General features: G+C 43.9%; 1 protein-coding gene across 3 annotated transcripts; it reads right to left on the minus strand.

Annotated features, from left to right (window-relative positions):
• Positions 1-17,288: 17,288 nt before the first annotated feature.
• ERBIN (erbb2 interacting protein) lies at positions 17,289-226,403 on the minus strand. Of its 3 annotated transcripts, XM_044276139.1 has the most exons (28): positions 225,893-226,401; positions 191,054-191,163; positions 149,962-150,015; positions 109,651-109,848; positions 97,615-97,732; positions 89,977-90,055; positions 86,464-86,553; positions 82,236-82,292; positions 77,142-77,205; positions 73,853-73,927; positions 73,379-73,523; positions 70,254-70,326; positions 67,034-67,163; positions 63,548-63,663; positions 60,695-60,764; positions 57,287-57,386; positions 49,592-49,713; positions 47,044-47,217; positions 45,211-45,378; positions 42,848-42,962; positions 41,217-41,400; positions 38,220-39,741; positions 33,384-33,527; positions 25,321-25,434; positions 24,802-24,891; positions 24,180-24,272; positions 23,355-23,429; positions 17,289-21,556 (listed from the first exon to the last, which is right to left on the minus strand). In XM_044276139.1, the coding sequence occupies exons 4-28, from the start codon at positions 109,837-109,839 to the stop codon at positions 21,449-21,451; spliced, it is 4,215 nt and encodes a 1,404-aa protein (XP_044132074.1). In that variant the 5' UTR covers positions 109,840-109,848; positions 149,962-150,015; positions 191,054-191,163; positions 225,893-226,401; the 3' UTR covers positions 17,289-21,448. The 3 variants fall into 3 exon arrangements, with proteins under 3 accessions (XP_044132074.1, XP_044132076.1, XP_044132075.1); XM_044276141.1 differs by lacking the exon at positions 45,211-45,378 and having other exon boundaries at positions 225,893-226,403; XM_044276140.1 differs by lacking the exon at positions 33,384-33,527.
• Between the last annotated feature and the right edge of the window lie 61,955 nt (positions 226,404-288,358).

Consider the following 288,358-nt stretch of genomic DNA (forward strand, 5'->3'; position numbering starts at 1 on the left):
AATGATTCTTAGATAAGGGGGGAAATAATTACTCGTGTGCGAGGTAGCAGGAGATAGGAAGCCATAGACATCCAAAGATCCATATTGATCCATATTAAGCCATAGATCCCTCCCGGTTGCAAAGTTGGTCTCTTTCAACTCTAGGTCACTGGGCGTTCTCCCAGATGTTAAGCTTTATTTCCTCCTTTAGACGCCATCTGTTCTACTCCCCCCTCTAGGGCACTGTGAGTCCTTTCCTTAGTAACCCTCTCGGACAGGTTACTCACAGTTACTTATAGTTTTGAAGCTTTCTCCGGCTTTTAGCTAGAAACTCCCTCCCCCCCCCTTTTTTTATTTTTTTTTCCTCTTCTCTCCCCTTCTTCTCTCCTGCTCCTGCTCTTGTCCATATCCCCCCCTTCCCCTATTAACGGTACACTTCTCTCTCACAAGGGTACTCTCTACGCATCTATTTTTTTACTCTTATTATTACATTATGTCTAATGTTTTATTGGTCTCCCTTAATGTACAGGGTTTGAACCTGCCTGAAAAGAGATCATCCCTCCTGTGTCTCCTCTGGAAAAAACGGGCACAAGTGGCGTTTATTCAAGAAACCCATTTCCACTCCGCTTCCATTCCGAAACTCTCTGACAAGCATTTCCCTCATGTCTATCACAGCACTGCTCCTGATACCAAGACGAAAGGCGTCTCTATTCTCGTCTCCAACGCCATTTCTTGGGACCTGATTGATTCTCGCACTGATGGGACAGGCAGGTACCTGTTTATTAAAGGGAAGTTGGCAGGTACACTGGTTACCTTGGCGTCTGTTTACGCCCCTAACACGGGACAAATTGGTTTCCTGACCAAGACCTTTAAGGCCTTGGAGGACTTCACTGAGGGCCTCCTGATTTTTGGAGGCGACTTTAATATTGTCCTAGACCCTCGCTTGGAGTCCTCCAAGGGCTAGGTTTCATTTCCCCACTCAACTTTATCCAAGCTCAAGGAGCTTCTTTTTTCCCAGCAACTTGTAGACACCCAGCGGTTAAGATTATATACATGTATTCATAAAACATCTATTGCCAGCAATGTCCAAGAGGCGGGATTCAAACTCATGTCCCGTTGGTAATGAGTTCCTACTAGACTCAACGCCATTTTCCCAACAGTCTCTCCTCTATGTTGGCGATGTGGCTCCACGAGAGGCACTATCTTACACACACTCTAAGATTGTCCTACTCTCACAAGTTTCTGGGATTCAGTGTGGTTGATCACATCTAAATTCACCTCCTATATTCTTCCTAAGATGCCTGCTTTCTTACTGCTCCATCAGTGCGAGATCCCTCTTTCTACCTATAGCAGATCTGTGATAAGACACCTGGTCAATGCAGCGAGAGCTTGCATCCCGTGCCTGTGGAGACAACCGTCTGTTCCCACTGTCACTATGTGGATCAACAAAGTCCAGGAGACCATGAGAATGGAAGATCTTACCTCATCAATGAGGCACACAGAGAAGATATTAACTAAAACCTGGAGTCATTGGATTGATTTCCACGACTCTGCGGAATGTAGGTAACTATTATCCTCTGCGTGAGAGTGAGGTTTGCGGTTTCCTCCCTTCTCCCCTCTCTCCCCCTCCCCCCTTTTTTTTCTCTCTTCCCTTTCCTCTTTTTCATTTCTCTATGATATCTATTTGATGTCCAGTTTCTTGAATTGCCCTACAGATATTTGTTGGGTGCCCCCTTTGGGCGCAGAGCCTAATTATCTAGCCAACTGTCATTTACTACATTTTTGCTCCAATTATTGGGCTATGTCCGATATTAGCCCCATGGCTTGTTATGATTTAGATAATTGGAAAATTGAAAAACCGAAATAAAGAATTTACAAAAAAAAAAGCCATAGATCCATCCATCCATCCATTCAATCAAAAAGAAAAACTTTACCAGAAGAAACTTGGATTATTCTTTTTTGATTATTAGGAAAGTTCTTCAGAACTGGTCCCATCTGAACTCTGTCTACCTTTGACCCGGTAACGTATATTTTGTTTACTACTCGTGATATTAATAAGATATTTCTCTCGGTACATAGCCAAGAGTTCCCATACTGTGGGGGATCCATGAGGTGAATACTGTATGTTTTATTTGTTTATTTTTTTTACCCATTCTGCTACTTTTCTAAAAAGTTTGTGTTCACTGGCCACCCCCCTTTAAGGGCAATTTTAAACTCAATTTTTAGGCTGTGAGAGTATTTTATCATGCACTAGAACACCTTCCCAATTAAAATATACCTTTTATTAATAATGAACTAAAATCTGGCCTACAGCCGGACTACATATAACTGCAGGGTGGCTCTGTGGTTATCGCTACTGTCGGCAAAACACAATTAATAAGATCCAATTAACTGATACATTTGGATGTCCCTTAAAGGGATTCTCCACTCCTTTACTACTGATGACTTATCCTCAGGAGAGGATATAGGTATCTGATAGGCAGGGGTCTGACAACTCACACTCCTGCCGATCAGCTGTTTTGCAGTAGCTCCGGCACCAGAACTACACAGCTCTGTCCATTGTGTAACGCAGTAATATAGGGGGTCATTTCAAACCTGATACACCAGTTTTCTGATGTAAAGAAATTCACAAATGATGCCCGTGTGTGATATTTGGTACATATTTTTGCGACAGTTGGTGATCCTCGCCGCTTTTAGAAGTGGAGTAAAAAGTAGGTCAGGATTTCAGAGTAGAACACCTTTAAGTCTCATTAAGGCCTCTTCTACACGACCGTATGCCCTCCGACATATACGGTCCGTGATCGGGCCATATGTCCCGGAGTGGAATTGATCGTGTGCACGGGCGCACAAAGCATCATAGATTACAATGATTCTGTGGTCGTCAGGCCGCCCGCGGGACTATTGTTCCACACTCATATGATCATATGAGTGCAGGACAATAGTCCAGCGGGCCGCTCGACGTGCACGGCATCATTGTAATCTATGATGCTGTGCGCTCCCGTGCACATGATCAATGCCGCTCCTGGACCGTATATGTCGGAGGGCATACAGTCGTGGGCAAGAGTCCTAAGTCTCACCCCCCTGGAGTACTTTTACAGATATAGACATAAACCACATCACACTTGCGCCAAATAAATTATTACTGTGCGTCATTTCATAAATTTGCCTCAACATCACGAAGCAAAGACAGACGTAATACTGACACCGCAAATGATATTTCCCTCATAAAGGCTGAAAAAGGACATTTGTCCATCCAGTTCAGCCTGTTATCCTGCAAGTTGATCCAGAGGAAGGCAAAAAAAAAAACCCTGTGAGGTAGAAGCCAATTTTCCTCATTTTAGGGGGAAAAATTCCTTCCCGACTCCAATCAGGCAATCAGATTAACTCCCTGGATCAACGACCCCTCTCCAGTGGCGTAGCGTGGGTTGCCAGCACCCGGGGCAAGCCAAAATTGCGCCCCCCCCCCCCGCGCCTACCCCAGGCACGCCACTTTTAACAGATACTGTAGTAGATCACTAGCAGTCCTATGTAACACCTCAGATAACACAGAGATAACTCTCTGAGTACAGATAATGTAGTAGATGGGTGTGAGCCCCCAGAATTCAGAACACACACAGTTCGACCTCAAGTCTGGGGCCAGGATGCAGCAGGGTGGGCCAAATTCTCAATCTTCTCCCCCAACCCTACCATGAAACAGATATGTGGATGGACATTATTATTACAGTAGAATACCGCACCATACCTGTTACATCCAGTGACGTCTCCTGTGATGTAGACTCTCCTCGACGTCTTCATTCAGAGAGAAGACCGCCATGATAACTTCTTTCAGCTGCTTCTCGTCTCTTCAGAGTTTCACCGAAAAAAATTTAGGTTCCTCACTTTACTATCATGCTCTCCTTCCTGGTGTCTCAACACTGTCATCCTGCTGCCCCCCAATACTGAGCTAGAGCCAGACAGAAAGCTTTCATTCCCCATAATATTATTCCCCCTGTATATTATAATGGCCCCCTCTTTATTATTAATGTACTGGCCCCCTCTTTAATAACAAAGAGGGGGCCATTATATTAGCAAAGAGGGGGCCATTACATTAATAATAAAGAGGGGGTCATTACATTAATAATAAAGAGGAGGCCATTATATTAGCAAAGAGGGGGCCATTACATTAATAATAAAGAGGGGGTCATTATATTAATAATAAAGAGGGGGCCATTACATTAATAATAAAGAGGGGGTCATTACATTAATAATAAAGAGGAGGCCATTACATTAATAACAAAGAGGGGGTCATTACATTAATAACAAAGAGGGGGCCATTACATTAATAACAAAGAGGGGGCCATTATATTAATAATAAAGAGGGGCCATTACATTAATAACAAAGAGGGGGTCATTACATTAATAATAAAGAGGGGGTCGTTACATTAATAATAAAGAGGGGGCCATTACATTAATAATAAAGAGGGGGTCATTACATTAATAATAAAGAGGAGGCCATTACATTAATAACAAAGAGGGGGTCATTACATTAATAACAAAGAGGGGGCCATTACATTAATAACAAAGAGGGGGCCATTATATTAATAATAAAGAGGGGCCATTACATTAATAACAAAGAGGGGGTCATTACATTAATAATAAAGAGGAGGTCGTTACATTAATAATAAAGAGGGGGCCATTACATTAATAATAAAGAGGGGGTCATTACATTAATAACAAAGAGGGGGTCATTATATTAATAACAAAGAGGGGGTCATTATATTAATAATAAAGAGGGGGCCATTACATTAATAATAAAGAGGGGGTCATTATATTAATAATAACGAGGGGGACATTATATTAATAATAAAGAGGGGCCATTACATTAATAACAAAGAGGGGGTCTATATATTAATAACAAAGAGGGGGTCATTATATTAATAACAAAGAGGGGGTCATTACATTAATAACAAAGAGGGGGTCATTATATTAATAACAAAGAGGGGGTCATTACATTAATAACAAAGAGGGGGTCATTATATTAATAATAAAGAGGGGGTCATTACATTAATAATAAAGAGGGGGTCATTACATTAATAATAAAGAGGGGGCCATTACATTAATAATAAAGAGGGGGTCATTACATTAATAATAAAGAGGGGGCCTTTATATTAATAATAAAGAGGGGGTCATTATATTAATAATAAAGAGGGGCCATTACATTAATAATAAAGAGGGGGTCATTACATTAATAATAACGAGGGGGTCTATATATTAATAACAAAGAGGGGGTCATTACATTAATAACAAAGAGGGGGTCATTACATTAATAATAAAGAGGGGGTCATTACATTAATAATAAAGAGGGGGCCTTTATATTAATAATAAAGAGGGGGCCATTACATTAATAATAAAGAGGGGGCCATTACATTAATAATAAAGAGGGGGTCATTACATTAATAATAAAGAGGGGGTCATTACATTAATAATAAAGAGGGGGCCTTTATATTAATAATAAAGAGGGGGTCATTATATTAATAATAAAGAGGGGCCATTACATTAATAATAAAGAGGGGGTCATTACATTAATAATAAAGAGGGGGTCATTACATTAATAATAAAGAGGGGGTCATTACATTAATAATAAAGAGGGGGCCTTTATATTAATAATAAAGAGGGGGTATATATATTAATAACAAAGAGGGGCCATTACATTAATAACAAAGAGGGGCCATTATATTAATAATAAAGAGGGGGCCATTATATTAATAATAAAGAGGGGGCCATTACATTAATAATAAAGAGGGGGTCATTACATTAATAATAAAGAGGGGGCCTTTATATTAATAATAAAGAGGGGGTCATTATATTAATAATAAAGAGGGGCCATTACATTAATAATAAAGAGGGGGTCATTACATTAATAATAAAGAGGGGGTCATTACATTAATAATAAAGAGGGGGCCATTACATTAATAATAAAGAGGGGGTATATGTATTAATAACAAAGAGGGGCCATTACATTAATAACAAAGAGGGGCCATTATATTAATAATAAAGAGGGGGCCATTATATTAATAATAAAGAGGGGGCCATTACATTAATAATAAAGAGGGGGTCATTACATTAATAATAAATAGGGGGCCTTTATATTAATAATAAAGAGGGGGTCATTATATTAATAATAAAGAGGGGCCATTACATTAATAATAAAGAGGGGGCCATTACATTAATAATAAAGAGGGGGCCTATATATTAATAACAAAGAGGGGCCATTATATTAATAATAAAGAGGGGGCCATTATATTAATAATAAAGAGGGGGCCATTATATTAATAATAAAGAGGGGGTCATTATATTAATAATAAAGAGGGGGTCATTACATTAATAATGAAGAGGGGGTCATTACATTAATAATAATAATGTACTGGCCCCCTCTTTATTAATAATATAATGGCCCCCTTTTTATTAATAATGTAATGTCCCCCTCTTTGTTATTAATGTACTGGCCCCCTCTTTGCTAATATAATCGCCCCCTCTTATTATCAATGCCATTGAATAGGATAGCCTTTCTGCTCCAGTCCTCTCCTCTCCCACCCCACATACTGCCCCCAGAGCCTCTGCAATTAGGAAAGGTAACATAAAAAAAAATACTTACCTATCTCCATCCCCGCTTGTTCCCGCCGCAGGCGGTCACGAACGCCTCACTGTGCCTTCCTGCGCCGCGTCATCACGTCATCTCGCGAGACCCGACGCAGGAGGTCACAGTGAGGTTATCGTGACCGAGTCCTGCATCGCTCTACTGCCTTATAGGCTTCAGGCCACTAGGCCTGAAGCCTATGGGGCATAACGGAGGGGACGGGAGCCATAGGCTCCCGTAGCCCTCATTGAAATTTCGGTTGCCTGGCGCCCCCTGCAATTTGGCGCCCGGGGCAACGGCCCCTCCGGCCCCCCCCATGCTACGCCCCTGCCCCTCTCTAGTAGCTATAGCCTGTAATATTATTGCTCTCCAGAAATACATCCAGGCCCCTCTTGAATTCCTTTATTGTACTCACCATCACCACCTCCCCAGGCAGAGAGTTCCATAGTCTCACTGCTCTTACCGTAAAGAATCCTCTTCTATGTTTGTGTACAAACCTTCTTTCCTCCAGACGCAGAGGATGTCCCCTCGTCACAGTCACAGTCCTGGGGATAAATAGATGATGGGATAGATCTCTGTACTGTCCCCTGATATATTTATACATAGTAATTAGATCTCCCCTCAGTCGTCTTATTTCTAAAGTGAATAACCCTAATTTTGATAATCTTTCTGGGTACTGTAGTCCACCCCCGGAGGTACCCGGGACAAGGATTCAGCATGTCCTCCTTGTGGCCCCTTCACTGTAGTTATGTCCTTCGTGTGCCCCCCTCGCAGCATTAATGCCCACCTTTGGCCCCTAGCGCCTTCTCCAGCTCCATAAAAAAAAAGCATACTAACCTGTTTCCCTGAAGATCGGCACACCCGGCATTCCCAGCATCAGCAGCACTCCACGTATGGTCTGACTAGTGATTTGACACTGGTTTCTACAGCTTAGTTTACTGTTCACTAAGGCTACTTTCACACTAGCGTTTCTATCTTCCAGTATTGAGATACATCATAGGATCTCAATACCAGAGAAAAACGCTTCAGTTTTGTCCCCATTCATTGTCAATGGGGACAAAACCTAACTGAACAGAACGGAGTCCTCCAAAATGTTCCCATACCGGAGAGCAAACCGCAGCAAGCTGCGGTTTTCTTTCCGTCATTGGATGAGGAGCAAGACAAATCCGTCATGACCCACAATGCGAGTCAATGGGGATGGATCAGTTTTCTCTGACACAATAGAGAACGGATCTGTCCCCCATTGACTTTCAATGGAGTTCATGACGGATCCGTTTCGGCTAAGTTACAGATAATAGAACCAGATCTGTTCATAATGGATGCAGATGATTGTATTATCAGTAACGGAAGCGATTTTGCTGAGCCCTGCCAGATCCAGCAAAAATGCTGGTGTGAAAGTAGCCTAAAAGTTCTTTTCCATGTCAGTGTTACCCAGTGTTTTACCATTTAGTATGTACTGGTGACTTGCATTATTCCTTTCCATGTGCATAAACGTACATTTGTCAGTGTTAAACCTCATCTGCCACTTCTCTGCCCAAGCCTCCAGTCTATCCAGATCCCTCTGTAGCAGTATATTGTCCTCTTCAGTGTTAATTACTTTACACAGTTTAGTGTCATCTGCAAAAATTTAGATTTTACTGTGCAAGCCTTCTACAGGATCATTAATACATATATTTAAGAGAATAGGGCCCAATACTGACCCCTGAGGTACTCCACTAGTGATAGTGACCCAATCTGAGTGTGTACCACTAATAACCACCCTCTGTTACTTACCCAGATACAGACATTTTCTCCTAGTCCGAGCATTCTCATTTTATATACTAACCTTTTATGTGGTACAGTGTCAAATGCTTTGGAGAAGTCTAGATATACGACATCCAACGACTCACTCCGGTCCAGTCTAGGACTTAGCTCCTCATAGAAACTGATTAAATTTGTTTGACATGGCGATCGTTAATGAAGCTCTGCTGATACAGCGTTATACACCTTTATTCATAAAGATACTCCAGGATAGCTTCTCTCAAACAGTTTACCCACAACAGATGTTAGATTTACTGGCCTATAGTTTCCAGCTCTGTTTTTGACCCTGTCATTATAGAGTCCTTAAATATCAAAAATAAAATAGGTCTCTTATGTTACTTAATTTTCTTAGGATATGTGAGTGTTCTTATGCACCCCTGAGGAGCCAGACCAGAGGATGGAAGTGGTAGTGGTCCTGATGATGATGGGTCACATCGTAATCCTTCAGGAGGAGGGGTACTGCCTATAGCTGTGGGCTCCCTGACTGCTGGTAGTTTGGAGGGGCCTATTGTCCATGTGGGTGCTAGGCAGGGCATGTGATGGAAATACAATGGCCAGTGTGTGGTGTTAAGAGAGTCAGTAACCAGGACAAAAGTCTCTCTTTACTGTGTGCACAATGGGAGTTGTAGTACATCCAGCAGTTATCTGTACACAAATTATCCGTGCAAATTCCTCTCAGATGTCCAAGCATGAGCTAGGCAGTTTATTGAAGCAATGCCCCTCTAGTTACTCATTCTCTTGCTAAAATCTTGGTGTCTGGAATATCGGCTAACCATGGCTGTAGTGTCCACAGTCTGGGGTGTGTAGAGTGTCTTAACTTGTTTCCCTTTGCAGCAGCAGGGTCTAGAACACTTTAAGCTGGATTACCTTGCTATAACAATGCAAATAGTCTTCATTCCGTCCTTGCTTGCTTTCATCTCCTGGAGCTTATGGAAGTTATAGGACTCTAGGACTTGGAGCTGGAGGAGAGAAATACATGGAAAGTGCTTCCTACCTCCTCTGTCTCTCTACAGCAAGACTGACTGTCAGCTTCTGGAACTAGGGGTTGGAGCCAGCTCACACCCTAAGCTCCAGAGAGGACTGGGCCAGGATAGTTTATTCTGACCATGCCTGGATCATGCTCGACCCTACCAGGTCTGGGGTACTGTACTTTGTATGGGGTAATATTATGGGCCCATACACAGCCAATCTGAAATACATGGGTGGAAGGAATGTTTAGTTTCTGGAAGAAAAAAATTTGGACCACTTTTGTTTGTAGTACATATAAGCAGTTTTGTGCTGTGTATGAGTGATATGGGTGTAATGCCCCATGTGTGGGATTATTGTAATAACTGTAATGTGTAGTTGGGTACCTGATATACCAAACTGTTGGTCACGAGGAACAGAGACTGTTGCCTAACTGCATTCTGCCTTCCTTTGCAGGTTTGTATACAATGCCATATATCAGACTCCAGTTCAAAATATCCGGTTTGTTCTCTTTTTCACATTTTGTATTGGCAAAACTATCAGATTCAGAGGCATTGAAATGTTAATAAAACACACCAGAGGAAGGGATAATACAAAAAAGCTTTTTGGCTATTTATGCCGGGGACAAGACGAGGCAGGATCTGATCCTTCATTATGGAAAATATGTTGCAAAATGTTGTATTGGGACATTTGTAAATATCATATTACCGTCAACTATTCACAATTGCATTGAAGGACTGTATAATGGGTTGTGTGTTGATATAATATATCCCTATAATGTCTGCAACTTAGGTCTGTGATTTTTTTTTCCACATAAGGGTTAAAAGGGGTTTTTCAGGTGTTTAATATTGATGACCTATTCTCAGGATACCTAATCGTTGGGGGTCCGACACACGTCACCCCGCGGCCCCCTCTCAGTTTACCAAGCACAGGGCCGTCAGTTGGATAGTGGCTGTGCTTGGTATTGCAGCTCATCCCCATTCACCTGAATGAAAGTGATCCGCGCCTAGGCCATGTGACCGATCAACGTGACATCACTGGCCTAGGAAAAGGCTGCACTCTCTTCAGACAGCTGACAGGGATGCTGGGAGTCTGCCGCCCCCCCCCCTGATCAGATATTGATAACCCTATCCTGAGGATAGGACATCAATAATAAACACCCTGACAACCTCTTTAATATGTCTTGCCCATAAGGGGTTAATTACATTTCCTCTAGTCTTCTAATTGGCCGCTGTTTCAGATTGATTATTGCTGCCTTTTAGGTATATGCTTTTCTTTTCTGCTTTTCATGTGATGCAGTATCACTAAGAGCTCCTAAAGAGGCTTCAAAGGCAACAATTTGCTGTCTTAATTGTCTTCTGTAAAAAGAGCTGGAAATGTTTGAAGTATTTGCTATTGTGGTGGCTTCCTGCGCGTTTCTGGTCCACTCACCTGAATCAAGGTGAGAGCTCCTTGAGGCTGGTTGTTTGCTTGTGCTAGAGAGGCTGTCCCGGTGCTGTACCTTCAGTTATGTGTCGGCATTTATGCGTGGTGCAGGGTTGTTTTCTCTGTGCTGCACTGCTATACCACAGTAAAGAAGCAGTTGATTGCAACCGTTGCCTCAGTGTTGTTGCCGACCATCCTCCTGTACATCTTACAAAAGTACCTACCTTACATATGTCAAGCCAAGGCATTCACTGGGACTTCGTTACCCAAGGACCCATAGACACATGGAACCTGCCCAGAGTTTAGCAGATACTCTCGTTTCTAATCTCAAATAGTTACATTGTGCTGCTACGAGCCCAGAACAGGCTGCTTGTTCAGCTTCTTTAAGGCTACTTTCACACTGGCGTTTTGGTGTCCGGTCCAAAACGGAACAGTTTTGCCCTTAATGCATTCTGAATGGATAAGGATCCGCTCAGAATGCATCAGTTTGCCTCCATTCCGTCTCCATTCTGCTTTGGAGGCTGCTTGCAACGTTTTGGTGTTGGTCTGACGAAACTGAGCCAAATGGATCCTGACACATAATGTAAGTCAACGGGGACGGATCAGTTTTCACTGACACAATATAAAACGGAACCGTCCTCCATTAACTTTCAATGGTGTTCAAGACGGATCCGTTTTGGCTATGTTACAGATGATACAAATGGATCCATTCTGAACGGATGCAGACGGTTGTATTATGTAAACGGATGGGTTTGTGCAGATCCATGTCGGATCCGCACCAAACGCGAGTGTGAAAGTAGCCTTATTTGTATGCATCCAGCGTTTGTTAAACTACAATTCCCAGTATTCACAATTGCTGGGCTGTTCTCAAACTCTCATAGAATGAATGGAGCATGCTGGGAGTTGTAGTTTAACAACAGCTGGAGAGGCAGAGGTTGCTGACTCCTGAGGTAGACAAAAGCCTTGTGCTACAATATTTTAAAAATTCAATTTTCTCCTCATTAATCTGCACTCAATGCCCCATAATGACAAACTGATAACAGAATGTTCAAATCTTTGCTAATTTATTCAAAAGGAAAAACTAAACTCTTGCATTGACATAAGTATTCAGACCCTTACTCAGGACTTCGCTGAAGCCCCTTTGGCAGTGATTTCAGCCTCCAGTCTTCTTCAGTATGATGCCATAAGGATTGTACACCTGGATTTGGGGATTTTCTGCCATTCTTTTTTGCAGATCCTTTCAAGATCTGTCAGTTTGGATGGGGACAGGCGGTGGACAGACATATTCAGGTCTCTCCAGAGATGTTCAATTGGGTTCAAGTCAGGGCTCTGGCTGGGCTACTCAAGAACATTCACAGATGTGTCCCTAAGCCACTCATGTGTTGTCTTGGCTGTGTGCTTAGGGCAATTTGGGGTCATTTATCAAACTGATGTAAAGTAGAACTGGTTTAGTTGCCCACAACAACCAATCGGATTCCTCCTTTCCCCTTTGGAAAATAAAAGGTGGAATCTGATTGGTTGCTATGGGCAACTAAACCAGTTCTACTTTACACCAGTTTGATAAATGACCCCAATTGTCTTGTTGGACGGTGAACCTTTGCCCAGTCAGACCAGTCTGGATTAGGTTTTTATTTAGAATATCTCTGTACTTTGCTCCATGCAGCTTTCCCTCTACGCCAGGGCTGGCTAACCTGCGGCTCTCCAGCTTTTGTAAAACTACAACTCCCACCATTCCCTGCTGTAGGCTGATAGCTGTAGGCAGACTGGGCATGCTGGGAGTTGTAGTTTTGCAACAGCTGGAGAGCCGCAGGTTGGCCAGTCTCCCTGTCCCGGCTGCTGAAAAAAAAAAAAACAGAGCATGATGCTGCCACCATGCTTCACTGTAGGGATGGTATTGGGCAGGCAATGAGCATGGTTACCTCGAGACAAATCTTGGTTTCATCGGACCAGAGATTCTTGTTTCTCTCAGTCCGAGAGTACTTTAGGTGCTTTTTTGTAGACTTTCATGTGTCTTTAATGAGGAGAGGCTTCTTTCTGGCCACCCTGCCACAAATCCCAGATGGGAAGAGTGCTGCAGTGATGCCTCCAGCTTTCCCTCAACCCTGACCAGATGGGCTTTCATGTGCATTTTACTGAAGAGAGGCTTCTTTCTGGCCAGTCTGGCATAAAGGCCAGATTGGTAGAATGCTGCAGTGATGGTTGACCTTCTGGAAGTTTCTCCCATCTGCACACAGGATCTTTGGCGCTCAGCCAGAGTGACCATTGAGTTCTTGCTCACCTCTCTTACTAAAGCCCTTCGCCCCTGATTAGTTTGGTGGGGTGGTCAGCAGGGATGAGCAAATAGAGGTACCACTTGGAACCGAACCAGAGTTTGGGAAATAGTTTTTTACAGTACAAACTAATTTATGAAGTTATTGCGCGAAGTCTCACAAAACATCATGAAGCAATAACTTCGGCTCATCAGAGCCAATACATTCTTATACTGTATGGAGCTCCTGCTCCGTACAGTATTAGAATAAAGTTTTATGCGAATCGACGTCGGAAGTTGATTCGCTCATCCCTTGTGGCCAGCTTTAGTAAGAGTCCTGGATGATCCAACATCTTCCATTTTAGAATTATAGAGGCCACTGTGCTCTTAGGAACTTTGAGTGCAGAAGACATTTTTTGTATCCTTCTCCAGATCTGTGCCGACACACAATCCTGTCTCTGAGCTCTACAGGCAGTTCTTTCCTCCTCATGGCTTGGGTTTCGCTCTGATATACATTGTCAGGTTGTGAGACCTTATATAGACAGGGCTGTTTTATTCCAAATCATGTCCAATCAACTGTATTTACCACAGGTGGTCTCCAATCAAGGTGTAGAAACATCTCAAAGAAGATCAAAAGAAATGGGAGAACCCCAAAGCTAAATTTCAGTGTCATAGAAAAAGGTCTGAATATTTATTTCCATGCAAATTTTTATTTTATTTTTTTATAAATTAGCAAACATTTGCAGAATGATGGGGGAAAACTATTTTATTCTTTTTAGCACAAGGACGCAACATAACAAAATATGAAAAAAGTGAAAAGGTCTGAAGACTTTCCGAATGCTGCTGTGCGCCAGATACTCAAGTCTACACCAGCTACAAGGTGGCGTAGACTTCAACTATAACTTATGCCACTTTCTGGCAAAGCTATAGTAAATCCGGCGGGCTGCGCTTTTCTGAAGTTCTGAGAAGCTTCAAAAGTCGCAAATTATGGTGCACATATGGCATATGCCATAATTTGTGACTTTTTAAGCCACACTAGTTTCATAAAGACATTGATAAATGTCTCTCCATGTGTTTTTGTAACATCCCAATAAGTTCATTGAGAACATGGATGGAAATATGACTGTGGACCACATAAGGAAATGAAGACACAAAAGAATATGAAGTTTTAATCACAACCTCTTAAAATAGTTTTCTGGGATTACTATGGTGTTTAACAAATAGGATCATGTAGCTGCTTACCTCATGTTCATCTTCCCTTAGCTTTTTTCCTACAGTTTGGACTCTCATGACCAGTTTTCACCATGTAAACAGAGCACCTCTGTGCACAGGTTCCATGTATATGTAGCACTTCCTGTTGCTGTATCCAACCAAACCCACGATGCACTTCTCCTTTCTCTGCCACACCTCCAGCTCCTCCCCTAATAATTACTGATGCAGCAATACCAACCATTTCAGTCATAATAAATCAATTTGGGAAAAAGTGTGTTGTTTTTATATATTTTTAAGCATCTTATTTAACTTATTTTTCCATCACACTGGAGGATTTGATCATGTGATTACTTCATCACTCATATAATATGGCAGCATTACTTTTGTATTGCATGGCCTATTAGATGGACAAAGACAGTAGACTTTGGGGGCTTTTATTAGACCCACAGTTGCCCTGACAACCCATGATCATGTCACTAAAAGAGGACCTGTCACCACTCCTGAAATGCCTGTTTTAATAGCTCCATGCATTCCCCATGTAATAACAATTCTGGAGCATCTATTCCTATGGCTCTGTGTTGTGCTATTCCTTTATTATTTCTAGTAGAAGTTATGGATGAATTGCCAGCAGTCTGCAGTAAGGGTACAGAGGGATGGTAACCAGTTGGAGGTGTGTACCTGCACAGACTCATTCTATCCAATCAGTGCTGCCACTTTCAGACTGTGCAGAGACCCCCCCCCCCCCACTTGTTACTACCCCTCTGTACATAGGCGGTTGTAATTGCAATGTGCCACCCCACAAGAGAGGTGGCGTGCGGGTTAACCGTGAAGAGACTATTAGCAGGGGTGCTGGGAGTCAGACCACCGCCGATCTGATCTTGATGATCTATAGGACAGATCATCAATATTATGCCACTGCACAAACCCTTTAAAGTCTTTAAGTCTTTTAAGACTTTAAGTAATGGCAATACTCATAAGAAAACCTTGTGCTTCTATAGGAAATCAAAATTATGCAGAAGTACAATATGGACGCATAGCTCTATAATACGGACGTATGCACCTGCCCTTAAAGGGTTTCTACCACTTCAGTTTGACCAAATTAGCTTTCAGACACTAGCGATCTGCTAGTGTCTGATCTCCATAACCATGCAATTCTTAGACCTTTGTGTGGAGCCGTTTCATTAAAAAACGAACTTTTATTCCTATGCAAATGAGCCTCTAGGTGCTATGGGGGCGTCTTTTCGGCACCTAGAGGCTCTGTCTACTCACACTGTATGCCCGCCCATCTCGTCTTGAATGCCTGCCTCCATCACAGGTATCGGACGAATTCACGCGCCTGCGCCGTTCACTTCTGTCTTCGGCACAGGCGCAGTGAGTGAAGGCCGCTCTCCTGATGCCGGCTTCCTCACTGTGACGTAGTCGGCGCAGGCGCAGTGAGGAATCCGGCACCAGGAGCGTATCATTTACTCACTGTGCCTGTGCCGAAGACAGAAGTGAACGGCGCAGGCGCGTGAATTCGTCCGATGGCTGTGATGGAGGCAGGCATTCAAGACAAGATGGGCGGGCATACAGTGTGAGTAGCAGAGCCTCTAGGTGCCGAAAAGACGCCCCCATAGCACCTAGAGGCTCATTTGCATAGGAATAAAAGTTAGTTTTTTAATGAAACTGCTCCACACAAAGCTCTAAGAATTGCATGGTTATGGAGATCAGACACTAGCAGATCGCTAGTGTCTGAAAGCTAATTTGGTCAAACTGAAGTGGTAGAAACCATTTAAAGAAACATTTTACTGATGGTTCTTATGGACGGGGGGAAATATAAAAAAAATAAAAATAAGATAATTCGATATAAGAACTGTGTAATTGATGTATATGAGCTCATTTTCTCCAAGCCTATCTTTATCACGGCTTTTGTTTGTTGCGGGTTGAAAGCCGCCCACGTTATTTACTGGGCAATAGAGCGCTGTCTGTCTGCATTTGCAGTTACACGCATTCCAGGACATAGAACAGATTGCTGCGTACAGACTCAAACAAACAGATGCGTTGTCCTCAACGAATGAATCCAAGCCAAAGCATATTTAATTGACAGCACTTCCCACTTCTCTCGCTGAATGCTTTTAGCAGCCCCTGTGAATAATTGACTTCAATGTGAAGAACAACACAGTATAATTTATTTGATGGTCCTCAAAGTGACATTTATCTCTTAAAAGGAACCCGCAGCCTCCTCATCTGCCATTATTTTTATAGCCACCGTCTACATAAAAGAAATATATCTATGGTGTGAATCCCAGCTAAACTACAATTTAAAGGGGTTTTCCCTTTTTTATCTGTGCTACCTTTCTATTTGTACTGAGAGGGAGTTTAGCATTTGCCCAACAGCTATCTTCCCAACCCCTCCACCCCATACATATTTGGCTAGGCCAAACATTGTCCATAGGGAGAGGAAAACAAAGGCCCCTTTACACGTACTAACTAGGCAATTATCAGGAACAGACCGAGGCAATTATCAGGAACAAACCGATCAGTTCCAAAAATTGCTTGATTATGAGAGGTGAGAGCAACATTTACGTGCAGCAATCGTCTCTACTATTGTTTCTGGGAAGCAGAGTGCTGTTTGCACAGAAGTATCTGCTGCCCAGAAACAGTGATTTTGGTGACCACACCAACAATGCTTTTACCCAATGAATGATTGTTTGCTGGTTCATCTAGTGATAGGCGGTACCTTTACAGAGGGCCATTATTGGAAAGGAGCGCTCCTAGGAACGCTCGTTCCCAATAAATTCCTGAATTGTTGGCCTGTGTATATGGGCCTTAAGGTGCTATCAGACACCTCTTGACAACTTTAACATGCCTGACCCTTCTTTCCCTCTCAACTTCTGCCATTGCGGTATAGTTCATTAGATCGTTCTCCATGATGACAGAAATGAGCAGGTTTGGCGGATTTTCATCTAACGTGTATGACTACCTCCAGGGCAGATCTTGTGAAGCAAACTGAAAAAAAATAAAGCTTTACAAATAGAAGGACAAAAGAAAAAAAGACGTCCACAATTTGTAAGAGCATTAGTTTATTTTCTAATTTTTCATGTGTTACTTGAGAAACAATTTACTTATATACAAAAATTGGAATGTTGAATAAACGCAGATCAATAAAACATTACACGGCGGCTGACAAGAAGATCCCATGAAAATAAAAGAGCACAGCAATACCTCACCATGAAAGCTGGGCTGAATTTCTTTGCTTTATTGCTAAGTTTTGCAAGTCCATAGAAGGCCTTAAATGTATGTACAGATTTCTTTAAAACACGAGTCCGAAATAAAAACTAAAAACACACGGGCACACACACAAAAAAAAAAAAAAAAGAACAGGCTATTTACACAATAAATAGTGGGCGATCTGCAGGTGGCCTGAATCGGTGTGATGCGCGTCTCATGTAAATATAGTATATTTCAGTGTGTTCATCTCTGCATAGTTGGGGTTCATATAAACCAGTCAAGTGCCTGAACAGCACAATATATTTTATACAAGGCTGCAGTTCTTCTCGACATACACAGACAGCCCGAGCTGTGCATTGTAGGACACCTCTTACTCCTTTACAACGGATTGGATTTGAAAACACACGTGGGAATCTAAAGGGTTAAAAACGTTAAATCTAAGGTGCGTGAATCCTTCTAGTACCTGGAACAAAATGTATGCTAATTCATATGAAAAAGCCATATACAGCAGTTTTTGAAATGTTATCCTCCAGACGACCAAAAGAAATAATAAAAAAAAAAAAATCAAGAGGTTAATAAATATCAAAGATGGGCTTTGGGGAGCCCACCCGACCTAAAATGTGTTGCCCACCTCTCCAGTATATCTGAATGGAATATAAAACATCACTAATATAGCAAACACTGCATTCCAGACATAGTAATTCAAATGCTGCTGCAACAGTGAACCGTATGGTTAGTTCAGGAACATGTCGAGAATTTATTGCCACCAGGCATCTCCTCCATTTGTATGCATAGGTCATTTGGATTCGCAACCACACCCTTAAATTGCTATGAATTGTGCTCTCACACGGAGACGTAAAAGGAGACAAGAAAACGTCCTCAAAATTCATTTTGATGTCAATTCATGTACTATTAATAAAAATAAAACGTAAGAAATCATCGGGGGATTCTCTCCTCCAGGTGAAATATTGTCATGTGGGAGAAATTAAATAAAAACATGTTCCCGTCTTTAGACAACTGCTTAAAAAGATGAAATCCTGAAGATCCAGGTTCCCGTTTGCTCATATCTATACACTATATCCTATACATTATAACAAAATACAGCAAATTTCTGCAGTTATATTCCAAAATAGTCACTTCCTATGTAAAGATTCCAGAAAGTAAAGAATATAAAGAGCTGTTAAAGGGTTTCTTCCAGAATATTACATTCTCTATTACCACTGCAGAAATAATGCAAATGGCAGAACAATAAAGTTACGTAGAAAAACAAGAGCAACCAGAAAGTGAAGGAGTCAGGACTCATTTGTGCGGATATATTACAGCTCTCTACAACCTCTGAGTCGCGGGGAGCTGAGATATAGCAACCACAGACTTGGGCGTAACTAAAGCCCCAATGCAAAAGATGTATCAGGTCCCCAACTACGACATAATTTATTGCACTGGTCTTCTCATAAGGGCAAAAGGGGACTTTCAGGCTCCAGTTGTCACTGCAAGCTTTGCACCTTTTATGGTTCCATCTCTACCCATAGAAGTGTATGGGGCCTGTGCATCCATACAAGTTTTTATTTTTTTCTGCTAGGCACATATAAATCTAACAGGAAAAAGGGTGGCATGCTCTATCAGATGCATACTTGGCCTCCTCATATGGACCTGAGGGAACCACTGAATCTATTCAGGTTGCCGCTACAACCTTTGCACCCATTATAGTTTATTACTGCCCATACTAGTGTATGGGGCCTTCCTGTGCATCCATATTATTTTTTTATTTTTTTTCTGCTAGTCACGTGCGAATCTAACAGTAAAAACGGTGGCATGCTCTATCAGATACAAGCTTGGCCTCCTCCTATGGACCTGAGGGAACTACTGGGTCCACTCAAGTTGCCACTACAACCTTTAGTTTTTTTTTTCTGTCAGACACACATGAATCCTATAAAAGAAATGATCAAGCTTTGGATGCTTCTTTTATGGAGATTTTGTACTCTGGAAGTATTGCTGCATGATGGAGACACCACATGGAAGCACATGGAGTGCCAATGGAGCCATAAGGACTATGTGAGCTGACATACAGGCTCTGTGCCCACAGTTCTGCCATCTACAAGGTGATTACAACCAGTGAACCAAATGCTCTCATGTTTCCAGTGGTTAAAAAAACTAAAATAAGTGATCTGAGTGATCTCCATTGACTTTTTTACTTCATGGCTAGTCTTTTTTTTTTTACGTAAGTGGCCCTCAATGTTAAACTCATGTTTCGCATGTATCCAAATGGAGAGCATCGGTCACTGCTGGGGAGTAAGAATGGATTATATGCTTGTGTGCAGAGGTTGATCAGGGCCCTCTGGGGTTGTTACTACCCCATAAATAAGATATATATCACTTATCCCTGGTCTTTAATATAGATACATGTTATGAAGCGCTGCAGCCTCTGCCCATTTACACCAGACCCATGAAAGAAAAGATATATCTAGACATGAACAATGTTCCTCTGTGAATAAAATCATAAGAAATTGGAAATATTTACAAGGCTAAGGAACAAAGGCAGCTCGTGGTAAATGACTAAACAGTATATCGTTAGAAACCCTTTAATGACTCTACACATGTAATTCACATTTCAGTATTCCCTGCAAAAAGAGCCCTTTAGTCTCTGACTTTACAGACCGACGACGGGTCCACGGGACCCTTCAAGACTGTAGTTGCTTTCAAGAATGCTTCATTATTCTGCTGCATTTCCATGCACTTGCTTTGGTTACCTAGCACCAAACACTACGACATTTAGCAAGGCAAGAGGCCATTCTGTCCCATGTAGAGTGAGAGGAGATGCAGGGGTAACGTCACCGTCTACTACGGCAGTCGGAGCGGTGTCCTGTTGTTCATCTGTGGAAACAGGTTTCTGTCCCCAAAAAAGAACTTACAAATGAACCTGGCGCACCAGGCACAAAGCCTATTCGGGACAGTCTGGGATACTCAGAAAACAAAAAGTGAAGTTAATTTGAAAAACTTTGGAAATCTGTGTGTAAAAACAAGAATTAGGCACTATGATTAGATGCTAATCCAGGCCAACCCACCGCTTTGTCTACTACGACCCAGGCTAAGCTAAGCCAGGGTAGCATCTTTTATATTGCATATGAACAGATGTCAAATAAATTTCAAAAAAAGTTTAAAAATTTCTCCATAAATTTATCATTACAGTTTAAAAAAAATTACACATGAAAATAAAAAAAAATTATAAAAAAAATAATCTAAAAACATATCAAAAAGCTACGGATCACTGATATCACGATTATTAAAAAAGTATGCTATTCGTGCCTTTAAGAAAAATAAAATAAAAAAAAAGTTGCTTTCGGCATTTAGACCCCCATAATAAAAGAAAAGAGCACTTATTTCCTGCATGTTCAATGAAATCATATAGGACAGGTGGCTCCATTACCTGGCTAACCATATGCGACACTTTGCTTTACCATTTTTTGCTATACCATTTACACATAGCAAAGCCAACGTCAACACATCAACCTGCCCGACTCCACACGAGTGGTTTTTGATTCAGAAAAATATAATAAAAATTAAAAAACACAAAGTTGTGATACCAGGTGTGAAGAGAGAAAGGCGTACACACAGAAGAGACAGCTCTGCCACTCACCTGCTCATCGCTACAGTTGAGGCTCTTTTTTTTTTTTCTATCGTAAAGTTTTTAGTAATACATGTTATCCAAAAATAAACCTACATTCTGTACAAAAACAGCACAGGTTGGTTCTTGTAAGTGAGACTTAGCAAACGTTCAAACACCCAGACGGCAAGGCATTTGAACCCGGCTGTTTTATCTGCAGTGGTTTACAATCCCCGACAATTCATCTCTGTAGAAATCGTTTTATCAAAATCCAAGTGCATGTTTTTTTTTCTCTCTCTATGTGGCTTTAAGATATATACATAGAAAAATAGTTTTGATACTAATTAGTCTCTTGACTCATTGCTGGCTTTCCATTCATTTTTGAGTTCCTTTACACGGCTCCGTCCCGCATAACAATCAGCTCGACTGCGTTCTGAAACTTCTTGAGCAGCAACACCGCTTGTCCATGGTCAATGTTCAGAAAATTGTATCCATTGGCCTGCAGAAAGAAAGAAGTTAGTTGTATAGCGCACTGAACCAACACAGATTTCCAGTATTCCAGGCTTATAAGGCCAACCACTGGACCCAACAAGGACAACCAGGCACATATGTGTAGAGTGTACAGATGAATCAATGATAAAGGGTCTTTCCTTGGACAGGTCTTTCTTCTCTTTTGAGGAGCGTCTTTAGGGCTCCTTTTTGGATTTTGTGCATGGAATCCACACTTATATTCATTCCGTGCAATTTCTAAAGTGCATGAAGAAGGGACATGTCCCTCTTGGTACAGTGGAAACCACACAAGGATTAGCACAACTGAATGGGGCTAAAGCCACTGGTGGATCAGCAGCATGTACGGTGGAAACTGCAGCACAAACCCGAGGGTCAGCCTTGGTTTCCGCAGCTGATTTCTAGGGTGAAAAAAATTGCCCTGGGAATATACCTTTTAATGGCGTTGTCCGAGTGCAATAAAAACTTGGGTAGCCCTTGTAAATGTGATAAAATAGCAAAAAAAAAAGAAGCCATATTCGCCCCATTTGCTCCTGTCCTCTCTGCTGCTGATGCTCTTCCTGGCTGCTGCTGTGACATTCCATGCACACAGGTAACCATGCAGCCAACAACTGACCTCAGCATTAAACGGGACATCACTGCTGAGGCCAGAGATTCACTGCAGGCTTGTGTGCATGGAACCTCACTGCTGCAACCAGCACCAAGCAGCAGAGAGGACCGGAGTGCAACTGAACTTGGACAACTTCTTTAACCAGCTACCCCGTGACATAGGTGTTGAAATACAGGTGTGCTTAGGATGTATGGACTCTTAGGAGAATCCAGCCCTAGATCCCATGTCCATCACCCCAACATCTGGACATTACTGAATCAATTCTAAGTGAATTGGATTCAACCAGAATTTAGTTTAATGTTCGAGGTGATGCCGAATCTGAATTTTTGGTGATTTGATTCAGGTGATTTTTGGTGAAAAAGAGAGAGAGATAGAGTGAGAAATGAGAGAGGAAAAAAAATATGATTTTTTTTAAAAGAGAAACAAGAAGACTGAGTGTCATACACAAATTTTCAAGCTAATTGTAGCACTTTCGATTCCAAATAGAACCCAATTCAAATTATGACCAAATCTCTCAACACTTACCCTAAACCTTAAACACACTAGAGACCACACACAACTCTTAAAAAAAGCCCACAAAAATGCAGCCCTTTCCTAAATGCTACTTTTCTCCACCACCCAGGAGCCTAATGATATACACCTTCTTAATATACTGAACAGTCAAGTCTATAAAGAACATGTAAAGACTTCTCTAGTTTCGAGAAAGGAAATGCACTTGGATAACAGCAGTTTTCCAACAGGACAAACATGAGCTTCCCCATTCAAGTAAATAGCGCTGAGCTGCAATACCAGACACAACCCAAAGACGAGTGCGGCTCCGTTTCTGGGAAATAGCGGCACACACATTCTTCTAATCCTGGACAATCTTTTAAATGCAGCGGAGTGTAAAAGCATGTGGCTGAAAACATTACATACTTTTAGAATTTGCTCTGTTGCATGCCTACGGTTCCCTATGCCATGTCAATCTACCCATAGCTGTATATGTTATATGTATATACAGTATATCGATAATATGGATGGTTCGTACTTGCCTATTGCTTGCCGCTAGCCAGAAGATAAGGTGCAGGAAGTAGGGGAGAGTATGAATGTTAATGGATGGATGGCAGAGGTGAGTTATTAGTCGCGAGGAGGACAGTAGGACAAGTGATGAGCACCACATTTAGGACTAGCTGGTCTTTACCTGTATAATTTTGTCCCCGGGCTGCAATAATTTGGATGCTGGTCCTTCAGGCTGTACTCTTGTCACAAATATGCCCTGGATAAATAGAGATGGTTATTTCCTTTATCATAATCTATTGGTAAAATCTTGTAGTGAACATTGGATAAAAAACAACTGCGCTGTGTGTACCCCTCTTATTTAGTCCCATATATAAAATGGAAGGCTAAGGGCTCATAGACCTTCATATCATGCACATACATGTAATACCTCAGTGTGCCTCAGATTTCATACCAGATATGCTCACTCAGGCACAATTATCATTTATCTATTCTACCCTAGATACATTGCTTTTAGGGGAAAAATATTTCAGTTAAGTTGTGCCATACAAAGACGCTATATGACTGCACCACCACAGAGAGTGCCTAAGGGTCACATAGTGCTAAAAGGAACCTGTGCCCTGCCACACAGGATTAGTCCAGGCTCCTCCGCCTAAGGTCAGTTTCACATGGGCGTTAGGTCCAGGAAACACGCTCCGTGTAATGGCTGCATTTCCCAGACCGAACTCACAGCATCATAAAAGCTTATGATGCTGTGAGTTCCTGCCGGACTGCGGGTCTAACCTACTGTACTTGAAGCATTATGCGAGTATAGTACAGTAGACGCGCAGCCAGGCCGAGTTGAAGTATTCTGTCTGGGAAATACAGCCCTGACATGGAACATGTTTCCTAGACCCAACAAGCTCATGTGAATCTGGCCTAAGGGCTTGCCCACTGGTACAGGTGATAATATAATTACTATTATGTGTCAAGCTACAGAATGGTACTGATGGTAAGATGAACTACTTACATCATCACCAGGTCTGAAGGGGTTTCCTCTACCACCAACACCTCCTGATATACTAAAACCGAGCTCAGGATCCTTCATCAGCCGTACCCTGACCTGGAATTAGAACAGAGAGCCACATCAGTAACTCGGGTCAACAATAGAAACATGATGATTTATATACCCCTTCTATGAATGCACTGTATATACAGAGAACACCAATAAGGTGCCTATTTATACAAAAAATTGTGGTGCCTATAGAAATGTTAAGAGCATACAGGTGCAACCAGCACAAAAGAGGTGTTGTGGTCTTAGATGAGGGAAATCACTCAATCCCAAGTACCATACATAGCCAAAGTAGAAGACATCCCACAGCACCACCTGAAGCCTCCGAATTTGTTCTACCATAAAAATCACTTATAATGGTTTTAGCTCTGCTTTTTTGCACCATTTAGAAGTCCAATAATATGATGAGATTAATGCTTATTCTCGTGACGAATGTTCACTGATGGTCTAGAAGGTGGTACTTAGAAGGACAGAAAAGGTGGTGGTGCACAGGTATTTCTTATACCTCATTAGTTATTTGGCTGTTTAAGAAGAAAACGAGAGGTCTTAACTTGACGTTTACATTGGAAAGCAGGCTTACCACAGCTGGCTGGGGATGGTGAGGAAGTAGCTGGCTGTAGTTGCTCTGTGACCTCGATGGCTGGCTCATCTGGCCATTGCTCAACAGCATCTGGAAGTTAATTACACAAAATGGATTAGAGACGCCCGTGAATGTTTCTCCCGGCCAGGCTTTGTTTAGCCAGCTGCAGTGGTGACGTCAAATGACTGCTGCAGCCAATCACTGGTATAGCGGTGCACAAAAGAGACCAGTGACTGGCTGTAGCAGTCATGTTTTGCCAACATGATGTCACCGCTATAGCCGGTTAAATAGAGCCTGGCTGGGAGAACCGGAGAGGGGGTGCTGGATCTGTCAGATAAGTACTCATCAGTTCTCGAGGGTTGTCCATTTCCTCTTTAACCCAGACAAACCCCTTTAATTTGCTCTTGGAGCTTCCTAGTAAAATGTGCCCTGGGCAGTTGCCCAGTTTGCCACCCTACACCATCTATCTTCAGACAAAGTATGCAGATTATAGAATACACGCCAGAAAGTCAGACCTACCTTCTTTCCACTATCAGAAGCGCTATCCTTGTGGACCAGTGTTGCATAGTTTTGCTGCCCAGGTCCAAACACATCATCTTGTGCAGGTTCACCAGTGCTCCCAGCTGTCGGGTGCTATCAATAAGTGGTAGAACAAAGAGTTAGATTCTAATACTGCACCCAAACCACGTGCAATGCTGTATTACTGCCCCTGCTTGTGGCATAGCAAAGCAAAAGACACAGTCATTGAATATTTAAACCCGATTAGCAGGAAGACGTGAAGTGAACATCTAGAAATTAATGTTATTACATTCAAGCCATTAACAGGATTCATTACAGCTCAGAGCGGGAAATCAAGGTATTCTCATTAGAAAAAGCCAAAGTCAGCATTATAACGATCTGATTAGTTCTAGCGCGGCGGGTATAATGGACAGGATCAGGATGTGGACTTCTGAGCCAGGTCTACTCTGTGTGTACTGAATGCCATTAATAGGGCAATTAAGAATCTCTCCCTTCCTCCCAAAATCCTATGCCGTCATCTTCTGTGGAAATACTATATTCTGTTATTTTAAATAATTTTGTCTCAAACTTCTAACAGATGTTGCATCATGGCTACTAATGGCAACCATCATGGCACCCATTGCTGGGAATAACATAGAAATCTGGCCATACATTATAGATTAATGCCCCTCTGAGTTCTGTTCTGTAGGACTTGCTGACCATCTAATGTGTATGGGAGCATGCCAACTCTCCCCAATGGCAGATGTTGGGGGGGAAAGGATTGGTCAGTTGGATTTCAACATGCCCAATCTTTTTGTTCCCAGGTAGATAAGCACCCACCAGAGGCGATAAAAGCTTACTCCCCTCTCCCCAAACCCAGTGTATGTCCAACACTCACCTAATACGTAGTCAGCATTACACTTCTTACGCGGCAGAAAGGCTTCTCTGCTCATACGAGATCATGCTATTGGGTCTTTCGATTCTAATAGACACGGCCTCTCTTTAGTAAAGTGGAAGAGGCTGAAGAACATTAATACCCCTTCAGCCTCAGCAGCCGAACCCCACAGATACTTATCACATGTGCAGGAGGGTTTTTCAGGAATACATGTTGATGGCCTATCTTTGAGATAAGCATTTAAGGCTAGGCTCACGTCACCGTTTTGTTTCCCATTCTTCTGATCCGTCAGAAGAACAGAAAAAAAATAACGTGTATCTGACGGAACTGACAAAAAAATGGATGCTCAAAAGGATCGTTTTTTTCACTGTCTTTCTGAAAGATCAGAAGAACAAAAAATAAAAAGGTGATATGAACCCGACCTAACAGGGATTTTTCAGGAGTTCAGTATTGATGGCCTATCCTCAGGATATATCATCAATATTTGATCTGTGGGGATCGGACTGCCTGCATTCCTGACAATCAGCCATTTGAAGAGGCCATGGAGCCCCAAGCACAGAGCCTCTTCCTAGACCAGCGACATCCCGTTCATCGGTCACATGGCCTATTTGCAGCCCAGTCCCATTCACATGAATGGGCCTGGGCTGCAATTCCAAGCTCAGCCACTGTACGGCGCTGTGCTTGGTATGCTTTGAGGAGGCTGCAGCCGAAGAACCACAGCCTCTTTAAACAGATGAGCGCCATCAATACTGAACTCCCAAAATACCTTTAAAATGTGTGCTTGGTGAGGGTCCGATCCCCACTGTTCAACAGAATTAAGGGGATAAGGCACTCGCTGAAGCGACATGATCCCTTTAATGATTTTTCCAGGCAAAAAGGCAGATTCATACACGTGGCTGTGCTTAGTACTGCCCATTCACATGCACAGGGCTGAGCTCCAGCAGCAGGCGCAGCTACTTGTACGGAGGCTCCTCTATGTTTGGAACCAAAATGAAGAGGCCATCAACTCAAGATGTGTTCCTTGAAAACTCTTCTAAAAAGAAGGGGGAATTCTATTTCAGAATAATGGCCGTACAATCCAATATATTATCCTGCATTATAATACAGCTTGAATATACATGAAGAACTTGGTTGGCATGGAGTGTTTTCCATCTGCACTGTGGGGTCTTTCTTCTTTGTATGGGGGGATAGTTTTACATTGAAGGAATGCCCAACTGTGAAAGTCATGGTGAAACCTTCACAGTCTACCGCTATAGAGAATCTAATGGTGTGAGGAGGGAGCAGTAGTAATCATTAAAACAGAACTTTTAATGTATAAAAGCAAAAAAAAAAAAAGGCATATAATAACACCCTTAAATAAAAAAAAAACATTATAAGACCGAGAACGCCAAAACCGTGTATACCATCTTGTGCATATATATGTTAGCCAACAAATTGAAAAGAGGCCGGTAAGAAAGTAGATGAACCTTACCAATCCTGTAGTTCTGCCTGATGTGAGCGCAGCTCAGGATGGAGTGCAGCAAGCGACAAATCTCTCCTGGCGCTCCTTTTCAAAATGCTTTGCTTTTGATGTCACATACGACTTCAACACGTGATGGTGGGGGCAGGGACCTATTCTGTTCCTGGTAGTCCCTAATCAAGCTGTTAGACCCTGATGACCTCCTAATACAGAGTCATCGCCCTTAAAAAAGAGCGGCCCCGTCTGGAGAAAAATAGGACAATAAGTACTGAGTATCTTCATATGGGCAAAAAGGTATATCCATGTTCCCCTATATAGAAACCAGCAATGCACTTACTTCTAGCAGGGAGTGTAGGTAATCCCAGAAGAAGTCCTTGGAGGGGATGCAGGATCGCAATCCCACTTATGTGTCATAAATTAGGACATGCATGTGATAATGGTCGTTAGGTAGGTGGGTCACTACCTGGTTTTAAAGGGAACCTGTCACTGGGATTTTGTGAATAGAGCTAAAGGCTACTTTCACACTAGCGTTGTTTAAAGAGGACCTTTCACTACAGCATAAACTAAAAACTAACTAGATCAGTGGGCAGAGCGGCGCCCAGGGGTCCCCCTGCACTTGCTAGTATGCCTGGGCGCCGCTCCGTTTGCCCGGTATAGGCTCCGGTGTCTGCGCTCCCTTGGACTGATTTTTTGTAGGAGGCGTGTCCCTTGCTGCACTGCTGGCCAATCGCAGCGCACAGCTCATAGCCAGGCTATGAGCTGTGCGCTGCGATTGGCCAGCACTGCAGCAAGGGACACGCCTCCTACAAGAAATCAGTCAGAGGGAGCGCAGACACCGGAGCGGCGCCCAGGCATACTAGTAAGTGCAGGGGGACCCCTGGGCGCCGCTCTGCCCACTGATCTAGTTAACAAATTAACCTAGTTATGCAAATTAACCTGGGCGCCGCTCAGGTTAATTTGCATATGTATCAAATCAGGTTTTTTTCCACACTAAAAGCACACAGAGCTATGGGGACTGGGTATTGCGAATGTGCTAGCAGCCATCTAGCAACCCATGTCCTCAGCTCTATACCCAAAATCCCGGTGACAGGTTACCTTTAAGCGTCCCTGGTTAATACTTGGCGTCTCTAGCAGCGATGAACCGTGCATCTCGCTAGCTTTAAACAGACAGACCCCCCCCCCCCCTATCAGGTTGCGTCATGACGTTGACGCGTCACAAAAAATATTCGCATAATAATGAGGGAGGTCAAAGGGTGTGTGAACAGGAGTGGTCACGTTACAAAGGGCCACTCCTACTGAGTAATTGAAGAGCGAGAGGGGTGGTACTCTGATGTAAACGCATTCCAGTTGTCAAATTACAGGCGCTAGGGGCAGATAATAGACATTAGGAGGCTGGTCCTCTCGCCGATTGCTCACCACAAGACGTGGTAAATATGTAGAGATAGAAAAATAAAGTAGTGTCTCAAATAAAACACCCAAAATCAAGTTGTTCCTTGAGGCCCCGCGGGCTAGAGGTGTCCAATTTAAAAATCCACCAACTTTCCCTTTGTAGTATATGTTTGTCCCAATCGCCACCGCGAGGTGAATTATAGACGCGTTCTATTCCCTTGAATTTGGTGGAGGTTGTTCTCCCCTCGTGGACAGCATGGACATGTCTGGCAATTAGGGACTCATTATTGTGGACATCATTGACATGTTCCCCACTACGCGTAGGGAACTACATCGCCGTATTGGGAACATGTCAATGATGTCCGCAATAATAAGTCCCTAATTGCCAGACATGTCCATGCTGTCCACGAGGGGAGAACAACCTCCACCAAATTCAAGGGAATAGAACGCGTCTATAAATCACCTCGCGGTGGCGATTGGGACAAACGTATACTACAAAGGGAAAGTTGGTGGATTTTTAAATTATGATTATGCATCGACGTCATGACTCAACCTGATAGGGGGAGGGTCTGTCTGATTAAAACTAGCGAGATGCGCGGTTCATCGCTGCTAGAGACGCCAAGTATTAACCAGGGACACTCAAAACCAGGTAGCGTCCCACCTACCTAACGAGCTTTATCACATGCATGTCCTAAATTATTACACATAAGTGGGATTGTGATCCTGCATCCCCTCCAAGGACTTCTTCTGGGATTACCTACACTCCTTGCTAGAAGTAAGTCCATTGCTGGTTTCTGTATAGAGGAACATGGATAAACCTTTTTGCCCATATGAAGATACCCAGTACTTTTTGTCCTATTTTCTCCTGTTATATGTTTGTATTTCAGGAGACATTAGCCCCGTGTCCCCTGATGATTCTGGGACTAGCAACAATTAGATGAAACGCGTTGGGTCACATTATAATTTTTTTTTTGCACTTTTCTGTTTTCTTTGCACTTTATATTGGTCATTGATTTTCTTTGGGTGCACCTTTCTGGTTCTATCCTAAATACCACCCTCTAAGAATACATATTGTACTACAGCGTGAGGGCTGCCCAGGGCCTTGAGATCAGGGCAAGGTTCCGGACGGGGGCGCTCTTTTCAGGGCGATGACTCTGTATTAGGAAGTCATTAGGGTCTAACAGCTTGATTAGGGACTACTAGGAACAGAATAGGTCCCTGCCCCCACCATCACGTGTTGAAGTCGTATGTGACATCAAAAGCAAAGCATCTTGAAAAGGAGCGCCAGGAGAGATTTGTCGCTTGCTGCGCTCCATCTTGAGCTGCGCTCACATCAGGCAGAACTACAGGATTGGTAAGGTCCATCTATTTTCTTATCGGCCTCTTTTCAATTTGTTGGCTAACACATATATGCACAAGATGGTATACACGGTTTTGGCGTTCTCTGCCTTATAATGGGGTTTTTGATTTAAGGGCGTTATTATATGCCCTTTTTTTTAGCTTTTATACATTAAAAGTTATGTTTTAATGGATAGTTTTACAGCCTATACTGTTTCCTATGTTATTACGTAAGGTGTACTGTGACTATGACTTTAGTATACTACAGCTATGTTATCCAATTAGTTATGGTTTTTATCTAGTTTTAACTGTTGGCTTTAGATGAATTGAAATAATAAAAGGTATTTGCAGTAACTGATGGTCCTTTGATGTGCTATGACTAGGTGTTTGACATGAGTAATTTGCACGGATACTAGCCTATACCAGAACATCTACAAGCCTGGTAGAAGTTTTGAAGGATTTGCTTCTCCTGCCATCAATGCCCCGATACGATTATAACATTTCCACATGCAGGCATGTTAGCAGCTGGAAGCGGCGGACTACTTGCACTCGTGCAGAAGACAAGGACAGATCCAATACAGGAGAAAATGGCGACATGACATTTCTGAGCACAGAGACACAGGATTAGGCCTCATGCACACGACCGTTGTTTCATTCCGTGTCCGTTGTCCCGTTTTTCGTGACTTTCAATGGGTCCGTTTAAAACTCTGCTAATGCACCATTTGTCATCCGCGTCCGTGATCCGTGGTTCCAGTCCGTAAAAAAAATATATAACCTGTCCTATTTTTTTCACCGAAAACGGTTTGCGGACCCATTTAAGTCAATGGGACCGTGAAAAAACGCAGAGGCACACAAGATTGTCGTCCGCATCCGTTTTTTTCCTTTCATTTGCATGGCAAACTTGACTTAGACTTTTTTTTACTTTCCTTCGTGTCTGGTGATCCTCCAAAAATAAAGGAAGACACACGGAAACAAAAACGGATCACAGAACAACGTAACCCCATTTTGCAGAACGGAACACAACAACGGTCGTGTGCATGAGGCCTTAGTAGGATTTACTTGTGACACCGCTGAGAACTGAAGACAGAGGACTGATAAATCCATGCATTCACCCTGCAGCGCTGCCACAGAAGTGATCCCTGGGGGTTGTCCAAACAAAGGGGGAAGGGTATCATTAGACCTATAATGCACCCCAAAAAAAATGCCTGGGCCCCACTTATTGGCAATGCCGGTGCCGGGGAGCAGGGTAAGTATAACCAGTATGAGGGGCCCAGGCATTTTGGGGGGCATTATAGGTCTCAGATAATCCCTTTAAAGGGCATGTTATAGTGTAGGGAGAAGAAGTAGGGGAAATGCCAAATCATGGTCTGTTGTAGAGTGGAAGCAGGTGCAAGGAAATGACACTTCTGTGCCAGTAATGTCTGTTTTGTACATTTGCACAATGTAGTAATCGGGGTCCAACACTTCATGGATAATTCGGGGTAGATTATATATTGTCCAATTGGCTAATTTCAAATGTTCATTACATTACATAAATATTCAGTATATTGCATTGGCAAATCACTGATTATTTACCCTTTATAATAAAGCTAACATAGACATAAGATTGCTAGTGACAGATCCTGAGATTTCTATTATTTTATGTGGGGGACGGGGGGGCAATAGCATTTTTTGTGGGTGCTCTCTGCCACTGATTGGCACGTGTTCTTGAGTGGTTCAATCAAACAGGCTGGTGTCTGCCTGTGTAACTATAACTCCCAGCATTTGAACCCTAATTAAAGGGTATCTGTCAGAAGATTTGTACCTATGACACTGGCTGCTGAAGGCATCTGTGTTGGTCCCATGTCCATATGTGCCCGCATTGCTGAGAAAAAAGAAGTTTTAATATATGCAAATGAGCCTCTAGGAGCAACGGGGGCGTTGCCGTTACACCTAGAGGCTCTGGTCTCGCTGCAACTGCCACACCCTCTGCACTCTTACAGGGCCAGGCAGTGAAAATGTCATCATGTCTGTCCCTGTCAATCATAGTGCAGAGGGCTTGGCAGTTGCAGAGAGGGCAAAGTGCCTAGGTGTGACGGTGACGTCCCCGTTGCTCCTAGAGGCTCATTTGCATATATTAAAACTTCATTGCACATATGAACATGGGACCAAAACAGATGCCTTCAGCTGCCAAGCGCACATGTAACATGTCAGCCAGTGTCATAGGCACAGATCTGCTGACAGCCAAAGAATGCCCACACACCAGGGCACAAATACTTTTCACGGAGACCCTCTTTTTGCAGTCCAGACGGTGGGATAGTTGTGCAAAAACTGGACAGTATTTCTTGGCGGGACCGGAGAAGATCTGGTAAACACAGCTTGATGCAAACTTAAAGGGGTTGTCCCTGGACATCCCCCCATTTTCCCCCAGGCAGCCCCTCTGATATGAGCATCAGAGCATTTCAGGAATCGTGCGGGGCAAAGGCTTTTTTAGGGGATCCAGTGACGTACCTGGTTCTCCATGGGGAAAGCTAGGTGGAGGGTTCTGCCCAGCAGTGAGCCCAGTCACCTTACCAGCACTAATGAGCAGGCCTGTAAAACGGCTAGGGAACACTAAAGCCCGCCCATCGGTGCCGACGATGTGACCGCCTCGGCGTGTCAAAAACATAAACAAACAGCCCTTGCCCTGCACAATCTAGCGCAGGGCAAGGAAGAGCATCGGCGCATGCTCCAATGCTAATATCAGGGGGGCGAAAATGGGGGTATGTCCGCGTTCAGCTCTGAACCCAGACAAGCCCTTTAACTTCCGTGCTCAGAACATCGTTAATGTTAGTTCCTTATTACACTTTAGCAGAATGTTTTATTGCGTTTCGCATTAACTGGACATATACACAGCCATTTTAGTTTTCAGCGGACGACCCTATTGATTCACGGCAACTTTCAATAATCATATGCAAAACTCCACCCAGCATGCTGGTATTGTATAATGACTATCATCCTAAGACAGCTAGTGGAAGTACTCACACGAAGTACGTGAACACCAGAACCTCTTCTGTCAGCTACACTCATGGCAACACTGCCCTGGCTGCCATGCAGATCTCTAGAGCTGCCATACAGAGACCCGCTAGCTGCGGTATAAGTGGAATTAAAGGACCGTGACAGCATGCTCTGAATAGAGAAGGACAGATGTAACATCACAGATTAGTAAAGCATGCATATATACAACTCAATGGGTTATTCAGACACGCACCCGCCACATGTACTCACATTTCATGCACACACTGTACAGACAGAGAGGCGTGCAGCTGTGGGAGGTGTACCATGAACCCGAGAGGTGCACATGCAGACAGATACCCATAACCTTTATTACATGGGGACTGTATGAAAATGGGCGTGATCTGAAGCATCCAGGACATACATGTCCATACGACAGGTACAATCCACTATCTTTAGTGTAAAACCGGTACAGTAGAGGATGCCAAACTTAAAGGAAATGTTCAAATTGTAATCTTATCTTACCATACCGCTGAGCAACTTGACTTAAAGGGGTTGTCTCTCTCACTTTAGCAAATGGTGCTTATCATGTAGACAAAGTTATTGCAAGGCACTTGCTAATGTATTGTGATTGTCTATATTGCTTCCGTTGCCAGTCACCAGGGAGGCCAGCGCTTAATCCTATAGTGTGCAAGCACAGCCACCGCTGCAGTGCAGATATGAGGTGGCTGCCATGGTATCGGCCAAGGTATCTGCCTATGCGCACTCCCACGGTATCGGCTAGCAGGGGGGCCTGGGCTTTTTCCTATCGTGTGCAATCTCGACCACCGCTGCTGGATTGCAGCAGTGGTCGTAACTCCTGTAAACAAGCAGTGTATAATGTGATGGAAAAATGAATCAAGCCAGGAAAGGAAGCAATATGGACAATCACAATACATCAGTAAGTGCCTTGTATTAACTTTTTCTACATGATAAATGCCACTTGCTGAAGTGAGATGACTAGAGATGAGTGGATTTTTAAAATGTTCGATTTGGCTGATTCGCAGAATTTTACAAAAAAAAGTGCATTTTTTTTTTTAAAGTAGCGGGTGCAATGACAGGGATCGGCGATAGCGCCGCCCCCGTCATTGTACCCCTCAGATGCTGTGTTCATACATGATCGCGGCATCCGAGTGTAAAAACTGTGTAAAATTAACATAAAAAAATTATATCAAACTTACCTCCTCCATTTGCTCGCAACTGGCCGGCCGCCGCCATCTTGCTTGAAGATCTGGTGCGAGATTACGTCATCACGCCGGCCGGCGTGGTGACAGCATATGTCAACACACACAGAATTTCGGCAGAGATCTTCAATCAAGCTGGCAGCCCGTAGCGAGCAAATGGAGGAGGAAAGTATGATTTTTTATTTAATTTTTTTACACTATTTCAGGTTAAATCGATTCACTGACACGAAGCACGAGGAAATTCAGCTTCATGGCAAATCGAATTTATCCTGAAATTCGGATCGAATTCCACTTCATGGGATTTAATTCGCTCATCTCTAGAGATAACCCCTTTAACTTGCTCTGGTCATGTAGTCCAGAGCTGTAATCAGAATTCTGCTGTCTTCTACTGGACTGACAGAACTAAAACCCTGCACTGCTTTCTGGGACATTTAGGTCATGCTCACATGTGTTGGATCTACCCATGTCAAATCCGATCTGAATATACAAGAGTATCCATGACCGGTTTCTGCCGCAGAGCAGAGACTGCTTTGCCGGAATAACCACATGAGGATTAGCCCCATTCAATGGAGCTAATCTGTGTTTGTTTCCTTGCGAAATCCACAAGAGGAATGAATATGCTTATTCTTCTCACAGATTATTTCTTTCCACTGCGTGAGTGGATTTTTTCCGCTCCATGGTAATGGGGTGCAAAATGCCTCATTCACGTGCACTGGATACATCATGTTAGCAGATTTAATGAGGATTTTGGTGCAGAATCCATGCCGAAACCCTCAAATTCTGAACTTGTAAAGGACCCTAAAGAGAAGTTTGACTTGGAGTTTGGTGCAGATCCCGGATCACATCTGGGGACAACCTACCTCTAGTGCAAATGAATAGGGTTTCCACAACCCTGTTCGCATGCATTGGAAATGTTACTTATTCACTGCAGAAAACCTGAGGGTCTACCCGTCCAATCCTCATGCTACCCTGCAGCAGTGAAAACAGAAATCCGAGGGTTGGGGTATTTATTCTTTAGATTCCGTTATGGCGAGGTTTCTCAAGCTTCTTCTACTGAGGCTTTATTGGGTGAGGTTAGAAACTAGCAGAATTGTAAACTGGATTAAAACGGACCTAAAATATGATGCAGAACTAGCGTTAAAGTTTTCCGATATTGAGTTCCGTCACAGGGGCTCAATACCGGAAAAAAACGATGCAGTTTTATCCTCATGCATTCTGAATGGAAAGCAATCCGTTCAGGATGCATCAGGATGTCTTCAGTTCAGTCCCTCTTCCAGTATTTGGCCGGAGATAATACCGCAGCATGCTGCAGTATTTTCTCCGGCCAAAATTCCGGAACACTTGCCAGAATGCCAGATCGGTCATTCATTTTCATTGAAATTTATTCATGCCAAGTGTTCTGGAAAAAGAGATCTAGTTTCCTGGTCTGCGCATTCTTAGACCTTAAAAAATGCGGAAAAAAAATATACCGGATCCGTTTTTCCAGATGACACTGGAGAGACGGATCTGGTATTTTAATGCATTTGTCAGACGGATCCAGAAACAAAAGCTATCCGTTTGCATACAAATTTCCGGTTCCGGCAACGGAACTGCCTGCCGGAGACCTCTAACGTGTGAAAGTAGCCTAAGGCTATGTTCAGAGCTTCCGTCAAAGACTATCAATAAATTAGATCAGCATGCTGCATGTCCAGTAAAATGATGGACACCATGATGGAAACTCAACGGATTTCATATGAGTCAATGGGGACTGTCAGATGCCATCGGTGTCCATCATGTGACCGATCCGTTTTTTGCTTGGAATCACTTTCTCCTGTTACTATGACGGAATAGAAGAATGGACTGCTCAAGGGAGATGTGAACGAAGCCTCTGAAAAGTACTTCTAAAGTGTAAGAGTTTGGAGGTCATCAGTCTTAAAAGAGGTTTTCTGGGAGTAAAATATTGATGACCTATCTCCAGGATAGGTCATCAATATTTTATCGGTAGGGGTCCGCCTACCCACACCGCCACCAATATGCTGTTTGAAAGGCATACCAAGCACAGTGCCATACATGGTATAGTGGCGGTACCTGTTATTTCAGCCCAGACCCATTCACGGTCATGTACCCAATGAATGTGACATCACTGGCCCATGAAGCGGCTGCATCACTCACCTGCGCACCGCAGCTCTTCAAACAGCTGATTGGTGGGGGTGCAGGGAGTCGGGCCTCCACTAATCTGATATTGATGACCTATCCTGAGGATAGGACATCAATATTCTAGTCCCAGAAAACCTCTTTAATTTCTCTCCAAAACAAAAAGTTATATGACACCAAATAAAAAAATCACATTGGCTGCACTCATTTTGGATGCCTCCTATATACTATCAAGTCAGGGTCCCTTTTTTTCCCATTAATTTGCAATTACTGGGCTCGACTTCAACAAATCTGCATTCAGTCTGTAAGCCATTTCCACATTTCATTGCTGAATATGCCCCCAGTGTGTTATGGCAGAGCGGTTCTTTCAAATGCAGAGGAAGCATCATACAATCCAATACATTTGTCACTTACGAGTTTCTAGTCCAAGGTCTACTCATTTCTAATGCTGCAATAGTTGAAATGTGCATTTGATTCCTAACAGCTGCCACTAGGGGGCAGTAGTGCCTGATGAAACGTACATGTTACCAACCGCCTGCGGTTAGAGATATGATAATCGGAATTTCAAGCTCTAATGAAAGCCATTTTATTATATAAAAAGTTCTGAATTGCTCATTGCCCATTCATATACAGAACAGATGATGGAGCAGGCAAAGGAATGTACCAAACCACAGCCATTATATATAGAAAAGCCAGAGGTCAGCATGGAGTACAACCTGCCACAGCTGAACAACAAGAACCAGCATGCCTTGTAAGCTCAGGTGGTGGAAATCTGCCAAAACAGTAAATATGACTAAACGAGAGAGCTTGGGTAATAAAAAATACCCAACGTAATCTGCTGCAATTAATAGTACTCGGAGGAGACATTTTTGCTGCCACTCATCCCAGTGTTGTAGGTTCACACAGCATTAACTGCAGATTATTCTCTAGCGGATGCTTGGCTCTGCCTCTGGCAACAAACAGTTTTTGGCACGAGAACACACGCGAAAAATAATAAACCTGGGAATGAAACAAAGTCGACAATTACTAGTACAGGGCGTTGCAAAGCCAAGAAAGTTCTGCACTGGGAAACCACATGGTACCAGATAACGATGTGCTATGCCAGGATTAGCTAAGTGGAGAGGACCTGTGCCCACTCCACTCAGCTAAAAGTCCTGCATGAAGAGGGCACAGGCAGGAGCTCGCTCCACTAATACTGACATAGCACATTTGTACATGGTACCCATTTGATATGCCAGCGTTTAGCCAAGCTCGGGAGGCACAAGCAGGAGCCACCTAATGAAATGAAAAAAATAAAATGTGACTGTAGAATTACAACGTAACGATTAGGTCCCACAGTTACCTTCCTTGAAATTGAAATGTGAGCACATATCTTTGTGTACAGTGTTTTTCCATCAAGACAAGTAACCAACTGATTACTTTTTTCTAAATGGATTATGGATCTGGAATTTGATGCATAGCAGTCGGAACAGCATACATGGCACATACTATAAATCATTAGCTTTCTTACCTTTTCAAGTTTTTTTGATTCTATGTGCCGTAAGACCTGTTCCCTCCAATCATGAGGGACTTTACTCCTGCCTTGTGAGTCCAGTAAAGAATGTTCAGAGTTGACCCTAGCATTTGGCTTTTTGGAAGGACTAGTCCGAGAATAGTTAAAATCACTGACAGACATTGTTCTCTCAGGGATATCGTTAACAGAAGGACGTGCACTTTGGGGTCTTGGTACATTAGGGCCATCAATGCTGTATGTCCTCGCTGACATGGGTCTCTGTGGACCTGCCATCAGATGTGAAGGTCTTCCTATTGAATGTAATTCTCTGTATGTCATATAGTCCCCATCTGGTACGACAACCCTCCTGATAGTTCCTGGATCACCCATAACCATAGAGGCATTGGAGGAGACGCTACCTTGTCTTTGAAGTGTGTTACGACTAGCTCCTTGAAGGACTCGATCATTTGGGGACATGGCCCATGCTTCTACATGCCTTGGTCCCATTCTTTGAGGCACACTGTACGTGTTACTAGACCTCACATTATTATGATTAGAGAAATTCATGTTGGCAGGGTGTTTGGCATAGTTAGGGCTATCTATGCTATCTGACATATGGTAACGTGGAGGTGGAAAACCTCCTTGGTCCATAGAAGTGCCCTGTTTTTGAGGCCACAGATTATCCTTAGTTGAAGCACTACCACTACTACTATATTGAACATTATACTGAGGCACAGCGGGCATCTGAGATGCTGCAGGGGCTCTCATAGTGTAGGCCCCCTCAGGGTTGTGGTTGGAATCAAATTTGAAAACAGTTTTTTTCCCAGAAGATACCAGATCCGAAGAGGAAGACGAACTAGTGAAAACCTGCAATGGCTGATCATACAGAAGAGTGGCCGACTTGCTTCTAACAATATTTTGTCCTTCAGCACCAGCTGCTGCTGCAGATTTACCAATGTATGGCGGCTGCGGAGAGCCACTGTCACTGAGAATGTCATAGATCCTCAGTCCACCGGTCTCAATGTTAGTTATGCTGTGGGACTTCATAACAGAGCTCATTGAATCTCCGAGCTGGGGAGACAAATCGTCGGTACTTTTTGAAACACACATATCAAATGAAGGCACTGAATCCTCTGATGCGCTCCTCACTGGGTCACTCATATCTGGGGACATCTGTTCATCTTGGGAATGTCCATTGACTTTGTTCATTGCACATAAATCTGGGTACGTTTTTCTGTTCTCCAACACTTCAGGCTCCCGTTTCTCATTGTTATATGTATATCCCTTTCTGGATAGGACTTCTTGTGAGATAATTGAGCGCTCCAGGGTATCGGAGTACAGGCCATCATCACTTGTCAGGTTATTGTTTATGTTCATCTGGTTCAGATTTTGTGCCATCTCGCTGGTGCTGTTTATTCTTTTCTCTTGGACTAAATCCTCTTCACTGTTTGGTGATGGAATCTCGCTTATCCCTCTCTCATTGACAGTATTTAATTTGCTCCCATTGTGTAAAATATTGTTCAAGTTTTCATCTTCTTGTCTGAAAATACAAAAAAATAAAAATAAACAATGAGAGGACCAGAAGAAACCTAACAGCTGTGAACATGTGAAATGGAACATTTCATCCACAACCAAGGTTAAAGCCTCTGTCCAACTCAAACCTTACATATTTCTGGAAGGTTATTTTCCCAGCTTGATGTTTCAGACAATAAGCAGGTTGTCATATTAGTTGAAAATAATTTGGAAGCATGAATGACCTCACCCAATGACTGACCCATAATCCAAATAAGACTATCATGCCAGTGTAAGAGTCCACCTCAGCTGCTCCAACCACTATCCAACATTAAATGTTTCATGCTAGCTATAGTTCTTCTTCGCCTACTGACATGAAGACGGCTTTGCTCTCCATTATAGTAAAAGAAATCACTGAGTGAGAAGATCTATTTACTACCGGTCTCTGCTCTCGACTGCACTTCACTGAATACCATGTGCATGGATCATGATCATGTAGACCATTATTTAAGCAAAGGGTCTCCCCTCTATTAGCCACTCCATATTTACGAATTTGAACATCTACAGAAGAATCGTAGTTGGAAAACAGAGAAACTTAGGGAAGACTTTAAGCATGCAGTCGCATCTCTCCAAGCCCCATGTCTAATGGGAGGTAGGTAAATGGCTGCACAACGCCTAAGGTGTTAGGTTAGGTACTGGTGCATAATGTATATCGATGCAAAGTGGAAATAACATACGGAGAGAGATAAATTAAACATGAAATAGAATGGGAAGATCTTTATTTTTTTTATCTTTCCCTTCTTTGCATATCTCCTGTTTTTGATTTAATTGTAACTGGAGATTGATCCTCGTTAATCCACTAAAAATCAATCAACAGGATCAACCCTATTTAACCAGACAGGCTGCCGGGAGAGATTGATCCTGTTGATTAAACCGATACCTGCATGACAAAAATGTGTTGTGCTATTTAGAAGATATAATCGTTTTAATGTATATGAAAATTAGTGTTTCAGTGCACTGAGCGGTGGGCCTTAGCCCCCCTCGGTGCACCTCAGCTACTGACTATCCTCGGTTTGCCACATCCCCCTCCCCTTGACTAACGGGAACAGGCATCATTACTGTCCTCTTGCCTGGCCCTGTAATGCACCGTAGACGGCACATGCGATGTAGATCTCCCCGTTTTCCCCAATCCTGTAGTTTTTGTATAGGATTACTTATAGATTTCTAAGAAGACATGCTCTCACATTATTATTTCTTGGAGAATACACGTATTTACTAAAACAAACATGGCTCCTCTTTAAGGTTGTGGTAACTGCCATCTCTGATGTCCTATGGTACGAAAAGGCTGGAAAACACAACTGACAGATACAGACAAGCAGCTTGGTCTTTGCAAGTGGTCAATATTAGCCAGCATGATCTCCATTCTTCTGTTAATCATGCATATATGTCCATTTTCATATTGGGAAGAGGAATGTGCTAATAACATGAGCAGAGAATACCAACCTTAATTTCAAGCTCATGGCAATACTTGATTCTTTTTCAGGCGAGCACAGGGAGGTGTCATGGCTGCTCTCTGTGTTTAGCGATACAGAGTCGGACATTCGGGATGGTGAGGAACAGTTGCTGTTGTTCTGATTACTGTTGTGGGTCACTTCATCTGACAAAGAGTCTGCATCTTTAATATCATCTGAAATACAATACATAGAAACAGTTAGTCTTAGGGACCATTCACACGTCTGCAATTTCGTTCCGCATTTTGCGGAACGGAATTGCAGACCCATTCATTCCTATGGGACAACACGATGTGCTGCCCGGACACGGAATTGCGGATCCGCCCTTCCGGGTCCGCACTTCCGTTCCGCAAAAAAATAGAACATGTCCTATTCTTGTTCGCAATTGCGGACAAGAACAGGTATATTCTATTAGTGCCGGCAATGTGCGGTCTGCAAAATGCTTAACGCGCATTGCCGTTTTCCGTGTTTTGCAGATCCGCGGCTCCGCAAAACACGTTGCGGATGTGTGAATGGAGCCTAAAGCACACTTCCAAGAAACCAGTGGTGGAAGATTAGTGCACTTCATATAAAGGCACAAAGATTGACTACCTAGTAATTATTTATTAATCATAAAAATAAGTGCTCAGTTTATGGGAATTGCCATGAGTATGATAAAGGCCCTGAAGTTCATATATCCATAGGGATGCTAAGATAAAAATCCATGTACAAAATATACAAAATTGTATCTTTACGATATAAGGTGAAACGTTTTATTTTACTTATTTTTATTTTCTGTACCTTTTATAGAGCAAACATTTTCTGCAGTGCTACTGGAAAATTTAAATAATTAAGATGTCATTTGTGTAGTACCCCAGACCTGGGGGTATCTGCAATTGTCATATTATTATGTATTGTGTTTATGTATTTTATGTTTTGGCTGCATATACCAGCAAGAGAAAGGTATAATTAGCATTGGATGGCAGGAACAGTGCTAACTATCCTGTTCCAACCCGCCCCCCCTTGAGTAGGAGAAACAGCACACTGCAGAGCTCCTGTTCCTTGGAAAGATTCTCCAGAAAGAACAACTCACTTGGGCCTCAAGAAAGCACTTGAGAGACAAGACAGCAAAATGAACAGCATAAAACTGTGTTTCAGACACTACTGCATGGTGAGGGACTACAGCTCAGACACCCATCACCCAAAACGACCATTAGGTCAGATAAAGTCAAGTCTGAACCTGACAGTGGACACCTATACCCACAAGTGACCATCTGCGGCCATCTGACCTACCACCATAACTCCTTAACTGGTGCCAGAAACTGCCCTTGGCATTTACTGCTGCTGGATGTACCACAAGTTATATTCTGCACTTAGTAAAAATTAGACTGTTATAAGTTCACTACTGGCCTCATTCTTCAAAGTACATTTCCACTGCACTGATCCCCATGGAGCAACGGCTTGAGGGAGTACACTGTGACACAACACTTCAGCAGGGCCACTACCATTCTCTGCATCGGGGGCTTACTGTATATGTGTCCCTGTTGGCCCTGCTTTGTACAGTGGACCAGTCACTGTTGATAAAGTTCAACCTTAACGCTAAGGAAATGATAGGGCATAGTAACTATGAGAGTAAGTTTTCACCTTTCTTGTTGTTGCTCAATGCTACAACTTTAGGTTGATTCATGGAAGTCTCTATAAGCGGCGGCCGCATTTCAGCCATCTTCATCTCTTCATCGTAAGACAGGTCTTCTGACTCCTGTAGCACATAAACATTACCACATGTTAGAAGGACAATCATCATAAGTGAGCGCATATTACATTTAAAGGGGTTGTCCAAGTTGGAAGGTCCAGTAAGCAATTAACAAAATGTTGCTTTGCTTCTATCTCCAGCAATCAGCCAAGATATGGAGGAACCTGGCAGTAAGTGCTCAATATCCCCACAGGAGAACTTAAACATTACACTGTTCTCATTCAAATGTATGCTTTATCATGTTAATACATGACAGTGTAATCACTCTAGAATTTGGAAAATAAATGAGGGGGGTGAACACGGAATTCACCTCCCCTCTATTAACTCTTAATTCTCTAATAGGTAAGGGCACCAGAAATGTCTGCCAGGCACTTATCATACCAACATGAGCTTTCACTCACACCACATGTTCATGTTAAAGAGTTGGGTATTAGTTGTCAGGAGACAGCTGCTTAGAGAGTTTTTTCCTCAATGGAAATAAAAAATGCCCGATTGCTGGGCTGCCCACCACTCCCACTAGGACAAGGGTCAGAAGCTCCATGTTCCTTCTCATTGCATGACCACAGGAAGTAGGAGTTTGAATGAAGCACTGCACTAGGGTGACTCTGTCAGTCCGATAGAATTTTAATGGGTGGCATGGCGCATACTTGACTACCGCTCCATTCAAACTGTGCCTCACTACAGTCATGGAGTGAGGCAAAATGGGGGCTCAGGTCCCCTGTTCTAGTGATCGGTGGCAGTTCCAGGGGTGGAGATAAGTGTTGACCAACACCGAGTATGACCAAGAATTTCCCATGAAATAACAGTTCTGGAAGAAGATACACTAGCTCTGCCCACATTTTGGTTTTCCATGTATCGCTATATCGCCAGTATGTAATGAGGACACTTTTTACAATGTCCATGGTCCATTAACAACTGGAATTTACACTGAAACAGCCAAGAAAACGATTTTACAAAATGAATTAAAACAATTATTTTCTCCTTTGATGAGAATTCGTTATGACACTATGGCCCTCAGGCATGCTGTGTGCTCAGTCAGACACGATGAAAGGCAAGTTCAAAGAGCATTACAATGGGCTTGTGTTATAAGTAAGCAAATGTTTCATTATTCCCTAGTCATACAGGTAAAGTAGGTGACTCAAGGCTGAGCGAGCATCCTGTGAACAACACGGGGACAGCTTTTGAAAACTAGTTAGGAAATAGTAGAGATTTTTAGATAGAATGTCACCAAATTATCTGCAGAATACGACATAATTCCTGTTGGATGACTCACAACCCGAACAGGTTTTATCTATACATGCTGCTATGGTAAAAGGGTATGGTTAGTGGATAAATGGCACCATTGTGAATATTTTATGTGGAAAATGTGGAGCACCACATGCCATTGATGTGAGAGGTTAAAATCAGCTCCGAAGACGGACTGACACCCTACAGCGGAGCAGCTCACTGCCAAAATGAACCAGGGAGGTACCAGACGTGTGTCTAAAACAACAGTTCACTAAACCCTCTTGCGAATAGGGCTCTTAAGCAGACAGATGGTCACTGCACCTCTGCAAACAAAGTTGCATTGGCAGAGAAGGCTTCCATTTTTGAGACAGTATTGGAATTGGGACTCCACTGATTGGCAAAGGGTTGCCTTCTTGGATAAGTCGCGAGCATAAACCCCCTGCAACCATTGCTGGAAGAACAAAAGCTGCTGGTGGAAGTGTTATGGTCTCGGGAATGTTTTCATGGCTTTCTCTGGGACGACTCATCCATGTGGAAGGCACTCTCAACCGATTTTAGTATGAATTCATTCTTGCAGATCACCTACACAAATAAATGCCGATTGTCTTCCCTGGGGAGGATGGGATCTTCCAAAAAGACAATACGAAATGTCTCATTGCTAGGAATTTCCAACATTGGTTGGAAGAGCATGACCAAGAGTTTTGAGTACTACCCTGGCCTCCTAATTTTACAGACTTGAAGCTAATTGAGCTATTGCAGGACCACCTCGATTGTTGTTTTCTCTCTATGGATCCTCCCCCACGCCCCCTCCAGCAGCTTTGGGTTGCACTGCAGTCAGCACGGCTCCAGATACCTGTGACAACCTACCAGGACCTTACTGAGCCACTCCCAGCCTGGTGGTCATAATAATGTAACTTGACTGTATATATGGTCCAATAAGAGATATTATTTATATCCCTAATTGTACTGTATTTTGTCAGAGAATCTGCAGATTCATTATACAGTAAGGCCTTCAACATAGACATACCTCAAGTGTCTCGTCATGGTTGACAACAGTTTTTGCATTCCAGAGGTTCTTAGTGAGATTAGTTTGCGGTGAGTTTTCAGTGGTTTTCTCAGGATTCTGAATACAGTTCCCCACAATATTATTTACTTTTTCTTCTATGTCATTTTTATCTGGGACAGGTTCTGCAACCTAGGTACACCCAAAAATGAAAAAGATATCATTTCTATTATTAATATAAAAATGATTGGAAGAGACATCATTTATCATTTAGCTGTCATATTGGGCCCACACACACAGCCATATTACATATCTGTCTTGTATGGATGCAGACAAGGTGCCTATAAACTGCAATGGGTCATACCATATGTTGTTGTGTCTTCTATTTTATACCAAAACGCATGTAGGTTTTATCTTATGGGTTTACAACGTGACCTCTCCAGAAGGCCACTCCTTTATCTAGACCACAGTTCCCAAGTCAAATCCTCCTACTATATACTAGATTGTATGGCCATCTTCTTTGAGAAGATCACCTCTTTAGAAGTCGTCTCAAAACGTTTCACTGTATACCTATACTATATATGACAAAAAACACGACAAGTTCCAGTACATGGTGTGTTACAGAAGTATTTCCACTTAGAAACATTACTTATATGGGAGGATATGGTGGCCCATAGATGAGCCATAAGGCGCAGTACACAGAGTGATATAATACAGTCTGCCATCTGCATGGACTCTTACACAGACTTATACATTGTTCTGAAAAGGCAAGACATCCACAACCATTATTTTCCATGAATATCAAGCATAAAACCAGTTATTTCTGAAGCATAAACATGAACTGGGAACAAGACAGAGCCAACTGTGCCCCTGTGACAACGTTTGACTAAATGCCTATCTTTTGACATCACTGCATCTTTCAAGCTAGATTGCTAATTGACTTTAAATGATTGCACTCAATCAGCTATTCCATCATCCCTGGGCACCTGAAACGGGTAATTGAAATAATGATAAACTCTGACAGATGTGGGATGGTCACAGCGTTATTATTTATTGCACAGATGTAATAAAAGAGTGTGTGCCTTGTTTTCTAGTAAGTAAACTGAAGGTATAAATTCTGGTCTGGCTTTTGGAAGGTTAAGGCCTCCGTGTGAAAAACGAGGTAGGTGAGGCACCCAACCCCTGACACACTACTGCTATCAGATATACTGTAGGAGAGGTGGCTGTGCTTGATTGTGGCCCTGCCTACTAAAGTCTATGGAAGAGATGGCCACAGAATATACTGTACCAATGTAAGTAGCACCATTGCACCCACAGGGTGACTGGTTCCATTGATCGAGTTGTGATTTTAGAAACCAGATGAGAAGAACTGGTCTGGGCAAGATGTTGAGGCACTTGTACTCCCTATAACTAAACTCTGGGGAGATCAGTCATTCAAGGGAATATACAAAAATTGGTACAAATTAAAAAGTGGAGACATTAACCATAGCAATCAATCAGACTGCTTGTTTTATTTTTTGAAAGACCCTCTGAAAATAAGAACTGATCATTGGTGACCACAGGCAACTGCTCCCATTTCCATTTTACACTGGTTTTGATAAATCTACCCCAGTGTTCCTAATATACCTATTTTGGTAATTTAGCCCCAGGAGATTATCACAAGCTCACTTAATTCGGTAAATGTTGATCAGAATAAGGTTTTGCTCATACTACATTACAAGAAACTTTGTCTTTAGCTGTTTGAGAAGTAAAATTGGAAGATCAATTTCCCATTTTTAATCCATTGTCAACAGATTATTTCTAAATAGATGGTTATATAAAGATCTTCACTAGGAAAATGGTCAAAATATGCTCAACCTTCACTCCTGTGTCCTTTGTTGGCTGTTGTTGGACTTCATTTTGCTTCAATTCTTTATTGGCTTCCTCAGCCTTCTCTTCATCTTTTAACCGATGCACTATGGTCTGCACAGTTTTCACCATGTTCTTCAACTCATCAGGGTATGGTGTTGGATATCTCTTCAAATTACCTTCCTGAATTGAAGACAAAAATACAATTAATTAGCTATGTCTGCTCTCAAATTTTATGAAACACGTCCAGCCTCCTAATATACAGTGCCAGGTGCGTGCTCTACGGGGACACAAGGTCACCTGTAATTTGCAGTTAATTCTCTGTAAGGGTGGGTTCAGACTTTTTTTCGAGAAGGTTTTGAGGCAGATTTCCCTGATGGTTTTTCAGCCAAAACCAGAAGTGGATTCAAAAGGAATTGGAAATATAACAGAAGGACTTCTGCTTCTTCCTGCTGGATCCACTTCTGGCTTTGGCAGAAAAATCTGCCTCAAATCCTCCTCCATAACACTTGATGTGAACCTACCCTCAATCTACCACTGTGACTTCATTGTATCCCCGATGGGGAAAAACACCATCTGCAAAAGGAAACACTGAAATTGCAGCATATTCATGGATTCACTTTGATTTTTGCATGCAAACTGTGCAAAATATTTTGCATGCAAAAACCTTGTGTGCCATGTAGCTTGATGTTGATAGTCTGTCACCAGAAAATTCACTGTGTAACCAAACACAATGTAAAGCTAGCTCAGCTCAAGGTAATGATACCTTTCCCTTATTGATCCTTTATGTCATTCTGGAGAATTTTTTCTTCTTCTCTATATGCAAATGAGCAGTTAAGTGCACCCAAGCCACTCTGTGCACCCTTGCTCCTCCTGCTTCTTCTGACAGCCGCCTCCTTTCCTTTTTGATTGACAGGGTCAGGGTTAAAGTATAGTCGCCTCACCTGGCCCTGTCTACCAAGAAGGAGAGGGAAGAGCTAGCAGAGGAAGCAGGAGGAGCAAGGGTGCACAGAGTGGCTTGGGTCTGCCCTTGGTGAACTTAACTGCTCATTTGCAAATGGATATAAAGTACTTTTTCCCCAGAATGAAGTAATGGATCTCTAAGTTCAGCTGAGCTAGTCCTACAAGACACTGTGCCTGGTCATCAGTGAATTTATTGCCAACAAAATCACTTTAAGCCCATTTTAATGGCCGATATTAAGCCCCATTTGTCAGTTGATCGCATCTTTTTACATGGGCTTAAAAATAGCTTTTGTCGACAGCAAATCTCCCCATGTAAACACAGGAGGCAATGCCTAACTATCTCACTGATCCCCTTACATTTTTCGGGCAGTGTTAAAAAAATAAATAAATCTTAAAACAAGCACCAATTGACTTGTTACTTTGTTGCCACTTGTTATAGCATGGTTGTCAGCCCAAGAAAAGGGACTCAGAGAGGATGTCCAAGAGAGGAGGGACATTTCATTGTAAACCTCAGCAACATGCATAGAGTAATTACAATTTGTGCATGCAGCTGATGAAAACTGTGGCACAAAGTATAAAAAAGTCACAATGGTCCTTTTTTCTTTGTGCCATTTATTAAACAGAAATACACCTAAATTAGGCATATTTCTGGCAAAGGTTCTAGGTTCTTTGCGCCACAATCTGCAACTTTCCCCCGCTCATGCCAGTTCTAAAAAAAAGTGGGTGTGGCATTGGCGGGGAAGGGGAGGGGCGCTCAGGCTTATCTTATTTACCATTTTCTACACCTGTTTTAGGCAAAGAAAATGTTCTAAATGTAAGAGAACTCGGAAGCTGTCTTACATTTAGAAGTGGCGGTTGATCTGTCGAAGTTATGTTAACTCCAGTGGATCCATCGCCAGGTATAGGGCTTATTAAGACCGCGCCTAAAAGGCTGGTCTTAATAAATGTGCCCCAAAGTGTTGCATGGAACTATAAGAGAGCTCACAGAAGGGCTAGGATCCCTACCCTACCCATTTTCATGCAAAGGCATATGGGAGAACATTGTGGCATGCTGTATAACACTTCTAGTGCAAAATGTTTCCAACATAATGCCCCCCAACAGAGCACCACACGGCAGCACACAAGTCTCTTCACTACAAAATCTGCGGGACCTTCAAAGATACAAAGGGGAAAACTGGTGTAAAGAAAAAGTGGCTTAGTTGTCCATAGCAACCAATCCGAGTCCACTTTTCAATTTTTACAGCTCCTTTAGAAAATTAAAGGTGGAATCTAATTGGTTGCCATGAGCAACTAAGCCACTTTTCTGTTACACCAGTTTTGATAAATCTACTCCATAGAGAGCTGCCTCTTTTGTTCTTTGTGGATTTGGGGGTCCCGAGGCTTGCACCCCATCACTGCTTTTACAGGGCTGCATTCTACTTGACTTGGTGTAAATATTAGATGTTATCCCTGGCTTTAGGAGTACGCATCATAAAAGACAAGTGTGAGGTAGCTGGGCTCAGTAGCATTCAGCAGACATGTTTTACTTTTATGAAATGCCATCAGATAGCTATAGTTTAACTGCTTTCAGAAGTAAAAGTTGGAGCATACTGACCCGGGCTGGAATGTCCCGCTCATCCTTGTCATCATCGCACTCGAAGGCAACCTGCGCTCGCTGCTTCCTCTGCTCCTCCCACAAAGATGGATTAAAGCTTTCATTGTCTGAAGAGATGATAACTGCAACAAACGCAAAGAAAAGTTCCCCATTACAACAGTGCCTAAATCACTGTTAAGGTTAGGGTGGCCATATACATCAGAGAGAAGTAGGTTGATCATTTTGGTCCACATTGGCTGTAAAAGAGGTTTTCTCAGTTCTGCAAATGGCATTTATCCTGTAGACAAAGTTAATACAAGGCACTTATTAATGTATTCTGATTGTCCATATTGTCTCCTTTGCTGGCTTGATTAATTTTACCATCACATAATACACTGCTCGTTTCCAGGGGTTACAGCCACTGCTGCAGAGCAGATATGTGGTCACCGAGACAGGAAGACAGGAGCTGCTGTGCATGTGTGCCTATGTACACTCCCATGGTCCCGGCCACTAGAAAGGTTGGCACTTTTTCCTATAGTGTGCAAGCACAGCCACCGCTGCTGGATTGCCGGTTGGTCCCTCTCAGTAATACATGCTGGATGTGAAGTCTGTGTGTCCAGGATGCTGCTACCTTCACTAGCTCTCATGTATCAGCACAGCATCATTCCTGAATGGATTTTTCCTTCTACACTGATGCTGGTGAATGTATTATTCCCCTTTTGTCTTGCAGATTTTCTACTGGGCTGTGCAATTCACCCTGGTGTGTGCTTTCCTCCCTACCTACAGCCTGTATGATTTTCCTTCTATAATATATCTGGATGCTTTCCCACCTCTCCACACTCTGATCTGCTATGTACAATCTTTAACATTGAGAGAAAGAAGGGGGGGGATCAGAGAGAGCAAACAGATCCTGGAGAAGTATGCTTTTGGATCTATGATTCTGCAGGGCTACCAGTTAAGTGGGAAAACTCACAGACTATGCAGAAGCAAAATGGTATGACATTTTTAAGAAAATCTATCTAGAAAATGATTTAATAATAATAATAATAAAAAAAAAAAGAAGAAGATGTCCATAGCCTTTAAACCACCAATTTCAAACTTATAGTCCACTGTCTCTTAGTCCCCACTTGACAATTCCCATAAATAAGCAAACTTCTATTAGGAACGGTGAACATTTATTCCTATAGACAGAGGTAAACAAGCCAATTCCAGACATCTCTGGCAGTGCTTCATCTCCATGTAGAAAAAAAGGGGACCCATTAAGAACTCATCATATTAAATGGGTTGTCCGGGTTTAGAGCTGAACCCGGACATACCCATTTTTTCACACAGGCAGCCCCCTTGATGTTGGCATCAGAGCATCTCATGCTTCGATGCGCTCCCTTGCCCTGTGCTAGATCGTTCAGGGCATGGGCTTTTTTGTTTACAATAACACACTGCAGGGCGGAAGCGTTCGATGACGTCACCGGCTCTGATGGGCAGCCCCATGGAGAGCCCGGCACGTCACCGGAACTCTTGAAAATGCCTTTGCCCTGTGCGATTTAGCGCAGAGCAAAGAAGAGCATCGGAGCATGAACTGCTCCGATGGTCAAGTCAGGGGGGCTGCCTGGGTGAAAATGGGGATATGTCCGGGTTCAGCTCTGAACCAGGACAACCCCGTTAACTCTCAACTAAGATATGGAGGACTTTCTGGTTACCCCATATATATTTGAATTTGGACAATGCCGGACCAGATTTTACTGTAATCTATTTTGACTATTAACTCTCCAAAATAGAAACGTGAAGGTTGAGTTACTGACCATAAGTACAGCCACAAAGGGTGCATTATTTAAATGTAATAATAGTAAATTCCTTAAATTCCTGTTCGATATAAATAATCAGACTCATAAATATAGAGCAGTGTTGGTGGAGACTGTGCACCTGTTCTGTCAAGTCAAAATACAGCTTATAAAAGAGGAGGGCCACTCTCCGCTGCCTTTTGTCCATCTGGTAGAGAATGATTAATCTGCAAAGTAAACATCTACATTCCATTCTGTGGTGGCAGGGAGATCAAATGCAGCAGATTGCTGTCCCAGAACAAAGCACAATTCTAGGACTGTTTGAGCATGAACTATAGCCAGCAGGCTGTGCGAACAACGGCCTGTAGAACAATATCCAAAAAACCAAACCTTGTACGGAAGCTACACATTAATAGCCTGAGGCATCAAAGCAGAATTATTTGCTTCAAAAAGTGGCAATATTTGCCATGGATCCTGCTCACAATGTGTGCCCTAAAAGCCACTGTTTCAAATAGTAGGCAGGGAGTGGGCATTGTGGGGCTGGTCATAGCTGGCCCGACATGTTTCAGCAAGCTGGCTTAGATCATACCGACACTTTACACTAGCTCTCTTACTGGCACAGATTTCAGTTCAGCGTACGAACCTGCACAGATGTGCCACAGTTATTAACTCTTAATAATTGTAGTGCATCTGATGCCAGCGGGAGATCGTTTAAGGCTACTTTCACACTAGCGTTTTTTGCGAATCCGTCATGGATCTGCAAAAACCCTTCCGTTACAATAATACAACCGCATGCATCCGTCATGAATTAATCCGGTTGTATTATGTCTTCTATAGCCATGACTGATCCATCATGAACACCATTGAAAGTCAATGGGGGACAGTTGCGTTTTCTATTGTGTCAGATGAAACGGATCCGTCCCTATAGACTTACATTGTGTGCCAGGACGTCTTGCTCTGCACAACATAAAAACATAGAGACATAGAATGTGTCGGCAGATAAGAACCATTTGGCCCATCTAGTCTGCCCAATATACTGAATACTATGAATAGCCCCTGGCCCTATCTTATATGAAGGATGGCCTTATGCCTACCCCATGCATGCTTAAACTCCTTCAATGTATTTGCAGCTACCACTTCTGCAGGAAGGCTATTCCATGCATCCACTACTCTCTCAGCAAAGTAATACTTCCTGATATTACTTTTAAAACTTTGCCCCTCTAATTTAAAAATATGTCCTCTTGTAGCAGTTTTTCTTCTTTTAAATATTCTCTCCTCTTTTACCTTGTTGATTCCCTTTGTGTATTTAAAAGTTTCTATCATATCCCCTCTGTCTCGTCTTTCTTCCAAGCTATACATGTTAAGGTCCTTTAATCTTTCCTGGTAAGTTTTATCCTGCAATCCATGTACTAGTTTAGTAGCTCTTCTCTGGACTCTCTCCAAAGTATCAATATCCTTCTGGAGATATGGTCTCCAGTACTGAGCACAATACTCCAAATGAGGTCTCACTAGTGCTCTGTAGAGCGGCATGAGCACCTCCCTCTTTCTACTGGTAATGCCTCTCCCTATACACCCAAGCATTCTGCTAGCATTCCCTGCTGCTCTATGACACTGTCTGCCTACCTTTAAGTCTTCTGAAATAATGACCCCTAAATCCCTTTTCTCAGACACTGAGGTTAGGACTGTATCACTGATTTTATATTCTGCTCTTGGGTTTTTACGTCCCAGGTGCATTATCTTGCACTTATCAACATTAAATCTTAGTTGCCAGATTTTTGACCATTCCTCTAGTTTTCCTAAATCCTTTTCCATTTGGTGTATCCCTCCAGGAACATCAACCCTTTGTGTCATCAGCAAAAAGACACACCTTACCATTGAGGCCTTCTGCAATTTCGCTGATAAAGATATTAAACAATATGGGTCCCAGTACAGATCCCTGAGGTACCCCACTGGTAACAAGACCATGGTCTGAATATACTCCATTGACTACAACCCTCTGTTGTCTGTCCCTCAGCCACTGCCTAATCCATTCAACAACATGGGAGTCCACGCACAAAGATTGCAATTTATTGATAAGCCTTCTATGTGGGACAATATCAAAAGCCTTATTAAAGTCTACATAAGCTATGTCTACTGGCGGACAGAAATACGCTGCAGGCAGTGTTTTGGTGTCTGCCTCTAGAGCAGAATGGTGACTGAACGGAGGCAAACTGATGCATTCTGAGCGGATCCTTTTCCATTCAGAATGCATTAGAGCAAAACTGATCCGTTTTGGACCGCTTGTGAGAGCCTATGACAGATGTCAAAAACGGAAAGCCAAAACACTAGTGTGAAAGTAGCCCAAGTCTTAATAAATGCCCCCAAAGTGTATGGGCCAAACTCCATATTTAAAGGGGTTGTCCGAGTGTTTTATACTGATTACCTATCCTCAGGATAGGTCATCAGTGTCTGAACGGTGGGGGTCCGACTGGAGACTCCCACTAATCAGCAGTTTGAAGAGGCCACAGCTCTCCGTAGAGTGGCACAGCTTTTTCCTAGGTCAGTGACATCACGTTTATTGGTCACATGCCCTGGGTACAGCTCAGTCCCATTCAACAACAGCTGAAATCCAATGGCAGATGCTTTGCATGGTAAGCTGCAGCACTCACCAGAGCGCCATGGCCTCTTCAAACAGTTGATCGTCAGGAGTGGTAGGAGTTGAACTCCCACTGATCAAATACTAAAGACCTATCTTAAGGATAGGTCATCCATATGAAACTCTGAGAAAACCCTTCTAAGAAGTTTCTGGGAAAAGTGAGAGGCGTTACTTACTGAATGGGGCTGATTTATCAAAGAGTATCACCACCATGTGTAGGAAACAAAAGTATATACTAACTGGTGTTTGAAATACGCAGTCAGAGAAGAGAACACCCACATAGAGCATTTCTCACTCTGGAGAACCCAGTGCATGACACTTACATAATTGCATAGTTGATGCGGTTGAAAAAGACATAAGTCCATCAAGTTCAACCAAGGAATAGGTGGGGACGTGAATCCTAGAAGGAAGTGAGACTCAGATTTCTACACGTTTTAATAAGCATTAATGTTGTTTACTTTTAAGAATTCGTCTAAACCGTTTTTGAAACTGTCCACTGTTCCTGCTGTGACCACGTCCTGAGGAAGTGTATTCCACAGCTTCACAGTTCTTACAGTAAAGAAGCTTTGACGCTTCTGGAGACTAAACTTTTTCTTCTGCAGTCGGAGGCAGTGCCCCCTTATCTTTTGAAGGCATTTTACATGGAACGGTTTTTCACCTTATTTTTTGTATGCCCATTTATATATTTGTATAGGTTAATCATGTCCCCCTTAGACGTCTCTTCTCTAGACTAAATACATTCAATTCTTTTAATCTTTCTTCATAACCAAGACCCTCCATGCCCCTTATCATTTTAGTCGCTCTCCTCTGTACTTTTTCCAACTGCAGTGCATCCTTTCTATGGATTGGTGCCCAGAACTGAACTGCATATTCCAGATGAGGCCGCACCAGCGCTTTGTAAAGTGGTAGTATTACATCCCTGCCCCGCGAGTCCATGTCTCGTTTAATACATGACAATATCCTGGTGGCCTTAGAAGCAGCTGATTGACATTGTATGCTGCTATTTAATCTACCATCCACAAGGACACTCAAATCCTTCTCTATAAGTGACTCTCCCAGTGCTACATCACCTAGGACATATGAAGCACGGAGATTATTACTACCAAGATGCATAACTTTACATTTGTCCACATTGAACCTCATTTGCCAAGTTGATGCCCAATCACTCAGTGTTCAAGTCAGCTTGTATTTTATGGACATCTTCCATAGACTGTACAGTTCTACACATTTTAGTGTCATCTGTAAAAATAGAAATGGTGCTATTAATCCCAACCTCAATATCATTAATAAATAAATTAAATAATAGAGGGCCCAGCGCTGAACCTTGGGGTACACCACTTATAACCTGGAACCATTCTGAATAGGAATCATTGACCACAACTCTCTGGACATAGTCCTTCAGCCAGTTTTCAATCCAATTACAAACTATACTTTCCAAGCCAATAGACCTTACTTTATCTACTAACTGTCTATGGACAGTATCAAAAGCCTTTGCAAAATCCAGAAACACTACATCCACAGCCGTCCCTCAGTCCAGGCTACTACTCACCTCCTCATAAAAACAAATCAGGTTAGTCTGACAACTTCTGTCCTTGGTATACCCATGTTGGTTATCACTTATAATATTATTTACAGTCACATAATCCTGTATATAGTCCCTTAAGAGTCCTTCAAAATGTTTTCCCACAACAGAAGTTAAACTAACTGGTCTATAATTACTTGTGAAGGACCTAGATCCTTTTTTGAATATGGGCACCACATTTCCCTTGCGCCAATCACTTGTCACTGTACCAGTACCTAGAAAATCTTTAAAAATTATAAACAAGGGCACAGCAATGACTGAACTGAGCATCTTAAGCACTAATCCATACTAACAGCCCCAGCACCACAGTTATCAGCTCCTTTCAGTTCTTTTGTATATACAGAGCTAAAAAAAAAAAAACTATTTAGTAACTCTGCCTTTTCCTCATCTTCAGTGACTACTGCCCCCCCCCCCCACCATTATTTAGGGGCCCACCTGTTCGGACCTTGGTTTTTTAGCATTTATATATTTAAATAAATGTTGGGTTTTTTGTTTTGCTCTCTTTCGCTACCTGCTGTTTGTTTTGTATTTTTGCTAATTTTATCTCCTTTTTACAGATTTTATTAAGCCCTTTGTAATCTTCAAACGCTATAGCTGACCCCTCAGATTTGTATTTTTTAAATGCCATTTTTTTGTCTTTTTTTTTGCCCTTTTTACAGTAGCTATAAGCCATGGGGGGGGGGGGGCTTAATTTTAGCCATTTATACTTGTTACCTAAAGGAATAAAAAAAATTGTGCAATTACTCCATTGAGTGCTATGGAAACTGTGTATTGCTTAATATCATGTGCAATGGTGCTGTAGGGAGACTGAACTTGCTTCCACACTCCCCCACAATAGATTGCTTGAGGTTCAACAGGCCTGTCATGGCTAGCTGCCTAAACAGCTGAACAGCCTGACAGAGAGCCTATGAAAATCCCATAGCCTTCAATAGTATTCTATTGTAGTCTATGGACAAGCGATAAAAAGATCACATTTTCAAGTACCCTAAGGAATAAAAACTATACATATTTGGTATCTTCGTAGTCATACTGAGCTGCAGAAGATGCATGTCATGTCATTCTTAGTGCATAGTCAATGCCATAATATCAAAACCCCCAAAATATCAGCAGAATTTCACCCGACAATTTTTTTCCCCGTTTTCCAATACAAGATATGGTCAATTAAAGGGAGTCATTATAAATACAATTTGCCACACAAAATATATATATATATATATATATATATATATATATATATATATCTATATGCCTGTATATAGCTATGTGAATGAAAAGGTTAAAAAGTTGTGACTTTTGGAATGTAGAAAAGAAAAAATTAACACACAAAAACAAGAACTGGCCCGGTCCTCTGGATAGGTCATCAATATCAGATTAGTGGCGGTCCGACAACATGGACTCACACAGATCAGCTGTTAGAGGAGGCCGGCACTCTGTGAGCACCGCAACCTATTCGTAGGCCATATGACATCATCGTACATCGGTCATATGGCCGAAGTGAATAGGGCTGAACTGCGATAATATGTACAGCACTGTGTTTGGTGAGCTGCTGAAAGGGGCACTAGGACTTGGATCCTCACCGATGTGACATTATCATTATTACAGCTATCTTCATAAATATTATTTAAAACTGGAAAACCCCTTTAAAGGATTACAATTGCTCTTGCCTGTAGTTGAAGCGATAATTACAATATGAAAACAGAAAAAAAACACAATCTCCTTACTGTCATCAGTTCTTGGTTGCTGTGGGAACATATAGTTCGTTAGGACTGTTTTCTGCGTGTCCGGGTCCGTCTCCTTCTGCAGAGGGATCAGCGGCTTGGACTAAAAAAAAAAAAAAAAAAAAAAAAACACAACACACTTGGTCAATGAGCAACCTCACCTACAATAATGGATAATCATTACACCAGTAACTAAGGCAAAGGGCAAGAACTGTTCCCTATTTTTTCCTAGGGGGCTGATATTTGCTGCAATCATTAAATAGGGCTTTCTGAGATATTTTAACTGTATCTGATGAGTGGGGGTCCGACAGGCGGGACCCCCACCGATCAGCAGTAGTGCAGCGGCCTTCGCGCAGTCTTCTCATGTTCACTGGTGGCACGGCCTAGGTACAGCTCAGGCCCACTGAAGTGAATGGGGCTGAGCGCGATACCAAGCACAGCCGCTAAACAATGTACAGCCCTGATCTTGGCGAGTAGGGAAAAGGCCGCAACGCTACTGTAAGCGCCAGTGCCTTCTCAAACAACTCATCAGCAGGGGTCCAAGACCCCCAACGATCAGATACTAGTGATATATCCAGAGAATAGGTCATCAGCTAAAAAATCTCAGAAAACTCTTTTAATTGCATTCTTGGTGTAAGGATTATGTAGTACACATTTCTGACCTTTATAATATTACGCAAAATATTATTCAGATACTGAGAATTTGGGTTAAATGACTGTAATTTATAAAGTTATAGCACTGGCAATGATTTGGGGGTGTATGGTCAGTATGAACATGTTTGAGCTTCAGTCAATGATATCTGCAGTCATATTTCTCCAAACTCCCCTGTGTGAACAAGAATGTTCAGCTTGGCAGATCATCCATGTTTCAGTATTATGAGGAAAATGAGCAGCTGCCAGGCGCCTCTGGTAGACGTTTATCTCCTACATTAATAAAGGATCGGGCTTTGGGCATGTTAACATCCCCACCCCAAAGGGAGCCACGTAGTTCACAATAACATTTTTGTGAAGTCCGGCAACGTTAATCTAATGCGTATGGCCAATATGAAGGGAACCTGTCATTTGTGCATGCAGTGCAATATGGGGGACTGCATATTATAGAGCGGGAGGAACTGAGCAAATTTATATAGGGTTTTGTGGGAAAACATGTAGTATAACTTGCATTTAATTCATCTTAATCCCTGCTTTTATGTTCATCTGACCAGATGGTGGTCCTACTTAGTGACGGACCACCAGAAACGGCTGTCAATCACTGCATAAGACCGCCCACTGGACTCCTAAACTAAGCCTAGAAGAAGCAGAGATTTTTAATCTATTGAATTATAAAGTAAATATGAATCTTTTCCCACAAAATTGTATATTAATCTGCCCAGCTCCTCCTGCTTTACAACCCACTGCCTGCAGATAAAACACCATCTTTACTGTGGTAGCTTCCCTTTAGACCTAGAGTGTGTATGTATATATATATATATATATATATATATATATATATATATATATTATATATTATATATAGTGTTGCTCAAAGGCTCGACTTTTTAAATGACTGGGTGCTGGTGGTGTCCATCAGGTGATAGATCGGTCTCTTTTTTTAAATGAAAATCCTGAGCGCAACCATATTAATACTACTTGTAAATGCCAAGATCCGGAGTCCTGTAGCTCTGCACTGGATCCGACATAATATTTCTAACCTACAAGCAAATCCCTTAGATAATATTTAACAATTAAGCAATTTAGCAAGTGCAATTTGGCTCTGCTTAAAACATCCTGGTCTCGAGTAGGGCTGAAATGATTACTCGATTGAATCGAGTAATTCGACGCAAAAAAATCCTCGATGCAAATTTTTTGCATCGAGGATTCGTTTGTGTCATGTGACCACGGAGCGGTAGTGAAGTGTTTGCTTTTACTCACCGCTCCATGGTCACCCGCCGGCATGTACCGCATTGCATATAAGCGCACACTATGACCCGGCACTGTATGACGTCAGGATGGCAGTCCAGCACGCTGAGAAGATGATGGAGGAGCTGTGGAGCGGCACCCCTACAGGAAAGATAAGTACTGGTGCTGGGGACATGGCTAGGAGGGGGAGATGGTGGCACTGGGGGGCAGTTGGTGGCACTGGGGGAGCCCGATGGCTGATGGCACCAGGGTGGGGAAAGCTGGCGGCACTGGGGAGGGGGAGCTGGCAGCACTGGGGGGGGGGGGGGGAGTTGGCGGCACTGGGGGGGGGGGAAAGCTGGCGGCACTGGGGGGGGGAAAGCTGGCGGCACTGGGGGGGGGAAAGCTGGCGGCACTGGGGGGGGGGAAGCTGGCGGCACTGGGGGGGGGAAGCTGGCGGCACTGGGGGGGGGAAGCTGGCGGCACTGGGGGGGGGAAGCTGGCGGCACTGGGGGGGGGAAGCTGGCGGCACTGGGGGGGGGGAAGCTGGCGGCACTGGGGGGGGAAGCTGGCGGCACTGGGGGGGGAAGCTGGCGGCACTGGGGGGGGGGAAGCTGGCGGCACTGGGGGGGGGGGAAAGCTGGCGGCACTGGGGGGGGGGAAAGCTGGCGGCACTGGGGGGGGGAAAGCTGGCGGCACTGGGGGGGGGAAAGCTGGCGGCACTGGGGGGGGGGAAAGCTGGCGGCACTGGGGGGGGGAAAGCTGGCGGCACTGGGGGGGGGAAGCTGGCGGCACTGGGGGGGGAAAGCTGGCGGCACTGGGGGGGGAAAGCTGGCGGCACTGGGGGGGGAAAGCTGGCGGCACTGGGGGGGGAAAGCTGGCGGCACTGGGGGGGGGAAGCTGGCGGCACTGGGGGGGGAAAGCTGGCGGCACTGGGGGGGGGAAGCTGGCGGCACTGGGGGGGGGAAGCTGGCGGCACTGGGGGGGGAAGCTGGCGGCACTGGGGGGGGAAGCTGGCGGCACTGGGGGGGGGAAGCTGGCGGCACTGGGGGGGGAAGCTGGCGGCACTGGGGGGGGGGAAGCTGGCAGCACAGAGGGGAGCTTATGAGTTTTTATAAAGAAAAACTTTCTTTTAATTAGTTTATGTTATTAGAGTACCGTACTTGATTAATCGTTGCATTAATCGATAGATTACTCGATTACAAAAATAGTCGATAGCTGCGTGAGGAAATTAATAAATCTTTCATGGACGCAGTGACATTATAAATGAATGCATTTAGAAAACGGTTTCCGTAGAGGACAGAACACAATGTATCGAGAACAGACCGGATTGTGCTCCCATGGGCATCACCTCCTACTGTCCCTGCACACAATGCATCCCACATAAACCATCCTACACACATGCACACAGTCCTCCCACTCTCCGAGACCAGTCCCGTCATTCGAGAAGACGCTCTATATTTCATCAGACACTGGGGACACAGAGAAGGCATAGTGGGAAAAGGTCACTTCCAGGGAAAGTGTCACCCCCACCTGATTATCTGACAGCCACATTGCTGTGAGTTGCTGCAGTCTTGTGAAGCTAAAGGGCAAATTCTTCAGTCTGTGGATAAAAAAAGATGACAAAGGGAATCATTTCTGTGGTGACTACTTACAATAAGTTATGTGGTAAACGGATCAGGGTTCAAACAAATGACTCTATAATTACTGTACAGCCAATCCATCTGGACTGTATACAAATATGCTTGCGGATGCAATGTGTTTTCCAAGCAGGCCCCTATCACTTCTATGGGGCCACGGCTGCGTGAAAAACCCAGAATATAGAACATGCTGCGATTTTCACGCAACGCAGAAGTGATGCATGAAAAACAGCGCTCATGTACACTGACCCATGGAAATTAACGGGTCCGGATTCGGTGCGGGTGCTATGCGTTCACATCAGGCATTGCACCTGCACGGAAAACTTGCTCGTGTGAAAGGGGCCTAAGGGTGCACAACTTTTGTCCACAGTACCATTCTGTGCGGCCTGTGCCCATCTCAGAGAGCCCAGGAGAATGGGGTCTTATGATGCCTGTGCGGCGCCCCAGAAAGGATTAGGCTACTTTCATATCTGCCTTTTCCTTTCCGGTTTTGAGATCCGTCATAGGATCTCAAAACTGGAAGAAAACGCATCAGTTTTCTCACCATTCATTGTCAACGGGGACAAAACTGAACGGAACAGAGCGGTTTTGTGTCTGGCATGGGAACACAACAAAATAGAACCAAATGCATTCTGGTGCACTCCGTTCTGTTTTGTTTTGATGTGTTCCCGCTGCAAGCAGCATTTTTGTGTGCGGCATGGCCTGTGCCTGTCTCAGGGACCCCAGGAGAATGGGGTCTCAAGACAGATCCGGCATGAATCACAATGTAAGTCAATGGTGCCAGACACGTAAAAAAAACTGATCCGGCACCCATTGACATACAATGTTTTTAGTTTTTTTAAGATCAGTCTTGTCAATTTTGGAGATCATACAACTGGATCTGTTCTGAACGGATGCAGACAGATGAGTTTTTGCTGATCCTCTGCCAGATTCAGCAAAAACACTGCTGTGAAAGTAGCCTTACATATGTGGCCCTGCCTGCGGCTATCTTCATGGCAGTTTATGGAAGCAGTGTAGTATCCAGCGGATTCAGCAGCTCACATAATCTATAATGAAGGATGCCACATACATGTCTGTTTCTTCCTTTCTGGAGTGTGAATTGGAGAGAGGAAGACCCCCATCCTCCTGATAGGTGGGAGTCCTGGATGTAGAATTGGCACCTTACTAAACATTGATGCCATATTATTTTTAGATCATATAAATGTCTTATATTATATAAATGCCTTATATTAATGCAGACGGTGGCTCCATTCAGAACGGATCCGTCTGCATTATATTGTCAAAAAATGTCTAAGTGTGAAATTAGCCTGAACGGATCCGTCCAGACTTTTACATGGAAAGTCAATGGGGGACGGATCCGTTTGAAGATTGAGCCATAGTGTGTCATCTTCAAACGGATCCGTCCCCGTTGACTTACATTGTAAGTCTGGACGGATCCGCAGGTGTCCGCCTACTGAGCGGAGCGGAGGCTGAACGCCGCCAGACTGATGCATTCTGAGCGGATCCGCGTCCACTCAGAATGCATTAGGGCTGGACGGAAGCGTTCGGGTCCGCTTGTGAGCCCCTTCAAACGGAGCTCAAAAGCGGACAGCCGAACGCTAGTGTGAAAGTAGCCTAAGATGTAAGCTTTATTGCGGCCCTTGGGGTTGGTTCAATCCGACTCAGACCAGAACAGATTGTGCATCTCTGGTCTATAGCCAGCCTAACACAACTTTCTTGTAGTGGTCGTGGTAGTGCTCTGGTAGTGTGATAACTGAGTATTTGGGATTTATTTAGGATTACACTCATACCTGTACAATGTACTTATTATTTCTGCTTTGAGAATTTTTCAGGGCATCATATATTTTTGACATATTATTTAGGTAATTTCTCTTCAAGACAACCTCATCTCTGAAAACTGCCAACCCAGCAAGTCTATCTCCTGAAACTTGTGATGATCATATCTCTTTCCCCTGGGCAGCCGATGCAGTATTACTGCTAGGGGTTTTTCTCAGAAAGATGGGGCCCAAGCAGAGGAACCCTGTCTACAATAATCATAAGCCTTAATGGGGCTCAGGCTAGCTTCACAACTGTTACGGTACAGAACAGCCTGCTGGAGTTCTCCAGATCAAGCACTGCCAGGTACTGTCGTCTGCCCACCAGACCCCACGGACTATAATGGGTCCGGTAGACATCCAGCTGCTACCTGGAAAATATGTTGAGAGTCTCTGAACAAAAAACGCTGCATGCAGTGTTTTTTGACCGGCCGATTCCCAACAAAAGGTTTTGTGAGGTTTTTAGCCCCACTTGGCATTTTTCCAAATCTACATCACCTTCCTTGCTGGGGAAGATTTCAGGCCTGGCGCACGAACCAGCAAAGATGTGCCACAATTATTAAGAAGTGTGCGTCTGTTAATAATTGTGGTGCACCTAATGCCAGCGGGGGATAGAGTAGATTAGGACCTGCGGTCTTAATAAGTGTCCCTCATAGTCCTGGATTTTTAATCGGCATGAAGATGGGGAAGACCGTCTAGCATTGAAGGAACAGGGCAACAGACTTTGGTATGACGACTATTGTAAGGCGCTATACACCTGTAGTCCTGGCTCTTTTCACTGCCACACATTCTGTAGAGTGATCACTGGGCGTAATGTGTAAAGATCATTTATGTCTATGAGAATCTCATTGTACTTCCTCTTGAGTAATACACCATCAGGCTGAGAAACCGAGGTTCTCCATCTAAAAACGCTAATAAAGTGCATCACTCACTTGTTGTCACTCAGGTTAATGACCTTCAGTCTCTGCATGTCGCCCATTTCCTCTGGGAGAAACTCCAATTTGTTAGAATGCAGGAACAACACCGTGGCTTGCCTCCAGTGTCCGATCTATTAAATTATTAAAAATAAAAAAATACATATTAAGTGAGAACACTACAAATCGTGAATATTCACGATCACAATGTTACAGTCTCGCGTCACAATTACTCTCTGATCTCTGACAATTCTGTCCAGCCTATCAGCAGCAGAATGGGCTACTTCTGGTATCATTGCTCCTCCCTATTGAAGCTAAAGGAGCTCGGTGGCAATACCATGCACAGCCTATTGAGTGGCACTGTTTTGGGGTAAAAAAATAAATTAAACCTTTTTCTATTCCTGGCCAACCCCTTTAACTAATATAGTTTTTTAAGAAGTTGTTCGTCTTCTAGATAAAAATGTGAAAAAAAAAAAGAAGCACTCTTTACCTATTAGATCCAGTGGCTCCTCAATGGTCCTCCCTATCAAACTTTGTTTACCTGGCTGCAGCGATGACATCACATCATCAACAACTGCTGCAGCCAATCAGTGTCCTCAGCGGTGAGCATGTTCTCGACCGTGACATCATCGCTGCAGGCAACGAAGCCCAGCTGGGAAACGTGTCCCTCGATCTAATCAGTAATGTTTCTTTCAATATTTTATTCCATTGCTTTGTTTTAGCTTAAAAGCAGACAGCCCCTTTAATGATGCGTTCACTTTGGAAGGAGGACACACCAGAAATGAGGTCATGATTTAGCCTCCTTCTAACCCTCGGAGGTTTAGACAATTTCCATGGGGTGAAGCACAGACTGATAGAAATAGCGACGTTAAACTACACAGCGTGGGCTGGAAATAAGATCTGGCTCTGCTTAGCGAGGGCAGGAATTTCAGTTTGACAACCAGAACACATTGGAGGCTTTTAAATATACAGCTGCACTGGCACAAGATGTACCGTCGCTGAAAAAAAAAAAAAACATCAAGAAAGAAAGAGCCCACTCCTGGATTTACATCTTGGGACCATGTCCGCACCCTTTAGAGTCTGTCCACCAGGTAGGCCGCTGAATGCGACGTGCTTCCCACATCATCTGCAGCTTTCCTTATGTACGTCTCCTCCTCTCGTTACCACAGCACCGTCATCACCTAATGATCATCTAAGGCTACTTTCACACTTGCGGCAGAGTGACCCGGCAAGCAGTTCCGTCGTAAAAAGTATGCCAACTCATGGCATTTGTAAGACTGATCAGGATGCTGATCAGTCTTAAAAATGCCTGATCAGTCAGAAAAATGCATTGAAATGCCGGATCCATCTTCCCGGTGTCATCCGGCAAAACGGATCCAGCATTTTTTTTTTCACCTTTTTTTCGGTCTGCGCAGGACGGATCCGGCATTCCAGTATTTTGAATGCCGGATCTGGCAATAATACATTCCTATTGCATTCAGGCAATTCTTCAGTTCTTTTGGCCGGAGATAAAACCATAGCATGCTGCAGTTTTATCTTTTGCCTGATCAGTCAAAATGACTGAACTAAAGACATCCTGAACGGATTACTCTCCATTCAGAATGCATGGGGATATGCCTGATCAGTTCTTTTCCGGCATTGAGCCCCTAGGACGGAACTCTATGCCGGAAAAGTACCCTAAGGCAGAGTTCACATCTGCTTCCTGAAGACGATACTTTTTCCCCCATAAAAAATAATAAAAACCATGACGGAACATAGTCAAACTGACCATAACTGATGTTAATAATACATCAATAAAGTCAATGGTGGTAACAGACATTTTTTTTTTCTTCCCTTTTCTGTTCTTTAACAGAGCAGAACGATGGAAACCCTTAGCGCGGATGTGAACTGAGCCTTATTAAATACAGTAGAATTTCCATATGAATGCCCAATTTTCAGTGAATTCATAAGTAAACATTCCCTTCCACAGATCCCCTTCTCTAGGGACTGCCTATAGGCACAGGCCTACATGCCTATAGAGAATTCAAGCCCTGCAAGTAGAATTCCTCTTTATAAAGGTGCAGTCACACGACCGTATAAATGAATCTGCATCCATTCCTCAATTCCTCAATTCATTTCAATGGGGCCGCAAAAGATGAGGACAGCACACCATGTGCTGTCCTCATCTGTTGTTCCTTTCCGCAGCCCAGCAAAAAAGATAGAGCATGTCCTATTCTTGTCCGCATTCTCTATATAGCGCCGGCCATGTGCGGTCCACAAAATGCAGAACGCAAACGGCTGGTATTCGTGTTTTGAAGATCCACAATTTGTGGACCGCAAAACACTTACGGTCATGTGAATGCACCCTAAAACATATCTTGTTTTGAACAGGGGCTCATCTGAACAAAACTCTGTACAGCGCCGCAAAATATGTTTGTGCCATATAAGCCAAATGAAAAATCATGGGGGTCTGATTCATAAAGTATATGGGAAAATCTTATCACTTTTTTTATATACATTTGCAAAAACCATATTACCCCTTCAAGGTATAAAGAGATGGAGATGTATTTAATAAAATCATAGACTATCCATGCCGTTTCCACCCACAGGGATTTTCTAAAATTCTGGAAAATCAAGCCCATAATGCTTCGACATAGAGAGCAATGAGATCTTATCCGTGGCACATATAGAACCAAAAGGAAATCTGGAGACCCACCAGTCACCATATACCCCCGTACATAAACTATGCTTTGCCTACATAAAACCGTTCTTAGAAGTTGTATTGTACCCTATTATACCCATTCCATCCCAAAAGATTATTTTTCTTTGATTATGTACTTTATATCAACACACGAGTTTGTCTTCTTTTTTGTACCAATTGCCCCTATCAGATGAGAAAGTTGAGAGGGAACATCATGACAATACATAGCCCCTTTATTAATGTCATGAAATCCACCATAGTCCTGATACAGCCCAACATGTTAGGCTACCTTCATATCTGCGACTGTCCTCTATAGCAGGCTGTGCCGGCATAGAATGTTGCGTGCAGCGGCTTTACTACAACCGATTTCCGACCGATATTTGATGGGTAGCGGACGGATTTCTGCCAGGCCCCATTATAGTCAATGGGGTCCGATAGCAGTATCTGGCAATGCCGTCTCTGGAGAACTCTGGCAGGCTGTTCTATGCTGGAATAGCCTGCCCGAGAGGACAGCCACAGATGTGAAACTAACATTAGGTAGATGACCACTCTCAGAATGTATGTGTATATATTATGCAGTACATTATATATATATATATATACACACACACACACACACACACAATACCAGTAATATTACTGGTTTGTTAGCCAGTTACCATTAAAAACTACCGATGGATTAGGAATCCTGCCAGACAAAATTGATGAGGAAGAGCTCCAAGCAAAGGACCTTTAGAAAGTGTCTGCTTAGTCGCTCACAGTTCTACTGAAATTGATTCTAAAGCAATTCACACGTTGCATGATGAATAAAACAGTCATTGCACCTCTGGGGGAAGCTGCGTTAGGAAGTTATGATCAGCAGCAAACGTCCGTATCTGAGAAAATTGCCCGATAGAGGAAGGTAAAGCTTCAATCTCATTGAAACTGCAATCCAGCTCTTCAAGGGAAACCAGCCTGGAGGGAGAAAATGTTGCCATTTAAATAGTACAGTAAATAAGTTATTAGAAAGTTTATACAGAAACTTCACAGCATTGTAAAATTAAATATTTAATTGTGTCTGAAGACCAGAAGCTGATGAAAATTGCGAAATTCATCACGGGAGAAGCTTCACTTATCAAAGGCATTGTGTATAACAGGGACACTAAACCTAGAAATTAAATGGGGTTATCCCATTATTATCGTAAAAAAAGGAAAAAATCAGACATCATATAGGACATGACAACATCTTTCTAACAAAGCTAGAACCAGCCCTGTACCTCACATGGATCCAGAGATCTCCACATTCATTGCTCTGCTAGATTTATATCAAGCTGACAGCTCAGGGGGCGTGTCTATTCTGCTGCAACTCAGGGGGCGTGTCCATGCTCTCCCTATCACAGCTCAGGGGGCGTGTCCATGCTCTCCCCATCACAGCTCAGGAGGCAGTTGAAGGATGAAACTGAGCATGTCCGGCCATCTCAGCGAGCAGGACAAAGAAATAAGAAACAGAAAAAACGGCAGGTGGCGCTATACAGGTAGATTTTATTGAATAACTCAGTGGTTCTGCAAAAATTTTAATTACATGCAATACTGTAGAATATTTTTCGTGGGACAACCCCTTTAAGGAAGAAAAGAAGCAACCAACAATCTGCCTGCTCCTAAAATAAATCTAGCAGGAATAAGTTGTTGTGAACAAGGGTCCATCTACTCTCGGGTGTTCATTTATATTACAGAGATCTCAGCCAACTGCCTAGTGTGTACGGGACTGACTGTGCCCCAACAGTAAATATCAAGGAAGAAAAAAATAAGAATTGAGCATAGTGAATTTCAACATGTTCAATCTTCCCCCTTCCCCCGGAGAGAACTAGCAGCCATAGGGATTTGGCAGTGACTTATTCCACTCTAAACATGCACTGCCAAGTGTCTGTGTTTATTAGGGACAGACAGTTATTTCATGGTCACCTTAAGTTACGGGAACATTGTGACCCATCAGCTCCTCTGACATGTCTGCTTAGAGATAATTTGCGGAGGCATCCTTTCCTAGATCTCTGCATTGTTATTCATCACAGAGAATTAAGAGTACAGTGATAATTGGTTGTTACCACTTGTGTTAAAAGGGTAGGAATAGCATACATTTTTTTTATATATATATATGTTATTTATTTATCTTGTTGTTTTTGTAGAAAAACAGGCCCCCAAAGTTGGTGTCTTTCCGTAGAGCTTCTCGCTGTGGCAGATACAGATTCCACAGTGTAGCCATGTGTGTGGTATATGGATTATGTATTCTAAAATATGCGCAACAGTCTGCTTTGCTACAAAAACAATAAAATATATTGCTAAAATTATTTTTAGGTCATTTCTAACACTTAAAAAAAAAAGAGTAAACGCTTAGGGACACCTTAAAGGGATTCTGTCACCTGGATTTTAGTGACAGAGCTTTTAACATCATCACATCAGTCTGCTCGTTTTGTATTAAAATATACTAGTATTACTGTTAGGCCGATTCCAGGCGCTGACATGTGTATTCACGGTGCATGCGCGAGATTATGGCTCAGCGAACGCATTCCGTGGATACACGTCAGCGCCTGGAATCGGCCTCACAGGACGCACTGCACATGCGCCAGCCGCAATGAGGAGTGAATAAATTAGCAGTGGGGCGGTGCTGGGCTCCAGGAGAAGGAGCGCTGCTGGGCACCAACGGCCGGAGGGACAGCCCCTTGGGCACCCTTCTCAGGTAATTACCATATTAATAAAAGCGATTTTCTAGACAAAGGACAACACTTAGGGTAGTAATTCTAGTATATTTTAATACAAAACGAGCAGGCTGATGTGATGACGATAAAAGCTCTGTCACTAAAATCCAGGTGACAGAATCCCTTTAAATATATTTTTCTAAGGAAATCTTATTTAGCATGCATCTTGTCTTCCATCTAACGCTGGGTTCACACCTGAGCGTTTTACAGCGCGTTCCTACGCGCTGTAAAACGCACAACAGGCAAGAACCAATGATTCCCTATGGGAAGGGTTCACACCTGGGCGTTTTACAGCGCGTACGATCGCGCTGTAAAACGCCCGACGCTCAAACAAGTACAGGAGCTTTTTTTGGCGCGTTTGACGCGCGTTTGGGCCATAGACTCTTTGGACAACACTGCTGTCAATCACCCAAACGCGCGTCAAACGCGTGTTCACTATTAAAAAAAACGCGCATAAAACGCGCGACAAAAACGCGCATAGAAACGTGCGTTTGAGAAACGCCTAGGTGTGAACCCAGCGTAAAGGATCCATGACAGATCTGTTTTAATCCATTTTGTTAAGGTTAGTAAGGGACACAAAGGATTGCCTTATGATGGGACTGTTAGGCTTCTTTTAAAGGGGTATTTCATGATTTTGATACAGAGACCATCTTTTGGTGTCCCACTGACACCAGCTATAGCTCTGGTGCCGGAAATTGGCACGGGGACTAAACAGCTCCATCCATTGTCTAGTGGACGGAACTGGTAACTGCAGCTCTACTCCCATTCACTTCAATAGAGACAGCACTGCAGTTACTAGCTCTTTCTTCTACATCAGGCATCCTCAAACTGCGGCCCTCCAGCTGTTGCAAAACTACAACTCCCAGCATGCCCGAACAGCCTACAGGTATCAGCCTACAGCAGGGCATTGTGGGAGTTGTAGTTTTACAACAGCTGAAGGGCGGCAGGTTGAGCATGCCTGGTCTACATGATGGATGGAGCTGTATAGTCAACAGCTGCTAGGCGGGGGTGCAGGGTGTCGGACCCCCGCTGATCTGATATGGATGACCTAGGTTTGGAATTTTTTAATATTTCATAATGGTTATAGCTGTGTAACCCACATACAACCCATGTGAAATCATGCTTAGTCATGGAGATGGCGAACATCTATGCTGATAAATCCAAATGCAGATAACAAATGCAGTTCGGGAATAGAAATTGTGAACAGATGATTCCACTCAATTAAGGTGCCGCCATACATCATATCGTTTGCTCTGTTTGGCCAAAAATGGATTTATGGGAAATTGTTTATTAGGGCACAGTCTACACTTACCCCCCAATAGTGTCTGGTAAATACATGAGCTGGTTTTCATCTATTTTCATAGTTGTCAATTTCTTCAGTGCACCTGGGAGGAAACAAGCAGACAGATGCAGGTAAAGCAAACTCACACTTAAGGGCTCTTCCATACGAGCGTATGCCGTGCGTGAAATCCGCGGCGTGAAAGACACTCAAGCCCCATTCCGGACAGCAGAGACACAGAGAATTAACCTGATTGATAATGCTCCAGGCCACTCTGACTTTTTTACTACAAAATCACAGTGAGATAAAGTTGTCACTGTGATTTTGTAGTAAAAAGGTCACAGAGAGGCCCAGAGCATTATCAGTCAGGTTAAGGCTCCTTTCACACATCCGCAATTGTGGTCTGCATCTGTTCCGTAATTGTGCGGAATGAGTGCGGACCCATTCATTCTCTATAGGGACGGAATGGAGGCGGACAGCACACAGTGTGCTGTCTGCATCCGCTGATGACACAGTGGGGGAGATTTACGAAGATACATTTGCATGAAAATAGGCAGGGCGTGCGTTGTAACACCTTTATGTGTTTTAGGCTATCATGCACACAACCTTTTACCCCCCAGTGGCCGTATTGCATCACGGATCGCAGACCCATTTACTTGAACAGGTCCGCAACCACAGAGATGCGGACAGAGGCACGGATAGGAACCCCATTGTAGCACTACGAAGTGCTTCCGTGGTGTTTCTTTCCGTTGTTCCGCACCGCAAATAAATATGACATGTCATATTTTTTTTGCGGTGCAGACAGACCAATGCACAGAACGGCTGCACAACGGCCGTGTGCATGCGGCCTTAGACAACTTTTTTATCTGGTCTGACAAAGCGCATGGCTTAGCGGCAAAGGGGGATGGTTAAGGGTGCAACAACTTATGCCAACCAAGAGGTGGCATAAACAAACGTGTTTAAAGATGACCTGTGAGGTCTCCTGTCCTGACATGTCTGTATAGTCACTACTTGCATTCCCCATGTAATAATTCTGGAACATTTAATCTTGTGACTATATGTTGTACCATTATTCCTATTATTCCTTTGCAATAAGGGTCCAAATGGGATTTCCTAGTTGGCGGTGTCTGACACTGGCAGCTCTGATTGGATAGTGTCAGACTGTGCAGGGACACGCCCCTCTGTACCCTTATTGCAGACTGCTGGTAATTCATTCAGAACTTCCAGCAGGAATAATACAGGGATGGCACAACACAGAGTCATAGGAATAGATGCTCCAGAATTGTAATTACATGGGGAATGCAAGTAGTTGCACCAAATGTATTATCCATCATGAATCACTTTGATAAATCTGGTGCATCTTTCCACTGTCTGGTCTAGGGTCACACTGGTCTAAATATTATACAGGATTATTAGGCTACTTTCACACTAGCGTTCGATCGGATCCGTTCTGAACGGATCCGATCATAATAATGCAGACGGAGGCTCCGTTCAGAACGGATCCGTCTGCATTATATTGGCAAAAAAAGCTAAGTGTGAAATTAGCCCGAGCGGATCCGTCCAGACTTTTACATTGAAAGTCAATGGGGGACGGATCCGCTTGAAGATTGAGCCATATTGTGGCATCTTCGAACGGATCCGTCCCCATTGACTTACATTGTAAGTCTGGACGGATCCGCACGCCTCCGCACGGCCAGGCGGACACCCGAACGCTGCAAGCAGCGTTCAGGTGTCCGCCTGCTGAGCGGAGCGGAGGCTCAACGCCGCCAGACTGATGCAGTCTGAGCGGATCCGCTCCATTCAGACTGCATCAGGGCTGGACGGAAGCGTTCGGGTCCGCTCGTGAGCCCCTTCAAACGGAGCTCACGAGCGGACAGCCGAACGCTAGTGTGAAACTAGACTTAGTAAATGTGATGCAATGTATTTGCTCTGTGACTACAGTACCAAAAGAAACATTTTGGTAGGCCATTGCTAGTAAAAACAGAATATTTGGGCTCATGCATGTATTACAGAACCATATTGTACAGACCTGTGATAATGATTATGCGACCATGCTGACACTTTGTGTGGTTCCAGTCTTGCAGTATTTCACAGGTATTGTTTCAATGTAAAAATACAGCTTCGCATTGCGGTACATGCATATGGGTGCATAAAAGACAGCAAGCTCTCTACATACCGCAGCACAGCGCCGGCGCGCAGACCTCTTTATTTTTACTTTGAATAAAGTACGGATGGATTGAAGCAGTAGCTTGCAGAAATATTTAAATGAATAAAAATAAAAATAAAAAAGCTATAAAAAATACTTGCAAACAGGCCACAGCTCTTCCCGGGAGCCATTTTTGAATCTGTTTCTACTAAACATTACTTATCATCTATGATGAAGAGATGTGATATTGCCTTCTTGGCGTTTAAGACATACACAAGAACCATAAGGACCGTCATAAAAGGAAACAGATGGATGCAAGAGGAGCACGAGCTTCAGTGGTAGGTCTCAGCTGAAGAAGGGGTTCTGAGGAGGCAAAACGTATTACTGTACGTTTAAGGAGACTATAAAAGTTAATCTTGACCAACGCATCAAGCCTGGTTTCTTTTTCTCAAACATGAGCCCCTCTGGCACCCATAGTTTTCATTTTTCAGATGTCCCGATGACCCTTGTGCCTTGAATGGGGCTGAGCTACAACCAGCCCAATGTGACCGATGTATGATGACTTCACATGGCCTAGAAAGAGGCTAAGGTGCTCACAGAACGCCCGACCTCTTCTAATAGCTGACCGCTGGTGGTCCTGGGTCTCAGACCCCCACTGATCTGATACTGATGACCTGTGCTGAGGATAGGTCATCAATATTAATTCTGACATCACATCCATTGGTCACGTGGCCTTTGTGCGGTGCTCGAGTGACCACCACAAACTCTTCTTAGGCCTGTGACATCACATCCATTGGTCACATGCCTTTGTGCAGCTCGGTGCCATTCAAGTGAACGGGACTGAGCTGTGATACCAAGCACAGCCGCTTTACAATGCATGGCGCTGTGCTGGATATAGAGGGCGCAGCAGTTGTCCAAGTGCCACTGCCTCTTAAAACATCTTTAGGTCATCAATATTGAATTCCCAGAAAAAACTTTCAAAGAGCCGCATGGCATCTATCTAAATACCAACCAATAGATTCTGGTAACTGTTGTATGGCATTGCTCGACAGCAGAAGGTCTTGTAAATTTTCACACCCGGAAATTCCATCTTCCACCACTTCGATGCTGTTTTTTGACAGATCCAAGTATGTTAGTTGCTTCAGACTTCCAAGAAACTATGGCAAAAGAAAGGAAACTTTATGTAAGACATCGTATGACTGGTGCTTAGACCTACATCACATGCATGCTTGTCCTGATGTAAGAATCTCCACATTCTTAACAAAGATACGCTGTTCAATGTACTTTGAAACAAAAGTGGATCTTCTAGAGGGTTCACATTTCTGAAATGTTTACCTCCTGCAAGATGGTTCAGAGGAATGCAGAAGACATTTTCTTGTCTGTTTACTAGTTGCAAGCTCTAAAAATGTAGACAAACGTATGTTCTGCTGAGGTCACCTGTGTATACATCATATTCCTGGTGAGCTACATTACCACGTATACATACCCCTGGAATATAGGTCAGCCTATTGCCATCCATCCAGAATTCCTTCAACCCACTTAATTGTTCAAGTACTTCAGGCTAAAAAGAAAAGCATATGAAATACAAATTATACATGGTTCGCCCGATTATTGGTAAAATTTACAAGCATATATGTTACAGGCAATGTGTGAAATGCAGAAATGATATGGAATCGAATCTACGGATTTAACAGATGCCTACACAGACAAGAGGGGATCACGCCATTAACAGTCTGAAACCCACACTAAGGGTGCATTCACACAACCGTAAGTGCTTTGCGGTCCGCAAATTGCGGATGCGCAAAACACGGATACCGGCCGCATGCGTTCCACATTTTGCAGACCGCACATGGCCAGCGCTATATAGAGAATGCCTATTCTTGTCCGCGGATAACATATAACTAGGACAGGGATGACCAACCTGAGGCTCTCCAGATGTTGAAAAACTACAACTCCCAGCATGCCCACACTGCCTACAGCTATCGGCCCACAGCAGGGCTTGGTGGGAGTTGCAGTTTTACAACAGCTGGAGAGCCGAAGGTTGACCGTCCCTGAAATAGGATATGCCATCAATATCAGATGAATGCAGGTCCCACCTCTGGGAACCCTACTATCTGAGCCCCCAAAGTGAAGGGGGAGTTCAGAAAATAGCCGAGTGAGTGCGTTTGGCTATTTCCAGACGTCCCATAGCGGTGAATGGCGTGCACACTGCACAAACACGGCCACCTCTCAATTCACCACTATGGGTTTGCTGGAAATAGCTTAGGCCACTTTCACACTTGTGGTAGTCTTTTCCGGCAGGAGAACAGCCTGCTGGATCCATGCTACCGCAAGTCCAACGTGCCGCCGGAAGTCCGCTCCGGTCCCATTCACTATAATGAGGGCGGGCCGGAGGTCTGGCCGCAGCATGGCAAACAAGCCAAGAGGCAGCCGGACAAAAACCGCAGCGTGCTGTAGTTTTATTCCAGCCGGTTCTCGGCATGTTTGCTGTACTGAGGCGGGCCCATTATAGTGGCTGGGGCCGGAGCAGACTTCCAGCGGCACAGTGGACTTGCGGTAGCATGGATCCAGCAGGCTGTTCCCCCCAGAAGTGTGAAAGTAGCCTTAGCCAGCACTCAGCAATTTTCAGAACTCCCATAATGGAGAATAGCGATTCTCCGGGCTTGTGAAGCTGCATTCTGTTCAATTCAGTGGTCCCTTTCTGGAGGTAGGAGCAGGCCCCAGATACCTATCTGACTTTGATGGCATATCCTAGTGATATGCCATCAATGTGACAGATGGGAATAGCACTCAGACAACCCCTTTAATTATCTGAAAGCTAACATTGCATCATTTTAGTCTTACTTAAACGGGTTGTCTGGGTTCAGAGCTCAACCCAGACATATTCCCCATTTTCATCCAAGCAGCCTCCCCGATATGAGCATTTTATGCTCCAATGCTCTCCCTTTTGGGATCCGATGATGTACCGGGCTCTCCATGGGCAAGCTAGGCAGAGGCTTTCACCTAGCAGTGAGCCCGGTGAGGTCAAACGGCACTAATGGGCAGGCTTTAGCGCTACCCTAGCCTGTAAAATGGCTAGGGCAGCGCTAAAGCCCGCCCATTAGTGCTGTTGACGTCACTGGGAACACTGCTAGGTGGAAGCCTCTACCTAGCAGTGTAAAAAATATAAATAAACAGCCCTTGCCCTGCGTGATAGGATTTGGGAATGTGTATAGATTAATTTATTTTCTACATTGCCTTCAAGGTTTAGGCATGCTATACAATACCTGCATATCACACACTGCCAGTGACACCTACACATAAAGCGGAAGTACAGTCAAATTCATAATAGTAAATGTGACAAGGAAGACTGCAGGGGATAAATTCTTCTTGTCTATACGACATGAAACATATAAGGCACGCCGCCTAGCAGTGATCCTGGTGACATCACCAGCCCTGGTGACATCACCACCGATTTGTGCCAGTCTTGTCACTGGCCATATTGCTAGGTGAAAGCCTCTGCCTAGCATACCCATTAGAAGCTGGTACGTCACCGGTAGCGAAGAAAAAGCCCTTGCCCTGCGTGAGGCAGCAAGGGGGAGCATAGGAGCGAGAAATGGCCCGATGCTCCAGGCATACAGGTTAAATGAGTGAAGGGGAGCTTATATCTGGGTTCAGCTCTGAACCTGGACAACACCTTTAAGTCTCTGCTCTTTCGGAGTCTGAGTTTCTGAGACCGCTATCTCCGTACACTTATACAGAGCGTATTATCTGATAGCACCCGAATGGGCCACCTTGAGCTCAGAAAGAGTAAAGATATAAATGTATAAAATGACTGACTTATTGAAGCTTTCCCATACAACTATATATCAATCTGCTCAGCTCCTCCTGCTCTATAACATGCTGCCTGCAGATTACACTGCACTTTCATGGTGACAGGTTCCCTTTAAGGTAGAACGAGCCTGAGATATACAGCTTCAGTTCTTCAATACACATTAGAGAAGTCACAGCTCACATCTATGAGGGGCTAACAAGATCCTCTCAGTTAAGGCCAAAAAACTACATCATCTTTAGCCGACTCAAAAAGACCAATAATAACAGTGGTCACTCAACAAAATCCATTAAAAAAAAGAAGGGTCGTCTAAAGCGGGCATGATGTTAATAGAAAATTGTAGAAAGTAAAAGAGAAAACTAAAAAGTACATTCAGCTTGACTGTAGGAAAGACTTTTGCTGATAAAATGTTGACCATTAACAGGCTGACCGCACTGCTGGCCACAGACACGAGATGCATGGAGATGTTTGGCCACACAAACCAAAGGCCGAAAAGGAGATTAAGCTGTTTACCCCTTACAACATACAGTACACCAAGGTCACGTTGTGTGGTGGAAGAGCAACCAGAAATTATCATCATACTAAAAAGATAGACTACTCTTGACTAGACTATCTACACTACAGAGATAGATAGATATATAGATGATAGATAGATATGAGATAGATTGATAGATATGAGATAGATTGATAGATATGAGATAGATTGATAGATATGAGATAGATTGATAGATATGAGATAGATATGAGATAGATATGAGATAGATATGAGATAGATATGAGATAGATATGAGATAGATGATAGATATGAGATAGATATGAGATAGATGATAGATATGAGATAGATATGAGATAGATGATAGATATGAGATAGATATGAGATAGATGATAGATATGAGATAGATGATAGATAGTTATTATTACAAATCTAAAATCATAAGACTAGTGTCAGCAGGATTTTACTTACCACTTCTGTGAATTCATTACTTCCGAGATCCAGTCTCTCAAGCTGTGTAAGTCTATTCATAGTTCTGAAAGAGGAAGCAGGTTATACTTTTACAGTCAAGCAGAACAGGTATTAGACTTAGGTCTCATATTTTCAGTAAGCTGGTAATACAAGAGCAATAAAAAAAAGTGGAAGAAGAGGCACATATGCAATAGTTGAGAAGATCACCAGGACTTTTTTTTTTACTGATGACAATCAACTTTTTCTAGGCCATGTGACGTCACACTGGGATTGGGATTTTCAGGGCATTAATATTTCTAGTGATGCAGAACCTCTAGTGGGTCTTTACATACTCCCCGATGCACGTGTGTGCCTGATGGATGCTGCATTGCCGCTTCTGTAAGGGGATAAAGCGGGTGGATAAGTGTCTACCATACCCAGAATATACAGCTAGATAGATGTGGGCAGTGCAGCAAAGCATGCGGGAGAGTTTGTATCCATTCCCTACTTGACTTTTTTTTTATTACCTTGGTGGGCAGAAATAGGAGTATGTTTTTGTATATCAAAGTTTTTTTGTTTTTGCTTTTGTAACGCCATCTACCTTATAGTTAATCTACTTCTTTTGATAAGCATAAATCCACTACCATTTTTGAAGCTAATTACCACGTGACATCACGTTAATCAGTCACATGGCCCTGGAGCACCTCAGCCCCATTGAAGTGAATGAGGCGGAGCTGCGACACCAAGTACAGCCGCTATACAATGTACGGCGCTGAACTTGGTGAGCTGAGAGAAGGCCGTGGCGCTACTGCGAGCCCCGATGACTGCTCCAACATCGGTGAGGGGTCCCGGGTGTCAGACCCCCACCGATAGATACTGATGACCTATCCGGATGATAGGTCATCAGTAAAAAAAAAAAAAAACACCCGGAAAACCCCTTTAAGCTAAAGTCCTGGTAATCTTGTCCAGGTTTATGTAAATAAAGTTTAATCATTGTGTAACTTTCTAATACTGCGGGATTCATATAACACTGAATATTTTGCTTGCTGTCAGTACGGGAGAGTCACATCACCGTTATTTTATTGTTCTTCTGATCCTTTAAAAAAAACAGAAAAAAAAACGGACCCTGTATTTTAAGCACATTTGGCATCTGTTTGACCCGGGGGGGTTTTAGACAGAAAAAAAGTATTGCATGAAGAACTTTTTTTAGGTCTAAAAAAAAACGGAAATGGCTCAAACGAATGCCAAATGTGCTTAAGTAATGTACAGAAACAGAATCCATTTTCTTACAGAATCCTTTCTTTGTTTATTTTTCTGTCCTTCTGATGGATCAGATTGGAAAAAAAATAACGGTGATGTGAACTCCCCCTCAAAGGGAACATGCTTATCTGCGGTCAGTGAATGGGAACAATGAAAACCCTCGTCCCGTTCACACTGTAGACGTACTGTAGCCACAATTCTACCCAGGTTACATTTACAATCCTAGCAAGCTGCACGGGTTTTTAGCTCCTAATGTGAACAATATTTTCATCCACTGACAGAAAACAGAGGTCTTAAAAAAAAAATGAGGCTACATAGTGAAACAAAGTAGAATGCAGTGAATACACTTGACAAGCCCAGGTGCCATGAACATAATCTTGCTTAGCCATCAGGACTTGCTAGGGCTGGTCACATAGCTAAAATGTAGGAGGGTGTCCTGACTGTCCCTCCGCAACACAAGTAAGACTTGATTTGAACATGCCACATTACTGAGAGCAGAGGCAGCGCGGACCACCAGAGCGGACCACCAGAGCGGCAGCTAGCAAGTAAGCATGAGTCTTCCGTTTCAGGGGACATGCTGCAGGAACTTGTTAAAAAAAAAATCATTTTTTTCCCCAGAAAATCCCTTTAAAGTTGAGCATTATGAGGCTGTGTTCACACTTCAGTTATTTGATCAGTTACTTCCATCAGTTATTGAGAGCCAAAACCAGGTGCGGATCAAAAACACAGAACAGGGGCAGATCTTTCCGTTATACCTGATCTCGGAGTACGCTTCACTACTGGTTTTGGCTCACAATAACTGATGGAAATAACTGATCAAATAACCGATGTGTGAATAGGGCTTTAGTTACTATTTAGTTACTTTTTATTTTCTTTTTTCCCCCCAGAAAACCCCTCTAAGGGTCCATTCATACGTCCGTTGAATGGGTCCAGAGCCGTTCCGCAATTATGCGGACCCATTAATTTTTTTGCTGTCCGCATCCGCATTTCCGGCCTGCAGCACCGGAAAAAAAATAGAACATGTCCTATTCTTGTCCGCAGCTGCGGATAAGAATAGACATTTATTTTGGGGTGCCAGCCCAGTGTTTTTGCGGATCAGAAAAACACTGCGGACGTGTGAATGGACCCTTATACTGTATATCATCAATGTCATCAATATCTGAATGGAGAGGACCTGACTCCCAGGACCCTCGACGATCTGCTTGTCCAAGTGTTGCAGCCTTTTCATACCAAATGGAGCACAGCACCCTGCGCTTTATAGTGGCTGTGCTTGGTACTGTTTGGAGTGCAGCTCCCAACAGATGATCGGTGCAGGCACCAGGAGTCGGACCCCCACTGATATGATATTGATGCCTTAACCAGATGATAAGCCATCAATATATAACTCCTGGGAAAACCCCTTTAATTGCTCTCAAAAAGGATTATACAGCCATTCTAACGTTCCTTTAAAGTGACAACTATTCTGGGATGAACCTACACATATAACAGTCTATCTAATCCGTCCGTCTCCATCCATCCAATCCCTAATACATAGTTACTGTCTGAATTATAGGGAAACAAGCGGACATATCTTGCAGTCATATGAAGGATACGGGCTGAGATATAGAGATTCTGATATATTTAAAACAATTGAAGGGCATCTGTCAGCAGATTTGTACCTATAAAACGGTCTGATCTGTCACATGTTCATGTGTGTCCACATTGCAGAGAATGAAGTTTTAATACATGCAAGTGAGCCGCTAGGAGCAACGGGGGCGTTGCCGTTACACCTAGAGGCTCTGCTCTCTGTACAACTGCCGCGCCCTCTGCACTTTGATTGACAGGGCCAGGCAGTGAAAACATCAACATAGTTGCCCCTGTCAATCAAAGTGGAGCGGGCACAGCAGTAGCAGAGAGAGCTGAGCCTCTAGGTGTAATGGTAACGCCCCCGTTGCTCCTAGAGGCTCATTTGCATACAGTACAATCTAATTTTTAATCAGCAGTACAAGCACATATGGACATGGGACCAACACAACTCATTACCCAACGAACTAGGTTGGGTGCTCGCGTCGCTACATAATCATCATTTGCTGCCAGCACATTACTCCATGTAAACAGGTAAGCAGTGGCGACACGTGAAAACTATGGGGGCGAGCGATAAACGACACCTAGCGAGCACTGATCATCAATCGCTATTCTGTCCCATGGGGACGTTTAGATGAGTGAAGAGATAGGAGAAGGCGTTACTGCTGACACGTTCTTAGCTCTTAGGGCTGTATTACACCAACAGATTATCTTTACCAATATCTGTCCAATCAGATCAACAGTCAATAGTTGGTGTGTATAACAAAAGATCTGTGTGTGTAAAAGGCCATCCGTTAAATAATCTGTTGGTGTAATGCAGCCCTAAGTTTGCCTTTCTTTCTGGTCAACCGCTGAATCGTTTCTTCTTTATAACATCATGAACAGACCTAGGGTTGTTGCTGGGCTGGTCCCATAATAACCATTGACCAGCAAGGGGAAGGGAACAGAAAAACATACAAAGATCCAAGAGCGTGATGTGGTGGAATGCAAGTTCAACAAACATCCTTATCCCAGCACTGACAGTATAATAAAGGGTGTGTGCCTAATGAGACACAGACAACTACTGCAGCCAAGGCACCTCGCTGCAGCTACCTGGCACCGAACCATTAATAATAACTAGCGGGCACTGTACGTCAGGACCATAATATACACAAACTGAGGAGATGATGCAGAAAATGTAGCATCTGCTCCGTAACAAGCCCTGCCTATATGCATCCATTTATTAATATGTATGAATAGGAGATATTTTGTCCCCTATTGTTGTCTCAGGCATGCTACAAATCAAACTTTGTTGCCAGGTAACCCTAATTGTTATATGGTGACACAACTAAAAAAAAAAAAAAAAAAAGATAAGCTTCAACCACATCTCAAGATATCGCTCTTGTAGAAACAATACGGCTTCCATGGCTACAGCCTCTAAACTCTGGCACCTAGCCCTAGACTAATGCTGATCATGGTTTGGTTTTAATCTGCCACATACTTTATTACAAACAACACTCTGAAAGCCGGGAACTAATTGCTCTGAAACGGCACAATTAATAAGGAGTTTTACCATGTGGAAAGAATAACAATGAGGGGACTTACTATAGGTCTCCTATAGGACTCAATAATATATCTGTCTGCAATGAGCTCCCCCTAGAGGCAGCAGCAACAGCTGGAATTTTATAACTTACAAAGCTCTACATCAGAAAAGAGATCCAATTCCTACATAGATATTCCCTGAAATTAAAGGGGTTGTTTTGCTATATATATATATATTGATGACCTATCGTCCTAATAGGTCATTAATATCTTATTGCAGAGGGTACGACACCCGGCACTCCCACTGATCAAACGTTTGAAGAGCAGAACGCACTCCATGTGAGCACAGCTTCCTGTTCATTACAGTGCGCTTCATTTGGACGTGGAGTGTAATACAAGTACCCGCTCCATTCACTTTAATGGAGCGAGTATTTGTAATTACACTGCGGCACTGCTCCGCAGGAGATGACGCGTAGTGTAACGAACAGGAGGCAGCGCTAGCATAGTGTGCCGCCTCCTCTTTTAAACAGCTTATCGGCATGGGTGCCAGGTGTCGGACCCCTGCCGATAGGTCATCAATATATATGGCAGGACTTTAACAGCATTATAATGTTGAACCTTTGTAGACAAAATATAACTGGCACATTTTAATTTTACATGTTGAAAATGCAGCACTGGAAATAAGACCACCAAGAACGGATCACAGAGCTTTAGCAATCTTATATAAGGATAAAATGTACAATGTTAAAAGGGATCAAAAGAAGTACCTACTTTGGTAACAATTTCAACTGGTTCTCCCGAAGTTCCAAAATTTGAAGTTTAATTAACCTACAGGATAATTGATATAGGTAATTAAAAGATTATACAAGCAGATGAAAAATAATGACAAATCCAGCAAACATCGTAAAATAAAAAAGAAGCCTCACCCTTTTTAATCCCCTTCTGATCCAGCACAAATGCTCTGGTGGCCACCCGGGCGTCTGTTTACAGGCTATCAGCAGTAATGTGCCATACTAGAATGTGACCGCTGCAGCCAAACACTGGCCAGTGATGTCCTGAAGTATAGAACATTACTGATTGCCTGCCGTAGTCACAGGTCTTTAAGGCACGTCACCACTGGTGGCTTGTAATCAACTCCGATACATAGTTGTAATACAGAGTTTTTATTGCAAACTGGGATATTCCACAAAGGTAATGCATGATAAGATTTAAAGTAAAGACATGTCCAAGTTAACATAAAAAAATTGCTAAAAGTCAAGGGAGTGGTTCAAATAATAAAAGAAGTTTCGCTTCGGTGATAGATTGCCGACGGAATGACTGACGAGGAGTAAGAGCAAGAGCATCAGGACCAACAGATGATGGGAAGGACAGACAGCTCCCTTTGGCTGAGGTGGTGGAGCCTTGACTGCCTGAATTAGGGTGCGTGCCACTGGGTGATTCAGAAGTTGCTGCGGCCAGCTGGACCATCACATCGAAGCCACGGTTCTCCCAGGCCACTTTATGGTGACGCTGCATATGTTAACGCAGAGCTGTGGTGCCAACATTGGCACCCTGGCCACGCTTCACCTTCTGCCCACAGATTCTACAAATAGCCATGTTCACCTCTTCCGGCGGTTTAACAAAAAACTGTGACACCGCAGAGTAGGTGATTTTACCCCCAACATTCCACACTGACTGACTGCTACCGATGCTGCTTCCGTGAACCCCTGCACCACTACTTTCTGGGCAGGTAGGCTCCTGCCAAGCGGGTGGGCTACCCTGGGCATGTTTGGCTCCCAACCTCCCACTGGTGTCCCCCTGCTGACTCCCGGCCACGCTAGAAACTTGCTGGCTCCACCGCTGCCTCACTGGCAAGCTGCCACCCTCTTTTCCCGATGATCGTGAAGCCCTAATTCACCCGGCTCCCAAGTGCGATCAGCTACATCATCATTGAGTACTGTCTGCACGTCACTGATCCTCCTCATTGGTCTCTGGGTCAGGAGCCTGTCCTCTCGCAACACCAGCTCCCACGCCACTCTCCTCATCACTACTTGCCCTCCTACCAGAGGAAGCAGCGGAGGTCTCCTCCACATCTTGGCTTGCCAGTAGCTGCTGACTGTCTTCTAGTAGCTCGTCCTCGCTGTATAGTGGAGCTGAGCCCACAGCATGTAATACTTCTCTGGCTAAGGGAACAGAAAAGGACAGAGGCAGGTTGAGGACAGGTGAGGGCACAGGGCCTGCTCCCGGGCCATGCCAACTAAGGCTTGTGTCTGACGAACCCACCGACTCTTGGCTGGGGGTGTCTGATGTCACTTGGGATGAAGTGGATGACAGAGTTAACCATTCAAGAACCGCAGGGTTGCTGGTCAAGACATGACCGCTAGATGACACCAGGAGCTCAGGCCTCTCGCTGCGACTCCTGTTGTCACACCCCCTTACTCTGCTGTGACCTGTGCCAAAAACATTTAGGCCTCTGCCCCTCCCCTGTGCAGGGCCTGGCACTTCTATGTCTGACATACCGTTAGATCAAATAAATAAATAAAAAGGACATTAAAACACACCAAAAAAGTTATTTTCTCACTTCACCACACAACGGCTAATAAGCCCCTTTTTCCCACTAATACACGCCAAAAAGCGCTTTAGAACATATAACTGCACCGCTGAACGGCAAATATTTCCTTGTAATAAGCCCTGTTAATGCCTGTATCAAACAGCACTTGCACCCCAATAACAAGAATGGTTTGGAATTACAGAGCTGTATAATGGCAGTTTGGGTCCACAGTCAGTGCAGCAAGGTGTAATAGGATTGTTCCTATTACCCAGTCAACCTCCCCTAATAAACCCTCTTCTGTTTCAATACTGTGGAATATTTCCTCCCGTCCCTATCCTTTCCCTGAACTTCTATACAGCAAAATAAAAGTTTTAAAGTCTTTTCTAAGGCTACTTTCACACTGGCATTTCTGGGTCCGCTTGTGAGATCAGTTTCAAGAGTCTCACAAGCGGTCCAAAACGGATCAGCTAAGCCCTAATGCATTCTAAATGGATAAGGATCTGTTCAGAATGCATCAATTTGGCTGCGTTTAGCTTGCAGCGTTTTGGTGTCCGTCTGACGATGCGGAGCCAAACTGATCCGTCCTGACTTACAATGTACAAATGGATCCGTTCCCAATTGACTTTCAATTTAAGACGGATCCGTTTTGACTTAAGACTTTTTTCTGAATGAATAATGCAAACGGATCCGTTATGAACGGATACAAGCGTTTGCATCATCGGTGCGAATCAGTCTGTGCAGATCCAAGACGGATCCGCACCAAACCAAACGCGAGTGGGAAAGTAGCCTAACACTGTCCCTAGCGCCTGCTGACGTCTCTCCCTGCACTAAGTACACTGGAAAATGGCTGATTCCAAGAAGGCCAAGGCCATTTATAGGGCTGTGACATCACATGGCTGGCTGCTGATTGGCTGCATGCATAGCATTGTGGGTCATCCCTCCTTCCCAGAGTTCTTTGCTCCATGTACTAACACGTGCAGCAGCCATTTTAGGAAAAAATGCGATTCGTTACCACAAAGCGTGAGGAAATATGATTGAATTCCACTTCGTCGATTCGATTATCTCTACTGACCACCAATATAAGGATCCTGCACAACAGATCCCGAATTAAAAACATTTGGGTTTCAGAGCTCCAAAGCCTGTTTTATTCTAGGATTACATTCTACATAATAGATTAGATTTATCCCCAAAAGCGGTGTCCCAGTGTGGAGTATCCAATACCTGCATGGGAACAGCTCTTCTCTAATTGCATTACCTCACTATTCAATAAAACATGGCCAGTGAGCATGTAGGTCTGAAAAACAATTGGTCCCTCCCCAGCCACAGAGCTGAACAAGAATAGGTTTTAGGTCATTGATTTAGACTTCTACAGCAATTCTTTTAAAAACCTCATAAGAATCACACCACACGAAAGTCAGTCAAATGGAAATCTTTAAAAGCATCAAAAATCAATGCGAAGCCAAGAAAATAAAACACAGAGCCTATAGATATCAACTTTTAAAATATAAAGCTGAAGCAACTTCTAAGGAGGCTTCCCATATGGGTTAACAAGTAGAAAAACCATGGCAGCGAGTTTATTTGCTGACTTTCCTGGAGTTCAGCAGTGCAAAGACCTGGTATTTTTAGTGTGAACTTGGCTGGAAACCTCAATGAAGGCTGCCTGCAAACTACAAAGGGCACCAAGCAGAAATGCCGCGCTCATGCCTTGAGGAAATCAAAATAACAGGAGGAAGAAGGGTACAGAGTAAGGACAAAACAGAAGGCGACAAGCAGAAGAAAATGCCACTCTCTGCAGCCCCCAGCCATCTCTGGATCACCCATATTTTGAACTCCGCTCTGTTCAGTACTCCACAGAGGAAGAGATGGCTGTCCTTAAATGTGGCTCTAATGCTTGGCTGTTTTTGTAATGCTCGTAAACTACAATTGATGTAAGCTTGCATATGTGCAGGGGTGCACCACCAATGAGGCCAGGTGAGGCGATCGCCTCAGGCAGCACCAGGTAGGGGCAACCGAAGGGCCATGGGCTGAAGGGAAGGGGATAAGTTAAAAAAATTTCATTGGGGAAAAGGGGGGTGCACCCCTGCATATGTGTGACTATAGTATAATGCTGACTATATTACTCTCTTACACTTCTTTTATTTCAGAGCCCTTCCAAAAAAGCCCTACACATACAAATGGATTCAGTCTCATTACATGTCAAATTCAGCTATTTGTAAATGGCCGCAATTCTCAAAGAGTCCAAACATTTACCCGTTTCTCCGACATTGAGATCGCTATGTCCCCCTCGCCATACAGAGATATGTGCAGCAGAGGTCCATTATAGTCATTACTCTCCAGACACCGGTTTAATAGCAGTGTCGTTCCAGAGATGACTACTACTGCTTTTGACCAGTTAAATTTCCTAATGAAAAACTGCATCCATTTAAATCAAGACAGCTCTAAATAAAGTATATGATGGTCTGAACTCACCTGCCAAAATTAGCTGGCAAGAAATCAAGAAAAGCATCATTTAGGTATAACTGAGTCAAGTTTAACAGCTGTGAAAAGCCATCTGGGAGCCTGCGGAGACAAAAAATTTTGAGAAAGAAATAAAAGATAAATAAAATCGGTTTGCAAACAGGAAATGGTTTGGTGCAAAATTATTAATAGAGGACATAAAAAACGGTCACATCGACTCAGGATAATTAACACAGTAAATGACTTCTGAGTCCATCAAGAGCCATTCATTCAAATGCACTTTATAAAAACCTGACTTAACCCCTTAGGCCCCTTTCACACGGGCGAGAAATGCGTGAGGTGCGGGTGCATGGTGATGGACCATGTGATGAGTGCAGTGACGTCACCAAAAGGTCCTTTTCCTCCCAGGTCCTCAAAGAAGAAGAAAGAAGACAAGCCAGGCTGCGCGAACAGGTGGATGAGGCGAGTTAAATTTATATATATTTTTTTTTAACCCCTCCATCCCTAATTTACTTAGCATTCTGTATTAAGAATGCTATTATGTTCCCTTATAACCATGTTATAAGGGAAAATAATAAAATGTACACAACACTGATCCCAAACCCGAACTTCTGTGAAGAAGTCTGGGTTCGGGTCTGGATACCAAACATGCCGATTTTTTAAAACGCTTTGCACTCACGCGGAAAAATCACGCATCCGTGTGAACCCAGCCTTAGTGACCAGCTTGTTTTGGGCCTTACTGACAAAGCTTTTAGTTTTTTTTCCTTTTTTCATCGTTGCGTTTCAAGAGCTATAATTTTTTTTATTTTTCTGTTTATATAGCTTTATAAAGGGCTTGTCTTTTGCAGGACAAGTTGTAGTTTTTAATGGCATCATTTTGGGGTACACATAACTTTCTGATTAACTCTTTCTGGGAGGGAGATGGGAAAAACAGCAATACTGCCACTGCGTTTTTACGTTATAAGGCCACTTGCACACGAACGTTGTGTGCCAGTGGTCGTATTGCGGCCAGCATACGGCGGGTCCGCAATACACGGGCACCGGCCTGTGTGCACTCCGCATCACAGATGCAGACCCATTCACTTGAATGGGTCCGCAATCACGGAACGGAAGCACGGATCGGAACCCCAAAGAAGCACTACGGAGTGCTTCCGTGGTGTTTCTGTCCATGCCTCCGCACCGCAAAAAAAATTTACTATATTTTTACTTATCACAGACCCATTCAATTATGTTATTTATACCGAAAGATGTTGAATGGGTCTCGATCCATCAGGGCCGCCGCACGGACGGTCCCCAAAGCACAGAACGGATGCACAATGTTCGTGTGGAAGAGGCCTAAATTTTATGGCGTTAATTTTTCGGTATAAATAACATAATATCTTTATTCTCTGGGTCACTTCGATTACAGGGATACCAAATACATATAGTTTTTTTTTTGCGTTTTACTACTTTTTTGCAATAAAACCCCCTTTAAAAAAAATAAAAATAAATAAATAAATGTTTTTGCATTGCCGCTTCCTAAGACCCATAACTTTATTTTTCTTTCTATGGAGTTGTATGAGGGCTTGATTTTTGCAGGATTTTTCATTGGTATCATTTTGGAGTAAATGGCGCTTTTTGATCGCTTGTTATTAGGTTTATTTGGTGACAACTAAGAGTAAATGAGCAATTCTGTCTTTTTTTTTTTTTTTTTTTACAGCGTTCACCGTAGGGGATCATTTACATGATATTTATGCAGTCCGGGTCATTACGGATGCGGCAATACCAAACATATGGGGGAGCGTTTTTTTTTTTTTATAGAAAAAAAAAGGTTTTTTAAATGGGATTTTTTTAATTGAATAAATGTGTTTTTTTTTACCACTTAATAGTCCCACAAGGGGACTATAACAGACAACATTCCGATTGATTTTAAAATGCAATTGCATTTAAAGTGCATTGCATTTTAATATCAGTGCTATTCTGACATTGACCAGCAGGCTGGTCCGGGGCCTACGCGAGACGCGAGCCTTTACACACATCGGCACCCCGCTCCCTCTGTCAGCACTTTACATGCGGCGGGGGCCATTGCCCACGGCATGTAAAGTGTTAAACAGCCCGGATAGGCACTCCTGCAGGTCCAGGCTGTTAGAGCAGGGCCGCGGCTATCATGGAGACCCCGGGACCCCTCAAAATGAATGGAGAGGCTGGTTAAACATGTGTCTACCTTCACAAAATGCCGCCGCCCAGCGCGTCCCTCCAGCCCGCCCATCTCCTCCGGAATGTGATCAAGCGGACGAATTCTCGCGCATGCGCCGTGCGCGTTTGTATTCGGCGCATGCGCAGTGAATGTCCGACCGCTTCCCTGCTCAGACATCTCCACTGCACCTGCGCCGATGACATCATAGTGCTCCGAGGAACAGGCGCAGTGGAGATGTCTGAGCAGGGAAGCGGTCGGACATTCACTGCTTATGCGCCGAATACAAACGCCCACGGCGCATGCGCGAGAATTCGTCCACTTGATCACATTCCGGAGGAGATGGGCGGGCTGGAGGGACGCGCTGGGCGGCGGCATTTTGTGAAGGTAGACCGATCCTCTAGGTGCTAATGATGCCCCCATAGCACCTAGAGGGTCATTAGCATATCAATATAAGTTCTTTTTTTAGCGAAACGGCTGCCCCAAAAGCTATTATATTAGGATTGTTTGGCAGAGCAGACACTAGCGGATCGCTAGTGTCTGAAAGCTAATTATGTGAAAACGAAGTGGTAGAAACCCTTTAACCTGCCTGATGGGGAAACAGGAACCCCATTCTCGAGATCAGGAAAAAGGGTCATACTACAAATATACCCCCTTTTTCAGCACAACCCTCTAAACTGTAGAATATATTGGTGTATATTGCTGTGACGCTAATGGTGATTTACAGCCGATTAGCCATAAAAGACAATTAGTGCAGCGTATTTATATAATAGAGAGCCTGGATATAGTGTGTCATTTCCTGCAGTTTCTCTACTATTAATCAATGAGCCACACAATCTACTTTGAGTTCTTGATTGGTTGGCAAAAAAAAAACCTATAAAAACGCACTTCTGCAAACTGTTCAATAATCCATTTGCCGTTAACGAGAGAAAACCCTTTGAAAAATGCACAGAAGCGAAGACACAAAAGGGCACAGGGCGTTTGAGACTTGATTTCCGAGCTCTCGTCGCTTAGCAGTGTTCAGTAATAATAGTCATTTATTCCCCTGGGTTGCGTGTAACATGTCACAAACCTCTTAATTATCCCCTCCTACACTCCCCAATTTGAAGCCTTTACAGCCTTCGAAAATTATACATTTTCTGAAATCACCTTCATGGATCAAGAAATCTGCCGGAAGCACTGGAAAATCTTATACGCGGCTAGATTAAGACCATGGCAAATTAAACTAATTATTACATACCGGTTTAACCAATTATTAATAGCTCTCTAGTGAAAGAAGGAAACAATGAAGTCAACTTGATGCAACACTCAATCCAATTCAGGTGGAAGATCGAGGGCTTTGTGATACTTACTTGGAAATTGGATTGACGCTTGCTTCGACGATTGTCAAAACTTTACAATTCTTAATATTTTCTGGAAACTCCTGTATACCTGTAGATAAACGTAGCAAAGAAATAATCAGTGACGATGGAGAATATATGACCAAGTGCAAATATAGCATGGGCTTCCGGAAGACTTAAAGGGGCTGTCTCACTTCAGCAAATAGTATTTATTATGTAGAGAAAGTTAATACAAGGCACTTACTAATGTATTGTGATTGTCCATATTGCCTCCTTTGCTGGCTGGATTCATTTTTCCATCACAATATACACCGCTCGTTTCCATGGTTACGACTAGAGTTGAGCAAAGCGAGTTTCAGATGCCAAATCAGAAGTCACTTCGTACAAAACTTCTGCATAATACTGTACAGAGATTTGTCTCCGTACAGTATTAGTATGGGCTCCGATGAGCCGAAGTAAGTTTTAACTAACTCGGCTTCGGTTCCGAGGTTCTAGTCGCAACCGAAGCAGAGTTCTGTTTCAAGTTTTAAAGTGGTTTTCCACTTTAAAAATCAACTACCGAAGTTATTCAAGTGAAGTCACACGCTACTTCGCGAATAACTTACTTTGGCTCATCGGAGCCCATACATTCTAATACTGTACGGAGACGAATCTCCGTACAGTATTATTCCGAAGTTTTGAACATGGTGACTTCGGCTTAAGCATCCGAAGTTCGCTTCTCTCAACTCTAGTTACGACCACTTTGCAATCCGTCAGCAGTGGCCGTGCTTGCACACTATAGAAAAAAAGCTCCGGCCTCTCTTGTGGCCGAGACGGTGGATGCTCACATAGGCTGGTGCTTTTTCCTATAGTGTGCAAGCATGGTCATCGCTGATGGATTGCAGGGTGGCCGTAACCATGGAAACGAGCAATGTATAATGTGATAAAAAAAAAGGAAGCAATATGGATAATAATACATTAGTAAGTGCCTTGTATTAACTTACTCTACACAATAAACGATATTTGCCGAAGTGAGACCATAGATTTGCATATGCCAAACCATGTCTGTAAATAACCCTCTGATATAAAAAACAACACAATGACTCACTGTTCACCCACATTGTAAATAATTCAAATATCTCAACCTTGGGGAAAAAAAGGATAAAAACTATATATGAGTGCAGGAGAAATTGTGCTGATTATTAAAATGTCATTACAAGACTATACAGTTCGGCTGCAGAAACACGCCAACATGGTGTTTCAGGAAATTCATAACCTTACATCAACCACAATGCGATTTCTATCCCGTCATCGTATTTTTGGGATGGTCTTACGGTCACTTGTATAGGGGAAATTTTAAAGGGTTTCCAGGAATCTAGAATTGATGGCCTATCCTCAGGATAAGTCATCGATATCTGATTTGTGAGGGTCTGACTCCCAGCATCCGCCGACCAGCTAACCAGAGTGCTGCAGCTTAGCAAGTGACGTCATGTTCATCGGTCACATGACTAGACAGAGCTCAGTCCCATTCAAGTGAATGAGCCCTGGGCTGCAATACCAAGCACAGCCGATATCCGATGAACAGAGCTGTGCTTGGTAGGCTCGCCAGGGCGCTACAGCCTCAAGAAACAGCTGATCGGTGGCAGTGCTGAAACCCCACTGATCAGTTATTGATGACCCATCTTGAGGACAGGTCATCTATATTGTATTCTGTGGCACCTAAAAAACAAAAAGAACCAATGAAGGCCAAAAGGAGCAGATCCCTCTGAGAAGAGTGTCTTTGCATTTGTAAGGTTTAGTTACCCTTTAAGGGCTTATTGCATAGGTGCACAACCTGCGGCTCAGGGGCCACATGCGGCCCTCAAAACCATTCTATGCAGCCTCCAGCCATCTGGTAGCAGACATGTATGTCTATGTCTTGTGGCTTCTCACATGAATCTTTCATGTATTGTCCCATTAGATGGGAGTACTAGAAGTGTAACTAGACATTTATAATATATACTGTATGTTGTATATGCCATAAATATAGTATTTCACTTGAAAATACCCCTTTAAAGTTTATTTTCGGCCCTTGGAATTGGTCAGGTTGACAATGTGGCCCCCAACCAGAAAAGGTTGTGCACCCCTGGCTTATTGGATCAGTTGGATAATTTTACCCCCGACTCCGCAGCCACAGAGGCCTACTTTAATACCACACCCAAGTGGAGTACATAGAGAAGAGGAAAATGTGCACCACCACTGTGATGCTTGGTTCTGTCACCCAGGACCAAAAAGCCTGGTGTTTGTATCCTACCCTTCTCCATGACCCATGGACCAATTTCTTCATAGAGAAGGACAAAACACAAACATTTGGTCCTGGTGAAAGTACCTAGCACCCCAATGGTGGTAAACATTTTCCTCTTTTCCACCTACTCCACTCGACCATGGTATTAAGGCAAGTGTCTGTGGTAACATGAAGTTTCCAGAGATTCAGGAGTCACATTGTACAATGAATGCAGCTCCCCAGAAGAGATAAATCCTTTGTAGATTCTCCAAATTACCAAGATTATGGGACAATGCACAGTTGGACGTACATTCTCCAAGGACCCCATAAGCTGCCTCTGTAATACATATGCCCTCCCGGCACCGCACCAGTGGTTTTCACTTGGGTATTGGCAGACAAAAGGATTACACCTGTTAAGAGATTTGTTTTGCTGCTGGGGCCTCATTAGCATTGGTCAACATGAGGTGGTCTGCAATCTGAAAAGACACTCCTAATGACTACTCACAAGAAAAGGGGAGCGTGATTTAGCAACTAACCCCTTGGTGTAAAGACAGGATGCAGGAGACCCTAGAAAGCCTTCAGAGGAAAGGAGGATTTCCTTTCCCATTATCATATCACAATGGGTTACCTGAATGTCATCCCTATAACTGAGGTTAAATTGTGTGAACACCAGCATGTTCAGGATTTGGAAAATTTTCTCAGAACTGTATAAACATACACCATAGATACTTTGAGCTGAGCATTCCAAAGAAACTGAAAATACAGCTATTGCCAAGACTGGAGACGCCCACTTAAAAGTCTCACTTAAGTGGTGCATGCCAAATCTGGGGCTCAACGAATGACTTCTAGCAGGGTGCTCCTACAGCAAGCCTGTATTTATAGGCCGGAGCAGGGGTTGTCATAACATGCCCAGGAACCTGTATAGTAGATGACATTAGAGTGAGTCATTACAGAAATTAAAATACAGATTCTTGGATGGGTCATGTCAACCACCAGCAGGACTTGAGGGCACATGCATGCTACAGGAGCACCTGCCACACACCAGATTAGCAGGAACTATGTAGGAGAGATTTTGGGTCTGGGGTGTGTGCCACCGCTCTATCAAGGGCAGTCAAACCATTCTGCATTTGGGCAGAATGTGCCATGGTCAGAAGGGGTCCTCAACACCCCCAAGTACATGGCCTGCAGGAAAAGAAGCTAGGGTTAAGTGCTCCTAAAATCCAATCTATTAACCCAAAGTCTATTATGGCTTAGGCTGCGTTCACTTCTCCGTTAGCGATGATCTGGCATATATGTCCGCTGGACAAAAACCGCTGCGTGCAGTGGTATTTGTCCCGCCCCAAAACCTGGCATTTATGCGTCCGGATCGCCTCCAGATCCAATTATAGTCAACAGGGATCTGACGGTGATCTATTGAATCCTCTGCCAGAACTGCCTGCTGGAAACATTCACCGGAGATGGAACGCTGTCTTAGATAGGTTGGTCATGGGCTAATTATCTATAAAGCGTAGATCATTCTCAGTCTACCCTCACTGGAGAATTCCGATCAGTTGGGATATTTTTGGGCTACAGACAGACATGGAGAATGCTTTGGTCGGGACCCTTGACTGCTCTATGGCTAACATCACGTTTGACACCTAATACATAACAATTATGCTTATTGTGAAAAGTAGCAGAGTGGAAACGCTTTCAAGGATCCATAATAGATATAAACTTGTGCAGATCTCTACTACGTGTTGCTGCTAGTTTACGTTCCTCGTTCTGTCCTGTAAAACTCATGGTTCCAAGCATCCAAATAAGGAGATCAACACAAAGCCGAGCTCAAGATGCCAAAACAACACTCAGAAAACTCATTTTGCAGTTCTGACAAGTGGCTACTAACATTTCAGGAGGTAAATATGGTATTTTTTATTTTTATTTTATCTGACGCACAAATCAGAGCATGACAGAAAGTGTCGCACTATTACAGTTTTCGCAATACTAGATGAAATGTTTTAAAAAAAATGTTTTAAACGTGCAGAAGACAAGTCTATTCTTTTCTTGTTTCAGGACTAAGCAAGGGTGTGGGAATTACCCAGGGTAGCATGCCTCTCTCTATGGGGGTGGTTGCCGTTTCAGCAAGTTGCCTCCTAGTTCAGGGGCGGATTGGGAACTTAAAGTGGCCCTGGAAAGAACCTAAAAGTGGGCCTGTGTTGTAGGTAGGTTCAAACTGACAGAAGACGGGCCAAAACAAGTAGCGGGGGACAACCAAAGTAGGCGGGGCCTGCAATACTGTAGTGCAGTGCAGAATACCGCTCAAGCAGAACCAAATACCGCAGGACAGCACAGAAATACTGCCGCCCTCACCAAAGTATTCAACTGTACCACCATCATGAGGACAGTAATACAGTTGAGTTCATGAGGGCACCTGAGGCCGTTGAGCATCAGATCATTATGTACCTGGCCTGCGGCCATCAAGAGTGTTGAGTGCCCCCCTGGGCATCGGCCCACTGGGAAATTTCCCTGTTGGGTCTATGGTCAATCCGCCCCTGCACCTAGTGTAAAAGCAACTCTATCTTCACCTGCACTAGAAGTGGGGGCTGTATTATTACATGGGGCAGCACAGGATTAAAAAGGCAGACATCATGGTACTATTAGTAAGTCTACTGGCTCTCTAGAACTACTAGTCCACCTAACATACTGGTTAGCGCCATTTTATGGATGCTAGAAGGGTAGAATGGAGCTGTAATTGCAGATATAGCACATGCACAAGAGTGGCGCTACTGCTGGAAAAATGACAATCAGTCCCAATAAAGGGGGTTTTCAGGAGGAGAAAATTTGGGGCCAGGTTCCCGCTTCTGTCCACTTCCTGGTCCCAGCTCAACGCACAGGAAACGGCTGTAAAGGTCCTCTCAGCCAATCACTGGCCCGCCTCAGCTATGGATTTACAGCCATTTCCTGTGAGTTGAGCTGGAACCAGGAAGTGGGAAGTAGCGGGGACTGGAGCATCATCAGAACAGCAGCGGGGAACTGGTAAGGGTAGAGTAATGCTTTATTTTCAGCCATTTCTAAAGCAAATCTTTTCCACCCAAAAACTCATGAAATATAAAGCAATTTGTTCTAATTCTGCTATGCAGACTTTGCATGTACATCGCAGGGTATTATGTCGGAAGACTGAGAAAAGATTCAAATCTAATGGTTTGTGAATATTGCCTTTAACTTTTAATCAGTCAAGCAAAAGCATGAAGCAAAGTGATTCCAAGGTGTCCAACCTGTAAATGAGTGACAGGTAAAAGTCACGAACCCTCAGCAGTGCAATCATCTCATGCCTATTACATTTTCATTTTCTGTTTCTACATCCCCAGAGCTGAGCAATTTCCAAGGCCTTGTATCTAGCGCATCAACTGGTAAAGTGCAAGGTGTCATTTTTTCATTAAGTCATTAACCACCTGTGACTCAGCCCATGATACATTCAAGATGTCACCTCTGCTGACAACTAAATCCTCTTATTCTGATGCCGTACAGATCAGAAGAAATAACGCATATCTTTAGGGTATAAATTCCTGGAAAGGGAAAGTACTTGAAGGACATTCCAGGCTGCATTGTTTACATTGCCTGCCTTGTAAAGTGGAAAACTGATCTGCAAAAGTAGATAAAAAGTAGGTGAAATCTGGTGCACGTCGTCCAGCAGCTGGAGAACTTCAGGTGTCACCCGGACCTTCAGCCAACACTTCTCTTAAAAAAAGAAGCTTTCACCACGAAACACAATGTAATATGCAGGGAGCATGTTATATAGGTGCCTTTTGATAAATCAGAATATCAATAAAACCACGTTCATTTATTTCCGTAATTCAATTCAAAATGTGAAACTTGCATATTTTATACATTCATTACACACAGAATGATCGATTTCAAGCGTTGATTCCTTTTAATGTTGATGATTATGACTTACAGCTAATGAAAACCCAAAATTTAGGACAGGGCGGCCCACAAAAAAGTAGCCCGTCGCCAATACCTCCAAATTAAACTGCCTAATAGTAAATCTGTTTTAGTTGTCATAGCAACCAATCAGAACTCATTTCATTTTTTCAGAGCCCTGTAGGAACTGAAAGCTGAGCTCTGATTGGTTGCTATGGACAACTAAGGCCTCATGAACACGGGCGTTATTGGCCGTGCCCGTATTGTGGTCCGCAATATACGGGCACCATTCGTTTGTGTACCGCATCATGCATCCTATATCTCCAAATCAAACTGCCTAATAATAAATCTTAGGCCTCATGTACACGGCCGTTGTTGGCCGATGCCCTTGCTGCGGACCGCAATGCACGAGCACCAACCACGTCTGATGCGGATCGTGGACCCCATTCAAGTGAATGGGTCCACGTCCGCATACGGTGGGCACGTGGTCGGTGTTTGTGCATTGCCATTTGCGGTCCACAGCACGGGCATCGGCCAACAACGGCTGTGTGCATGAGGCCTAAGACTAAGATTTATTATTAGGCAGTTTGATTTGGAGATCTTGGAGGCAGGATACTTTTTGGTGGGCCACCCTGTGTCTCAGAAATTGAGAATATTATACAAGACCAATTAAAAAAATTATTTTTAATACAGATATGTTGGCCTACTGAAAACTATGTGGAGTATATACACTGAATACTTGGTTGGGGCTCCTATTGCATGAACTGGGGGCATAGCTATGGGGGGTGAAGAGGTAGCAGTCACTACCGGGCCCAGGGGCCTGGGGGGGCCCAAAGACCCTTGTGCCACATAAGATGACAGCAGTATTATAGAAAGCGCATGCAGGTCAGGTTACACCTCTGGCTGGAGGGAAGGGGTTAGGTCAAGAATTTGGCTTTGGGAGCGATGGGGTGCCTTTTCAATTTTTGCCTCAGTCAGCATGAAGGCAATGTGCTTCCCTGGCCACGAAGCGCTGAGGGAAGGGCGGCCCAAGCTGAACTCCTGCACCAGGGTCCGCGAGCCTTTAGCTATGCCCCTGGCATGAATTACTGCATCAATGCGTCGTGGCATCGAGGCGATCAGCCTGACGTGTTTTGAAAAATGAAAGGTGGAATCTGAGCCCATTTTCCTTTATACCAGTTTTGATAATCTCCCCCATTTTTTTTTTTATGTGACAATTTACCTTGGTATAATACGGCTCAATTTCCAAAAACATTACAAATGGTGTCACGGCAGCATAATAGACTATACCTTCAACTCATATGCGATTCAAGATCTGGGTGACAACCCTTATACCCGCTGACATGATGGCCACATGATTGTCACCGAGTGTGGGCAACCAAAATGGCTACCAAACAGCTGAATAAAAACTGCAACGGGTAAATGGCCTTTAAATCCAAAGTATCTGATGACATAGAGATATTACACCAGCCTGTCTGTACACAATGCATTTAACTTGTGAAGGTACTTACCATTCTTGCTGACATCTAGTTCCCTGAGATTAATGAGATTTGCTATAGATGCTGGCAATATTGTTAGGTCATTGTCTGGCAAACTCAGCTTGTGCAGAGACTGGCAGTTGAATAGTTGCTATAGAAAAAAAAAAACAGAGAAAAAAATGGCAGTCAGCTTCCATTTTCTACTTCACAGCTGATGGTGGGAAACAGAGGGCGAAACAATATGCAAGGAAACAATGGGGGTTAGGGCTGCAGAGCTCCCAGAGCTCCGTACGTTACAGACCGCAGGGTCTTGTTTTTGCCAAAGACCTAAAATATGTGACGTTCATGGTCCACTTTGATCAGAAAACACTTCATTTAAGGAAGGCCTCATGCACATTACCGTATGGATTTTGCAGACCGCAAATTGCGGATCTGCAAAACACGCATTTTTCGCAGACCCATTGACTTCTATGTGTCGGGGGTTCCCATTTTGCACATATTTTATCTTTATGCGGAATGGAGATATGGATGCGGAAAGCACACAGGTCATCCCTGTGCTGTCTACATATGTATGTCCATTACACAAAAACATAGATTATGTCTGCAAAAAGTGGAGCACGCACCCACTGAAGCTGGCGAGTCTGCAAAAAAATAAACAAAAAATGCAGACAGCACACAGACCGCATCCGTATTTTGCAGACTGCAAAACGGAGACGGCTGTGTGTACGAGGCCTACCTGCATGACTGCTGACAATTAATTCCTAGACTTCTAGTAGGCACAATAGAGGAATGGCACAAAATAGACTCCAGAATTGTTATCACGTGGGGAATGCAAGTAGTTGGTAAAGCAGACCTGTCAGGAGAGGGGACGGGTCGATTTAAACTTGCGCTTCAGTTCAAATATAAGCCCCAAAACATATAAGGCTACTTTCCCACTTGCGTTGTTAATTCCGGTATTGAGATCTGGCAGAGGATCTTAATACCGGAATTAAACGGATCTTCTATGATTTTGCACATCAGGATGCGGTTGTGTGAAATCAAAATGGAAAAAAAACAGATCTGTCATTAAATACATAGAGAGTCAACGAGTGATGGATCTGTTTAGGCTTCCAAAAAAACTGATCCATCACCATCAACTTCTATTGTTTTCAGTGCTGAATCCGGGTTTTTTCCCTTTTTATGACTGGACACAAAACTGCAGTTTGCAGCGGTTTTGTGTCAGGTCACAAAGCGGAATCCGGATGGAACAGAAGACATCCTGATGCATCCTGAAGGATCTCTTTCCATTCAGACTGCATGAGGACTAAACCAAAACGTATTTTTCCGGTATTGAGATCCTGTGCAATACACTGGCTGGGAACTGTAACTCTTCGTAAGCGTCCCGGTTCATGGACAGACTGTTATAAGTAAGGGAGACAGTGGGGTGGAGTATAGAAAATCTAGGCATTCCAGTTGCTGCCATGGATAGTAAGCAGGCTTAGTCATAGAAAATAGTTTTTGTATTTTATATCAGGAAATGTTCCTAACATCTTATCTGCTATTTCTACATAAATTTGTAAAGAAAATCATGAAAATGGCGGCAGGTGCTGTATACACAGTATAGGTGAGGCAGGGGCTGTATACACAGTATAGGTGAGGCAGGGGCTGTATACACGGTATAGATGAGGCAGGGGCTGTATACACAGTATAGGTGAGGCAGGGGCTGTATACACAGTATAGGTGAGGCAGGGGCTGTATACACAGTATAGGTGAGGCAGGGGCTGTATACACGGTATAGATGAGGCAGGGGCTGTATACACGGTATAGATGAGGCAGGGGCTGTATACACGGTATAGATGAGGCAGGGGCTGTATACACGGTATAGATGAGGCAGGGGCTGTATACACGGTATAGATGAGGCAGGGGCTGTATACACGGTATAGATGAGGCAGGGGCTGTATACACGGTATAGATGAGGCAGGGGCTGTATACACGGTATAGATGAGGCAGGGGCTGTATACACGGTATAGATGAGGCAGGGGCTGTATACACGGTATAGATGAGGCAGGGGCTGTATACACGGTATAGATGAGGCAGGGGCTGTATACACAGTATAGATGAGGCAGGGGCTGTATACACAGTATAGATTAGGCAGGGGCTGTATACACAGTATAGATGAGGCAGGGGCTGTATACACAGTATAGATGAGGCAGGGGCTGTATACACAGTATAGATGAGGCAGGGGCTGTATACACAGTATAGATGAGGCAGGGGCTGTATACACAGTATAGATGAGGCAGGGGCTGTATACACAGTATAGATGAGGCAGGGGCTGTATACACAGTATAGATGAGGCAGGGGCTGTATACACAGTATAGATGAGGCAGGGGCTGTATACACAGTATATAGATGAGGCAGGTGCTGTATACACAGTATAGATGAGGCAGGTGCTGTATACACAGTATAGATGAGGCAGGTGCTGTATACACAGTATAGATGAGGCAGGTGCTGTATACACAGTATAGATGAGGCAGGTGCTGTATACACGGTATAGATGAGGCAGGGGCTGTATACACGGTATAGATGAGGCAGGGGCTGTATACACGGTATAGATGAGGCAGGGGCTGTATACACGGTATAGATGAGGCAGGGGCTGTATACACGGTATAGATGAGGCAGGGGCTGTATACACAGTATATAGATGAGGCAGGGGCTGTATACACAGTATATAGATGAGGCAGGGGCTGTATACACAGTATATAGATGAGGCAGGGGCTGTATACACAGTATAGATGAGGCATGTGCAGATGTGCAGGCACCTGTAAATGCAGCCAGACAGCAAACTGCATATAAAGTATAGTAGAAATCACAACTTTCTAACATACTGTGGACTCTCAATTTCAGAATTTACATTATATCTGCTTCCTGTCAGTGAATGGAAACAAAAAGTATATAATTAAGCAAGGAAACTTTTCTTTAAACAATGACTAAGGTTACATAAAAGTGGACAACTCCATCACAGACACCAACATTTCTCCATGACTTTCTTTTTTATTTAAAAGGAGTTTTCTAGGATTCTACATTCAGGGCTTATTCCCACGAGATCTCTACAGATCAGCGGCGTCAGACACGGCTGCAGTCGCTGCTTCTTTATTCTGCTCATCAGCGGGAATCTGGGGCAGGTGATCACACATGTATCCTATCCTTATCCTATGCCAGTTATGGCTAACCTCCGGCACTCCAGTTGTGCTGAAACTACGACTCCCAGCATGCTCCATTCATCTTTATGGAGTTCTAAGAACAGCCAATCAAGTGTGCATCTTGAGAGTTGTAGTTTTAGCACAGCTGGAGTGCCGGAGGTCAGCCATCACAGACCTAGGGCAATAATGTAAATTCCCATGTACATGTGGTAGGACACATTGTATTCCCTGCCCTGGGCCCAGAGCTCCAGCTTCTAGTCTAGTGGTCAGAAAATCCAGACCTCTGGACCTTTCTATGCAACTGATGGGTCTTTAAAGGAAATGTGTCACTAACATTTAGAGATTTGCTTTACAGCAGCCACCATGGGCCATAGACACAATGGACAGAAGGGGACCTCTGTGACTTCTATGGGAGAGTTTTCTAGGCATGCTCTGTGACCTATGCAGAGGTCAGGAGGGAGTAGAGAAGCTATGGTATCACCTGTTGTGAATGGTGGATCCTGTGTCATCTATCTATATTAAAATCCTGCCTGGAATGATAAGCAGATAACTGCAGTAAAGTGATCTGTACAGACCAATCAGTGGCACCTATTATGAGTGGCCACTACGAAAATTCTAGGATTTTATATATATATATATATTTTTTTTAAAAATATAGGGTATATATATATTGACATGAAACATGAAAAATAACATCACCAAAAATTCCTCAAAAGAACATGATTAAAATGACGTATTCCCTTTAAAGGGGTTGGTCACTGCATATGCGATTTTACACAAGTCTGCAAATTCAGTTCTGCTACATCTGTAAATACAGCACACAGACACTGCCATGTGTCTGGCCCAACATAAATAGCACTGTATATATGACATGTATGAACTGTACTCATGTATGTGATGACATGTCATACTTCATTAATAAATTCAGTCCTGAGCCATCAGATCAGACCGCAGGGCACTTCCTGTATATGTGCCGCCATCAGTACACGGATTGTGCCGTGATCGCATGGTTTCCATAAATCACATTCTACTCCACAGCACATGCCCCGCTCTCATCACCTAACCTGACAGCGATGATCTCATATTGCATTATCCTAATCAGTAGCTTCAAAAGTTTGGGAAAGAACACTCTGTAACCAAACACTGCGTGTGCACCCTGCAATCGTACAGCTTTTATCAGACTTGGAAATGTTGCACCATAGTGCAGTACTGCAAAAAATACTGTGTACACTATGCAGCTGAAAGATGCTAATTAAAGGGGCTTTGCAGGGCTTACCCACTGATGACCATCCCTCATGTGACTGGTGAGGGTCTGACTCCTAATCAGTGCTCAGTCAAGCAGTACAGCCTCTTCATAGTGTAATACCAAGCACAGCGCCATACATTGTATAGGTTTGGTATTGCAGCTCGACCCCTTCACTTAAATGGGACTGAGCTGCACAAAGGTCGCGTGTCCAATGGACAAGATCGCTCTGCAGCACGGTGTGGGCAGAGCTTATGCAGATTCCTGGGCTGCAGGCTCCTCCCACACAGGCCGGCAGAGCTATCCGTGCCTGCGGTCTGAATGGTGGAGCAGGGAGAAGTCTTCCTGCCTCACCATTCACAGCTCAGCTGGGCTGAAGGAGGGGAGGAGCGCGGGGAGCCGAGCGGTGAGTGACAGGACTACAGCTCCCTGCGCTCCAGGAGGGGGGCGCAGCTTAAAGGGAATACTGGCGGCATCCACCATCAGTTTTTAACTGCTGTGTGGATGCCACCCCCTCAAAGATACCGATTCTCATCTCGCCTCAAGGCAGAAACGGCTCTGCAGGCATCATTGCAGTAACCAGCTCTGTCCTCTACATAATGGATAACACTGTGTAGTTCTGATGCTGCAGGTACTCCAGAAGAGCTGATGGACAGGTGTGTAGGGTATAGGACCACCGCCAATGGGCAGTTTCAAGTCTGTCCACTGCGGGAAACATGCTCCATGTGGGAGTGTAATTTCCCAGACTGGACACTTTTCCTGTTACAGAACCATATGGCACTATAATGATTTAAAATGCTGTGTGTCCCTGGCCGACATCTGCTGCAATAATTTGTAATCATACAATGCCATCAGTACAAATCATTACAGTGGACGTCGGGCAGAGACACACAGCATTATAAACCATCACAATGCTGTACGGTTCTGACACAGAAGCAGAGTTCACTATGGGAAATTATGTTCCATGCAGTGAACACGCTCTTCTGAAATTAGCCAATCGGATATTGATGGCCTATCCGGAGGACTCCTTAAATGTCAGCTGTCCTCACAGATAACAGACTATTGCTGGGAACCCTGCAGGGACAATTTCTTTCTCTACTTTTTGACAAGGGACTAGTCTAAGAAATATGGATTCTCCAAGGTGGTTTTAAATTGCAGCTTGATAAAAATGATGGCAACATGACATGTGCATATGACATCATGGTGACAAAACTGCACCCACTGAGTATGATGGATTTCTATGTCATGTCATTGCCTTGACCTCCTTTCAGCCTAGTTCACACCAGTGGTTTGGTCAGTATTTTGAGCCAAAACCAGAGGTAAAGAGCCTAGAAAGATAAAATAGAAAGATTTGCATCTGTTCTGTTTTTCACATGCACCTGGTTTTGGCTCAAAATATGATATTGGGCAACTACGTGATATTATACTGTACAGGGAAACTAAGGGCTGGAAAAAATATGGGATTTACGGAATGCATCAATGGCGGAAGAACCCTGACAACTCTTCAGTAGAGAGAAGGCCTAACCATGAATTTGGACGTTTCTGAGCTCTATACGAGGTAACAGTTCCCGGTCAGCCTCCCAAACTGTGACATTAATTCTACAGTGAGGTCTCATTTTAGGGAAAATAAATCAGCAACTGATAAATCAGTTCATTGTTTTGGTGACAACATGTATTTCTGCAAACCAGAAATTTCTGCAATAAATCTGGGATGGTCAGTGGTGATCCCTTTACTCATAGAAAGGGTATTCACTGAGACGGTGTCACACAACTCTCCACCCCGACAGCAGACCTGTCACTTTATGAACTGTGACATGCTTACTCCCAAAGTAAAATGAGCTCATAAATACCAGATGACTTTGTATCTTCATATCCTTTGTGACATTTATGAGTCCTCCTGCCTATAATTTATGTCCAAAGTAAAACTATAAGTCAGCTTTCAGGATGAGTCAATTAATTCTATGTCTGCCTTGCACAAGCTTGACAAGGGTCCAAGGGTGGACTGGGAGCTTAAAGTGGCCCTGGAAAAAAACTAAAAGAGGCCTCATGTTTTAGGCAGGGTCCAAATTGACAAAAGACAGGGAAACACAAGTAGGCAGGGACAGCACAACCATAGTGTAGCACAAAATGCTACCCCAGCAGAACCAAACACCACAGGGCAGAACAAAATACTAACACCCCTACTGCACTGTTCAACTGTATCACCGTCCTTAGGACTGTGATCCAGTTGAATTCAGGAGGTGACCTGTGGCCTCCAGCCAGGTGCAAAAGTACCTAATGCTCCTAGCATTAATTACTACTGAGAGCATCCGATTATTAGGTATCCAGCTGGCAGCCATAAGGAGGGCTTAAGCTTCTTTTTCGTATGGTTAAAAGCAGTGGATCCTACTGAAAGAACATCAAAAAGAACAACAAAATGGCCAGTGTGTAAATCGGTAAACACTGGACATAGTTTTCAGGCGATCAAGTGATTCCTACTGACCCCCCCCAGATACACATACATGCCCGGTTGAGTATGCATGTGTTCTGAGAGTGGAGAGGGGAGCAAGCTGCTGCCAGGGACCTCTGATGGTGGCTCTTATTCCCTGAGAACAAAAGAATCAGGTGTTGAAATTCAACTGCTCAATCCTTCATTTCCCTGATATCTGCAGTCGGGGAAAAGCTGGGACAATCCTATACACAATAACAGCAGACCACGGTTTTTCAGGCATTAGAGATGGAGATTGTCACCATTAACCAGTAACAAAGGACGATAAATGAAGACATTCTGCTGTACTTAGAAATAAACTACTACTAAATCCATTCATGAGGAGGCCTGGGTGGAAGAACGTGTATCTGTCCATAAATGTTAGATCTAGGTATAGTTGACACAATTTCCATGTTTGCTCTATGATACATCGCCCATTTATGTGATGGTCACAGGACAGAATAAGTGAGTCACAGGGACTGGTACCGGAAGGCCAGGGACTTAACTGTGCTTTCATTTACACCAATGACTGACAAGCATCACGTGGAAGCAGAAAATGGAGCCATGACCTAATGACAAGCTTAGCATCTTTACACATCCTCACACAGCAAATAAGAAAGAGGAATGACAACGCGGAGAAAAGGGAAGAGAGAGCGGGGAGCAGTTACGTGTCACATCTCATTGATTTTCTCCATTTCAGAAGACTCCTTGTCTCGTGGTTACCAGCTGACGTTTAACATTTCATGTGAACTGGGAAATTCTACAACTCACATCCAGCGTCAATCATATGCACTGGTCTCATTTATCAGGAGGACCTCTGCCACTTGTGGAGGCCATGTTGCTCATTTATTAATGCACAAGCTGCCTGAATGGCAATGGAAGCTTCTAATGGTGGATGGTAAAGGTTATAACTTTGTAATTAAAGTCAGTTCCAATTAGCACCCAGCTTCAAGAAACTCTGGAAATGTCTACCAGGGAGCTTGGGCAGTGTAGTTTCTCATTGGTTCACCCCTGGGATCCTGGGTTTAAAGAGGTTATCCAGGAAAAGATATTGATGACCTATCCTCAGGATGGGTTATCAGTAGTGTTGAGCGAACTTGTGTTTTAAGTTCGACGTCTAAAGTTCGAGTTCAGGTTATCGAAGTATCCCGTTATGGATTCTAAATTCCGTTATGGTCCGTGGTAGCGGAATCCATAACGGGATACTTCGATAACCCCAACCCGAACTTTAGACGCCGAACTTAAAACACAAGTTCGCTCAACACTAGTTATCAGTATCAGATTTGGGGGTGGTCTGACACCCCTGCCGATCAACTATTAGAAGAGGATGGGTGCTCCATGAGCGTAGAGGCCTCTTTCTAGGCCATGTGATATCACCATACAACGGTCATTTGCAGCTCAGCCCCATTCAAGCCAATGGGGTTGAGCTGCAATACCAAACACTGTCACTATATGACGTACGGTGCTGTGCTTGGAATACTGTTAGGAGCCAGAACAGCTCACCAGAGCTCCTATGGGCACAGCAGCTCCATGAAACAGCTGATTGGCAGGGATGCCGATGTTCTGTCAGATTCCCATACCTTGACAGGATGCTATACCCGGAAGTGACGCTGCCGCACCGAAATCAGCTGGAGGAGGGTGTGTGTGGATCTGCCCAAGCGTGGGAGAAGCACCTACTTCATTTGCATGCGCAAAACTGTACACCGCGCATGCGCACTCAGGGTGACCCCAATATCCTGCACTCAGCTCTGCTATGTGGTGTCCCCAATATCCTGCACTCAGCTCTGCTATGTGGTGTCCCCAATATCCTGCACTCAGCTCTGCTATGTGGTGTCCCCAATATCCGGCACTCAGCTCCGCTATGTGGTGACCCCAATATCCTGCACTCAGCTCCGCTATGTGGTGACCCTAATATCCTGCACTCAGCTCTGCTATGTGGTGACCCCAATATCCTGCACTCAGCTCTGCTATGTGGTGAGGCTGAACTGCTCCAGATGATGTGTCCGCGCATTCGCACTCAGGGGTAGGGAGATCTGATGGAACATTTTGCACTGAAAAATCTACCTACCCCTGAGTGCGCACACGCGGTGTAAGGTTTCGCGCATGCAAATGAAGTAGGTGCTTCTCCCACCGCGGTGCAATTTTTTTTACAAATCCAGTGGATCTGCGCTTGCGCAGATCCACACACACCCTCCTCCAGCTGATTCCGGTGCGGCCGCGTCACTTCCGGGTATAGGAATCTGGCAGGACACCCGCGAATGTGATAATGATGACCTATCCTGAGGAAAAGTCATCATTATCTTTTCATTTCTATAAAAGGCTATTAATAGTGCTACTGTAGACATCCTCACACTATAAAAATACCAGAGCACTGGTGCTCAGGGCTGTATTTGCCACTAGGCATCTTGGGGCTTGAGACCACGAGATTAAAGAAACCCTCCAGTCCAAATCTAAGATTTGGCTACATATGACACATGTATAGTCAACATACCAGAGGCCATTCAAGATGGCTACCACCATCTCAGACTTCCCCATGCAGACAGCAGTAGCAAAGTCTAAGACACTTCCCCCTTCTAGTGACCTTGGATGGACCATTGCCAATGACCTAGGCATGGTGTCCATCCAAGATCAGTAGAAAGGGGGGGGGGGGGGGGCTATCTAAGACTTGATTATAGAGCTTTACATAGGAAGGTCTAGGACTGTAGTGGTCATCTTGAAATGAATCCAACAGGTAACGAGAAGAGGACGACACTGAGAAAGTAGAGCAGACTATACATAAAAGTGTGGGCCAGCACTAATAAAACTTAATAACCTGAAAAATCTAGGTCACAAACTAAGCAAGAAAGAAGAAAAGAATTATGAAGCTTCCATGCCGGCTTCAGCATTCTAGTTTTACTGTGCAATTATAGAAACAGAAGTGTTTTTGCTGATAGACCCGCATCTGCTGAAGGCTGCGCTCATCTGCCTGGAAAGTACAGGGATCATCAGCAATAAGTTCATTCCAAGATGTTACAAAATAGGAATGTTAACTATTCTTAACATTTTACTGAACATAGTGTTAAAGAGATTTTCCATTAAAAACTGTTATATTTCACATAGCTATCCCCAATCCAATTTCTAGTAGTAAAAGCAATATTAACTACACAGCTGCTTCTTGCACTCCAGTATATAATGAACGGCTGAATTTTATGGTCAAAGGGTAAACTGATCCTGCCCAACAGTCACCGAGGTCAGATTCAAATACTGCCCAACATGACAAAGTCCTGGTGGTACTCGTCACATGTGGCATAGAAACCATCTGTACAAAAGGTTGAAGACCATTGGCTTAGCATGCCACATTCATATCAAGTCACAGTTTCTCCTGAAGGACATCTGGTCACATGGGCCCTACAGAAGAGGTTCGTTTCAGTGAAGCACCATCTTTGATAAACTTGGGCTATATATTCAGAAAATCAAGCATCTGCCATCATTGTACTATATCTATTATTATTTTGTTTGCTTATGTACAATATGAGGAAACACAATTTCTGCAGGACCCTAGAAACCATCAACCTTGCAGGATAGATCTGATTATTCTGCACACAAATGCTTTCTTGTATGTGGAAGATGGGTCCTAATAAATGAATATCCGCCAACACTTGAACTGAGAATGCATGTGTATTAAAGACGTTTTCTCGTTACAGACAAGCCCTATAATTCTATCTGATTTGGTAATCAACTGACCGCTGCGGGTCTTACTTACAAGACTTTCCCTGGCAAATCCAGCGGTTTACTTGGGGTACATAAGGCTGACATTTTTCCTGCAGTGGCTGCTCCAAGGCAAATGTAATAGATGGACTGATGAGGTTTGGAGGAGCTTACTAGAGGCTCCCAGCTCTGGCTCATTGAGGTGGGTTGTCAAGATGAAACAAAACTCTTTAGCACACAGAGGTTGGATTTCTATTCGCTCACTATGTAAGCTTACAGATAATAGCTTTATTACATACATATATGGCTTATTGGTCACCAGACATTGTTACATTAAGACAACCTCTTTTTATATGCATATGGATGCATGCTTGGGAGCCCCTCTCTATTAGACCTGGAAAAAGTGGCTCACTTTATGGAGGAAGGGATCTACCATATATTATACTGGTCTTCCATTCATTTGAATGGTCACAATGCAAAAAAACATCCACTGCCACCACTTTTACCACTACCAGATTTCACTGGTGGTAAAAGTGCATTGCTTGCAGGTCTACATTAAGAAAAGAGATCATCCCATTAAAGGGAATCTGTTACCCCAATTTTGGACTATTATCTGCAGTAATACATGAGCAGTACTGCAGATATGGAGTCCAGATCATAACTTTGTATTTTCCTACTGCCCCCTGTTCCCCCGCTGTCAGCACTCAAAGCTGCATTGAAATACATTGTCAGGACTGTTGCGCATGCTCACAGGAGTCCTCTGCATTATGTTACAACAGCACAGCAGTCCTGACAATGTATTTCAACACAGCTCTGAGCGCTGACAGCGGGGGAACAGGGGACAGTAGGAAAATACAAAGTTATGATCTGGACTCCATATCTGCAGTACTGCTCATGTATTACTGCAGATAATAGTCCAAAATTGGGGTAACAGATTCCCTTTAAGGTTAACCTACAATTATTAGCTTGACCATGAAAAATCATGTGAAAGGCCTGCTAAGACTTTACATATAGAATATTCTTTTATAATACCTTAGTATCATTCACGATTATCCATGGACATTTTGAATATTATCTTTGTGACATCAAAATGGATTCCATAGCTAACTCTATTTCACTAATGGAGAAAGTAAGATGTGCCTGCCTACGTGTGTGCTGCCACTTATACACTAGAAAGGGGGATCAAGTGAGAAATAACATCAGCTTTTGACAGCTCGGATGGTAGGAAAACGTATGAGCATCTGCTAGAGAACAGATGTAACAAGGTGCCAACTAAATGAGGACTTTGGAAGTGTAAGGAACTCCCTGGCCGAAGCTTGCGCTCATGAGATGGAGTCAGAGTTAAGTGAATGGTTGGCGCAGGGCTCTGCCAGGAAAGCTAGAGCAGCGACGTGAGCTAATGCCCATAAAACACAGCTGGAAGAGACCCAGGAGAGAGGGCTGCTTGTCATCAGTGTCATGGAAAATATGAATCCTATACAGAAAAGCGGTACCTTGGGAAGCTCTTCAATCTGGTTGGCATCCAAATAAAGTTCCTCCAAGGTTTTCTCGAATGTGAAAATCTCTTTCGGCACCTGTTCCAGGCTGCAGTGAGAATAGTCAAGTGAGGTCACAGTTTCTTCCTCTCCCCGCAAACACCGGCACGGCACCAACCGCACAAACAGGTTCCTTTTTGCAGTCATTTTCAGGCACTAAAAAGAAATCCAGATAGAAGATAAATGTCAAGTAAAATCTACATTCTCGGCAGGTTATGTGCGCGGCGCAGTCCTGAGCAAATACTGTAGTAGTCCCAGCACTTCTCCCTCCTGCCTACAGATTCCTAATGCACACTGAGACACAGTAAAAACCACAAGACGCTCCTCCATGAAAATCCAGCTAGACAAGTTTGGATGCAGAGGAATTTTCAGGAGGATCGGCGTCCTTTAATAAGAACAACAATGTCGTACTTGTCGGATGACTTTAACCAGTCCGAGGCCAGAGGACTATTGGTGTTATTAATGGCACACGGCTGGCCTCCCAGAAACTAGTATTGTACCATTTGTATTGTATAGGAGTGGCAGCCGGAAGCAAGCAGGATTGTCAATTATATTATAATGATGAGCACTCAGGTCAGTCAGGTACAGTAATCAGTAATTACCACTGAATCTGCGAAGCAAGATGTCTCAAGGGGAAAGTTTATGGTGAGCACCAGTCAATAGTATGCTGTGCCGGCAGCGACAAGAGAGCTGAAGCACTGGTACAGGACAAGATGTTACTCAAGTATTACTTGGGTCTTGTTTCAGGAGAATTAAAGGGGTACTCAAATCAGCTATGCCTAGCTGATGTTGGAATACCCACCATATATGGAAACAGGGGTGTTCCGGTTTAAAGAAGCACTCCATTTTGTTTGGTTTTAAAATTTTACATATGTTACTAAATCACCAGTATTTTAGCAGTGAAATTTGTTACATCCCTAACTCAGTTATATCCATACATTTTCATCCGTTTCATGAAAGGGGTATTCCCATCTGAGACAATGGGGGCAAATCGCTAGGATATGCCCCCATTGTCCGATAGGTGCAGGTCCCACTATATAATCGAGAACGGAGCCCGCAAAGTGGTGGCTGGAGGATCCCAGGTTTCCCACGGTCCAGCCGCCACCAAGCGCTCTCCCCAAATAAGTGGATGGGAGCACACCATGATTGCCCGGCCACCTCTCCCATTTATTTCTATGGGGCCAACGTAAATAGCCAAGCCAGCGCTCTGCTATTTTCAGCGGCCCCATAGAAATGAATGATAGGGACCTTCCAACACTTTTAGGGCTCTGTTCTCAGAGTAGGTATCAGACCCAGAGATGGGACCTGCACCTATCAGACAATAGGGGCATATCCTAGAGATATGTCCTCATTATCTGAGATGGGAATACCCATGTGATCTCAAGTCTGACACCTTGTTCTAATGTGTAAACAGGAACTCTGTCTGTCCCATGACATCATCACCAATTAAATCCCTTCTGGTAGCTCTCAGGCCCTGCCGCTGCCGCCCTCCGTGTTCTTCTGTATAGCTCTCTAAGATACAATGTCGCCCCGTCTATAGGACTGGGAGTGCAGATATATGGTAAGTGAGCTATAAAGGGATTTCCTGCAGCTATATAAACCTCCTTACTCCCTGTACTATCTGTGTGTACCGACTCTCCAGTAACATCACACTGGTCTCCCTGCTTCCTGCATGTAAGAGCTGACATGAGAGGTGACAGGGCAGATAGGGCAGACAGACACAAGCTGCATAACAGAGGAGAACATGGAGACCCTGCAGTGTGAGGGGTTAGAAGCTGTATCGCTAATCTGTCATGGCTGCTATTGCATAGAGCATTGCTGTGTGGTGAGACCCTGCAAAGTCAGACATGTTGGGAAATTTAGTATTCATCAGGAAAAACATATCTGAGGGGAGAAGGGATCAAGATGGCCGACAATCCACAAATTGCACATCAAATAAAGAAGGTATACACAAGGCATACACAAGAGCCTCCATACTAATCTTTAATAATGGCCTATCCTGCAATATATAGACAAAGAAAAAAGTCCTGGAGTGTTTCTTTAAGGAGACAGACACATAAAAGTGAATGGGAGCTAAGGAAACAGCATGACTCAATGTTTTATAATGGCCTTGACCCCAAAAACTCCTGGGATCAAAACCTGTGTCCCTGAACATAAAAAACCTGCTCACCTCTCTGTGGTCGTGAATTAATTCCCAGCAGTTTACAATAAAGGTCCAGATGGATGTTACTAGTTGAGGGGGAGGGGGGGGTGTCCCTACACAGTCTAACGCTATCAAATCACAGACTGTGAAGGGACACCCCCCTAAAGGGTAACACCCAGCCGGACCTTCATTGCAAACAGCTGGCAATTAATTTATAACTTTTAGAAGAAATAATAAAGAAATGGCACAAGTCATAAATAAGAATAGAAGCTTTAGAATTGCTATTACATGGGGAGTGCAAGTAGTTCCTAAGACGGACACGTCAGGAGTGGTGAGAGGTCCTCTTTAAGAAGGGAATACTGTGTGTGCCGATAATTTGCCACCGGAATCCTTGGGCAGTATATAATCTGCTATAGGAAATGTCCGTCAGTGCATCTGCAGGCAGACGGCTGCCGTGCGGGCGAGCTGCTTATCCATTTCCATGCACCGACAGAACAAGCCGCTCACAGCCATCATAACCGGCTGTCACTCCTGTCAGTGCCGCGCTCAGAGGACTAAATCTGCAAAGCTAATAAAGATCATGATACACTACGAGGCAGCGAGCTACAACGCACAAGGATTTATTGTTCAGCAACAGACCATGTAAAATTACTCCCAAAGTGTCCTGCGTTGGATCAGAAACATTATCACAATAAATTAGTAGTCATGGAGATGGAAATGTAACAACAGAGCGGAGCTGGAACAGAAACCGGAGCACCTCGGATATATGGCTCTAACCCCTCCCCCGCTGGAAACGGCGGGTTCTGTTGTCAGAGGTGAAAAACGAGCGCAATACATGGAACGTGCCCTGAAGAAGCTGCAGGTCTCGGCTGTAACTAGAAATGATCAGGCCCCACAGCTAATTTTTTTAACAGCCCCTCCTCCATCCAAAAAACTTTCACAACTCCTGACTCCTGTGCAACCCCCTCTCCTGAGGCTGGTCAAGATGGCGTTCTCAGACGAGGCCCGGCAGCCAGTCCATCCGTTTCCTACTCTTATACACTATATATGATATACACTATGTATATGATGTCATTGTATAATACTATTGAGGGGGCTTGGACAATAAAATCTTTTAGTCCTCCTCCTGGGTGGGCCCCAAAGCAGCTGCTTCCCCTAAAGCTACGCCCCTGGACTGTATGGTAATATTTAGCAGGATAATGCTTTTATTGTATTAAAAGCCCCCGCACACCGTAGTGTCTGCCAATACCGCCAATATAAGGCTACTTTCACACTCGCATTTTGGCTTTCCGTTTGTGAGATCCATTCAGGGCTCTCACCAGCGGTCAGAAACGGATCAGTTTTGCCCTAATGCATTCTGAATGGAAAATGATCCGCTCAGAATGCATCAGTTCAGGTTCCATTCTGCTTTGGAGGCAGATGAAACTGAGCCAAAAGAATCCATCCTGGCGCACAATGTAATGCCTCATGCACACGGCCGTTGCTTTGGTCCACATTCGAGCAGCAGTTTTGGCGAGCTCATGTGCGGACCCATTCACTTCAATGGGGCCGCAAAAGATGCAGACAGCACTCAGTGTGCTGTCCGCATCCGTTGCTCCATTCCGTGGTCCGCAAAAAAAAAAAAAAAAAAAACCCATGTCCTATTCTTGTCCGCGCATTGCGGACAAGAATAGGCAGTTATATTAAAGGCTGTCCGTGCCGTTCCGCAAATTGCGGAACGCACACAGATGCCATTTGCGGACCGCAAAACACACAACGGCCGCGTGCATCAGGTCTAAGTCACTGGGGACAGATCCGTTTTCACTGACAATAGAAAACGGATCCGTCCTCCATTGACTTTCAATGGTGTTCAAGACGGATCCATTTTTTGCTATGTTAAAGATAATACAAACGGATCCGTTTTGAACAGATGCAGACGGTTGTATTATCTGAACGGATCCATCCATGACGGATCCGCACAAAACGCGAGTGTGAAAGGAGCCTAACATGTATGGGGAACTCCCCTCACATTAATTCTGGCATTCTTTTCTTAAAGGGGTTGTCTGAGTGTTTAAAACGGATGACCTATGTGCTCTGCCGAAAGATATGCTCCTGGCGGCTTGAGACTGTTTGCACCCCTACTCGCTCAATGTATGGGGGGTGCTACCAGTTACCATAGCTCAGAACTGCTGGTAGATTGCAACCCGTCAAGTACATTTGCACACATGAAATAAGGGCTCTATTCCAAAGAAGCATTTTTATGTGAACTGTATGTTATATTGTTGATTATTTCATCCAGCAAAAGTAAACCGGTTGAATTAAAGAAAAAGGGAAAAACCCGGCTGCATTCATCCAGAAACAGCACCACTCTCATCTGCAGGTGGCGTTTGGTACTGCAGCTTCGCCCCATTCTTTTGGCTGCACTCCAGTACCACACACAACCTTTGTACAACCTGATCATCTTGTGTCACGAGACGACCTGAAACTGAACTGGGTGGAAACAATTTATGAAAGACGAAAGCAAATATTTACACAGGATCATTAATCGGCATTGTGCAGTCTGAAAAAGCAGCTTTTCCACTTAGTGAAGCAAACAACTCAGCCATTCCCAACAAACAACTTTTCCTTACAGACCCATTACCATCTGTGTTCTGCAAGAACGCCTGGTGGAAGCAGAGTATCAATGAAGTCTAAAAATGAAGGTCACCATTGGGCTGATACTTTATTGCAGCCTCTGTAGTGAGTGGGAACTTTAGGGTAAATGCACACATTCAGGATTTGTGTGTGGACAATCCGCACTGAAATCCACAGGTGTTTGCAGGGAAATCCGTGCGGTCAATCCACATCAATTGGTGCGGATTTTTCACTCCCCATTGAGCTGAATGGAGAAAGTCCGGTCAGGAAAAATAAAATAAATCTGCATCGTGTGCACTGAGAATTTCTAATTCTCATAGAATACAATGTACACGACCTACAGTGCGGATTTTCTGCACACAAATCCGTGCGCAATCCTGATCGTGTGCATTTAGCCTTAAGCTTAAGTTCACATATTGCGGAAATACATTTTCAGCTTGGATTTGTAGTCACAGAGGAATGCACTGCTCCAGCAGTACTGTCCACCTATGAGATATGCAGAATGTGTCCTGGAAGGGATTATATGGTCCCCCACAGGGTCCCGATCTCAACATCATCAAGTCTCTCTGGGATTACATAGAGATAGAACGATCTGGACAAGCCTACATTCACAGCAGATCTGTGGTTTCAAAATAACCGCCCTGCCAAGTTCCCTAAACTGTTACGTGTACATGTCCCTAGAAGAACGGATACTGCTTTGAAGGTAAAGGGTGGTATTTGGATGTCCCTTTTGTTGATTCATGCATTTTCTTAAGTGATAAAAAGAAACCATTAAAACTTCTACTAATGAATTGCATTCTCACTTTGCAGCATTTTTTCCATGCCTGCCTAAAAATAAAGAGGACCCGTCCCCTCTCCGGACATGTCTGCTTTAGTAACTACTTGTATTCTCCGTGTAATAACAATTCTAGAGCATCTATTCGTATGCCTCTTCTCGCTTATTCCTCCAAGAAGTTTATGAATGAATTGCCTGCTGTCTGTACTGAAGGTCCAGATGGGTGTTACCAACCTGGGGAGTGTCCCTGCACAGTCTAACACTGGCAGCCCTGTTTGGATAGTGTCTGTCTGCGCAGGGACACCCACCCAACTATTAACACACAGATGGACCCTTCATTACAGACGGCTGGCAAATTCATTCATAACCTCTAGAAGTAATAATAAAGGAATGGCTCAACCGATATTACTAGGGGAATACAAGCAGTCACTAAAACAGACATGCCAGGAGAGGTGACTAGGTCTTCTGTAAATCTGAAATAAAGGTTTCAACAGATCGGCTCTCCCGATGTCAGGGATTCATGCCTGTGTGCCGTCAGTGTTCTCCACAGATATTACGGGGATCCATAGATTTTACTGCGTTTATTCACCAATCCTTGCTTTTCCACCGATTGTAGGTTAGTGGGAAAAAACAGAAGCACGCACTACTATGGTCCGTTGTGCGGACCAAAAACACCCATTCAAATCTACGGGTCTATGAAAACCAGGGACAGATAGCATTATGTGAATAAGGCCTAAGTAAATGCCTGCATTTTCCATGAATTAACAGCTCTTGAGCATCTTTTTTGTACAGTTTCTTTGTTATTCCTACTGGAAAGGTATGAATAATTTCATCTGTGTGTTATCAAGTCCCCTTCATTAATGGGGCGTCCCCCTACATACTCCAATCAGTGCTGACCGTATCAGGACACACCCTACAGACACATTTTCAGGATAATATGTAGATCTCTGTAAGGCTTACACACAATACTGGCAGGTCAGCTATGTACTCGCCCCTGGAATAACAATGGCAGATTGAACCTTTGTTTCTTTTACAGATTTATTTACATAGTACAAATTACATTAAAAGGTTCAATGTGTACAGCCTGGGAATAGTTGAAACTTGGCCAACAGCAGTTTTCAGACCTTTCCCTTTGTCTATAATACAAGAAGAAAAGCATAAAAGAAAAGTTGGGAAAAAATGCATTTCGAGCATTCACTGCTTAAAGGGGTTCTCTGGGAATTAAGAAAATGAAAATACTTAAATATTACTTTATCATAAATATATTCTGAAATACCTTTCATTAGTTATAATGGCTCGTTTTGTCTGGGGAGCAATCATCATGGGAAACAAAATGGCCACACAAAACCTGTCCTGATCACACAGGAGGACAAGTTACTTTACAACACTGAGGTAAAGAGCTGCCTCATCCTCCTGCTCTCTACTTGTTCGTGGTTATGATCCCGATTACAGATAAGAACTGAATATCTGGGGAATTTAGTTCACGAGGAGACATGAAGTACAGAGAGGACGGACAGGACACACTGTGGTAATGGAGACTGGAAACAAGTGCTGCTGCTCATTAGCCACACCTCACCCTCCTCTCATGCCTCATCTTCTCCATTCCCACAGAGATTAAGAGTCCATTCACACGTCCGTAAGTGTTCTGCGGATCTGCAAAAAACGGACACTGGCAATGTGCATTCTGCAATTTGCGGACCGCACATCGCCGGCACTATAATAGAAAATGCCTAATCTTGTCCGCAATTGCGGACAAGAATAGGACATGTTCTATTTTTTTGCGGAAACGGAAGCTCGGATGCGGAAGTGCGGATCCGCAAATGCGGACAGTACATTCTGGCCCCATTGAAAATGACTGGGTCTGCACTTGTTCCGCAAAATTGCGGAACGGATGCGGACCCATTTTGCGGACGTGTGAATGGACCCTTACCTGTATTCAGGCTCATGATTCCTGACAAGCAGAGCAGAGAGGAGGAGGAGGCAGCTCTATGGCTCATTGTGGTGAAGTAACTTGTCCTGCTGTGTGATTAGGACAGGCTTTGTGTGTACAGGTAGGACGGCGGCCATTTTATTTCTCCTGGTGATTGCTCCCTAGACAAAACAAGCCATTCTAACTAATGAAAGGTATTTGGGAATATATTTAATTATAAATTAATATGAATGTATTTTCATTCCTGGAGAGCCCCTTTAAATGAAGTGAGAAAAAAAAATGGACTTACTGTTTAAATCAAGTTTTTATGTTAACCCCTTCGTGACATCCACCCAAATTTTTTTTAATAAAAAGTGATTAAAAAGTCCTACACACTGGTATCAGTAAAAACTACGGCTTCGTTCCTTTGTAATACATTAGCAGTGTCCCACTCAAGTAGCCTCGCAAACGTGTTTTTACCATGTAGTAATGTCATGTGATATGCCTGTATTTTGTATTTTATCTCCTGTCATATTCTCCATGTCACATGCAAATATCCTTTAGAAAGGCTAGTCAGGGTGCACTACACTCGATTCTCCACAGGATGGCGCAGTGTCAGTGTGTATAAATAGCTTAGCTCAGACCTACATTAGGCTGTGCAGTCATGTGCCGTGTGTGCTGTGCAGTGTGCGCAGTTGTGTGCTGGGCAGAGCAGTTCAGTTCCTGGTTGAGGTAAATCCAAACCAGTGCAGATGAGCTCAGGTAAATCCAATTGACAGTTCAGTTGAATGCAGTTCTCTCATGAGCCTTCAAGAAAGCAACAGCCATGTAGCTGAATACCTGGAGGGAGGCCCCTTCCTAGCCTCTCTACTTTGTCCCTGTCGGTTCCATAGCCGAGGGTTAAGGCCTGCAAGTATTCTACCTAGAGGTGAGCAATCCACTCCTATAGATCGCTCTTCCAGGGTGACCAATGTCTAAACTGTACTACAGCCGAGTATATAAGGAATTATCACGTTTATGCAAGACAAAGGATTAGCAAGATAGTCATTACCTGAGGACTTATTAGGCATCTTTGTACTAGGTGTAGGAGACAGCATGAAGCATCTACATCTCTAGTATAAATCCTGAGGACAGTCCGGCCAACTGTTAGAACAGCATTGGAATAGTTTCAGGATTCAGAAAAGCACCTTTTTAACAAGGATTAGGACCAGGCCGGAGTTGTGACCAGTGTAAGACTTTCATTATTACCAGCCTAGTCTGAGCAGTAGTCTTCTTAGGTATTACAAGAGCCTGTACTTCATTGAGGATTTGCATTTCCCTTTCCCCATATGTATGGGAGATTGTGCTTAATGCCGGATTGTATCAAGAGTAGAGATGAGCGAACTTCTGTTTTAAGTTCGGCGTCTAAAGTTCGGCTTCCGGTTAGCGGAGAATCCCGATCTGGAACCGGATATGGATTCCGACTTCCGTTGTGGTCCGTGGTAGCGGAATCAATAATCGGCCATTATTGATTCCGCTACCACGGACCACAACGGAAGTCGGAATCCATATCCGGTTCCAGATCGGGATTCTCCGCTAACCGGAAGCCGAACTTTAGACGCCGAACTTAAAACAGAAGTTCGCTCATCTCTAGTCAAGAGACTGTTTAATGCCTATGGATCTATTGTTATCAAGAGTCATCATCAGTAAAGTGCCATTTGGAGTTTCACCCCGTTTGCCTCAGACTCAATTCCTCTATTAACACTATAGTAAATGGTGGTACCTCCATATAATAGGTACTGGCGTCACAAGGGACATTGCCACTGGCACATTAATACAGACCACCAAGGGCACCTCAAACCACCATCTGGCCAGTGTCCCTTACACCAGAGTGTGCCCCAGAGAATCCTTGTGCCGTTATCCTTATCACTTATGCGAGCATGCCCAGGGACGACGTAACCGTGAGTAACCAGAACTGTATTTACCTCGGCCCACCTATTGCTCACACCGTGACCTCGCACATAATTCCCCTGCAAGGTCTGGACACGTGCTGCCAGCAATCATCTCCACTGTGTTATCTGTGGGCAGAACTGAGGGCTGTGGACAATCTCCCTGTGTGTATGACCTGTATGAGCTGTCATGCACATGCCCCTAAAACACAAGCACTAACCCCTTCCCCCCTGAAATTAGCCAGAGTGCCCCCATAGTCAGTGAGTGGTGGTATGGCAGCATCAATAATTGCAGAGTACCCCCACAGTTAGTGAGTGGTAAGTTGCCCTCCTAGTGGCATGCTAGAAATGTGGGGTACTGGAAATGTGAGGTAAATAGGACTATTCATTTAGAGGCCCCCAATGAGTGCGCGGAACCCGCACCTCTTGGTGTTTGGTCTGGACCTCCACCTCACAGCAGATTTAACATAAGACTTCATTGGACTGAGGTTTGTGTAACAGTCTAGAAGAAATAGAATTTAATAAATGACTTTCTTTCCCTTGAATACACTGAGGACTTTGTCTACGATATATATTTCCACTGTTATGGAGGCCAAAATGAACTTACAGAAGTGGTATAAAGAACCCACCTATCATCATTCATACCTCTTATTACATGGTTCTTTTAGGGTTTACAGCATAATGAGAAGATGAAAAGAGAAAACGGACAACAGGGGAACATAGAACTATGTAAGGAAATAGCTCAGACTCTTGTGAGCTAGGAAGGGAAGTGGAAGAAACATTACAGAATGCGAAGGAGAGAAGCATCTCAGGCACCACAAATTCCTCAGACACTTATGCTGTGAGAAGGGTGGAATTATCAGAGGAGACGGAAGGAGAGGAATACTAAACAAAAGGCTAGAAAGGGAATAACTTCTTCCTGAGCATCTAACTACATAGAAGAAAGACTTCCAAGACGTACGCACTGGTGCAGCTCTGTAACAAAATCAGGAAATGCCAACATATACCAATAAATACAAATGGTCAAGTTAGCGACATACAGTGCATGAGGAAAGTCTTCAGACTCTCACTTTTTTTTATATTTTATTAGGTTGTGGTCTTATTCTAAAGCAAAAAATTTTTGTAAAAATAAATAAATCATGTTTTCCCCCCATCATTCTGCACTCAATCCCCCATAATAAAAAAAGTGGCATGGACATAAATATTCAAACCCTTTGCTATGACACTTGAAATTTTGTTCTGGGGCCTCCCATTTCTTTTGATCATATTTGAGATGTTTCTAAATCTTGATTGGAGTCCACCTGTGGTAAATTCAGTTGATTGGACATTATTCGGAAAGACACCATCCCGTCTATATAATATAACACAGCTGACAACGCATATCAGAGCAAGCTATTAGGAGGAAAGAACTGCCCGTAGAGCTCAGAGTCAAAATTGTGTAGAGGCACAGATCTGGAGGAAGGTACAAAAAATCCTGCTAAACTGAAAGCTCCCAAGAGCACAATGGCAACCAGTACTCTTCCTAGAACTGTCTGCCCCACCAAACGTTAATCAGGGGAGAAAGGACTTTGTAAGAGAGGCGACCAAGAACCCAATGGTCACCCTGGCTGAGCTGAAGGTTCCCAAGAGCATATGGCCTCTAATTATTAAATGGGAGAAGATTAGAACAACCAATACTCTTCCTAGGTCAAAAAAAGTTATCTCTGCTTTATGGCAGAATTGGTAGAAATAAGCCTCTCCTTAGTAAGAGACATGCAGTATCCCACTTGATGTGTGTAGGGGTCACTGAAAAGTTGTCATGTTCCATGTTATGTAATTTGCATATTCCTATGATGTAGCTGATAAATTCCTGTTAACAGTCTGTTAGGTGCACTACACAGATTATCACCATAGTCTATATATAACTCAGCTCAGGCATAGTTTGGGGAGAAGTAGTTGAAGTAGAAGTAGTTCTAGTAGAAGGAAGAGTGAGGAGAAGGGGGAAGGAGAGGACCCCCTCCTCTCAGCTCTCTGGAGCTCCAAGGCACACAGTAGCCCAGACCTATCTCAGTTATCAAAGACAAGGAATAGGCAAAAGGTGGGACCTTGCTTCTACGGTACACCCTTCCGGGGTGCCCAGTGAAAGATTATTTTCTATATTAAGACAAAGGAGGACAATAGCCATTTTATTAGGCTTCAGGCACCTTTGTACCAAGGTGAAGGTTTATCAGCTTCCAGCAACCTCACCGTTTATTACTACAAGTACAGAAAGGCCATCTGTAGCAACACTTAAGTAGAAGATCTAGATCCTAAACCCACCGTCACTGAGACCAGGACCAGATTCAGGACTAAATACCAGTGAGTACACAGCCTTCTGCCCTAGCCTGAGATATAACCATACAGAAAGCCTGTTATAAGGGATTTATAGTATTCAACCTTCATATTCATGAGAGACTGTTTATATCTGGATGTAAATTGCTGTCAAGACCCTGCATACAGTAAAATTCTTAGTTGGATTCGATCTCTGTCTCATTCTTCCATCTCCATACTACAACCACTCATCATTTTGTACCACCAGGGTGCTGGCATCACAACATTACCTAGGTCAGGGGCCCAGCCGCACAAGCACTTAGAAAACCCATTCACCATCAAGGGCACCTCAATCACCACCTGGCCGATGTCCCCTGTAATAGAGCGTGCCCCGGAGAGTCTAGTGCTGTTCTCCCCTTCACTGCAGCCCGGCCCAGGGAGCGTCAAAACTGTGAGTAAAGAACTGTTATTATTCCTCGGTACAACGTCACCTCACAAGTTATCCCCCTGCAGTCCCGACTCGCTGCAGACACATGAAAGTTGTCCTGGAGTTAGAAGAAAAAGAAAGCACCTAAAGGATTCTAAGACTGTGAGAGACAATATTCTGTGGTCTGAAGAAACCAAGCTTGAACTTTTTGGTCTCAATTCTAAGCATCATGTCTGGAGGAAACCAGGCATTGATCAACACCTGCCCAATACCATCCCCACAGTGAAGCATGGTTGTGCCAGAAGCATGCTGGGGGGGCTTTTTTCCCGTGGCTGGGACAGGGAGACTAAATGGAGCAAAGTACAGAGATACTTTGAGATGGACCTCAGACTGTGCAGAAAGTTCATTTTCCAACAATACAATGACCCCAAAGAACACAGCCATGACAACACAGGACTGGCTTAGGACAACTCTGTGAATGTCCTGGAATGGCCCAGCCAGAGCCCTGACTTGAACCCAATCAAACATTTCTAGAGAGACCTGAAAATGGTTGTCCACCGAAGGTCATTATCCAACCTGACAGAGCAGAGCTTGAAAGGATTGGAAGAGAAGGATGGCAGAAAATCCCCCCAATCCAGGTGTGCAAACAGTGTGGCATCATAGCCAAGAAGACCAGAGGCTGTAATCACTGCCAAAGGTGCTTCAACAAGTCTTGAATAAAGGGTCTGAAAACTTATAGCAATTCATGTTTTTAGTTTTTTTGTTTTTAATAAATTAGCAACAATTTTGAATATTCTGTTAACACTTTGTTTTCATGGGGTATTGCGTCCAGAATGATCATGGAGAACAAGAATATTTAATCTGAGGATAGGTCAAGAGTAAAATCTCAGAAAAAGTTTAATATATGCGAGTTGCTGAAGTTTCACTACTATAAACTACAACTACAACAAACCGCAAACTGTGGGGCACATACGCACTGGAGTATTTCCTCCATACCAGCGGTACACTCCTCCAGCCGCCTGTACTACATATGAAATGTACTGGCTCTGCCTCCCCACTATTTTAACACTTTATTAACCTAGCACTTCACCCTGTCTTCTTTTCCCAACCTACAGCCCCCTTCTTTCTATATGCGTTCCAAAGTTGGAACGCATACAGGAGGAGGCACTTCCCCTATTTAAACTGGCAGGCGTTCTACCACAGATAAACGCTTTCTCTCATTTAAGTGGTTACACATACTACAAATACTGCGTCTTTTCTTATTTTCCTTCATCACTGTGGCATAGGTAAGTACTCCAAATACAATTTGACAAAATGTTACTGAAAGCAATTTAGGTCATGTTATCTCTCTATACTGGATATTCCTTCCTTATGTTACATACAGAGCTTAACCCAGACTGGGACTAAACACTTGTGAGAGGAATGGGGACGACAATCGAGCTTTCATCAGATGTTGTCAACAATATATGAGAATTTTCCTTGCATACTTATAATATCATCGAGCCAATTTTTTGTCTTTCAACTTTGTTGCTGATTTATTTGACTTATTTTGGTTTAGTCATATATACATGTGTACTGTGGTCAGTTTTATACTTACCTAATTATTTTTATTTTTTTCATGGGCAGTGTCTGAAGAAGGCCTGTGTGCTGAAACGTAACACATGAATATTGGCGCATTTTTTAATAAAAAAAATCTCTACTATCAAATCAAGAACAAAAAGTCTAAATGTTGTAGTTGTATTTATTATTATAAACGGGGTTGGAACCCTACATACAGCAAATTCTACAGAGTGCGACAAAGATTTATTACAATAAACTACAATAAGATAGCCATACTGATGCATGTGGTCACCTTACCACCACATCTACTACTTTCTGAAGACTAACTTTGGGATCAGGAGACCCCCATTCTGCTGATCTATGGGAGACCCGAAAAATGCCAGATAACTGGGGGCTGCATATAACAATGTCATAGGCCTCCGGTTGTGCACCCCTGCTATACAGTAACAGTGAGGCACGGCAGGGTATATATTAAAACAGATATAAGGCCTTGATTCAAACAACAGTATTTACCATCTTTGTACTGTCTGGACAGCACACAGACGGAATCGGACCCATTAAAGTTGTTGTCCAGGTTCAAAGCTGAACCCGGACATATCCCCTTCCCTCACTCGGCCCCTCTGTATTGCGCATTTTTTGTTTAGATTTTTACACTCCTAGGCGGAGGTTTCCACCTAGCAGTGTTCCCAGTGACATCACCAACACTGATAGGCGGGCTTTAGCGCTGCGCTAGCCGTTTTACAGGCTAGGGCAGTGTTAAAGCCTGCCCATTACTGCAAGTGATATCACCGGGCTCACTGCTGGGCCGAAGCCTCCGCCTAGCTTTCCCATGGAGAGCCTGGTACATCACCGAAACCCTTGCCCTGTGCGATTCAGCTCAGGGCAAGGGAGAGCATCAGAGCATGAAATGCTCCGATGCTCATGTCAGAGGTGCTGAGTGGGGAAAGAAGGGGATATGTCAGAGATCAGCTCTGAACCCGGACAATCCCTTTAATGGTGCAATTCAGACATCTTCACATGCACCAATCTTATTCCATTTCGTCAGGGGCTTATTTATTAAAATAAACAGGTTAGCAAAAATAAACAGGCATTTCCAGACGCCATCTAGATGCCCAGATACGTCCAAACTTTGCTGACATAAATCAGAATAGCTGTCTGAATCAGGCCTAATACTGAGGAAAGGTACAAGTGCTATATACTAACCAGGCATAATAAGGGACTGCATGACATACAAGCCTGCTTTGGGGTATGATACCAATATCGGGAGTCTGAATAGTGTATATTTATGCCACATTAGTCAGGACCCACAGCCTCTCCCAAGGTGACACCTCTGAAAAATGGCACCTAGTCCTGGGATAGGTTGTACTGAATTAAAAAGAAAAGGTGGTACCGGGCACAAGGCTTTGTAAGACTGATAATGGGTAGGTTTTGTAGAGGGAAATTAGACATCAATCCTTTAGTGTGAGAACTTGGAGGCCATCAACAGTAGTCATTACGGCTCCCACGTGATAGAGGGAGGAGAGCCTCTTCACCTCTGGTTCAAATAAAGACAAACATCAACCATCTCATCATGGGGTAAGTTTATGAAATTTCTTATTCTATTATGTTGACTAAAGGTCTTGGTAACAAATGCTACACACAAGGCCTTACAAATATGAACAATAGTATTTCTCAGCGTGGCTGGAGGTAGGATGTGGATATTTCCAAGAAAAGAGGAAACCATGTGTAGTAAACAAGGCCAAAAATACAGCGCTGAAGAAAGCACGAGCCGCCAACGTGAGTGAACTGAACTAGAAAGTCAAAACCACTGGGTTACTCCACGCACAGCTGCCGTACAAACCACCATTGTCTACAACTATAAACAACCACACAGGCAATTTGCAGTCAAAGCCCAACATTTCTTTTACGGCCTTTGATGAAATCCTCCAATTCAATAAGGGCTAATGACAGTACTTAAGATGAGTAAGAACACAGCTACCGAGGGAAGCACAAGACAGTAATAGGGGAATTACAGCGCACAAGACGTCAGGATCATTGAGATGCTCTATTTTTCTGATTCCTAAGACTTGAACATGTCCTAAGTGTTTAAAAAGTGAATTTACAATACATAGCTGATCACGTTAAACTGGTCAGTCATCAATGACCAGAACTAATCTCTGACAGGTAAGCAGTCTTTCCCATGGTCTCCGCGGATAGCACACATACCCACTGACTTGAATGTGTGTATTCACACATCGGTGGTTTTCCACAGACCATAGGTCAGTGGTGTCACCATGGAGGCATGCACTATTTTGGTCCGTGATTATGGATCCCTCACATACATTATAGTCTGTGGGTCCATGAAAACTCATGGACACAACATGGCATTGGTAGGAGATGCTTGGAAATTAATTTTCAGCCTAGCCTTGACCATGAAATATGGATGACACACAATGGGCAAAAAACGGACACATGAACCAAGCACAGATTCTTCACAGACATCTTCATGGACAAACCGGAGACTATCTTGTCACGGATGTCATTATGGACGTGTAAAGAGGCCTAATGATAGTCATTATGTCTATTGAAAAATGTATTTTTTCCCCCTGTGGATGTGTGGGTATAGGCACCTGCCACACAGTTTTGACACAGCATATGCTGGAGCTGTGATGGCTAACCTCAGGCACTCCAGCTGTGGTAAAACTACAACTCCCAATATGTACACTTGCTTGGCTGTTCTCAGAACACCATAGAAATGAATAGAGCATCCTGGGACTTGTAGTTTCACCCCAGCTGGAGTGCCGGAGGTTAGCCATCACTGGTGGGGAATACAAAAGTAAAAATCAAACCTCTAATCTATCTCCAAAGACAGGACACAGGAACCTTCCAAAATCATCAGAATTCACTGATAAATGTATATGGCTAGCTCAAGCAGATCTACTAGTCTGGAAAGGATAGTAAAAGTACAAAGAAAAAAAACTGACTTGCAATTTGCAGGCAGTATTTTAGAGAGCAGTAGGAGCTGAGCAGATTGATATATAGTTTTGTGGAAAAGATTCAATACAAGCTGTAATTCATACATTTTACAACTTAAGATGACCCATGTGAATAGCTTTCAGTACACGTTATCAATGATCAGGATTTTGACATTAGCAGCCCAAAATTACTAACATTTCAGTTGGTAAAATTGGGGCATATAAGCCCCACTCCTGTGAATGCGCCAAACCCACCCAGAAACACCCACTTGTGGGTGAGGTTTGCATTATGCCTACCCATTTTCGGCCCAAGACAGAGCAAAGTTGCTGGGACAGTCTAGGCAAATTCAGGACAGTTGGCAACTATGAGTGGCCTATCTTTAGGATAGGCCATCAATATTGTATTGGCAGGAGATCGACACCCTACCGATCAGGTATCAGCTGTTCTGCCACAGCTTCTGAACTACACAGCTCCGTCCTTTGCGTATTGGATGGAGCAGGTTATTGCATGGTTGCTCCCATTCACTTCAAAGCAAGTAGTGCTGCAGTAACCAGCTCTGTCCACTACACGGTGGAGATAGAGATGTGAAGTTCTTGCACCTGCCAGAGCTGTAATGTAATGGTTGATTGGTGGTTGGTAAGAGGTGTCGGATCTCTGCCAATTATATCTGCCATGAGAAAAGAAAATGTAACTCACTGCACATTGATGGGTGTTTTTCTTTAGATTTTTCCCCTACTCTGACTTTCTGCAGAGTATGTTTAAAGGAAAACAGGTAGTTGTCATTGCCTGGGGGCTGAAAATCAATCTGGTCTTTGCTTACCGCTCCGTACAATGCAGAGCACACAGGGGAGCCGTGTCATTTCCAGGTGCAACAAAAACAACCCTGCCTGTGTCTAAAAAACATCCCATAAAGGCACAGAATGGATCTAGAACGTAATAAACCATACAGAAGCTGCAAATGCAGATGTTAGTGCAATATCATGAGAACTGGAAGACAGAGATACGACTTTTATTGCAAAGTAACTTTTATTTCATGGATACACAACTGTATTACTGCTAAAAAACTGCTTCTCTTTAGACTCACTCGAAGGGGTTGTTTTATCTTGAAAACCCGGATGCGAGACACACCCAGCATTTGGCTGGATGCCATAATATTAATAAATGGACTTCACAAACCCATGGCCATCAGTTATTGTAAGCTGCATCCAGTCGTACATGTAGTATTACATGGTGGTAATTCAAATAAATGGCCATTAATGCAATACATGGACAGGTCAGGTAGACCAGGCATTTGTTGCTACTGGTTCTCCACTTATCTTCTAGGACGTCATATGCCCACTTGAATAATAATACAGGACACATCAGACCATAAGACGTAACTAGAATTTAGGGCCCTTGCACATGACCGTATGTCCTCCGAGAAATACGGTCCGCGAGCTGGCCATATGTCCCGGAGCGGCATTGATCGTGCGCGCGGGAGCACACAGCATCATGGATTACAATGATTATGTGGACATCGGGCCGCCCGCGGGGCTATTAGATCCCCATACGTAATCAGACCTTAGATGAGACCCCCCGCAGACCTCAGATCAGACATAAAATAAATAAATGAACTTACCTCTCCTGCCCCAGACGGCACCACCCCTCTGGTGATCCAGTGCGCTCTCCCTGCACTCACCACTCCCTGGTCTTCTTCCAGCGCTGCACTAAACTATGACCTGAGGACTCACAGCGTCAAGTCATAGTGCGCTACATTCTGACGCTGTACGCAGTCAGGACACAGTGCAGTGTGGCGCCTGGAGAAGACGAGGGAGTGGTGAGTACAGCCAGCACCAGAAGTGCTCTAATCAATGCACTCCGGTTCTACTGTACTAATGAGGGATTCTATAATGGAAACGCTCATGAGTATTCGCTTCATAAGATGGACTGTCATTTTCCCCCCACTATTGGGGGGGAAAAGTGTCTTAAGGAGTAGATATATAGCTGTATAGTAAATAAAATGCATTATACTATCCCCCAACTATTTAAAATGCGAACAAATGATTTAATATTAGTATCTACTATTAATAGTAAGAAATAAATAAGACTTTCAAAATCTATTTATGTAGCAGACAGAGCATAATGACGACTTTCCAGTAGTACTGTAGATAATAGCTCCATATATTAAGCTCTAGACAAACGGCTTACATTAGGAACTCAAAACCGGATAATAAAGTCAACGAACGCCCTGACATTTAAAACCAACAACAGCCAATGAGATCTGAACAAATGCTGGCAATATTAGACTATAATAGAAGTAATCTCTCTAGAAGAGGACATTAAGGCTGGACTGACTGTAATGCCGAAAGGATTATTTCATAAATTGTGACGGAAGCATCATTAGGGAAGTAGCGCTGAAAAAAAATACATCAAGGCTGTAATACAGAAGGCTAAATTTATCACAGAAATTTCCCTATGTTAAATGGGGTTGCATGAAGAAATAAGGGTACATGGACATCAAAGAGGGTAGTCCCCTTCTGGAGAACCCCTCTATAAGCCAGAACAGAGAGCTTCCTTCTATTCCATCAATGGCAATGTATCCATGTAACACAGTATAGCAGTCCCTCCAGGCGAGATTAGCTGGCAGCGGCTTCCCTTGATAAACCCAGCTCTCTCTTCTAACACCGTTTGTTACAACTTAAAAAAAAGATTCAAACTTTTTTTCAAAAAAATATAAAAAATTGCATTGCCATATTCTGACCCCCTTCAGTTTTTCATATTTAAGTCTATGGAGAAATAAGAGGACTCATTTTTTGAGGGGCGATTTGCAGTTTTTATTGATATAATTACGGTAATTGATATATTGAATTGATATAATTTTGAGGTGTGTATGACTTTTTGCTCACTTTTTAATTTCAATTTTTTCAGTAGGTGAGGAGACAAAAAAACAACAACTTTGAATCGGCCATTTTCATTTTTTTCCCCATTACTACATTCACTATATGGGATAAATACATTTATACTTTATATAAAAGATGTACCGTTTTGGGATGCGGTGATGCCTATGATCTTCATTTTCTTGTTTTATTTGTTTATATTTTTTAAAACTTTTTCTTTTTACACTTTTTTAAAGTCCCCCTAGGGGACTTGAACGTGCAATCATCTGATTGCTTCTCCCATGGGCTGCAATGAATTACCACTGCAGTCTATGAGAGATTCACTATTTTCCTTTACTACGACAGGGCCCGGATCCTTTACAGGGCTTGAGGCTGCCATTGCAACTGAACGGCTCACTCAACATCAGCGCGAGGGAGACGTTTGGGCGTGTACAGCGGATGTTGGGAAGGGGTTAAATTGCATACTTTTGCTTCATGAAAATAAAGGGAAGGTGATAAACAGGACAGAAACCATACAGGATATAAAAGCAGTGAAGCAGTGCTGGGGAGTGGATTTATTTTACACATGCAGTTTTCCCATTTTAATATACAATATAAAATACTAGGAAAAATGTTTTTGTACAACTATATAACGATAGAGAATTCACACTACAGGGGGCCTGAACTGAAACCACAAAAATGCATAATAAACTATTGGTACACTAGAGAGAAAAAAAAAAAAAAAGCAACAAAAAAAGTTTTTTATACACGTCTGTGCCATATAATACACTTACAAACAAAAAATAATATTTTAACACTAACCATCACAGAAGCAGTACAGGAAAAATCGATACAGCATCACAACTTTCCAAGAACACAAGGTCTTTTGAGGTTTCTGTATGACATGTACGTAGTGTACAAAGATGAAGAGAACTGCTTTCGAACTACACCACGGAGGCCAATTAAAATGAAAAAACTAAGCTAAAAGCAGCACCAATCTTAAGGTTTCTTCATGGAAGATTTTAGAAATTTGTTATACCGAACCAGCAGATAATTTGGGGGGGGGAGAGGGGGGCACCAAGAGGGAAGAATTGCAAATGAAAGCATTAGAGCAGATACCAGAAAATACACATTACAAGAGGCTCGTTCTTGATCTCCTCATTGAGTGTGTCGGGTACCGTCAGGGCAGAATGGACTGCAACAGAGATTTTATGGAACTTACCAACAACCACTGATCGGAGCAGAATATTAAAGAGGTTGTCCAGGCTACAAATATTGATGCCCCATCCTCAGTATTAGGGCTCATGCACACGACCGTGCAGTTTTTCGACGGCCACAAATCTCGGATACGCAAAAAACGTATACCGCCCGTGTGCCTTCCGCAATTTGCGGAACAGAACAGGAGGCCCATCATATAAATGCCTATTCTTGTCCGCAAAACAGACAAGAATAGGACATGCTTCATAATTTTTGCGGGGCCACGGAACAGAGCAACGGATGCGGACAGCACACAGAGTGCTGTCCGCATCTTTTGCGGACCCATTGAAATTAATGGTTCCGTATACGGAATTAAAATACAGCCCGTATACTGAATGCAAAAAACCTTCGTGTGCATGAGCCCTCGGAACTCATGTACATGGTCGTAGGCCGTCAGTGCCCAAGCTGCAGACAAAAACAAAAAATAGCAGTCTGCAATGCACTGGCACTGTCCGTGTCGCCGCCGTCTGCAGACTCATTCCCTTGAATGTGTCCGCGATCCGTTCGCAACACAAAAAAATAGGACATGCACTATAATTTTATGATGCAGAGGTACGGACAGAAAGCCCACAGAAGCTCTCAGTTGTGCGTCCGTGGGCTTCCGTTCCATGCTGCTGCTCCACACCGCACCATATCTGGCGGATTGCTGGCCAAGTGAACGGGTCTGCATCAGTAATACGGAGGGCACAGGGACATACGGCTGTTTACGTGTGCATGGGGCCAGAAACACAGTTCACACAAAATGAATGTCAGAAAAGCACACGCAGTAAGGTCTTTTATGGTCTATTGGTATGCTTTTCCCATTTCTTCAAATCTATAGAAACCAACAATTTTAAAATACTGCTGTTGGACAGTAGGATAGTGGTACTAAAGCTTGTCAGCGGATAGAAGCCAATAGCGGTGTTGTGGTTTCGAGGCCTAAAGTGCGGAGAGGAAGCTCATAACAAAACTGAATATCAAGTGAGGAAATATATTTCATTCTAAAGGGAACCTGTCACCAACTTTATGAGGACCTCAGCGAGGGCAGCATAACATAGTGACAGAAATGCTGATTTCAGCGGTGGGTCACTCATGAGCTAAAAGTAAGCGGTTGCCGAGAACCAGCATAATAATCATTGCAGCCCAGGCCTGGAAAAGAGTCAAATCTACCTGAGAAGAGTCCTGGTTATTCATAATCTCCTGCTCTCCCGCCCATCTGCTGACGATTGGCAGTTCTCTCCTAGAGAGAAAACTAGGTAGAAGCCGGTCAGTCATCAGCAGGAGAGCAGGACTTCATGAATAACCAGGACTCTTCTCAGGTGGCCGGGACTCTTTTCCAGGCCCAGTCTGCAATGATTGTGATGTTGGTTCTCAGCAACCTCTTACTTTTAACTTATAAGTGTACTTTCACACTTGCGGCAGGATGGATCCGACAGGCTGTTCATCCTGTTGGATCCGTCCTGCGGCTATTTCACCGTGCCCGCGGACCGCCGCTCCGTCCCCATTGACTATAATGGGGACGGGGCGGAGCTCCGGCGCAGCACGGCGGTGCACGGAGAAAGCCCGCCGGACTAAAAAGCCTGACATGCAGTAATTTTAGTCCGCCGGGCTTTTGCCGTGCACAGCCATGCTGCGCCGGAGCTCCGCCCCCGTCCCCATTATAGTCAATGGGGACGGAGCGGCGGTCCGGCGGCACGGCGAAATAGCCGCAGGACGGATCCGACATGGTGAACAGCCTGTCGGATCCGTCCTGCCGCAAGTGTGAAAGTACCCTAAATGACAGACCGCTGAAATCAACTCACCTGTCTCTACTTTATGCAGCAGTTAGTATGGTCAGCATAAAGTTGATGACAAGTTCCCTTTAATCTATACTTGGTCCCAAAAGGTGCTTGAAGGGATTTTCCAAGTTATATTTGTCAGTTCTGTGGCCCCACAAAAAAAACAAACAAGAGAAATAGAACATGTCCATAACGCACACAAGAACAGGACAAGTATAGGACAGTTCGATAGAGGGCAGGATGTTCCATTCCACAAAATGCGGACCGCACATAGCCGGGATTCGCAATTTGCGGACTGAAAATGCGGCTACGGCCGTGCACATGAGCACTTAGAAGCGGATTGATAAAAGGATTTTGTACTGAAGTCAAAATCGCTAGCAGTTTTAGAAGCGTTTTCAGAGGCGTTTCCACCACCAAAAACACTTCTTAATTATATCCAAAGCAAGGGTTGGATGAGAAAAAATGCGGGCAAAACTAAGCTCTTCGAAAACCTCTTTTAATCCTTTTTCTTAGGGCCAGTTCACACAGTTTTTTGGCGCTGATTTTGGAGCGTTTCCGCCTTAAAATCAGCTCCAAAAAAGGTCTCATAAGCCTCCCATTAATTTCAAAGGGAAGCAGCACGTGCCTTTTTATCAACGTGTAAAAAAAGAAGCAGCGTGCCTTATCTTGGGGCAGAATCCGCCCCGAATCTTATATTGGAATGAATGGGAAACATAAAAAAACTGCCACATGTAAGTCCATGCTTTTTTTTGGGTGCATTTTCCACACCAAAAACCTCAAGTTCAAAATGCAGCTTTGTATTGAACACCCATTGGTTTAATTAAAACATTTTAAAAAAGCGTAAGAAATGCACACAAAAAAAAAATTTGAAAATCTGTTGTCTGAACATACCCTAAATTCTCTTCTAAATCCTAACCAAATAAACACTAAAATGCTTCGAAATCTGCCACCAAAAACGAATGATCTGCTACTGATTTTGCCTTGTGAATTCTGCCTGAAACTGCTAAACATCCAACAAAAGATAAAAAAAAAAAAAAAAAAAATGTATTTTTGGAAAATATCTTGTGGCTTTCTATGTAAATGTATTATAACAGTTACTGCAGGATAGCATATAGATGAGCAAACAAAGTAGAAGAGTCGCAGGGAGATTCCCCCCGTGCCCTCCATCAGATCCTGAAAACTATCACATTTTCTGGCAAGTGTCTGCAGCGCTGCTGGAAAACCAAAAGTATGTAGGAATCCAGAGGAATATGGCGCGGAGCCAATGAACAAATCATCACTGAGTGCAGGCAGGAAAGGCTTCTCCTCCCTCCTGGATCTCAGGCTGAGTGCCTCGTGTATGGCAGTGCCCGCTTGCTGCTTACTCAAGGTGACTGCTTTAATGCACCTGCGCAATTCTTTTTTTTTTTTTCTCTCTCTCTGTGGCACAGAGGTGGTAACAAGTACTATTGAAATGGATAGATGGCGTAAAGTATTTTTAATAGTGGAAACCAACATCTTAAAGGGATTTTCCGAGAGTTTTTTTTTTACTGATGACTTATGCTTCCCGGCTAGATCGGTATGTTGGGGACGGTGCATTGCGCAATAAACGCTCGGAGGCCGATGCCCATAACGGGTAATGCTGTGCGCAGGCGCAGTGATTCGGATGAACGGCGCAGGCGTGGCATTTCACACTGAAGGGAGGAGGTTATCAGAAGAACCTAGGGCGGGCCAGAGTGGTGTAAGGGGAGGGGTTTCAGATGAATAGCAACGAGGGGCCTGGGCACCGGCCGATTGAACGCCGCCCCTGGGCACCTTCAGACTGAATTTGCATATTGGATAAAAAGTGTTTTTTGAAGAAAATAAGAGACGACCAGCTAAACAGTAAGACGCATTCACATATGGGGACTATAATGCTGATAATGGCGTTAGTGTTCTATAATGGTTCGTATAGGTGAAAGAGACCCTTTGACATATGAAAGGGATTGTGTCATCAGAAAACGACCTATTGTTTAAATACATTTTTTGTGTTAAACATATTTTTTTGAATTTTTGCAGATTTTTTTATTTTTCATGTCACTATACTTAGATTGTATCTGCATTTTTGAATATACTTTATAAAAATAAAAAAAACACGATTCTAAATGCCATAAAATGAATATCTGTAATATACTTTATTTTCTTTTCATGGTTTCCTTTGAAAATAGGCACCTGAAGTTCAGAAGCCTAAAGCGCATGGTTATCTGTACACTCATGTGACCTGTCAGCGGTGTATGGGAGTACGGATTCCCCCGTGGGGCCGCAGTGACACATATCGCTGCTGCCTGCGTCCACTCTGCTGAAGACTGACACAGCATATTGGTGGCTTAGGAAAAGCGGAACGGGCATAGGCAGCAGCAGCGATATGTGTTCCTGCCTGTACATCGTTCACTGCAGCTCCAAAGTGAAATCCATACTCCCATATACTGCCGACAAGTCACAGGTGTGTACGGATAAAGCACAATAGATACATTTTATGACATTTAAAATAGTAAAAAAAAAAAAAAAAAAAAAAAAAAAAAAAAAAAAAAGGATATTCCAAAGTTTAGGTGCACTCAAAAAAATATCCTATGCCACTGGCTGCACTGATTGGATAGTACCAGATTCAGCAGGGGCACACCCCCAACTGGTAGCACCCATCTGGACCTTTACTGCATACTGCTAGTAGGAATAATAAAGGAATGGCACATCAGAGTCAAGAAATGATGCTCCAGACTCGTTATTACATGGGGGAATGTGAGTAGTCACAGAAACAGATATGTCAGGATCGGTGACAGGTCCACTAACAACAGAGACTATACATGAGTATATTAGAAAGTAGGGGGTAAGGCTACTTTCACACTAGCGTTTTAGTTTTCCGGTAATGAGATCCGGTATTGAACAGAACGTTCCGTTTAGGTGCGTTTCCATAAAGGAGAGCAAACCGCAACATGTTGTAGTTTGCTTTACGTCCTGGGATGTGGAGCAAGACGGGCATGACCCACAATGCAAGTCAATTGGGACGGATCCGTTTTCTCTGCCACAATAGAAAACGGATCCGTCTTAGCTATGTTAAGATAATACAACCGGATCCGTTCATAACGGATGCAGATTGTTGTATTATCAGTAACGGAAGTGTTTTTGCTGAACCCTGCCGAATCCAGCAAAAACGCTAGTGTGAAAGTAGCCCGATACTGCAGCTATTCTCCTCCCTCACATGTTCTGTGATACATTAGACCTGGCAAAGTATCTCAGCACATCTGTGGACATGTTTAAAAGGAAGATTTATCAGCAGCCAGTTCCCCCGTCCAGTAAGCCCCTCAATATTATAAAGTATCAGAGCTTTAGTCCAAGGAGGAATTTGTGGTAAATTGCTTAATGCATCATCCTGGCATCTCATAAGAGACAGGCGTATTAAAGATTGCAATAAATCTCAATGATAACACTAGAATTTAACAAGATTTTAAAGGGCACCAGCCAAACCAACCTGCAATTAAAAACATGAGCGGGCCTGTGCCGGCTCATCGCACCATAGGAAATGATCTGCTCCTCTCAGCCAGCAATAAGCCCGATGCAGCAGAAATGTGACATAAAACTACAGGCAGCATGCGCAGTTGTGCACCCAGATTAGGACTTGTATTACACTGGGATCCTCACACTGCGCTCCATCTGAGTATACCAGGGGTGGCCAACCTTACAGACACAAAGAGCCAAAAAAAAAAAAAACGTATATGACTACCAGGAGCCACAAGTTATACATTTACATACAAGCCGTATTTTTCGCCCTATAAGATGCACCTAGGTTTTAGTGGAGAAAAATAAGAAAAATAAATATATTTTTTTTTCATCTGATCCGAGTTTTTTTTTTCTTATTTTTCGTTAGAGAAGAAAAGGAAAAAAAATATTTTTCATCAGACCCCTAATGCTGATCTGACCTAGATAAGATCCCCAATCCTCATCAGAACTCCAAATCAGACCCCCAATGCTCAGATCAGACAACAAATCAGACTCCCAGTATCAGACCCCCCCCTCCCCGCTCAGATCAGGACCCCTAATTAAAGAAATTGTCTCTCACCTGATCGGACACCAGGCTCCTGATCGGGCACCTGCTACTCTGCAGGTCTGATACGGTCTCCACTGTGACCTGATGTGCACAGCGTCAGGTCCACTGCGCGTCTTCACCTACTAGAGTTGTCACGATACCCAAAAATTTTTATTCGATTTCGATACCATGTGAAAAAAAAAAAAAGCTGTGTGCATTCCATATTTTATGGAACGTCCGGCCCATAATAGAGCAGTCCTATCCTATTTTTTGGGGGGACAAGGTGACTACAAATGTCGAATCGCGCAGTTGTGATTTTTTTTCTGTTACGGCGTTCACCGCAAAGGAAATATTTTTTTATATTTTAATAGTTCACAATATGTATATTTTTTATTGCTTGTAAATTTTATATGTAAAATTGGGAAAGGGAGCGATTTTTTTTTTTTTACTTTTTATTTACCATTAGCCCCCTTAGGGGCTAGAACCCTTGTCCTATTCACCCCGATAGAGCTTTATTAGGGTGAATAGGACTTCACACTGTCCCTGATGCCCAGTGCATAGTACACACAGAAGCAGGGAGATTACCATGGCAGCCAGGGCTTTAGTAGCGTCCTGGTTGCCATGGTGACCGATCGGAGCCCAGCAATTACACTACTGGGGCTCCAATCGGAACTGCCAGCAATGAAGAGGGGGGGAGGGGACCCTGTGGCCACTGCCACCAATGATAATAATACTTGGGGAGGGCGCACTGCGCCACCAATGAATGTAATTAACACAGTAATTCAAGTATAGGAGGCAGCGGGTTCCGGCAGCGGTATCACACACCCGGCCTCAACAACAGGGCATGTGATCCGCCGAACAACGGCAATTAACCCCTCAGGTGCGGATTGCATGCCATGTTATTGAGGCCGGGTATGTGATACCGCCGCCGACAACCGCTGCCTCCTATACTTGAATTAATGTGTTAAATACATTCATTGCTGGCGCAGTGGCCACAGCCGCTCCCCTTCTCCTCCCTGCTATCTGCCCATCGGTAACAGCGGCACCCGCTTCATAGTGGAGAGGGAGGGAGGGACTAGTGAAGTGAACATGGTGCACGCTGAGAGCAGCGCGTGCCATGTTCTCTATGACACTGCGCAGCCGCTTCCCAGCTCCACCGCTAGAGCCACACTTGAAGTGGCCAAGAGCCGCGGGTTGGCCACCCCTGGAGTATACGATAAAGAGGTCGCTACCACTTTCTGAAGCCATTAAAGGGCATGCTCATCTAAAACAGTAGAGTTCCTCATTCCATACACCCTACATGAGCTAAATCCGAAGCCACGTTACCATTCCATACACTTCTACATGGCCTAATACGGCCTCCACAGACTTCTATGTAGTCCATGGTACCTCTCTGTGCATCCATTTTGATATGGAGTTTTACCATATGGAAACGGGAGTTACGTCTCAGGCATGTGTTGATGCAATATTACAGCTCAATACTCCCCACTAATCATTGCTTCTAGAAGTGAAAAAAAGAAATAAGGTTCCACGTGTAGCAGGGGTGCACCTAGCCTTTCTGCTGCCTGAGGTGAAAACTGAAACGGCACCCCCATCCCCCCCCCGTTCTTTAACCTAACCCCTTTGCCACAATGAAAGCTCTCATTGCTCATGGCTGCCCCCCTCCTGTCCCTACCTGGTGCTGCCTGAGGCTATCGCCTTACCTGGCCTCATTGGTGGTGCACCCCTGACGTACCGCGCCATATAGCAGTACATGGAGTGCCCAAGACTCTAGTATGGAGCTGCAGGAGAGCTAGGTGCCTCTGTATCACCTCCTGGAAAATCTCTACTAAGACCTAAAACTGTTGTCAACTAAGTAAGCTTTGGTTTCTAGCTCGGAGGGTACAATTTATTTGTATTTATTTCTTACGATCCCATCATTTCGTGAAATAAAATGTATTTTCAAAAATGTGTTATGCCAATTGGTTTCACTGCAGGAATACGTTCTCTTTGCACAGTAATTCACATAATCCGTTTCCCCTACTGAAAAATGCAGTCAAGTTCGGGCAGTTCAGCCGTCCAGGGAGTGGCTGTTCTCTACTTTCACAAGTATGTTTCCTGTGTTCGGGCGCAGGCCTCTATGTCACCGGCACATGCTATGTAACCAGACAGTAAACTTCCACTGCTCTGACGCAGCCGTTGACAAGATCTTGCAGGCAAATTCCTGAATATTAGGATTTCTGGGGTTGTGATCACCTCAATATGTTCCTGCTGGGCATCCAAAGTGATATGAATGAATAAGGACACAATGGAATTATATTCTGGCGTTTGCTAAATTGTGGCACGGCCTTGGTATGACTGGGAACAGCGCTGTTGCCTAAATCCGACAACGTAGGGCACATTTATTAAGTCCGTAGTTTTAGACACCAGTCTTTCTAAAGCCCTGTACTGATGGTGAATCTGCCGCAGTTATGTAGAGGCATCGGTCTCTACATAACTTTGGCGGATCTACCGCCACTTCTAAATGTAAGACAGGTTGCTGTCTGCGGGGAAAAGTCGCCAATCTGCGCCAGAAATACACCTAATATATGAAATATTTCTGTTTAATAAATGACCCCATAGTGTCCAACGTCTTGGGAATTGTTATCCTGTAATGTGGTAGGTCTCCTTACATCAACTGGTACATCTGTTGATATCCTACACTTGGTTCAACCTTTTATGATTTCAGTTAATCCAGGTTCCTATCAATCAGTGGAACAATGCGCCATTGAAAGGCACCAGGATGACCATGAAAGGCCACCTTGACCATGAGTTTACTGTCCAACAATGAAGCCCAATGGGAATCTGTAGGATTTAGTGAATTGCCATGTATCTTGAGCAGCTGCATGGGACTATCATATTAGCATGACCATTTCCAAAATCTGCAATATGTACCACAACTAAGTGGGGGTTTTGACCACAGAAGTTTGTCTTAATAATTTATAGGAAAAAACACTAAAAAAGAAATTGCTCAGTTTATGTGCCACAGACTAGAAGGCCATGTGGTTTTGTTCTGAGCATGGATATATCATTTCACACAGGCTCATTCACATTTAAAATAGAATAGACATACAAAATTCTAGAAAAATGTCACAGGAAATAACTTCTATATATTATTCAAGACGCAGTCTGATAAACCAGGAGTAGGCTCTTCACGGCAAGGTCATAAGTGCTGGTAAGGATCAGTGAGGAACACAGAACAAGCATCTGTATTCACACTGGTGAAATGATTCACTGCACTGTAATGAGCCAAGGGTGATGGCAGCCACAGAGAGCTAGCAGGCCTATATCGTTCTGCTACAGATAACGAAATGTGCAGGAGGTATTCGGTAATGCATCACATCCCTCCTTGACACACAGAGATTATACAAGCTTGGAAATATGTGGGGGTCATCTAAAAGAAAATGTGTTCTTTGCACACAGTGTAGGTAACTTACTGACTCCTATAATCCAATATGGGTTCTGGTCTTTAGATCCTACTAGGCTAACCCCTATAATATGCCAAAAATGGGTAGAAAAAAAGAAGGTCTTAAAAAAGACTCATCTCAGTGACTACGTAGAGCTTAGATTAGGGCAGTTTTTCTTGATCTGTGATGATCAGCTTCATTTTATGGCGTCATTTGCTCAACGCAGGTCAAAAGGTGGTATTATCACTACTAACTTCCGAAAATACAAAAATCTTGTAGAACCAGGTAACTGTAATACCTTCAAGGTCTCAAGACTAAATCTGGAGAGCATTCCTTATTGAGCCGTTTCTTCACCTTAGTCTCATGTACACAGACCATAATAGGGCACCCACAGTATATCAGGCCCTACTGTACCTTCATATACCTCGAATTTCATATATTTTTTTTGTCAGAGTCTGTATCAATCAGACCAAAAAAATTATGGCCTGCTCAATCAGGAGCAATGTTTGAAGATTTTCCACTCTATCATTGCTCTTCGGTTAGAATATCTCCATAATATGGTGCCGTATAGAGCCACAGGGACTCCATAGAGCAGGGGCGTAACTACCATAGCGGCAGACCATGCGACTGCTATGGGGCCCAGGGCAAGAGGGGGCCCAGTTGGGATCATTCCCTCTTCTACTGGGGGTGAAAACTTGGTCTTGTGTGGGGGGGCCTGGTTTGATCCTTGCTATGGGGCCCTTACTTCTCTATGTACACCACTGCCGTAGAGGGACCCTGTACACCTTGGTCAGCTGTCTGCACAACACCATATTTTGTAAGGCGTCAGGCAGTCCGCCTAGATTTTTCATGAGCTGTGCTAAAGCACATGTTTTATAAGTGAGCCACCTCAGGCATTACACATGCCTAGTGTGTATGGATATATAATGGTTGAGTCTGTCTGCTTATGAAACGCGCAACTGTTCACGCATCAATAAAGCCTTCAAAGAAAGGTTCAGTTTTTTCCATTTCGGTCCAACATATTGCCTCCTGGGCATCTGATGACCCAGGGAGGTCTCCATGTTGCATCTGTACAGTTATTATAGGCTATCCAGGATACTGTGCTCCCAGGTTAGCATAACCTTGATATCTACTGATATGATGCCCTAGATGGGCCTCTGCTTCTGTTTTCTGGAGTATGTGAAAGTGACAAGTTGACTCAATAAGGAACGTTGACCCAATAAGGAAGGGCAAAAAGGCACTTTCTCATCATTTGCAAAGGAGCAACTGACAAACAATGTGGAGATGTGCAAGATCATTAAGACATACTGAAAAAGCTTATTATTCTCTTACTTGGCCTTCAGCGCTTTCTTAGCAAAGGATGGGTTTCTAAAGAGCAGTAAATGTTGATCGCTTGTTGGCTTTTGTAAAGGAGAACAAGAAAATAGGAGAAAGCCATCTACAGCGGCGGGCCTGCTCTCTCCATAAACATGCATGGACATCTGCCTTGGATACTGGACGACATTGACCATCTCTTGATGAAGCCTATGGATGCTAGTTACAATGTTAATTTTTTCCCCTTTAAATAAGATCCATCACCAGATCCCCCATATTAAACCAAGCACATAGCCTGGTAGGGGTGATCCTGCAGTTAAAATGATACCTTCCTTCTCAATGTCTGCACCATGGTTGTTGATAAAATCGTACTTTTATTCCTTTGCTGGCAGGCAATTTCGAGCACCAGGAGGTGGGCTTTTTCAAATCGAGCACCGCTATGCAACGTCTACCAACATCTAAACACCCCCCCTCCCCTTGATTGACAAAGCTAGCCCAAGTTAAACTCTAGCACTGTCAATCAAGGGGAGGGTGGGGTTAAGATGTCGGTAGGCGTTGCATAGCGGTTCAAGTACTGAAAAAGCCCACCCCCTGGTGCTCAAAACTGCCTGCCAGCAAAGGAATAAAAGCACGATTTTATCAACAACGTGGCGCCGACAGTGAGGAGGACGGTCTCATTTTAAACTGCAGGATCAGCCTTACCAGACTATGTGCTTGGTTTAATAGGGATGATCTGGTGACAGAGCTGCTTTAAGGAGGGTGGCTCGGTGGTTAGCACCGATGCCTTGCAGCACTGGGGTCTTCGGTTTAAATCTGACTAAAGGGTAACATCTGCATGGAGTTCGTATGTTCTTCCCGTATTTGCGCGGGGGTGCAACCTTCTGCACTCCTAGACATCTAGACTGTCAGCCCCAACTGGGATTAGGGAGTGATGATAATATAAAGCACTACAGAATAGGGCAGCGCTATATAAGCAAGAGAAATGCACGCAAATAAGGACCATGATGTCCGTTTGCATCTGATGCACGCCAGGTCGGCCTATACCCCATTTCAGTGCATTGAAAAGAAGGATAAAGCAGGTTTCATTTTCTATCTGTTTGCAATCAGTTGGTCTTCACATTATCAAGAACGCATTTGCTGAACCCTTACAAAGAATTTAATGATGTCCCGATATTCCGGCTGGAGGGGGTCAATCAATGGCTCATTCATCATCTGTGACGCACATGTCGCAGAAGAGAGAAAATGCTGAAGCTAGGATTTCTAAAGCTGTAATCACCATGCTTCCCGGTGCTGAACATTCCTCTCTATCATCGCTTACTCCCATTTTCAGCTTTGTATATGTTCTCATCACCCGTGAGAATACAGTATTTACCATAAGCTATGGCAGTGGGTGGAAGGCTTCGCCCTTCACACTTGTCTCACACTTCCATCTTTATTGCATCGTGGAGGAAGGTGAGGCTAACCTGTCTCTCCATTGACTTAAAGGGCATCTGTCAGCAGATTTGTGCCCATGAAACTGGCTGACCTGTTACATATGCACTTGGCAGCTGAAGACATCTGTGTTGGTCCCATGTTCATATGTGCCGCATTGCTGAGAAAAATGAAGTTTTAATATATGCAAATGAGCCTCTAGGAGCAACGGGGGCGTTGTCATTACACCTAGAGGCTCTGCTGTCTCTGCAGTTGCGGTGATCCTCTGCACTTTGATTGACCGGGTCAGGCAGGTTAAATGTCATCGTACCTGGCCCTGTCAATCTAAGTGCAGAGAACGTGGCAACTGCAGAGAGAGCAGAGCTTCTAGGTGTAATGGTGACGCCCCCGTTGCTCCTAGAGGCTCATTTGCATATATTAAAACATCATTTTTCTCAGCAATTGGGGCACATATGGACATGGGACCAGCACAGAGGCCTTCAGCTGCCAAGTGCACATGTAACAGGTCAGCCAGTGTCATAGGTATAAATCTGCTGACAGATGCCCTTTAAGTCAGTGGCGAGACAGGTTAGCCTCGCCTTCCTCCACTGCAATGCACAAAGCCTGCCCTGCTCTATACACAGAGATCTACACTGTGCACGATGAATAAGGCTGCCCATAGACATTAGTTTGGGGGGGTTATTTTGGGGGGAACTGTCTATTTTAGAAGGATTCTCTGACAATCTATTGCTTATGGCAGCAGAAAACAGTATTGGCTATATTCTTCTATGGTTTAGGCCTCATGCACATGACCGTTTGTATTTTGCGGTCCGCCAAAAATATATGACGTCTGTGTGCAGTCCATATTTTGCAAAACAGAACAGCTGGCTCCTAATAGAACAGTCCTATACTTGTCCGTAATGCGGACAATAATAGGACATATTTTTTGGGCGGAACGGACAAAGGGAAACGGAATGCACATGAGTAACTTCTGTTTTTTTTAAATGACTGGTTGCATATACAGTCCGCAAAAAAATAAACGGAACGGCCATGGAAACAAATTACGTTCGTGTGCATAAGGCCTTAAAAGAAACCAGTGATCAGTTCTGACTCCCCCAAAAACTGTTCACCCCTAAATAAGGCCTAGAGAGACCTTTCAGGACATATCTATGTATTCACAGTAGAGAAAAGAAGCAGCACCCATATTCACAAGTAACATTTCAGCTCACTCATAATTTTACCAACTTCTGAATCCTATGTAAATTACCGGTAATTTCAATGTGTCACAGGCCGTTATTTGAGAAAAAAAAGTATCCTGTCATCGTGGCAGGATCTAGGCTTGACGGACATCTCTCATGCCTCCAGAGTCATCCCCTGTCCTCCTGCAAAGGCAGCAATTTCTATTCATGCTCTACTTTTTCACAGCTAAGGCTCGGTTCACATCTGTGTTAAGATGACTTATTATAGGGTCCGACAGGCTCTATGGTCTAGCAATTTACCATGCAGCATACAACGCTTCTTTCTCTGGCAAAATGGATGGATCAGGCCCCTAACAAGACCGCTAATGCAGATGTGAAATTTCCACTCAGTTAAATCCAGTCAGGAAGATAATTAGCAAGGAAAGCTGCAAGAAACAACAATAGCATTTTACAAGGAGCAGAAGCAGGTCTTGGAGAATTTCTGCCAATAGCTTGGCACACGGATAAATAGCATCAGCCAGGCAGAAGAAACAGCCATACCATACTACTCCTAGATGGCCAAGATGATAGAACATTACATGGTCTGCCGCTGTTTAAATTGGATGCCGACATATTCATCTAGGTCAATAAGTCTCTTTACAGACTGGGTGACAATAGGGTCATGGTTACCCAATGACATGCATCATGTACAGAACTTTTGGGTCTCACTACTTTCGTGCTCCAGATGCATCTGCAATCTCAACCAGTGGTTCCCGTGCCTGCCACCTATAGTTATACCACTGGTCCCTGTGCCTGCCACCTATAGTTATACCACTGGTTCCTGTGCCTGCCACCTATAGTTATACCACTGGTTCCTGTGCCTGCCACCTATAATTATACCACTGGTTCCTGTGCCTGCCACCCATAGTTATACCACTGGTCCCTGTGCCTGCCACCCATAGTTATACCACTGGTCCCTGTGCCTGCCACCTATAGTTATACCACTGGTCCCTGTGCCTGCCACCTATAGTTATACCACTGGTTCCTGTGCCTGCCACCTATAGTTATACCACTGGTTCCTGTGCCTGCCACCTATAATTATACCACTGGTTCCTGTGCCTGCCACCTATAATTATACCACTGGTCCCTGTGCCTGCCACCTATAATTATACCAATGGTTCCTGTGCCTGCCACCTATAATTATACCAATGGTTCCTGTGCCTGCCACCTATATTTATACCACTGGTCCCTATGCCTGCCACCTATAGTTATACCACTGGTTCCTGTGCCTGCCACCTATAGTTATACCATTGCTCCCTGTGCCTGCCACCTATAGTTATACCACTGGTTCCTGTGCCTGCCACCTATAGTTATACCAATGGTTCCTGTGCCTGCCACCTATATTTATACCACTGGTTCCTGTGCCTGCCACCTATAGTTATACCACTGGTTCCTGTGCCTGCCACCTATAATTATACCACTGGTCCCTGTGCCTGCCACCTATAATTATACCACTGGTCCCTGTGCCTGCCACCTATAGTTATACCACTGGTCCCTGTGTCTGCCACCTATATTTATACCACTGGTTCCTGTGTCTGCAGCACTGGCATGGAGGTAATACTGTGGTCACTGGTTAATTTGAAGTTAAAGGCTAACGGTCACGTTTTCATTAAAAAAATAATCATCAATTTTAGCATATGTTACTGCTGCAGCAGCATTATGCATAAAGCAATCTTTAGTTTCTTAACATACCACTGTTTTCGTTGAGTTTTTCCCTTAGTTACGGCTGTTTAAACATTTACAATAGGAGGACCTTCTCAAGATGACTCCTCTGCCAGTTCTCTGATGCCAAAACTGCTTTCCCTCTCTTCCCATAGACACATGCCGTAGCCAGCAGCTTCCTGCGAGCCAGATTAGATTACTGAGAGACACGCCTCCTCACTGTGAAGCCTAATGCAGGCATGCAGTGTGAAGGAACGCCCCTCCCTTTTCCTAGGGTACTTTCACATTAGCTTTTTATTTTTTCCAGCACCGAGTTTCGTCAAAAGGGCTCTATAGCAGAAAATAACTGATCAGGTATATCCCCATGCATTCTGAATTGAGAGCAATCCGTTCAGGATGCATCAGGATGTTTTCCGTTCAGTCATTTTGACTGATCAGGCAAAAGAGAGAACCGGAGCATGCTACGGTTTTACCTCCGGCGAAAAAAAATTGGAAGCATTCACGGTGAGAGTCCTTCACTATGCAAGCCATGTCACTCACATAGTGAAGGATAGGATCGGGACACACACGGAGCCGGCCAAGTCAAGGCAGTGGCCAGCAGGGCCAGACGGGGCCCCCTAGTGGCCGCTGGCCCTCGGTCCATGTACGAATGACCGAATGGTCAGCCCGCCCCTGATGAAAGTTGTTATTATAAGGTAATTACAGATCTTTTGACAATCATTGACAGACTAACTCAGGTATACATGCCTAGTCTAATAAACTAGCAAATAAAAAAAAAATATGACAGCTACCCTTTAAGAAACACAACACCTGTATATGTGATGATAGGTTCCCTTTAAAACCTGACATCCATCAGATTTTATAATCCAATGGTTTGAAGCTTAAAGGTGTTTTCAGGGAGTGAATTCCTGATGATCCATCCTCAGGATAGGTCATCAATAGCTGGTCGATGGCCCATCTCCCGACACCCCCGGCCATCAGCTGTTTGATTAACTCGTGGTACTTCAGCGAGTGCTGCGGCCTTTTCCTAGTGCAGGGAGTCACACAAGGGTACTTTCACACTTGCGGCAGGACGGATCCGACAGGCTGTTCACCATGTCGGATCCGTCCTGCGGCTATTTCGCTGTGCCGCCGGACCACCGCTCCGTCCCAATTGACTATAATGGGGACGGGGGTGGAGCTCCGGCGCAGCACGGCGAAAAGCCGCCGGACTAAAATTACTGCATGTCAGGCTTTTTAGTCCGGCGGCTTTCGCCGTGCTGCGCTGGAGCTCCGCCATGTCCCCATTATAGTCAATGGGGACAGAGCGGCGGTCCGGCGGCACGGCGAAATAGCCGCAGGACGGATCCGACATGGTGAACAGGCAGAGACTATGGGAGTAGTTGTACTCACAGTGGCAGTCTTTGCTATGTTTCTCCCTGGGCTGTGCAGCGATAGGAAGGGCGGACTTTTTTTTCCCCTTTGGGGAACACATACATCAGGCAGGAGCCCCAAAACCAGAGTAAGGCAGGTTGCCCTTGGCATAAATGATTTTTGACGTGCAAGGTAGGGCCCCTGAATTATGTGGTAGCAATGCAGGTGTTGGTTCACACAATGATAAGGCCAGGTTTATGTAACAAGTCCACTGTACTTTGCTGAGAAAGTCCAAAAGATGGTTTACACAGGCTCTGTACACATTAAGCACAGTTTTTACAGTTAGCATATGCAATTTCGAAAGGCTGTATATGGGAGGCTGGTCTCTCTCTTCTGAATCTCTCCTTTCCCTAGCTCAAGAGGTGTAATTTTCTTTATATCAAGATATACAGTATATTTACTCCCCAGTATCCTCAGTAGAATCCAGTGTCTGAACAGAGGGCCCTGCTCTCGTTTTAATATGATGGGGAGCTTAAAGCTTATAGCTCCCACTAGTATGCAGAGAAGTCTGTAGTCACAATGTAGGTGTGTTACCTTCCTCCTTGTATGGCCTCTGAACATTCTGCTGCATTAAACAACTCTATTCTTCAAGGGTTGGCACATATGCCATATGCTTTTGTAAGGCTACTTGCGGCAGTGTGATCCGGATCCGCCGATCTGCATGTGACTGAAAGCATTTGTAAGACAGATCCGGATCTGTCTCACAAATGCATTGCAAGAGCGGATCCGTCTCTCCGCTTGTCATGCGGACAGACTGATCCGTCTTGTATCTTTTTTCACATTTGTACCGGTCTGTGCATGCGCAGGCCGGAAGGACGGATCCGGCATTCCAGTATTTTGAATGCCGGATCCGGACCCAATACATTCCTATGGGGAAAAATGCTGGATCCGGCATTCAGTCAAGTCTTCAGTTTTTTTCGCCGGAGATAAAACCGTAGCATGCTGCGGTTTTATCTTTTGCCTGATCAGTCAAAATGACTGAACTGAAGACATCCTGATGCATCCTGAACGGATTACTCTCCATTCAGAATGCATAGGGATATGCCTGATCAGTTCTTTTCCGGTATAGAGCCCCTGTGACGGAACTCTATGCCGGAAAAGAAAAACACTAGTGTGAAAGTACCCTTAACCAAAGGGGAAGAAAGCTTCCCTATTAAGGCCTCTTTCACACTTGCGTTATCCGGATCCGGCGTGTACTCGTAATTACACGTCGGATCCGGAAAAACGCAAGTGTACTGAAAGCATTTGAAGACGGATCTGTCTTCAAAATGCTTTCAGTGTTACTATGGCAGCCAGGATGCTATTAAAGTCCTGGTTGCCATAGTAGGAGCGGGGAGCGGTATACTTACAGTCCGTGCGGCTCCCGGGGCGCTCCAGAATGACATCAGAGCGCCCCATGCGCATGGATGACGTGCCATGCAATCACGTGATCCATGCGCTTGGGGCGCCCTGACGTCACTCTGGAGCGCCCCGGGAGCCGCACGGATGGTAAGTATACTGCTCCCCCGCTCCCCACTACACTTTACCATGGCTGCCAGGACTTTAGCGTCCCGGCAGCCATGGTAACCATTCAGAAAAAGCTAAACGTCGTATCCGGCAATGCGCCGAAACAACGTTTAGCTTAAGGCCGGATCCGGATCAATGCCTTTCAATGGGCATTAATTCCGGATCCGGCCTTGCGGCAAGTCTTCAGGATTTTTGGCCGGAGCAAAAAGCGCAGCATGCTGCAGTATTTTCTCCGGCCAAAAAACGTTCCGTTCCGGAACTGAAGACATCCTGATGCATCCTGAACGGATTTCTCTCCATTCAGAATGCATTAGGATAAAACTGATCAGGATTCTTCCGGCATAGAACCCCGACGACGGAACTCTATGCCGGAAGAAAAGAACGCAGGTGTGAAAGAGCCCTAAGCTTTGGTCTTTGCTGCACACACATCTGCAGCTCACACTACACTGAACTTCCTTCTAGAGAGGAAGGGGTGGTGCCAGCCCTGCCTAGCAACAGTAGCAAGAAACCTCCTGCTCCCTCCATATATGGCCGGTGGGTCACACAGTGCTCAGAATAAAGTGACATCGACACTTGTATGGACATGCTGGATGCAATCAAATATATCTCTCACTACAGTCTTCAAAAGCAGCATTCAGGCACTAATTTTACAGAGAACATACATTACCTCTGAGAATTAGCTTAGCAATATGCATCGGCAGACGCAGTCAATTTGGCTAGATCTGGTGTCTACTGCTCCACAGAAGGAATACAGATTGCCTTAAACAGCAGTCTGTATTCTGCTGATGGATCAGCTGGGCAAGTGCAGCAAATCTGAATTCCCAGCAGTCCCTACCAGGGGCAGATTGGGAACTTAATGTGGCCCCGGGAAAGAAAAAACTAAAAGTCGCCCCATGTTGTTAGGAGGGACTAAACTGATAGAAGACAAGGCAACACAAGTAGGCGGGGACAACAGAATTAGAGAGGGCCTGCATACCATACTGCAGCACAAAATACCGCCGCCCTCTCCACAGTATTTAAAATGTATCACCGTCCTGAGGATGGTAATACGGTTTAGTTCAGGAGGGCAACTGCGGCCGCTGAGCTTAAGATCATTATGTACCTGGCCTGCGGCTATCAGGTGGTCTTTGGTGGCCCCCTGGGCAACGGTCCACCGGGAAATTTCCCTGTAGAGTCTATAGCCAATCCGCCCCTCGTTCCTACTAGTGGAACATCACTTGCTGTGACAACAGGCATTCTGATATTTAGATTATTTTGGGAAACTAAAGCAATGCAGCATGGTGGCTTAGTGGTTAGCACTGGTGCCTTGCAGCGCTGGGGTCCTGGGTTCAAATCCAACCAAGGGCAACATCTGCATGGAGTTTGTATGTTCTCCCTGTGTTTGCGTGGGTTTCCTCTGGTTTCCTCCCACACTCCAAAGGCATACCGATAGGGACATTAGATTGTGAGCCCCATTGGGGACAGTGTGATGCTAGTGTCCGTAAAGCGCTGCGGAATAAATGTGGGATAAAGCTATACATTAACTAGCAAAATAAGTGTGTCAGTAAAATAAGTCGGTGGAGGAGACGTTACATTATCCTGACACATAGCACTAGAGATTCTGCAGTTCAGTAGGGAGAGCCTGTGGCTGCAGGGTTTGGCTCTCCTCCATGAGCTAACATATTGAACAGCTCAAGCTTCCATGTTATGGAAGTCACTTTTAGTAAAAAACAAACAAAAAAAAAAACACAATGGTGCAAAATGGAAAAAAAAATGCCAACAGGTCCACGCTGAATAAGTTAACGGTGCACTTACCTCTCTGTTTTTTGCTCCCTGCTGTTTCCTCCCTGAGCTTGCAAAGCCAACATTCTGCAGAGACAAGAAAAGACAGTTGTGACGTTACTGTGAGCATCTGCCATCAGCTTCATAATGCTACGGAAGGAGGCAAACACTGATCTGAGGAGCCTTTCAACTTTCGTCTAAGAGTTAAGCGTGAAGTTCTGTCTGCTCTTCAGATACTACGAAGGGGGAAAGGAAAACGCAAGATATGCAGCAAACGCCTAAAACACGTCTCCTAAACCAAGCCCTTGTTTTATAATGGTAGATCAGAGCAAGATTAGCGTTCACAGCAGAGCGGACGTCTTGGCAGAGTGCAAGAAACCTCAGCGATAACCTGCTTTTAACCATTTGTGCAAAGAACAATAAACTCTAGATGAATAAAGGATCTGTCATGTTCATTGCAATAAATTCCCCAAAGAAATATCAATTCTGGATTTATTTTTTTATATTTTTTTAAGAATTCTTTTTTCAGTTGTTCCTCTGCCTCCTGTAAATATAAGAATAAACCGGCAATACGGTGTTACCATTCCTCTTATCAGCAGAGCGTGTCCCTAGAGGTTGCGACACAGTCAATGCAATCAGAGGTGATCTGTCAGACTGTGAAGGGACACTATTGACAAGGGGAATGGTGACGCCCAGTTGTCGGTCTATTGACACAGTTACAGGAGGGATAATAAAGGAACTGCACAAAGCAGAGTTTAAGAAATGATGCTCTAGAACGGCCAATGTATGAGGAATCCAAGTATGAATTCAAAAAGCCATTGAGACACTTATATTTGTTTGTTACGGCTATGTTCACATTTTGACCCCGATTTCGGTGTGGATTCTGTGCCAAATCAAATGGCAATCTGTCTTCAGAGCGAATGAATGTGTTTCCACAACTTCATTAACATGTATTGGAAATGTTCTGCATGGATTTAATCCATGGCAAATATTACATATTTCCCTTATGTGATGCGGATTCCACACCGGAAAACTCTAGACTCGATGACAACGGGGCAAGTCCTGATGCAGATCGGTGGCAGTAGAAAGTGCACATCTGCGGCAGAAATCCAAAGGACAGCCTTGAATGTGTGCTACAGAAATACAGATAAGATCATTATCCCTCGTGTTAACATGGAAAATTACCCGTTTGATGGAAGTTTACTGGTTTGGCCAGATGACACAGTATAGGTAGAGGGTTCGGAAAAAGATCCGTGTGAAGCACGCCCTTTTGGCAAAAGTTTTCCCTCAGTTAAATTCAATTGAGAAGAAAACAGAAAGTAAAAAAACTATAGCAGAGGTAGCATTGACCTTTGTAACTTAGGTGACCCCTCTCATACCGACCGTAGAGTATTGTAGTTTAGGTAGGTTTTCTGTTGTGAACTAGGTGTTAAAGGGGTTGTCCGGGTTCAGAGCTGAACCCGGACCATACCCTTATTTTCACCCAGGCAGCCCCTCTGAGGCTAGCATCGGAGCATCTCATGCTTCGATGCGCTCCCTTGCCCTGCGCTACATCGCGCAGGGCAAGGGCTCTTTAGTTAATCATAACACACTGCCGGGCGGAAGCTTCTGCCCGGCAGTGTGTTCGGTGACGTCACCGGCTCTGATGGGCGGGCTTTAGCACTGCCCTAGCCGTTCTAATGGGTAGGGCATCGCTAAAGCCCACCCATCAGTGCCGGTGACGTCACCAGGCTTCCTGGCAGCCCCATGGAGAGCCCCGGTACATAACCGGAACTCCTAAAAATGCCTTTGCCCTGCACGATTTAGCGCAGGGCAAAGGAGAGTATCGGAGCATGAACTGCTCCGATGCTCAAGTCAGGGGGGCTGCCGGGGTGAAAATGGCCAGGTATGTAATATTTAAAATAATCTGGTAGGGCCATACCTCCCTCTAACTTTGGGCGTTTCAGTGTTAAGCTAAGTTTGGCTCTGGATCTGCCCCAAATAAAGACCCTATTCATGGAGAACCTTTGGGAGTATGATCATTTTGACTAAGTTAATGCGTGCTGCCACCAGGATGGGTAGCGATTTGCAGTTTTTAAATTTGTTCCAAATGTGCTCGATTAATGGACAAATATTAAAGGCAACCTGTCACCTCAAAATCGCATATAAAACCGCCAGCATTACCTTATAGTAGCTCCCAGTCTGTTATTAATGATGTGTTTGATCCGGTAATCTGATGCTCCATACATGACAAAAACGAGGTTTTAATCGCCATCAGCGCTATCTCGCCGGTCAGTCTGAAGTCAAAGGGGCAGCGGCCTCCTTGCTTCAAGACAAGATAAGAACGCCCTCTAACCGCCCGCTCTTCTGTGCGATTTACATCTTGCAGTGCGGCCTGGGATCGCGTTAGTCTCACGCATGCGTAAGACTAAGTCTGTAAAAGGTGCCGATTATGGTTTCTTGAGTATTAAATTCTTGTCCCATGTGATTCTTAACTGCGAGGATCGCCGTAGATGGCGAATCGTGTCGAATCAGCTGAGCCGGTATCTTAGCTGACTGATTTCCCTGTTCGAAAGCAGCCTGTTTAATAAAGGATAATTTCCTAGCAGCTTTGTCTTTGAGTACCGCTAGGTATTGTCTTCCTGCCTGCAGCCATGCACTTCTGTACCTTCTTTCCTCTTTATTGCTGGTACGGGGACCCTGAGGTCTGCCTGCTTGGAATACTGAATGAAGATAATTGGGATCACTATATGACCATATTCCTGAGGGAATCCCTGTTTATGGCACGTAAATGTATTGCTCTGAGATGGTACAGCTCCAATACACCAAACTTGACCATGTGGAAATGACCGATAAATCAGATCCTACCATATGTAGTACTAGTATAGAAACATCGCAACAAACCACAAAAGTTTGATAGAGTCTGGGGCAGCACAAACTATGTATTCAACCTCGAGATTGCAACAAGCCATATCAGCAGCTCGAGGAAGCGTGGCTCATTCGGTTTAATGGGGACACCTGTACATATTAAAATTCACCATATGTCAATTAAAGAAATAGGGAGTGTGCAACATTGCAATGGCTGGTTAGAGAAACGGTTTACATTGTTTTCTGTAGCAAGAGAATTGGACCACATAGGTCTTTGGATTTCTATATCTATACTGTATTCGGCAACAAAAGTGTATGATGCTGTTGTGTTTTCCAATTCGGTTATAAAAAACAGTTAAAAAAAGAAAAAAAATATAGGATTTTACAAGGAGCAGAACCAGTTCTAGTCCAATTTCCGCCAACAGTTTGGCACAAGGATAAAAAGCATGAGCCAAGCAGACAACTGCTAGAAGATAAAACAGCCATACCGTACTACTCCCATCTAAGGCTGCTTTCAAATCAGCGTTTTTGCTCGATCCAGCAACGCTTCCATCATGTTAATACAACCGGCTGCATCCATTACGAACGTATCCAGTTGTATTATCTTTAAAATAGCCATGACGGATCAGTCTCTAAAACCATTGTAAGTCAATGGGGGACGGATCAGTTTACTTTTGTTTCCGAGAAAACTGATCCGTCATTATTGACGTAAAGAGGACCTTTCGTGGTTTTACATTAATTGAGATAAATACCTTTCCTTGTGGGGTACTGATGCTGCCACCCTGCCTGATTTTTTAAAATACCACTCGTACGCCCCGCTGTGCCCCCCTGTATTTTTCACGCTCAGTTTGCTATTACTGAGCATCGGTACCACTGGGACCCGCACCTATATCATGAACGGAGCACCGTAAGGGAATGAGGGCGCACTGCGCATGCGCAGCCACCCTACATTCGTTTTCTTTGGGGCCGGTGAAAATAGCAGAGCACCTATTCACTTCTATGGGGAGCCGGCATGGTGGTGGCCAGACTGGAGTCCTCCAGCCACCACCTTGTGGGGGACCCGTATCTATAAGACGATGGGGGCATATCCTAGCGATATAGGATATGAGACGATCCCTTTAAGGCCCTCTTACTAATCGCCTATCATTTATGCAGAGCCGCTTATTGCATTTCAGTATAAATACTATTCCAGAGGAAATTATCTTTAAACATATTCAACTGCAGACTAATTCATTACATTTATTCCAAACAAATATTCAATTAAGGTATCATCAAGGGAGAGCTATTACAGTAGTTTCTATTAGAGATCCAACTTGTGTGCAACAGAGAGGACATGCCACAGAGACTGGATTCTATTAGTAATGATAATGAAATCCTGCTTCACAGCCATCGTAACGAATGCTCTGTACAAGATGGAGGCAGGTCAATGTTATAGTACATCTGCGGACATGTGCACATAACGTTGGGTCCTGTAATCATATGTGAAGTGCAACACCCCCGAGTGGTGTTGCCACTCCTACACCCTGCTACTGTCCTTAATGGTCTAACATAATGTCTTCTTATGTATTTATTTCAGGTCCTCCACACTGTGCATTTCTAATGTTTGCAACTTTTTATAACATGTAATATACCTGGTTCACCAGCAGGTGGCAGCAAACACGGTAGAGCTAAAGTTAGATAGAATGGAACTCGCCATTCCATTTTAACCCCCCTCTGGAGAGAAGTGGGCTAGTCCGACTTCCTGCAGGAAGGGTGGGGACCAGTTCCAGTTAGTTCTAGCTTACCCCTGCTAGGGGAAGGGTGTGCTGGACGTGCCCACGCCAGCCAGAGCACCTTAAGCTCTGCTAGCCATGGAGGCCAATACTTAAAGCCTCAGGAGCCAGGAGGAAAGTTCCCTGGCATAACCTAGAGTCAGACTACAAAGTGAAGTGCAGCGTACAGAAGAAGCTGAGTTATACAGCCAGCCTGTCAGTACAGCAGAGTCAGAGAGAAACAGAGTGGAGTTTACCTGCCAGTTCATGCTAAAGCCTGCTGGAACCAAGACAAAGCCTGAAAAACTGTTTTGGAGAAATGTTTATTTAAGTAAAGCTGCCATTGAACTTCATCGCAAGGTGTGGACTCAAGTTCTTTCCAATCGCTCAATTATTCCCCCTATTCACTGCTTCGAAGCCTGGGGTCCAGCTGTATACAGGTAGGAGCACCGTGACACACAAAGAGACATTTTAGGCTGCACTATACCACTCAGCATTCCTACCCTGGGAGGAGGCTGCCAGTTGCAGAAGTACCCCAGAGGAACTGCTGCTAAAAGTTAATGAAAAATGCAATTTTATTTAATTAAATATTGTGATTTATTGTGCCTTATGTACTTAATAGAAATGTATAGGGTCTTCCCCCTAGTTAGTGGGGAAGTCTAGTCTAAGCAGAGCAAGGGAGGAGACGTGTGTCTGTGAAACCTCCTGCAACCCAGGTCCAAACTCCGAAAACCTTCTTCTCTGGGACTTCCTTACCAAAGTCCCCCTGAGAAAATGAGATCAGAAAGTCCAAAACCTAAGAGGCTGTATAAGCTTCAGCACCTACCACACTTTCAGCCTTTTACTGTCATATGTACTACTACTCCCATCTTAAAGCCAATAAACAAAGACTTTATTTGTTGTAACCTGCGGCCTGGTTATTCACTTCATCATAAATGAGCCAGCCCTCTGCATCTGTACTCCTGCCTTGTACCCTGCCAAATGGACCACCATCAAGGGCACCCCAACTAACACTAGGCAGTGGTATGCCACGAGGGGAGAAAATGTGTCTCCCCACACTACCACCACCCTCAGGGCCACAACCCCCACTCCTCTCTTCCAGGTTACTGCATTTGCAACAAGAGGGATGCAAACATTTGTATTGTCCAGTATATACTGTACTTATTTTGACAGATCCTTTTAAAATACATGTTTAACCGATCCAGTCTTTTCTTCACCAGGATGATTGTTAGGCCCATTGACTTACATTGGGAATGTCCAGTGTTTTATAGTTTATTGTTGAACACTTTTGGCAAACCTTGACCCCACTGAAACCAAAAGGAACTATAAACGTATATACTTCTCTTGTAGATAAATGTATACAACAAAGTATAGACTAAATAAAGTGTGAAAAGAATGTAGGTTCTTGAGTTCTATAGCCATTACAACTCCCATTGGGTACGTCATCCAGCATCATTCCTGAACGCAAAATTGTCTAGTAACCCAGGATGATAGGCATCTGCCGTTTCGGGCTGGGGTTCCTAAGGCAAAATTAATTCCGGGAACCCACTGTACAGCTAAATACAAACATTATCTGACTCCCATTCGCAAATCCTTCAGGGTAGTTCCCACATGCAGCACAGCAATCTTGCATTATTGACTATAATGGGAACTGATGGGGATCTGGCCGTTCCCAGACACAAATGCCAGGATTCGCCTAACTAGGTGAGAGGCCTAAGTCAGGATTTCGGGAGTACTATCTCTCCTTGATGAAAGAGTGCCTTAATTGGTGCAAGGAGACTTATAGGCCATACATGCTCCTCCGGAATTCTGGGAAGTCTCCTCACGCCAATTAAGGGGCTCTCTCCCCAAGGAGAGATAGTAGCCCTTAAATCCTGACTTAGGCCTCTCACCCAGTTAAGCCAGTACTCTCTGCTCTGCACTGATGAGGAGCAATCACCCCGAAACAGTTGTCTGCAGATGAGGTGCTGACTTATTTAATATCCGAGTCACATCTTAAGGCCTATTTAAAAGGGTCGAACATTGAGGTTTAGGATAGCTGCCTTACATCTGGAGGATTTAGAGGCAGAACTTGCCAAGAGCTCTTTTGCATCCCTTTCTTCCCAGAATTCCTGTGGAGCATGTATGGCCTATAAGTCTCCTCGTGCCGATTAAGGCGCTCTCTCCCCCCAATGGGAGATATTACCCCCCAAATACTTTTTTCGGTTGGAAATACTACTTGAGTACACTACAAGGTCAAAAACTATTGACTACTATGCTTGATGGAGGACTAGAGGACTGTGGTAAGACATAAAGGCGGGTTTACACATCCCAATGTAACAGCCAATTGTAAGGAAGGAAGTGTCCCTTCCAGACAGTCGGCTACCCGTTCAGTGAAGGAGACCGCAGCATTTACATTAAACGATCAACTCCAGTACGAGGACAAGGGATCGCTATTGTGATCGCTCATGCCTAAACAGCCGCATTGTTTCTGAGCAGCAGATCACTGTTTAGACCCAGAAACAATAATTGGTGTGCCTGAACGAACTACGGGATCACCCGATGAATGCGCGTTTCGCTTATTCGGCGGCACATTCAGATGGGCAGATTGTCACATTCATTCCTGATAATCTGCCCGAATATCAGGTAGTGTAAATCCACCTTAAGCAGCCTACACCTAATAGCAGATCATTACCAATAAGGTATATAAAAAGTCAGTACAAAAGAGAGCATAACAATTACAGATGTGAGTGCACAAGGAATTACTCATTAAACCCAAAAGGAACATATCCTAGTAGAGAAACATTCAAGGTCATACAATCCCAGTTTATCAGAAATAGGAGGGGGAATGAGGAAGAAAGGAGTACCTTGAGGATCTTCAGATGCCAAGTCAGGGACACATTGGAAAACCTATGATGGGATCAGAGGGGATCGGCACTGGAACAGCAACTACTATTCAACCCAAGGCTATTTTCAAACTAGCGTTTTTGCTGGATCCGGCAGGGTTCAGCAAAAACTCTTCCGTTACTGATAATACAACCATCTGCATCCGTTATGAACAGATCCGGTTGTATTATCTTTAACATACCCAAGACGGATCTGTCATGAACGCCACTGAAAGTCAATGGGGGGCCGGATCCGTTTTCTATTGTGTCAGAGAAAACTGATCCGTCCCCATTGACTTGCATTGTGGGTCATGCTGCGGTTTGCTCTCCAGTATGAGAATGGAACGTAATGCATTTTGGAGCACTCTGTTCTGTTCACTAACGTTTTGTCCCCATTGACAATGAACGGGAATAAAACTAAAGCGGATCTCAATACCGGAAAATATTAACGCTAGTGTGAAAGTAGCCTTATATTTAGGGAACTGAGGACATATTCATATTGCCAAGGCCAAATCTGTATGTGGGGATGGTTGGTGGGGATTCATATTAGATTACCAGCAATAAATAAATTAAACTAAGATTAAAAATCTGCACTTTCTATATGAGTTTTCTAAGCAACATGCAGCACCCAAAGAAGTTCTAATGAGTTCAAAGGTCCAGTGCAATTCACTTTTTCCACCATGTGAGGAAAGTCTTATGACATATGTCAAACATGTACAAAGACAATAGCTATAAATTCTACTTAGGCGGGGATAGCAAATAGTTACCAGAACTGCAGCTAAAACCAAACCAGTTCTCAAAAATTCCCGCAGAAGGATAGATGGTTATTTTGCTATATCCAGACCCGTTTGGAGAGAGGTCATCATTGCCCATGTCTGATGTCAACTCAAATATTCAAGTGGATGTGAGGCCTCCGATGGGACTCATTAGGTGGGATGAATTCATAGCTGGATTGTAGCCAAGAAATATGAGGTCACTTTGCAGGAGCAGGTGCACCCGACGGAGCAAACACTGTTTTACATTCCAAGAAAAGAAAGAATAAGCAAATTTCAGGGCCAATTTAACGATCATCACTGAACTTATACAACATAAACTTGGAGACGGACTAACTGCAGTGTATGGGGCCATTTTTGCCTCCATACAGCTGAGGATAGGGATTAAAATGGGGCAGGGCTTAAAGGGGTATTTCCATCAAAGACAATGTGGGCATATTGCTTAGATATGCCCCCATTGTCTGATAGGTGCGGGTCCCACCTCTTTAGGACCCGCACCTACGACGAGAGCGGAGCGGGGAGTGCTGTGGCAGGAGGACCCCGGATTTCCCGGGGTCCGTCCACCACCAAGCGCTGCTCCCCGCTGCTCCCATAGAAGTAAATGGGAGCGCACCGCACACGCGCAGCCCCTGCTCCCATTCATTTCTATGTGGCAGAGGGAAATAGCCCAGCGCTCGGCTATTTTCGATGACCCCAAAGAAATGAAAGGAGGGTGGCTGCGCATGCACAGTGCGCCCTTTGTTAATTTCCCTGCTCCGTTCTCATTGTAGGTGCGGGTCCCAGAGGTGGGACCCGCACCTATGAGACAAAGGGGGCATATCCTAGCGATATGCCCCCATTGTCTGTGGTAGGAAAACCCCTTAAAAGAGGCACTCAAAGATTATTTTTTTTTTATTTGCCTAGATAGTGCAGGTTAAGCCTTTATTAAAGAATAAGATAGGAGCTCTTGTGTATACCTGTTCTATTTAACTTGCTATTTGTGGGTTATCTTGATTCCTTCTTCCCCTAAGATATGGTTTTCCTATTGAATCCTACATTTTCAATCATGCCTAAAATTGCAGAGACAGAGGCGATGGAGTCTCATCACACTGCACTGCTATGTGTAAGGGCAGCCATGACAGATTAGTGACATATCAGCTATCCCCTCATATTGCAGGGTCTCAATGTTTTCTTATGTGATGCAACTTTAGCCTGTCTGGCCTCTCATCTGTCTCTCCCCTGGCAGCTCTTACAATGCAGGAGGCAGGGAGACCAGTGCAAAGCTCCATCTCATAGAACTACACTGGAGAGTCAGCACACACAGATAGTACAGATAGGCAGTGTGAGTCAGGAGGTGTATATAACTGCAGTTAATCGCTGTATACACTAACCTGCTATATATCTCCACTCCTCATCTTAAAACAGAATACAGAGATATACACAGGAACATGGAGGGTACGAATCTGAGGGGCCCGAGAGCTGCCAGGAGGGAATTGATTGGCAATGAGGTCAACCTGCAGTTCACAGGAAGTTAGCCACATGGGAGAGACTGAGTTCCTGTTTACACATGAGAAGCAGCTATGGACTTGAGGTCACATGACCAGGTTCCCATAATGAAAAGGTTCAAAATGTATGGGAACAACTGAGCTGGGGTGTCACAAATTACACTGCTAGAATATTGGTGGTGAGTTAGCAATATATGTAAAATAAAAATGAAAAAACCTGGAGCGCTTCTTTAATCATCTTTGAGTGCCACTGCAAACAGGATGGGGGGAGGCTCCTGCTGCAGCCAATTATCTTACAGGCAGACAGGGGAACACTGAGGAGGAGCAGGGGGCACAGGACAGAGATCATTTCTTAATATATTTTTAGTTGCAAACTGCAATATGACACAACATAACAACAACAGAAGTGAGGAGATTAAAAGTAGGAGTAGGGGTTTTGTCGGGGTTTTGGTTGTGACTTTTCTATGTTCAGTGATCTTTTAATATATGTCGAGATGACTTCAATATGGATAAGAGTATAGAAAGATATGAGATAACAGATCCCAAATTCACTCAAACACAGTTCTGAAGGTTCTAAATACTAAAGAGGACCTTTCGTGGGTCCAGACATTATGAAATAAGTAGCAGGATGTGTAGGGCATAGTCCATGGATGTAAGATCGCCTACTATTTTTCTGGGCGCCACTCAGTTTGCTCGCTGTGCCCCTGTTCACTTCTCCCGCCTGGTATGTTAATGTATAGCATCTGTACAGGGAGGAGGAGGCTGTCCTGTTTCTCAATGGGCGCCTCCTTCTCCCTGGCTGTAGCGCGGTCCAGTCGCGCAGAGCGTCACAGCCAGGGAGAAGGTGAGGTTTTCTTCTCACTGGCTGTGACGCTCTCCGCTGTGATTGGACGGCGCTACAGCCAGGGAGAAGGAGGCGCCCATTGAGAAACGGGGCAGTCTCCTCCTCCCTGTACTGATGCTATTCATTAGCATGCCAGGCGGGAGAAGTGAACAGGGGCACAGCGGGCGAACGGAGCAGCGCTCAGAAAATAAATAAAAATAGTAAGCGATTTTACATCCATGGACTATGCCCTACATAACCTGCAACTTATTTCATAATATATGGACCCATGAAAGGTCCTCTTTAAATTACAGGACATTACATTGGTAAAGGAAGTCAGGAACCTCTTCAGCCTTGACAAAGGGGTCACTTTCCATGCCTTCATCCTACGCTGCTATGGGCACATACAGGTGCTCACTGCTAAAAACAGGTACATGGTACCCATGGTCCTCAGCACCAGTCATGATCCCATCTACCCTTACTACCGTAAATCTTATGACATGTGTGACAGACATGTTTATATATATATATATATATATATATATATATATATATATATATATATATATATATATAATCGATCTCAATACAAAACACTTTAAAGGGATTTTCCAGGAGTTCAGTATAGATAGCCTATCCTCAGGATAGGTCATCGATTTCTGATTGAGAGGAGTCTGACACCCAACATCCCCACCGATCAGCGGGGAGCTGCACACAGGCCATATGACTGATTAACATGACGTCACTGGCCTAAGAAGAGGCTGCAGACCCCCACCAATCTGATACTGATGACCTATCCTGAGGATAGGACATCAATATTGAACTCCCAGAAAATCCTTTTAAAGGCGGCCATACACACAAGAGAGTATCAGCCAGAAAGCATCTGATCTGTGGTCCGTTTGTACAAAGAATCTGACCAACAAACCAAGTACTGAACTGGCCAAACACGCTGGGGGGGGGCGGGTACACGCTGGGTTTTACCAAATCGCAAATGATTCGATGAATTTGGCCAGTCGTGCCATAGACTTCTGCTTTTTGCTGACCACTGGTGAAATCTTCAAACGGGATGGATCCTTTTTAGGAGAAAATAATCAGCCATCTCTAACAATGATCAGCTAAAATGAAGAAACCGGGCTCTTTCACCGACTTATCTCCTGTGAATCGGTAGTCTCAGCAACAGAGAATTTAAAGACTTGGAGTCATTATCACTATGAAGAGGAAAGCACACGATTCAAAGGAAAAAGGACTAACATAATAGAAAAACGGCGACCTGGCAACAAGCAAGCCCAAAAATGCCATTACACATTGCCAAGCACTACTCAGTCAAAATCTACTTAAGGAAAGGGGAATATATTTTAAAAAAAAGGCAGATTGAACACCAAAATACACTTAAAGGGGTTTTCCAAGACTTGTTTTTTACTGATGACCTATCCTCAGAATAGGTAATCACTAACTGATCAGTGGGGGTCAAAGATCGAAGACCCCTGCCGATCAGCTGTTTGAGAAGGCACCGGTGCTCACATTAGCGCCATGGCCTCCTCTCTGCTCACCAAGCACAGCGGCATACATTGTATAGCGGCTGTGCTCAGCCTCATTCATTTTAATGGGGTTGAGCTGCGCCTAGTCCATGTGACCGTTGAACGTGACGTCACATGGCCTCGGCGGGAACCCCCACAGACCAGATACTGCCTATCCTGAAGATGGGTCATCAGTTGAAAAATCTCAGAAAACCCCTATAATAAGCTTAAGGGTACTTTCACACTTGCGGCAGGACGGATCCAACAGGCTGTTCACCATGTCGGATCCGTCCTGCCGCTATTTCACCGTGCCGCCGCTCCGTCCCCATTGACTATAATGGGGACGGGGGCGGAGCTCCGGCGCAGCACGGCGAAAGCCGCCAGACTAAAAAGTCGGACATGCAGGAATCTGATGCTTTCATTGGATGTATATACAGCTGGAATCACACATGCAGATTTTGATGCAGTTTTGGAACCAAAGCCAAGGGCGACGCCGATAAAAAAGGAAAAGTATAAAAGACTGATGCTTCTCCTTTCTATTGCATCCACGCAAAATACTGCATCAAAAGCTGCAATTCCCGCCTTAGGATAACTGCACATGATGCGGTTTACGTGCAGTTTTTCCACACGGATTTTGTGCATTAAAACTACAGCACATTTCCATACCAGCAAAGTGAATGAGATCTGACAATTTCCCATAGACTTCAACAGGATTGTGGAAGAAAATCCACACTATTAGGCTACATGAACACGACTGTATGTGTTTTGCGGTCTGCAAAAAAAAAACGGATGCCATCCGTTTTTTTTTGCGGATCCACTGCAACAATGCCTGAAACGGACAAGAATAGGACATGTACTATTTTTTTTTGCGGGGCTACGGAACAGACATACTGATGCGGACAGCACACAGTGGGCTGTCTGCATTTTTTGCGGGCCCATTAAAATGAAAGGGTCCGCATCCTATCCGCCAAAAAAACGGAACGGACACTGAAATAAACAAAGAACGTTCATGTGCACGTAGCCTAACCGTGGTAAATAGTATGGATTTCTGTGCATTTTTTTGGTGGGCTTGGGGCAGATTTCTTGCGGATCTTCTTCACAGAAATCAGCACTGTGTGCCGTTACCCTAAAGGCCTGTACACATGACGATTTTTGGTGATGTTTTTCACGCAGAATTAGCGCCAAAGAACACCTCTTAATGGGAGGCAGAACTTGCATCCCCCCACACACACCAAAAAACATCATGGGGAAAAAAAAGAAGCAGAATCCGCACGATTCTCCCATTGAGATGAATAGGAAGCTGGAAAAAAAATGTGACAAAAACCGTGACAAAACCACACACCAGTGCGTTTTTAAAATCAATCATGTGAACATACCCTAAGGTTGCATGCACACGGTGCAGATTATGCGTGGTTTTGCCGTGCAGATTTGTATACAGTACCAGCAAAGTGTATACTTTGGTTAGAAAAATCCCATGTACGCTTTTTTTCTTTGGGGGGAAAATTGACCTGCTATGCGGATTTTGAAATCTACATCATGTGAATTGTTGTGTTTTTCTTGTACGGATTTCCCCCTTTTTAATGGCAGGGTGAGATCTGCGGAAAATCTGCATCAAATCCGCACCAAAAACCACATAAAGGCTGGGTTCTTAGCTGCAGCATCTCTGCTTCTAATCTGCAGCAGAAAAATAGGCACCAAACTGTGTGCGCGTACGCCGCGGACTGTGTCACAGAAAGGCTGCAGCTCAGACTCCGTGTCATTCTTTGCATTGAAAAGGGTTAAATCCGCTGGATAAATTGACATGCTGCAGATTTCAAATCCGCAATACTGCCGTTTTCTACAGTGTTTTTTTACGCATGTGAATGAGAATTCAGAAATTCTCATCCCCTTTGCTGGTACTGTACAACGCTGCAGAATTGTCTGCAACAGCAAATCCACAGCTGATCAGTCATGTGTGAACCCAGCCAAAAAAACGCAGATTCACGCAGGTGCTCTTCCAGTAACCGACAGAACACCAGCTGCATCCATGAACCAGGACCCAAACCTGCAATGCAGTAACAACCGCCAGGAAGCAACTGGTTAAGAAATTCCAGTTATCTCTGTGTCCTTCTGGTATTTCCTGCGCTTTCCATTAGCTCTATCTTATTTGCTCTGTTCTTTCCAACATAATTACCAGTCAGAGAGGTTTCTGCCCGACGGTCCTGACTCTGGGGGGGACTTTACATGACATCAGTTACGCAGCCTCCAACATGCTGGTTTCTATCACTAGTTCTTATTGTGCCGTTGCCCTCCAGGATAAAGAGTCCATCGGCTTTCCTGAGCAGATGTGACAGGGCGGTCGGGGTAAAGGCTGACAGGGTGGAAATGCGAGTGACACAACGACACAGTGTGAGCCAAAAGGCATGGCAACCAATCAGATCGATCCCTTCATTTTCCATAGGAGCTGCGGAAATTGAAAGGAGGAATCTGATTGGTTGCTATGGGCAACTAAGCCAGTTCTACTTTACACCAGTTCTGATAAATCTCCCCCATAGCGTCTGAGAATGTTCCATTTACTTTCTTTCACTAGTAAAGAGAAGAACATTTTCTGTGTAAACCAGTCCCTCATCTCGTCCCAGTGTTGTGCAATGGTTTACAGATTTCTTCATTTGTATTTGCATGAAAAATTTCATTAAGGGTTTTCCAGTCCAGTCCTCTGATCGGTGGGGGTCCGACTCCCTGCAGCCCTGCCGATCAGCTGTTCTGCATTCACTTCTATGGGTGCAGCCCTGCCATAACCGGCTACGTCCGAATGGTTCAGGTGTCAGAGCTACTGCAGAACGGCTCATTGGTGGGGTGTTGGGCCCCCGAAGATCAGAAAACCACTTTAATATATCTTTATTGTGGGTCAAAGTTCTTTTTTTGGAATAAAGAACCTCAAATCCCTTGCACAGATATAGGAAGAAAAAAAAAATCTAAAGGAGAAGTGACAGTCCTGCCTGAATCGTATACAGCAAGCTCCCCCTAGTGGAGGCTAGAAGCAGCCAGAATTTCTGTGATAATGCTATTCACACTAGTTAGTATTCATACTTGACTGAGAAGATGGCAAATCTAATAGTGCCATGTATGTAAGGCCTTATGCACACGACCGTTGTTGTGTTCCGTTCCGCAAAATGGGGTTCCGTTGTTCCGTTTCTGTTTCCGTGTGTCTTCCTTTATTTTTGGAGGATCACCAGACATGAAGAAAAGTAAAAAAAAGTCTAAGTCAAGTTTGCCATGCAAATGATAGGGAAAAAAAACGGACGCGGAAGACAATATGGTGTGCCTCCGCGTTTTTTCACGGACCCATTGACTTAAATGGGTCCACGAACCGTTTTCCGTGAAAAAAATAGGACAGGTTATATTTTGACGGACTGGAACCACGGATGCGGATGACAAACGGTGTATTAGCAGAGTTTTCAACGGACCCATTGAAAGTCAATGGGTCCGCAGAAAATCACGAAAAACGGAACAACGGACACGGAATGAAACAACGGTCGTGTGCATGAGGCCTAAGACACAGATTGAAGCCTGCGTACTCCACATGTAACCCGGCACCTGTATGTAGATGGCATGTTTTATAATAAGGTTTCGTGGCAATGCTGCCGACTTTAAATGAAGGACAAATGAGCCGGTAATACTGTAAACACGCCATCATACAATTGCAGCAAACTAGTATTTAACTACAGAGAGCAATCTGCTGTAATCTGTTTATACTGCGCTTAGCACAGCATCCTCTTTTCTAATTTTAGAGACTGGAAATGAAATTAAAACCCAGGACATGAGACAAATCTGGAAAAATTAACTTTTTCCATAAAAAACAGACCCATTGTAAAGTTAAACAAATCAATGGAAACAGTCAGACTTATCAGCACTCTGGTTTCATGGCAGGCAGTGCTTTAATTCTTTCAGATTTAATTCCCCCGGTTTTAAGGTCACTGGGATAATGGCCACATTCTGTAGACTGAATGTAGAGGACACAGGCTGCCATAAACAGTACCTGCGCTATGCTGATGGGGCCTTCAGGGAAGTGCATAGGGATTCAATTCCAACTGCTGCTTTATTACTGGAACTGCTCCCAAATGGAGTGATTCAGATGCCAGCTATGTATGAGGCAAGTGCTTCTGATTGGGCTCTCAAATATAATAGGTAAAACAGGTAGATAGATTGATAGGTAGGTAGGTAGATGGATAGGTAGGTAGGTAGCTAGGTAGATGGATAGGTAGGTAGGTAGCTAGGTAGATGGATACATAGATCACAGTCAGACAAAATGGGGGTCATTAATTAAGAAATATATGCCATTTTTTTGTCATATTTAAAAAGGACCTTTCATCAGTTTTGCAAAAGTCTAATTAGGGTGTTACCTTATAGGGCAGCCCCCACTGACACAAGGCCAAATCTGCGACTTTTCCCTGCTCACACCACTTTTCCGTGGCAGAAAATGTATAATTTTCTACGGCAGTTAATGGCATGGAAAATGGTCTTAAGCTACTCCAGCAAGGGAGCCGGCACCCCTACATAACTTAGGCGCATCTGCCGCCAGCGCATGGGGATTAAGACCAGCGTATAAAATCGCCAGTCTTAATAAGTGACCCTCAATGTGACTAGGTGGTTAATTTTCCAATGCACAGTTTTAATATCATCAATCAAGATTACCGTCATCAACGTGACAGACCAAGACTTTGGCTCTGTTCACACCACATTATCCCTGCACATCCGACATATGCAGCTTTCCGTTCGGAGCATACGTCGGGATATTTCCCCAACATGTACACCAGATGCAGAGAATCGCACAGACCCTTGGCTGTACTCAAGATTTGGGCTGGGGCTACATGGCAACACGTGTTGTACAACATAAAAATCTGACGATGTTGCCTCTAATTGTCAGTGGTGTCAACGTGTGCCACCTGTCATGCCGTGACTGCAACGTGACAATCACAAAAATTCCAACACTGTTCAGTTGCACAAGCCTTTGTTATCATTATAGGCCACAATTTCCATGCAACTCCGACTTGACGGCAAATTTTCTGCAACCTTGTGGCGTTTTTACAGACAAATCACAACCGTAAAATAGTCACGTGAGAACAAGTCCCACTCTGTCTTCTGGTCCAGGGGTTTGTTTTCTTCAGGAGTATGATCTCCTCCTCTTCACCTGTGGGGGGCTGTCCACAGAGATGAAGAGGCACCCACCTATCACAAGCCAGACATTTAGCCCAGTTTTGACATTTTCCAGGGTCTAAATGCCCAGTTTTGACAATTTCCAGGGTATAAATGCCCTGCCAGGTCAACTTGTGGCAGGTGGGCACCTCTTCACAGTGAGGAAGCCCTGCTGATGACACAAATGGATTCATTGGGATCAATTCACTCATCTCTTCCTATGAATGGTAGTCTGTGGTTTATATTCATGAATTTGAGGAATCATCTGACTTGATTACAGGGTGCAGAATATCACACAGACTTTTCTCTCTTTCCTAAAGAATGGCCGTGAACTCGAAATGAACCCAAGCTTCAAATACAGCTAGTTATCCCGTACTCTTCATGCATGGATACAACTCTTTTCTCTGGCTTTAAAAGGGACTCCGCCATAACCACAAGAAATATTGACAGGCTTTCACATCCCAGGCTCACATGGGAAGGATTGTCCACTGGGTGTTTCTCCTCTAGCTTCACCCTCCACTCGAATCTGCCTAATTCACAGGTTTCTGCCTATTCATGTAGCAGGGATGTCAAACTCATGGCCCTCCAGCTGTTGCTAAACTACAACTTCCAGCATGCCCTGATAGCTGTAGGATGTCTAAGCATGATGGAAGTTGTAGTTTGGCACCAGCTGGAGGTCCAGGAGTTTGACATATGTGGTGTATAGGGAGACACATGCATGCTCGTGGAATAAGCAGTTCCAGGCTCCTCAGGAAGGGGCTTATCTTCCTTGAGAACAAATGCTCCAGAATGTGCTCATCTGGTGTCGTAGGAGAGTCAGGAAGCCCCCACAGATATTAAATGGTTGGCCGATCCCCCAAACTCAGTGGGTTCAGCCAACGATCATCTAATGTGTAGGACAACCTTAAGAAAATTTCAAAGGTTTCATCATTCATTGTGCTTAAAAAGGCTTAATAGACACAGGGTCATGACTGATATACACGGTGAAAGACAGCTGGAGAAGAAATTACACAAATAATGTAACTGGGATGCCTACATAATCTACATATACACGCCTGCAGCTGGTGTCATGTTTGGTAAAGTGAAGGCAGCCCTACAGCACGACAGGGGGACGGAGACAGGACTGGACAAGGTCAAACCAATGATAAACCAGTGACACTAAAAAAACATAGGCACACCAGTCTCTATGAGACGCCCACCCAAAACTCAATTCAAAGATGGTCAAAACTGATGAGCAGCAAACAGAAAAGAAACATTTAATAGATGTTACATTAGTACATGATACAAAACGTAGACAAGCCAGAGCAAAAAGACAGGGATTCTGGTAGAGATGGAAGGCAACAAGGGCGACGTCTGCAGTACATGTGATGGAAAGGAGACTGGTCTAAGAGATGAGCTAATAATTGAAAAGTTCGATTTGGCCGATTTGCCGAATTTTACAATAAAATTTGCTTTGTAATGAATTACTTTGTCATGAAGCGCATTTTTTGTAAGTAGCAGATGCAATGACAGGGAGCGTCTATAGCGCGGCTCCCCATCATTGTACCCCTCAGATGCCGCGTTCATACATGATCGTGGCATCTGAGTGTAAAATCTGTGTAAAATTAACAATAAAAACTTACTGCCTCCATTTGCTCAAGAAGGGCCAGCCACACCATCTTGATTGAAGAGCTGGAGCAAAATCTCGCACAGCGCAAGATTACGCCATCACGCCGGCCGGCGTGGTGACATCATACGTCAACACACACTGGATTTCAGCCAAGATCTTCAATCAAGATGGAGGCTGGCGGCCTGTCGCGAGCAAATGGAGGAAGTAAGTTTGAATTTTTTCGTTACTTACACTATTTCAGGTTAAATCGATTTGCTGACACGAAGAATGAGGAAATCCTGAAATTCTGATCGAGTTCCCACTTCGTGGGATTCGATTCGCTCATCTCTAGTCTCATGAAATCACCTTGGTCTTCGTTGACGGAAGGTATGTGTCACCGAGGTTCCTGGCCTTGGTGAAGTAAGAGCAGGTATTTCCAGGTGTCAGCGGCAGCTAACGACTCTTACTGGGAGTAGTCAAGGTGATGGGTGGGCGACTACTCCCCACGTTCCAGGCCGGGTCTTGACTGGCCTATAAAAAAAAAATAACTGCCGGCAGTGTCAGCTGAGAGTGATTACCTCTGGCAATCGCTGGTGTGGAAACGGAGCCCTGTGCTGGGCTGGAAAGCTGAGACCTGTGTGTTGGGAGAGCAGGCCACCTAAAGCCTGCATTTGGACTGCTGGAGGCAGAACCGCCGACAAGGTGACGTTTTTTTATGCACAAACGTCTACATTTTTATTCTGCATCCGGTCTACATTTTTTGCGGATTAGACACTGACAGATTCATTTCAATGGGGCAGCAAAAAATGGGGATAGCACACCGTACGCTGAAAAAACTTATCCTATTCTTGTTCGTTTTGCGGACAAGAATAGATATTTTTACAATAGGGCCTGCAGAAATTGTGGAATGGTATCCGTATTCTATGGTCGTGTGCAAGAAGCCTGAGTCTGAAGAATACCTCCAGTCTACTAAAAGAAGATTTTTGAAATAATAAGAAATAAGATTGTACAGCTTTTTTTAGGTCAGGGATCAGCAACCTCCAGCTATTATTAATTTACAATTCCCGGCAAGCTCCATTTACTTGAGAGTTTCAGACAACAGCTGGGTGAGTGTGCATGCTGGGATTTGTAGTTTCACAACAGCTAGAGTGCAGAAGGTTGCTGATCCCTGCTTTAGGCGGTAGTGATGCAGCTTTGTGGCATGCCGCCCTAGTCCACTGTTGCCGAGTCTTGGCATCAGGCTGTAATATTAGTGTGTGGGGGGGGACCCACTAATGTGTGATTGGTGGGGACCCAGCCCTGAAACCAGCACTTATCAGCAGAACGAGACTCTGTGCCTGGATATAAATTGGAGAGGCGCGGTTCCTTCATACTGCGGATCAATGGGAGACCCAGGGATTGGATCCCAATGATCACCATGGGAGGTGTATTCTACGGTAGGAGGAAAAAAAACTTTACTCAATGAATCATTACTAGTCATTTCATCAACGCAAGACAAACTTTGCATTCAAAATAAACATATACCATACTTCTTACCCCAGGCTTGAAATAGGATAATAAGAACAGAACATAGATAAAACATGCAAGGAAGCTGATGTCGGAGATGCTAATAGATAATCACAAGCGTTTAGCTAGTATACTGGACCTTTCCTCCACAGACCCAAATATAGTCAAGGCAGAGGGGGGTGATTAATGATGATGCTGATCATGATTTGGCAAAAGAAATGCCTCAGCTGGGAGTCATCCTTGTGACGTGTACACCGCATGACTACACAGAGGATCCAGAGGTGGAGCAGGCATTTTACACACACTCCTCAGGACTTTGACCCTATGCCTCAAATATTTGTACGTCCAGCATGACTATGCAGTAAAGAACACCTGCCCGGACACTGGTCAGCTCGCTCCCCGATATATCAGTAGTTCTTAAGACATGGGCACGGGGCAATGGTCTGTGAGGATACAGGAGGGCTACAGTACCTGGCACAAACACACATACAGACATGATGAAGTCTGGAGATGCACAGCCACACATGGACACGAAACAGACGCAACACTCACGTTACTATTACATGAGACAACGATCTGGTAGATTGTCCGGAAAGAAGCGTTCCCTCCCGACAATCTGCTGATCGCTAGTGGAGGAGACCAGTGCATTTACTTAAGTAAAAATAAAGGGGGGGGGGGGGGGGATGATTGTTTAACTAGATCACCAATATTCAGACAAGTGCACTAGGAAGTGATCAAATATTTACTTGGTATAAAACATTATTTTTAATAATTTTTAAGTATAATAAAGGATGTGCAAAAACAAAAGAAGCTTCTGTCCAAGTTAAATCGTAATATATATATATCAACAAAACAAAAAACGTATAAAATAAAAGGTAATAGTGCACAAACCATTTGTCCTACCACTCAGTTGATGATGAATGATAATGGATTCCAAGATGTCACTGTTGTGTCACAGTAGGCAGGATGTAGATGTCCATACAGAAAAAGAAAGGAGGCGTGGTAACAAAACAGGACTTGGGTTGGGGCAAAAAGTCCCTGGTATTTCCCTGACATGGGGGTGCTGCACTGGCACTAAAAGCCTGACCACTGAGCACCTGCCCCGACAAGGGCGACCCTGTCCAGAACCTCTCCCTAAGGCCTCATATAGTTTTGGTCCACATCCAAGCTGCAGTTTTTGCGGCTCGGATGCGGACCCATTCCCTTCAATGGGGCCGCAAAAGATGCGTACAGCACTCCGTTTTGCGGACAAGAATAGGCATTTCTACAATGGGCCGCCGTTCCGTTAATTGAGGAAGGCACACGGGCGGCTTCCACGGTTTGCAGACCGCAAAAAAATGGCATGGTCGTGTGCATGAGGCCTAAATAACTGGCCCTAGTTCGCCCGAACTAAAAAATTGGAGCCTAGACTTCCTAGTGCACCAGTGCATTTACTTGCAGCGATCTCCTCCATCTCCCCCAGAGTATGGAGAGGAGCGATCACTAATGCCATCGCTCTTCCCCATACACACTCGTTGTTTCCCGGCAGCAGATCGCGTTTACACAGCACTATCTGAAACCGGGAAACGCTGATGTTTTGTGTTGCACAAAAGATAGCTACCCAATGAATGATCGTTCTGCTTGGTCATAGGCAGTGCATTTAGACCGACAGATCATCGCTAACCAGTGTTACCAGGAAGGCTTTCACACTAATCATGCAAGTCACCCGTACATACTAAATGGTAAAACAGACATGGAAAAGGATCTAGGAATTTTTATAAACCGCAAACTAAGCTGTAAAAAGCATAGATGCCCGTGATGAGAACATAGTCCTACCACTTTACAAATCACTAGTCAGACCACACATGGAGTACTGTGTACAGTTCTGGGCTCCTGTGAACAAGGCAGACATAGCAGAGCTGGAGAGGGTTCAGAGGAGGGCAACTAAAGTAATAACTGCAATGGGGCAATTACAGTACCCTGAGAGATCATCAACATTAGGGTTATTCACTTTAGAAAAAAGACGACTGAGGGGAGATCTAATAACTATGTATAACTATATCAGGGGACAGTACAGAGATCTCTCCCATCATCTATTTATCCCCAGGACTGTGACGAGGGGACATCCTCTGCGTCTGGAGGAAAGAAGGTTCGTACACAAACATAGAAGAGGATTCTTTACGGTAAGAGCAGTGAGACTATGGAGCTCTCTGCCTGAGGAGGTGGTCATGGTGAGTACAATAAAGGAATTCAAGAGGGGCCTGGATGTATTTCTGGAGCGTAATAATATTACAGGCTATAGCTACTAGAGAGGGATCGTTGATCCAGGGAGTTAGTCTGATGCCTGATTGGAGTCGGGAAGGAATTTTTATTCCCCTAAAGTGAGGAAAATTGGCTTCTACCTCAGTTTTTTTTTTTGCCTTCCTCTGGATCAACTTGCAGGATGACAGGCCGAACTGGATGGACACATGTCTTTTTTTTGGCCTTATGTACTGTGTTACTATGTTAGGCTCCTTTCACACTTGCGTTCAGGTGTCCGCTCGTGAGCTCCGTTTGAAGGGTCTCACAAGCGGCCCTGAACACAGCCGTCTGGCCCTAATGCATTCTCAGTGGAGGCGGATCCACTGAGAATGCATCCGCCTGCCAGCGCTCAGCCTCCGCTCAGTGAGCGGACACCTGAACGCTGCAAGCAGCGTTCGGGTGTCCGCCTGGCCGTGCGGAGGCGAGCGGATCCGTTCCGACTTATAATGGAAGTCAATGGGGACGGATCCGCTTGAAGATGACACAATATGGCTCAATCTTCAAGCGGATCCGTCCCCCATTGACTTTCAATGTAAATTCTGAACGGATCCGCTCAGGCTACTTTCACACAAAATTTTTCTTAGTTATAATGCAGACGGATCCGTTCTGAACGGAGCCACCGTCTGCATTAATATGAGCGGATCCGTTCAGAATGGATCCAATCGAACGCTAGTGTGAAAGTAGCCTAACTTGTGGCAGTGTGATCTGGCAAGCAGTTCCGTCGTCGGAACTGCCCGCCAGATCCGCTGATCTGGATGTGGCTGAAAGCATTTGTGAGACGCGGCTCCGTCTCACAAATGCATTGCAAGAACAGATCCGTCTTGTATCTTTTTTCACATTTTTACCGGTCTGCTCATGCGCAGACCGGAATGATGGATCCGGCATTCCGGTATTTAGAATGCCGGATCCGGCACTAATACATTCCTATGGGGAAAAATGATGGATCTGGCATTCAGGCAAGTCTTCCGTTTTTTTGACCGGAGATAAAACCGTAGCATGCTGCGTTTTTCTCTTTTGCCTAATCAGTCCAAAAGACTAAACTGAAGACATCCTGATCGGATTGCTCTCCATTCAGAATGCATTAGGATAAAACTGATCAGTTTGTTTCCAGTATTGAGCCCCTAGGACGGAACTCGGTGCCGGAAAAGAAAAACGCTAGTGTGAAAGTACCTTGACACTGGTTAGCGATGATCTGTTCAATTCTTGGTCCGTGTAAAGGGGCCATTAGTGTCTAGGCAAATTAGTTCTGCTGTTTGGTGGGGGTCTGAGAATTGGACCCCCACATTGAGAACACATTCTAAGGATAGGCCCCCTATTTAAGTCCTAGAAATACATAGTTTATAAGGCTGAACAAAAAGACATTTGTCCATCCAGTTCGACCTGTCATCCTGCAAGTTGATCCAGAGGAAGGCAAAAAAAACTGTGATGTAGAAGCCAATTTTCCCACTTAGGCCTCATGCACACGACCGTTGTTGTGTTCAGTTCTGCAAAATGGGGTTCCGTTGTTCCATGATCTGTTTCCGTTTTTGTTTCTGTGTGTCTTCCTTTATGTTTGGAGGATCACCAGACATGAAAGAAAGTAAAAAAATAAAAATCTAAGACAGGTTTGCCATGCAAATGATAGGAAAAAAAATGGACGCGGACAACAATCTTGTGTGCCTCTGTTTTTTTTTAGTGGTCCCATTGACTTGAATGGGTCCACGAACCGTTTTCCTCAAAAATAATAGGTTATATTTTTTTGACGGACTGGAACCACGGATCACGGACGCGGATGACAAACGGTGCATTAGCCGAGTTTTCAACGGACCCATTGAAAGTCACGAAAAACGGCACAACGGACACGGAATAAAACAACGGTCGTGTGCATGAGGCCTTAAGGGGGAAAAAATTCCTTCCTGACTCCAATCAGGCAATCAGAATAACTCCCTGGATCAACGACCCCTCTCTAGTATCTATAGCCTGTAATATTATTACGCTCCAGAAATACATCCAGGCCCCTCTTGAACTCTTTTAGTGAACTCACCATCACCACCTCCTCGGGTCGAATGCACGCGGCCGTGAGCGGTCCGTGGTAACACGGGCTGGATTCCTGTTGAGAGCAGGAGCGCGCGGTGTCATTGGTTGCTATGCCACCGTGCGCTTCATGCCGCCGCTGCACTACAGTAATACACTATACTGGCATGTTTTGTCTCACTCCCATTTCTTCTTGTTGCATGTTGAAGCTCTACTTGGAACCTTGTTAAGATCCAGCTATCCTAAATATGTTTTTTTGCCATTTTTCAAGTGGTCTTAAACTTTTGATCAGGACTGTATCTTGTGGATTGTGGGCCCATTCAAGTGAATGTGTCTGCATCCGTGATACAGAGCGCACACAGCCAGTGCCCGTATATTGTGGGCCTGATGCTTGCGGGCCGCAATACGGGCATGTGCATGAGCCCTGAAGCTGCTCCATTTATCGCAGCATTGTTGCCTTTTTTGTCGTGGATTTTCTGTTCATGTTAACAACTCAATTGACGTTTATCAGGAAAACCACTCTGCAGAAGGTGCAGAGTCACACAAACAACTCAGGCTACTTTCACTCTGGCGTTTTTGGCTTTCCGTTTGCGAGATCCGTTCAGGGCTCTCACAAGCGGTAATGCCTTAATGCATTTTGAATGGAAAAGGATCCGCTCAGAAAGCATCAGTTTGCCTCCGTTCAGTCACTATTGCACTCTGGAGGCGGACACCAAATCGATGCCTGCAGCGTTTTTCTGTCCACCTGACGAAGCAGAGCCAAACTGGCACACAATGTAAGGCAATGGGGACGGATCAGTTTTCTATGACACAATAGAAAACGGATCCACCCCCCATTGACTTTCAATGGTGTTCATGACTGATCCGTCATGTCTATATAGAAGACATAATACAACCGGATCCGTTCATGATGGATGCATGCGGTTGTATTATTGTAACGGAAGCGTTTTTGCAGATCCATGACGGATCCGCCAATAACGCTAATGTGAAAGTAGCCCAACATGGTTTGGAATTTAAAATCCATAGAACATATCAATTTCTGCATGGAAGAAAAAAAAAGCAAACTGTGCATAAAATTTGACATTGCTGGTCTTTTTTTTTATGCTGTGGTTTTTCATTGCAGGAAAACACATAAGGCTACTTTCACACTAGCGTTTTGCTGGATCAGTCAGGGTTAAGCAAAAACGCTTCCGTTACTGATAATACAACCGTCTGCATCCGTTATGAACGGATCTGGTTGTATTATCTTTAACATGGCCAAGACTGATCCGTCATGAACTCCATTAAACGTCAATGGGGGCCGGATTCGTTTTCTATTGCGTCAGAAAACGGAACCGTCCCTATTGACTTGCATTGTGTGGCAGGACGGATCAGTCTTGCTCCGTATCCTATGACGGAAAGAAAATCCGCAGCATATTGCGGTTTTCTCTCTGGTATGGGAACGCAACCAAGCGGAACTGAATGCATTTTGGAGCACTCTGTTCTGTTCAGTTACTTTTTGTCCCCATTGACCATGAATGGGGACAAAACTGAAGCGTTTTTCTCCGGTATTGAGATCCTATGACGGATCTCAAAACCGGAAAATGTAAACGCTTCTGTGAAAGTAGCCTAAGCCATATCACATGCAGGTAGCCTAAGTGACAGTAACATATAAGGCTATGGGTAAACTGATGGCAGTTGATGGTAAAAGTTTAAAAACACAATATGCTGTCAGAGTAAATTTTTATAATAAAAAAAAAAAAAAAAAAAAATACAAAAATTATCCTTTTTGATACAAGATGCTTTCCTCACTGTCATCTGACTTCTAAAATGGTGGCAACCATTTTGAGCAATTAGTCTGAAATGAATCACAACATTTTTGAACTTGGTAGAATCTGATTTTTAAAAAATTTGCAATGAATTGCCGTAGATTCCCTTAGAATGATTTTGCTCAACACTAACTGGTGGAATACAGCAGATTGATTGGCCTGACCATGTCACGGACGGTGTACAGGAAACAAGACAATGCAACATGCATATATGACTCACTGGATCCAAAGCTAAGGAACCAAAAGGGAGACCCCTGCCCAAGACCTGGCACTTTCCCTGGCTGCTCAGCCTATGCAAAAATCCCAAAGGTGGATGGTTGCATATCCACGTACCTCGACTATATAACACCTGAACACCCTACAATAGTGAGGGGACACGACCACCGGCTCCCTACACCAGACATGGAGGGAGTCAGGGTCACCTGGGATCCAGCAAACAGAAAATAACAGATAAATGTACAGCACTTAACTTAGTAGCAGACTGGGAAATAGGATCAGCATGGACACACACTCCAGGAAGAAGTATAAGCCGCCCAGTAATGCATTATGGGGCGGAATTTAAAGGGATGCAATCAGCCCAACTACATGACAGCTGAGAGAGGCTAACGAGATGAGGAACTGAACAGCACAACAAAGAAAACTCAAGGAGGAGGTTCTAAAAGGCTTCTGTCAGAGCTTCTCAGCTGTCTGGTTGTGACAGACCACCGTGCTTAAAGGGAACCTGTCACCAGGATTTTGTGTATAGAGCTGAGGACATGGGTTGCTAGATGGCCGCTAGCACATCCGCAATACCCAGTCCCCATAGCTCTGTGCGCTTTTATTGTGTCAAAAAAACAATTTGATAGATATGCAAATTAACCCGAGATGAGTCCTGTAGGTGAGATGAGTCAGGGACAGGACTCATCTCAGGTTAATTTGTATATGTATCAAATCGGTTTTTTGACACAATAAAAGCACACAGAGCTATGGGGACTGGGTATTGCGGATGTGCTAGCGGCCATCTAGCAACCCATGTCCTCAGCTCTATACCCAAAATCCCGGTGACAGGTTCCCTTTAAGCTGGCCACACACAATAGATAGAAGTTGGTTGATGGTTGGACAGCAGTTGAACAAACAACCGGTGAATGTTCGTTTTGCAGAATCAGCCACACACATTCTACTCCATGTTGGCCTTTACAATGGATCAAACTGCCCACACATGTTCAATGAAACTGGGCGATGGACGAAAGACCTTACTGGGAACGTCTTTCCCAAAAATTATCTTTACTCTCCAAACAATCTTTCTTTAAACTTAAAGCTCTTTTGTCTGACTATTGGAAGAAAATATTTAACATGGCCGACTTGATCAACTTAATGTGCATGGCCACTTTTACCAGAAAAAACAAAGGGGACATGGCAACTTTTCCATTCTAAAAAAAACCCCAAAAGGGCTCATGCACACGACCGTATGTATTTTCCACAAAAAAAAGGATCCGCCAAAAATGCGGACGACATCCGTGTGCATTCCGTATTTTGCAAAACGGAACAGCTGGTCCCTAATAGAACAGCACTATCCTTGTCCGGAATGCCGACAATAATAGGACATGTTCTATTTTTTTGCGGAACGGAAATACGGACATACGGAATGCACATGGAGTAAATTCCATTTTTTTGCGGACCCATTGAAATGAAAGGTTCCGCATACAGTCCGCAAAAAAACAAAAACAAAAAAACAAACAAAAACAAAAAAAAACACGGAACGGACATGAAAAGAGAATACGTTCGTGTGCACGATCCCTAATGCTGTGCTAGACCGTCCACCTCAATCTGTAAGGCTGTAACTGTAGCATTTTGATTGCCAGAAACTGTAGGAAAATGTCAGCTCCCGTGATCACCGCTTTATCCCGCATATCTCCATTTCTGAACATCCCCACACCGGTGCATCTACAGATCTATGGATATAGTGGACACCTTCTCACAAGCTGCACTTTTACAAGCTTTTTATATGTCTTGATTTGTGCGCCTTTAATTCCATAACGGAAAATAAATGGCAAATCAGCGTATAGCGGGAATTGACCATCAACATATAGACTCATCTGCTTGAACGGTTGCAGACATCATTCTGCCAGTTTAATGCTGGCACTCGGCAATTTCTCCCTTTGAACCTTTGACATGGGCTCCTGATCTTCTGTCAGTCACCCCGCTCCTCCTCCACAAATAAATATATAATGGCTTTCAGTCTCATTACGTTACATACAGACATGTACCATCTGCCAAGCAGACATGATCTGTTTCACTGACGTTATCTCATTACATTTCACAAGACTAATGTTGCCGTTTAAATCTCATCGCTTCAGCCAATTTATAAACATTAAAGCTTGGCGCCGTTTCAGTCCCGCCAACTACCTGGAGGAGAAAAACGGCAGAATGGGAAAGCTGGCAACAAAAAAATGACAATGCCGCAGGGATCTCAGAGGCCCACTGGAAGGCATGGCTGCCAAAGCCTAAGTAACACAAGGGAGCGGAGAAGAGACTGCGGCAGCTGTCACCAAGGCTAAGAGGGGCTGGATAGGTCTACACAGCAAGTATACAATGTGCAGGCACTAAACAAGTTGGGTGTCTAGAAAAGCGTAAAACCGCACAAAAAGATAAAAACGTGAATTTTTACATACCTACAAAATTACGTATGCACACAGTAAAGCAACCTCCAAAGCCATGGGTTGAATCTAACTGGTGATCTTTCAGAAAGGGTCAGCACAAGCGATAGCGGTGATGCCGAGAGGAATTGGGCTTTTTATGTACACAGACAATTATCCACCGCACAAACCTTGCTTGTCAAGAGTTTAAGTGAGCAAAAGTGCAAGTAGTACTCTGATCGCTGAGAGCACGTCCTTATCAAGAAGTTTTAATTCAAGTATAGCTTATACTAAGATATTTAGGTGCAATGGACCTCTCTGTGGGGCACACAGAGATCGTCAAGCATAATGGCAAGGCAACTGACCGACGCATGGTTGTAGTTCGCCTTTGCATGTATTACTGTTCTTAAAGGGAACATGCCACATTGAACATGCAGTCCAATCTGCAGACAGTAGGTTATAGAGCACGAGGAGCTGAGCAGATTGATATATAATTTGGTGAAAAAAGATTCAGTCCAACTTGTAAGACTTTAAATTTTGATTCCTGCTTATTCTGGGCTTAGGAGTCCAGTAGGTGGTCTTAATCAGCGATTGACAGCTGCCTTTGTATAGATTTCCCACAGGACTATAAAAGGGGTTGGCCACTTTCTGGTTACCGTTGTCTAATGCATTTTTTAGATGATCATATGGCACTTACTAATATGGCCTTTGTTTAAATTCTGCACCATTTTCTATATTTCATGAGGTATGCCCTCTTGTTTGCCAAGTCTTTTGTGTCCATAAAGATGGCTGCTGATGGAGGGTCATGTGACCAAATCACCTCCATGTGATGTCTCCCACATTCAAATACACTCACCATCTGCACTTGTTCTGTGGGATTTTAGTGCAGGTGCAGTGTGTCTAAATATAGAGGTTCTGTCCATAAGATGGCCGCTGATGGAGGGTCATGTGACCAGCAAATCACCTCCATGTGATGTCTCCTCTATTCAGACAAACTGCACCTGCATTAAAATCCCACAGAACAAGTGTAGATGGCAGGTGCAGTGTATTTGAATGCAGGGGACATCACACGAAGGTGATTTGCTGGTCACATGACCCTCCATCAGCGGCCATCTTATGGACAGAACCTTTGTGTGGACAGCACAATCCATCAGCGGCCATCTCATGGACAGAACCTTTGTGTGGACAGCACAAAAGACTTTGTAAACCAGGAGGCATACCTTATGAAATATAGAAAATGGTGCAGAATTTCAATAAAGGCTATATTAGTAAGTGCCACATAATCATCTTACAAACACATTGGTCAACAGAATCCAGAAAGTGGCCAAGTCCTTTAAGCAGGAATCAAAACTAAGAAACAAGTTACATAGAATCTTGTGACAGGTTCCCTTTTCAGGTCAGCATAACCACCAAATAGGACAAAATTTTATGTCTGGAAAAATTAACGTATCTCCAATCTAGTTTTTAATAAATATTGCCAATCTAATAGAAAACATAAAATGTCCAGAATAAATAAAGAAATAAACCTTTAATGTAATCTTTATTGTGTGAGGATCATCCGCATCGGGTCTACACTCTCCCACAGTCTCAGATACAATAAGACCCAAAAGACAAAAAACTGTCTTATGTTGAATGTATTTTGTAATGTCTAACTTGGGTCTATACCCTATTCCCGTTCAATCCCTGACCAATAAGTTCAAAATGGCCACTTACATTTGTAGAGCGTAAACCTGACCCTCGAGAGCAGCAGCTCAACTAAGGAAAGGAATTGCGAGTGTTATTGAGTTAGTGACGGGAAGGAAGATGAATGTGCAACATGAACATCGCAGACACAGCAGAGCTCAGAAACCACCGGCTGATGAAATCAATGATTATTTCGTATGTCTCTTTGCTGCACAGCAACAGCAACCAGACACGGTATTCCCAAAGAACGGTCAAACACCTGAAAGACAACCTAAAATCTGATATGTACTCTGACCATAATGATCCGCACAGGCTGCCGGCTGTCTGTTGCCATAAAACGTCCCATGTAATAATAGGGTGACTTCAAATGGGGCTCGCCTGACTTCAGCAAATGGCATTTATCATGTAGAGAATGTTAATACAAGGCGGTTTCTAAAGTACTGCGATTGTCTACATTGCTTTCTTTGCGGGCTGTGATATTTTTACATCATATTATATGCTGCTTGTGTCCAGGGGTTACGACCACCCTGTAATCCAACAGCGGTGGACGTGCCTGTACACTATAGGAAAAAAAGGGTCAGCACGTAGGCACGCATGCGCAGCATCCTCTGTCCCGCCAACAGTGGTGGTTGTAATCCCTGGATACAAGCAGTGTATAATACGATGGAAAAATGAATCAAGCCAGCAAAGGAGGCAATATCGACAACTTTGTATAACTTCATCTACATGATAAATGCCTTTTGCTAAAGTGAGACAACCCCAAGAAGTCAAACAATGAACCCCGCTAACCAGCACTGCCGAATGTGAGCACCATCTGAAAGGTAAGTCACCGTCATTTAGATGTTTCGGCTTCTCGCTCTCATGGAAGATAAAGCATGGAATCTCTGTTGCTCAGTCTGTAAATGTTTGAAGGTTTAAGCTATTACAGATTTGTTTTCTTGGGTGTAGCTTCCCCGTCCTCATAAATTATACAGAATTCTGCTCCAATGAAGCTTTTATTATGGTGGAATGTGCCCCAAGAGACAAGCTTGAGGCACTTGGAAATGTCATTTCTACAGAAACCTGCACTATATAAAACGAGTGCAAGTCATATGTAAAAAGAGGATCCACAAGTATGCCACAGATGTATCCAGCGGTATCGTCACCCCCGCTGTGCCAGGACAGTTAATTTGTTGTAATACTATAATGTGTTTTTGCTGCAGTAACGCATTAAAGGGGGGCGTCCCACAAAAAATATATATATATATATACACAGGTCCTTCTCAAAAAATTTGCATATTGTGATAAAGTTCATTATTTTCTGTAATGTACTGATAAACATTAGACTTTCATATATTTTAGATTCATTACACACCAACTGAAGTAGTTCAAGCCTTTTATTGTTTTAATATTGATGATTTTGGCATACAGCTCATGAAAACCCAAATTTCCTATCTCAAAAAATTAGCATATCATGAAAAGGTTCTCTAAACGAGCTATTAACCTAATCATCTGAATCAACTAATTAACTCTAAACACCTGCAAAAGATTCCTGAGGCATTTAAAAACTCCCAGCCTGGTTCATTACTCAAAACCGCAATCATGGGTAAGACTGCCGACCTGACAGCTGTCCAGAAGGCCATCATTGACACCCTCAAGCAAGAGCGTAAGACACAGAAAGAAATTTCTGAACGAATAGGCTGTTCCCAGAGTGCTGTATCAAGGCACCTCAGTGGGAAGTCTGTGGGAAGGAAAAAGTGTGGCAGAAAACGCTGCGGTGACCGGACTCTGAGGAAGATTGTGGAGAAGGACCGATTCCAGACCTTGGGGGACCTGCGGAAGCAGTGGACTGAGTCTGGAGTAGAAACATCCAGAGCCACCGTGTACAGGCGTGTGCAGGAAATGGGCTACAGGTGACGCATTCCCCAGAAACAGCGGCAGAAGCGCCTGACCTGGGCTACAGAGAAGCAGCACTGGACTGTTGCTCAGTGGTCCAAAGTACTTTTTTCGGATGAAAGCAAATTTTGCATGTCATTCGGAAATCAAGGTGCCAGAGTCTGGAGGAAGACTGGGGAGAGGGAAATGCCAAAATGCCTGAAGTCCAGTGTCAAGTACCCACAGTCAGTGATGGTCTGGGGTGCCATGTCAGCTGCTGGTGTTGGTCCACTGTGTTTTATCAAGGGCAGGGTCAATGCAGCTAGCTATCAGGAGATTTTGGAGCACTTCATGCTTCCATCTGCTGAAAAGCTTTATGGAGATGAAGATTTCATTTTTCAGCACGACCTGGCACCTGCTCACAGTGCCAAAACAACTGGTAAATAGTTTACTGACCATGGTATTACTGTGCTCAATTGGCCTGCCAACTCTCCTGACCTGAACCCCATAGAGAATCTGTGGGATATTGGGAAGAGAAAGTTGAGAGACGCAAGACCCAACACTCTGGATGAGCTTAAGGCCGCTATCGAAGCATCCTGGGCCTCCATAACACCTCAGCAGTGCCACAGGCTGATTGCCTCCATGCCACGCCGCATTGAAGCAGTCATTTCTGCAAAAGGAATCCCGACCAAGTATTGAGTGCATAACTGAACATAATTATTTGAAGGTTGACTTTTTTTGTATTAAAAACACTTTTCTTTTATTGGTCGGATGAAATATGCTAATTTTTTTAGATAGGAAATTTGGGTTTTCATGAGCTGTATGCCAAAATCATCAATATTAAAACAATAAAAGGCTTGAACTACTTCAGTTGTGTGTAATGAATCTAAAATATATGAAAGTCTAATGTTTATCAGTACATTACAGAAAATAATGAACTTTATCACAATATGCTAATTTTTTGAGAATGACCTGTATATATATAATAATTTTCTACAGTTTTCAAAACCAGCACCTGGATCGGAATACTTTTGTAATTGCAGGCACTAAAACTGTATTGTAGGTACTGAGTTATTAGAGTACAGTGATCCCTCAAGATACAATGGCCTCAGGATACAATATTTTCAACAACATACAATGTTCCGACCCATCGCGAGTTGAAACCAGACTCCACATACAATGCCCCAGACTCAGATCCAACCAACCAAGGCCACGTCTCTGGTAATAGCTCTATTGGTTGGTAGTCATCAGCTATTCCTGACTGTTATATGTAGGGTCAAGTTCACACTTCATGTATTGGATCAGTCATTTCCATCAGTTATTGTGAGCCAAAACCAGTAGTGAGGACTACACAGAGATCAGGTATAAGGGAAAGGTCTGCACCTGTTCTGTGTTTTTGACCCACACCTGGTTTTGGCTTACAATAAGGCCATATGCACACCACCGTATGTATCTTGTGGTCCGCACAAAACAAATCCGAAAAAAATACAGGTGACGTCCGTGTGCATTCCATATTTTGCGGAACAGAACCGCTGGCCCCTAATAGAACAGTCCTATCCTTGGACATGTTCTATTTTTTTGAGGAACGGATGTAAAATGAGTGCACACGAGTAACTTTAGTTTTTTTTTGGGGGGGGACCCATTAAAATGAATAGTTACGCATACGGTCCGCAAAATATAAAATAAAAAAAAACACTGAACGGACATGGAATGAAAATACATTTGCGTGCATGAACCCTAACTGATCGAAATAAGTGAGCAAATAACTGAAGTGTGAACTCAGTAAGGACTTGTTTTATTCGTCTTAGTTATCTGCTCATTTTTCTTAAATCTTCATTTTCTCTCATCTTGGATGACATTTTAGGGCTTGGGAACCGATTACTCAAGTGACTATGGTTTTAACATACAATGGTCGTCCTGCAACCAATAATTATTGTAACTTGAGGGACCACTGTATATCTATCTGTATAGCGCCACCTGCTGTTTGCTTTTTCCCCCGATTTCTCTGTCCTGCTCACCAAGATCGAAGTACATGCTCAGTTCCATCCTTCAAGTGCCACCAGCTGCAGCAGAAAGGATACACCCCCCCCCCCCTCCCTGAGAAAGGACACGTCCCCTAAACTGACTGCTTGAAATAAATCTAGCAGAACAATTGAAGCAATGAATGTGGAGATCTCTGGATCCATCTGAGGTACAGGGATGGTTCTAGCTTTGTTAGAAAGAGATTTTAATGTACTAGATCTGGGATGCCCTATAGTTGTTGCAAATTAGGGCATGCTGGGGGTTGTAGTTTTTCAACAGCTGGAGCGCGCCACAGGTTGAGCATCCCTGTACTAGATTATGTACGATTTTCATTTTTTATATTATTCATGGGATAACCCATTTAAGCTAGTAAAGTAATGGTGGCTACATCTGCACATACAGCAACTCACTAATAAGTCAGGACAGAAGACTAGAATATAACAATAGGGCGTGTAAACATTGCTTCTAAATGAACTGTAATTTTTCCAATAAGCTTTAAAGGGGTTAACAAGCGGTCTCTTCCCGCTGGCACACCACTACATCTTTATCAGCTATGCTTTACTTAGCATCTGACAGACTTCAAGAACCTGGAAACCTGGAGAAGTGAGCCAGGGAAACGTAGGACCAGTGGGGAAGAAACATAGAACTAATGATTTCCATAATACAGAAATGTAAAGTATAAATCTAAACACAAACAACCAACAAAACAAAAACATATGAACATTTATGCAAAACGGCTATGGCCTCCTGCACCACCACACCATAGACATTTAGCAGAGTCTGGTGATTGGAGCTGTCCTACTTCATACACCTTCAAAACCAGTTTTTAGGCTACACCTGAGGCTGGCAGGTCCAGCAGAGGTCCAATGTCAGGAATCGGTCAGACCAAAACCGCTGAGTGCAGCTTTTTTTTTTGTTCGGCCAATTCTTGGCATATTTGCCGGGTAGCGTCTGGATCTCACCAGGGCCCCATTATAGTCAATGGGCTCCATTGGGAAGGCAGCAGTATCACGCAACGCCGGATCTGGAGAATTGGCAGGCTGTTCTACGCCGGCACAGCTTGCCTGCCTGAGTTCTCTGTCATACTCTCCATATGACCTCTTTGGATCTTCTACTCCAAATAAGTGGTCATTCATGACATGTCAATCAGATATGCCAGAAGAGGCACATTTCTAGGGCTTTTGGTGCTGGGCAACCTACCAATGTCCACCTCAGACAGCCCTATGAGATTGAAGATAGGACTATCCAAGAAAATCGACAGACAACTTACCCAATAAAATCAAGGCTTCACCATTTTCCTTGTCCTACTACAGAAGGGTTCCCAATGACCTGTAGAGTATGTAGACGCCCATATACCGGCACACAAATATACATATACACGCAGAGTATGTAGACGCCCATATACCGGCACACAAATATACATACACACGCACATAACGTCCCAGCACCTGAGCACAGACAAGCCAGGCCTGCTACAAGAAAACATATGTTTTCACCCTTGCAGACCTTTATGTTAATCGTTCTGTACTTCACTACACTTCACAAAGAACAGATTGTGCCGTAGGTATTAACACTCTGAATATGTAGAAGCAAAGTCATAAATAAAATAAAAAAATACGCCGACTTAATAGAGTTTTTCAGAAAAGGGTCAGGCTGAACGCAAAACCTCTCTGCCCAACCCGCTTGTACACGCCTTTGGAAACTACTATAAACTATTTACAACGTGTCCTTCACCTATTCTTGGCGTTTGCTAGGCTGGACATAGGCTTTCATAAATGAGGTCCTGTCCCCTCTCCTGACATGTCTGATATAGTGACTACTTGCATTCTCCATGTAATAGCAATCCTGGAGCATCTATTCTTATGACCCTGTGATGTGCCATCCCTTTATTATTCCTGCTAGCAGTTATAAATTTAATAATTAGCAGTTTGCAATGAAGGTCCAGATGGGTGTTGCCAATAGAAGCTGTGTCTCTGCACAGTCTGACGCTACCCAATCAGTGGTGCCATTGTTAAACAAGTGTCAAGTGCAGGGACACCCCCCCGGAACTGGTAACACCCATCTGGACCTTAATTGCAGACTGCTACTAATTCATTCCTAACTTTTAGCAGGAATAATAAAAGGAACAGCACAACATGAAGTTATATCAATAGATGCTCCAAAAATTTTATTATTACATGGGGAATTACATGGCAGGTCCTTTTTTAAAGAGGTGCAGTATATATGGCATAGTATATTGAGTTCTACAGGACACAAAGCATGGCATACAGGAAAAATACCTCAGAGGAACCTGAGAGTTGTAGTTGGTCATAGTTTAGAGACCACTGCTCCTTAATCATCGAAGCATCAGTGAGGCACTCGAGGGCATAAGGCCAGGGAGGGCAATGCCTTGCAGCTCTGGGGTCTCAGGTTCGAATCCGACCAAGGATATCATCTGCATGGAGTTTGTATGTTGTTCCTGTGTTTGCGTGGGTTTCCCCCGGGTTCTCCGGTTCCTCCCACACCCTTAGATTGTGAGCCCCATTGGGGACAGTAAGTAATGATAATGTCTGTAAAGCGCTGCGGAATATGTCAGCGCTACAGAAGTGGGCAAAATAAATATAAAATAAAAACTGTTCCTCAGATTAGCAAATTAATAACCCACCCCAACAGTATCATGGTGTTACTAGTTGGAAAGGATCCCTTGAGCTTCAAGGGTCAAGGTCACTAATTCTCCCCTTTCCAGTAAAGTTGATCAAAGTCATTGGGGGTGGTGGGAATTTATCAAGCACTTCAGAATTCAGAACTTTGTGTCTTTCTGGGCTTATTTGCACAAAATATGTTGTTACTGCAAATTTGTAATAATTCACAAAAAAATGTCACAATCATAACTCCAGTAAAGGGGTGTATTCTTATGCAATGGTTAAAGCTCAAGCCCAGAATGTAATAAACTAGAATCTTTGGTTTTAAAATGACAGTTCGGAGTAATATTGCACCGTTTCCTGGTCGATCAATGTGGTCAGGATGTAAAACAGAAGAACACCATAAATAGGACAGAACAGCAAAGTGTTAAACACAGGACTGTAGCAACACCTAACCCAAAAGTCAATGGGGAGACCCAGAGTAGGAGATGACGAAGAGCTGTCCTGATAGACTGGTTAGGTTTTCATCATGACAGCAGTGACAAGAAAGATCCTTAAATGACAAAAGATCCACATATTTTCTATTGCCAACAAGTACACTTAGGCATCAAAGAGAATACAGATTCTAAAGGAAAAACCGGCAACCCCGATCTGTTATATATACTCTATCTATAGCTAGGACTATAGCGACAGTTTCAGCGTCATCTGCGATCATGCCAGGTCTAAAATTGTGGACGGGGAAGGAGGGGGGCAGGCCCGTCTCAGTCATCATTTTCTACGCCTGTTTTAGGCATAGAAAATGGTCTAAATGTAAGACAGCAAGGAAGCAGTCTAACCTTCAAAAGTAGTGGAGGATCCGCTGAAGAGGCCGGCGTCTCTTCATAACGTCGGCGGATCCACCACCAGCTATGGGCCTTTATTAAGACCGGCGTCTTAATAAATGTGCCCCAAAATCCTTAAATATTTGGAGGGCAGACAGACCATTGCAGACTGTAAGTTCTAGCTGCTGTAGAAGATTCTCTTTAAAGTTCAGAACTAAGTTAGATGACATTTGCGAGGGTCATGAAATCTAAAAATAAAAATTTATAGAAAGTCTTAGAACAGATAAAATGTCTTTAGTGGACAAGGAAAGCAGAGGTCCACCTTCAATGGTTAGAAATCAAGCACTATATTTATTAATGGCGACACATATTTTAAATGTGTGACTTCATACGCTAAATGGCAGCTGGATGGACTCCTAAAGCAGAATTGATTCTTTTTATCATTTTTTTAAAGGTTTACTCGGCCAAATAATCATTAAATTAAAGGGGGTTCCTATCTCAGACATTGATGGCAGGTGGCTAGGATATGCCATCAATCGTGGGATCTACAGCTATGTCCAGATCTGGGCCAGTGAAGTGAAGGAGAGTACATTGCAAATGCACAGCGTGCTGTCCATTCACTGCTGCACAAGAGCACTCGCCTATTTTCGGAAGTGCCATAGAGATGAATGAAGAGTGCACTGCACATGCACGGCCACCTTTCCATTCACTGCTATGGGACTGAAGGAAATAGCCAAGACAGTGCTCAGCTATTTTCGGTACTCCCATGGCCATGAATGAAGGGTAGCCCCCTGCTTACGTGGTGCGCTCTCCTTCACTTCAGAGGGCAAGTTATGGAGATAGGAGTGGGTCCCAGAGGTATACCACATTGATGGCATATCCTAGCAATATGCCAACAACGTCTGAGATGGGAACACAACTTTAAGCAACATTTTTCATTTTGGCATGGGCTTCAACCTCGCTGCTAAGGCCCCAGTATAAAAAAACTGAGAAGCCATGCACTGGTTGATACCATTTCTAAACTATAGAAACCTTCCTAATATATGCCATTACTTGCAGTATTAGGATATCATCATTGTGTAAAAAGTCATCTATAATGCACTGAGACCAGACCTACAGAACATCTTCAATACAGCAAAACATTAGTACCTACGACTAAAGCATTGCCTCACGACGGTATTGAATTGGACACTGGACAACTCTACAAAAGAGATAGTAACATAGTACATAAGGCCAAAAAATGACATTTGTTCATCCAGTTCGGCCTGTTATCCTGCAAGATGATCAATGCGTCACTATGACTCTTGGTGGACCACTTATTTATGGGACAGTCCACCATTATTCTGGAGCTGTAGTGATCATGGTTGTTTATTACAGATGGACTAGTTTAGAACTTCTGAATGAAAGTCATAGTCAAATGAGTCTGCTTCAGTGGAGGTTGGGGGGAGGGGGGGGGGTAAATATTTTTAAACCAGAGAATACCTTGATCAAATTAGAGCTGTATTGCATGAACACCACTAACCATCCTAAAGAGGACCTCTCCAGACATGTCTGTTTTAGTAATTACTCGCATCCCTCTTGCAATGACAATTCTGAAGCATCATTCTGATGACTCTTTGGTGTGCCATTCCTTTATTATTCCTGCTAGAAGTTCTGAATCAATTACTGGCAGTTTGAAGTGAAAGTTCAGATGGGTGTTACCAGTAGTGGAGGTGTCCCTGGACAGTTTGACAATTTCTAATTAGTGCTGCCAGTGTCAAACTGTGCAGGGACACACTCCTAATTGGTAAGACCCATCTGGACCTTCCTTGCAGACTGCTAGTAGTTCAGTCATAAAGTTCTAGTAAGAATAATAAAGGAATGGCACAACCTAGAGTCTTCCTTAGAATAGATGCTTTTAAAAGGCTTGTTAAACCCTCTACAAGTGATGGTCTATGCTTAGAATACTCCAACGTTATCGGATCGGTGGGGATCCAGAAAGCACCACAGCTCCATAGCTCCATCCGTTGTGCAGTGGATGGAACTGGTAACTGCATTCACTTCAATGGGAGCAGTGCTGCAGTGACAAGCTCCGTCCATTGCATGGAGCTGTGTAGTTCTGGCGCCAGAGCTACTGCAGAAGAACTGATGGGTGAGGAGTGTCGGACCCCACTGATCATATAGTGATGGCCTATACTGAGGATAGACCATCAGATGTAAAGGGTTGGACTACCTGTGGTTTACACTGCCGGCAGTAGTTCTGGCAGCCTGTTCTGGCAAAGAGTAGCCTGTCAGAGCTATTGATGTTACCGGAATGCCTGTCGGCCGCATTGACCATAATGGGATCTGGCGGAGATCTGGCCGCTACCTGGCAAATATGCCGGGAATCAACCAGACAAAAAAGGGTGCGTGCTCGGCGTTCTCTTCTGGAGCAGCCTGCCAGAACTACTGCCGGCAGTGTGAACCAGGCCTTAAATAAGTTTGCTATTACAGCACCCAGTTCGTTAAGGATGAGACTAAACACTTCTGGTTTTATTCAAATTATGTGACTCTCCAGACAATACAATCCATGAAGAACAAGTTATGAGAGAACCATCCTGAAAGTGGCGACGATATCGGAGTACTTGGTTTCCATTTGCTGCATATCTATACTGGTAATGTAGTGATCACATCAAGAGATGTATAACTATGAACTCAATCCAATCACGTTGCGAGACTACATTTCTTCTCTGGTATAAGCTGGCACAGTATTTCGTCATGTAGCCCGGCCATGCCATAGTAGAAGGAACATAAACTCAACTGAACAAGCCCTTTAAGCCAATAATTATAAAAACTGAAATAGCTTCTGACTAAGACTGAAATTTCTATTATTATGGGTCTCAGTCATCGTCATGTGTCATTACAGGATGCAGTCACAAAACAAACGTATGATACTGTAGTCTGAAGTCCACACCTGCTTCACATATCACCGTATATGTGACATCAGTAGAAGGCTATGGCCATCTTCCCTCTATGTTTTGAAGTCGTACAAACCAATTCCTTTGACAGTTCTTACATAAATAAACCATTATTGTCTGACCTGAAATAAAACCGCCACTCACCCGATGTCACGGCCCTCCCTGGCTTCTTTTCTTCAGTTCACAGTGTGACAGAAAGGATCTCCTGAAACGTCGGCATCCGTTCTCAAGTCAGATACTAATCCAGCAGACACCTAATGGATGCAATAATAGATGAGTATTAACATAGTGCTTAAAGTCATGTATACCATTTACCAGACAGAAGTTGACTAGGAACTTTCTATCCAGAGGGGTTTCCCACCATAAGGGCCACCTATGTAAAGGAGAAATCATAAAATATAGATCATGGGAGTCTGACCACTGTGATTCTCATGGATCCCAAGGACAGGTTGCTGTCAGTCTCATTTGATCCAAGGAAGGCTCAACAACTTGGACTAAAGACGGCTACTAGAGATGGGCAATCGATTTGAAGAAAATTAAGAAGAAAAAAAAGCGTTCATTTTTTAAGTGAGAGACTAGGGAGAAAAAATATATATGAGTCCTAGGAGAAATTTTCAGGCCAATTGGCGCACTTTGGGTAAAATCATTTCGGACCCAAATTAAATTTTGAGCAATTTGCTCATCTCTAGTTTCATCAGACCTATGTCTGTCAAACCATCAATATCTGTAGGCCTGGCAGTTCATCTTCAATAAGCCTGATCCTTTGTTCATAGGAGAGATAAGACACGGTCAAAGGTGCCTAGCAGCGGCTTAGGCCTGTATTACACCAACAGATTATCTGACCAATCTCTGTCCAATTAGACCAGTAGTTGGTGTGTATAAGGCCGCTTTCAGACGAGCGAGTTGTACACTCCGGACTCAGAGCGCGAGTATACGGCAGCTCCCGTCCTAAACTTCCAGCACTGCCGAGGTCACATAGCATTATATTGATTTATGATACTATGTAACCCTTAGAGGTCTGGAATGTATTGGATAACACTGACATAATGCGGTCAGTGTTATCCAATACATTCCAGAACTGTACATAGCATGCGACCCCGGCAGTGCTGGAAGTGTGTAAATGGCCATCTGACCAATAATTGGTCAGATAATCTGTTGGTGTAATACAGACCATCGCTCATTAGCGGCAGTGGTAATTGGAATTTTTCAGCAGGTTGAAAAATGATTGTTTGCCGGAGGCAGATGTTTGTGATCACGATCTGCTGTCGGCAAACAGTGATTCAGTATGGGGACAAGCAATGGCTTTAGTGATCGCTCCTCCCCATACTGAGGAGGAGATCGCCTCATGTAATAGCAGCAGTCGCCATGTAATTGCCGGGGAGGAACGCTTCCTTTCCCACAATCGCATCTAATATAAGCCTTATTTCTCCATTTTCGTCTTCTACAGACTACATAGGCGCAGTGTATATTATGATTTTAGTAGGAATGGATGCATGTGGTTTGTCCTCAAGCGCCTCGATCTCAGGATTGACGGGGTCTCATTCACACTGTAAAACACAAGCCGCTTATGGAGGAAGCCATGTGCCGTAAGAAGATGGTACAAGGTTATTTGCTTCTATTCGACTGTTATTTAAGGAAAGCACTGGCGGCCAGAAACTTCTCATGAGAGGGACCGTCCTACACAAATCCTCGGCTCCTGGAAGCCATTGACTCCGATACGGTAACTGTAGGTAGGGTACCGCGCTGTCAGCGAGGTGAACAGTCTTCCCTCCATAGACTCATCATGTCAATTTACTATTTTTGACTCCGACTAAAAAAAGCCCATTGAGCATCTGCAGTTCATTAGCTACACTTCAATGATAATAACATTACCAAAACCTATTTCTAGATTTGTTTTGCTGAGTTCAATTCTCTGGGAGAAAATTCTACTTAAAGAAACAAAATCATTTTTCATCACAGAGGCTCCGACGAGCACAACAGCTGCGCTGAAGCTTACAAGGCAAGTATGTCAGAATGATCGCTGCGTTCAGCTGCACGCTTACACCAATGAACGGCTAATTATATTCAAACATATTGCGGTTTGTAAAGGGTAGGTCAGACCCCAGCACCAAGACTTCAATCTTTATAGACCATTAGACAGCCCAACATGATATTTATTAAAGAGGTTATCCTCTTAAAGAGAACCAGTCACGTTCAAAATGTAGTCCTATCAGTAGGCACCAAAATTTAGAGCAAAATCGCTAAAAAAGGTTCAGTAAATCTAATAATTTATTCATGTAAACCTATGCTCGTTCTGGGGGTAGGAGTCCAGTGGGCGGTCCTGCTCCGTGAACAGATGCCTCCTATCAGGCTCGGGCTGGCCCACAGGGGAACAGGTAAATCCCCCGGTGGGCCCCTGAGAAAGATGGGTCGCTAGTCCCCCACCTTCTGCACAAGTAGCACATGGCACAGTAGAGAGAGTGACTGCACCACATGTAGATAAGCAGCATACAGCACCTCAATCAGATAAAAACTGGATAGATTATTTCGCAAACTACTGTTTATTACTGTACATGCATAAGCTGAGACAGAGGCAGGCCAGCCATTATTCTTTTTTACTAGGGACCCACCTTCTTGAAGTTAACGCAGGGACCCCCACAATCATCTTGAAGGTCCGTGAGCAAGAAGAATAAACAGAATGGTCCAATCTATGGGTAACCTGTGTCCATCGCCTGTATTTCTTTGCACTATTGTTGTCTTATGTTACAGGGGTTTAGTTTTTAAGGCAAATCATTAAAAGTTATATAATAATTTATTAAAATGGGGAGGTTTTTTCTTTATTCTGAGTTTCCACTCCCCGAGGTATATCTTCTCATTACGGTGAATGGTGTTGACATTTCTTACAAAACTAGACCTTGTTCTGCTCAGCTCCTCCTGCTCTATAACATGCCGTCTGAAGATTGGACTGCATTTTCCGAAAGATGGGCTCCCTTTCAACAACCTCTTTGCATACACTCGGATAGGGCATATACCTGTAGACTAGGACCAGTTTATGCATAGAACAGATTTTGGGGTACGTTCATTCCAGCGTTTTGAAATGCCAGAACAGCCAGGTAATGCCAGGAACCACCCCGGATCCCCATTGACCACAATGGGAACCTACGTGGATCCGGCTACTTCCCAGCATAAATGCCAGTCCTGCATGCAGAACGTTTGTCCAGCCAAAAGCTGGAATGATACCGGAAAGCAGCCAGATCCCCATTGGAGCCCATTATAGTCAATGGGGATCCGGCTGTTCCAGGACACGGTGAACACCAGAACAGGCTGATGTGAATGTAGGGTAGCACATGAAAATCTTGTGCGTCTGTGCATTACTTGCATGTCCGAACATTTTAATGGAAGTCATGCAATGTTTTATTTCAAATGTGTACTCAGGACCAAGGGTGATGAACTGTCTACCAGTACATCTGTTATGGGTTATGAGGATGGGTGCAGACCTACAAAGTGGTCTTCTGTGGCCATACAGAAAATATATATATAATTACAGACTGTATCGTGGCCTATTTAGGCTATGTTTCTATAGAGGAGCACATCAATTACAAGACAACAGCTTATGTATATTTCAATACCAAGTTATACATCCAATAGAAACCATTAAAGAGATTTGTCATTACACTTCTAGAGCTGTAACAAGACATTTAAGGGATAATCTGACTTAACTTATGTCCACATAATTCATTCAGGAGTAGACATGGTGAATATGGTTTCTCTGATCATTCCTATTGGTTTCCATCAAGATCAGAGTGTCTGATGTGTTGTACATTATTGATGGGGTCATCACTGTTGATGATTTAAGGGGCTGTCTCACTTCAGCAAATAGCATTTATCATGTAGAGAAAGTTCATACAAGGTCCTTACTAATGTATTGTGATTCTCCATATTGCCTCCTTTGCTGGCTTGATTCATTTTTCTATCACATTATACACTGCTTTTATCCAGGAGTTACGATCACCCTGTAATCCAGTAGCGGTGGTCGTGCTTGCACACTATAGGAAAAAGAACCGGCCTACGCGCGCTCCCATGGTCCAGGCCACCAGAGAGGCTGGTGCCTTTTCCCATAGTGTGCAAGCACAACCACCACTGCTGGACTGCAGGGTGGTCATAATCTCTGGACATGTGCACTGTATAATGCAATTGAAAAACGTATCAAGCCAGCAAAGGAGGCAAATTTCAGATCTCCAGAAGTGGTTCAAGATTGTTAAATTCTTGAACAACCCTCAGAAATGTGCCGGGGTAGCTGCTTTAATGACTGCCTCCCACAATATTTTGTCTTGCAGAAGAAAGAAAAAAAAAGGAGATGATTTTAAAGAGTCTTCTCTAGGGTATGCAATGTTAAATGATGCATATCGTTTCCAACATGACATTAGTTTCAAACACACAATTTTGAGACTGATGTTTTAAATTCATAATTTATCAGCTAGAAGGCATGAAATTCTCCCGACATTTTACTCAACCTGGAAAACTTCCCGTAGTCCAGAACACAGTCTTTAATAAAAACACTATCTTTCGGGCTGCACAAAAACATGACACCGTCTTATGTTCTGCACGTAGCGGTCTACAGAAAAGTACGGACAAATGATGACTATGTTATACAATACAACAGGAGAAGGGGGGTGGGGGATCTCTGATGATTTATGGGACAGACATCAGTCAAAAATAATAAATGGGTTAACTGAAACAAAACATGGCAGTTGTTCAATAGATGTTGGGGTGTCTGCCATTGGGTGAAACAAGAACCAAGCATGTTGGATTTCGACAAACCTGATCCTTAGTTCTCCGTCTGATAAACCACCATAGTCTTATCCCTCACTCCAAAGGGCCAATCTTGCATGTTTAGAATGAGGTTGAGGGATCTAACAAGTCTTGTGTGTGGTCTGTATTAGAGCTCACAAAGACAAACCATAATGTCACCTACATAAGTCTATCGGGCCATACTGTACCTCCACATAAAATAATTAAAATATATGTTTACAGTTTATTCTACATTTTTTTCCCCAATTTGATTAAATTCGTTCATTGGTCAAACAAATCTAAATGGCAATCTTTAAAGAGAGTACCTGTCCACTCCTGAGATGCCTGTTTTAATAGCTTCATGCATTTCCCCATGTAACAATAATTCTGGAGCATCTATTCTTAAATCTGTATGTTGTGCCATTTCTTTGTTTTTTCTACTAGAAGTTATGAATTAATTGCTAGCAGTCTGCAGTAAGGGTACAGAGGGGAGGTAACCAGTTGGAGGTGTGCATCTGCACAGTCTGAAATTGGCAGCACCGATTGGATAGAGTCAGTCTGTGCAGGGACACACCCCCAACAAGTTACCTCCCCTCTGTACTCTTACTGCAGACTGCTAGCTAGTCGTCTAGTAGAAATAATAAAGGAATGGCACAACATACAGACATAGGAATAGATGCGTGTAACTATTGGGGGATGCATGTAACTATTAAAGCAGGAATGTCAGGAGAGGTGAAAGATCCTCTTTAAGATAAGACATCATACGGAACAGAAATAAAACAATAATTCCTATCAGGCTCTGATCCTATGAGGCCTAAAATTCTAATTATTTCCCCCTTTAATCACAGACACAAAGGGCAATGTCATTGAAGCCCAGAATGTTTTTGGACTGTGGAAGACACTAAAATAGTAAAATAGATGGAGTCTAATACCAATACACACACACATAAATATATATATATATATATCTCATAATGGATGATGCCGGTGGCAATGCTGTAGAGACAAACATACATCAACGTCTTGCTCTGACCCCTCAGCATCCCTGTTGCTTTGCTGTAAACATTCATCTTCCAATAAATGCTGCCTCCAGACAGTAATTACTAAGATCCCGTTTTAGCTCCACCACACTCCCTAATAACTGTGTTTCATCAAGTGCCCCAGCTGCCTTCCTATACTCATGTGCCTTAATCTTCCTTGCAAGTCTTAAACCTTACAATAATCAGGACCCCCACCCTTTTGTCACTTGGAAGGGTCTAAAGATTTGTTTGTCTGTATAATCGCCCCAGACAATGAACTGTAATCATGGACTAAGGCGTGTGCAATATGAAAAGTTCTCGGTTGCAGACGAGAAGGCCATTAGGACAAAATCATATAATTGCCAAAATAAGCGTTCATTGGGGGATCTTCTGTGTGATGAGTGGTGCCTGTCTGCATAACCCCTTGTTGAGGAAATAAAAAATTGATATGATGGTATCCAGGCAGATAATCAACAGTTGCCTATTGGTCTACTGGAATGAAATCTACACCAAGGGACATAAAAAAAGGATCAAAACACAGTAAAAATGTAAAGTTTTATTGTAGGGAGGGGTGTTCTGAGCTGGGAGTGCTGCAATACTTGGCTTTCGTGCAGAGGTTTCCACAGAGATAACTTTCTTAAAGGGAATCTGTCACCAGCTTTACGCTCTGATGTCAGCGGAAACTAGTGACAGACGCCGACTGAAATGCTGGGGTCACTTACTTTTTGGCCCAGTCAGTTCTTTTGAATTCCTATTTAGCATCTCCAGCGTGAGAAGTACAATGGACTCCACTCAAATTTGGGAGTCCTCGTATTCATGAGCTCTCGTCTTTCCTTTCCCACTAGCATCCGATTGGCCCTTTCTTCCAAAGGATGGCGGGGACAACCACAGCTCATGAATACTGGATCTGGAGTTACTTACTGGGCCAAAAACAGTAAGTGATGCAGTGTTTCAATAAGGGTCTCCATCACCAGCTTAAAGTGGCCACAGATACAGCAGCATAATGGTAGGTTCAGGGTATGCATCCAAATTCTGGTATTCTGTTCTGGCATAAGAACAGATGGAGGATCTGGTAATTCCGGTATTATGTCAGACACTGCATGCACCCAACGGATTCCATTTGTTAAAATGGGGTCCATTGGGTTTCAGACATGATTATTGGCATTTTGCCGGACAAAATATAGTATTTTGATTTTTTCAAAAATCTGCCAAAGCCAAAATCTGTGATGGAGTCTCCTGACAGAATCTCCACCATGGGTGTGACCTTATCCAGTGACATAACTAGAAATGGCAAATTTTTAAACGGGCCCCTCCCCCCGGCAAATTTTTTGCATCCCCCTCTTTCTGTGCAACCTCCACTCTTGTGGGTAGTCAGGATCGCTGTCTCAGACCAGACCCATCAGCCGCTCTGTCCGTTTCGGTTACTGTTGAGGGGGGCCTTGACAATAACCTCTTTTAGTCCTCCTCCTGGGCGGGCCCCTTCTGAGTTCAGGCCCCAGAGCAGCCGCTTCCCCTATAGTAACGCCCCTGAACCCATCATAAACTGGTGACAACTCCTTTAACCGGTTTGTCTAGAGATGCCTTGCAAGCTAAAAAAAGTTAAATAAATCATATGAAAAAGTTAAGAATTACTACAATAAATAAAATTGAAATGTACATTTCTTAACAATCATCCATGCCAGGCCGATCCTAGTGACATAGGAAAGGGTTACTGGTAGAAAGAGGTAAATGCACTGGTCTTAGACACAATTTGATGGAATATACTTGTCATATCGCTATAAGCCAAGCATGACCAAGTACCGGGCTTCTGGCATCGCTGAAAGACTGTCCTCCGAGAAGAAGCGGAGGGTAGCTCATCACTCCTGAGGATGTCAGCGAGCAGCAGTCACAGCTGACTCTGGTTTTCTGCAGCTTAAACACTAATGAATGTACAACAATATAGAAGCTGTTCAGTGGAAGATTTTTCATGCCATCTTTTTTCGAAGATCATCACTTTATAACTAAACGCTCCAGTTTGTATTTTATGGTGAAATACCGTTTTATAATATATGTGTTTTATCAGTGCAAACATTTAAAAGGGGTTATCGAAATTCTAAAAGGTCCCACCATCAATGCACATGCCCCTCGTATAAATTATACTCATCTGCTCCCTGGCATCCGACTCAGGATCCTGCACGGACGCCGCTGCATCAACACATCCGGCGACGGAAAAAGGGAGCAGCCAATAGCAGGCCGTGACGGGGGATAAGCCACCGGATTGATCCGCGCGACAGGGATCTGCAGCAGCGGCAGGCAAGGATCTGGAGCGACACGGCTGCCAGGGAGCAGGTAAGTATATTGTACACGAGGGGCCTGGGCATTGAGGAGATTGTTTTAGACTTCAGATAACCCCCTTTAAGCCTCATGGCCTAGCTCCTTACACCAAATTAATTGTCTGCAGCACATCGCTCTGAATAAACAGGCATGTGCCCCCAACAAACCATCTGTAGTAGGAATCATTCATCCCCATGCAACAGAGATCATTACTGCATGGTAATGCAGCTGAAGAAGCGGGCAATGATCCGAAAAAAAAAAAAAAAAAAAAGTTTGCTCCCGATCATGGTCCTCTACATCAGCCGATGTAAATGGGTCCTTCCATTTCCAAAAAAGAAACTCCAGAGCTTTCCAGATTAGCTATTTGCTAGGCAATGCTCAAATATGTTTGGGCTCCATCCATACTTCCATATCCGGCTAACTCATTTTTTGCCAAACACCTTTGAATGAGTCAGAACGTTGCCAGATGTTTAGAATTCATGTTCTGTTCCTACCCAAGTTCCTGCAGTCACCTTGCTTCTTCGGGCTCATTTACGCCTATTTGTAAGCCTTAAGTAGGAGTGGGCCCAGATACAGAAGAGGGGCAAATCTCCCCGTTATACTGTTTCTCTGCAGGTCCCCCTCCTGATTGAGCTTTACAAATACTGATGCAACATACTTCTCTAAACAAGACCTCATAAGAAAGAAATTAAATGGCAAGACTCCTAAGGGCTCTTTCACACCTGCATTCTTTTCTTCCGGCATAGAGTTCCGTCGTCGGGGCTCTATGCCGGAAGAATCCTGATCAGTTTTATCCTAATGCATTCTGAATGGAGAGAAATCCGTTCAGGATGCATCAGGATGTCTTCAGTTCCGGCCCGGAATGTTTTTTGGCCGGAGAAAATACCGCAGCATGCTGCGCTTTTTGCTCCGGCCAAAAGTCCTGAACACTTGCCGCAAGGCCGGATCCGGAATTAATGCCCATTGAAAGGCATTAATCCGGATCCGGCCTTAAGCTAAACGTCGTTTCGGCGCATTGCCGGATCCGACGTTTAGCTTTTTCTGAATGGTTACCATGGCTGCCAGGACGCTAAAGTAAAAATGATGCTGTAAAAATGTGCTGGCCGTGCCCGTGCTGCGGACCGTAAATGGCGGTCCGCAATGCACAGGCACCGACCTTGGGGCAGCCACATGCGGATCACAAACCCATTCATTTGAATGGGGTCCGCGATCCGCATCCGATGGTCCGCACCGCAAAAAAGTAGTGCATGCACTACTTTTTTGCGGTGCGGAGGCACGGCCAGAAACACCACGGTAGCACTCCCTAGTTCTTCCGTGGGGTTCTGATCTGTGCTTCCGTACCGCATCTCCGGGTTTGCGGACCCATTCAAGTGAATGCGGTGTGCACACGGCCTGGTGCCCCGTGTATTGCGGGCCGCAATACGGCCACGGCAGGGCAACGGCCGTGTGCAAGAGCCCTTAACGTGCAAGGGTACCAAAAGTGTCATATCAGTTAATAAATGTTAAAATATGTGTTATGCAGTTTTTATACACAAAGTCAAGTCACAATATTATTCTGATAACCAGCTAATATCCAGAGTAGCCGCCGTGTGCAGCATGGACAGCAGCTAGACAGGCTGGGGGTGACTCGGTAAGGTCCTGGTAGGTGGTCACAGGTATGTGGAGCCGTGCTGACTGCAGTGCATCCCACAGGGGCTGGAGGGTGAACATAACGGTCGTGGTGTGACATGTCGCATTGTCTTGCTGGAAGATCCCATCCGCCCCAGGGATGACAATCAAGACGTATGGGTTTACATGATCTTCAAGGATGGAATTATACCCAAATCAGAGAGTGCCTTCCACATGGATGAGTGGTCCCAGAGAATGCCACAAAATAATTCCCCAGACCATAATGCTGCCACCGCCAGCGTGTGTTCTTCCAGTAATGGTTTCAGGGGGTTTGTTCTCTGATGTTTCTCGCCTAAGGCTACATTCACACGTCAGTATTTTCCTATATCCCGATTTTCGGTCCGTTTTTTGCGGATCCGTTGTTCCTGAAAATGTTTCCGTATGTCATCCGTTTTTTGCGGATCCGCAAAAAACGGAAACATGTATAAATTTCAATAATCAAATAAAGTTGTTTGGATTTCTTTGAAAAAAAATATAAAAAAAATTTGTTATGTGTTTCCAGGAACGGATTCCGCATAAAACGGATGACATACGGAATGACATCCGAATGTCTTCCGTTTTCTGCGGATCCATTGACTTTGTATTGTACCAGGATCCGAATTTTGCGGAAGAGAATAGGACATGTTTTATATTTAAACGGACATGCGGAACGGAACAACGGAAACGGACAGCACACATTTTTTCCAGGACCCATTGAAAATGAATGGGTCCAGATCTGGTCCTGATCTGTTCCGCAAAAAACGGAACAGATCAGGAAAGAAAAAACGGACGTGTGAATGGACCCTAACACCAACGTCCATCCGCTCCATGAAGCAGAAAAGGTGACTCATTAGAGAAGACAACCCTCTGCCAATCAGCGGAGGTCCAGTTCCGATACTGCTGCGAAAATTGAAGCCTTTTCTGCCGATGCAACTTCATTAGCAGAGGTGCAGTGACCACCTGTCTGCTTCAGAGCCTCATACACAGTAGGGTTTCCTGAACTGTTTTAGACATGTCTGGTAGCCCCTGGTTCATTTTATCTGTGAGCTGCTTCACTGTAGCGCGTCGGCCCGACCTCGCGCACCTTCATGGCCAACGTTCATCTCTCACAGCAATAGCAAGTGGTGCTCCGCAATTTTCACATCACTTACTCTTAATGGTGCCATTTTCCCCACACACAATACACTTTCACCACAGCAGCACAAGAACAGTTCACATACTGCGCAGTTTCAGAAATACCGCCACCGTTGGCCTGAAAGCCAATAATCATCCCTTTTTGTAACTTTGATAAATCGCCCATTTTACCTATGATAGCAACGAGGGATACGTGTACAGCCTATCACACACCTTCTATACCCACCAGCCAGCTCACCACACGGGACTTCCTTCATGAGATACACACTGCCAACGCCGAAAGTAGGAAATGGTCACAATAATGTGACTCGACTGCGTAGAAACACACATACACTGCTAATGTCAAGCATAGTTTCATTGTCCTCCTAAAACGCATCCATGTAGTGATATTTTGACAGCTGGAAACCTCTTCTGACTCTCGCTCCTTTATATAATTTTCCTATTAGGCATGTGAAGGATTAGGGGTTTAAATACCGTATGTTATAATATGGATGCGGAACCTGTCAGAAATAATGTGCACATGAAATTTCCATTCCAGTCTTTTATGTCATTTTCCATTTTCCCTCGATGCTATTCCTTATATTTTATGTGTAACCCCTGCAATATAACATTTATGTTGCCGTGCATTCTTTTAAGATGACACAATTCTAACCTCCCTTTGAGCGAGACTGGACTTTATCAACGCTCTACAATATACCCAGAAATAGCAAATAAAATTCTCAACATTTTTACATTTCATCTCCCAATGAAAAATAAGTGATACTGCACATAGTCTTATCGCAAAAAGGAAAAAAAAAAAAAAAAAAAAAAAAGCGTACTTCACGTAGCCTGTAGTTCAGCTATGTTCACATCGGCGTCATTGACTTCTGTTGCCAATGCAAAAATTCCATCATGTGTACGGACCCTTAGGCAACATGCACTTGGTGTAGTTTATGCAGATTTTATTTTATTTTTTTATAGGATTTTGTTGTGTTTGAGCACCAAAATCCTTCATACGTTACTTGCGGATATTGACGCGGATATACCCCAGAACTCACCCTTTAACGCCTGTTAAAACCAGATAGTAACACACATCCATTTTTCTTATCCAGTTTCTATTTTCTGATTGCAGATTTTTGTATTCTATTTCCTGAACATGATTATGAGAGCGGCCATCTTGCCTGAGCTGTTCTTAACAGCATTTAGAAAATTGCTTTACAGCAGCTCCATGGTCTATAGACACAATGGACAGGAGGGCACCTCACTGACTTCTAGGCATACTCTGTGACCTGTGCAGAGGTCATTGTACAAGGAAATAATAGGTAAGCTCTGACAATCACCTATTGTGAATGGTGGATCCTGTCTTATCTACACACTGAGGTGATATCATTACAGGCAGGAGTAGATTGACAGATAAGCAGGTAACTGCAGTAAAGTGATCTGTACAGACCAAGGAGTAGGATATGTGGCCAGTGCAGGATTTTAGGATGTATGTTAAAATATAGATATTGATGTGGAAAATTAAAAATAAAATCATCAAAAAGTCTTAAAAAATATGTTAAACATAAAAATGTGATTTAAACAATAGGTGACTTTCTCATGCCATATTGCCTTTATGGACGACCCGTCGCCTCTCTTGACGTCTGTTTTAGTAACTAATTGCATTCCTTGTGCAATAACAATTCTGGTTAATCCTTTTATATACCTCTATGCTGTATTGTGGACTTTGGCTGCTGCAGGGAGGGGGAATATTTACCTCTAAGCGAGATCCATTCTCCACAGTCCTCTATGGAGCGTCTACACTCATCTTGTCCATGGAGACCATCTATATGGATGAACAATCCCCCCCCCCCCCGCAATAAAACATGCTTCATGTCAGCTCTCCCTAATGAGTTGGTCATATCTTTATTAATGAGGCGAAACGCGTTGGAGCAGAAGCACACCTACCTCTCATCGACGTTTATTACTCCCTACATTAGATCTTATTTCCCTAATATAAGGGTTACATTAGGATAATGCGGGGGTCTTGTTCCATTAGTCAGTAAAATAAATTCTGTGGTGCAGGGTCAAGCGATGAGAAAAAATTAAGAGGGAGACATCAGTAAGAACAAGAGTATTGTACATTAAAGGTTCGGCATGGATGTAGATGAAGACACTAACTATGTAATTGATATTTCACTCCCCTACTGGACCTCATCACAATTTTAGAGCAAAATCATAAAGGAGCAAACTCTGACGGTGCTGTGGCCGCAATGTAACGACTCGGTGATGTAGGTAAAAAGACTAAAGTTTAACAAACAGGAAGTTACATGAAAGCTGAAGAAAAACCACAAAAGCTAAAAAAGTAATCCCACCCGATACCACAAGCACGTCAGGTAGATTACACTGAAATGTAAGCACTTTTTGCAATGTTCTAGGCAGAGGTTAAAATGCTCCTAGGTAAATGGCCACTACAGTATTACAATCATTTCATCTACAACGCCACTGAAGACATTCTTGGCACATCTGTCACAGCCCCTCAGGGACCCCCACCCATCCTTTCTGCCTGTAAGGAACACATGGAGGCACAGAGATTTCTCTGATGGCTCCTGCCTTTATGTAGCGATTGAACGAAGAGAAATGTTAAACACTTGACACATTTTCTGGATTTATATAATCTTTATACTTTAGTTTCCATAATACAGCTGCTAATTTAGATTTTTTTTTAAATGGCTTTGATTTAGCCATTGCTCATTCTATACAGGACTCTGCTCTTACTGCAAAGAATATATTTTACTTTGCAATTCTAGGTAAAATTTGGCCTTTGACTAATCCCAAGTACAGATGCTTTAGGTGTAGTCTTCCCTTTTCCATACCTATTAACATTGTAGTTGGTATAAATCTGGGTTTATATCCCCAAGAACCACCCATTTTGGCCCAGACCAGACTTATATTTACCGGGACTATCTTATAATTAGGGACAGTCCACCATGCAAATCTAGGACTGTTGACAACTATGCTTTCAGTCTTTTTCCATTGCCTATACTGTATACACTGTGGTCTCTTTACCCCCCAGCTCAGGAGTCAGAGAGAGGTGGGGGAGCACTTTCTGGTGAATACACAGGACTTATAATTCTGTGTCTGGTGTAGTTTATCAGTGTTCCTAGTAGCTAAATAGCACTTTTTGGGGGGCCATTTTGGCAACTAGTATTACGGATCCATTGCTGAAATATGTTTAGCTTTTAAGGGGCAGCATATTAATGGGTTGTCCAATTACATCAACTTATCTCCAACCCACAGGTTGCGAGATAACTCTCTGACTGACAGGGGTCCAACTGGTGAGGACCTTGCTGGTTACGAGAACGGGGGCCGTGCTCCCTCGTTTCAATGGAGTGGCCGACATGCATGCTTGTCCGTCGCTTCATTCAGCTATAAGAACATGAGTACAAGGGCTTGTCTATCTCTGGCAGCCCCACAGAGTTGAACATTTCAAACAGGGGACCACAGCCTCCAATGTAATGATGAGTGAGGGCCTCAGTGGTTGGAAGCCCATCGATCGGACTTCTTCCCTATTCTGTTCTCACTGCGGATTTCACTCTCTGTAATGCCCATTGTAAAATCTGAAGCAAACCTTTTGTTGCGCAAATCTTGATGTGCTACGAATTTTCCACTACAGAAAGTCCCCTGTGATCGCAACCTAAGTGCATATCCTCCATTTGTACCACTCCCAATACAAATACCAAGAAAAAGAAAAATATGAAAGCAATAAAGACAAAGAGAAAATTCATACACAGTGAATTTCAGTGACTGATATTGTCGAGACCAACACCACTGCCCATTCCCCCAGGAGTCAGCAATTTTGCAGCAGGCCAGTAGAATGCGACTGACTTGACAGATGGCCATCATTGTGAAACCCTCGTTTGTCAATGTTAATTACTCTTACATGAGAAGATTAACATAAGAAATGTGCCACCACAGACCAAGCCCATATATATTCACTGAAAAGGCAGACATAAAAAGCAAGCAGCTTATAGACAAAGCATTTACTTCTGTCTTCAGATAATACCACCAACTAAGACCACCACCCAAATTAATAGTTCCTAAATAACAATGCCACATAGTGCCCTAATAACACCGACATACAGTGCCTAAAAAACAGTGCTTACACAGTACCCAGATAAAAGTGCTCCATTCCTGGGTTTCCAAGCCCTAGAAACTTATATCTGACATGACACATCCTGTGGGAGATAAAGGATTAATAAATAAAGACCATTTTGCCCATAGGGGTTTTCACTAAGATTTCCAAACTGTTAAGCCTACAGGAATGCAGATACAAGAAGCGGGCGTTGTAAAGCTTCCGTATTTTTTCTTGATTTCACAATCATTTTCACTACCAAGTTTGCTACATAGTAAAATAACCAACATTTTCATTTTCAATATTGTTATTGTTGCACCCAGAGATGAGCAAAGTTTTGGGAATTTCGTTTCGGCTGCTTCGCCGAATAAAAAATAAAAATAAATTCGCTTTGTGATTGAATACTTCATCATGAAGCACATTTTTTTGTAAGTAGTGGGCGCAGTGACAGGGAGCGGCGGTAGCGCCGCTCCCTATCATTGTACCCCTCAGATGCCGCGTTCATACATGATTGTGGTATCCGAAAGTAAAAACCGTGCAAAATCTTGCGCGGCCCAAGAGGACGTTGTCATACGTCACCATGCACGGGATTTCGGCTAAGATCTTCAAGGAAGATGGAGGCGGCCGGCCAGTCGCAAGTAAATGGAGGAGGTACAGCAAGTATGAATAATTTTTTTTTTTTTTACACTATTTCAGGTTAAATCAATTTGTTACCACGAAGCACGAGGAAATTTGGCTTTGCGGTGAATCTAATTTAGCCAGACATTTTGATCGAATTCCACTTTGTTGGATTCGATTCGTTCACCTCTAGTTGCAGCCCAATTAGATATTTTACGGCAACGCCAGAAAATTCTTGTGTTCTTTACAAGTGTTTTTTTAGGGGTGCTATTTGTTAGTCTCATGGAGAAGTCTATGAGAAAATGTCTGAAAAAACACCACACTCAGAGCATGCTGCGATTCCAGAAAAAAAGTGCCACAGACCCCAAAAAAATGCACCTCAGGGTTGGAAAAACAGCTTTTATAAAATAAGGCTGTTTGTCCTGTGTTTAATATTTCCATAGACTTCCATGCGATATCTGAAGCTGATGTATTTTTGCCTAAAAAGCAAAAAATGCCAGCCTCCAAAAACCATGCCAGGAAAGTCCCGTGTGTGACATCAGCCATGGGAACATACCTACTTACTATTCCTGCTGGAAAACTACTGACAAATCTATACTCAGAAGCAGCTATCAAGTCCTATGGAAAACACGTGAGGAAATCTTCTTCTAGGCGGCACCGTCACTAGGCAATTCCAAGAAAGACGCAGGACAGCACAAAGTCGTTCTTGGCATGAAGACCTGCACTCTGGTAAACATCTCCATGGCAGTGAATGAGGAAGCAGAAATTAAGAACAAGTTCAAGAGAAATACTGTGGACAACAATGCAGATTCAATCAGCCATTTCTATGGAGAGACATTACGATGTTGCCGATTAGTGTCTTCTTGGAATTTAACCAACCTATAAGAAAAGTCAGACAATTTGAACATATAAGGGCCGGCTACAAAGCGGAAGGATTTTTTTGCTACTCACGCTCCGATGCCAATCATTTCTATGGGATCACCTCTACTCTGCAATCCTGGCCTCGGCAGCTATCAGGAGACCAGTGTCACTGTGTAGCCCTACCCTAAGAAATTGTAATGAGAGGTACTTAAAAAGGGTTTTCTGAGATATTGTTACTGATGGCCTATCCTCTGGATAGCTCTTCAGTATCTGATCAGTTGGGGTCCAACACCCAGGACTCCCGCCAATCAGCTGTTTGAAAAGGCAATGGCGCTCCTCTGATTGACACTGCCTTCTCGCAGCTCACCAAGCACAGGGCCGTACATTGCATAGTGTCTGTGCTTGGTATCGTACTCTGCTCTATTCACCTCTATAGGGCTGCGCTGCGCCAAGGCCATGTGACCAATGAACTTGTTGTCACTCGGCCTGGGTAAATCAGACAGAAGAGCGCGGCGCTACTGCAAGCTCCGCTGCCTTCTCAAACAGCTGATCAACGGAGGTTCCTGGTGTTGGACCCCCAACAATCAGATACTGATGACCTAACCAGAAAATAAAATACTCGGAAAACCCCTTTAATATAGCATATAATTACCCCATTAGTCTTTTCCCACCAAACTGTATGTCAATCTACTCAGCTCATCCTACTCTATAACATGTAAAGGGGTTTTCCCAAGAGTAAGTTATTGATGGCCTGTCCTCAGGATAGGTCATTGATATCAGATTGGCGAGTACTGACCTCTAGCACCCCCAACAATTGGCTGTTAGAAGAGCAGAGTATCTAAGAGTAACAGCAACACCCCCGTTGCTCTTAGAGGCTCATTTCCATATATTTAAACATCATTTTTCTCAGCAATGCGGGCACATATGAACATGGGGCCAACACAGATGCCTTCAGCTGCCAAGTGCACATGTAACAGGTCATCCAGTTTCATAGGTATAAATCTGCTGACAGATGCCCTTCAAATGGGCACACAATGAAACAATTGGCGCTCATGCGGAGCTGGCGAGGACTCAATGTGGTCAGATGCATAGCCAATGAATAGGGTCAAAGCAGTGGGACACCTGAAATCCAACACACTCAATACTTCTCCCTCAACCCCCCCCCCCCCCCAACATCAACAATTGGGAGACAGCCCAGAGGGTCCCATACACAGGATCCTGTGAAAATGAAAGTGAATTCATGCTTATGGTCAGTTTTACATAAAAAGGTACTTCACAGATATTACAGTTGTGCTGATCTCAAGGGGTAAAAGGCAAGCCTAGTCTTAAATCCCATGAGTGAAGGTGAGCGATCGATGCAGAGGGGCGTGCCATAAATGAATGTATGACGTGGCATCCAGGGATGAGATAAGCCTGCTCATTCCTCCAGGACTACTGTCCTGTCAGCAGCATTCTCCTAATGCATCGATCATCAATTTGCTAAGCTTTAATTATAACTTAGAACAACTCACAAATCCTAAAAGTACCTAAGCACTGCTGCCAAAGCCATGCAAAGTCAACAAGCCGTATGACCATCCTTTTTAATCAAACAAAGCTGCATAGAGATATACGGTATATAGTTGGGGTCTTCAAGGTAGATGTCAGAGCGGCTCCTCCTGTGGCAAACGGCGTGTCCATCACCCAGAAACACGAAAAGGAATCAACTGGTTCTCAGTTTCTGAGATTAAAATGACAATGTTGTGTTTCAGCCATAGACAGGGGCAGACTGTCCTGTCCATATACCCTACAGGGAAATTTCCCGATGGGCTGATGCCCAGGGGGCCACCCAAGTCCTCCTTACTAGGCTTGAGCGAATGGAGCGTCAGATCATAGATCCGAAGTCGATTCGTTAAAATTTTTTGTTTGAAATGCTGTTTCCGTACAGCATTAAAATGTATGGGCCCAGTGTAGCAAAACTTTGTTTCGGCCGGAGTTGCGCGAGACTTCGTTGAATGACTTCGGTATTCCTTTCTGCGTATTTAAAATAATTTTTAAATAGGAATCCGAAGTTTGTTTTGGTACTGGTGACTTTGGATTCCAATTTTAAAATGTTTTTCAAAAAGTGGGCTGGGATTAAGGCCAAGATTGTAGACTAGATCACTTAACTCTCATTTATCTACTGCGACATCCACAAAATTCACAAAAATGCCGCAGCACCACGCCAAGCAAGCACTTTCAAAGGCAAAGGTGTAAACCACATCACACTTGTGCCAAATTCATTATTACTGTGCATTATTTCGTTAATTAGGCACAGCGACATAAAAACACTGCAAATGATAAATTACAAAAGAGAGCAGAGCCTCTAGGTGTAACGGCAACGCCCCCGTTGCTCCTAGAGACTCATTTGCGTATATTAAAACTTCATATTTCTCAGCAATGTGGACACATATCAACATGGAATCACAGAGGTCTTCAGCTGCCAAGAGTACATGTGAGAGGTCAGCCAGTGTCATAGGTACAAAACTGCTGACAGATGCTCTGGCTGGCACCAAAGGGAACTCAAATCTGTCACCTGCAGGACACCACTTGTCTCTATGCCTTTCCAGCCATTTTAACTTGTTTTCACGTGTGTATTAGACCTATTTTAGATTTCTCAGCATCTTTTCTTTTAGACCACAATTTTATTAACTATATTTTATTTGTATCTTAAATGTTATTTACCGCAGTTTTTTTTTATTATTGAATCTTTTCGACACCCTTTTCGCCTTGAGTGCCAACCTTGTTATTCTTCCATATCAATATAATTCCCTGGGTCTATAGTACTGGGAGCCTTGGCTGTGAACTCCGTGTCTAGCTGGGTCCAAGTGGAGCGATAGTGAGCCGTCTTTATAGACACAATTTTATCAAGTCTACACCTACTGTGACAACTATTTCAACCGCGAATGCAAAATGCTAAATTAGTCAACGAATGAAGCAAGACATCTTATCATCCAAGTAGAAACCAAGGTCGCACATGAACTTCCTGAAGGCTGTGACCACAGGGTTCATTCAATAATCATTTACAGTCTCAGGGTGATTGGGGATATATATTCTATATATTCAGTGAGACAGAAGGTACTTCCTGAAGTGAACATCATGCAGACACAGCATCAAATGATCCAGCCGCTAAAATAAACTCATGACCTACTGCGAAAGGGAAGAGACATGTCACCCAGGCAGATCCGTTGCAAGGATTCCTGGCCATCTGCTAGCTAAGTAAGTTGCGTTAGTATCTGAGCACATGGGCATGTTGAAGACCAAGTCTACTGATCACTTCAGCATAGACCACTGGCTGGAGGATCAGGTTCTTACGTTAGGCCAAGTCTGACGTTTGCCACAAATATATACCATAATGTTCCTATAGGTTTAGGTCGGGTGTCCTTGTAGCACATGTGACAGGTTTACAGCTTGTTACCAAAAATAATGTTGTAATATATGCAAATAAGCCTCTAGGAGGCATTGTCATTACACCTAGAGGCTCTGCTCTCTCCGCACCCTCTGCAGAGCCTATAGGTGTAATGGTAATGCCCCCGTTGCTCTCAGAGGCTCTTCCAAATTTATTAAAACATCATTTTTCTCAGCAATGAGGGCACATATGAACATGGGTCCAACACAGAGGCCTTCAGCTGCCAAGTGCATATGTAACAGGTCAGCCGGTGTCATAGGTGCAAATCTGCTGACAGATGCCCTTTAAAGGGAACCAGTCACCAGGATTTTGGGTACAGAGCTGAGGACATGGGCTGCTAGATGGCCGGTAGCACATCCGCAATACCCAGTCCCCATAGCTCTGTGTGCTTTTATTGTGTAAATAAACCGATTTGATACATATGCAAATTAACCTGAGATGAGTCCTGTATGTGAGTTGAGTCAAGGACAGGACTCATCTCAGGTTAATTTGCATATGTATCAAATCGGTTTATTTACACAATAAAAGCACACAGAGCTATGGGGACTGGATATTGCAGATGTGCTAGCGGCGATCTAGCAGCCCATGTCCTCAGCTCTTTGCACAAAATCCCGGTGACAGGTTCCCTTTAAGCTGATGAAAAAAAGAGAAGCATCCTGTGCTTTTTGGCAGCACGATAAAATGTTAACGTTACATTGCAGACTCTGCATATGCTGACGGGTTCTGTCATAGAAACACATATGTTTCCATCTCTCTGACTTTTATATAATGTAATCAGAGCCTTGGATTACTCAAGCTGAGGTCTATTCCTCGTGCTCCTTCCTGCTTTCCGTTAAAAAAAAAGCAAGGAACTGTTCAGCACATGGGAATTGTAAATTAGGGATAGATTATAATAGGGTGCAAGGAATGTAAATTACAATCCATCAGGTCCAATACCCACCCGTAAGCTAAAGAATATCGTGGGAGAATACATACAGGGAGCACATAGTTAAATAAAAATCTTCCTGCCGTTGTAAGACATTTCAAAGACTGCAATTCAGGCGGTGCAGATTCTTCCAATGTGATGGCTATAGAAAGGGTTAACAGTCCATGAAGGAGAGGGAACTGCAAAAAGAGGCTTCAGTTATGAGAAGCCTTTTGGGTACTCCCCTTAGATACACACTCCAAAACGTACTTCATATTGATGACTATGTAATTGGCAGGAGTCTGACTCTTGTGACCACCCACTACCCCTCCCCCCCCCCAACGGGGTGTGCCTCCCTGTAGGAATGTGCATGCTGCCACTCTATTCACCTCCATGGGTCAACCAAAGAAGCGCTGGGCAATCTCCAACTGCCCCATAGAGAAGAATAAGGAGACTCATGCCCAAGCAACGCTCCATTCACATGGGGAGACATAGGAGGCAGTTTGATCCTGTAGATAGGTGGTAAGACTAAAACTTGGGGCAAGCCCTTTAATTCTGCCAAAGCCTGTGAGTCCTGCTTCCCTTGCCTAACCTCTGAAGGACAGGTGATGGACTCATAAGAGGTCTATGTTTTTATAGGACAAAGCCTAGTTGTCAAGTATTGCAGTCTGTCAACTTCAGCCCATGCGACCTGTGCATCTAGAAGAACAGGTTTTTCTTCCCTATTATCAAAGAAAGCAGAAACAAAAAAAATGTGTAACTTCCCTGAAAGTGTCCAGAATGAAAACAATTCATTGTGAAACACATTGCCGGAGGTATTGCTTATGCCTGTGCGGCCAGGCTAGATCTTCATCCTTTCTCTTATCCCAGGGTGTTCCTGTACAGGTAAACATACACCGTCTGGAGGTACCTCTTCCATAAGTCCTAGAAATGATGACAGCTTCTGCCTAAATTCGGGAAGACAGAGGTCCAAGACTCTTCCTCCTTACAAAATTTATATTTGTATTCATGGGAATGTTGTGGGGAGAAGGGTTTTAACAGGGAAAGTCCTTGCCTGGCTATTCCCATATCACCCATCCTTAAGATTGGTGGGGATTCCCAATCAAAATACAAAATAATTTTCTGTGGGAAAACTCCTTAAAAAAAAAAAAAAAAAAAGGGATATTTTACTCACAAGGGGGTTTATTTTTAACTAAATATCCATAGAAAACTAATTTAAGATTTTCTTTTGTTGTCGTTTTTTTATTTCCATTCATGCAGTACCATATAGTTCAAAATTAAAGGGGTTGTCCAAGATAAAAAGAAAGCAGGCTTGTTTTTCTAAGGCTACTTTCACACTAGCGTTCTGCTGTCCGCTCATGAGCTCCGTTTGAAGGAGCTCACGAGCGGAGCAGAACGCTTCCGTCCAGCCCTGATGCAGTCTGAATGGATGCGGATCCGCTCAGACTGCATCAGTCTGGCGGCGTTCAGCCTCCGCTCCGCTCGCCTCCGCACGGCCAGGCGGACAGCTGAACGCTGCTTGCAGCGTTCAGCTGTCCGCCTGGCCGTGCGGATCCGTCCAGACTTACAATGCAAGTCAATGGGAACGGATCCGCTTGAAGATGTCACCATATGGCTCAATCTTCAAGCGGATCCGTCCCCCATTGACTTTACATTGAAAGTCTGAACGGATCCGCTCAGGCTACTTTCGCACTTAGAAATTTTCTCGCACTTAGAAAGTTATTAATGCAGACGGATCCGTACTGAACGGAGCCTCCGTCTGCATTAATATGATCGGATCCGTTCAAACGCAAGTGTGAAAGTAGCCTAATCCTGGACAACCCCTTTAAATTCAAAATATTGCCCTTCTGTAGCAGAGAGATAAAACTCCTATATACAATGTATAGGTAACCTATTGTTAAGTTTAGATGTTATCTGTTCGTAAAATAGCTTATTAATAGAATTAGGATAACAATGTGATTGTTTTCTTGATAGGCCTAGACACAGAAGAGCATTGTACTTATCAGTGTAATGTGTGATGTTCTAATTGAGTCACTCATCCCCCCCCCCCCCTCTGGTCAGAGTGAATGGTCTGCCTGAGAAAGTCAAACGAGGCTGTTTGCAGTGGTAACAGTCCAAACAAATAGGAAACTATAGAGCTAGGACTGGAAGTAGAATACATGGAGTAACTTAAAAAAAAAAAAAAAAGAGATACAAAAAACTGTTTTCTTTGAAAAAACAATAATATTTACATATAGGCTGTTAATATTTGATTAAAAAGCGTTTTCATAGATTGCAAAAAACAAACTGACCAAAATAACAAAAGAATGAACATTCTTCTGTCAAAACCCCTGCCGCTCCAGTGGTTCCTATGGCCAGTCCGCCTAACCACTGCAGCCAATGACTGGCCTCAGCAGCCCTGCACTATACACTACTGAGGCCAGTGATGCCTGGAGTGCTCACACGTGTAGACTGGCACATCATCGCCTACAGAAGAAGGAACTGGCAAGGAGCACTAAAGCAGCAGTTCTTTTTATTATTTGACGATATTTTCTCTTTCTGCCCAGATTTTCCAAAATCTCAGGAAACCCCCTTTAAAAGGGGTTGTGCCAAGGTTTTCCTGAAAGGTCATCAGTAGTGTTGACTTGAGCGAAGCCCCTTTAAGTAGTCCTGCCTTGTCAGAGTGCAATGAAGCAACTTTAAACAAATACCGTACATCATCCCTTTGTCAAGGTAAGCAGTAAGGTTAGTCATTACATCTAAATTATTGAATGCAAATGTGTAGTAGGCCAAATACCAACTTTATTACCAGTAAGTGCTAGAACCATAGCAAGCGGTATTTCAATACACCCCCCAGTAGATAGAAAATGCAAAAGTAAAACCTAACAATACAAAAACTCAAAATAAGGAGAAGTGTGCACTTCACAATGCACTCCGGAAGACACTGAACTAGTGCCGACCGAGGAAGATTGGTTTTATTTTGCAAGAAATCTGTCATCACAAAGGTAATCAAATGTGAGGAGGCTACAAACCACAACAAGATGTCAGAGGAAAGAGCATAAGGGTGTTCAGCGAGGGGTGCAGAGACACAAATTAGCAAATCCTGTCCTAGTAACAGCTAACTACTAAATAAAAAACATATTATATATAGGCCCCATGCACACGGCCGTTGTTCACAGCCGTGTGCGGGCCGTGGAACCGCGGCCTGGATCCCTCCTGAGAGCAGGAGCGCACGGCGTCACTGGTTGCTATGACGCCGTGCGCCCCCTGCTGCCGGCACAGTACAGTAATACACTGGTATAGATCGTACCAGTGTATTACTGTACTGTGCCGGCAGCAGGGAGCGCACGGCGTCATAGCAACCAGTGACGTCGTGCGCTCCTGCTCTCAGGAGGGATCCAGGCCGCGGTTCCACGGACCGCACACGGCTGTGAACAACGGCCGTGTGCATGGGGCCATACAGTGAGGAACAGAAGTATTTGAACACCCTGCGATTTTGCAAGTTCTCCCACTTAGAAATCATGGAGGGGTCTGAAATTCACAGTATGATTTTAAAAGAATGCATTTGTCTTGCACTGCTGAACATAAGTATTTGAACACCTGAGAAAATCAGTGGTAATATTTTGTACAGAAGCCTTTGTTTGCAATTACAGATGTCAAACGTTTCCTGTAGTTCTTGACCAGGTTTGCACACACTGCAACAGGGGTTTTGGCCCACTCCTCCACACAGGTCTCCTCTAGATCTGTCAGGTTTTGGGGCTGTCACTGAGCAACACAGAGTTTCAGCTCCCTCCAATGATGTTCTATTGCAGGGATCAGCAACCTCCGGCACCCCAGATGTTCTGAAACTACAACTCCCAGAATGCTCTATTCACTTCTTTGGGAGTTGTGAGAACAGCCAGGCATGTTTGCATGCTGGGAGTTGTAGTTTCACAGCAGCTGGAGTGCCGAAGCTTGCTGATCCCTGTTCTATTGGATTTTGGTCTGGAGACTGGTTAGGACACTCCAGAACCTTGATATGCTTCTTACGGAGCCACTCCTTGATTATCCTGGCTGTGTGCTTCGGGTCGTTGTCATGTTGGAAGACCCAGCCACGACCCATCTTCAATGCTCTGACTGAGGGAAGGAGGTTGTTGCTCAAAATATCACAATAAATGGCCCCATTTATCCTCTCCTTAATACAGTGCAGTCGTCCTGTCCCCTTCGCAGAAAAGCACCCCCAAAGCATGATGTTACCACCCCCATGCTTCACAGTAGGGATGGTGTTCTTGGGAAGCAACTCATCCTTCTTTTTCCTCCAAACACGACAAGTGAAGTTTAGACCAAAAAGTTCTACTTTGGTCTCATCTGACCACATGACTTTCCAACCATGTCGGCGTAGTGTTCTACCGACAGTGACCTTTGAATCTGTGGTTCCAGCTCTCTTCATGTCATTGACCAGCTCCTCACTTGTAGTTCTGGGCTGATTCCTTACCTTTCTTATCATCAGTGATACCCCACGAGGTGAGATCTTGCATGGAGCCCCAGACAGAGGCAGACTGACAGTTGTCTTTAGCCTCCTTCATTTTCTAACAATTGCCCCAACAGTTGATCTATTTTCACCAAGCTGCTTGGCAATTACCCCATAGCCCTTTTCGAGCCTTGTGGAGGTCCCCAAAATGGTAGTAGTTGGTGTCTGACTGACTGTGGGGTGGGCAGGGGTCTTTAAAGAGCTCAGACAGATGCTACCAAGTTATATTAATGAGTGGAGTAAAAGGCACAGTAGCAGGTCTTTGAGAGCCAGAATTCTTGCTGTTTCTCAGGTGTTCAAATACTTATGTTCAGCAGTGCAAGACAAATAAAATCTTTAAAAATTATACAATGTGGTTTGCTAATTTTTTTTTTACTTATTCTGTCTCTCAGAGTGGGAATGCACCTACAATGTGAATTTCAGACCCCTCCATGATTTCTAAGTGGGAGACCTTGCAAAATTGCAGGGTGTTCAAATACTTCTTTTCCTCACCGTATGTATATGTATATATATATATATATATATATATATATATATATATATATATATATATATATATATATATATATATATATAATATATTTTAGCTAAAAGGACCCAGCTTTGCCTGGGTATATTTAATCTATTTAATGTTTGTGTGTTTCCTTAAAAGATAGACAGTATCCACTATAACCGTGAACTCCATAGCCCCCCACCCCTGACCCCCCCCCCCATAGTGCCCCGTCTCCTTAAAATGGGACCTCTACAGCAGCCCACCCCCTTCATTTTGACCTTTACAGCAGCCTGACCCTTTTAACAGTGAGTTCCACAGCACCCCACCCCCTTGACAGTGACCTCCACAAGGGCCCGCCCCCTTAACAGTGACAATAGGTTACAGTCCCCTTAAATGACCTCCACCATTCTCGGCCCCCTTAACAGAGACCTCCACAGCGACTGCCCCTTTAACAGTGACTGCCACTGTACCCCGCTCCCTTAACAGTGACCTCCACTGTACCCTGCCTCTTAACACTAACCTCCATAGTGGACCGTCCCCTTAACTGTGACCTCCACCATTCTCTGCCCCCTTAACAGAGATCTCCACAGTGCCCTCCCCTTTAACAGTGACCTCCACAGCATCCCGCCCCCTTAACAGTGACCTCCACAGTACCCCATCTCCTTAACAATGATTTCCACAACACTGCACCCCTTAACAGTGGCCTCTACAGAAATCTGCCCCTTAACACTGACCTCCACAGCTGACAGTCCCCTTAACTGTGACCTCCACAGCAGCCTGCCCCTAGGGTGGCCAGAGGACCGGTTTTAGGCCGGACAGTCTGGCTTTCAGACTCCCTGTCCTCCATTCGGCGCAGGCCCTAGACAGACAGAGATGTCCTTTTGAACAGCTCACTCTCAGACAGCAGCACTGTGCTGTCTAAGCGTGAGCTGCAGGGAGAAAGTCACCCTCTCGCCCACCCCTGCAGCTGACAGAAGTTGATATTTTACAATAGCAGTTGACTGCGGAGTGTCAGGGAGCGTGGCCTAACCAGGTCGGGGGCATAGCTGAGCGGGACCTGGGGGCAAGGCCAAGTCCGTCTTTTGAGGGTGGCCTGAATGGCCACCCTACCTGCCCCCTGAACTGTGACCTCCACAGTGCTCCGCTCCCTTAACATTGTCATCTACAGCGCCCTGCCCCTTTAAAGCTGACCTACAAAAGTGAAGACAAATGGCTAGGTTGTTATGGAAACCTGGTGTAAAACTTTGTGTATGTGGAGACTAAGGACCTGCGAGCTTCTATTGGCTGATAAGGGACATGTGACCGTGTGTATGGCAATTGGGATACAAAGAGAAAGACTGCAGGCTTCTATTGGCTAATGTAGGTCATGTGAAGTGCCATATTTACATTTTTTTGGTAGCATCTCAGGAACGGTATGTCCCAGAGAGCTGAGACCCAGTCTAAAACGTCCCCGGACACCTGTACCAATTTCTTGATTGTAAATGCGATGGTGTGGATTTAAGTTAGGTATATTTGGATTGTGGGTGAAATTTCAGGATGAACCTAAAATGCACTCTAACCTTTACAGGTGAACTTAATGTGATCTCTAAACTTTCGAATGCACATGTTCAATTGCTGTTCTCTAACAAAGAGCTTAGCGGGAAAATTCACAACAGGTGTTTGATCCATGAATCGCCAATAAATTTCCTGGTTCAATTAGAACTGGTATTTAAACAGTCCTCCTCATCATGCTGTTCACATTCTGACATCATGAGACCAAGACGACACCCAACTATTGATCAACACTTCGCCATTACAAGGGTTCAAACAGGATGTTCTCAGATGGAAGTAGCCACTGAGCTTCGAGTGTCACACAGTGTCATCAGCAACTTGCAATAAAAAAAACTGCAAGGGTACCTGACCATACCACCAGGCACAGGCATCATCACCGAGCATCATGCATGAGCCAGGGAGCATGTACACCGGATGAGGGACCAGTGGGCCTTAGTACTTTTCACTGATGAAAGTCGATTCACGCTGAGCAGAAATAATGGACACCAACGATGTTGGAGACGTCAAGGAGAGAGCTATGCATCAGCCACTGTTGTCACTAGACAATCCTTTTGTGGTGGTGGTGTTACAGTGTGGGCAGGTGTATCTAGTCTATACAGAAGTGCCCTACACTTTGTGAATGGTACAGTGACAAGCCCATACTACTTGAATAACATCATTAATCCAGTCATTGTGCCTCTGCATGAACAACACAGGTCTAATTTCATCTTAATGGATAACAATGCGCCAGCTCATCAAGGTCGCATCATTGGAGAACGGCTGTTGGTGTTCGGGGCCACTTGTGAGAGCCTTCAAACGGAACTCACAAGCGGAGCCCCGAATGCTAGTGTGAAAGTAGCCTAAGTCGACTTGTGAACAGCATGAGATGTCGTTGTCGAGCTATAATTGCTGCTCAAGGCCAGTGTTCCCTCTAAGCTGCATGGGTGCATTGTGCCCCCGCTCACCCTGCCGCCGGCAAAATGCCCACACTCAAGAGGACGTCTTCAATACGACCTGTGCGGCTCAGCGTGGTGCCGCCTACACATATTGCCGCATTACTGCTGCGGCTCCTCCTTTTTCTGACCGGAAGAGAAGAGGAGGACTGAGCACGCAGCAGCAGCAGCCTGGCGAGGTAACGTGGAGGCGGCGTCATCTTAGAGCCTGAGGCAAGAGTAGTTTTACGGTCAGGGTAACCCATTGGTAAAAGCTCAGCAAAGACATCATTTGAACTCATGGGTTTTCACAAGGGCATAATAGACTGCACAGGAATGTATCCATCTGAGGCTCGGGGTCCAGGGGCCCCCTGAGAGTCTGGGACCCCACAGGCTGCAGCAATATAATACCTCGGGAACGCCCAGATCACACAGGTTTTTGTCAGACATTAACCCCTTACACTTTTCTTCTCACGGACTCGTTATTTGGTTTAGCTGATACACTTGAGCATGTCCACAACATTTACAGCAGGTTACACTTGTTTGTTTCCTCCTTTTGGTCCCTGGTGCTGCCCTCTGCTATGATGCCCTCACCTAAAGTACCCTCATCTTCAGTGTCATCACCTATAGGTCCCTCATCTACAGTGCCATCACCTATAGCACCCCCATCCACAGTGCCATCAACTATAGCATCCCCATCCACAGTGCCATCAACTATAGCACCCCCATCTACAGTGCCATCACCTATAGCACCCCCATCCACAGTGCCATCAACTATAGCATCCCAATCTACAGTGCCATCAACTATAGCATCCCCATCTACAGTGCCATCAACTATAGCATCCCCATCTACAGTGCCATCAACTATAGCATCCCCATCTACAGTGCCAAAAACTATAGCATCCCCATCTACCGTGTCATTTAATCTTGCCAGGAACAACAGCGTGATGGCGCTATACATTACTGTGCTAAAACTAATGGCTCTATAGATGACTACAGTATACATTATAAGCCCTGCACCATGCCGTACAAAATACAGTATCATCCATACACCATGCTGTACAATATACAGTAAAATACCTACACTGTGCGGTTATTGTGTATATGGTACAGCATAGTGTATGGATTATACTGTATATTGTACAGCATGGTACATACCAAGAGGTGGAACCGAACTGAATCGCACATCCACAATGCTGTGCTTAGATCTAATTAAACTCGCTTCTCAGCGCAATATTAAAGTGTACAGCCCTCTATATTTTATGCTGTACAAGAGTCATTAGCTTACATTTTGATCAAAAGGCATAAGCCTACTGGTGTATGAACTATACTGTATATTGTACTGCATGGTGCAGGGATCATACTGTATATTACACTGCATGGTGTAGGGATTATACTGTGTATTACACAGCATGGAGCAGGGATTATACTGTATTGTACGGGATGGCGCAGGGGTTACACTGTATTGTACGGGATGGCGCAGGGGTTACACTGTATGCTCTTTGATGTGACAATTATCTTAGGTTTTCCTATCGCCCACCTTTGATGGTGCTGTGCCACGCTCTGAGATGACCCTGCTCAGCAGCTGCCAAGGTTTAGAGGGAACACTGCTCAAGGCCACATGATAAGTTATTGAGACATTGAATTTTTTTGTGGGGGTGTATACCCACCACTTTTGCTTTAATAAGTAGTTTGCGATAATGAAATCACCATTGCTGCTTCTACGTAAATGCCCTACTTTCATGATATAATATCACTGTAGCAGGAAATTTTTATGTTTTTCATAAACTCCCTAGCTTTTTGTGAGTAGTGTAATTTTAGTCCATACTGGATCCACATAATTTTTTGTCAAAAATGAGAGGGAATCCCATCAGAGAAATGTAATTTGGTTCCCTACTTCTCTCCGATAGGACTTTATACAGTAAACATGGATACATGAAGAAACCTCAAGAGTCGTGAGGGTGAGGGGACTGGTAATAATCTAAACTATGATTTACCGGTACTGACGTTATCCCTTAAGACTGCGTAGGACCAGTTTACTGTAAAAACAGATTAAGTGCTAATAATGTATGTTCCAAACAATAAGGACAAAGACCAGATTTTCAATACCTTTCCTCTGAAAGTTAACCAGAACTGGAAAAGAATGAATAGCAAAGAGTTGAATCATGAGCATGGTACGTTGATTGCCTCTCCTGATTTCGTAACATTATCAGAGTCAGACTGCTTAATGGAAAATTCTTGCCAACCTACTGGTTAGCTCCCACAGAAAAGGATAATTCAGCATGATGAAGAAACATGACCGATTATTTCTGTTCACATAAGGCAGTAAACCGTTTATCAATAGCTGCCCACCCGATAGAGGAACGCATTGCCGAGTGCAGTCCGAATATCTGAAATGGCATCACTAACATACATGAACATGCTACAAATCTGTAGGGTACTGACCCGTAATACAGCACCCATAGACTGCTGTGGGCTTGTACTGTACTGCTATTACTCTATAGAATCCAGACTATTTAAAATAAAAATCATGGAATACTCCCTCACATACCGTATATACCGAGGTATTCTGCCCAGAAACTTTTTTCAACAGGCCCCTCCCACAGCGACTTCTTCACAACCCCCACTCCTGTGGCTAGTCAAGATCACCCTCTCAGACGGGGTCTAACAGCAACTCCATCCGTTTCCTATATTTGTATATAATGTCATTTCATAATACTGTTGAGGGGGGCCTGGCAATAAAGTATTTTAGTCCTCCTCCTGGGTGGGCCCCTTCTGAGTTTGGGCCCCAAACAGCCGCTTCCCCTATAGCTACACCCCTGTTGGTAAGTCACCATACAGTGTCCTGTCCCACAGCTCTTCCATGTGTATGAACCCTTAAAGGGGTATTTCTCTGAATAGGTCATCAATATCAAATTGGTGTGGGTCCAACACCTTGCACTCATCCATTGTGTTGCGGTCGTGCCAGCATACCAGCATATTGCAGCTCCGCTCCCGACTGTATGTGATGCTGTATTGATAAACTCCCACCAGTATTGCTTCCAAGGAAGAAAAATCCTGAAAAACTCCACCATACAGTGGTACATACGAGTGGCAGGGACTGTGCCCGCCTCTCTACTTCTGCTCAAATCTCTGCCATGTGCACGAGGCCTAAGGGTGGCAGCACACGGTGCGGATTGCACACGGTTTTTCCCACATGGATTTACATGCAAATAAATAAAAAAAAATTTGAACAAGTTCTATTTATTCGCGGTGCGGAGTCACGGAGAGAAACCCCACGGAAACACTCCGTAGTGAATGTGCACCGCATCACTGATGCTGACCCAAACGGCCGGGGCCCATATATTGTGGACCCGCTGTTTGCGGGCCGCAATACGGGCACGGCCAGGTGCATGAGGCCCAATACAGTATCAGCAAAGTGTATGAGATTACACAAATCTCATGTACACTCTGCTTCTTTCTTCCTTCCGGAAATTGACCTGACGTCAATTGTTCATGCGATTTTTGGCGCAGATTTAACCCTTTTCAATGCACCACAAAAACACAAGTAACACATGAGGTTTTTGGTGCAGATCTGCTCTGGAAACTCACAGAAATCCGAAAGACCTCCGGCACTCCAGCTGTTCTGAAACTACTACTCCCAGAATCCTCCTTTAACTTCTATGGGAAACAACCACGGCACGCCAACTTCTCAACAAGCTTCAGTGTTTATTGTTCACCCAGCGTGCAACGTTTCGACTCCACTGAGTGCACGCTGGGTGAACAATAAACACCGCAGCTTGCTGAGAAGTTGGAGTGCCGTGGTTTTTCCCCCGATTTTCTGCATCGTGGGATCTCTAGAGGCTAGGATCTGACACCACAGGCACCGCCACGATATGGACTCTTTGAGATAACTCGAAAGGTAGTGCTGTCCTATCTCTTAATTTTAACTTCTATGAGAGTTACAAGAAGAGCCAAATAAGTGTGCATGCTGGGAGTTGTAGTTTACAGCAGCTGGAGTGCCGAAGGATGCTGATCCTCGGTGTACAGCGTTTCCCAGGAAATCACGATCATGGACAATCCTTGGAAAAGTCGATCGGTCATTAGAAGGCATTATGAAACAGCAAATAACCATCTGCCAGCTATCAATAGATTTGATAACAAATGGATTCTAAAATCAATGTCTGTGCTACGGTTTATAGATTAGATATGTACAGTACGTGGCGGACAATCAGTGGCATCTATTCACGGTGGTTACAATCTACTGTCCCCATGTCACATAAGCGAGAGGACAATTGACCTACTTGTACATTCTACTAGCGTTAGAAGAAACAAATATGCTGAAAGTTCAAGCGAACAAAGGGAGCGCATACAAAACCAACCCCGGTTGTGCTGTAAGGTGTCAGTATTCTGAATTACTGCACTCCTACGTCCGCCATATTACATGATGTTGGCCTTTTGCTGATAAACGTTTGGAGATCATGACATTTTTGGATCCCATCATCCATGGTGGAAACGCATGACCTGCTGTTTCAGATTCCCTGTAAAAGCTACAGGAATATGTAAGGCCTTGTGCACATGGCCGTTGCCATTTGGGGGCCAAAAAACGCGGATCCACAAAATATGGATACCGTCTGTTTGCATCCCACACTTTCCTCAGTCTCTATTAGAATAGAAATGTCTACTCCTATCCACAAATGGCATCTGTGTGCTGTCCGTATTTTTGCGGCCCCGTAGACATGAATGGTTCCACGTGCAGATCGGATGTGAACCAAAATAAGAATGCCTTAGGCTTCATGCACAAGACTGTAGTGTTTATTCGTACACTATACGTAGTTTTTGTGGATTGCACACTGACCCATTCATTTCTACGGGGCCATGAACACATCCGTATTTTTTGCAAATCCATGTGGCTGCTCCGCAAATTATAGAACAAGTCCTTCCTATTGATGGGAGTGAGAAAAATGCGGAATACAAATGGAAGGTATCTGTATTTGTGAACCCGTTTGAGGACGAAGCCATGAGCTTGAAGCTTTCCCTTGTAGGACGTCATCTATATGTTGACTTGCTGTATGGTACAAGATACCTGATAAAACTCATGTATATTATAAACATATTGGGAGATATACTTCTTGGCGTATATCCATCTGTCACAGATTCGGTCGCAAAGGGAAATTGCTGCAAAATCTACAGTCATCCTATGAACACAACAGCTGTCCTTACAGACACCAAAAATGACCCATCATGGCCAGAGGGCCACACAACAGCTTCCTCAGTCGAATTTCCATGTCAATAGTTTACGGCCTGAATGCACTTGTTTGACCTTGTTACGAGGATCCCTAGAACTGGCAGAATTTCGCTCCTGGTATGTTTTGAACAGCTTGCAAATATAGAATCAATGACTATACGTAGATTCAGTCATGATCTAACAGCTCGGCCTGCGATCCACTGCCTCCAAAGCGTGGACTGAGCATTTTGGCGCTGTCAGTGGGACATAATGTTGTCTGATTAGGACCAGACTAGATGTGCATGTCTTGGAATGAACAAAGAGCTTCACTGTGTGAAGACAAGGCAGAGGGATTAAAACCCGGGGACTACTACCCCCTACTGCTCCTGCAGATAAAGTTGCTGAAAACTGCCTCTTTGCAACACAAAAAGGTAAAGAAGCGAGAATAAAAAGGAGCATAAATCATGAAAAAGACCCATACAGACATGTCTTCTATGGGGACACGGCTGACAGGCCTCTGCATGAACAATAACTGAAGACAAGGAGGGAAAAAAAGTTTGATCAGATTACCCCTGACAGCACAACATCACATCTTCCTACAGAATCTAAGCATACCCTCAACCAATCATGCAATGTAATAAAAAATATCTGCGTTTTCCATCCTAAAGCAATTTATTTTTGCACATTTCTGGTTATTTAATGATTAATAATATCCAGCCAGACATTGCAGAGCAGCAAAACTACTGGCGCGTGTACAGACACAGACAACAGGCGCACCAATCTGCAACTGCACATTTTTCCATAGCGACACAAGCCGCCCTAGCACAACCAATAAAATTTTGCAGCATGACAGCAGCGGCAAAAGCAGCTCACTAGAAAGTGCAGCAGCTACTACACCATATGTGATCTCGCCTGCAAAGCAACACTAATGCAACCACGGTGGACTGGGTCCAAGGTATACAGCCGAGGCCTGTGCGAGGTGGCAACCTGCGACAAAGCCATGCACAGGAATCTCTGCTCTCATAGTCACATCTTGTTCTGCAGTGGAAACACAACCAGATCATAAAAACTGGACTACAACTGCATCCCTTCTCCACTCCATTGTGCCCCTAAGCCATTGCTCCTGCAACCCAAATTTCTAGCAGAACCATGTGGACTGTAATAACACAAAGAAACAGTAAGGTAATTGTAACAGAGGTAACTTGCACAAGGCACATTACTGCTGGCCAGGTTATAAACTTCAACCTTGTGTTGTGTAAAGGGAAAAAATATCCGCCATTAAAGTGGTGACACTTCATTTCTAAAAATCTGAGGGAGGCATGATTGATGTTAGAAGTGGGGCTCTCAACAGGAAGGGGGAGGGAGGCATGAGGCTTCATCAAAATTATAACTATGGCATTTAAAACAGAAGCAACATACCTTGTGCCACCCCAAGCCTGGAAGTATCTGCTGCTACAGGGGAAAGATTCCTAGATTATTTACAAATATACACATTCTGTTTATAAAACAAAGTAACAATGTATCACCTACAAACAAGTGGCAGCACCTACCTCCTCCTGTTCTGACTGGATCTCTTCTTCTTCCTTTTAAAAACGTATATATATATATATTTTTTTTTTTCTAAAAACAAATCCAATAGAAGTTTAGACTTTTGCCTTTTAAAATCCTTCTCAGCACCTTTTGTCCCCAGAAATACAATCCAGATGAAATTCCGGCTCAAAAATCATCCACACAAGAAAGAAATGCAGAACTTCCAGACCAAATAGCAGATGAAGTTTCCCCTCTGCTCAGGCAGGTCCTTTCTTTTCCTGGACGAGGAGGAGCAATTAAATAATTAAACAAAAAAAAAAAAAAAAAAATCTTAAAAGAGGGATTAAAAGTGCTGGGGAGGGGGAGAGATGAGAAGTGTGGAGTGAGGTGGGGGGCCACAAAGCTCCAAGGGAGGGTCTGGGGAGGGAGATTATCAGTGCTGGGATCCTTGGAGGTGAGTGGGGGGGTGACTAGGGTGCTATTTGGGGGGTACAGTGTCGCACTCTAGAGCCGCACCCTGCACACAGACACACACGGCAGCACTCTCTCTGTGTCTCTCCTCCCCTGTACTGCTTCCAGCAGCACACACACTCCCCTCCCCCTCTGTCTCTGGTTTCCCCTCCTCTCAGGAGGCAGTCTCTCTCTGTCTCTGCTACTCTCACTTCCTCAGGCGTCACATTTCTCCTCTATCTGTCTCTTCCCTTTCCTCTATTTCCCCTTTTTAAAACATGCTTTTTTTTCCTGCACATAGTAACATTATAGTCCCCTTCTGTGAGAGGATGTCTGCAGCTCACCAGCTTCTCTTACCTGCATGCTCCAGGCTGCTGCTGCCCAACTGTTAGCTCTGACCATATGCCAGGGTGCATAATGTCTCAATGGGTGGGCACAAAAGAGGAGATGCCTGGGGGGTGGGGGACACTAGAAGGGAGAGGTCACATAGCTGGCCATGACCCTGTCTCACCCTTTCTTTAACCCTGGCATAGTTTGTGTACACTTGCAGTAAATACCCCTCTCCTTCTCTGGCTGGGCTGCTGGAAGGTGCAGCATGAGTGGTGGGTGTCACAGCCCTGTCACTAGCACTATAGAGGGTGTCTAGAAATGCACGGAGAATTTAGACACGGGGATAGGAGACTGTACCAGCACTGGAGATAGAGCGGATACCGTAACCATATATTACCGCTTTTCGCAAAGATTTTACTAAATCGGCAATCTCCAGCACACCAGTTGTGCTCCAACTACGACTCCCAGTAGGCACACTCACTTGGCTGTTCTCGGAACGATCATAGAGGTGAATGGAGTACGCTAGGAGTTGTAGTTTGACAGCAGCTGGAGTGCCGGAGGTTTCTGACCTGTGCACTATAACCCTAAGTTCACACTTGCGCGTTTTACAGTGCGTTCGAACGCGCTGTAAAACGCATAACCGATGCAAACCAATGCTTCCCTATGGGACTGGTTCACATTTTCGCGTTTTACAGCGTGTTAGAACGCGCTGAAAAACGCCCAACGCATAAATAAGTTCTTGAGCTTCTTTGGGGCGTTTTGTCGCGCGTTCCCGTACATAGACTTTCGGGAACGCGCGACAATGGGCGTTCGCTTGTCTCTGTATGCGCGATTGCAAACGCCCGTACAATCGCGCATACAGAGCGCTCCTTTCAGAACGCTGAGGTGTGAACCCAGGGTAAGAGGGCACCACTGACAATTATCAGCGACCAGTGGGGTATTGCAGAAATGCTGACACAGTGAATACAGTATAAGGGCTCATGCACACAACCGTATGTATTTTGCGATCTGCAAAACACGGATCCACAAAAAATACTGATGACGTCCGTGTACATTCTGTATTTCGTGGAACGGAACAGCCGGCCCCTAATAGAACAGTCCTATCCTTGTCTGTAATGCAGACAACTATAGGACATGTTCTATTCTTTTGCGGAACGGACATACGGAAACGGAATGCACTTCCTTTTTTTTTGCAGGCCCATTGAAATGAATGATTCCGTATACAGTCCGGACACAGAAAGAAAATCCGTTCGTGTGCATGAGGCCTTAGCGTTTCAGTTGTACATTAGCCGGTAACTTTGTGATGTCTTTTGTTTCGTACATGGACCCACTGAATTGTACAGCGCTGCGGAATATGGTTGCGCTATATAAATAAAGAATATTATTGTTCTCGGAATGATCATAAAAGTGAAGGGAGCATGCTGGGGGTTGTAGTTTGAGAGCAGTTGGTGTGCCAGAGGTTGCTGACTTGTGCAGGAGATTATATAAGAGGGCTCCACTGACAATTATCAGCGACCAGTGGGGCATTGCCGAAATGCTGGCACAGTGAATACAGTATTAGGCTTGGGTCACATCCAGTCACCGGGACTGTACGTGTTGCACCTATTGTATACATCTTCCATGGACTCCTATAAATAATATATACTTTAGCATAGAGAAGCCACTCTCCAGACATTCTAATACGAAGTGAATGACACAATATGTAAATGTTTGGCCTACTTGTCTAATATCTATGGAGAAATATTTCCTTTCCTGGGTCCATTCACCTTTTTTGGCTAGAGATGACGGTATGGTGAGTGATGGCCCCAAGTGCATTGTGAGTGCAGCCTGCTTGTATGGTTTGGGATATATATCTTACCTTGGTTTTTTTTAGACTCCCGATATTGATGACTGATCCTCAGGATGGGTCATTATATCTGATTGGTAAAGGTTTAGCACCCTGAACCTCCTCCGATCAGCTGTTCCCTGCAGCCTCTGGCACTGGAAATCGTACTTTGATTGGAACAGGACGCACCCCTCCGTTCACAGTGTAGTGGCTGTGCTGGGTTACTGAAGCTCATTTCCCACTAAACTCAATTATAGCAGAACTGCAGGACCCAGCATCGTCACTACACTGTGAACGGAGGGGTGCGTCCTGTTCCAATCAAAGCGCAATTTTCATTGCTAGAGGCTAAAGGTTCAGCTTACCCCCTGCTAGGGGTTAGGTGTGCAGCAGGTGCACATCCCTGTTGGAAGTACTATGTCTAGGCCAGCTAGAGCACCTTCAGCTCTGCTAGAAGATGAGGCTACAGCTTGGAGCCTCTGGAGCCAGGAGCAGAGTTCCCAGGATTAAGCTAGAGTCACACTACAAAAAGAGAAGTTATTCAGTCAGCCTGTCAGCACAGCAAAGCCAGAAAGCAACAGATGTAGCAGAGTTGGGTTTGTTTGCCTGCCAGAGTTAATGCTAAAGCCTACTGGGGACCAAGACAACGCCTGAAACTGTTGGAAAAACATTTATGCAAAGTAAAGCTGTTATTGAACTTCATCACAAGGTCTGGACCCTATTTACTTCATCATCCCCTTCATCAACAACCCCCCTTTCATTGCTTCGGGGCCAACGCCTGGTATCCAGGTAGGAGCACCGTGACACGTGTACCAACATTAAGGGACATTTAGGCCACCCTACACCACTCTGGCATTCCTACACCTGGGTACCATCCAGAGTATCACAAAAAGGGGCCCTGTGCCCTTGTTGCTTTATTGCAACTGGTGCCACAAAACAAGTACTAGTACTCTTAAAGGGCACTGGGGGAGGCGCCCGCTGCATATAGTACATGTAATCATGTAGTATAGATGAGATGATAATTACCAGTCATATGGCGGGATCTGATATTCAGGATATATAGTGTTTGTAATCATGTAGTATAGATGAGCTGTAAATTACCAGTCATATGGTGGTGTCTGATATTCAGGATATATAGTGTATATATAGTAGATATAATCAGGATATATCGTGGATATACAGTATAATTAGGATGTATTGTGTATATAATCAGGATGTACAGTGTATATAATCAGGATATATCGTGGATATACAGTATAATTAGGATGTATTGTGTATATAATCAGGATGTACAGTGTATATAATCAGGATATATAGTGGATATACACAGTAATCAGGATGTATAGTGGATATAATCAGGATATATAGTGGGGCAGGCTATACGGACACTGTCAGGCTATATGGCGCTGTCTCTGTGCTGTCAGATGGGGCACATGACACGATCGATACCCCTGCTGCTTCAACCTGCTCACACAATTAACCGGATTAGCAGAATCCTGCAGAGAGGGGTAGGATTCCACAGTGATCTGTGACACTCTCAGTTGTGGTGAGACTACAACTCCCAGCATGTGTGACATAATGCTCCTTGAGAGGCACAGGACGTAGTCCCCTGGGGGCTAATGATTTAGCATGTTACGTTTATGACACCGAGAGCTGGTGAGAAAGGCTTTCCTGAACGGGTTAATTGATTGACAAGCTCTCCCGCCCATGTTGTGAACATGGCGCGCCCACCCTCCTCTACCGGCCGGGGTCTGGGTGGGAAGAGAAGTCTGTTTGGAAGGGAGTCACAGCCAATCAGAGCCAGGGTTGAGAACTACATCAGCCTATCAGAAGAAGGGCAGAGAACTCTACCGACCAATCAGAGGCAAGCTCAAGTTACAGAATGGGAGGGGATATGTACTTTGTGTGCAGTCTGGTGAGCCGGAGCAGTAACCTGGCAGCGGCCTGAGAGGAGGATCTGTTCACACTTCACTGGCTGCACATAATGTTATATACAGTGTGTGTGTATAAATAATGTAATGCAGGCATGTCCAAACTGCGGCCCTCCAGCTGTTGCTAAACTACAATTCCCAGCATGCCCTAATAGCTGTAAGCTATCCAGGCATGCTGGGAGTTGTAGTTTAGCAGCAGCTGGAGGGCCGCAGTTTGGACATGCCTGTAATGGCACATAACATATACACTGTATATAATCATAGCACATAAGGGTGTATGTGTGTGTGTGTGTATATACAGACGTGGACAAAATTGTTGGTACCCTTTGGTCAATGAAAGAAAAAGTCACAATGGTCACAGAAATAACTTTAATCTGACAAAAGTAATAATAAATTAAAATTCTATAAATGTTAACCAATGAAAGTCAGACATTGTTTTTCAACCATGCTTCAACAGAATTATGTAAAAAAATAAACTCATGAAACAGGCATGGACAAAAATGATGGTACCCCTAGAAAACACAGAACATAATGTGACCAAAGGGACATGTTAATTCAAGGTGTGTCCACTAATTAGCATCACAGGTGTCTACAACCTTGTAATCAGCCATTGGGCCTATATATATGGCTCCAGGTAATCACTGTGTTGTTTGGTGATATGGTGTGTACCACACTCGACATGGACCAGAGGAAGCAAAGGAAAGAGCTGTCTCAAGAGATCAGAAAGAAAATTATAGACAAGCATGTTAAAGGTAAAGGCTATAAGACCATCTCCAAGCAACTAGATGTTCCTGTGAGTACAGTTGCACATATTATTCATAAGTTTAAGATCCATGGGACTGTAGCCAACCTCCCTGGACGTGGCCGCAGGAGGAAAATTGATGACAAATCTAAGAGACGGATAATCCGAATGGTAACAAAAGAGCCTAGAAAGACTTCTAAAGAGATTCAAGGTGAACTTCATGCTCAAGGAACATCAGTGTCAGATCGCACCATCCGTCGTTGTTTGAGCCAAAGTGGACTACATGGGAGACGACCAAGGAGGACACCATTGTTGAAAACGAATCATAAAAAAGCAAGACTGGAATATGCCAAACTACATGTTGACAAGCCACAAAGCTTCTGGGAGAATGTCCTGTGGACAGATGAGACAAAAATCGAAGTTTTTGCCAAGGCACATCAGCTGTATGTTCACAGACGAAAAAATGAAGCATATCAAGAAAAGAACACTGTCCCTACTGTGAAACATGGAGGAGGCTCTGTTATGTTCTGGGGCTGCTTTGCTGCGTCTGGCACAGGGTGTCTTGAATCTGTGCAGGGTACAATGAAATCTCAAGACTATCAAGGAATTCTAGAGAGAAATGTACTAGCCAGTGTCAGAAAGCTTGGTCTCAGTCGCAGGTCATGGGTCTTGCAACAGGACAATGACCCAAAACACACCGCTAAAAACACCCAAGAATGGCTAAGAGGAAAAAATTGGACTATTCTAAAGTGGCCTTCTATGAGCCCTGACCTCAATCCTATTGAGCATCTTTGGAAGGAGCTGAAACATGCAGTCTGGAAAAGGCACCCTTCAAACCGGACACAACTGGAGCAGTTTGCTCATGAGGAGTGGGCCAAAATACCTGCTGAGAGGTGCAGATGTCTCATTGACAGTTACAGGAAGCGTTTGATTGCAGTGATTGCCTCAAAAGGTTGCGCAACAAAATATTAAGTTAGGGGTACCATCATTTTTGTCCATGCCTGTTTCATGAGTTTATTTTTTTACATAATTCTGTTGAAGCATGGTTGAAAAACAATGTCTGACTTTCATTGGTTAACATTTATAGAATTTTAATTTATTATTACTTTTGTCAGATTAAAGTTATTTCTGTGACCATTGTGACTTTTTCTTTCATTGACCAAAGGGTACCAACAATTTTGTCCACGTCTGTATATATATATATATATATATGTATATATATATAAAATCATGGCACATAACATAGACAAGGTGTGTGTACATATCATGTATATACATACACAGGCACTTATATACAGTGTGTGCAAATGAATATACTCAGCACATTGGACATTAGCACTAGATATATTATCATGGCACATATACAATGTATATATACATATAATATCACAGGACTATATTATATACATTGTATATACTCTTTTTCACATTTTAGGTTTTAGCCTTATGCTAAAATAGAACAAATTCCGCTTTTCCCCGTCCTCCTGCACTCCATACTGACAGCAGAATGTGAGAAATCTTTCCCAATTTATTGGAAATTAAAAACTAAAATTTCATTGACATTAGTATTCACACCCTTGACTCAGGATTAGTTGAGGCACCTTTGGCAGTGATTTCAGCCTCCAGTCTTCTTGGGGATGATACCACAAGGTTTGCACATCTGGATTTGGGGATCTTCTGCCATTCTTCTCTGCAGATCCTCTCAAGTAGTCAGGTTGGAAGAAGACTTTGGTGGACAGCCATTTAAAGGTCTCTCCAGAGATGTTTGATTAGGTGTGTCTGGGCCACTCAAGGACATTCAGAGTTGTCCCTAAGCCACTCCTGTGTTGCCCTGTTTGTGGTTTAGGGTCATTGAGGGACATTTATCAAGACTAGTGTTCAAATACGTCTGTCTTGATCCCTGTGCACCAGAGTGAGAGCTGTCTAATGTATTAACAGGCAGATGCCTCTTAAAGGGGTTGTGAGCTGAGCCCAGACATATCCCCTTCTTCCCACTCTCAGCCCCTCTGACATGAGCATCTCATGATCCGATGCTCTCCCTTACCCAGCGCTGTATCGCGGGCTCCTTTGTTTATGTTTTTACACTGCTAGGCAGAGGCTTCTGACCAGCGGTGCTCTCGGTGACGCCACCGGGCTCACTGCTGGGCAGAAGCCTCTGCCTAGCAGTCCTTATGGAGAGCCTGGTACCTTACCGTATCTCCAGAAAATGCCTTTGCCCTGTGCGATTTAGCTCAGGGCAAAGGAGAGCATGAAAGCTCCGATGCTGATGTCAGGGGGGCCAGAGTGGTGAAGAAGGGGATATGTCCGGGTTCAGCTCTGAACCCTGTGATAAGGTGGACAGTGCGGGAAGAGGTGTATATCCCACTCGGATACCTCAGCTGGGTGGGATAGCTAAAATACGGGAGGTAATAGTCTCAGCAACATGTAGGTTGCTGAGACAAGGTTCTTGGTGTAGTCTGGGCCGGATTTTAGTTGGATTGGAAGTGGGATCTGCCAATCCACACCCCTCCAGCACGGGTGTTCCCTTGGACCAGAGAGGATCGCAGGCAAGGTCTGAGATAATCAGACTGGGATAAAGATCCTCTCAGGGTGTCAGTTAGTGGGGAATGTACAGACAGAGGCCCGTTGAGGCTCTGTCAGTGTGGTCTCAGCAGAGCAAGGCTGAGGGGCCACGGGGCTAGGGCGAACTTTGGGGGATGCCTTGGCGCCTGGGAACAAGGGTCATGACTCATGAGGCCAGATTCGGGAGGACTACCGGGCAACAATCCCCCAGAATATGTTGAAGGGTCACAGTCCAGAAGCTGCTGAACTGTATGGCTGGAGAAAGCCGCATTTATGTTCCATGTGTGAACAGCGCTCTGTATAGGTGAGTCAGGGATCATGTGATATGTTTAGGTAGAGCCCAGACGGGCAGGTTTTCATTTTGTATCGTGTTTGCTGGTGCTGATATCAAAAATGCACTGTTTAGACTTTCAACACGGTTGTCAGCGAGAATATTGTGACAGAGACCCCGGAGATAGAGCTAATCCCTCACGACCCGGACAACTCCTTTTAATAAATTAGTCGCATCTCTGGCAATCTGTGGGCCAGAAATTAAATTCTAGCATAGACTTCACCTATATATAATGGCCTAAATTTTGGCATGTTGTATTAAATCCAACGGCGTGCACAAAGTCACGGCCCTTGTGAAGCCCAGCCCCCTTTTCCTTGCCACTTTAGAAAAGTGATAAGAATAATCAAAATGTTGCAAACATGGCATGCTCCATAATTTGTGACTTCTTTATGCCACAATAGTAGTGTAATGCCCTTCATTGTCTCGTTAGAAGGTGAATCTTCAGCTTAGTCTGAGGTTCAGAGCACTCTGTATCAGGTTTTCATCTCTGCACATACATCTTTCCATCATCCCTGACCAGTCTCCCTGTCCCAGCCGCTGAAAAACACCCCCACAGCATGATGTTGCCACCACCATGCTTCACTGTAGGGATCAATGATTCCCAGATTATTGGAGTCTTGCAGTGATGGTTGATATTCTGAAAGTTTCTCCCATCTTGGTCACCTCTCTTACCAAGGCGTTTTCCCCCGATTACATTGTTTGGTGGGGCAGCCAGATCTAGGTAGAGTCCTGGTTTTTACAAATGTCTTCCATGTAGGAATTATGTAGACAGGGATGTGTCTTTTTCAAATCATGTCCAATTAACTGAATTTACCACAGGTAGACCCCAATGAAGGTGGAGAAACATCTGAAAGATGATCAAGAGAAATGGGATGCCCCGGAGATAAATGTCAAATGTCATAGCAAAGGGTCTGAATTCTTATGTCCATGCAAAATCTTTGTTTTTCCTTTTTGCAAAAGTTTCTAAAAATCTGTTCTCACTTTCTCATTATAGGGTAGAGTGCAGAATAATGGGGGAAAACTTGATTTTTTTTATTATTAGCCTCAAAATAACAAAATGTGATAAAAGTGAAGGGGTCTGAAGACTTTCTGCATGCATTGTATATATATCATCATGGCACATAACATTATATAGTGTGTCGATACATATCACTGCACTGTTATATACAGTGTATATAAATGTATATATGATCACATTACATGATATATACAGTGTATAAATATCACAGCACATTATATTATGTACAGTATGTATATAATAATGGCATGTATAGTTTTTATATACATATATTGGCACGGCACATTATATGTTATATGTAGTGTGACATATAGGTATATTCTGATAGACGGTGATAATATTACATCCAGTTTGCAGACCATTATGAGCCACTTGTCAGTATTGGAAGTAAATTATCGCCACATATTTAGGACACACATACATGTCATGAATAAGAACGTTGTCGTTTGAAACGCGTAGACTGCTGTTCTTTTTAACTCCTATAGAAGTGAATGAAGCATTTTGAGAGTTGTAGTTCCTGAAAAGATGGAGTGCCTAAGGTAAGTTAATGTGCAGCTGAACAGCAACAACATACATGTCCTGCAATCAGTATGGTAGTGTACCCCCGCCCCTTAGTGCCAGGTTCACAGTGCTCCGCTATCCCCAGCAGTCCCATAGAGAATGAATGGAGCAGCAGGGTGCATGCTCAAACTGCTGCTCCATCACGACAGGGGTACGAGACTCAGTTTCTCATGATCGTTGGGGGTCCCAGCAGTCAGATCTCCACTGACCAGTTGGTTATGCTGTATCTAGTCAAAAGGGGGTAACAGTTATTTCCTGGAATACCCCTTTTTGTTCTCTTTCCCCAGATCTGAGGAGGGGTGCACCACCAATGAGGCCAGGTGAGGCGATCGCCTCAGGCAGCGCCAGGTAGGGGCAAGAGGGGGGCAGCGGAAGGGCCATGGGCAATGAGCACTTTCATTGTGGCAAAGGGGTTAGGTTAAGAAATTGGCATTGGAGGGGGTTGCTGTTTCAGTTTTCGCCTGATATATTATGAGGCCTGTGCCACCCTAATTTAGGCATATTCTCTGGCATTGCAGTGGATATCAAGACCAGAGCAGCACCCGTCGGTCTTGATAAATCTCCACCTTAGTTTAGCATATATGCTGCTATAAATTCCCAATGTATATGTTCAAGGGGTTTTCTTAGATATCAATGACCTGTCCTTGGGATAGGTTATTAAATTATCAGATCGGTGGGTGTCCGACACCCCGCGCCTCCACCCATCAGCTATTTTGGGCAGCTGCCGGGGCTATAAACTATACAGTTGACAGAAAGCTCCATCCATGGTGCACCCTCTGGTACTGGGGTACTGCAGCTTCCATTCACTAGAGTGGGTGCTGAGCTGCAATACCCTGCACAGCTACTACACATTGGATGGAACCTTCTATTTCCGGCTCCTTTCCACTGTATAGTGAGTGGCAGCTGCCCAAAACAACTGATGGTTGGATGTTCAAGGTGTCGGCCCCCCACCGATCTGACATTGATGATCTATCCTGAGTATAGTCCAGGGATCAGCAACCTGCGGCACGCCAGCTGTTCTGAAACTTCAACTCCCAGAATCCTCCTTTCACTTCTATGAGAGTGATAAGAATAACTAAGCAAGTGTGCATGCTGGGAGTCGTAGTTTTACAGCAGCTGGAGTGCCGGAGGTTACTGATCCCTGGTATAGGCCATCAATATCTAGAGGTCCCTTTACACAGGGCCATACAGCAGGCGATTGGAAGGAAGCAGTGGAGGAGAAAGCTGCTGTTACATGCGGAGATCGCCTCCTCGGTATGGGGAGGAGTGATCACTAATGCCATCGCTCGTCCCCATACAGACTCATTTGCCAGCAGCAGCGCTGTTTAGACAGTACGATCTGTTGCCGGCAAACAATGATTTTTGTGTCCACACAAATGATCTATTACCCGATGAACAAGCGTTTCGGCACTTTTACACCGCCAGATACTCAGCCTGTGTAAAGGGCCCTTTAGTCCCAGAAAACCCCTTTATGTAGTCATAGGCTTCCATTCACCCGACATGCATCAGCAATTCAGCATACTTTTTTGAACAGTATACAAAGTGCAGACTGCACTTCCCTATAGAAAGGGCAATTGTAAAAACCGCATGCCGTGCAGTATACGTTTTTTTTCTTTTTACAGAGGTACCTTATAGGTGGCACGTGCCAGTATAAGGCTACTTTCACACCTCCGATTTGAAGTCGGGCAGGTTGTTCTGGCAGAGAACAGCCTGGCATAATTCTCCCTATCCGGTACTACCAGATGCGGATGGAATGTCCGCTGGCCCCATTAAGTATAATAGGGTCCGTCGGAAATCCGTACACATTCTGGCAGACAAGTGGAGAACCGGACAGAAACCACTGCATGCTGCGGTTTGTGTCCGGGCAATTCTCCGATTGTCTTCCAGAACAGCCATGCCAGAGTTTCACACTGGATGTGTGAAAGTAGCCTAAGGGCTCATGCACACAACCGTATGTATTTAGCGGTCTGCAAAATACAGATCCGCAGAAAAAACTAATGACTTCCATGTGGGTTCTGTTGTTTTTCCAGTGCATATACCCCTGAAGGATGGCTCAGACGCTGTGTGCACAGAGCCCTACCTCCGCAGCTCTGTACGCGTTCCATTCCCGTATTCTGGAGGTAATGGGCACAACGAGCCCCCCTCCGTCCATAGTGTAGACCCATAGGGACTCCCCTTTGGTTTTTTTCACAAGCACATAACCCCCCGGAGCATTGATTAAGTGAAGAGCAGAGGATTTCAGATAAATCAGTCTTTCCCGCAGCGCACTGACACAGCGTCTCGTCTAGGACACCCCGTCCGAAGTAACTACATGAAAGAAGGAGGAGACTGATGCAACATGGATAAAGCTGCACAATGCTGCCTCTGCTATTCATGTTTTAAAAGGGCCCAGCAATCGCTGCCTGAGCTGAATAGAAAAGAGCAGATGTTATTGAGCTGCTTTCAATGCAGGACGCGAAGCACAGAAAGAAATGGAAGTGACAACCGTGACACATTCTCTTGGCATTTGCACTTTTATCTCACACACATCTTTGGAGCATGTACTGAAAGTTGGGGCACAGACAGCTTTGTATTCCTGCCCGTTACGTTACTTTATCCACGCATGTATAACCAAAAGCTTGAGATTTAAAGGGGTTGTGTTATCTGGGATACCAGTGTCAGATAGGTGCAGGTCCCACCTCTGGGAGCCACTCCTATCTCCAGAATGGGGCCCCCAAAGTGAAGGACAGTGCACCACGTATGAGCAGCGTGCTCTCCATTCATTTCCATGGGAGTTCCAATAATAGCCGATAGAAGTGTATGGAGAGTGCACTGCGCATGCACGGCCACCTCTCTATTCACTACGATGAGACTTCCAGTGCTCGGCTATTTTCAGAACTCCCATAGCTAAAGGCTCATGGGCCCTGGTGCAAGAGTTCAGCTTGGGCCCCCCTTCCCTTGTTGGCAAGAGGCAGGGGAGCACATAGCCTTCCTGCTGCCTGAGGCAAACATTGAAAGGACACCCCCTCAATCTAAATTCTTGACCTAACCCCTTCCCTCCAGCCAGAGGTGTAAATTGACCAGTATGCACTTTCTATAATGCCAGTGTCTTATGTGGCACAAGGGTCTTTGGGCCCCCTCAGGCTCCTGGGCCCGGTAGCGACTGCTACCTCTGCACCCCCTATAGCCCATGGAAGTGAATGGAGAATGGCCGCACTTGCCTTTACTTCGGGGGTCCATTCTGGAGACAGGAGTGGGTCCCAGAGGAGGGACCTGCATCTATCTGACATTGGTGGCATATTCTAGTGAGATGACAACCCCTTTAAGTTATCGTTTGCAATAAACATGTTCACATCAGCTGTACCAAGAAGAAAGTAGATATAATTAGCAAAATACATTACTACCTCTAGGAATTAACTTTTTTTAAAGGTGTTTTCCAGGATTCACCTATGGATGATCCATGTTTGTTCTCAACAGTTGTGGCGCTGGAACCAAGCAAGGCTTCTGTGTATGGAGCTAAGTTGTTCCTGTGCCTGGTGAAAATAGATCAGTCTAGGTGCTAGGAGTCAGACCTCCACCGAGCTGATATTGATAGGACATCCATAGTTAAAGGGGATGTCCCACGAAAAATATTCTCCATTTTTCAAAACAGCACCTGGGTCTGAATACTTTTTTAATTGCATGTACGGTAGTTAAACATGTAGTATAGCCAGTGAGCTATTCAAGAAAATGTATCTGTATAGCACCACCTGCTGTTTGTTCCTTTTCTTATTGCTCTGTCCACCTCAGTATCATTGCTGAGTTCAGCGCACATACTTAGTTCCTTCCTTTAACTGCCACCAGCCATATCTACTGTGAGAATCTGTGACAGTTAGGCCCCTTTCACACGGGCGAGTATTCCGCGCGGATGCGATGCATGAGTTGAATGCATTGCAACCGCACTGAATACCGACCCATTCATTTCTATGGGGCTGTTCACATGAGCGGTGATTTTCACGCATCACTTGTGCGTTGCGTGAAAATCTCAGCATGCTCTATATTGTGCGTTTTTCACGTAACGCAGGCCCCATAGAAATGAATGGGGTTGCGTAAAAATCGCAAGCAAGTGCGGATGCGGTGCGATTTGCACGCACGGTTGCTAGGAGACGATCGAGATGGAGACCCGATCATTATTATTTTCCCTTATAACATTGTTATAAGGGAAAATAATAGCATTCTGAATACAGAATGCATCGTACAATAGCGCTGGAGGGGTTAAAAAATAAAAAATAAAATTTAACTCACCTTAGTCCACTTGATCGCAAAGCCGGCATCTCCTTCTGTCTTCATCTTAGCTGTGTGCAGTAACAGGACCTGTGGTGACGTCACTCCGGTCATCACATAATCCATCACCATGGTAAAAGATCATGTGATGACCGGAGTGACGTCACCACAGGTCCTGTTACTGCACACAGCTAAGATCAAGACAGAAGGAGATGCCGACTGCGCGATCAAGTGGACTAAGGTGAGTTACATTTAAAAAAAAAATTTTTAACCATGTTATAAGGGAAAATAATACAATCTACAGAACACCGATCCCAAGCCCGAACTTACAATGTTTTGCACTCGCGCTGAAAAATCACGCGTGTTCCCGCAATGCACCTGCACATTTTCCCGCAACGCCTGTGTTAAAGAGGCCTCACAGGGAGAGAGCTGCAGCAGAAAGGACACTCCCACTGAGTTGCCAGCTGGAAACAAATGTAGCAGAGCAATTGTAGCAATGATTGATGAGCTCTCTGGATCCATGTGAGGTACAAGGCTGGTTGTAGCTATGCTAGAAACAGATTGTCATGTTTTATTAGAATTTTTTATTTATTTTGTATACATTAATCCTGGCATAGCCCCTTTGAACCAGGCACAATGCCTTATAGGGCTTGCTCAACTGAATGTAATGACACCTTTCAGATACCTCAGGGTGCTGGCACATGTTGCGGCTGTGCTGCGTTTTTTTGTACACGGCAATTTACCGCGTGCGGTTTTAGCAGCAACATACTTGTGGTTATGGCAAGTTTTCTTCCAGCAAGTGAAAACGCACAAGAGAATTGATGTAACTCTATTCTGAAATGAATGTAATTCCGTTTTGCTATATGTTTTTGTTGGAAGAAAACGTACAATAAACACAGATGTGTTGTTGCAAAAACTGTGTGCGGTTTTTTTGCCGCATCCAGAACACAGCACAGCAGCGATGTGTGCCGCACCTTCAGGGTGCTGCCACACGTTCAGGCCTTTTGATGCAGTGTTGTAAGTGAAAATCAACTGTGGATCATAAAAGGAGAGAGGGTATTAAATGGGTATAACCATCTGAGAAAAAGGGGGCATATCGTTAGGATATCGAGAACGGAGCAGGGAAGGTGGTGGCTGGAGGCCCCGGGTCCGGCCACTACCAAGCGCTCTTCCCGTAGAAGTGAATAGGAGCACACCGCCCTTGCGAGGCCACAGCAGCTCCCATTAATTTCTATAGGGCCACCGAAAATAGCTGAGCATTGGCTCACCCTCCACCACTTTGAGGGCTCTGTTCTCGGTGTAGGTGCAGGTCCCAGACGTGGGGACATACAGTACAGACCAAAAGTTTGGACACACCTTCTCATTCAAAGAGTTTTCTTTATTTTCATGACTATGAAAATTGTAGATTCACACTGAAGGCATCAAAACTATGAATTAACACATGTGGAATTATATACATAACAAAAAAGTGTGAAACAACAGAAAATATGTCATATTCTAGGTTCTTCAAAGTAGCCACCTTTTGCTTTGTTTACTGCTTTGCACACTCTTGGCATTCTCTTGATGAGCTTCAAGAGGTAGTCACCTGAAGAGGTGTGTCCAAACTTTTGGTCTGTACTGTATACTAGCGATATGCCCCCATTGTCTGGGGCCCCTCCCCGGTCCTACTGTACTAATGAGCGCGTCTATAACGTCCCATAAAATGCACTAACACTCACACCCCTTTACTTTGGGGGGGGAAAAAGTGAGTCTTATAGGGTAAAAAATATGGTAATTGGAACTCGCTGCAGCTCATACGGCTGTGCGGTACTCGACCACAGCATGGCCATGTTGCAACTGCGGCACAAGGGGTGGCAAATATTAGGCAGAAAGTGGACTGTCATTTCTAATGCCGCCACATGATGTTGCATTTTGAATACGGCTAAAAAAAAAGTGCAGTTTTTGCAGCAACATATCTGCGTTTATGCTGCGTTTCCTTCCAGCTAAGGAAAAGAAAAAGTAAACCACACACAGCAAAACTGAACTACATTAATTAAAAATTGAGTTACATTAATGTGATTCACACAGCCCCAACACAGATATGGTGTTGCAAAAACTACACAGTTTTTTTTTATATGTTTTTAGCTGCATCCAAAACGCAGCACCATCTTTCTTTTAAGGTAATATGTGGAAAGCAGGAAAAATGTGCAAGTGCAAGGATTTCAGATACTTGCCAAGTGCCAAATTGTAAAGGCTAGACGACTGGATCAGAACATCTCCGTCAGGGCAAGTCTTTTCCGATATGCAGTAGTTAGTATCTACCCAAAGTGGTCCATGGAAGGATAACCTTTGAGATGTGGTCAGGGTCATGGACGCTCATTGATGTGTCCATGGAGAAAGAAGACTAGCCTCTGTGATCTCATTGTAGCTACTGTAGCACACATTACTGGAATGTTAATGGTGGTTATGATAGAAAGGTATTATAAAACACAGGTCATCACCGCTTGCTGTGTAGTCCAAGCTGACCCCATCCCACCACCAAAAGTGACTGCAATCAATATATGTGTGTATTAGAACTGGACTATGGAGAAATAAAATAATTTCTTCCATTACATTATCATGTGGATGGCCAAGTATATGTGCAAAGCCTACCTGGGGAAGATGGCACCAGGATGGGAAGAAGACACGTTGATGGAGGCAATAGGGTGCTCTGGCAATGTTCTGCTGGTAAACCTTGGGTCCCACCATTTATGTGGATGTTATTTCATTCATGTGGATATTATTTTGACACATACTACCAACATAAATATTGTACAGATCAAGTACGCTCTTCATTGCAGCAGTTTCCCTAATTGTAATGGCCTTTTTCAGCAGGATAATACACCCTGCTTCACTGTAAATATTGTTCAGGAATGGTTGGAGGATCATGATGGAGTTCAAGGTGATGACATGTCCTCCAAATCCCCAGATCTCAATCCAATGCGGCCTGACCTTGCAGCATACAGGACTTAAAGACGTTGTTCACCTTTTTCAGGGCAGAGGTTGGGCAGAACCTGTTTAGGGGCAGGAAAATGGAAAGGACGGATTCGGCACATAACTGAGCCAAACGGAGTTCACGGGCCCAATAGACTATTATGGGGTCCGTTAGGTTTCCGCTCAGAAGAAGATTTTTGAAGCGGAGACAAAAGTCCTGCATGCACAACTTTTGTCTCCGCTCCAAAATCTTCTTCTAAGCGGAAACCTAACGGACCCCATTATAGTCTATGGGGCCCGTGGGCTCCGTTCGGCTCAGTTATGTGCCAAATCCATCCTTTCCGTTTTCCTGCCCCTAAACAGGGCAGGAGAACGGAAATGCTGAACTGTGATGTGAACGAATCCTTAAATGGAATGTGTCATCAGAAAATGACCTGCTGTTTAAATAACTTTTTTATGTTTAACATATTTTTTAAAGAATTTTTAATGTTTTTAATTTTCCATGTATTCCATATATTTAAACAAAATATAAAAACCTGCAAATTTTGCACTGGCCACTAGGCCTAATAGTAGATGCCACTTCTTAGTTTATACACATCACTTTACTGCAGTTAACTCCTGCCCAGGCTCGGACTGGCCCACTGGGGAGGTGGGGGATTCCTCAGTGGGCCCCCAGTCTCCTGCACCTGGAGATAAGATGGAGGAGTAATTATTTCTCCTTTCTCAGGAGAGATAATTATTGTAGCCACTAGGTGGCAGTATCACACAGTGATGCAGCCTCCTACTGGTGTAAATTGTACAGGAGGCCCCACAATATCTTCTAAACTTCCCCGGGCTGCTGGCAGTGAAGGAGGAGAGAACATGTCTGGCCATCCTTCTGCCCTCCCTGCTGTCAGAAAACTGTGGCTGCTGGAGAGAAGGACTCCTCTGCGGTGCTGGGCTGATTTCTCAGGTGTGTGACAGTAGTGAGCTGTAGGAGACTGTAAGGGCTGTTTCACACGAGCGAGTCCATTGCGGGAATCACGCTCTGTGTGTGAGTGTGATCCTTTGCTCTGGACTTGCAGGAGCGCACGGCATTATCGTGATTTATAATGCTATGTGCCTCTGCTTGACCTTATTTCTACAGAATCATACTGACCGCTTTATGTCACTATGATTCTGTAGAAATAAGGTCAAGCAGAGGCACGTAGCATTATAAATCATGATAATGCCGTGCGCTCCTGCAAGTCCAGAGCAAAGGATCACACTCACACACAGCATGATTCCCGCAATGGACTCACTCGTGTGAAACAGCCCTAAGGGGGAAATAGGGGATTTGTTTATAGCAGACACAGATCTATGTATGTGTGCTGCTCTCTGCAGAATTCAGAATGACATTGGGGGGACTCTACCCTAGGTCCCCCCCCAATGCCTCTGTTTTAGGTGCACCCCATAAATGCCCCTGCTCCAGAGGCCCCCACTTTAAATGCACCCCTAATATTGCCTCTTCTCCAGTTACCCCTGCACCAGGATCCCCACTATTACCCTGCCTCAGGTGACCCTAATGCCTCTGCTTCAGTTATGACCCTCTGTTTGTGCCCTTTGCTCACGTTGCTCCTCTAGCGCCTTTGCTTGGGCATTGTTAAAGGTTGTGACCTGCAAAGGGGATTGGACTTATGTCCGAAAAATTCTGCACAGTGCGTCACATTCTCCAGTATAGACACGTATGGTTAACATGGCGGCAGTGATGATATTCTGTATTTACAGGCATCACCGCTGCCATGTAAAGAGATACTGGTGGTAGAGTGGTGGAGGATTTAAAGGGGTTGTCCAAGTTTTCAAGTTATCCTCTCCACACCATGGGGCATAATTATATGAATAGTGGGATCCGATTCTGCAACCTCCACTGATTCCCCCTTTTTATGGTGTGACAGGCTACAGAAACGCACTGCTGCTCCATTCATTCTCTTTGGGACCACTGGAAATAGCCAGCTCTGTGCTCCGCCATCTGCGGCGACCCCATTGACAATGGATTGAGAGGCAGGGCATATGCTTGACCTGCCACTCAATCAAGAAGGAGGATCAGTGGGGGCTCCACCGTTCAGACCCCCACGAATCACTTAGTTATCCCCGATGTTGTGGATACAGGATAACTAGAAAAGTGGACACAGGCCCTATAACAGGCGAGCATTTCTATTTTAGTTTGACACATATTTTGGGCCAGATTTTTTTATTTTTATTTTTATTTTATTTCATTTTTTACACCCAAAGAAAACCTTTAAGGATAGGGAATGTGAAAAGGTGAAACAGCTGAAGGCTGAAAGTGCACATAGGCCTACAACTTTACCTATAGTGTGCAAGCACGACCACCACTGCTGGATTACACGGTGGTAATAACCAAGGATACGTGCTGTGTATAATGTGATGGAAAAGAGCCAATACGGACAATCACAATACATTAGTAAGTGCCTTGTATTAACTTTCTCTACATGATAAAAGTCATTTGTTGAAGTGAGACAACCCCTTTAACCCCTTTAGGACACAGCCATATTTCACCTTAAGGACCAGGCCATTTTTTGCAAATCTGACCAGTGTCACTTTAAGTGCTGATAACTTTAAAACGCTTTGACTTATCCAGGCCATTCTAAGATTGTTTTTTCAACACATATTGTACTTTATGACACTGGTAAAATGAAGTAAACAAAATATTTTTTATTTATAAAAAAAATACCAAATTTACCAAAAATTTGTAAAAAATTGCAAATTTCCAAGTTTTAATTTCTCTACTTCTATTATACATAGTAATACCTCCAAAAATAGTTATTACTTTACATTCCCCATATGTCTACTTCATGTTTGGATCAATTTGGGAATGATATTTTATTTTGGGGGGATGTTAGAAGGCTTAGAAGTTTAGAAGCAAATCTTGAAATTTTTCAGAAATTTTCAAAAACCCACTTTTTAGGGACCTGTTCAGGTCTGAAGTCACTTTGTGAGGCTTACATAATAGAAACCACCCAAAAATGACCCCATTCTAGAAACTACACCCCTCAAGGTATTCAAAACTGATTTTTACAAACGTCGTTAACCCTTTAGGTGTTCTACAAGAGTTAATGGCAAATGGTGATAACATTTCAGAATTTAGATTTTTTGGGCAAATTTTCCATTTTAATCCATTTTTTCCAGTAACAAAGCAAGGGTTAACAGCCAAACAAAATGCTTTATTTATTGCCCTGATTCTGTAGTTTGCAGAAACACCCCATATGTGGTCGTAAACTACTGTATGGGCACACAGTAGGGCATAGAGGGAAAGGTGCGCCATATGGTTTTTGGAAGGCAGATTTTGCTGGACTGTTTTTTTTGACACCATGTCCCATTTGAAGCCCCCCTGATGCACCCCTAGAGTAGAAACTCCAAAAAAGTGACCCCATTTTAGAAACTACTAGTTTAGGGTACATATGATTTTTGGTTGCTCTATATTACACTTTTTGTGAGGCAAGGTAACAAGAAATAGCTGTTTTGGCACCGTTTTTATTTTTTATTATTTTCAACATTCATCTGACAGGTTAGATCATGTAATATTTTTATAGAGCAGGTTGTCACGGATGCGGCGATACCTAATATGTATACAATTTTTTTATTTATGTAAGTTTTACACAATGATTTCATTTTTGAAACAAAAAAAAATCATGTTTCAGTGTCTCCATAGTCTGAGAGCCATAGTTTTTTCAGTTTTTGGGCAAATATCTTGGGTAGGGTATGATTTTTGCGGCATGAGATGACGGTTTGATTGGCACTATTTTGGGGTGTGTATGACTTTTTGAATGACTATTTGTGATGTAAGGTGACAAAAAAAATGTTTTTTTACACCTTTTTTTTTTGTACGGTATTCACCTGAGGGGTTAGGTCATGTGATATTTTTATAGAGCAGGTTATTACGGACGCGCCGATACCTAATATGTATACTTTTTTATTTATTACGTTTTATACAATTATTTCATTTTTGAAACAAAAACAAAAAAATCAAGTTTTAGTGTCTCCATATTTTGAGAGCCATAGTTTTTTAGTTTTTAGGCGATTATCTTAGGTAGGGTCTTATTTTTTGCGGGATGAGGTGACGGTTTGATTGGTACTATTTTGGCGTACATACGACTTTTTTATCACTTTTATTACCTTTTTTGGGAAGTAAGGTGGGCAAAATTTCAATTTCATCATAGTGTTTTATCTTTTATTTTTATGGCATTCACCGTTCGGGTAAAGTAACATGGCCGTTTTATAGATCAGGTCGTTACGGACGCGGTGATATCAAACATGTGTAGGGAATTTTATTTTTTTCATTTTTAATCAGTGATAAATGTGTTTTTTTGATTTTCACATTTTTCCATTTTTTTTATACCCAGACCCACTTGGTTCTTGAAGATCCAGTGGGTCTGATGTCTGTATAATAAAGTACAGTACACTGTATAGTGTATTGTACTGTATTTTACTTACACTTTGTCTGAACAGATCTATGCCTTTAGCACAGATCTGTTCAGCACAATGGACAGCAGGATGCCTGAGAAGGTGTCCTATTGCCATGGGACCCTTCCCCCATCTGCCACAACTGAGCAGACGGGGAAGGGGAAGGAGGGGAGCTCCCTCCCTCTGTCACCCCATCCTGTATGGGGGCTGCAAAGGCACAGCAATAGGAGAGGGAGGGAGCTCCCTGACTGTTAACCTTTTCCATACAGCGGTCCGTACGCACAGATGTCAGCCGTTTATACCAGAGTGTCAGCAATGTGCTGACACTCTGGTATACCCACTGGACACCAATGAATATTCAAGAGGAGGCGGGCGTGCCAGCATAAAAATATTCAGGGGTGCAGGGGGGGGGGGTGAAAAATATATATTTTGGGCAATTTAAAGTTTCTGATCCCCGCGGATCAGAAACTGCAGAAAGAGCAGCAAACCGCAGGTCTGAATTGACCTGCGGTTTGCTGCGATCACCGACATGGGGGGGGGGTCACAGGACCCCCCGGTGCATCTAGCCAAGGTGCCTGCTCAATGATTTGAGCAGGCACCGGGTTCCGATCACTGCCCGCCGGGGGGCGGTGAGCGGAACCATACATGACGTACCGGTACGTCATGTGTCCTTAAGTACCAGGACAACATGACGTACCGGTACGTCATGTGTCCTGAAGAGGTTAAGTGTGCTACACTTAATAGGGTTAGGCATACATGTATTGGTGTGTGCATTGCGTGTTTCCTGTGTGTGATTGGTGTGTTCTATATATGTTCTAGGCATCAGTGGCATGTGAGCAATGTATAAGTGTCTTCTGTGCCACATGTGTCCAATGAGTGATTGGTTTGCACTGCATCTGTCTTGTTTCTGACTGACTTAAAGGGGTTGTCCGGGTTCAGAGCTGAACCCGGACATACCCTTATTTTCACCCCGGCAGCCCCCCTGAGCCTAGCATCGGAGCATCTCATGCTCCGATGCGCTCCAGTGCCCTGCGCTAGATCGCGCAGGGTACAGGCTCTTTTGTTTTTAATAACACACTGCCGGGCGGTAACTTCCGCCTAGCAGTGTGTTCGGTGACGTCACCGGCTCTGAGGGGTCAGCCCCATGGAGAGCCCGGTACGTCACCGGAACTCTGAAAAATGCCTTTGCCCTGCGCGATTTAGTCCGCTCCAGTCTAATTCACTATAAGGGGTGCAGGCCGGAGGTCCGGCCGCAGCACTGCAAACATGCAAAAGTGGACTTCCAGCGGCACAGTGGGCTAGGATTAGCACGGATCCAGCAGGCTGTTCCCTTGCCGGAAAGTGTCAAAGTAGCCTAAATTCTGCCACATGTATGTTTGTGCATTTTATCACTATAAGGGCTCATGAACACGACCGTTGGATGTTTTGCAGTCAGCAAATTGCGGATCCGCAAAACATGGATACCGGGTGTGTGCATTCCACATTATGCGGAACAGAAAGGCCGTCCCCTAATTGAACAGTTCTATCCTTGTCTGCAGTGGCATACCTCTAATAGAGGCAGACTACGCAGCAGCTATGGGGCCCAGCTGTAGAGGAAATGCCCTGCCCCCTTATTACCATTAGTACAACAGCTCTGTCTAGAGTACTTGCCAGGGGCTTTGGGTCCGCCTTCCAGCTCCCCTCACTGCTTCTCCTCAGCAGGCTGTGTTCTGGCTTCCGCCCTCCCCCCAGCCAGGCCTCGATCCTACCATGAGGAGATGCCTCTAGCAGCAGCCTGCACATGTCCTCAGGGGCTGCACTGCTGAGGAGAGGTCAGTTTTTCAGAAACTACAGCAGAATGTGCTGCTGCCATCAGAAGCCTCCCCAGTGCTCCCTTCCCCACTTTGCTTCTCTTCCCTGTCCTGGCACACTGCATAGTCCTCCTTTGCTGTTATGTAATCCATGTGCAGCAGTTGGGACAGGGGAAGGGGGAAAGAGAGCCTGCTGCACTACCTGCTAAGGAGAAGATGACCTCCCATCAATCCTGACTGTTTACCCTGGAGACCTGCTAAGAAGGTAAGTGTGTACCAGTGTAATATGTGTGTGTTTACATATATGTACTTATGTACTGTACTGTATTCTGTACATATGTATGTGATATATGTGTGTGTAATTGTCTAATGTACCTGTATATATATGAATGACTGAGTAAATGTATATATGTGTGTGTACTATATGTACAGTATATATAATGTGTGTGTATATTGTAGGAAGGCGCAAGGGTCCATCGTTGACAGAAGGTATGTGTCACCGAGGTTCCTCGGTGAAGTAAGAGACAGTATTTTCAGGTGTCAGTGGCAGCTAATGCTGTTTGACACTTTGCTATTTTAGTATTGCTGTATAGCTGATCCGGGATGGCTCTTAGTGGGAGTAGTCAAAGTGATGGGTGGGTGACTACTCCCCACGTTCCAGGCTGGGTCTTGACTGGCCTATAAAAAAACGGTGACCCGCACAGGACCGACTTCAACGTGGAAAAAGCCTCTTCCGCCTGGTCATTCCAGCAGACCATCACCCTTCAAGAGCCCTGTCAACAGAGCCGCTAAAGTGGCAAAATGGGGAACGAACCTCATATAATAGCCCACCATTCCCAGGAACGACTTTACTTGCCTAGTGGTGACAGGTCGGGGCCAATTCCGAATCGCCTCTATTTTATTCACTTGCGGTTTGATAACTCCACGTCCAATGACGTACCCCAGGTACTTAGTCTCCTCTAACCCTATTGCGCATTTCTTTGGGTTAGCGGTCAGTCCATCCTTCCTAAGGGAGTCCATTACAGCCTGCACTTTGGGTAGAAGACTTTCCCAGTCGGTACTGTGGATGACGATATCGTCCAAGTAATCCGACGCGTACCAACGATGTGGACGAAGTACAATGTCCATGAGTCGTTGGAACGTGGCGGGTGCACCATGCAGACCAAAGGGTAACACTTTATACTGATACAGCCCCTCGGGGATGACAAAGGCAGTTTTCTCTTTGGCAGCCTCCGTTAAGGGCACCTGCCAGTAGCCCTTCGTGAGGTCCAAAACAAAAATATCGGGCTTGTCCTAACCTCTCGATAAGCTCATCTACCCGGGGCATGGCATACGCATCGAACTTAAAGATTTTGTTTAGTTTGTGAAAATAGTTGCAGAACCGTAATCCAGCTTGGGTATTAAGACTATCGGACTGGCCCATTCATTTTTGGACTCCTCAATGACATCTAGTTGCAGGATTAGCTGCAATTCCTCCGCGATGGCTTGACGGCGAGCCCCAGTATGGTTTTAACCGGACTTTTGCCTGAGACTCACTGACAATGTCATGCTGGATTATGGAAGTGCGTCCAGGGAGGTCCGAGAACACATCCGTGTTCCGACTAATGAACTCCCTGGCTTCCTGAGCCTGTTTAGAGGAGAGGCTGTCAGCAATTTTTACTGTGGCAACTGCTTTTCTTGCATCAGACCGAGGAGCCTGAGCCTTTTCTACTACAAAACCTGGCTGCGGGCTGTCTTCAGTAGAAGACTCCCTATCTTTCCATAGTTTTAGTAAATTCACATGGTACACCTGCTCCGGCTTTCATCGCCCCAGCTGGTGTACCTTGTAATTTACCTCTCCCACTTTCTCGAGTACCTCGTAGGGCCCCTGCTATCTAGCTAGGAACTTACTGTCTACGGTTGGTACCAGAACCAAAACCAGATCACGTGGTAGCAGGTAAGCACGTCCCTTTCTCAGGCTCTCAGAGATATAAGCACGCATAGCGACCCTTTCAGGTTGGGAGAGATTGTATAAACGAGATTTAGGCAGCTTGGCGCCTGGGATGAGATTAATAGGGCAATCGTACTCCCTGTGAGGGGGCAACTCCTGAACACCACTCTCAGAAAACACATCCAAAAATTCAGAGAGAAAAGATGGTACAGTCTTAGTAGAAACCTCTGAAACAGATGTCGTGAGGCAATTCTCTCTGCAAAAGTCACTCCAACCATTTATTTGCCTCGCTTGCCAATCAATGGTGGGGTTATGTTTAGTGAGCCAGGGTAGCCCCAACACTAGAGGAGTAGGCAACCCGCTTATGGCACATCCTCAACATGAGTATCACTCACAATCAAACGGATATTGTGAACTATGCCCTTTAACGATTTCTGAGAAAGTGGAGCGGAATCATTAGCAAAAACAGGTATATCCTTTCCCAAAGTGCATACCTGGAAACCATGTGTTATAGCAAATTGATTATCAATGAGATTGACAGCTGCTCCACTATCTACAAAAATCTCACAAAAAAATGTTCTTGCTCTCTAGCACCACCCTGGCAGGTAGGACAAAACGGGAACTACAAGCAAACGGAAAACCTTCAATTTCCGCATCAACCTTGCCAATAGTAACAGATGGAAAGTTTTTAGAGGATTTTTTTCTTTTTGTTTCTTTATTACACTCAAAAAACTGCCTGAATCTCCTAGAGGGACAAACATTTGCCAAATGATTTATACCTCCACAACAGAAACAAACCCTCCTCTGAGAGCTGAATCTTCTATTGTCAGAGGCAAGCAAACCCAGCTGCATGGGCTCCTGCTCAGAGGGGATTGAGAGAGACTGAGACCCCTGCACACTGAATGAGACCGCCGCACTGTCCTTGGACTGAGTATGACAGGAAGGAGTGATCTCTCCTCTCTCTCTAGGACGCCTGTCAATACGAACGGCCCGAGACATGGCAGAGTCCAAGGAGGTAGGTCTCTCATGAAAGGCAAATGCATCTTTCAATCCCTCTGAAAGACCATGGCAAAATTGACTTCGGAGTGCAGCATCATTCCAACCAGTATCAGCTGCCCATCTCCGAAATTCTGAACAGTATATCTCTGCGGACTGTTTACCCTGGCATAAAAGACGTAGTCTAGACTCAGCCAGAGCAATACGATCCGGATCATCATATATCTGACCCAGGGCTAAAAAAATTCATCCACTGAACGGAAGGGCCGTGCCCCCACCGGCAGCGAAAAGGCCCAAGACTGAGCGTTATCCCTGAGCAGCGAGATGATGATCCCCATCCTCTGCTCCTCATCACCAGAGGAATGGGGAAGTAGGCGAAAATGGAGTTTGCAAGCCTCTCTAAAACTAACAAAATTCTCACTACCCCCGGAGAACGTATCCGGGAGCGAGATCTTAGGCTCAGAACAAACTCCATGAACGCAAGCTGAACCGGTCACCTGAAACTGAGATACAGTTTTACGGAGATCTGCTACCTCCAATGAAAGACCCTGCATGTGTTCAGTCAAAAGTGAAACCGGATCCATGCTTGAGACGGTTTTGGCGGTTTATAATGTCACGGATGGTGTAACAGAAAACAAGAAGTTACAAATAAGGATCCGACTGGCTTGATCTGAAACTAAGGAACAAAAGGGTGACCCCTATTTAGGCCCTGAAACTCTCCCTGTCTTTTCAGCCCATGCAAAGATCTCTATGATAGAAAATTGCATGCCCTCGTGCCTCGACTGTATGACACCTGAACACCCTATAATAGTGAGGGGACACAACCTCGGCTCCCTACACTTAATACGGAGGGAGTCAGGGTCACCTAGGATCAAGCAAACAGGAAAACACAAATAAATGAACAGACTTATCTGTAGAAGCATCAGTTGTAGCATCCAGCATGTACACACTCCAGGAAGTTGTATAAACCGCAAAGTGATGCAGTATGGGAGGGGATTTAAAGGGATGCAATCAGTGCAACTAGATGACAGCTGAGAGAGGGAAATGAGATGACAAAACGAAAGCAAAACAAAAGAACCTCAAGCAGGAGGTTCTGAAGAACGTCTGTCAGAGCTTCTCAGATGTCTGGCGGTGACAGGAACATGCTGGGAGTTGTAGTTTCACAACAGCTGGAGTGTCGGAGGTTGCTGATCCCTATGGTAAAGAACATCCTGCCTGAGTTCACTAATCTGCCGTTGAATACAGCGGCGGGGCACCGGAGATGATAGTTCTCTGCCCCGCCGCCGATGTTCTTCTCAGCAGTACAGTGGAGAAGGAGTCTCTCCCTCCCCCCTGTGCTGCTGCCGCCAATAAGGAGAGAGACAGGAGGAGGAGGGAAGGGGCTGTGGCCACTGCGCCACCAATGAAGATAACTGACCTGTTAATACAAATACAGGAGGTGGGTGCCGGAATGAAATAGCGGGCACCTGACCTCTATGACAGGGAGCGGCACCTGAGGGGTTAACTGCCGCTGATCGCAGCTCCCTGTCATGGAGGTCGGGTGCCGACTATTTGATTCCGGCACCCGCCTCCTGTATTTGTATTAACAGGTCAGTTATCTTCATTGGTTTATGTTTATAAACATATAAACATTGGTGGCGCAGTGCACCCCCCCTCCCCAGTATAATAAACATATAAACATTGGTGGCGCCGCAGTGCACCCCCCCCCCCCAACACCACAACATAGAGCATGCTGCAATTTTCACACAACACACAAGTGATGCGTGAAAATCACTGCTCATGTGCACAGCCCCATAGAAATGAATGGGTCCGGATTCAGTGCGGGTGCAATGCGTTCACATCAACAATTGCACCCGCGCAGAAATCTCGGCCGTGTGAAAGGGGCCTAAGGGTGAATAGGACAAGGGTTCCAGCCCCTAAGGGGGCTAATAGTAAGTAACAAAAAAAAAAATACACAAACACTAAGGCCCCTTTCACACGGGCGAGTTTTCCGCGTGGGTGCAATGGTGAGGTGAACGCATTGCACCAGCACTGAATCCGGACCCATTCATTTCTATGGGGCTGTGCACATGAGCTGTGATTTTCACACATGCTCTATTTTGTGGGTTTTTCACGCAACGCAGGCCCCATAGAAGTGAATGGGACTGCGTGAAAATCGCAAGCATCCGCAAGTAAGTGCGGATGCGGTGCGATTTTCACGCACGGTTGCTAGGAGACGATCGGGGTGGAGACCCGATCATTCGTATTTTCCCTTATAACATGGTTATAAAGGAAAATAATAGCATTCTGAATACAGAATGCATAGTACAATAGGGCTGGAGGGGTTTAAAAAATAAATAAATATAATTTAATTCACCTTAATCCACTTGATCGCGCAGCCCGGATTCTCTTCTGTCTTCTTTCTTCAGGACCAGGTAAAGGACCTGTTATGACGTCACTGCACTCATCACATGGTCCGTCACCACAGGTCCTTTACCCAGGTCCTGAAGAAAGAAGACAGAAGAGAAGCCGGGCTGCGCGAACAAGTGGATTAAGGTGAGTTAAATTATTTTTTATTTTTTTTAACCCCTCCAGCCCTATTGTACTATGCATTCTGTACCATGTTATAAGGGAAAATAATACAAACTACAGAACACCTAACCCAAACCCGAACTTCTGTGAAGAAGTTCGGGTTTGGGTACCAAACATGCCGATTTTTCTCACGCACATGCAAAACGCATTACAAAATCACGCATTTTCCCGCAACGCACCCGCATCTTATCCGGGCAAAAAACATGACGCCCGTGTGAAAGAGGCCTAAGGCTACTTTCACACTTGCGGCAGTGTGATCCGGCAAGCAGTTCCGTCGTCGGAACTGCCGCCAGAATCACCAATCTGGATGTGACGGAAAGCATTTGTGAGACGCATCCGGATGCGGATCCATCTCACAAATGCATTGCAAGAACGAATCCATCTCTCCGCTTGTCATGCGGACAGACGGATCCGTCTTGTATCTTTTTACACACATGCGCAGACCAGAAGGACGGATCCGGCATTCCGGTATTTTGAATGCCGGATCTGGCACTAATACATTCCTATGGGGAAAAATGACGGATCCGGCATTTAGGCAAGTCTTCAGTTTTTTTCGCCGGAGATAAAATCAAGCAATTTTCTTAATGCTTTCTAAATGCTGTTAAGAAAAGCTCAAGCAAGATGGCCGCCCCCATAATCATTTTCAGGAAATAGAATAAATAAATCTGCAATCAGAAAATAAAAACGGTTGAGAAAAAAAGGAGATGTGCTACTATGTGACTTTTAAATGGCAGATAACATTTTTGGTGACACATTTCCCTTAAATGCTCCCTGCCAATGAATCCCAGCTCCTTCGCTGCCTGGCCACTGTTGCCTTGCTCAGGTCCCCCGCTGTCAACATCCACTTTGGCGCTGCTGCAACCAATGACTGGCCTCAGTGGTGACCTGACCCTCATGTGACCGATTGACATGATGCAAGGGGTTTGGTCGCAATCATTGGCTGCGACGGCATCAAATCGGATGCTGACAGCGAGGGACCTGATTGAGGCAGCCAGGCAAATGAAGGACCTCGGACCCAGTTGCGGGGAGCAAGTAAGCATGCTTCACTTTGTAGATGTGGCCAAACATTCTCAACAGAGATCGGCTGCTACTGTCTTGGTGCCAGATGATGCAGGACACAGTCAGGGGTCTTATGGAGTCCATGACTTCACAAGGGGGGCCTGCACAATAGTAGGCAGGTGATTTTAGTGTTATGGCTGATCATTGTATGTATGTATTTGTGACGGTTTGTGTGCATATTAGACTATAAATCGCCTTGATAAAATTTGTCCACATCCTGGGCCCTTGACATAAACTCTATATGCCTCAGAAGAATGGGAAGATGTACTCGTCGTCGATTTATTACTCCAGCGCATTAACTTGCCCATGACAGAATGTGGGGTTCATGATGACACCTCATTCCTTTTATCATTAACCTTGAATCTACTGTGCCCCGCGGCAAAATCTATCATAGGACCACCGCTGACCATGCCACTGATAATACTGGTGTCTTCTGTTGAGGTAGAGAGGCTTTTGGCCTCCTTCAAGCACCAGGTCCAGGTGAGTCTGCTGCCTCTGCACCCCTTCTAGCTACGTCCCTGTCCAAATCCAGCAATGCAGAGGACAAAACGGCTGTGCAGATTTGCTTCCGTAACATGTCCATTATTTCTGCATACACCCAAACCTATGCATAGTCCATCTACTAATGTATTATGATGTGAAGGCAGAAAAATGAAGCCTAATAACCTGATTGGAGATAATGTAAAACTTGTTGCCCTGGCTGACTGATGATGCCATTCTCCAGCGGGCGCGCTCACCTTTCACATGTCATATCTGGTTTCCCCAGCAACAATGGGCTCCCTGGGGGCCCGTAAGGGAAGAAAATAAGATTATATACAAATGTGTGTGGCACAGGAAGAAAGGCAGACTAATGAATATTGTAATCAATGTCCTGCTTTCCCTTCTATTTTTCTTACTTTAAAAAGACATTCAACATTATTTTATTAGAAGATTTTAAGATCGTTATTAAAAAATGTTTACATCCTATGTTTTTTCCTAACGTTTAATGGGAAACCGCTGGAGGCATAATAAATAATAAAAACATTTTATGCAGTGATTGAAATGTAATTGACATTTTTATCTTCTGATAACATGTTTGGATTTTATTATCATAAATGTAGAGAAACATAACTCATGCAGGAGTCAAGTAGATAGTTAGATCAGGGGTAGAATATTGATAATAACCTATCCTCAGGATAGGTCATCAATAGCTAATCGGTGGGGGTCCGACTCCCAACTCCTCCACCAATCGGCTCTGCTGATCGCTGCAGCCTCCTCCTAGGCTGGCGACGTCACATTTTATCGGTCACATGACCTATGTGTAGTTCAGTCCCATTCAAGTGAATGGGTCTGGGATGCAATACCAAGCACAGCCACTATATGATGTAGAGCGCTGTGTTTGGTAAGCATTGAGGAGGCCGCAGTATTGAAAAAAGGGAGCTAATTTGCATACATACTTTTAAATTCATAGAAATACAGCATATAGCTCTCTTTAGACAGTGGAAAAGCAAGTGGCGTTGCATATCATATTGCTGTATTGTGTGGTGCTCTGTGGGAGGAAATATTTTCTATGCAGGGAGGAAGGGGTTAGCAAGAGCTTATCGCAATGCACTCCAGGGGTTGCAGGTATTTGATGAGCTGCTGTCTACCCACAGAAAGGGAAGAGAGAAGTTTCCAGGTAATGTGAGTAAAAAAAAAAAGCTGGAAATTACATTAGAAAGCAGCATTTTTGCACTTATATTGTAAAAAATAATTCTGTGCTTTTTTTTTAATTAGTGGGATAACCCCTTTAAAAGTTGTGCAAGAATGGGGGGGTGGTCCCTGTAAAGGGAAGTTTACTTACCTGCTTCCCTGCGCTGGCATCCCACTGCTCCTCCTCCCGGCCTCCAGTGCTCTGCTGGGCTCCCTCGCTGTAATTATCTAGTTTGACATCGACGCAGCCAATCACTGGCCGTGGCGGTGACCGGCTCCCCTAGTATTATGAGAATTGGTCATATGACACAAGGGGATCTGGTCACCACCTTGGATAATGATTGGCTGCAGCGATGTCATGCAGGATGTTTACAGTGATGCAGCCCAGTATCAGAGGCCAGGAGGAGAAGAAAGAGCGTGGAAGCCAGCACAGGGAAGCAGGTAAGTAAACGTCCCTTTACCGGTCCAGTAAAGTCGGGCATTTGCCTCCCCCTCTCCATTCTTGCACAATCCCTTTAAGGGGCCCACACCTTCCATATTTCATTTATAGTACTGGTGTCTTCTCATGTGGCAGAGTGGCATTTGGGTCCCGTCTGGTATCAAGGGTGCAACTGCTGCCTCTGCGCCCTCTAAGGCCTCATGCACACGACCGTATGTATTTTGCAGTCCGCAAAAAACGAATCTGCAAAAAATACAGATGATGTCCGTGTACGGAACAGCTGGCCCATAATAGAACAGTCCTATCCTTGTCCGTAATGTGGACAATAATAGGACATGTTCTATTTTTTGCGGAACAGACATACGGAAACGGAATGCACGCGGAGTAACTTCCATTTTTTTGCGGACCCATTGAAATGAATGGTTCCGTCTACGCAAAGAAAACATAATGGAAACGGAAAGAAAGTACGTTTCTGTGCATGAGGCCTAAAGCTTCACCCATGTATTGAAGAATGAATTGAAATTGAACTGGACTTTTCATCAGGGTATACGTTTAACTAGTTGAAATCAGTATACAATCATATACCGCAATGGTTACATTCACTTCACTTATGTAAATGGAATCCAAAAGTTTCATTTTTGGACTCCACTTGCCCTTGTTGTCATTCTTTCAGATATTTTTTGCAGGTGGACTAGCGTAGTCTACCATGCTATCATGTCCAGGAAAAAAAGATGGAACAAATGGAAAACAGGTAAAGTAAAGTCCATTTTTGGGAATTCAAACTTCTACCCCTGAAGAAAATCGCAGCAGAGAACTAAATGCAAAAATAAATGATTACAAAATATAGTCACACAAGACAGCAGAGATTATAGTCATAGACGTAGACAGACGTAACTTCCTAACCTGATGAGTAAGTCTAGTCAAAGATCTCAATCTAATAAAGGAAAGCATCTGACTACTCCCAGGGCATGTCATTGTTTAGTCAGGTGCTTTATTTTTGGAACATTTCAATGATCGGGGATTGCGTATGTGATATTCTAGCTGGCAAGCTCCTAATAAAGAAGATTCAATTAATATATATGTTACACTGCAAGAAAATTTAGACTAGCACACCCATAGTTACAGATGTACATCCATAAAGCTAACATGCAGACAGCAAACAAAAACGTATGGCAGCACACCATTACACATGCAAACAATAGAACTAGGGATTAGGGATTATTCTGTATCAAAGTGGTACTATACCTGATATACATGAAAAATGGAAGATCTTGGCGCACATTTTTGATCAAACGTGTGTTGGGCCCATCTACTGGCGTCAAGGTGGTTTCTGCAAATGGGTACCTAACACTAACAGAACTGCCTCTCCTGGGCCTAGCCTAAGCCTACAATGTTCAGGGCAGTGTAGGAGCCAGCTATATTTATACTCTGCTCAGAAGCCCCAGGCAGATTGGCGGGAAGTGCTCAATCTAAAGGAGGGAGCTACCCTCCAAACATACTGCACAAAAATTTTGACTACCACATCTAAAGCTAGCATGCAGGCAGCAAACAAAAACCGTATGGCAGCACACCATTACACATGCAAACAATAGAACTAGGGATTTGGGACTGCTGTCTGCATGTTAGCTTTATGGATGTGCACCTGTGACTATAGATGTGCTAGTCTAAATTTTCTTGTAGTGTGTTTGGAGGTTTACACTATTTAGATTGAGCACTCCCAGCTCATCTGGCCAGGGCTTCTGAGCAGAGTATAAATGTAGCTGGTTCTGACACCTCTCTGAACATTGAAGGCTTAGGTTAGGCCCAGGAGAGGCAGTTCTGTTAGGCCCCTTTCACACGAGCGAATATTCCACGTGGGTGCAATGCGTGATGCGAACGCATTGCACCCGCACGGAATCCAGACCCATTCATTTCAATGGGGCTGTGTACATGTGCGTTGGTTTTCACGCATCACTTGTGCGTTGCGTGAAAATCGCAGCATGTTCTATATTCTGCGATTTTCACACAACGCTCGCCCCATAGAAGTGAATGGAGCTGTGTGAAAATTGCATCGCATCCACAAGCAAGTTTCACTAATTTAGGAGTTCTGCAAATAGGCAAGTGCTGACTCGGCTGTTTTTGGAAGTCCCATAGTGGTGAATGGAGGGGTGGCCGTGCATGCACCTACAGCATCCTCTCCATTTACTGCTATGTTTTTTCACGGATGGTTGCTAAGAGATGTGTTTGAATACCTTCAGTTTTTTATCACACGCATACAAAACACATCAAAACGCATTGCACCCGCGCAATAAAATTTGAATAGCTGAACACGATCGCAGGCAAAACTGATCAACTTTGCCTGCAAAATTGCGCATTTTTCACTGAATGCATTCCCAACGCATCCGGACCTAATCCGGGCACACCCGTCAGCAAGGGCCTTAGTGTTAGGTACCCATCCGCAGAAGCCACCTTGACACTGGTAGATGGGTCCAACACAGTTTGATCATATGTGTTACACTCAGGGCTATCTTTAATATTGATTGGACCCTGGGCAAGAGGGAGAACGCAAGTGCCGCTGCTGCATTCATGGGTCCATACTTTATTAACTAAGTAGCAGAACATGTAGGGCATACATGGGGGATCTCCCTGCACTTACTATTATTTCTTGGCTCCGATGTGTTGCGCCGCTGTGGCCCCCGTTACATTTTCCCACAATGTATGCTAAGTAACAGCATCGGAACACCAGGGAACGCCCACAGCTTTTCTCTGTGGGCGTTCCTTCTCTCTGTAGTGCTGTCCAATTGCAGAGAAGAACGTCACAGCCAGGGAGAGAAAAATCACCTTCTCCCTGGCTGTGACATGGCAGAATATGCCATATAGATCGCCCCTAACATTTACACCAAAACGACCCATACCTAAACACATATGTTTTTTTTTTTTATTAACTTAATAAATAACATTATAACTTAAAACATAATCATAACAAAGTCCAGTCATAGACTCGGACTTACCTTCAGCAGTACAATATCAAATGTACACATAAACGGGGACGACTATCCTCACCACCCACAGCGCCATGGCCCGATCACAACGCTATCATAATGGACTAAAAACTTGGGAGGGCGGGGAACGAACGGTCCGCTTGACAGCCGCAGGTCAATTCAAAAGGCACCGCAGCCCGTGTCTCCCACCTTCTTATTCAAACCCAGAGGACTCCCATGACCAATCAGAGCCCTATCTCCAGGGCCCAGAAAAAAATGCCCTAGCCCTAGAGCATTTACAGGCCCACCTGAAAACCAATAAACTTAAGGTTGCTGGGCAGAGCACATCAGCCAAGAAACCTTAGCCAAAACAGCGGGAAACTTTCCCGCCTAAAATCCATCTTTATCTGCCCTCCTAGCCTACCAACACAAATCTCCTCACCTAAGGTCAAATAAAGTTCAAATATGGCTTAATGCCAATTCTGCCATGGGTCCCCCTCCTAATGGTCCGGGGGCTATACATTCTGCTCTGCGATTGGACAGCGCTACAGCCAGGGAGAAGGAACGCCCAGGGAGAAAACCCTGGTGTACCAATGCTGTTACTTAGCATACAGCGCGGGAGAATGTAACAGGGGCCACAGCGGCGCAACAGAGCGGCGCTCAGAAATAATAGTAAGTGCAGGGACATCCCCCATGTATGCCCTACATGTCCTGCTACTTAGTTAATAAAGTATGGACCCATGAAAGGTCCTCCAGTGGCCAGCGGGCCTCAATAGGCAGCTGCCTTGGGCCCCCTAGGAGCAACTGGGCCCTGGGCAGCTGCCCCTTTTGCCCCACATTAAAGACAGCCCTGTTTACACTGGAGATACCACTAACATGGGAGCTGAAAAAGCAGTCACACATTTTGGTCAAGCAGGCTTGGGCACTGCATAAATGAGATGACTAGAATATTTTAATTATCCATTCACTAATTTGGGAGTTCTGCAAATAGGCAAGTGCTGACTCGGCTGTTTTTGGAAGTCCCATAGTGGTGAATTGAGGGGTGGCCGCACATGCACGCACAGCATCCTCTCCATTTACTGCTATGTGACTAGGTAACAAAGCATGTGCACTTTGGCCAGGAGCGTTGCTGGGGTCTCAAAAGATTCAGGGCCCAAGCCCCAATGCATATCGTCCAATTCTCGACCAACTGACTCCTAAGCCCGCTATAGCTATACAGCAGCACGTACCTCTCACATCCAGTTTCCCCCAGGTGACGTCTCCTCTGATGTAAATCTTCTCTGTCATCTTCTCCATTCCGTCCGGACAATTTCTCTCAGCCGCCTCGTTTCTACAGAGTGTGACACACAGACATCTTGGCTTCCTAATTTTTCTGTACCCCCAAATACTATCCTGAAGAAAAATGAGTGTCCCCCATAGTAATAGTGCTCCTCATAGTCCCACCAATAGTAATTCCCTTCTAGAATGCCCTCATTAGTAATACTGCCCCCTACAGTGCCCCCAACTGTGATAATGCTCGCCAAGAGTGCCCCCATTATTAGAAGAGCCCTCCAGTATTAATAATGGCCTTACAGAGCCCCTAGTAGAAAAAAGGCCCCCCTATTGTTCCCCCAGTAGTAATAAAGCTCTCTACTGACTCCTCAGTAGTAATAAGGCCCCCCCTAGTGCTCTTAGTAGAAATAATGCGGATCTATAAGTACCTCCTATAGAGCCCCCAGTAGTAATAAGAACGCCTAATGTCTCTTAGATTTAAAATGCCCCCACAGTGCCCCCAGTATTTATAATGCCCCCTACTGTTATAATGCTCACCCTGAAGTGGCCCAGTATTTATATTGCCCCCTACTGTTATAATGCTCGCCCTGAAACCCTCCCAGTACTTATAATACCCCCCTCAGTGCCCTCTGTAGTTACATTCCTCCGTTTAGTGTCCTCAAAAATTATAATTCCTCAGCCCCCCCACCATACAGTCCCATGTAAATAACATTATTACACATCTCCGCCATAGAGTGCCATGTAAATACCATCACACCATCTCTCCAGCCCCCTCCAATATACAGTCCCATGTAAATAACATCCCTTTCTATCTACAGCCCCCTCTAAAATACAGTCCCATGTAAATAACATCACACCATCTCTCCTGCCCCCTCAATATACAGTCCCACGTAAATAACATTACCCCCTCTCCAGCCGCCTTCAACATACAGTCTCATGTAAAGAACATAACCCCTCCCCAGCCGCCTTCAACATACAGTCCCATGTGAATAACATCACCCCCTCAATATTCAGTCCCATGTAAATAGCATCACTTCCTCCCCAGTCACGTTCAACATACAGTCCCATGTAAATAAAATCACCCCCTCCCCAGCCACCTCCAACATGCAGTCCCATGTAAATCACATTACCCCTCAACATTCAGTCCCATGTATATAATATTACTCCCTCCCACAGCCGCCTTCAACATATAGGCCCATGTAAATAACATCATCCTGCCCCAGCCACCTCCAACATGAATTCTCATGTAACTTTCAGTCCAATGTAAATAACATCACTCCACCCACTGTCTCATGTAAATAACTTCCCTCCCTTAAGCCCTAACATACAGTCCCAGTTAAATAACTACAACTCCCAACATTGCTCTGCCTCTCACACTGAGTAATCTACCCCTTCACTTACCTCTCCTCATGTAGCAGACCTCATAACAGCTTCTTCACAGGACTTCTCTTCACTGCTGAGCCGTCCTCTCCTGCACTTGTCACATGACGGTGATATCATTGCAGGTCCTTTTCAGCTACTGCATTTAGCACTGATCACATGACCTGTGATGTCATCACAGGTCCTTTAGCTCTTGCAGGGCATTAGATTCAATTGTATTGCCATCCTGTATCTAGCAGGTAGGCAGAACATTCGGGCCTGGGACAAAACATCAGGGGCCCAGGCCCTGAATGTTTTAACCTAGCAACGCCCCTGCGTTTGGCTGTTTTTGGAAGTCCCATAGCAGTGAAATAAGAGCAAGCCAGCAGTTAGCTATTTTCAGGACTCCCATATCAGTGAATAGGGGGTGGGTGCGTATGTGTGGTGTGCTTTCCCTTCTGGAAATAGATGTGGGACCCTCACCTATCTGAAATTTATGGCATATGCTAATTATACGCTATAAATGTCCCAAATGGGACAACCTCTTTAACCCTTTGGGGACAGAACCAGTTTTCGTTTTTTATTTCCTCACCTTCCAAGAGCCATAACTTTTTTAAAATATTCTGTTCACATAGCGAAGGGCTTATTTTTTGCAGAGCAAGTTGCATGTTTTTTTAATGGCACCATTTAATTTACCATAGGTACTATTGGAAAACCTGAAAAAAAATGTTTTCTTTGTGGGGTAAAATTGAGAAAAAAAACAATTTCGCCATAGTTTTGAGGGTTTTGCGTTTGGAGGAAATTCACTGTGCGCTAAAAGTGACATAACAACCTTAGGCTACTTTCACATCTGCGTTGTCAGTGTACACTCTACACTCTACAGTATTGTGCAATTATATATATATATATATATATATATATTTTTTTTTTTTTATGTACATATACATTATATACAGTATATACAGTGAAATGATTGACATACAGTATATACGTGTAGGAAACGGAGCGGCTGCCGGGCCTGGTCCGAGAGAGCGATTTTAACTAGTCACAGTAGTGGGGTGGCAAGGGAAGAGGGGGTGCAAAGAAGTTGCTGAGGCTGAGGGCATAAAAAAATTTGCTGTGGCGCCCAGTTCTAGTTATGCACTGTCAGTGGCGTAGCTAAAGGCTCATGGCCCCTGATGCAAGAGTTCAGCTTCTCTCAGTGCTTTGTGGCAAGGGGCAGGGAAGCACATACTTGGTGCTGCCTGAGGCAAAAATTGAAACTACCCTCCCCATGCCAAATTCTTGATCTAACCCCTTCCCTCCAGCCAGAGGTGTAACTTGACCAGCATGCACTTTCTATAATACTGGTGTCTTCATATGCAGCACAAGGGTCTTTGGGCCCCCCCCCCCCCAGGCTCCTGGGCCCAGTAACGACTGCTACCTCTGCACCCAGTATAGCTACGCCACTGGCCACTGTAGTGACCGCACACAATCGGGGAGAGGTATCTTCAGGCCAGGGAACAGCCCTGGTACTTGTATAGCTACCAAGGTTGAATTACCTCTTTCTTCATATACAATTATTCGGGCCTTTTCTTATATATACTGTTTCTAATAACTCATCAGATCTGGACTTTGACTTGTCTATGTTCTTCCACTCCTGGTCAGTTTTGAGCTTGTGTTTGGGATCACTTTGTTGCCGAAAGCTAATTTTTCTTCAGAGCTTTCATTTTTCAGTCTAAAGCCTGTATTACACTGGGCGATATTTCGGCCGATAATCTCTAATGAGCGTTCATATGATTATCTGGCAGTCTAATACTGCCACCGATTGCTTGTGGAACGAGCAAATGCTCATTTCTCAGCCAATCCAAATCTTTTGACATATAAAAAAATTTGCGTTTGCAGGCGGCAGATCGTGGTTTCTAATAATGATATGCCTCCGACAAACCACTGTACAGCATGGGGACAAGTGATGGCATAGCGATCGCTCCAAACCATTACTGTGTAATGCTTATTTTCCCCTGTGGTGGCGCTGCAGGGAAACTGAACACTTACTGTCAGGCTTCCTTACAGATTACAGCTCATCACTGGGGGTCACAATGGGGGGACATGTTTTAGGATCAGCATTCAGCTCATTGTCAGGAAACTTTCTAAAACGCAGGAATTGTCCAAAGCAGAGAAATCCTACTTTTTTTTAACCACTTACACAAACTGCTCATCTAGACATCAACATATGTGCCTTGTTCCTTTTTTTCCTCACAAATTATTCCTGACCGTCATATTTATGCACAGTACCTGTCTAGCTGTTCAGCATGCATGAAATAATGTTGCAGAGCATTCCTTCCAATGCTGAGCAGCTGTGGGGTGAAGGGTTTGTGACTGACAGCTGTACCCTGAGTTCCCATAACGAAATTATTGGAATAGTCAGTCCAGTACCAGGGCGCTGCATGTGACTCCACACATCTGACTTCAATAAATCATAATTATTAGGTGATAATTAGCAATTACCGGAGAAGCTGGCAAATGAGTATTCTCCTAGTTTATGTTCCAGGTTTAGCACACAGAAAAGCCGACCACAACAGTAATACCATTACTAGTTACCGTAATTAGGGTTAGAATGCATTGTCTTTGAATGGCCTACTATAATACTAATGAAGGCTTTAAGAAAAGACACATCTGTTATGATCCGGATCTTCCGTGGTCCAGATGGAGCTTTCCATGATGCAGGATACACAGTGGGGGAGATTTGTCAAACAGGTGTAAAGTAGAACTGGCTTAGTTGCCCATAGCAACCAATCAGATTCCACCTTTCATTTTCCAAAGGAACTGTGAAAAATGGAAGGTGGAATCTGATTGGTTGCTATGGGCAACTAAGCCAGTACTACTTTACACCGGTTTGACAAATATCCCCCACTTAGTGTGTCCAGACTAGGGGTGTCACGATACCAAAATTTTGATTCAATTTGCCCGATACCGTTCAATACCACGCGAAAATAATAAAACACCCAAAAAGCTGCGTGCATTCAGCATTTTATGGAACATCAGCCCATAATAAAACAGTCCTATCCTATTTTTGGGGGGACAAAATGACAAAAAAATGGCGAATTGTGTTTTTTTTTTTTTCTGTTATGGTGTTCCCCGCATAGGAGATATTTTTTAATATTTTAATCGTTTGGACTTTTTCGGGTGTGGCGATATGTAATATGTTTTTTTTTATTGTTTATATATTTTATATGTAAAATTGGGAAACGGGGTGATTTAAACTTTTAATATTTTTGGTGTTTTGCTTTAAGATTGGATCGGAGGCCATTTCACAGCTGGGCCTCCGATTGGAAACTGCCACTGCACCACCAATGAATAGGAGGAATGAGGAGGGGAGGGGACCCTGTGGCCACTGGGCCACCAATGACTATAATACTGGGGTTGGGGGTGGGCGCACTGTCTTATCTTATCTTATGAAGATAATTTACCCCTAAATAAAAATATAGGCTACAGGTGCCGACCGTATCACATACCCCGCACCCAGCCTGAATGACAGGGCGCGGTGATGACTAGGTGTGGCACCTTAAGGGGTTAATTTTCGCGGTTCAGCGGATCGCATGCCCTGTTATTGAGGCCGGGTACCAGGTATGTGATACAGCCAGCACCCATAGCCTATAATTGTATTTATGGGTTAATTATATTCATTGGTGGAGCAGTGGCCACAGCCTCACCCTCCTCCTCACTGCACTTGCCATTGGTGGCAGTGGTAGTCGTGTCACAGTGGGGAGAGAGGGACTGCCTCCTTCTCCACTGTGCCGGCTCAGGAGAACATGAGGCGCACTGTGTGCCATATTCTCTGACAGATACTAGGCTGCACGGCATTATGGGTGATCTCACGTTCCCGGGCTTGTCTCCTCTACACTTACTTTCACTTTTTTTAACACATGCAGCCGCTAATTTAGGAAAACTGATTAGTTACCACGAAGTTCGAGGAAATTCGGATTCGTTTAGAATCGAAGTTTTCCTAAACTTCGTTCCGAATTTCGCTTTGGATGCTTTGCTCAACACTAAAGACATCTTTTCGGCAATATCTGCAGAGACAAGTGATGGCTGGGAGAAGTCATCATGGTGGTCTGAAACGGAAAAGGAGGAGACGACACGTAAATTACTATTTCAAATGTTTATTTTGCCACTGACTGCATCTGATCAGTGCTGTAGTTTCCCATATAATCTACAGCTGATAATAAGTAGTAGAATTCTGTTTTGTTAAACAACTCTCAGCATCCCTTTACACCTGTTCAGGAGATAATGGGAGCTGTAGTTTCACACTGTACAAGCTAATATGGCAAGGTCTAACTTGACTATTCAAATGGTATCTGTATTGAAATTTTTTAAGCTGGTGATGTATATATGTGCTATGCTTGGTTCAGGTGCTGTATTTGTGTTATGAATTTGGTTATGATTCTGTATATGTTATGACCTGGATTCTGGTATTTTTGTTATAAGCTTTGTTCTAGTCCTGTATTTATGCTACAAGTTTGATTCTGTTGCTGTATTTGTGTTATGAGCTTGGTTCTGGTGCTGTATTTACACCCAGCCTTAAAGGGGTTCTCCGGGAATGAAGAAAATAAAAAAACTTTTCCAAATACCTTTCATTAGCTATAGTGGCTTGTTTTGTCACAGGAGCAATAATCAGGGGAAATTAGGTACTTCACAATACTGAGCTAAAGAGATGCCACATCCTCCTCTCTGCTCTGCTTATCAGGGATTATGGTCCTGAATACAGCTGATACGATCTTCAGCTGAATCTCTATAGGAATGGGGTTCATGAGGAGACATGAAGTACAGAGAGGATGTGAGGATGTGGATAATGAGCAGCAGCTCTTGTATGTAGTCTCTATTACCACAGCCCCACATTACCACAGTCTGTCCTGTCCCTCCTCTCTGTACTTCATGTCTCCCCATGAACTCCATTCTCACAGAGATTCAGCTGAAGATCTTATCATCTGTATTCAGGATCATAATCCCTGACATGTAGGAGAGGAGGAGGATGAGACTGCTCTTTAGCTCAGTGTTGTGAAGTAACTTGTCCTCCTGTGTGATTAGGACAGGTTCTGTGTGAACTAATAGGACAGTGGGCATTTTATTTCTCCTAATGATTGCTCCCCAGACAAAACAAGCCATTACAACTAATGAAAGGTATTTGGGAATATATTTATAATAAAGTAACATTTAAGTATTTTCATTTTCTTTTTTTTTTATATTAATAATTTTTATTGTTTTTAGTAGTTGATCACAAACATCCATGAGTAGAAATCATACATTCAATCTTGTACATGCAGGTTACAGATATAGGTGTAAGGAGCGAGAATGAACCTATGACATTCCCACCACGGGGGTATAGGTATTATATCTAATACAATTAATAACATAACTGCAACAACAAAGGTAGACATAAAAAAGGTACCAATAAGTTCTTGGCGGAGTTAAAGTGCTTAGCATACAACTTGTCAATATTCTTGCAGGCAAATACATTCAATGTGGGAAGATGAACTATGTGAAGTCCCTATAGTATTTTCATTTTCTTAATTCCTGAAGAACTCCTTTAAGCTGAATTTACACTGAGTGGTCGATTGTCGGGAAGGATGGATCACTATTGCGATTCCTCATCCTCATACAGAATCATGGTTCTGATTTAGACATTACAATCTGCTGCCCAGGAGCCATGATCGGTGGTGCCTGCATGAACGACAGGATCAGTGGCACATTTACATGACCAGATTGTCGGGAACGAGATAATGTCGATTCTCGGACCGCGTAAATGTACCTTTTGGGATGCGCCTCTGCAATTGTAAACACTCATTGGGGGGGGGGGGCCCACTCACTGCTTTGTCTTCTACTCAAAGCTGCTTGATATTCCTCCTCTATGATTGTTTACCCCAGCCAGCTCTTTATTCGCTATATTATGCATCTAGCCTCTGAGTTATATGCACTGTGAACTGTTATATGCACAGTTTTATTTCGGAAGGAGGTAAGCACGGGTCGGGAGTGAGGTTTAAGAGGTCAGATCTCCGCAGTCTGTGTATGTTGGGTGGCACGTCTCTGTACTTGGGAGCCATACAAGCTACGTACACATGGTTCTGCCATGTCCATGAGGTTTAGTGCTCATGTTCTTCAACGAATAAAATGTGCTAAACATCTATCTAATTGATACTAATTGATGAGATAAATGTTGCAGTGTGAGCGTGATACATGTTATATCATTATATATGGCACAATGAACACATCACATTGCATCACGGAGAATGGTGTCATTTCAGATTGGGGGTTTAATAGCCTCTTTTGCTCAATGAAGTGAAATGCAATTCCTTGGCTGCTGGCTGAATGCGATGGTGTATCCATATTTATTTATTTTCTTGTTGCACGCTACCTCATATTACTCTATGCTATTTTAGTGTCTGGATAGTCTACGACAAGCAGAATGGATACTCCAGGCCATTAGCAGAGGTGTCTGTAGAAGTGGAGATAAGGGGTGGTTGATTTTCACTGTTCTAGAAGCTCGGGGCATCATTGTCCTTACAGAGGTCTCCAAATCCCTGGCCAGGATGTGGCTTTATTACACCAGATGCATAGAGAGAATGAAGGGAGGAGAGGACACGGACAGAACAAGATGATAGACAATGGAAACAAATGGAGAAATGAATGCAGCAGTGCTGGCGAGGATCAGGCAGGATTTGCTGATACTATTATTTTCTGCACAGCTCAAGCATAAACGCTTTTCCGGTGAAGTGCAGGAAACGAAGAACCTAAGTAAAAGCCAGCCCTTTGGTTTTATCTTTTTATAGATAGCGGACCTCTAGATCACAATGTTGTATGGGGCCAGTGAGATAACAGCGCAGCAGGTGTACATCTGTACGAGACACATTCATCACCAGGATTTATACCCACAGAGAGCAACCAAGTGATGTCACACGTCTATTGATATCTGGATACATGTCCCTCGACAATGCGCCGTGAATCTGGGTGATGTAACCATTACCTTAGAGTCATATCAGGCAAGGTCAAAATCTTCAATGTAGATTCATTACTGTTGGAGAAATTACTTTTATGAGAAAGAATTTTAATTTCTCTGGCATTCTTCACTGCATATACGAATACTACATGACAAATCCTGCCACTAGTGATTAGCAGATATATATAAAGGGAAGGGTTACATATCTGCCACATAACCTACCATACAAATGATGACGTAGTTTGATGAGATCGGCCATTCCACAGGGCAATGATCAGGAATGAATGTTCCTGATCATTGTCCACTCATCTGAATGGGGATGAACGATCGCAAGTACAATTGTTTATCGTTATCGGCAGAACATGTATGTTTACACAGGGAGATGAAGGATGCAATCACCTAACGATCAAGCTTGTTCATCAGGTAATCGGCGGCACCTTTACGCGTGCAATTATGACTAACCAGCGTTCATACTAATGTTCTTCCCCTCTAATTGATTCAAAGGATTTAATGGTGCAGAACCCCAAGCAACCAGACAGAGGTTAAACAATAGTGGATTTATTAAATAAACAGCAGTACAGTCCAAACCAGTAAGCACATACAGGTAACCAACCCGAATAATAACCTGTGCAGGGAAACACCGAGGGGACAGCCAGTGACCAGGCCAAAGTTCTTATGCGCAGTATTAGTCTGTGTAACGTGGTACCTAGGGATAAGATGTCCGGATTTCCAGGGTCCGATCCAAGGTCGTACACGAGACAAACTGTTCAGCAAAGATAAGGTATCCAGAGGCAGTCTCTAGAGATAAATCGAGGAAAACAGAGGTCATGCACAGGTAAGTCTGGGAGAATATGAACCTCAACATACACCTGGGTTGTCAAAACAACAGTGGGCACCTCTCAAACACCTGCTAGCCAATCACAGAGTGTCATGTGTCTATTCCTCATGAGTCATATAATGATCCTTCTCCCTGACACTTGTGCGGCCTAGGCTGGTCCTTAGTCACGTAATCCATGCTTGCCCTCTAATCCACTAGAATTGACGTACAGTTATTTTCCCCGTCAGCGAAAAAGATGCGCGTACGTTCGGCCGCATATCCTTTTGCGAACCTTTTCTCGAGCGTGCACACGGACGCTCAAACAGGTGGTCTTTCCCTTCGACGACCATGCGGACGCACTATCGCATCTGCCCGCAAAGGAGTCAGAACCGAAGATTCCCCAGGCACATGCTTTACCTTTCCCGCTACTCCAATGTGGTCCCCCTCAGGATGATCCCCACAAGGACCCCTGGGGGCCCCAGTGGATCGCGGAACAGGAGGGTGTCTTACAAAGGGCCTTTAAAAAAAAAAATATATACACTAAACAAATTATACATGAAGGAGGGCATTTAATATTAGCAGCGCTTTTCATGCTGGTCTCAAGTCCCTTAGCACTGCCAGAGAAAGAGCTAAAGTTTTCATGCGAGAGGGTGGTGTTTGAGTAGGAGGCAAGGACTAGGGTGGATTAACTGCACTGATAGTCCAAAAACAACATCAGGTCAGCTCAAACCTTCTTGGACGGGAGAGATTCGTGCCCAGAGCAGGCAGGACATTGTATAGACAAAGACACAAAAATCCAGCACTCGATGTCTTTGACTAAAAATCCAGTATTTAATAGAGTCCATTAAAAGACATATGAGCACATACCACAAAAGTGGTCCAATCGTTTCGGATAGAAAGTCCTTAATCGTGGCTAAGGATGATTAAAGGGGTTGTCTCACTTAAGCAAGTTGCATTTATTATGTAGAGGAAGTGAATAAAAGGCACTTACTAATGTATTGTGATTGTCCAGCAAAGGAGGTAATATGGATAATCTCTGAGGAATGGGCGTTCTGTAACCCCGAAACGCGTTTGGTAAAAGGACAGCAAAGGAATTTACACTCCATTTATGCAGCTTAAATATAGGGGCAATAAGGAGTTATCGGAAATTAAAAAGACATTGATAACACTGATATATCTTCCAATACAGCGGAGCCGAGGAACATTAGGACCCAGAAAGTACGCTCTGCCTCCTGCCGCCATCACGTGGGACACCACGAAAAGAAGGCTGGATCACGTGGGACGCCGCGTAGGTCCTGACAGGTTAGATAGGAAGAAGCACCCCGGAGAAGCTGCAAGACCGAGCGTGAATACGGCATAGAGCAGTAAAGTATAAACATATATACCGAGGCTCTATGAGATATAGCCGATAAGTGCATTATCTAATATAGGAACTATTATCTTGGACAAAATATCGATACATACAGAAAGAAGTGGTATACCTAATGAAGAGTGACATTGACTATAAGAGCTTCTGAACAACTGAATATAGTCTCAACATATGTGGACATTTTACCCTCTTTTTATTGCTGAAGGTATACAGTATGTTTATTCTTCCTTCATATTTTACTGCTGCTGATATTAATATCCTATTAGGAGGTTTTATTGTGTGGCACCTTTTTATGAATACTGATATCTTTTTCAGATATTTTTAGATTCCATTAAATAAAGGTGTATATATTTATTTATTGATTGGTTGGTGGTCCTGATAATGAGTGCCCCCCACACATTTTTTCAAAAATGGATTATCACAATACATTAGTAAGTGCCTTGTATTAACTTTATCTACATGATAAATGTCATTTGCTGAACTGAGACAACACCTTTAATCATCCTTAGTCATAATTAAGGATTTTCTATCTGAAATGCGTTGACCAATGGCATGTGCTCATATGTCTTTTAATGGATTCTCATGAAATACTGGATGTTAAGTGGAAAACATTGAGTGCTGATTTTTTTTTGTCTTTGTCTATACAACAGCACTGAAAACTTGGCCAGGACTCTACCCTCTAAAGGAACAACTTTTAGAAAATGAGGCAGTGGAAAAAATGGCTCAAGGGTCATTGAAAAAGGGGTTTAGGCAGAAACCCTTCTGTTCTGTGTGGGGGACCTTGTTTGATTCTTGTTATGGGGCCCTTACTTCTTTATGTACGTCACTGCTGATAACCTCAGATTGTAGTCTGCTGCGTGGTAGCGGCTGATCGGGGTTCCATAGTTCCATAGTTAATACAGTTGAAAAAAGAAAAACGTCCATCAAGTTCAACCAAGTGATAGGTGGGGACGCGAATCCCAGAAGGAAGCGAGACTCAGATTTCTACACGTTTTCATAAGCATTAATGTTTTTTATTTTTAAGAATTCGTCTAAACCCTTTATGAAACTGTCCACTGTTCCTGCTGTGACCACGTCCTGAGGAAGTCTATTCCACAGATTCACAGTTCTTACAGTAAAGAAGCTTTGACGCTTCTGGAGACTGAACTTTTTCTTCTTCAGTCGGAGACAATGCCCCTTGTCTTTTGAGCAAATTTTACATGGAACAGCTTTTCAACATATTTTTTGTGTGGCGCATTTATATACTTGTACAAGTTAATCATGTCCCTCCTTAGATGTCTCTTCTCAAGACTAAATAAATTCAATTCTTTTAATCTTTCTTCATAACGAAGACCCTCCATGCCCCTTATCATTTTAGTCGCTCTCCTCTGTACTTTTTCCAGCTGCAGTGCATCCTTTCTATGTACTGGTGCCCAGAACTACTGGACTGCGTATTCCAGATGAGGCCGCACCAGCGCTTTGTAAAGTGGTAGTATTACATCTATGCCCCGCGAGTCCATGCCTCGTTTTAAGCATGACAATATCCTGGTGGCCTTAGAAGCAGCTGATTGACATTGTATGCTGTAGTTTAATCTACCATCCACAAGGACACCCAAATCCTTCTCTATAAGTGACTCTCCTAGTGCTACATCACCTAGGACATATGAAGCACGGAGATTATTACTACCAAGATGCAGAACTTTACATTTGTCCACATTGAACCTCATTTGCCAAGTTGATGCCCAATCACTCAGAGTGTTCGAGCCAGCTTGTAGTTTGTGGACATCTTCCATAGACTGTACAGTTCTACACAGTTTAGTGTCATCTTCAAAAATAGATATGGTGCTATTAATCCTGTCCTCAATATCATTAATAAATAAATAAATAATAAAGGGCCCAGCACTGAACCTTGGGGTACACCACAATAACCTGGGACCATTCTGAATAGGAATCATTGACTACAACTCTCTGGACACGGTCCTTCAGCCAGTTTTCAATCCAATTACAAACTATACTTTCCAAACCAATAGATCTTACTTTACTTATAAAGCATCTATGAGGAACAGTATCAAAAGCCTTTGCAAAATCCAGAAACACTACATCCACAGCCACCCTCTGTCCAGGCTACTACTCACCTCCTCATAAAAACAAATTAGGTTAGTCTGACAACTTCTGTCCTTGGTAAACCCATGCTGGTTATCACTTATAATATTATTTATAGTCACATAATCCTGTAAATAGTCCCTTAAGATTCCTTCAAACATTTTTTCCCACAACAGAAGTTAAACTAACTGGTCTATAATTACCTGTGGAGGACCTTGATCCTTTTTTGAATATGGCACCATGTTTGCCTTGCGCCAATCACTTGGCACTGTACCAATCCCTGAAGTCACAGCACTGAGTATTCTGATCTCAGTTGGGGTTGAAACAGGCAGAAGAAACCGTGAAAGGAGGAGATGGCACACCCTACTAACGTACTATTGTGAGAATTACACAGACTAGTAACAAAAAAATGCCAGAGTACTACTGATCAAATACTGACAGTCTGAAAACGGCCTTACTTTGTAAGTTAAAAATTATTTTAAACTAGCTGAACTCTTCATATCTATTAAGCCATTCCTTATCTATTTTTGGTGAAAGCTGGGTGATAGATCAAAAAACAGAAGAATAACCTAAAGCTCCTAAGCAAAATCTGTCACAGACCCTAACCGGACACATCATGGATACTACTGGTCTCTTCATATGGAGCAGAGGAAGCTTTAGGGCCCCCTCAGCTCCAGGGCCAAAGTTGTAGTAGCTACACCGTTGGGTCTGATCACATCTTTTGCTCTGTCATTTAGAGATCACTGGTCTTTTCTAGCTGCTCCTTTTACCGTGCCTAGCTCATCGAGCTCCTGGGATATTCTGGAGATCTTTTTGACATGTAAGAACAGTTGCCATCTGTGTGTAAAAGTTGCCAGGAGATGTGCCGAGTAAGGACAAGATGTGATATGAGATCCCTCAAGGGTATTATCTGCTTGTACTTTAAAGTGTGACTCATCTGTCAAAGGCTGCCTTGTGCTGGACCTCTGGGTATCTCCTATGTACTTAATCTGCGTATTTCCAAGTTCTGACTATTGATTTTACTTGTTAAAAAGATGTTTCTCACTTGTAAAGGAAATGCTTATTGGGGATGTAATATAAACCATAGGAAGCGTGCCCTCTATTGCCCTAATGATATTGAACAGCAAGTGAATCAATTAGTGAAAGCTATTAGTTGTCAGCAGCAGCGGGTGTATGCTATACCTCCCATTGTATTAACAGGACAGGAAAGAAAACAGTATAATGATGGCAAAGAAAACTAAACCTTGGAATACAGGCGAAACCACAAGGGATTAAATGAGAACGTGACACGGCTGTATAATTAAGCAAGCAACAATCCAGTAAGTAACAGCCCCCCTTTATTAAAGGGGTTTTCCAACATATACAGTAGTGTTCTAAAAAAAAAAGCAGTCCAATATCATTAACCTGATAAATCACTGTTTTGGCAGAAATTATATTTCTACATAGCAAATAATTTACTTGGAAGTGTAGTAGAGTAAAAAAACGGACCCAACAATTAGGACATGCATGCCACTCATTCTGAGTAATTGAATAATTAATTGCTCAAAACAATAGCAGTGAGGAGCTAAATTGGTGAAGTCATTCATTCTGTTGGAATGACAGGTGTCAATTGTGGCCCTTTTTTAAGGTGGCAAATGTTGCACATGTTGGTTATAGTGCATTTCCTTCTGAAATTCTGGGCAAAATGGGTCGTTCCAGAAATTGTTCTGATAAAGAACATATTTTGATTAAAAAAATTGATTGGAGAGGGAACAACATATAGAGAAGTGCAGCAAACTATATGCTGCTCAGCTAAAATGATCTCAAATGCCTTGGAGTGACAACCAAAACCTGAAAGACATGGAAGGAAGCGGGGAACTACTGTTCGAATGGATCGAACAATAGTCAAAATGGCAAAGGCTCAGCCAATGATCACCTCCAGAAAGATCAAAGAAGATCTGAAGTTACCAGTGAGCATTGCTACAAGCAGAAGAGAACTGAAGCCAATTGTATCAGCAAAATGTCCTGAATAGGTTAAAATTGGCCAAAGAGCACATTGACGGCCCCAAAAAGAAATGGCACAACATTTTGTGGACTGATGAAAGCTTTTTGGGGGTCTAGTGGCCACAAACAGTATGTCAGATGACCCCTGAGCACTGAATTCAAGCCACAGTACACTGTGAAGACAATAAGTCATGGTGGTGCAAAAATCATGATATCGGGATGTGTCTTATACCATGGTGTTGGGCCTATTTATCACATACAAGGGATCATGGGTCAGTTTGCTTATCTCAAAATACTTTGGGAGATTATGTTGCCCTATGCAGAAGAAGAAATGAATGTTTCAACACAATGACCCAAAATACACCAGTAAGCGACCAACATCTCAGTTACAGACAAACAGGTAATTTAGGTAATGGAGAGTCTGGAGGACCTGGGTACCTGGATTCTAAGCAATATTTCTGCAAGAATGTTAAAGGTGCTATCAGAAATCCTGCACACTCACAAACAGTGTAAGCAAGTTTTCTTCTTTTGACTTTTATCATTTATTTAAAGTTTTATTTTTGTGGAAACTTTTTAAGGAGATTTACAGGAATTAGATATGGATGACCTATTTTCAGGATAGGTTATCAATATCAGATCAGTAGGGTTCAAGCACTCAGCACCTGACCAAAGCCAGAAGCAGAAGGCTCCATCCACTGTGTAGTGCCTGTGCCAACTCAACACCCATTTTAGGCTGAACTGGATGGATATCAGGCTGAACTAGATAGACTTACAAACTATGACACTAAGTGAGTGGGATCTCAGCTACGGTACTGCATCCATTCAATCCTGAGGATAGATCATCAATATCTAAGTCCCAGAAAACCCCATAATATATTGTAATACTAAAACAGTAAGCTCCCCCTAGTGGTGGCAGCAGGTGTTTAGAGATTTATCATTTAACATCATGTCTTTACATGAGATTTGGAGCACTGTGATGGAAAACTGAGCTCTGACACTACACTTTAATTCTACCTTATCTAAGTTAACCGTGCAGTTGAAGCCTCTTAAACGCCTCCACATATATAGTATCTAGCTCTAAGAACTATCTAAAACCTTATGGGCACAAGCATATGGCAATAGTGTGGGCACTAAAAATGTCCTCCCTTTTGAGAGGCAACATAATTACCCCTAATACCTCCTCAATACTTCCCCATTATCCCAGATCCAGTGGGACTGGACTCTCAAGTTTTGGCCTCTGTCCCGTGGTCCCAGAATGGCTTCCATATGTCCCAACTTCAACAGTTTTTACATTCTCAGAATGATGTTACATTGAATACAATGGGAAAGCAGGGAGATCTCAGCATCCTGCTGTACCATTGACCTGCTGCCAGTGGTTCAGTGCAGTAAGGAGCATGCTATGAATGGGAGCTATGGAAATAGAGTAGCACAGCACCCTATGGTGTTTCCGAATTAGAGAAACAGCATAGCTCTGCTGTTTCCCGGCCAGCTGGTGGTCAGGTCTATGTCTCATCTCACCTTAGTAATGGCAAAATGAGAAAACCCTTTAAGGGGGCTTCATACTGTATGGGGAGCACTTATTGGGGCATCATACTATGTGGAAGGCATTTCAAAGCTATTAGACCATCTATTGTGTATGGCGACCTCCTGACTCTCCCATGGGACTGGATTGGGCTGTTGGATTTCAATGTGACCTTTCCTATCGCTCTCATGAATTAAGCCGGCCCCAGAGGAGTCTGGCAGTGGCTTCCTCCACTCCCCTGTAAGACAAGCTAAGTGTACGTTTATATATGGTAGGTTTAGAGATAGCTAATGAAGGCTATCTGATGTCCATGGCCACGGTTTTTAGGTTTTGGGTTCTGTTCAATGGCTCAGTTGCCTTTTTGACCAGATTTTGGTGATTTGTCCTTCATATAGCAGGATTTTGTGCAATTGTTATCTATTCTAGAAGACATGTCACCGTCTTATCAGTACAGGACACTGCTGGGTAAGAAGGGAGGTGTTCAACACAACACATATTTTTCCAGACTGCAGAAGCTTCTGAAGAACATTTAAAGAAAGTGCTGATAAGGAAGCAAACAGCATGTAATGTCATGGGAAAATACCTGAGGGGTGCGGCCCTGTAATATTAACCCTGTCATCACTTCTAAGAGCTGCCACGTGCTTCATTAGTCAGCGGGTGTTGCTTTTGTCTCCCATAAACCACCTCTTCCTGTGACTTGCCCATTACTTGATGTCATTGTAATAAATTACATGGTTAATGTACATTATGTACATGACATATACCTGCATGACAGCTACATATATATATATATATATGGCACTGACGTTAATGATATCATAGTTTTATGTGCCAATAAGTTGCACAATAGTGAGGTGATCACACTATTATAGCCTATGATATCCATGAGGTGATCACATCTTTGGAATGCATTAATTTTCAGTTACTTTTATGGCTAATGGCATTTATATTAGTTCTGTAATCCACCCATGTGTAAATAGGCTTTAAAAAGAATGTGTAATCTAAGATTGATAGTCACCTCCTTTATTGACAAGTGCTTACAAGGTCGGTGATCTCCAACCTATGGCTCTCCTACTGCTGTGAAACTATAACCTCTGACAACCCGAAGAGGTGTATAATGGCTGGAGACCACTTTGGAGATGGTTTAGGTAATGCCTACATTTGTTTTACTTAGGTATTTGCTTTTGTGATGGATTTTTTTTTTACATAACGTAATGATGGAATATAATGAAATAATAATGCTCTGAGTATGCCCCTTTGAAGTTAATATTGTCCCCTAAAAATAATGATGCCCACTGAGTGCCCCCTAAAAAGTAATAATCAGCTGTTTGCCTTCTTAATACATAATAACGTAATGCCCTATGCCTTACAAATAAATAATACCACTGTGCCACCAGAATAAATAATGCACCTTTGCCCCCTGAATAAATAATAATGCACCTGTTCCCCCTGAAAAAAAAATAATGCCCCTGTGCGCTATGAATAATAATGCCTTTACCCCTGAATAAATAATAATGCTCCTGTGCCCCTATAATGCCCCTAATCCCTATGAATATTAATGCACCTGTTCCCTATGAATAATAATTCCCCTGCGCCCCTGAATAAATAATAAAGGCAGAATTGGCACAATAAAAAAAAAAAAAAACCTTGAGGTTACCTTTCTTCGATCTCCCCCCAGTGAGTGAGATTAGTCCTCTTTGCACATCTAACATTTTGGCGTCATGACACCTCATTCATCTGCACCGACGTCCCATGCGTGGTCCAGCATCCTGTTGGCCGCAGGCCTGAATTGGCCTGTGGCTTATAAGATCAGGAGTGGTAGAGCAGGGACGCTATGTCTCCTTTATGGGCTCTGTCCCTCACACAGGCTGAGGTTTGCTTGTTGGCAAGGTCTCTCCTCGTCTGCCCACAGGGCAAGCACACGATCCCCTTGCTCTTAAAGGGCGAAGGTGCACATCCTGATCTTCACCAGCCAATGGCTAGCAATCTTGAGGTGCTTAAGGCCTGCTTAAGGGGGGAAGGGGGGGGGGGGGCTGATCAATAAGGTTCTTCGTCCCCTATTTACTGCAAAGATGTGTCTGCCTTGTACCAACTTCTGCCTGTTTACTAGATTCTGACTCTACACTGCCTGGACTGACCTGTGCCAGACCTCAGTATTGACCCTAAGCTATCTGCTCTTGCCTCAGACCATTTACCATGTGGCATGTACTCTAAATGCCTGATCTTGGCCTGTCCCTGAGTATGATTCTGCCTCACTCCTTGGTGCCTTGCAGTGGTGTCTCTGACCCCCTGCAAATTACGGGGGCAAAAAGTCCTGCTCAGATGGTGCAGGGGGCCAGTCTAACCCCCATTGTTCTGCTCTCTGCTAAGGTGTGTAAAAATGAGGGGCATGCATGCACAAATGAAAAAATTGACCCATTATTGTCAGTGGTTACCGATCTTTACAGTAGAGTTTGCTCTTCTGACCTCAACTGGACTCTGGCACTGGGTCTTCTAACTATTCTGCTAGACCCGTTCTAGAGTGAAATCTTATGATTTTTTTTTTCTACAAGCTGCTTGCTTAGTAATTCCATGTTACTGGAGATATTATTAAACTGCAACATTAGTGGAATGGTTGGATACCTTCTTGGACATTTATAGAGTGGAGGAGCTCATTGCCCAGGACTGGGATAAACCAAAACAATTCTTTAGAATATGGTGCCCATTGATTATTATCCTAATGGCTCCACAACCTATAAGGTCTAGGTAAATGGACATGTATTTGGTCCTATAATTAGATATGTTGGAAATATCTCCAGATGTTTTCATGATATGTTAGTCGTCTACGGTACTATAGAATATTTTTGAAAAACTGAAGTGTTTTTGTCTTCATCTGTTTAATAAACAATCCAATCATAATGATGGAATGGTTGCAAATATATGTATTTTGGTGTCGGTTTGAAGCCCATACAAAATACTTTTTTTTTTTTTTTTTTTTTTTATACACTTTTATTCAGGGAAAATACAAATAAGCAGTATACAAAGCCGTTGGTGACACGTAGTAAATATAAATGTCATCACAAATACATATGTATTAAAGTATCACTTTGAACATAGAGCAGGCATATTTCCCATTTTTCAGTTTTCTCCCCCCCCCCCCCTCCTCCCACTTATAACTGATTCCCCGAACTTTGAACCAAACTATCGGTCAAAAACTCTCCATCAAAGATGTCTGCGTAAATCTATCATATTGGTCTATTTATCTGTTGACAGATATACAATACCTTATATTCTTAAACTGTTAATACAATCTCACATCACGCGTTCTCCACTCCCAGTTTTCCTAACGTCCCCTTTATCTGTTCTTCCAGGTACCACTTAGTGTGGCGGAATGGCGTCATCATCTCTTGAATTTCAACAGGGGTCATAGGCAATAAACTTCCTCCACTTACAGAAAAAACAATATAGTGAAAGATACAATGCAGTGGACTTAGTTGTACATCAATTCCCCAAATCTGCTTCATGAACTCCAACGCCCCCTTCCATAGGAGAAGTAGAGAAGGGCAGCTCCACAATCCGTGTAACAAATTGACATTTTGGGCACCATCTAAGATAATGCGCTGGGGCATCTCTATAGGATAAGTCAAATGCATATGTTGCCTTGTGTAATATTTTAAAATGCATTTCCCTCCATGTCTCGTTGCCAGTTGCCTGCCTCACCCGCTCCATTCCTGCTCTCAACTTAGGAGTTAACGACCTATCATCAAGCTCAATTTCCCATTTCTGGAAAACTTTTGCTACTAGAGGAATTGAGTGAGTGTTCTGAATTTTCTGATACAAGTCTGATAAAGAAAAACTCTGGACTCCCAGTAAGGCATCAAACCAAACTCTTCTCTCCTGATCTCCCATATGAACGGCTTGAGATCTACAAAATGATCTTAATTGATTATAGGGCAGAAAGTGTGAGGGGGGCAACTGGAACTGCGACTAGAGAACCTGCGATGATAGGAGCTCAGTCCCTGTGGGATTAAGTAGCTGTTTCAAGGAGGTTATGCCTTTCTCCCTCCATAGTGTAAACATCACCGACTGTCTCCCTACTGGGAAGGCCGGGAGGGTCCATAACGGCATATATGGAGAGAGATACATGGGCAATCGAAATAGTTTACGGATCCCTTTCCACGCTGCTAAAGTATCTTTCAATAGTGTGTATTTTCTTAAAAGAGGAGGGACATCTCGGAGTCTAGTGTGTAAGATGGCCCCAAGATCCCATGGAGCAACTAGTTCCCTTTCCAAAGCATTATTTGAGAAATTTGAGGACCCTCTCAGCCAATCCTTGATATGTCTCCAAAGGGAGGCCATATTATAATTCCTGACATTAGGCATCTGTAAACCACCTTCCCACTTCAGTAAACAGAATTTTGCATACGCAATCCGCGGTCTCTTCCCTCGCCACAGAAAACGCGAGAAAGCCCCTTGAATCCTGTTGATATCTATATGTTTCAACAGGAGAGGGATGGTTTGCATGGGATAACGTAGTCTGGCAAAGCTGACCATCTTTAATAGATGGGCTCTTCCAAATAGAGACAGCGGTAAGTGTAGCCACTTTTCAAGTTCTTCCTCTATCTTCTTGATTAACGGGTCCATGTTTAGCTTGTACAGAGATAATGGACTCCTGCCTATTTTAATGCCAAGATATGTCAGAAATTGAGGAACTACTTCCACATCTTGGGGCATAAGAGGTGATCAACGATCTCTGGTATATTCCCTTAAATATAACAATTGGCTTTTGCTCACATTAATTCGGTAACCCGTCATATCTCCAAAGTAATTTAAGGAATCTAGAACTCTTCGTAAATCTGTGGCCGGGGAATTAATGAAGAGCAGAATGTCATCCACAAAACATGTAAGCTTAATTTCTCTATTCCCTACCTTGATACAGATCTAATTGCATCAAGAATCTAACCAGTGGTTCTAGGGCCAGGTTAAAAAGGAGTGGGGATAGAGGACAACCCTGCCTCGTACCTCTGTGGAGGTGGAAAGGCGACGACAAAAATCCTGATATGTGAACCTGTGCTTTTGGGCTAGCATATAAACTGTCAAGAAATGGCCTACTGAAACCGAAGGCCTCCAGTGCCTTTCCAAGCCACCTCCAATTTACGTTATCGAAGACCTTTTCCACATCCACAGACAAGGCAGGGCAAACAGTTAGGTCCTGTCTATGGAATAAATAGTCTTGTACAGCTAAAACCGTCCTAATGTTAGTGACAGCTGCCCTCCCTTTAGTAAACCCTACCTGATGACGGCCAATCAGGGACGGCATGAATTCCGCTAGTCTATTCGTCATCAATTTAGTCATGATTTTCAAGTCTTGATTAATGTCGGATCCGGCAATGCGCCGAAACGACGTTTAGCTTAAGGCCGGATCCGGATCAATGCCTTTCAATGGGCATTAATTCCGGATCCGGCCTTGCGGCAAGTCTTCAGGATTTTTGACCGGAGCAAAAAGCGCAGCATGCTGCGGTATTTTCTCTGGCCAAAAAAACGTTCCATTCCGGAACTGAAGACATCCTGATGCATCCTGAACGGATTTCACTCCATTCAGAATGCATTAGGATAAAACTGATCAGGATGCTTCCGGCATAGAGCCCCGACGACGGAACTCTATGCCGGAAGATAAGAACGCAGGTGTGAAAGAGCCCTTAGGGATAAGTTTTATGTGAGCTAGCTTTCCTGTTGACATAATGTCTCCCCCATTTAAACAAGAGTTAAATAGCTCCTGTAAGATTGGGGAGACTTCCACTTTAAGGACTTTGAAGAATTCCGCAGGGAACCCATCCGGGCCCGATGCCTTCCCGTTCCCAAGTGATTTAATAGTATTTTAGACCTCCTCAACTGAAATCGGCTTATTGAGACAGCTCAACATGTCCTCTGTAAGTTTGGGGAGAGAGACTTTAGCCAGAGGTTCCTCAGCTCTCATCTGGTTATACTCATCCTGGGAGTATAACGCTTCATAATATTTCCTAAAGCATTCCACAATATCCTTCGGATTTGTGTGTTTTTTCCCTGTTTCATCTAATATTGTCTTAATGGCAGGATTATATCGTTGCGCATTTATCAAATTGGCCAGCATTCACCCTGCTTTATTGCCGTACTTAACCACTACCCGACCGCCTAAAGCAGGACTGCGTCCTGCGGGCGGCTGGGTTATTCCTCCTTGATGCGCCGGCGCGTCATCTCGCGAGAGGCGAGATTTCCTGTGAACGCGCGCACACAGGAGCACGCGTTCACAGGATCGGAAGGTAAACGAGTGGATCTACAGCCTGCTGGCAGGCTGTAGATGTGATTTTTTTTAACCCTTGAAAGGTATATCAGACGCTGTTTTGTTAACAGCGTCTGATATACCTGCTACCTGGTCCTCTGGTGGTCCCTTTTGCTTGGATCGACCACCAGAGGACACAGGCAGCTCTGTAATAAGTAGCACCAAGCACCACACTACACTACACCCCCCCGTCACTTATTAAACCCTTATGAACCCCTGATCACCCCCCTGTCATTGATCACCCCCCTGTAAGGCTCCATTCAGACGTCCGTATGTGTTTTGCGGATCCACGGATCTGCAAAACACAGACACCACGGATCTGCAAAACACGGACACCGGCAATGTGCTTTCCGCATTTTGCGGATCCGCACATTGCCAGAACTGTATAGAAAATGCCTTTTCTTGTCCGCAATTGCGGACAAGAATAGGACATGTTCTATAGGCTCCACATGTTCTATAGGCAGTTTTTTTTTTTTTTTCTTACAAAGTCTCATATTCCACTAACTTGTGACAAAAAATTTCACATGAACTCACCATACCCCTGACGGAATCCAAATGCGTAAAAATCTTTAGACATTTATATTCCAGACTTCTTCTCACGCTTTAGGGCCCCTAAAATTCCAGGGCAGTATAAATACCCCATAAGTGACCCCATTTTGTAAAGAAGACACCCCAAGGTATTCCGTGAGGGGCATGGCGAGTTCCCAGAATATATTTTTTTTTTGGCACAAGTTAGCGGAAAATGTTTTTTTTTTTCTCTTACAAAATCATTTTCCGCTAACTTGTGCCAAAAAATATATATTCTAGGAACTCGCCATGCCCCTCACGGAATACCTTGGGGTGTCTTCTTTCCAAAATGTGGGGTATTTATACTGCCCTGGCATTTTAGGGGCCCTAAAGCGTGAGAAGAAGTCTGGAATCTAAATGCCTAAAAATGCCCTCCTAAAAGGTACTCAGTGGCATTTGGGCCCCTTTGCGCACCTAGGCTGCACAAAAGTGTCACACATGTGGTATCGCCATACTCAGGAGAAGTAGGGCAATGTGTTTTGGGGTGTATTTTTACATATACCCATACTGTGTGTGAGAAATATCTCTGTAAATGACAATTTCTCTCACCCAGCATGGGTATATATAAAAATACACCCCAAAACACATTGCCCTACTTATCCTGAGTACGGGATACCACATGTGTGACACTTTTTTGCAGCCTAGGTGCACGAAGGGGCCCAAATTCTAAAGAGCACCTTTAGGATTTCACAGGGCATTTTTTACGCATTTGGATTCCAAACTACTTCTCACGCTTTAGGTCCCCTAAAATGCCAGGGCAGTATAAATATCCCACAAGTGACCCCATTTTGGAAAGAAGACACCCCAAGGTATTCCTTGAGGTGTATGGTGAGTTCATGTAAAATTTTATTTTTTGTCACAAGTTAGTGGAATATGAGACTTTGTAAGAAAAAAAAATATATATCTTTTTCCGCTAACTTGTGACAAAAAATAAAAACTTCCATGAACTCACTATGCCCATCAGCGAATATCTTAGGGTGTCTACTTTCTGAAATGGGGTCATTTGTGGGGTGTTTCTACTGTCTGGGCATTGTAGAACCTCAGGAAACATGACAGGTGCTCAGAAAGTCAAAGTGCGTAAATTCCCATTTTTGCACCATAGTTTGTAAACGCTATAACTTTTACCCAAAACAATAAATATATACTTATTGCATTTTTGTTATCAAAGACATGTAGAACAATAAATTTTGAGAAAAATTTATATAGAAATGTAGTTTTAATATAAAAATTTTACAACAGAAAGTGAAAAATGTCATTTTTTAGCAAACATTTCGGTCAATTTTGATTAATATAAAAAAAAGTAAAAATGTCAGCAGCAATTAAATTCCACCAAATGAAAGCTCTATTAGTGAGAAGAAAAGGAGGTAAAATTCATTTGGGTGGTAAAGTGTATGACCGAGCAATAAACCGTGAAAGTAGTGTAGTGCAGAATTGTAAAAAGTGGTCTGGTCATTAAGGGGGTTTAAGCTAGGGGAGCTGAGGTGGTTAAACAATTTAGCTGAGTGATAATCCATGTGCAACCTTATCTGCTGTTCTAAATTGTGATCATAGTTGTGTTTTGCTGTGACCCATTTGACCTTATTTATTTCAGTAGGGTTTCGCTAAAAAGGAGGTGTATGCACCACAAACTACTTCCGTGGCCTGTTAGAGCCCAAGCCACACTTTTCTCTTTTTGGCCGTTGTTTACGAGATTATGTTTCCTCTAATAACCGCTTTTGCCGTGTTTCAAAGAAGGCAGTGATTATCCCTATGACCTGCATTATTATCTAGGAATTCCCACTACCAACCTCTCAGCCTATCTATAAAATCATCGTCCGACATCAGGTAGCTAGGCAGGCGCCATACTCGGTCAGTACCTCTAGGGATAGTTTCAGCAAGTGTAATGCACACCGGGGCGTGGTCTGACACCACCCTGTCTGTGATCTCTGCTAGTAGAACTTTTTTCGAGAACTGCAGTGAGGTCAAGGCATAATCAATCCTAGACCACGACCGGTGCACATGAGAAAAATGCGTGAATTCCCTCTCTACTGGATTCAGGAACCTCCACATGTCTGTCAGTCCCGTGGACCTCAAAAAGGATTCCAAGGTATACCTCCCACCCCCAATGGATTGCTGAGGTTGATGTGTAGGTTGAGTTTGTTTTCGATCTTCCGCTGGATTGTGTACTGCATTGAGATCTCCCATAACCAAAATTTGGCTCCCTGTTTCCTGAAGAATCTTACTTTCCAGGTTCCTGAAAAAAGAGGCTTGACCGGAGTTGGGCCCATAAACATTAAATATGTTCAGGGGTCCCACATCCATGCTTATCTTGAGATGTAAAATTCTGCCTTCCTCATCACAATCAGTCGAGACAACATCGTGGCTCACCCGCTTGTGAATAAGAATTACCACTCCTGCCTTCCTGTTTCTCGATGGAGAGCCTAAAACACGCCCTACCCATAGACATTGCATACGCCATAGATCAGCTTCCTCCAGGTGCGTCTCCTGAAGCAGTGCAATGTCTGCATTTAATTTCTTAAGGTGTTTGAGTACCATTAACCTTTTCTGTGGGGCTCTGTGGCCCTTTACATTCCAGGTGACTACTTTCATAAAATATATAATAAAAGGGACTTGCAAGGAGCGTCCCCTGGAGGAAGCCTCCTACGTTTGTTAACAACACATGTAATAAGAGCAGCACATCCATGAAGTATGACAAAATAAGTAACTAAAAACATTTCCCCCAACCTTAGAACAATAACATTAACAAATCGTTTCGTTCGTATAAACCTTAACGATCCGTAAGGTGACTTTTTGGACTACACTTTTTTCGCACTGAACTGGCGAGAGTTACCGGACTCTGCCTTGCCAGATTCCCTCCAACTCAATCTCATCTTACTTTTACCCCTATTACCCGTAGATATCTAGCAGTAGTTACTCCTCTCCTCCATCCTTCCCCCCCCCCTAACTCCCAAAAAGAAGGTACTCACCGATGGACACCCCCAAAATATCAGTATAGAGTCAATCATTTTTTAGGATTGCGGGAGACGCAAGGGTCAGCAAAGTGATATCTTGGACCTTACATAGATGTGCCTCCCAGCCTGAGCGGCCTCCAATAACTGACATCAGTCCCAGTCCGAGTTGGATACTTGACTGATGGTTTCTCCATACATATGCGGATAAGCTTCAAAAGATCTTGAACTTGATTGCCCGCCTGAACTACCTCCTCTGGGTGATGAGCGTCCTTTGGGTGTTGGTCCTGGCCTCGGGCTGCCAGAAGAGTCGCAATCCTCCAAGGCCTCCATCGCATCTCTTGGTGATAGGTAGGCGTCAGTCCCCCCATTTTGTCTAAAGACACGCAGGATAGCTGGGTAAATGAGGGCGAATCAGATTTTCTTTTGTACTGTGTACAAATCTGGGAAAAGGCTCTTCTCTTCTTAGCCACTTCCACAGAATAGTCTCCAAACAATA

The sequence above is a fragment of the Bufo gargarizans genome, chromosome 1 (assembly GCF_014858855.1).
Source record: "Bufo gargarizans isolate SCDJY-AF-19 chromosome 1, ASM1485885v1, whole genome shotgun sequence".
Classification (NCBI taxonomy): Eukaryota; Metazoa; Chordata; class Amphibia; order Anura; family Bufonidae; genus Bufo; species Bufo gargarizans.

Excerpts from the sequence above, each read along its gene's own strand:
- ERBIN (XM_044276139.1), bottom strand. The coding sequence starts at position 109,839 with ATGACTGCAAAAAGGAACCTGTTTGTGCGGTTGGTGCCGTGCCGGTGT. Across the intron at positions 24,892-25,320 it reads CTTCTGATAGTGGAAAGAAG|ATGCTGTTGAGCAATGGCCA; the intron begins GTAGGTCTGACT and ends ATTAACTTCCAG. Across the intron at positions 24,273-24,801 it reads ACCATCCCCAGCCAGCTGTG|GTCAGGGTACGGCTGATGAA; the intron begins GTAAGCCTGCTT and ends TTCTAATTCCAG.